Source organism: Lissotriton vulgaris, chromosome 8 (assembly GCF_964263255.1).
Source record: "Lissotriton vulgaris chromosome 8, aLisVul1.2, whole genome shotgun sequence".
Lineage (NCBI taxonomy): Eukaryota > Metazoa > Chordata > Amphibia > Caudata > Salamandridae > Lissotriton > Lissotriton vulgaris.
The window spans coordinates 953,881,499-954,169,856 of record NC_141696.1 but is presented as its reverse complement, the minus strand read 5'-3'; positions in this window follow the sequence as shown (position 1 = coordinate 954,169,856).

Below are 288,358 nucleotides of genomic sequence, written 5' to 3'. Positions count from 1 at the left end.
GAAACTATGCTAGTACAATAATATCAATGCTGTTCTGATGACATGTGCATTACAATCTTAAACTCGAATATGGTACAATGGATTACAAATAACAACTCATTTCAAATTTTATTATTATCTTGACCTTCATATTTGGGGACAACGTCAACAAACTGTGCTCTCAATTGGGAGATGTTGTGTTGTGCTTCCAACCAATGTGTCGCCACACAGGAAGTTTTGTTCCCTGTACGTATAGTACTTTTATGTTCAGTTAGTCAAATTTTAAACTTGTGTTCTGTCTTGCCTATGTATGCTTTTCCACATGGGCATTTTAAGCAGTATATTATGTTGGTTGTATTACAGTCTGAGGTGTGTCTTAACTGTATTTTTCTGAGTGAGACGGGGTGTGTGAGAATATCACCAGTGGTTATGTTGTTACAATGTGTGCAGCTGCAGCACTTCATGGTTCCTCTAAAAATCTGTCTGGTAATGGGATTATCTGGTGTTTTAATAAAATCTTGGAGATTCTTTCCCCGGGTGTAGGCAAATGTGGGTTTTTCAATAAAAATACCATTAAAATCAGTTTCATTGTGAAGGAGCTCCCATCTCTTGTTATTGATCATCCCGATTTGAATGGAACACGTAGAAAATTTGAATACAAAGGTGGGTGTCGTTTCCTTCCTCCTTGGAGTTTTGAGGAATAGTGATGTACAATCCTTTTGAGCTAATCTGAGTATAATTTTCTGTAGGATATCTTGCTGGTAACCTCTCTGTTCGAATCGCTGTTTATGTAGCTCAATCAGACCTCTCTGATCGAATCGCTGTTTATGTAGCTCAATCAGAGGTATGGCCACTGTAGGTTCAGGACAAATCCGTTTTATGCGAAGAAAATGTGAATATGGCAAGTTGGATAAGAAAAATATCATCAATTTACCTATTGTATTGCACCAGTCCTTTAGTCCAATCCGTGTTCCTCAGTATATAGTAATTTTTAAATTTTGACATAAACATTTTCGCATATGCCGGAGCGCCAGAAAAACCCATTGATGTGCCAGTTAGTTGACCAAAAAAGGTATCTTGCCATTGAAAATAACTATTGTGAAGACAAAAGGAAAGAAGTTTAAGTAAAAAGCTGCTAACGTCTTCCGGCAGCTCCATCCTAAGTAATGCCCATTCTGTTGCTTCCATGCCTTCTGAGTGTGCTATCGATGTATAAAGCGTTGTAACATCAATGGTACAGAGTACCCAATTATCTTGAAAGAAAGATTCAATGATTTGCAGTTTCTTGAGAAAATCTGTGGTATCTTTAGTGTGTGTACACCAGCTTTGCACAAAATTTTGCAAAAAATACTCTAAGTATTTACCCACTGAATCAAAGATGGAACTACAACCAGAAACAATCGGTTGAAAAGGTGGATTTGTGGGGTGTTTATGAATTTTTGGTGTCATGTAACCTTAGGGTCAGCGAGGAATACTGGTGGTTAGATAAGATTTCAGTTGTGAGTCGCTGATGTCTATTTGTTCCGCTTGACCAAGGAGTTCTAAAAAGATGTTTTGTAAGGTAGTAGTGGAATCAGTCTCAAGGGCCAAGTATGTAGCGTTATCCATGACATGCTCAATTACTTTCCACACATAAAAGGAGGTATCCAGTACCACCAAAGCTCCCCCTTTGTCAGCTGGTTTCAAAGTGAGCTCTTTGTTATTGGCTATTGATCGAATAGTGCGTTTTTCATGCTCAGTAAAATTGGAAACTCTGGGTTTTTTATAATTCAGTTTTGCTCAATCATGTTTCACCATGTTTTCAAAAGTATCTAGAATCTTATATGAGACAGGAGCCAAGTAGTTACTTTTTAACTTAAACTTAGTCAAGGAGTCTTCTTGTGGGTCTCCTGATACTTGGATAATATTTGAAAAATAGTGTTGTAACCGCAACATTCGCATGAATTTGTAGAGGGCAATATCTGTGTCTAATTTTATGGTAGTTGTCGTAGGCACAAATGACATGACTTTATTTAATGTTCTTGTTTGTTGTTTAGACAAAGTAATAGATGAGATATTGATGACCAGACTACACTCTTGCGACTGCGCAGTTTTGCCCCCCTTGTCCTCTCCTGGTTTTGTGATGGTTTCCCCCGTTCCTGTAAGATTTGCTAACTGTGGTTACCCCTGGTCTGGAGCCTGGGACAAAAAAGACGCTCTAGCGGTGGTAGGTATTTGAGAGTTGATAGATGTTATAGCTGTAGTTGTTGGCCCTGTCGCAGATAAACTTGATTTGGACACAGGTGGTCGATGAATTGATGTGTCTTGATCGGTGGCTACAGATTCTTCCGAAGAAGTAGGGTTTTTTTTGTCGTTAAATCTTCTGACATAGTTTCTGCCCATGTGCATACCTCATTGAGCTTATAGTCAATGGTATCCCTGCGATACTTTATAATTTTCCCTTCTTCTAGTTCTTTATTGTACCACTCCAGTTTCTGATTGAGGTCTTCCAGAGTGACTGTCCATGTTTCCGGTTCCAGCCTTTTTTCTAATTCATTTTTTAGATTGAAAATTTCTTCATCGAGTTCCCTAATGGTTCTTGAAAGTTCCTCAATTATTAAAAGGATCAACTCTAAACATTTGTTCAATATAGAGAACCATGTATCCATAAACTTAGAGTTAAGGTGAAATCTAAACAACATGGGGCGTATTGATAAGCGCAATCCATGTGGTATTCTTTTAGCCCTATGGTATTGGGCTAATGTGGAATCATGTAATCTTTGGTTAAGTTGTCTTTGAGTAAGATACTCGAGTTGTTTGAGTTGTTTAACAGTGCACCCTCCGTGAGTGTCTACTAATTTAACCTCTTGTATTAAGGCATATATATCTGTTGCGTGTTCACTAGTGCAAGCAAGACTTGATGTCCTATTGTCTGCAATACTAGTGATTGAATCAAATGACCACATTTCATTAAATGATATACTGTAATCTATGGTGCTGTCTCCGACTGCCAAATTTGTAAAAACCTAACTATGTGAACAGAGGCGCACTCCAATTATCCTGGTAACTCTACAAACAAGATTGTCAACCAAGGGTGTCCCACTGCTCTTATGTGTTGACGTCACACACTAATGAAACCTTAGACCTTACTGGGTGAACCCTGATTGTAGTGGGCACTGTTACTGCTGAACAAACTTTCTCAGTTAATACACTATCTTTTTACAATATAGAAACACTCTCAATCCGTTCTCAGTTTTAAAAAAAACGTATTATTCAATGATAAATCATGAAGTGTAAGATACTTCTTACATTCAACAGTATACTATTATGATTACATCTAACAGCAACGTAATTTGCTTGTACAAAATAAATCCAACTAAATGAAGAACAGCTGAAGATTTTTCAGCAAATAACAAAATCTGTAGAACATGGACTGATTTATGATATGCCTGAATGTACTTGCAACACATTCAAGCCTACTCTTCTCCTTGTTAGTTGTCAGGCAGGTACAGGGAAAGGTTTTCTCATTAACATGCTCACTGCATTTGTTCAACAAAAAACTAGCTGTGATCTTTTATGTATTGTGGCTGCTCCTATGGACGTGAGCAATAAAACATGGCGTCCCCTCACAATGTTTGTAACATTGAGGAAGGCGGAGCGCCAAAACGTTGCGAACAAAATAAAGCTTAACTTGGAGAATTTTCCCCGGAGTGCGTGGTTTCTATTGGAGTGCAAGTTTGGAAATCTTGAGCGAGATATATTGCGGCTCCGGTAACTGCATCACGCACCCGTCTGTGAGTACTCCCGTTTACCAACAGGGAGTGAGCGTGAATATATATATATATATTCACTGAAAAAAACATAGGTTTCACACCAGTTATAGTTAGGAATTAGCATTTAAAAAACCTATTAAATTCACTGAAAAAAACATAGGTTTCACACCAGTTATAGTTAGGAATAGGTTTTTTAAATGCTAATTCCTAACTATAACTGGTGTGAAACCTATGTTTTTTTCAGTGAATTTAATAGGTTTTTTAAATGCTAATTCCTAACTATAACTGGTGTGAAACCAGTTTTTTTCAGTGAATTTCATAGGTTTTTTAAACGCTAATTCCTTTCTACATCGAGTTTCTAACCTTTTTTTTTTTTACAATTTGCTGTTTTGTGTAAGTATTCATTTTTGATTTTTTTTTATATAATTTTTTTCTTTTGCGCTCTGGGTACGCGCTCCGGTAAGCTCTCCGGTAAGCTCTCCGGTAAGCTCACCGGGAAGCTCTCCGGAAAGCGCACCCAGAGCGCTACTTTCGTTCGTGAAATAAATATGAATGAAAAGTTAATAATAATGCAAAACATTTCGTACCATACAAATAAAATCAGTTTTTTTTATAAGGAAAATGATTATGCATTTCCGTAAAAGTTTGATGACGTCACTTCGGCGTGCAACGTAAGCTCTCTCGGAAGCGCCTACGTTCGCGCCGCGTAAACGCACCCGGAAGCGCCTACGTTCGCGCCAAATATGCGCCCCGGAAGCACCTACGTTCGCGCCGCGGAAGCGCCCGGAAGCGCTCCGGAGCGCGCAGCGTAAGCGCGTCGGGTCATGTGACCTCAAAATAAAACTTTTCATTGGTTGCTAACAGTTTTTTTTACAAAGAATGAAATCCCCACCCATTTCCTTCACTTCTTCTTTCACTTTTGTGACTGCAAGACCTGCCTTTTTTCTCCTTGGTTTTACAATGGCTGCCAGACATTCCAGCAGTGAGGATGACCCAGAATTCATTAATGAAGATCCTCCTTTATGAAAAGTTAAGGAACATTTCATTTGGAAATTTTTTGAAATCCCACCCGGACAAAAAAAGGTAAATGCTCCAAAAGTGCAGTGCAGGATCTGCAAAGAAGAGCTGTCACGGGGTAACCCTTTGAAAAAGTACTCTTTTGGAAACTTCACAATGATCCGGCATGTGCAGAGGAAGCACCCCCAAAATCTTGCCCGGGAAAGTGTCAGGGCTCTGGCACAAGAGGTTCCCAGTGATGGGGCCTCAACATCCACCGGAGGAGCAACTTCTTCTGGGAGGGGGCAATCACAGGAGCAGGTGCCAAACATTCAACCTGCATTTAACCATGGTGTCCTCAGATGCAGATACTGCAATCAACTCCTCACCTATGGGGAGCAAAGTGTCCAGCTCATGGTTCGAGCATTAGAGAACCATCACTGCCCTTCCCACCCCTAATTTTTTTTGTTTTTTTTGCTCCTGTTGAGCAGTTTCCATTCCCTGTTTTTGTTCCTGTTTAGATAAAAGAAGAAAACCAAAAGTTCTTTTCAGAACTACCTCCAACTCTCATCAAAGAGCTATATTCTTAAAAAAATGAAAAAGAGTAAGTGAAATAGAGTGCATTGATAATGGAAAGGAGAATGAGTAAGAAAGAACAGAAAGGTATGAGAGGAAAAAGGAAGTGAAGTAGGAGGACTGAAAGAAGGTGAGTGTTAGGAAGGAAAGTAAGGAGAAGAAGAGTGAATATGGGGAATGTTGATTTTCAATGAAAATGTTGAAAAGGAACAGGAGTGTTGAAGGATAAGAAAAGATGCATTGCTGGAGTTGAAGGTAGAAGGCCTCATTTATGAAGCCATGCGTCACTTTAACGCCACCAAAGCATCACTTTTTGTGACACAACAGTCCAATAAAAAAGGCACCTTATTTATTCATATTTACAAAGTGGCGTTTCTAGGTAAATACATCACTTTGTAAACCCCTGTGCCACATTATTCCTACGTCAGGTGTAATGTATGCAAAAGGGACATATTGACGCAAGAAAGGGTCGTAGAGGTGACACAGTGAATAAACTGGAGGCCTAATTTCTGAAAAGTGACACATCGCTACGTGAAAACAGCGATGCGTCACTTTTCTGTGCGCACTCCTTACGACATTCCAGATGTGTCATATTTAATGTATGACGAATCATGTTGCAAGGAGTTACAGATACGTCAGTATTTCTGACGTATCTGTAAACACAAAAGTGACGCATTGCTGGAGTGCGTCACAAAAGTGACGCAACTCCAGTAATGCGTCCTTTCACATGGGGAAAGCACCATGTGAAAGGTCCTGCGTCAGTCTTACACCTGCTGTGAGGCAGGCGCAAGATTTTGATGCAACAGCATCCTAAAAGTGACGCAGTGAAATCTCATAGATTTCACTGCGTCGCTCTTACCAAGCTTTTTGCGGGGGCACGCCCCCTCTGCATACATTATACCTAACGCAGGTATAATGTGGCGCAGGGTTTTAAAAAGTGACCCATCTACCTAGATGCGTCACTTTTTAAATATAGCGCAACAAGGCGCATTTTTTTACACCGCTGGTGCGATGCGTCACTTTTCTGTGCGCACTCCTTACGACATTCCAGATGTGTCATATTTAATGTATGACGAATCATGTCGCACGGAGTTACAGATACGTCAGTATTTCTGACGTATCTGTAAACACAAAAGTGACGCATTGCTGGAGTGCGTCACAAAACTGACGCAACACCAGTAATACGTCCTTTCACATGGGGAAAGCAGCATGTGAAAGGTCTTGCGTCAGTCTTACACCTGCTGTGAGGCAGGCGCAAGATTTTGACGCAACAGCATCCTAAAAGTGACGCAGTGAAATCTCATAGATTTCACTGCGTCGCTATTACCAAGCTTTTTGCGGGGGAACGCCCCCTCTACATACATTATACCTGACGCAGGTATAATGTGGCGCAGGGTTTTAAAAAGTGACCCATCTACCTAGATGCGTCACTTTTTTAATATAGCGCAACGAGGCGCATTTTTTTACACCGCTGGTGCGATGCGTCACTTTTCTGTGCGCACTCCTTACGACATTTCAGATGTGTCATATTTAATGTATGACGAATCATGTCGCAAGGAGTTACAGATACGTCAGTATTTCTGACGTATCTGTAAACACAAAAGTGACGCATTGCTGGAGTGCGTCACAAAACTGACGCAACTCCAGTAATGCGTCCTTTCACATGGGGAAAGCACCATGTGAAAGGTCTTGCGTCAGTCTTACACCTGCTGTGAGGCAGGCGCAAGATTTTGACGCAACAGCATAATAAAAGTGACGCAGTGAAATCTCATAGATTTCACTGCGTCGCTATTACCAAGCTTTTTGCGGGGGAACGCCCCCTCTGCATACATTATACCTGACGCAGGTATAATGTGGCGCAGGGTTTTAAAAAGTGACCCATCTACTTAGATGCGTCATTTTTTAAATATAGCGCAACGAGGCGCATTTTTTTACACTGCTGGTGCGTCACAAAAAGTGACGCACAGGCGGCGCAAAACTGGCAGCGCAAGGCCTTCATAAATATGGTCCTGGATTTTCCCCTTACTTCGCTCCCCGGTGCGCTTCCCGGTGCGCGTACCGGGCGCTCCCCCCGCGCAAATCGAAAAAATATATATTTTTAAAATGCCCCGCGGGACCCTATTTTAGCCCCCACATTAAACCTAGGGGGTCAGGAGGGGGTCTACCCTGCCCCCTTATGGTCAATTCCCCCCTTTGTTTTTGCCACCTCTTGTGTCTCGATTTTACCGAGACACAAGATGGCGGCCACTCCAGACTGTTTAGAATGTTTACAGACACCCAAGAGCCAATCAGCTTTCTGCGCGCAAGTCACGTGGCGCGCCTGGTGCGCTCCCCGGTGCGCGTACCGGGGCACTCCTATAGATATATATATTTTTTTTAACCTAAATTACTCAAAATCCACTGGAGCACATATCTTGAGACATAGCAAAGGCACATCGGGCTACCAGTCCCTACAATTTTGCCAAGTTTGGTGTAAATCCATTCAGCCGTTCGAGCTAAAAGTGAAATTGACCGCCCTATGGAAATTAACATGGGGAAAACGCGTTTTGGGACCCCCCTTTTATCTCGAACCTCGCTTGACGAATCCCACCCAAACTTTCAGGAAAGGACTGGGGCGCCACGAGGCCATTGTGAGGAACTTTTCAGACAGATTCGTCAACTGGCCCCAAAGTTATTCCAAATAGAATTTTGAGATTTAACATTGAAAAAAATCCTAACTATAACTACCTACTGGCGACGACCAGTAGGTAATATATATATATACATACATACCTACATATATATGTGCAAAAACGAAGCAGAAAACTCTGGGTAGCTCTCAAGTTTAGGTGGAAAGCAGCTCCTGTAAAGAGCAACCTCAACATCAGCGACACTCTGCTCACCTCAAATGTCTGTTTTTCTATCAAAGTCTTTAAGGATAGTATTAGCACAGTGCCATCCACACCTAAAAAGAAAGGGACAAAGTCTTTTGCCACTTCTACAGCAAAGTCTTTAAGCATATGACTACCACAGTGTTGTCCATGCCGAGCTGTATAATGACAAAAACCTTGTACCATTCCAGACACAGTATTACAGCTTTTAATTGGTATAATACCAACCAGTCCAACCTTAAATGAATGAAAGCAACCCCTGACATGTGTTCCGCTCTCATTAGAGTTCTTCAGAGAGATTTAACTTTGTCCAGACACAAGGTAGCACCCAGTATAAGTCAAAACAATACACTTTCAGGCATAGAGTGATGCATAAATTGTGCAAGAAAGAAGCAGAGAACTCTGGGTAATTCCCAAGTTTAGTTGAAAAGCAGCTCCTGTATAGAGCACCCTCAACACCAGTGATACCCTAGATCTGCTCACCTCAAATGTCTCCATTTCCAATAAAGTCTTTAAGCATAGGATTAGCACAGTGCCATCCACGCCGACATAGAAAGGGACAAAGTCTTTTACCATTTCTATAGCAAATTCTTTAAGCATAGGACTACCACAGGGTTGTCCACGCTGAGCTGCAAAATGACAAAAGTCTTCTACCACCTCAGGCACAGTAGTACAGCTTTGAATTGGTAAAATACCAAACAAGCCAACCTGAAATGAATAAAAGCAACCCCTGACACGTGTTCCACTCCCATTAGAGCTCTTCAGAGAGGTTTAGCTTTGTCCAGACACAAGGTAGCACCCAGCGTTGACACGTCTTTCAAGAGATATGGTAGTCCAGTAACTTGACCGCCTGCATATCGCAATTCCTTTTTAATTATAGTGCCTAGCTATCTACAATAAATAATTCCTTTTTTGATTAGACACTATTTTTAGTCTATTCCTTCACTTATATTTTTTGATCTCTGGACACTTCTACACATACCAGAGGGAGCCTCGGGTGAGGCAGGCATCCAGCACGTCAATCGATCACCCAATGAATACGCCATGACTCCTGATGGGGCGGAAAAAAGATATACCGCAACGACAATACCAGGATGTCTATGAGGGTTTTCGAATACAAACCAATGGTTTTGTACAAACTAGTGTCCATTCTATTTTTGATTATTGAACATTTGTCCAGGGGAAATGAATGGACTTCTAATCCTCTTCCCTCCTATTTTGATATAAAAAGCACCCAGCGTAAGTCAAACAATACCCTTTCAGGCATAGAGTGATGCATAAATTATGCAAAAAAAAGCATAGGACTCTGGGTAGTTCTCACGTTTAGATGGAAAGCAGCTCCTATTTAGAGCACCTTCAACACCAGCGACACTTTAGATCTGCTCACCTCAAATGTCCGCTTTTCTATCAAAGTCTTTAAGCATATGAGTAGCACAGTGCAATCCACACTGAGATAGAAAGGGACAAAGTCTTTTGCCATTTCTACAGCAAATTCTTTAAGTATATGGCTACCACAGTGTTGTCCATGCTGAGCTGTAAAATTACAAAAGCCTTTTAACATTCCAAGCACAGTACAAATCAAAACATTCACCCCCAGTCAAGAGATCTGGGTTAAATCCATCATTCTTTTGCTCACCATGCCACCCCAGTTTAGACAATTTCAGATCCTTCCTGGACCGGAAACAAGCATCTTAGGACAGGTTTCAGGGTTTCACCTCTCTTCAGCCAGGATAGCTTGATTCCAGTGGCACAGTGAACCCGGGGCCCAACCCGTGGCATACCTGGTACACTTAGAGCGAGAGAGCAAAAGACACATAATTGATGAACGGAATGCAGAACAAATTAAAACATTTACCCCCAATCAAGAGATCTGGCTTAAATCCATCATAATTTTGCTCACCATGCCACCCAGGTTTAGACTTACTAGAGGTAACAGGAGGTATCCTTGGGGGTCAACTACCCCTCATGTTACCTCCAGTAAGATCCACACAGCAGGATTGCTGAGAGGTTGTCAGACGTCACCCCCCCCCATTCTCCACCACTGTGCAAATGTGGCTCCTGCTGCACTACTAGTAGGGGTGAAGTCACCTTTGCTCCAGTGGATCCTTGGGAGCCAACTACCCCTCCTGTTATTTCCAGTAAGTCTCATACATTGGGCTTGCTGAGAGATGTTCAGTAGCCATGACCCTTTACCCTACCACTCTGCAAATGCTCCTCCTAGCAAACTACTAGTTGGGGGATGAATTCCCCTTGGCTCTTGAGGGTCCTTGGAGGCCAACTTCCCCTCCTGCCACCTCCAGTAACATTCACACAGCTGGATTGCTGAGAGGTTGTGAGAAGCTATGCCCCCTTTCTTCACCCCTCTGCAAACACACCTCCTGATGTACTACTGGTTGGGTGAAGTAGTCCACTTTGGTCCTGAGGACCTCAAGAGTAAAGTGGAATTCATTTCCAAACCAGAAGTGCAGCAGGAGGTGTGTTTACAGAGTGGTGAAGATAGGGGACATAGCCTTCAAGTCCTCTTAGCAATCTCACTCTCTGGAACTTACTGGAGGTACCAAGAGGGTTTGATGGCCCCCAAAGACCCTCAGCATTCAAGGAATTTAATTCCCCAACCACCATTGTGCCAGGAGGTGCGTTTGCAGAGTGGTGATGAAGGGGGTGTAGCCTCAAGGCACTTTCCGTTTTTTAAAACTAAATATTTGTTTTTTAAGGAAGGGGCTTGCATAATCCCCTTTCCCTCAGCTGATTTTGGGCCAACTTCACCCCCGGGAACCCCCACTCCCACTGGGGGCCAGGACCTGGCTTGTCAATTTGGGCTGGACTGTTCCCTTGAGGAACAGGATCAATACTGACTTGCACATGGCTGGGTCTAAACTGAGGTGGCTTAGAGAGCAAAAGAACAATGGATTTACCAAGATATCATGACTAGGGGTGAATATTTGATTTGTTCTGCATTTCGTTCATCATTTGTGCATCTTTTGCTTTCCTGCTCTAAGTGCCAAGACATAGGTCCTGAGGTCACTGTGCCACTAGATTCCAGCTAGCATAGCTGATTAGTGATGATACTCCAAAACCAGTCCCAGGATGCTTGTTTCTGTTCCAGAGAGGACCTGGCTTGGCATTTTGGGCTAGACTGTTTTTATGAGGAGCAGAGTCAAGACTGATTTGCGAATGGCTGGGTCTACACTGGGGTAGCATGGTGAGCAAAAGAATCATGGATTTAACCCAGATTTCCTGACTAGGGGTGCATGTGTGATTCGTACTGTATTGCATCCATCATTTGTGTGTGTTTAGCTTTCCTGCCATATGTTAGCCTGGCATGCCCAGACATAGGTCCTGGGCTCACTGTGCAAATGGATTCGAGCTAACCTAGCTGATGAGTGATGACACTCAAAAACCAGCCCCAGGATGCTTGTTTCTGTTCCAGAGAGGACCTGGCTTGGCAGTTCGGGCTAGACTGTTCCCATGAGGAGCAGGGTCAAGACTGATTTGCATATGGCTGGCTCCAAACTTGGCTCGCATGGTGAGCAAAAGAATGATGGATTTAACACAGATCTCCTGAATAGGGGTGAATGTTTGATTTATTCTACATTCCATCCATTGGTTGCGTGTCTTTTGATTTCTTGCCCTAAGTGCACTGGGCATGCTATGATGTGAGTTCTGGTCTCACTGTGCCACTGGATTCAAGCTAGCCTGGCTGATAAGGGGTGAAGCCCTGAAACCTGTCCCAGCATGCTTGTTTCTGATCCAGGGAGAACCTGTTTTGGCAGGTCTGGCCTGACTAGCCCCATGAGGAGCAAGGTCAGGGTTAATTTGCATATAGCTGGGTTTAAACTGGGGTGCCATGGTGAGCAAAAGAACAATGGATTTAACCCAGATCTCTTGACTGGGGGCGGATGTTTGATTTGTTCTGCATTTCATTCAGCATTTGTGTGTCTTTTGCTTTCCCGCCCTAAGTGCCCAGACATAGGTCCTGGGCTCACTATGCTACTAGATTCCAGCTAGCCTAGCTGATGAGTGATGATACTCCAAAACCAGTCCGAGGATGCCTGTTTGTGTTCCAGAGAGGACCTAGCCTAGCAGTTCAAGCTAGACTGTTCCCATGAGGAGCCGGGTCAAGACTGATTTGCATATGGATGGGTCTAAACTAGGATGACATTGTGAGCAAAAGACAGCAGGATTTAACCCAGATCTCCTGACTGGGGGAGAATGTTTGATCTGCATGCAGTCTGTCATTTTTGTGTCTTTTGCTTTCTTACCCTAAGTACGCCGGGCAAGCCCAGACTTGGTTCTGGGATCACTGTGCCACTGATTCAGGCTAGCCTAGCTGATGATGGGAGACCAGAAACAAGCATCCCAAGATGCTTGTTTTTCGTCCAGGGTGAATCTGGCTTGACATTTCGGGTGGGACTGTTCCACTGAGGAGCAGGGTCAAGACTGATTTGCTTATGGATGGGTCCAAAATGGGGAGGGAAGGTGACAAAAAAACAATGGATTTAACCCAGATTTATTGGCAAGGGATGAATGTTTAATTTTTTCCGCATTCCATCTATCATTTGTGTGTCTTTTGCTTTCTTGCCCTAAGTGCGCCAGGCATGCCCAGACATCGGTCCCGGGCTCACTGTGCCACTGGATTAAAGCTAGCCTGGCTGATGAGGGGTGATACTCCAAAACCAGTCCCAGGATGCTTGTTTCTGGTCCAGGGAGAACCTGCCTAGTTATTTTAGGCTGGACTGTTCCCATGAGGAGCAGGGTCAAGGCTGATTTGCATATAGCTGTGTCTAGACTGGGGTGGCATAGTGAGAAAAAGAACGATGGACTTAATCCAGATCTCTTGACTGGGGTGAATGGGGTATTTGTTCTGCATTCAGTTCATCATTTGTGTGTCTTTTGCTGACTTGACTACGGCAATTCACCCTTTGCCAGCACAACCTCTGAACTCCTGCAAAGACTCCAGACTATACAGAACGCAGTAGCTAGGCTCCTCCTCAACCTGTCCAAGAAAACACACATCAACTCACCCCTCAAAGAGCTCCTCTGGCACCCCATACACAAGAGATGTCAGTTCAAGCTCCTGACCCACTCCTACAAAGCCCTTCCCATCATTTGACTACACTACCTGATCCACTGCCTGAGCTTCCACCAACCCCGAGAAACCTGCACTAAGCAAACCTCAACCTTGCACAGATGCCACACAGAAGGATGCTCTTTTTATCACCTAGCCGCCAAAACCAGGAGCATCCTCCCTCTCCACCTATGCACCTCACCCTCTCTAAACTTCTTCAGGAAGGGAATCCAGAACTGGTTGTTCAACTGAGACTGGTAGCACAGCGCCTGGATACCCACCGGGTTATAAGCAGTGCTTTACAAATACTATTTGATTGATTTTTTTACCTTAACTAATACAAGCATTGCATTTTGCACTGCATTATTCCATGCTGCTCAGCAACAATTACGTAGCGTTGGGAGATGCAGCTTCTTTCTCTGGACTCACATTGAGAAGATTTACTGCTCTGTAATTGTAGCACACTGAAACTAGAGGCATACCAGTTTGGACGGTTCTGCATGAGGTCATGTGAAGATTCTATCAGCTTATTGAATGACTCTCAATTGTTTCAGGGAATTAAAGGAATTCTAAAAATGTGTGCCAACCATGTGTCCATTACATCATATATCATTATTTTTTCTTTTTATGGAGGTCCTGCACATTCTGGTAGATTCAATGGACAAAATAGAGCACAAGAGTGCACTCCGAAGAATTAACCATCTTTGATGGCATGGACAATGTCATGGCCATTGTCAGTGCTAACCAATCAGATCTTGTAAGCCTGAGTGGAAGCCATTTGTAAAGTTTATCACTGAATTCTAAAAGGATGTTAACAGCTTTGAGGTATTTGTATATAGAGCGCCGAAGTCGCGCACAAGTCAAGCCCGTCTGCGCCCGTCCGCGACCGAACACGGCCAAGGGCCACCCCCCCTGTCTCGGCCACCTCTATAAAGTGGAGTCGAAATGAGCTTGTTAATCTTTCCACCATTGCATGCATTCCTGGCCTCCATACTATACAGGCAGGGGTGGAAACTGGCTGTAGACATTGCAATTTTCAATTCACTACGTCAATAGCCGATACTCCTAGCTGTTCTACGCTGTCCTGCGGCTTACTCAATGTAAGATCACTCCGACGCCATAAATTCGACATCCACGACCTATTAGTCGATAGACAACCGGACCTGATATTCCTTACAGAAACGTGGCTGGATGGTCAATCCGACCCCGACATCATCCAGGCATTACCGCAAGAATACCTGATGACAAGGTTGGACAGACCTGATGGCAGAGGCGGCGGCATAGCTATTGCATTTAAACAGCAACTCGCCTGCCAACTGGAACAATTACACATGGCAGATTGCGAGGCCGGCGTCTTCACCATAAAAGTCAATGGGGGGACCACGGTAAAGGGTTATTTAATCTACCGCCCCCCAGGCCCCCCGGCAAGGTTTAAAAATAATCTAATAGAAAGTGTCACTGAGATGGCGTTGAGGAGAAATAAATTCCTATTACTAGGGGACCTAAATATGCACTTAGAGGACCAGACGGACAAAGGAGCTATGGAGTTTTGTCAAGAACTCCAGGCCTTACAATTAGAGCTAAAGGGTCAGCTCCCTACTCATCAGCACAACCATCTGCTCGATCCAGTGTTTGCTAACTGGGTGGATGTCACTACGCTTCCCCCCGTGCCTCTCCCCTGGACCGATCATTTCCTGGTACCATTTGCAATCTCCCTCCCAAAACAGAAGGCGCTAGATCCCTCCCCCCTCAACTACCCCAGGCGTAATTGGGCCAGGTTCTCTCTACCTGACTTCAATGAAGCCCTTATAGCAGAGGGCCCCCCTGGGGGTGACGACGCGGATACGGCAAACACACTGCTCAGCGCTCGTATTACTGCGGCCCTTGACCTCACGGCCCCCTTGGGCCATTCAAAGGGGGGTGGTCGCAAACAAAGAACGGCACCCTGGTTCAACAAGGAACTACGGAGTGCCAAGAAGAACTGTAAACGGGCAGAAAGGCAGTGGCGGTCAGCCTATGACAGCCTAGTAAGAGAAAAATATCTCACTAACAGACGGCTGTACCACAATCTAATCAAAAAAGCTAAAACGGACTACTATGCCACTAGAATTATGGATGCTGAAAACTCAACCAAGGAATTATTTTGTGTCTACAAATCCCTGGCTGTCCCTCAGTCCTCGACAGGACTAGAGGACCGATCAGTCACAGCATGCAATCGCATTGCTGAGTATTTCAGCGACAAAGTTTCCAAAATCTATTCTGCATTCCCTATCCAACCAGTGGCAGGAGGGGAGATTAAAATCCAGGATAGAGAGGATGAGGGACAAAATTTGTTGCTTAAATTCTCCACTCCACCAGGAGAAGACCTGATCAAAATTTGCAAATCAGTAAAGTCAGGTTCCCCACGGGACCCAACATCTCCCAAACGGTTGGGCGACAGCTTGATGACACTCGAACCATACATTAGGCATCTGCTGGATACTTCTTTCAACTCCAGCAGTTTGCCTATGGAATGGAAACAAGCTGTGGTGCTTCCCCTCCGCAAGAAGCCCAATATCAGCTTTGATAAGCTGGAGAATCTGCGTCCCATCTCCCTTCTACCCTATTTCTCCAAAGTGGCAGAGAAGGTGGCCAACTTGCAATTAATGCAATTTGTGGAGAACACGAGTCTCCTACACCCTACCCAGTTTGGATTCCGGCCCCGACACTCAACGGAGTCGGCTCTTCTCATGGCTACCGAAACCATCAGGCAGGGTGTTGACGAGGGCCACACCATGGCCCTGATCCTATTAGACCTGAGCGCCGCGTTCGACACTGTAGCTCATTCCATCCTGCTACAGTGTCTGAACAATGGAGGGGTAGGAGGCGCAGCTCTAAAATGGATCCAGTCGTTTCTATCCGGACGTGGTTTCCAAGTCAGACTGGGTGACTGTTACTCAGAGCGAGTGGCCCTCGATCAGGGGGTCCCGCAGGGCTCGTCTCTGAGCCCGACACTTTTTAATCTTTATGTTGCGCCGGTTGCCACCATAGTGGAAAGTCACGGCCTGCGCATGGTATCGTACGCTGACGATACACAGCTCGTCATCTCCCTATCGCGAGCGCCCGGTCTGTCGGCAGACATCTTCAGAGCATGCATGCAAGATCTTGCTGCCTGGATGTCTGCCAACTGTCTCAAGCTCAATGGAGGCAAGACTGAGGTGCTGGTGGTGGGGGGAGACCAAGCAGCCTGGACATCAGAGTGGTGGCCACCCTGCCTAGGACCCACACCAGTCCCATGCCAGGAGGCAAGGAATCTCGGTGTTTGGTTCGACTCTAAACTCACTTTCGGACCTCAGGTCAACCGTGTGATCGGCTCATGCTTTGGGACCCTCAAGACCCTGAAGAAGGTCTTGGAATTCCTTCCCATCAAAGCCCGCCAAACACTTGTGCACGCCTTAGTCACCTCCAAAATGGACTATGGCAACCTGCTCTACTTGGGGACCCTCGAGAAGAACTTAAACCGTCTGCAGGTTTTACAAAATGCCGCAGCTCGGCTGGTCCTCAGACGGCCCAGAAGATCAGCCTCAAAATCCGCGCTTCAAGCACTCCACTGGCTCCCGGTGAGAAACAGGGTGAAATTTAAAGCACTCTGCACGTGCCACCGGATCATCAACGGCAGGGCACCCCTCCCCTTGCAAGATCTTCTGACACAATATGAGCCCGTGCGTTCCCTCAGATCATCTGGCACGCGTCGCCTGGCCATTCCTAAGGTGTCCAAAGCCAGGATGGGTGGCAGGTCCTTTAGGTACCTAGCAGCGTCCAGTTGGAATGAACTCCCTGTGGCGCTCCGCCTGGAACCCTCAGAGCCCACCTTTAGAGCTAAACTGAAAACACTTCTCTACTCTCAATAGTGTTTCTCCTCCCTCCCCTCCAGCCTGCACTAGGATCTCAGCGCGGGGACACGCCGTCGGCGTCACCATGCGCTCTACAAATCTCCCTATTATTATTATTAGAGAAAACTGCAATTGTTGCATGCCAGTGGATGCCTTGAAAAACATTGGTGCTGTACTATTCTTATTAATCCTATTCAAATGACCCAATGTGCTATGATACACAATTAGTCTGAGGGTTGACTACTGGTGCACATGTTTCTTCTGAGATGGTTGCTGATGACAATATGATTTGTTATTGCTTAATCAGTCAGTTCTAGCATTTGGCTACTTGGCTGAGTAAGCATGACAGTTAAGACATAGGTCCAACATTGAACTTTTCATTACATATAAAAAGCTACCAGAAATCCCATGAACTCCTCACTCCTTTACCAGAGAAACTGATAGATGGTCGATTTTTAACATGTATATGAGCTTCCTATTTATTGATCAGACTGGTCTAAGGTTTTGGTGGTACAATCGTCTCTTGCTACACCGAGCCATTACGATGCTGTGCATTTTTTGTATTTTGAAACCTTAGCTGACCACGTGAAGAGGTGCTGATTGGTTGTTGTGGGATGACCTTGATATCCTTTTCCTTTTGTCAGCAGAAGGTTACTAATGCCGAGCACAGGCAGTGTGCAGCAGTGCTTTATGTCCTGAAAATTGAAAGCTGCATGGCCTCGTTCTGTACCATCTTCATTACTATTAGCATCATCATCATCTTTAGGGCCACTTCAGATTTTGGAGCTGAACAAGAAGTCACATTTATTATGTTCTACCCTTTTCATTTACGTTCATTTCTGAAATGGGTTAAGGGTACCTCAATGCAAAGATATCCACCAACCTTCCTCAACTCACTTTAGTGTGGCAACAGCGTACTCTGCAAAGTAACTTGTTTTCCTTAACTATTAGCTTTACAGAGACCCAAAATCCAAAATGTGTTGCCTTAGAATGCTAAGCCAAGAACCTGTTGTGGAGCCAGACTCAGTGGGCTTAGTGCAGGCTGCAATTAAGGTGGGTTGTTGCTATTTGTTTTGAGTTGAAGAAGACATAGGCAAGTGTTAGTACTGCAGCAGTGGGAATGGAGTTGATGTGATCTTCCACAGTGCCACCCTCAATAAGAGTAATGGCCGGTTATTCTTCCTCACTGTGTCGACTGGTAACTGTGACTTCTGAAATATTTGTTTGGTGTGTGTCCCAAGTGATGTTCAGAGGTCCACAACTGATCAGAGTCACTTCATCATTGGGGAGGGGCTTAGAAAAGCGCAAGGACTTGGGGGCAGATTTATGATAACCGGCGCATCCCCAGGGATGCGCCAGTTATTTTGCGCCACTGCTCCGCCACCCATGGTGCGCCGCATTTACAATACGGCGCACCATGGGGTAAAAACGACACAGATGCATGACGCATCTGTGCCGTAAAGAAGGCGCCTTGCTGGAGTTGCGTCACAAGCGCGACACAGCTCCAGCAAGGCTCGGGGGTGCCCCATCTTTACAATGCTGCGTCAAGACCTACGCCTGCTTCAAGCAGGCGCAGGGTTTTGACGCTGCATTGGCCTGAAAGTGACTGAGTGAAATCTCATAGATTTCACTCAGCCACTTTTGCGAGGCGCACCAGCCCCGGAACGCCCACCCTGCGCCGGAACGCCCACAAGTGGTGCAGGGCTTTACAACGTGACGCATCTGACTAGATGCGTCACGTTGTAAATGGGCTGTAGGGATGCGCCACGTTTACGCCGCAGTTGCGTGACGCGAACATGGCGCATTCCCAACATAAATCTGCCCCTCGCTATTTCTTTTTGAGGAGGAGGAAATAGTTTGGTTATTGCTCCAGGAGCACTTCGAATGTCTGCTGCTGTGAAAAGGGAGCAGCAGCTACATTTACCAAAACATGAAAAGGCTTTTCACAGGTGTCAGGCTTCTCGCTGGTGGCTTTTATGACTGAATCTGGTTTACTTGGGTTCCATTTCTTTTTTCATTACCCGAGAGGACTGACGTCAAGAAATTCATAATGAGTAAAGGACATAACTCTCTTGCAGCACTGTCTTGTCTACCTCCAGGAATGAAGAAATAGGAAGTCAGACTGTCAGGCTTGGTTATGGAAGTGAATGTAACACATGAAATAACATAAAATAATACCACATGTGTGGTTAGACATAAACCCTTCAGGAAAAGATAACATCAAAAAAAAATTCAAAAGGTTTAATTTCAATATTATAAAATGATTAATGTGTACCAGGTTGGGTTATTCGAAAACCAATTCACCCGGAGAAGCACGTGGCAAAGAGATAGTCATAAGACACTATAGCAATACAAAAATTGTTCCAGACTAAAAATGATAAGCACAACCTTGAAGCTCTCTCTGGAGTACAGCAAAATACGCATCTCTCAACATTGAAGTTATCCCTTCAAAAAAGATTCCTGAGTTTTTCTTAAAACTAGCAATAATATCTGAAAGGGAGCCAGAATCTCAGGATCTCCTAGGAGCCCATAAGAAAGTCTGACAGAATTGATTAAAATTGAAAAATATATATTTCTGGTCAGCAGACTTTTATTGGGCCCTGCATACTATAGTAGAACATTTAGATCACAAACAATCAGTAAAATCTGCAATAATATATGGTGACCAGTCACAGGAAAGTAACATCGAGTTTGGAAAAATAACACTTCTGCGACAATAACGGATGTATGTCGTTACAACGCATACTTTTACTCCGCGTACCATTACAACGCGGTATTTACAACGCATACCGCTACAACGCATAGCGCTTTGGGGTGCTGGATAGTGGTAAGTATAATTTACTATTCTAACTCCAGTCCCCGTGGACCCTAGGGAAGGTTTTGGATAGTAAATTAAACTTACCTCTTATCCTAGAGCGCCCCCCAGCGCAATGCGTTGTAACGGTATGCGTTGTAATGCCCGCGTTGTAGTGGTAGTGCGGAGTAAAAGATGCGTTGTAACGGGTGAATACCGACAATAACATCTGCGGCCTGTCCAAAATACATGGCCCCCACACTCCAGGGCAATATTATGTAAATTCAGGGGTAATTGGGAAAATTCAGTATTGCTCTCCGGGGCCGGAGGGGGTATGATAGGCATGTGTGCTTGCTTTGTGCATCCCCGGGGCACCGTAGCATTACAGCAGTAGCCACGGGCACTTCATCAGCCCATTCTGTAATACCAATAGTGCTGGTGAACATGAAGCAACAGCGCCATCTCTGGAGGCCGTTCCTTCATTTGCTGGTAGGTTCAGTCACTCACTGCACCCGACTGCAAATTAATCTCTAATCCCTCTTTAAAGTGCAGGTGGGTTGCTGCCTGCATATTGAACCACGGAGCAGCTTTGAAGCAGCTGCTCCATTTTCACTTCAATGCACTGCCCCCAGACAGCACGACTTTGCGGCTATCCAGGAGTCATCAAATTCACTGTTATTGGGCGTAACTTGCCTGTTTGCGCACAGCGCACTTATTTAAAGGTGAGCCAGGGCACAAACAAGCAAAGTGTGCCCTATGAGTATTAGGGCCCTGGTGGCCAGTAAGGCCTAAAGCAGAACCTAGTACAGCATCATGGAGACTTGAAAAAATATATATCATATAAATAAGAAAAGAGTACCCATTACCTAAACACAGAGGCAGGAGAAGGGCTACACCAAAATGCCCAAATTTAGGGAGAAAATGTAGCACTATGGTGCGCCCCAAGCACGGCCAGGACAACAGCAGTAAGAATGCAAAAGCACAATTAAAACTGAGAAAAACATATGTGGCCCATTGCAGACACCAGGGACCCTATTATGTATGCAGGTGCACTTTCCCTGTTTGCACCCAGCACACCTTAAAACAGGTGTACCCAGCGGAAACAGAGAAAGTGCGCCCTATTACATAGAATACACTGACTCCAGGGCAGCGGCAAACTTGTGCTGCCCTCGGGGAAGCCCATTCAGGTGAAAAATGGAGCGACTTTGAAGCAGCTGCTCCATGTTTCGCTGTGCAGGTGGCACCTGCCTGCACTTTTAAAGGGGATCAGAGATCCCCTTGCAGTTGGCTGCAGTGAGTGACTTCACCTGCCTGCAAGGGGATGTCTGGGGGGTCCATAGGACCTCCTTTCCCCCTCCAGAAGGCAGCAATCAGGGGACGCCTCCTGACAGCTTCTTTGCCGCTGTGCCCACGTCTATAATACGGGGCAGAGGCAAAGGTATTCCCTCATTTCCATGGGGCAAGGCCCTCTTGAGAATGCGCTGGGATTGTAGTAGCGTCAGCGCTTTCTGTATTACAGAAAGGGCCACACAAATATTGGTGGTCCCTCTTCTGTAATACCAATTTGCTCTGGGGTATGCAAAGCAGGTGCAAATGCCCATTGCACCCCCTGGTCACTTTGTGTACTATGGCCCCAGGTGAGCATAATGTGGCCCACTTATTTATAAAAGTAGGTTAAGTCACTTAACATATCTGTCCAATCATATTAGTGTACACCTCGTGTAAAGAGCACTGGACAGATGTATTAAAAGCTGTTAACCACTCTGTTTCTATGGGAAAATGTGATATAGCCCCACGTTCTCATGTTGCCCAGATATTTATCATACGATATTATTGTCCAAATCTTTCGTTCCAAATAATACATGCTGCAAATAGTTTCTTTATCATGTGCAAAAATTACTTAATGAGTCTCCCGATTAAAGTCGAACTGTTTTACTATCTGAGGATCAGGATCACTTTCAGTCCACTGATGTATCTGAAAAGCTGAGCAAAGGGAAGCGACTTAAGAGGAATACATGTCTAATCGGGCAGAATAGGGATGTGGTTATATTTATTTGACGCATCTGTTTTCTATCTGTCATTCAAGAGCCTATGGTTTGGAATCTTTAATTGTAATGCCAAATGGATCTATATCTTAGCCTGCTTGCGTTCTGGGCCCATAAAATTAACTTCAGATTAAAGACGACCACCAGGACCAAATAATTGTGTTGTATTGTGAGTGAAAAAACAATGACTTCTGATAGAGTTTTCACTTCCTTTTCTTGTATTACTCAAACTGATGGAATTGATATGGTCAACAGCATATTTGATGTTTGGCCTTTGCGCATGTACATGCCACTAGGTTACTTTTAGAATCTGATTGATATGGCAAGACAGCAATAATGTGGTAATAAGGCTACGATTACAAGATTGCCAGATTTTGACATGATGATACCACAGGGTGGGAATCTCTTATCCTGGCCAGTATCTCCCCACCAGATGTTGGCAATTATTCGTTTTTGTTTCCCAGAATAACGAAAACCCAAGTGGGCTCTGAATACTGGGTCATTTTCTCTGCAGTTTCCCTGACGGCGAAAAAGGGAAATCCTTGACATTTTCCATCCACTCAGAGCAGGAAAAACATGTCTGAGGGCGGACCATGGCAAGATGGGTGGGACCAACGGTGAGGTGGGCCGTGGGAATAGAACAGGGGGGGAGACAAACTGGGGTTGCGGGGGTGGGTGGCATTCACTGCTCCCCCTATGACGCTAAATGGGTTTGACAGAAACTGACTGTGCTTCTGTTACTGCAGTGGTCTTGTAGGGTGCAAATCCTCATCAGATAAAACCAGGTGCCACCGGTGCCTGAGTAACAGATCCCAGAGAGATCAGGCTATTTTATTGTTTTGAGGCAGAATCCCACCCAGAGTTACTGCTTCCGGTGGGAATGCTGCAACTTGCAATCAGACCCTAAGCTTTGTTTGGATTAAAATGAATGCCCTTTGCTAGGACGAGCAAACCATGCTTTTGTTTAATCACCCTTATTTCACCTTTACTTAGATTTACCCATAAATAAGCATGAACATTTTTGTTCCATTTGAAAATTATTTTTGCTAAATGAAATAGTCGCAAAGCATCTCCATCCAGTTTCTGTACATTTCCTGAAGAATACATTCTGCTGTTATAAAGTTACTTTTATATCCATTTACATGTGATGGGTCTATAAACAGTCAGGGTTGTGCTTTTGGGAAAAATGAAACACTCATGCTGCCGCAGACCTTGCCTAAGGTCTGAAATATGACAAAATTACATACTCTTGATACCATGTGTACAATTCTAGTTGACCAATTTAAGGTTACCGATTTGAGGCCTAGTCAACGTAGCTGATTGCGAATGTCAACCCCTCCTATTGATAAATCTGTTGACTTTTTCTCTGTTCCAATCAACATTCTCGCATTCCACTCGGTTAATAATAATTGAGAGTACGGTTGTTATATAAGATCTCTTATTAAGTGGGTCTTGTATATTTTCAATAACTGATAACCCCTCTGCTTGGTTTCTTTAGCTGTATGGGATTGCACTTGAAAAAGATGTGTAGGGCTCGCTTTTTGGCTTTTAGACCTTTGCCCTAGCTTTCGATGTTTAGAGATTTTGATAACTAATTAGTTAAAAGCTTCAGTATTCTTATTGCACTTACACAGTGTAAAAAGTAAAATTTGCATGAAAAAATTCCCAGAACTGTTTAAACATCCACTCGAGAGTTATTTCTGCAAAATGAAACATCCAATAGACAAAATATTATGAACATTTATCCCTTTTTAACAAGTCGATGCGAGAACGTTGCCAGAAGTTCTTTTACTGTTCCCGAAAGAGTATTTTTGTTCCTAGCAAATCATGCATTTTGAGATTCAGAAAATCGGGTGAACTAAAAGAACCCACGACCTTATATGTGATACACTTGCCCAGTCATGGAGGATTACTAAAGACTTTGCTCACATAATAAAAATTCCGCAAGGGCCTAATTATAAAAAGCAAATGCCTGGTTGCGTTAGTCTTCTTGATAATAGGCCACATGAGAAAGGAAGATATCAGTAAAGCAGAGCGCCTCCTCAACATCTTCCATTTTATGGGAGTTTAAATGCCCTGTACTAAGATAGAATTTAAATCTCCTCTTTTAATATCAAAGTAAAATCGTTAGACCTTGGGACCTTTGAAAAAATGGTTATCCTCGTTTCTGCCAGGATTGTTAGTTATGTCATGTTTTTTAATCCAACATAATTATTATATTCGATGAATGTACCCTATAATCTTCTTGGACTTTCTGCATTAAAGTCTGAACTATTACAATACTCGCTGTTCCAACAGGCATATCTGCTGCTATGCTATGCTTGTATTCCCATCTGTAGGGGACCCGGCCTGTCAGTTTGGGCTGAATTTTCTACTGCAGGAGCAGGATCAAGGTTGATTGAGTATAAGTGGTCTCTGGCAAGAGTGGCATATTGGCTGAGGAACGATGGACTAATATACTGCCCATGAGACTGACAATGGATGAGATTATTTAAAGTATTTCTTCCATCACTTTGGTGTTTGCAGAAGTAGAGACCCGTAATGTAACTGGTGTAGTGCGGGTCTCAAGCTACACGTCCCTGATGAGTCCTAAGGAGGCTGAAATCAGTTTGATTTTGCCTGTATTTTTGTCTGGAGGTGGCCTGGCCTGGCAGGTAGGTCTGGCTGGTCCCATTGGAGCAGGCTTGAGGCTGATTTCTATACAGCTGGTCTCTGAGTAGAGGAACAATGGGTGAAAACAAACACTGGGCTACAATGTGGTCCTGAGTTGTTGTGTGGCATTTTAGGCTCCGAGTGAATTCTCCCGATTCATGCCCTTATATAGATACAATTCACATTGCCCTTATATAGGCATAGAAATCAATCCCTTATTTAGACATAGCCCATGCAGACCAAATACAGGCATGGCTACTTCCACCCGTACCACACGTCACAACGATTTCTTGGAAAAATCGGCTTAAGCAGTTAGGGAACTTCCCCTTGCTTGAATACTGATTTTACCAAGATCTTATGTACTTTGCAAAGAACAACTATTCCCTAGGGGTTCTTTCCTGATGTTATTTTGCCAACTTCAAACTATGGCATTCCTAAACACCTTCAAGGTGTAAATATACCTTCACTTGCTATGGCAAACTACAGTGGTTCGGAGCAGTTCGACTATTTACTTGCCCGGCGCAGCTCGCTATGGCAAGTGCCGAAGGAAACTGATCCTCCTGCTGACACACTGATCAAGAGACTGCCTTTCTCTCGCCGAGAATCCAGATCCAGTGTTTCGAAGCTCTCCTTGCGGGGTGTTGGAAAATCGAATCCTGAGACAGAGATACCAGACCTCCTTCATTCCAAACCATGGTATGGAGCTGATTAGAACCTAGAGAAACCTTTGGTAGATTCTTGGCAAAAACAACTAAAACTATGCTGCACAATCCTTACTTCTTCCCGCGTACTAGACTTAGGTTAGGTACATTGGGGTAGGCGTATTTAGAAGCACCAGTTGAGTATTTTTAGTCAATGATATTTATATATGTATTTTTATATGGCTTGGAAACCATACAATGCTTTTACAGTATTATCTTATAATACTCTTCTCGCTGTACGCATCATACTTTGCAGTATGCTTAACGATTGCAGCAGTTCAGTTCTCTTGTATGAGAAAGAAGACTGTTCAATAAACCTTTTTATTGAAAACTCCAGTCTCTCTATTTCTCTGCAACTTTGTTGAAACGAAGCATGCACGATTGACTGAGTGAAATACTTATCCATTGTTTCCGCGACTCTAGAAATATATTTCTTATTCTTGGGAAACAAAGTTGTCATGTTTATGCGGTTGTCAGAAACTAATCCCTTCTTGTGAATTCGAGATAGTTTCTAGTGACCTCTGAGCTAGCTGGCACTCACTATTAAGTTTAGTATATTCGATAGAGATCTAGTCGACCTCAGTCGTACGTTAAATCTATAGGATATATTATTCCAATGCGCAGAGCCTAATGGGAATATAGGAACTACACTACAGAGTGATCAACTGTGGCTGAGGTTAATTCAAGCATTTCTTTAATCACTTTGCTTTTTATTACCTTTAAAAAAGCACAACATTGATATTGATGAAATCAATTTACCAAAAGTAAATAGGCATGAGGAAGGTCATAGACTTTTGCCCTTGAGATACTCTCCATGTAGGACCATGTTAGGCTTTTCTATGATTTCAAACCGAAATGTGCTGCCTGAGGCATTATGGTGAGCAAATAGAAATTCATATCTAAAAATAGCTTAATCTTGGTATAAATCAGTAAGTATGTCGCCATGCTAGTTAACCGCTGATGCAATTTATTTATGTATTTACTTTATGTTCTAAATTAGTTTTCTGACACCCATTAGTTGTTTAGGTGCTTTACATCCAACAGTTACCCAGTATTTCGTAGTACCATACCAATAAACAACAACAGAGTGGTACCAACAATAATGGAAATCATTCACTTTGATTATTTTGAAACAAGGGACGGGGAAGAGGAAACAAGGAAGGGTGGAAGGTAGGGAAGTTACATAACCAAGTCTATCAATGGAAATATTAGATAAATGCATTTTTAGCTGTTTCCGGAATGACTGGATGTTGGGTTGAGTCTGAAGTTCGATGTTTGAGACTTATAGGTTGAGATTATGGCATCCCAAAGGGAATTGTTTCAGGCAAAAGATTTTTAAAATTTGGGAGCTTACATTTTCTGAATATTTAGAAAAAATCATGATAGGAATGCCTGCTAATAGTCTCAATCCCTCCAATTGCTCTGGGTAGCATTTTAACCCATCAGCTTTTGCCCTGTGCACCACTCTACACTGAAGGCTGCCTTATGCAAATCAGTACTAAACTTGCTTGTCATAACAGTTTTTCCTGATCTACCAGGGAAGGTTGCCTCCAAAATGGAAAACAAGCTATTTCAGACAAGTTTCAACCTTGCTAGTGAGGGATAGCTTGGATCCTGTGGCACAGCAAGCAAGGAACTCACCGTTAGGTATGCCCCCAGCCATTTTTGGTCTTACATCGTGCACAGAAAAGGTGATGGGTGAAAAGCATGCACATTTTTTAAACCACTGGCAATTGCTCAGTGTAGAATTCCAAACCACTGTGTTTTTTGCACACTGTTCTACCCTGGACAGAATCTAATCATATTGTATTGTATTGTAATTGTATTGTAATTGCATTTATATAGCACTTACTACCCCTGACGAGGCATCAAAGCGTTTTTTCGGCAAGTAGCACGCCACTCATATGGGTAGGACCCATAGAGGATTAGTGTTGAATTAGTATACTGAAACATGCAAGTACATTTTAAGTGGTGGATAGGTTAATCAGTTATTTTGATTTGGAATGATAGCAGAAGGATAGAGGAGGACAAAGGTTTGTATTAATATTGCGCTTTTTGACGCACGCTATTCGGGAAGCCTATAAAGGATTAGTGGTGAATTAATATGGTGAAATATGAAGTAATTTCAGTGAGGAATATTAGTCAGTTACTTGGAGTCAGAAGAATAGCAGAGAGATAAAAGGGGAAGAAAGATTTGCATTCATATAGCACTTGTTCCCCTGATCGGTGTTGAAGTGCTTTTCTGGCGAGTAGCACGCCACTCCGGAACACTCCGTGTGGAAAAAGGTAGGGCCGATGACCTTTTTCAGAGTTGCCCGGCGCTAACCGCCTCTAATACCACTCAAGTTACCAAACAAAGAGGCAGGCGCTGGAGACTGGAAGGCAGGAAACAGAAGTTTTATTCCGACAGAGCAGAACACATCAACTCAGACAACAGGGTATCTTTTCGAGGTGCTCTAACCGCATTTCTGAGGCCTGGCCTCTTATACACAGGTTTATGATCTTTATTACAGTTTATTGCATGTGGCACATTCTTGCAAATACTTTGAAGTACGGAAAGGCATCTTCGGAATCCCCGCTTCAAGCCCGTTCCCACACACATTTACAGTAAAAGTCCCCACCCCGGTCACAACAGGTGACGATTGTCGCGCAGCTGGGCATTCCGCCGATTCCCGGAATGCATGTGGTCGATCGGATCTCATGGGGTGGGGGCTTTGATCAACTCGTGGATCCTTTGATGGGAGAAGCTTCCTACTGTATGGGGGCAATAAACAGCATCCGCAGGGCCAGGTGGCGGCCTGGGAACGAGCAGGACAATCTGGCACAGAGGAAAGGGGGTTTTATTAAAGGACCCGGGATCATGAAAGGAATGGAGGGAGGTGTTGAGCTGGGAACAGGATGGGGTTCTGAGGCAGGATTGCGCTGAAGAGGGGTTTATGGCCCAAGCATGTGAAAGCGGGGGCTGTCAGCGCGCGGGGGGGATGCCTGCGAGGTCAGGAGAGAGAGAGAGAGACACGCTGGCTATCGGCGATGGGCAGAGAGGCCATGGCATTTAAAATGTCTGCCGCTTACGCGCACGAATGGGCCCAAAAAGGGGGCAAGATGGCGCCGATAATGTTGACACTGCAAACTGGATTTTAACAGTCCTCCCTTTTCAACATATCTAGCCAGCTTGCCTAATCGATGTCTATCTGCATCAGATTCCTAACCTCAACATCATACAGTGCTCTCATGCGTTCTTTTTCAAAGTCCACAGTCTTAGGGCAGATACAATTCGCACATAGTGAACACAGGCGGCAGGCATTGAATTCCTAAGCAGAACCCACATATTACAACCACAGGAATCAGGATAATAGTAAACAGCCTCCAGCCCCAGTTCTTTACAGTACTCCAGAACCATCCACCAAGCGACCATTCTTCTTGCTCCTGGTGAACTTCTGTGGAGAGTCTGTGGAGATGTTCGATGGCTTTGTACACCGAGGGTGAATTGTCCGGTATATATGTACAGCAGCTGGACCCAATAATGCGGCATGCTCCAGCACGATCCGCTAGAACCACATCTAGAACAAGGCGGTTCTGGAGAGCCACCTAGTGGACCGCTTGAAGCTCGGCTGTATTGTTTGCAAGGATGCCAGCTGTGATGTTCATTGTTGTCTCGACTGCCTGAGTCAAATGTCGGATGGCACGGCTGTTCGCCATCGGGCCCCAGAGTGGAACAAGTCCCTTCATTGCATCGAGGAACTGTTCTCCTGTGGAGTCGGCTTGTTCAATGTTCTTGGCTCGTTTTTGTCTATGGTGATTCGCTGGAGCCACATAGGTCGGAGGAAGGATGAAGGAGATAAAACAGGTGCCCCCCCAGCCTTTGGGGAGCCAGGTGTAGGCTTTTGTGCCGCAAACAAAGTACATGTTTGGAGAGGATACAAAGGAAGGTGGATCGGTGGAGTCCAAAGTTCTGGTGATGCGGCAGGCACTGCGGCCCACCAGTTGTGTCCCAAGCCCTTCTATGCACATAAGGCCTGTGACGTTGATGACGGATAGGGCCACAGTCAGGGTGGCAGCTGTTCGTTTCCGGAGGTAGGAGAAGGTGGGTTTGGTCGGATTGTTAAACACCTGAATTTCGATTCGTTCTTTGACAGGGATGTCCATGTGGATAGAGTCGTTGGAGGTCTGCGGGCAGAAGTGTGTCTTCTTTTGGTTTCGCCAGACCACATGAAAGAAATGCGTCATAGTTTTGCTGGAGGTGGCATTATCCCTATAGCTCTCTTGCAAGAGGATCAGCCAAGCAAGGCAGGAGCCGTGAACTGAGAAGGGAGAAGGGATGAAGGGTATTGAATGTCCAGTGGCGTGGGGTAGCAACCCACAGATCCAGCAGTTGGTGGCATTGGTGGCAAGATTGTGTTGGTGCAGCAGTTGCACGAAGGAGTTGTTCCAAAACTCCTTTCGCCTTTCTCTGAGTTGGGGTGAAAGAGAAATCAGATAATGTTCCTTCATGGTGGTAGGCTGTGCAGTGGTCAGGAATGTCTCATGAGCGGGTGCGCTTTCTTCCACAATCCAGAGGGTGGTCATGAGGAGGAGGCAAAAGAGGATCGCAATAAAGAGTGCAATTGTCTTTGAACTGTGGTTGTCAGTCTTTGGGTTTTTGTAGTGAATCTTCGGATGTCCGTTTGCTTCCATCATCTTCTTATCGGGCGCTTCCATCACCTTCTTATCGGGCGCTTCCATCATCTTCAAGGGAGCTCGGTAGCGGGCAGAACCAAAAACTTCATCTGGCTTTCTCTCCTGACAGCCTTTGTAGTATTAGGCCACCAATCTGAGAATTATGACTTAGTCAATGGCCTGCTTAGCCAAAACTCCCTCCTTTCGTCGCAGGCTATACCCTTCTCTCGATGGCACAGTGGGGTCAGGAATCTTTGCCAGTTCGAGTGTCTCAGTGTCCGAATAGCAGTTCAGTGATGGTCGGTCTTTGTTCAGGAGCTCTTCCTGGGTGGTCACGTCTTCGGTCGTCGTCAGAGTCGAGGAGATCCGTTTGCAGTTATGCGCATGTACCCAGTTGCGCTTTCCCTCCACTCGAAGAGCTGTTCGGGTGGTGAGGAGGACTTGCCAGGGGCCCGTCCACCGGGGTTCCAGACTCTTGGCACGCTGGAAGTTTCTTATAAGCACATAGTCCCCGGGTTGCAGGTTGTGTCCGGGACCCCTGGAAGCGTCAGGGATGGCATGCAGCACCTGTTGGTCCGGGACGTCATGAATGGAAGTTGGTTTTGGTGCAGACCAGACGCTCATGGGTCGGCCGAAAACGACCTCGTAAGGTGTCAAGTGGTGTTTGGTGGGGGTGGAACGCATCAATAGCAATGGCAGTGGGAGAGCGTCTGGCCATTTCAGTCCTGTGGTAGCCACTATCTTAGCTAGTTTTAGTTTTAGCATGGCATTGTGTCGCTCAACAAGTCCAGCAGATTGGGGGTGGAAGACTGCGTGGAACTTCTGTTTTACACCCAGCCCCTTCAAGATGAGCTGGATAACTTCGGCTACGAAGTGGGGGCCATTGTCGCTCCATAAAATTCGGCAAAGGCCGTAGCGAGGGAAGAATTCCTTTAATAGTACCTTTGCAGTGGCCATAGCAGTGTTGTCGCGGGTTGGATAGGCTTCCACCCATTTGCTAAATGCACACACCACAACAAGTACGTATTTCAGGTCTTGGCATCTTTCTAGCTGGATGTAGTCCATCTGCAGGACTTCAAATGGGTGATTGGGAACCCCAAACCCTCCCCGGGGTACTACAGTTCCTTTCCCAGGGTTATGTTGCAAACATATCAAGCATTGTTGGACCAGACGTTTGGCGGAGTCTGTGATTTTGTCGTTGTGCCAAACTCTGGAGACAAGTTCGATCATGGGGGCTGATCCTATGTGTGCAGGGGAGTGTGCCATAGTCAATATGGGAATCAGGTATGAGTCAGGTAGCAACCATTTGTTTGTGTCTTTTGTTCACCAGCAGCCTTCATCGTCTTTCAGTCCCACCTGTGCCCATTCAGTCAATTCGTGTTGTGAGCTAGCCATTTGAATGACCCTAATAGTGTCCCTAGCGTCCGTCTATTTCTCTGCTTGTGACCTGGTCACGTACATGCGTGTCGTCGTCCTATTCTCAGCTGTGGTCCGAGCAGTGATGTCGGCTAGTGCATTTCCCTGTCCAATAATGTCTGTCACTTTCTTGTGTGCCTGGCATTTAATGACTGCAAGTCGTTTGGGGAGGAGGACTGCTTCGATCAGGGCGGAGACTAGATCTCCGTGTAAGATGGGGGTGCCGTGTGAGGTCAAGAATCCCCTCTCCTTCCAAAGGAGCCCAAAATGGTGAACCACCCCGAAGGCATACTGGCTGTCGGTGTAAATGTTTGCTGTGGTTCCTGCTGCTAGGATGCATGCTCGTGTCAGGGCAATTAGTTCTGCTGCCTGTGCAGATCGTTGTGTGATGCGGGCTGTCTCTACTACAGTTCGGGCTGTGGTGACCGTATAAGCAGCTGAGGTGGTGCCATCAGGGAGTTTGATGCAAGAGCCGTCCACCCACAGCTCTCCATCAGGGTCAGGAAAAGCTGTGTCTCTGAGGTCAACCCTACTCCTAGTCTGTTCGTCCGTGAGGGTCACACAGTCATGTACAGGGGACACATTGGGATCGTTCTCCGGTAGGGGCAGCAAAGTAGCCGGGTTCAGTGTGGTGCATCTTTTCAGGGTGATGTGGGGTGCAAGCAGAGTCAGTTCGTATCCAGTCAGTCATGCACTCGTCAGGTGTTGCGTCTTAGTTTGGTTCAGGAGGGTGTCAACTGCATGGGGTACTAGCACCGTGAGGGAATTCGAGAGCATGATCCCCTCACTTTGTCGGATAGAGATAGCAGCGGCAGCTACAGCTCGAAGGCAGGCAGGCAAGGCTCTGGCTACGGGGTCAAGAGTGGCAGAGAAGTAAGCGCATGGTCGTTGCTTTGGGCCAATGGACTGGGTCAAGACAGATAAAGCACATCCCTCCCTTTCGTGAGTGTAGAGGGAGAAGGGCTTCATGTAATCGGGGGTTCCTAGGACAGGGGCCGAACAAAGGGCATCTCGTAGTTCTATGAAGGAGGATTGGCATTCAGGGGTCCAAGGGAGTGGGGAGGGGGCATCTTTAGCTAGCAGAGAAAGCAGCGGTTTCACAATGAGGCTGAAGTTTGGCAATCACTGCCGACAGAAGGAGGTGAGGCCTAGTAGGGAGCGGACTTGTTTCTGAGTCTTAGGGACAGGGGTCTCTAGAATGGTTTGGATCCGGTCGGGAGTAAGTTTCCTTCCGTCTTTGGACAAAAGGTGGCCTAAGTAAGTGACCTGGGGTTGGCAGAATTGCAGCTTCTTTTTGGAGACCTTGTGGCCATTTTCCGCAAGGAAGTGCAGGAGTTGAATGGTGGCTGTGACTGCAAGTGGAGTGGTATCGGCTGCCAAAAGGATGTCATTGACGTATTGTATCAACACCACTCCATCGGGTAACTGGACTTCGTCCAGTTGTCTCTTGAGGGCCTGACTGTAGATGCTGGGGCTTTCTGTGTAGCCTTGGGGTGCTCGACAGAATCTATATGAGCGGGCTTTTAGGGTGAAGCCAAAGAGGTATCGGCTGTCTGGATGGATGGGGATAGAGAAGAAAGCATTTTTGAGGTCAATGACAGTGAAGGTGGTGGCAGTAGAAGGAATCAAAGTCAGGATAGTGGTGATGTCTGAGACCACGGGGTATTGGGGTACAACTATTTTGTTGATCTCTCGAAGGTCGATGATGAAGCGGTACGCTTTCTCATTTCCCTCTCCTTGTTTCTTTATGATGGGTAAGATAGGGCTGTTGCAAACATTGCTAACTACTTCCTCTACCACTCCTGCGTCTATCAGTGACTGAATAATCTTTACCAATGCCTTCTCGCCCTCGGGCGATATCCGATATTGTGGGAGTTTCGGGAGTATTGCGTCCGGTCGAACAGTGATGTGCACTGGGTCAATCATCATGCGTCCTACGTCCGAATCTGTCTTGGCCCACAGATAATGAGGCAGAGTGTCAAGTAGGGACGAGTCAGTGTCAGTGATGGAAAACATGCGTCGGGAAGGGCAATGTCTGAGCAGAGTTGGGTTGTCGTACAGAAAAACTCGAACTCCGTCTTGTGAACATCTAATAGTAGCTCGGAAATGTTTCAGCAAGTCAAGTCCCATAATGGCGTCAGGAGTATTGGAGGAAAGCAAAAACGTCGTATCTGTGGTGTTGTTCTCTAAGTCGAAGGAGATCTGTGTGGACAAAGGGTTAGCGGAGGGCGTTCCATCGAAACCTATCGATGTTACAAGCGAGCCAAACAAGGGTGCCCTTGGAATCAGTCGTTTAGATAACGCACTACGTGTCGCGCCAGTGTCTACCAGAAATGGAGACTTCATACCCAGGACCTTAGCGGTGACATAAGGACCTTGCTGGTCAACATAGAGCTCGACTGGATCCCTCCCTTGCCCTAGGCAGTCCTATGCGAAGTCGCGGGCATCGTCGCAGTCAGACTGCTGGTACTGGTTCTGTCGGGGACGGTCAAATGTATTCGGTCAGTTTGATCTATTGTTATTCGTGTCATTCGTGGACCCCCGTTGCTGTCCTCTATTTCTCGGTCCACCCTCTACGTCTTTGGGGTCCCTATCTCTGTTCATCTCCAACAGAACCGGACACTGGGATTTCCAATGGCCGAATCCCTTGCAGAATGCACCCTGGTCCTCGCTAATGTCTCTAGGTCCAACATGGGGTGTCGGGGCACGGTCTTTAGGGGGCGCGTTCCTAGGGACATTTGTCTGGTAGTGCCCTTTGTATTGCTCTCGTCCTATAGTCGCCTCTTGCAACTGCGCAATCATCACCCTTTCCTTTAAGTCTTTCTTCTTTTTCTCTGTCACTCTATCGTTTTCATTTTTCTGGTGCTCGTAATATTGGGCCATCTGGAGGATAGCCGCGGGTTTGGAGGCTGCCCAACTACTCTCGCTGGCCTGCAGTTTCTGAGAGACCTCCTGCGACAGGCCTTTTACATAATTCTGGACAAACAGATGGTGTCCGGTTGCAGTGGTCATGTCCTGGCCGCTGTAATCGGAGAACACCGTTTCAAACCGGGAGAAGTATTTCGATACGTCTTCCTGGGGTTTCTGACGACAGGCCGTTACTATCGACCAGTCCACTTTCTTTTCTGGGATCAGGGTTTTCAGTTTCTGTACAATTTTGTCTGGGAGTTCTAAAATTGATTTCAAAGGCTTCTGTCCAGGTTCTCGTTGCCTATCTATGCCATCGAGTTGTGACCAGGTATGTCCTAACAGCTCCGGATTTGCTTCCACACATCAGCTGGCAGACATAACCCAAAAAACAAATCAATGTCAGCCAGGGTCATAATCGTTGAACCTAGGGCTGTACCTAATTCAGTGTAGAAGGCAGTGGGGTTTTTACGTAAATCGGGCAGAGACTTCCGGAACGTCAGAATATCTTGCCGATCCCATGGTTGGTAGACCCAGTTGTACACTACCCTCCCTCTTGCATCTTGGTGGTTGACGTCATCGTGTGTTCCCAAACCTTGTGGGGGAACCCAGTAGGGGGCAGCCTCTCTTATTGGCATCATGGTGCTAGCTTGCTCAGTTTGTGATTCGGTTGCTACGGGTGTCGTAGGTTTAGCTTCCGATTCTTGTTCAGTGAGGTGGCGGAAAACCTCAAGCGTACGCATAAGGAGGTCCGTCACGTCACACTCGCCCTCATCCCCGATATCGACCTTTCTATACATAGTTGTTAGGCTCTCGGGACCTTTGTCTCGATATCGGTCTTCATACGCATTCAGGGCATGATAACACAATCGTACGGCAAAGTGCCGTCTGTGGCTCCCTGCATATGAGTTGAACATATCCGTGATGTGCTCCTCACTCTCCTTTCTTTCTACCAGTGTCCTCACTATCTTGTCGATCCCTGCTCGCTCATCTTTGCTTAACGTGTTCGTTCTTGTGGAAGCTTTCTTTCGGGCCTCTGGGTCATCTAACACTGTTGCTTGTGCTGTATCTAGTACAAGGGGTTCGGCCGGCGCGGAGGCCATGGGGACCGAAGCTCTGGTACTACTCTTGCCTGTGCTTGGGGGTAGTGGGTGCTGTGCTAAAGGTTGGGAAGGGGCATATGGAGGGGCATGTAGATGATCGGAGGACCTAACAAAAGATCATCGTTGGCTCGCTGTTTCGAGGGTAATTCAGGGTAGAGCGTAGAGGGTGTTCTAACCGGACACTGACTTGATGTCGCTAACTCTTGTTTCTGTTTGGCTTCTTCTCTCTCCTTAATCTCTTCTTCTAATTTCCTAGCAGCTAGGTGGGCTGCCTTTCGCAGCTCTTTCTCCAACCTGATTTCATTTCTCTTTTTACGTTGTTCTGTTTCTTTGCGCCACATGCTGAGACTATCAAGCATAGTGGGCGTTGTCTTGTGGTTCCCAAGGGCTGTTTCTAGCGCGTTTATTTTATCCTCATCGAAGGATCCTATCAGTGGCCACTGACTTTTCTGATCCTTCTTCGTATATTTATGCCACATCTTGCTATAGGCTATGGCGATCAATCCATGCTTCATAAACATGTCCTTATTAGGGGTGCCTTCCAGTGGAGCCGGATGGTTCATCTCTAATAAGCGGTCCGGGCTAAACAGGCTACCAATCAGTGGGTAGAAGATAGGCATGACGGATTACAATGGCGACAAAAGTCTGCACTACCTATCTTATCAATGCGTGCAAAGACTAGACAGAATATTTCTATTCTTCGTTATTTGCAGGCAGAGAATACCTCAAAAGAACCAATATCGAACAGTCAATGTTCGGTCAATCAAACAATCAATGGGGAGAATAAGTAGGCACGACGGGTTACAACGGGGACAAAAGTCTGCGTTACCTACCCTTTCACTACCTGCAAAGAGAGAACCTGTTCTTCCCTGTTTGCAGACAGAGAATCTCCAGAAAACAATCCGCGAACAACAATGTTCGGGCCAAACAATCAATCAGTGGGGGAGAAAGATAGGCACGACGGATTACAACGGGGACAAAAGTCTGCGTTACCTATCCTTCACTCCCTGCAAAGAGAGAACCTGTTCTTCTCCGTTTGCAGACAGCGAATCTCCAAAAAGAACCAACAATTCAAAGAGTAATACTAGTATTTTCCAAACAATCAAACAATCATTTCGCAATTTGTCGTGTTACACGACCTTACCCGGACCGCATGGACAGTTTCTTGTCTTCCGAATCCAGCGCCCGATCGTCCTCTATTCTTCGTGACCGTCGCGGCACTCCTGATGGTTCCCAGTCAAGACCGTTGATCACTCGAGAGAGGTCTGTTCGGAACCAGTGAAGTTCGGATGATCGGCTGTCAGACGAGGGTCTATCGGACAGGAGCTCTCCCGATCGTTGCAGTCGTTCACTCTGTCGTCAGGACCTCTCCCACTGGATCCACGAGTCACTGATGGGCCCCACATTTGGGACGCCAATTGTGAAAAAAGGTAGGGCCGATGACCTTTTTCAGAGTTGCCCAGCGCTAACCGCCTCTAATACCACTCAAGTTACCAAACAAAGAGGCAGGCGCTGGAGACTGGAAGGCAGGAAACAGAAGTTTTATTCCGACGGAGAAGAACACATCAACTCAGACAACGGGGTATCTTCTCGAGGTGCTCTAACCGCATTTCTGAGGTGTGGCCTCTTATACACAGGTTTATGATCTTTATTACAGTTTATTGCATGTGGCACATTCTTGCAAATACTTTGAAGTACGGAAAGGCATCCTCGGAATCCCCGCTTCAAGCCCGTTCCCACACACATTTACAGTAGAAGTCCCCACCCCGGTCACAACAGGTGACGATTGTCGCGCAGCTGGGCATTCCGCCGATTCCCGGAATGCATGTGGTCGATCGGATCTCATGGGGTGCGGGCTTTGATCAACTCGTGGATCCTTTGATGGGAGAAGCTTCCTACTGTATGGGGGCAATAAACAGCATCCGCAGGGCCAGGTGGCGGCCTGGGAACGAGCAGGACAATCGGGCACAGAGGAAAGAGGGTTTTATCAAAGGACCCGGGATCATGAAAGGAATGGAGGGAGGTGTTGAGCTGGGAACAGGATGGGGTTCCGAGGCAGGATTGCGCTGAAGAGGGGTTTATGGCCCAAGCATGTGAGAGCGGGGGCTGTCAGCATGCGGGGGGATGCCTACGAGGTCAGGAGAGAGAGAGAGAGACACGCTGGCTATCGGCGATGGGCAGAGAGGCCATGGCATTTAAAATGGCTGCCGCTTACGTGCACGAATGGGCCCAAAAAGGGGGCAAGATGGCGCCAATAATGTTGACACTGCAAACTGGATTTTAACATCCGGAACCCATAAAGGATTAGTGTTGAAAATTAGTATAGTATAAATATGAAGTAATTTGAGTAGTGGATATGTTATTCAGTTATTTGGCTAGTATATTAGTATAGTTGAATATGGAATTTGGGAAGTGAACATGTTAGTCTGTTAATTTTGATTGAAAAGGATAGTGGAGGGATAGAAGAGTGAAGGTTTTTTTTTTAGGTCTTAGCAGTAGGAGATTTTTGGATGAGTAAAAAGGAGTTTTAGAGGAGAGGGGTCTGAGGGAAGAGTTTAGAAAGGTTTGTTTTAGGGGATAGGTATAGTTAAAAGAGGTGTCAGATGATGCAAGGAGGGGTAGAGTAGGAGAGAGTTTAGAAAGGTTTATTTTGGCGATCATAGTAGTGGTATGGGGTTTGGGATACATGAGAGTGAATGTAGAGGATGTATTGATAGATGTATAGGATGAGAGATAGGGTAGTGCATTGGAAGGAGTAGTAGAAACAAGCTTGAGATGAGTCGAAGGTTGGGCTAGAAGATATATTGAGTGAAGTATAGGCTGAGAAATAGGGTAGTGCTTTGGAAATGCTAAATTAGAAGAAAGTGATAAATATATAGATCCATAAGTACATTGAAAGTATATACATACATAAAGCATATGAGGATTAAAGATATTGATAGAGGCACCGGATCAGAAATAGGGCAGTGCATTGGATATGCTTTTTCAAGAGAAAAGTAACAGACACACACATCCAAGTACATGGAAGGTACACAGATGCACAATGGAAGTGTGTACATGTAGACCAAAGATGATTTATTTATTTATTTATTATAATTTTTCTCTTAACTTAATATTATTTTACATGTTTATACAAAGTAATACAGAAAGATAGGTACATATCTATAGTGAAAATCAAATGTTATGTTATGTTATGTTATGTTATACTTTTATTTGTATAGCGCATGGCTACTCAGAAAGAGTGTCCCAGCGCTTTATGTAGGCAGCTCAACACAAACAAACATAACAGCATAAAACAGAAAGAATAAGAAAAACAACCTAGAGGTTAAAAAGCCAGGTCTTAAGGCTCTTCCTAAACAGGAGCAAGTTGGGTGTACGACGTAAGGACAGAGGTAATGAGTTCCACAACTGGGGGGCCCTGAGACTGAAGGACCGACCCCCAGTGCGGGCCTTCCTCACTCGTGGGACGAGTGCTTGTATACAGAGGGATGTGCTGTAAAGTTCTGGTTGTGTATGGTGCTTATGTGGTGGAAGAGCCAAATCTTGAGTAGTTTTCTGAAGATAAGGTGGTTGTCGGTGGACTATATGTTGGGGGGTAAAGAGTTTGATAGTTTGGCTGCTTGAACAGAGAAGGATGGGCCACTCATGTTTTTTTTCCTTGTATGGTGGGATTTTGAGGCGAGATGCTCCTTTAATGCAGAGGCTCCTTTGTTTTTTTGTTTCTTTTAAATTTTTGGAAGACCTTTATTGACAAAACCCACATACAATACAGCAACGAGCCCGAGGGCTAGCAAGTACAGTACATTGCAACAAAAAGGGTGCTAAGGATAAGTAACCGGAATAATGAGGTCTAATTTTAAGATTTTTCCTGTAGGATAGACAGAAGCAGGATATCTGAGAACAACGAGTTAGATCTGGCGTCGTAGGAGCAGGATTGACAAATAGGAACTGTAATAAAATGCCAGATTCGCTGCCTATCACACATGCAAAACGTCTAAACCCAGAAAGAGAAAGAATAGAGGGCCCATAGAACCTAAAAGAAAAAACCAAAAACCCCCCCTATCCACCCCCAACCCTGCACAAATGCAGCTGGCTACGGCCCAACCCCCCCCTAGCAATGTACCTGTCGCCCAGTAAAAGGAGACCGAAATATAGAGAGTAAGAAAAGAATCCTAATCTATAACTCTCAAAAATAAAGAAAGGTGGGGAGGAGCCCACCACCCGTCCCTCGGCCCCACCGTCCCGCAAAGCCAGCAACAACACAGAGGAAAAAGCCTGGTGATATGAAGCGGTAAAATCAGGATAAATTAGAGATGCAGAATCGACACATAGCACAGTCAAAAGCAGCGACACACCACCCACATGCCCAGGTCAGCAACAGGAGATCCCCAGACCATGATAATAAATGTTCACCCCTGTCCCGTTCTTTCTCCGCCACCACTGCTAACCACGGAAACCCAGAGAATCCAGGGAGATGTATACGATAGTCCAAACGGGGAACATCGACTGGAGCACTCAACCATGTCCCGTACATACAAGGCCAATGAGAACCAGCTGGGCCAGGAGTACGCCACACCCGCGGCACAAAGCGAAGTAGATCCAAGGATGAAAGTCTCAGTGTCAGGCCCCTTCTGGAGCGATCTCCGGGTAGATGGGGATACAGTGCTGGGATAGGACACTCGTCGTGATTGCAGACTGTACTTTCCATTTCGGCCAGGGCAATAATGAGCAGTAGCAAGAGGCACCCCGGGGTCTGGGGTCGCTGGGCAAGCACCACTACGCAACGCCGCCATCTTGTCGCGGTCAGACGTAGAACAAAGAACCTCGCTACTGTCTAACGAGGCGGCCATTTTAGAGCATCCACGATCACTTATTAGAACGTCCACCTTGTTGATCAGGATTTTAGCAGAGTGTAGCACTTCGGAGTGAAGGGAGACAATAGCCGCCAATAGATCTCCATAACCCAGAGCAGTTCCATGTGCCTCCCCGGTCAAGTCGCCTCGCACCACACATCACTCCATAACACAGTCTCTCCGAAGCTGCCCTCCATTGTGCACTTCGTGAACACCACTGGAAAAAACCTCAAGTAATGCAGGGCCGCTAATATTAGCTAAAGGCGTGCAGCTCTAGGAAAGGCAGTAAGCAGGTCCAAAAAGAGGCCGTAAACAGTGCCCCAGAAGCGAGCCGCTCCGCTCGACATCGAGGGGGTAGAAAAATCGGGGGCCTCCCGCCGCCAGCAGGGTAGTGTTCAAGCACTCGTCCGCAGTCGCGATGTGGGCATCTGCACTCATGCAATCTCTGCGGATAGTTCGCCAGGCACAACCAACGCAGTACCTGCAGTCCAAAGGAGCACACGTTCCAAATTCAGCCGCGTTTATCGTAAATGATCCGACCGGGTCAAAGCCGCTTCTGACGCCCGGTGTTGATCACCCGGCAGCTGGCCCCAGCGTCCACTCGAGGCCCCGGTCCGCTGCGGGCCGCAAACTTCAGTCGGACATTGCTCCCACTTGCAAAAAGTCGCATGCCTCAGGATTACACCGCAGGATGCCAGGGCACATCGGCTTCCACGTCGTGCCTTCTAAAAACAGGATCACCGGCAGGATAGTCACGAAGAAGGAGACGGTCTCCGGAGCCGAGGGACTACACGTCCGATCAGGTCGCCATCTTGGCTCCTCCCCCAGAGGCGCCTTTGTTGAATGTGTTTGGTGATTTTATTCTTGATGAAGAGTGGTCCTATTTCATGTATTGCTTTGTGGCTGATACAAAGCAGCTTGAACGTGGATCTTCTGGCAACCGGTAACCAATGCAGGGCTTTCAAGGAAGGGGAGATGTGGTCTTGCGGTTTGGAATGCAATAGTAGTCTGACAGCCGAGTTCTGAATCCGTTGTAGTCTTTTCATGGTTGTTAAAGGTGATCCGTGGTAGAGGCTATTGGCGTAATTGAGTTTGGACAGAACAAGGGAGATGGTAGCTTGGACCTTGTGTGGAAATCCCAAATGAGGGAAAATTCTTCGCAGCGTTTTTATAGTAGCAAAGCTTGAGCTTGCTGGTTTATCCACTTGGTCATTCATCGACAGCTTAGAGTCCATGGTCATTCTGAGGTTTCTTACTTCCTTTGATACTTTAGGCAGTGATCCCAGTTCATTAGGTCATGCGGCAAGCGGGTTGTAATGTTTCTAATCGCCACACGTGAGTATTTAAGTTTTTGAAGCATTCCATTTGAGATGGATCCAAGTCATCCAGTGATCCACGGCTCTGGGACAGCTGAAAATTGGTGATTTTCCAATGTCTTTGGGGCATTCCAGTTGAAGGAATATTTGTGTGTCATCTGCATAGCTATAGCACGTGAGGTGAAATTTATTGATCAGTACTGGTAATGACTTCGTGTAGATGTTGAAAAGCATGGGCGAGATGATAGAACCTTGAGGGACCCCTGCTTTTGTGGAGTACGGTTTTGACGAGAAAGGTGGGGTATGGATGCGATTAGTTCTGTTTCGAAGGTAGGACACAATTCAGTCTAGAGCAGTTCCGTCTATGCCGGCTTCATAAAGTCTTTGTTTCAGAGTGTCATGGTCAACCGTGTCAAAGGCAGCTGAGAGGTCCAAGAGAAGTAGTGCAGCAACCCCGTTGCGGTCAACTGTATTCTTTAGGTCATCACAGATGGCAAGGAGGTCAGCTTCAGTGCCTCTTCCCAGACGGAATCCTGTTTGGAAGTCTGAAAGTATGTCATTCTCTTCAATGAATTGTGACATCTGGGTGAACACTGCTCTTTCTATCAGTTTGCCCAGGAAAGGTCCATTTGTAATGGTTCTGTAGCTATCAGGGTTCAGCGGGTCCAAGTTTGTTTTCTTTAGTAAAGGGCGTATGTATGACTTTTTGAGTTCTTCTGTAAATATTCCGGTAGTTAAGGAGTCATTGATGATGCTTCTTACTGGAGTGGCAGCAGAGGTTGTTAAAAGAATTGTCTTGATAGTTTGTGGCGGACAGGGGTCAGAAGGGCTGCAGGCAGGCATGCTTGCTTTGACCAGGTCCATAAATTCATTGTATGAGATGTGTTGGAAGGAACGGAGAAGCTTGATTAGAACATTCTATGATTTTTGTTTTGTACAAGGGTTAGTGCTGGTACTTTGTTTCGGTTTTAAATTCGAGTCCAATCTGTCTGCTTTATCTGTGTAATGATTTGCCAGTTTGTCTGTGAAATCTTGAGTAAGAGGAGGAGTTCATTCTAGGCAATTTGGTTTTCCAAATTCATTGAGTATTTATAGAATTCTTTATTTGCACATTTACCGTTTTGAATTGTCTGAATTGTACCTTTTCATAGCTTTTTTGATAGCCGACTTGTATACTCTGATAATTTTCTGTAGGTAAAGTTTGTCTTGTTTGGCGTTTGTTTTGAGCCAGGTACGTTGCAGCTTTATAATTTGTTGTTTTATGTCTTTTATTTCTATGTTTCTCCAAGGCGCTTCTTTTCTTTTGTTCTGTTGTGTGGTTTTGAGAGATATTAGGCTGTCAAAAGTTTCCAGTAGCCACTCATATAGATTTTGAACAGAATTTATTGTTTCCAGAATTGTACAGTTACTCATAAGACCAGTTCAACCCGATCTGTCCGACAAGGTCTCCTGCAGAAGGAAACACAAGCAACCTCAGATCGGGTTTGACTTTCTGAACTGGGACAAGTCAATCTGATGAAGGTGCGTTGCTGCTGGACCAAAGAATTAAGTTAGTCCTGCTTGGAGCTTTTTTGACAGCAGGAAATCCATTTCAATGGAACATCACAGGAAAGGTATTTGGTCTCGTATAACCCTGTTTGCTTACACTTTCAGCTTTTCAACGCTGGAGCAATCGGCCTCCAAAAAAGTGAGAACATAGAAATCTTCCCTAAGCAAAAGCACCATAAGTATCCAACTGGTAAGGAGCCTTCATTAGACGAGCATGATGAATTTCTCCAAATCTAAGCTTTTCAGCTAAAAGTCAGTGGCTTCTCAGGGGACCTCGTCCGATAAATATCTTGCCTTGTGGAGCACTTCTTGGCCACAACCTGCTGACTTGTCCTGCTGTAAATTTTTTACTTCCGTTTCAGAGACTAAGACACAAGGCAAAACTTCTGACTGGGTCAAGCCTGGTTTCGGTTTCATACACATGCTGCAATGTGATCAGTCTTAAGTCACTCCTAGGTTCCAGTCAATCACAACTAAATGACCTCGGTTTGGGCTCAAGACTTTTTGGTGCTATTTTTATTTAATCTTTACAAATTCCTACCTCTGGTCCACCTTATTAGATTTTTGACGCTTTTATTTCATTTTGCATATTAAATCTTTTTCTGTTTTTGTAAGTTGGATTTGGATTTGCATTGAGTTGAGGTTTTGATTTTGTAACTGTTTTGACTCTTCTAAACATTTGAGATATTTTGGGCTAGATGTAGGTGGCTAAATACCGGTCGGTAAAGCCGAAATTCGGTAAATTTCAGCGTTACCGACCGGTATTTAGCCATGTGCGATGTAGGTATTACCGAATGCCATTGGCAATACCGAATCGGTAAATTAAAAGGAAAGAGTTACTGATTCCTTATTTACCAATCGGTCAACACCAAAACCTCAAAATACCAAATCGGTAAATAACGAATCGGTAAAAATTCGGTAATTCGATGTAGCAAAATTTGGTAATACCGAATTTGTTCAAATTAGGTATTAAACAATCAGTAATTACCACTGACCCAGAGCAGGTGGTTATCAGGTGCAGTGCATAAAAACAGCCCCAAAATGCAACAGTCTGAACACAATGGCGGACCTCTACATCATAGCAAGGCGGCTACATTTGCGAGCAGCAGGACTGAGAGTTGGGTGATGGGAAGAGTGTGTGTACAGACTGCGTGTCACACTGTTCCAAATGACTGAGACAGAAATCCATGACAGGTACAGGCTACACCCACACACCATCCTTGACCTGATACAGGACCGGCAACATTACCTGGAGCATCAGACACCAAGGGCGCACGCAATACCCACCCATGTACAGGTACTCTGTTGCCTGCATCTCCTGGCATCAGGAAGTTACCAGAGTGTGATAGCCGCAGCAGGTGGTGTGTCACAGAGCTGCCTGTCCCGTTTCTTCAACTCCTTTCTGGATGCCATGATGCAGAGAATGCATCACTACATACGCTTCCCCAGCACACAGACAGAGCTGCAGCAGACCAAGCTGGATTTCTACCAAAAGGCACAGTTCCCACATGCAATAGGCTGCATCGATGAGACCCACATACCATTCTGCCCACCTGCAGCTACAGAATACATATACCGCAACGGCAAATCAACTCACTCCATCAACGTGCAGGTGATATGTGATGCAAACTTCATCATTACTGACATTGTGGCCAAATTCCCAGTGAGTACCCACGACTCCTATATATTCAGGAACAGTGAGATCTATACACGTCTGGCTGCTGGTGAATTCGGAGAAGGATACGTACTAGGTAAATCAATGTGACACACCCTGATGTATAGCTTCGATTAACGTATTGGTGACCCAAATTAATGGCACTTTCTTTCCCATTTAGGTGACAGCGCATATGCCCTCCGGTCATTCATACTAACTTCATACCTCAACCCATCCACCCCAAGGGAGAGGAAATACAATATGGCACATAAAAGCACGCGTAACAATGTGGGGCGCACCTTTGGACTGCTAAAAGTCAGGTTCCGTTGCGTCCACAAAAATGGAGGTGCACGTCAGTACCACCCCATCATCTGCAGCAAAATAATAGTAACATGTGCAATGCTGCATAACTTTGCCACAAAGAAAGGAACAGCAGTGGAACTAACTGACTCTGAGGACGAGGGTGAGGACAATCCACTGCGAGAGCCCTGTGGGAGACACAGACGGGCTGAGATAACACGCAACTATTTCTGAGTGAGTAAGGAGACATAGCCAGTTACTGTATTTGCATGATGGTGTTTAATGACCAGTGCACATCACCAAGATCTGAATCAGTCTCCATACACCCATGGGTTACATCACCCATTAATGTACAACCATGGCTGGCTCTATTTTTTGCACCCACGCGCTGCACTGCCACGTTCCTTGGCCCCACTGTCTGCACTGCCAGTATGTTCCTGGGCAGCGCTGTGGCGTTCGCTACGCCTCCTGGTCTCGGTGGGAGAGGGCGTAATGCTACTATGGCTAGTAGCCTCCTCACTGTACCCCCTCTGCTGTAGTGGCCACCTTCTCAGTTTGCAACAGTTCAAGTGCTGAGGTCATTGTGACCATCCCCCTAGCCACATCCCTTTTACAGTGTGCCATCTCCTCCTGCATGGCAATAGAGCGTCTGCACATGAGGGAGGTAGCAGTGGACAGGCGTATGCATCAAGTCTCTTTCTCTCCCTGCGCCTAGACAGGCAGTCCACCTCAAACTTGGTGCACAGCTGCCTCACAGACGACGCCACATCACTTATGCCCTCAGACATGGTGTTGTTAATTGCAATGATGCCCTTTTTGATGCGATGCATGTGCGCATTCATGGGTGGCATCTCCCGCTGCACTGACCGCATCGCTCTCCATTGCAGGCACTGGACCTTCAGCATGTTGCCTTCCAGCCCAGCGAACACACTGTCACCTTGGCCTGGGATCGGAGGACTGGCTGTCCTTGCCCTGCATCGCCTTGAGGATGTGTGGGCGCGCTCTGATGGAGACTCTGATCTTTCCGTGTTGCCGTCCTCAGCCACTGTTGACTGTTTGCCCCCTGTGCTCTCTTTCTCCGACATCTCCATCTGCTGGAGGGTGGCCACTGCATGCCTCCTGCCTGACTGTGGTGGTGGTGTTGATTGTGGTAGTGGTGATGGTGTTGTTGGTGTTGGCGGCGTTGTCTGGAGCTGTGGTGATGGTGGGGATGGAGGCGTTGGTGGTGCTGGTGGTGGTGGGGTTGTGGGCCCTGCAGGAGACTGCTCCTCCACCTGTTGTCTTCCCTCTGGCCTGGGTGCCTTCCCTCTGCTTCACTGTGAGATGTGTCACCTGTAAAGACAGAATGTAGATATACCTACTTATCTGGCAGCATTTGCATTGCATTGAACATTATGCCTGCCAATCACACTGACTGTCCTCTGTCTGCTAATTGCTGTCACAACCCCTTTGGGTTTGCTAGACTGACTGTTCTGAATATGTGTTACTTATGACTACATCTCTTCTGTTTTGGAGCAATAAACATCTCACCACAGGGGAGCCATCAACAGTCAAATGATATTTGTATACTGTAACTGCAACAAATGATGGACAGAATGCTGAATGATTCAAACATTCTCTCCCAGTCAAGAGATCTGGGTTAAATTCATTGTTCTTTTGCCCACAGTGCCACCCCAGTTTGGACCCAGCCATTTGTAAATCAGTATTGACTCTGTGCCCCATGGGAACAGTCCAGAACGAACTGCCAAGCGAGGTCCTCCCTGGGCTTTAAAAAAGCATCATGGGACCGGTTTCAGGGTATGTCACCCTTCATCAGACAGGCTAGCTTGAATCCAGTGGCACAGTGAGCAAAGGAGCCACGTCTGGGCATACCCATCCCACTTAGGGTGAAAGGTGCAACTGAAACAAATGATGGACAGAATGCTGAATGATTCAAACTTTCTCCCCCAGTCAAGAGATCTAGGTCAAATTGATTGTTCTTTTGCCCACTGCGCCACCCAAGTTTGGACCCAGCCATATGCAAATCAGTCTTGACCCTTTGCCCCATGGGAACAGTCCAGACCGAACTGCCAAGCCAGATCCTCCCTGGACCATAAACAAGCATCTTTGGACCGGTTTCAGGGTATGTCACCCTTCATCAGCCAGGCTAGCTTGAAACCAGTGGCACAGTGAGCAAGGGACCCACATGTGGGCATACCAAACCCACTTAGGGCGAAAATCGTAACTGCAACAAATGATGGACAGAATGCTGAATGATACAAACATTCTCCCCCAGTCAAGAGATCTGGGTTAAATCCATTGTTCTTTTGCCCACTGCACCACTCCCATTTGGACCCAGCCATATGCAAATCAGTCTTGACCCTGTGCCCCATGGGAATAATCTAGACTGAACTGCTAAGCCAGGTCCTCCCTGGACCGGAAACAAGCATCCTGGGACCGGTTTCGGGGTATGTCACCCTTCATCAGCCAGGCTAGCTTGAACCAAGTGGCACAGTGAGCAAGGGACCCACGTCTGGGCATACCCATCCAGATGAGTGGGACAAGTATGCCTCAGACTTGGACCCCATGCTCTCCATGCCACTGACGTCAAGCTATCCTGGCTGATGAGGCTGAAAGCCTGAAACTGGTCCTAGAATGCTTGAATCCAATACAGGGAGGACCTGGCAGTTCAGGCTGGACTGTTCCCATTGGGGACAGGGTCAAGACTGATCTGTATATGGCTGGGTCCAAACTAGAATTGCAAGGTGAGCAAAAGAACAATGGATTCAGGCCCAGATCTCTGTACTGGGGTGAATGAATGTTATTGTTCTGTATTCTGTCCATCAATCGTTATTTTTGCATTTGCCACCCAAGTGGGACGGGTATGCCCAGACGTGGGTCCCGTGCTCTCTATGCCTATGGAGTCAAGCTATCCTGGCTGATGAGGGCTGAAAGCCCGAAACCAGTCCTAGGATGCTTGTTTCAGTCCAGGGAGGTCCTGGCCTGCAGTTGGGCTGGATTGTTCCCATTGTGCGAAGGGTCAAGACTGATTTGCATATGGCTGGGTCCAAACTCAAATGGCATGGTGAGCAAAAAAACGATGGATTTAGTCCCAGTCCTCTGTACTGGGGTGAATGTATGACATTGTTCTGCATTCTGTCCATCAATTGTTCTTTTTGTATTTGCCACCCCAAGTGGGATGGGTATGCCCAGACGTGGGTCCCGTGCTCTCCATGCCATTGGAGTCAAGCTATCCTGGTGATGGGGGCTGAAAGCCCGAAACCGGTCCTAGGACGCTTGTTTCTAATCCATGAAGGACCTGGCATGGCAGTTCAGGCTGGACTGTTCCCACTGGGCTCAGTGTCAAGACTGATCTGTATATGGCTGGGTCCAAACTGGAATGGCAAGGTGAGGAGAAAAACTACGGATTTAGGGCCCTATCTCTTTACTGGGGTGAATGTATGACATTGTTGTGCATTCTGTCCATCAATTGTTCTTTTTTCATTTGCTACCCCGAGTGGGACGGGTATGCCCAGACGTGGGTTCTGTGCTCTCCATGCCACTGGAGTCAAGCTATCCTGGCTGATGAGGGCTGGAAGCCCAAAATTGGTCCTAGGATGCATGTTTCCAGTCTAGGGAGGACCTGGCCTGGCAGTTTCGGCTGGACTGTTCGCATTGGGCCCAAGGTCAATCATTGTATTGAATTTAATTGATTTTGTAAAGTGCACACTACCTGCGGGTTTCTTACTGCTGGATGGAGAAAGACGGAAAATGGGGGTACGGACCAGGGAAATGGGTCGCCAGACGCGAGAGCTAAGTCTGTGAAAACAGCCAGGTCCTCAGCTGCTTTCTGAACAGCTGCAGGCTGTGTTGGGAGTGGAGGGCCAGAGGGAAGGAATTCCATAACTTTCTCCCCTGCAATGTCAGAGTCCTCCCTCCCCATTTTTATCGCTTGATTCTCAGAATCTGGACCTTATATTCCGTGCTAGATCTCAACGTTCTACTAGGAGTATACCATGTAAATTTCTACTGAAAATAGTAGGGTCCGGTTCCATGAAGTGCCTTATGCATTAGGCACAGAGATGTGAAAGAAATTCTCCTCTCCACAGGGAACCAGTGCAGGGGATGTAGTAGATAAGGCACTGGTTTGAACTTAGGGATGTTCAGAAGTGTTCTGGGCACCGCATTTTGGAGAGACTGCAGTTTTTTTATCTGAATATTTCGGAATACCTTGATAGAGTGTATTACAGTAATCTAGCTTCGACCCAACAAGGGCCAACATTACGGTTTTCCTAAGTTCAGCCGGAATAAACGGGAGTATTTTTTTTTAAAAATCTGCAGCAAACAGTAGCCCCGGAGGTCACTGCATTGATCTGAGCACTGAAGCATAGCTTGGTGTCAAAGATGTCTCAAAGATTTTTAGCTTTCAGAACTGGCTTCGGTAAATCCCCCAACTCCTGGGGCCACCACAACGCATACCAGACCTGTGTTGTTACAGACACCACAATCTGTGTGTCATCAGCATAAGAGAGTACGGACAGGCCAAAGCTCATGACAAGCTGTACCAAAGGGGTGACATAAACATTAAAAAGCATTGGACTAAGTGCCGATCCCTGTGGCACCCCACATGGGAGAAAAGGGGCAGCCCACTGTTGCCTGTTTTCTAGAAAGGAGTTCAGCAACGATAGTGTTGTACTCCTGAAACCCAGCGCATGCAGGGGTTTTCTTAGAAGCATATGATTTGCATATGACTGGGTCCAAACTAAATGGCATGGTGAGCCAAAAAAATGATGGATTTAGGCCCAGCTCTCTGTACTGGGTTGAACGTATGACTTTGTTCTGCATTCTGTCCATCAGTTGTTATTTTTTGCATTTGACATTTGAATACTGGCAGAAATGCCTCCAGAGGGTTAGACACAGAGAGATAACTTTTTTAAAAGCAGTTTTTTTCAACATAGTTATTAAATAGGGTTTTGTATAAATATTAAAATTGATGCTTGATAGACCTGACAGTCTTAGAGTGGTATTTCCCACAACCTTTTGCCTACCTCCCCCACTTTTCAGAAGAAACTTTTGTGGCTTTACGACTCTGTGCACTTTACCACCGCTAACCGAGGCTATAAGTGATTGTGCTCACGCCACTAAACATGATAGCATTGGTTTATCTAGACTTGTAAACAATGGGATTCTATCAATGTGAGTGGTGACTAATTTGATATGATTTTGTAAATTCTCTAAACTCGTGGATACACTGCAATTTGAAAATCAGGCCTCTCTGTGAGTGGCAGAATGAGGGCACTGTGTGTTTTTAAAATACCCCTCACACACTATGAATCCCATAGTGTCATTCTCCCATCATTGGGGTCTTCCCGTCCCTCTACGGGGCGGGGCGTGCTTCGACCTACGAGTGACGCGGGAGCACTTATATTCATCACATCACATAGCCTATTGCCAAAAATATAAGTGCTCCCGCATCACTCGTAGGTCGAAGCACGCCCCGCCCCGTAGAGGGACGGGAAGACCCCAATGATGGGAGAATGACACTATGGGATTCATAGTGTGTGAGGGATATTTAAAAAACACACAGTGCCCTCATTTTGTCACTCACAGAGAGGCCTGATTTTCAAATTGCAGTGTATCAAGAAGTTTAGAGAATATACAAAATCATATAAAATTAGTCACCACTCACATTGATAGAATCCCATTGTTTACAAGTCTAGTACAGGAGGGTGATTCTACCATCTCCTCTACACTTCCCCAATTGATTGTTTTGAAGCATTGGTTTATCCCCAACTGTCAAATTAAATTTACTTATAAATCCCTAGTAAAGTGTACCCAGGGCCTGCAAATTAAATACTACTAGTGGACCTGCAGGACTGATTGTGCCACTTGCTGAAGTAGACCTATAACCATGTTTCAGACCTGCCATTGCAGCACCTCTATGTGCAGTTTTAAACTACCATGTCGACTTGGCAATTGAAACATTTTGACAGGCCCAAACCATTCTTCTTTATATATGTAAGTCACCCCTAAGGTAAGTCCTGAACAAACCAGAGGGCAAGGTGCAATGTATTTAACAAGCAGGACATGTATGTTTAAGTTTTCAATATTGTGGTGATGAAAAACTACCAGAGTCGTTTTTCACTACTGCAAGGCCTATCTCTCTCATAGAATAACATTGGGATTACCATAGTACACTTCATAGGTGCAATTACCAATTGGGAAGAGATAGGATCCCCAAGTCTGGGGTCTCTGGAATCCTAATTTAAAATCCTAACTGATGGTGAATTTGGATTTAAACTTGCAATTCAGGGAATGCCACTTTTAGAAAGTTATCATACATATACAACTTGCTCCCCTCACACTTCTTTTTTGCTTGATAATGCAAGCACATAAATCAGGACTACTTCTGATTATGTGGGTTTATTTAGTTTCACCCTTTACTTTTCAATTTCAAATACAAAAATTCTTTTTATAGCATGTTTGAGAAAGACACGCAACATGTAAAACTAAATGACAAATATGCAAAACATGAATTGACAACACATTAATTTCAACACATCAAATAAAACAAAAATGAAACACATTTGCACATTATTTTCATATGGCGGCAATTTGTTCGAATAATCAAGTTGGATACAAAATGCCGATATCAAAAGATACTCCTTTCTATTTTCTATAAAGTCATTGAAGGACAAAGAGTCTAAAAGAGGGCCAAGTGGATACAAATAAATGAGTCCAAATCGCAACTCAACTCAACGCAACTAACTCAATTCCCCTTCTTTTCAATAGATTGAAGATACACGGTATCGCCCCGCCAGGAGAGCAAACTCACGCTTGCAGAGGGACGCTCCCTCTAAGGTAGATGTTTTTTGAGTATCCACATATTCTAAAAACAAGCAGGACTATTTATTTGATAAATAACCCCGACTTTTTATAAATAGGGAGCATAAGCCAGAGAGAACAAACAAAAAGCTGAAGACAGAAAATCAGGTGGAGAGAGGACATTTCTTAAGGAGCAGCGGTGCTCTAAAAAAGGTACGAATTGGAAGCACCGTTCACTAACTAGGGAGATCACCACCCAATCTCTAACTTTCTAATAGTCACAAATATTCTTACAGGGTTCCCAGAGACAGTAACAAAGTAAGAAGGCTGTTGAACCTGTTTGAACCCGGCTACATACAAAACTACAGGTACAGATTTTTCAAAGGCAGAGGTGTAGTGAATTGGAATGGGTCAGAACAACAGAACTAAGGTGTTGTTCTCTCTTTTTGCACAGAATATAAAGATACAGAAGTGACAAGGCCCTGATGAGATCCCGTTTATTTAATTAACGGGTTCGAAACGCGTCGGCATTAAGAAGGCCACGAAAGAAACAGGACTTATTGCGATTTGGACTCATTTATTTGTATCCACTTGGCCCTCTTTTAGACTCTTTGTCCTTCAATGACTTTATAGAAAATAGAAAGGAGTATCTTTTGATATCGGCATTTTGTATCCAACTTGATTATTCGAACAAATTGCCGCCATACGAAAATAATGTGCAAATGTGTTTCATTTTTGTTCTATTTGATGTGTTGAAATTAATGTGTTGTCAATTCATGTTTTGCATATTTGTCATTTAGTTTTACATGTTGCGTGTCTTTCTCAAACATGCTATAAAAAGAATTTTTGTATTTGAAATTGAAAAGTAAAGGGTGAAACTAAATAAACCCACATAATCAGAAGTAGTCCTGATTTATGTGCTTGCATTATCAAGCACAAAAGAAGTGTGAGGGGAGCAAGTTGTATATGTATGGTTTTGAAAAAGGGTCCAGCCCCCCCCACGTCCCGGGACCTAACTCCTTAAGCTCTGACGTTTAGAAAGTTGGCATTTATTTACTTTGCAATCTGGTACATGCTACCTTACTCCTGTCTGGGGAGGTTGACAGCTGGGTCTTGTTTATTTCCCATAGCCAGCTACACACAATGAGAGTTTAGAAGTGACTTGATGAGCCATCCTGGCAGGATGGGAGGCAGTAGCTGGGCCCGCCTCACTCACACCTGAATAGGCTGTTTCCTATCCCAACAAAGGACTGCATCACCCCCTGTACTGAGTCTGGATACACAGCAGCGATGGAGGACCTTTAAGCACTTCAAAGACCTGCCTTTGAAGTCTACCCCACTTCAAAGCCACAACTGGGTATAAGTACGGGACCTCTGACACCACCAGCTCATTACACTTCTGAACCTATGAATACTCTATCAGAAAGGAGGACTGCTGTGATACTGAAGGACTGCCAATCTGCAGGACTGCTGCTATGCTGCACTCATGCCTTACTGTGCTGTCCACCTGCCTGCTGTTCCCCGGTCTGGGTGAGAAGGACTGGACCTGCATCACTTGAACCCAGAGTGACTCCAAAGGTTAGCTGGCTGGCCTCTGGGCATAAAAGACTTCCAATGTACCTGCTTCTGCACCTGGACTCTGCCATCTGTGAGCCTGCCCTGCAAGTGGTGCCACCAAAATCCTCGAAGTGAGACTCTAAGGTTATTGCTTCAGCAAAACCGATTCATCCTCCGTCGCAGCGGTGTATCAGCACCATTGTGTGGACCAGAACCACTGCATCCCCTCTGTTGTGTGGATCTAAACTGCCGCATTACTAGTGTTGCTTGGATCAGAACCAATGCATTGCTCCTGCTGCATGGCCAGAACCGGTGCGCCGCCTCTGTTGCTGAAGTAGGCCCGACTCATTGTCTTTGGAACGACCACTGCACAATGTCTCCACATCTCTGTCAAAGGCATTCTCGATGGCAATGACAAATCTCTGCATCACAGCCAAAAGGGTTGAAGTAGCAGTTTAGAAACTACACATCCAGGATGCAGTAGTAGGCCTTTAGGTATATGTTACAGTGCTACTAAAATGGGTGGCACAGTCTACAATTAGCATTTAAATTACATGCTCTATGTATAGGTAGCACAATATACCAGGGACTTATACATACATTAAATTTGCCAATCAGGTGTAGGCCAATTTCAGCACATGAGAGCTCAGTGCTAACTTGCTGGTTGACAGAAGGAAAGTGTGCATTGACTAAAAGTCGATCCGGCACAATCTGGGTGAATATATATCACACAAAGACGGTCAGGTCCAATATCCAGCTGGCATGTATTGCAATTCACTGCAATAGTCAGACAGCACACTTTACTATTTTCCAAAATTTTCCAGCTATGACTTTGGAATTTTTCGTAATTCCCGAATTAGTTACTTTTACAATTTTTCGTAATTCCCGAATTAGTTACTTTTACAAGCAGCCATGACAACAGTTTCACACTTTTCAAGTTTTGCGGACTCATGGTGGAAATAATTCCCAAAAAACTGATGAAAGGGGAGTGCCCGCTCCAAGGAAAACCAGGAAAGATTCTGTATTGTCTCACTCAAATGAAAAGAAATTATTACCCAGTGTAGTACGTCATAAGAAGCAGGGTTATGTTATGCCAATAATGCATGTTACATACAAATCAGGCCTGACTGCATGAAAACATGTCTGTTTTAACATTAGAGAATGTGTGGATAGGCATGGGATTGAGGAGAATGGGCTAATTCTTTGGATGGCAATGCTTACAAATGTGTCCTTAGTCACCATGTTTTCAGCTTTGAAACTCCATGTTTGTCTGACACCATTCAAACTAACACAGCAGAGAGAAGGAATCGTTCCCCTTCTATTTTATTCATATTGTCACTAGCTGGAAAAATGGCCTTGCCTTGAAAGGAAAAAGGCTAAATAGCGCTAACTTCTATCGTTTTCGTAGCATCTGCAAAAGGGCATTCATTTCTTATTTTTGTAGCAAAGCAGGAAGTAAGCAGGAGTCACCCCCTCTTCAATCGTTAAATACCATTAACTATAAACGTATCGGTGTTGGTGCGAAGGTTATATACATTGACTGATTTCTGAGGGGCTGAATCTGACTCAATGACAGCTTAAGGTATGAGAACATTTTAATGGCTTGCCATAATAAAGCTTAGTGAACTGTTATACATAGTTGAGATAGATGGCTGAAACTATAATAAGTTAATTGGGGAGGGAATAGTCTAAAAGAATGTGGACGTGACATGAAATATGATTTGGGCTGTCTAAACTCTTACCTCAATTTGCATATTATATGCTGCGTTATTTATAATAGTATCACCATACTGAAACACTTATTAAGTAGAGAAATACTGCACAATAACTAACCAAATGATTGCGAAATAGCAATCACTGTCTGTGTATTGATTCTGAAAAACAGAGTGGGGCCCATTTCATCATCTCCTGCTCAAAAGTGATTCTCTGACAGGTTTGTCTTATTTGTAACATAATTATCGAACAAAGCATAATTCATCAGCAGAGGGATTAAGAGGCACTTTCTAGTTTTCTTTTTCTCTAAAAAGGGTGCATATTTTTTTAGACAAGTAATATTAAAAAATAGAGGTGTGGACCATGTGTTCAACATTATGTCTGCATACAATAAACTATGAAAATGAACTATGGGGAGCATCAAAACGTTTCCAACTTTGTATGTGTACTGCAATGTACAACAGAGATGCAAAGTGGGGAAAGTGTTAAACTATGTCAAAGCATACTATTTTGCAGTGAAAGGGTACCCATCCAGTACATAACCTATGCTTGATATGCTCCAACACTTAATGATAACATTTCAATAAGGGTAAATGGTAATGTGTGTAGAAATTGGTGTATTTACCTCTTATGTCACCCTCGATACGAGTGCCGTAATTTGCATCTGTATCGAGGAAGAGGAATTCAATTTACTGGCATTACATTGACAAGGACAGGCATTCATACTGGAAAATTAGAGGTAAATGTGTAAAGGGTAGAATCACTCTATGAAACCCCGTCACAGTCTGTTAACTAGAAAGAGAAGCAGGTGGAAATTCGCAGAGTAGTTCAGGATAAGATTATAAAAGTTCATGCGGTGTAGGAAAAACAAATTATGTGTCCTTATGCTTACTTAGTATTTACATAATGTGTATTATGTTCTATTTGATTAACATGACAGATGAAATCACCACAAACAAGTGTATTTACTGTGAGTTAAGTAATTACAGTGATGTAGATAATTCGCAACAATTAAATGTCATGTCCAAATGGAACATGATCAATAGTCCTTCATGATTTAAGTGTGATTTTGGCCACATCCTTATTCTTAATCAATGCTATATGACTGAGATTTTCTTTTGTACCTTAGCCCAAATTGAAAAGATTTACGATGTCAAAGGAACACTAACAGGGCAAATCTGAACAGCTCGCCCTCTAGCCAGAAAGCCAAATACATGTTTTAGGTAATATAATGGAGTCCAATGGTAATTAAAAGAGTGGGGAAATTATCCAGTATTCATTTAGGCATATCAAAGTTTGCAAAGCAGTTTTTTACATCAAAGGAAAAACTGTAGAGCTAAGAAGTGAGGAGGATATCACATTCTTGGATCGTGTACACTTATCTGCAACCACCGATACTAATGAGACATACAAAAGACTTAGGGTCTGATTTAAAGTTTAGGGGAAGGGTATGCCTTCGCAAAGGTGACGGATATCCTGCCTGCCACATTACAAGAGTGATAGAATATAATGCTCTTTTAATAAGGCTCACAGGGAATCAGTCACCTTTGTTACAGAGTACCCTTCCATTAAAGTTGAAAGGACATCCTGTGCACCTTATTACAAGAGCCATAGACTATAATGCACTTGTAAGTGTGGACTGATTATCTGCCATTTTTGTGCGAAAGTAACCTGCCCACCAAACTATACATCAGTCCATAAACCTGTGTAATTCAAATGTTAAAGTTGAAAAAAGTCAAATTACATGCAGTCTAAGACTTCTTTTGGTATCATAAGACAGAGCTCCTTCCAATTTTACCTGATGCCAGGAAGATTGCCATACACAGATATCCTTTTCTCTGGCAGCCCTCACATCTCAAATACCTATGGACACTGGTTATAGGGGCATGAAGGGGATGGTCACATCTGGGGTTGTCCATGTGGGGTAGGGTGCGAGCAGTAAGGATGGTTGTGCTGACGCACCTTACATACACACTCAGGATGCTCTCCATACAGGTACCTTTGTCCACACCACACCTCATTGACTCCCAAATATGGTCCTTTGTGTGGGAGACCTCGATGCCCCGACTGGCCTCATTCAAACTCATGACACGCAATTCCTGTGGAGGCTTGGCCCTCCTATCTGTAGAGCATACCTGCTCCTTGCTGTTAGAGATCCACCGCAATGGGTTCATATTGAACAATCGCTACTCTCGGGAGGCAAAGGACTTTCCATTCTTTACGGGACAGGGCCAGAAAATCATGCTTCTCGCATCCTGTGTTGCATGTCATGCAGAAGGCCTGGATGCGCGCCCACTACCTGCTTGGGGTAGACCCACGACTACATGACAAGGCACCTCTGTGGGGCAATGATAGTATACGCATTGACGGCCAGACCCTATGCTGAAACCACTGGAGAGAAGCAGGCATACACACATTGGACAAAGTCCTACTTACCGGTGACCCAAAACCATTCGCCCAGTTGGGATAGGAATTCGGCATCCACCTGCTACAAACCTGGTGCTACATGCAACTGCACCACTGACTGAAGCACTGCTCGGGCACTCGCTACTGGTCTTTGCAGTCCTCATCTGTGGCGACCTATCTGAACGTATGGAGAGGCTACAAGGAAGTGATGTAGGGTCTTTACGGCACGCTCTCAAGTCACCTTTTCTCACAGCCTCTATCACGTACTCTTTGCTTCAAATGGCACACTCAGTTACAGGCCTCATATGAGGATGAAGAATGGGTGGACATCCTGGAAGCTCTGGATACGGGCACAAAAGAGGCCTTCCTGAAGTTTTGCCTTTTTGAAATACTTACAACTGAAATTGGTAACCAACCAAACTGAACAGAGCAGGACTCCTTCCCCACGTGAACTGATGGTGATGCATAAACACCCATTGCAAAATAGAACACATAATCTGCGAATGCCCTTCGATCCAATCCTTCTGGTTGCATATTGGAACAGTCTTGGGTGCTTCCATGCGACTACACCTCCCTCTCGCCCCTCAGTCATTCTCCTCCATGACGTGGGGGACTTACCAGATCTGTCCCACCTTCAGCGCTGCCTCCTTAACACTGCCCTGGCTACAGCCAAAATATGTATTTTTCGATAATGGAGGACACCTGTACACCCATCTCAGGAAGATTGGGTAGTAGCAATAATTCAAACTGCCTCACACGAATGTGTAATTTACAACTTACAGGACCAGACTGAGCTATTTATGCAGATGTGGGCACCTTTCCTCCATGATGAGACTACCAACAGGCACCCTGCCCCCTTGAGTTACACAACTGACCCTTGCTGCATTACCAGACAACCGCCACCTCCCCCTCCCTTCCCCTTAGTTAACCATGCAACAATGATGTTCCCCACCACTGCCCTGCCCTTATCCACTCCTCCCTATGCCCCTCTTCTCCCTCCCCCTCTTTACCTTCCCCTCCCCTTTCCCTCCTCGAGATCTACCTGTCTCCCTCCCCAGACTCTCCTACGCCCTTTCCTCCGACTTCCCTATCCCTTTTCCTCTTTGTCCTTCTCGTCTCCCCCAACCCCTTTCTTTACCCATTCATTTCCCTCTCTTCCACCGGACATGCAGGCTCACAGGGCAGTGGGACTTCCTCGCGGGTAATCGACATTGCACCCAGTTCTGCCCGTTCCATCTTTCATCAAGCACCCAGCCATCCCCCTAGCAATGGATGTGGGAACCACTCCAAACAACAGCGGAGGGCTGCCCCCCCTCCTCAACATGATACTAGTTCCCCTGCAGCCCTGCTGTTTGCCTCGCCCAGACAGACAGGGAGGACCTGACTTGGCAGTTTGGTCTGGACTGTTCCCATGAGGCACAGGACCAAGATTGATTTGCATATGGCTGGGTCCAAACTGGGGTGACGTAGTGGGCAAATGAACAATGGATTGAACCCGGATCTCTTGACTGGGGGGAGAATGTTTAAATCATTCAGCATTCCATCTTTCATTTGTTGCAGTAGCACTAAACAGGTTTGCAGAAAATCTCTGTCTCGCCCTGTGCTACTTTTGTTTAAAGCATTCTTGGGGCCATATGTTGGTAGCTCAAAACCGGTCGGTAATGGCTGATTTTACCGAATTTTGTCCGTTACCGACCGGTACTGGGCAATTGAGATGTGGGAGCTTCAAAAAGCCTGATTCCGTAAATACCGACTCGGAATTTACCGATTTGGAAAATTCCGATTCGGAATTTACCGAATCGGAATTTTACCGCATCGGAAAATACCAAATTCATATTTACCGATTCGGTAAATAAGAAATGGCAAAAAAATGACATTTGAGATGTAGGTAACTTAAAAAATACTGAATTTCATGAAATTCGGTATTTAAGAGTCGGTATTTACCATGGATTGAAAGCAGGTGGTAACCAGGTGCAGGCTATATAAAAGGACCCAAAGTGCAACTCTGTGACCACAATGGCGGCATTCTACATCATAGCAAGGCGTCTACAGCTACAGGCAGCTGGAGAGAGGGTATGGAGACAGGAGGAGCAAGTCTACAGACAGCGGATCACACTCTTCCAACTTACTGAGGCAGAGATCCATGAAATGTACAGACCCCCAAACCATACTGAACTTGATCAGGGACCTGCACCCACTCCTGGAGCACCCAACACCAAGGGCGCACGCCATCCCACCCCAAGTGCAGGTGCTCTGTAGCCTACACCTGCTTGCATCTGGGTGTTACCAGGGGGTTATAGCTGCAGTAGGTGGGGTGTCCCAGGGCTGCCTGTCCCGTTTCTTCAGGAAGTTCCTAGAGGCCATGATGCAGAGAATGCATCATTATATCAGCTTCCCTGACACACATGCGGAACTGCTCGAGACCAAGACTGACTTTTATCAAATGGCACACTTCCCACACGCCATCGGCTGCATTGATAGCACCCACATCCCAATCTGCCCACCTGCTGCCACTGAGTACATCTACAGAACAGAAAGTCCACCCACTCAATAAATGTGCAGGTGATCTGCAACGCTGACAGCATAATTAATGACATTGTGGCCAAATTTCCAGGGACCACCCACGACTCCTAGATATTCCAGAACAGTGGGATCTACACACGCCTGGCTGCTGGTGAATTTGGGGAAGGATACCTGCTAGGTAAATCACAGTGACACACCCTGATAATCATTACAGCTGAATGTATCAAATGCTATGTAACTAATGGCACTCTCTTTCCCACCTAGGCGATAGTGCTTGTGCCCTGTGGTCTTTTGTACTCACCCCCTACATAAACCCATCAACCCGGAGTGAGAGACGTTACAATGTGGCACACAGAGCAAAACGCAACGTTGTTGAGCGCACATTTGGACTGTTGAAAAGCAGGTTCCGCTGCCTCCACAAGAGCAGAGGAGCACGTCAGTACACACCCATCATCTGCTGCAAAATCATTGCAACATGTGCCATGCTGCACAACCTTGCCACCAAGAAAGGCACAGAAGTTGATTTGACTCATCATGAGGACATTGATGATGGACCTGAACAGCCAGAGCCCTATGCAGCAGGAGTAGTGCAAGCAACAGATGGTAGACTGAGACAGGCAGAGATCACACGCAGCTATTTCTAATTAAGTAAGGAGACACAGCCAGGCTTTGAATATGAATGACATAGTTTAATGGGCACTATGGCAAAATACTAATGGCACACCATGGTACTCCAATGTCTGACAACCTAACTGGTCGGTCACGGGTTACTTCACCCTAACATGTCCTGTGGAGTGTGGGCAGCATTATTGTCTGATCCAACGCACAACAGTGCGGGATGCCCCAGACTGGGTTTCAACAGTGGCTGTTGAGCCAGGGCCAGCAGATTGGCGCCTGCTGCTTCTTTGTATGTCCTGTATGGGTGTGCTACTGCTGCTCCTGCTGGTGGTGTCTTCAGTGTCCCCCACACCTAGGTCTGCAGCGTTGGCTGACTGGTTGGTCAGTAGCAGTTCCTTGGCAGATGTCACTCTCCCCATCCCCCTAGACACATCTGTGCAGCAGTGCACAAGACCCTTTTGCATGGCCACAGAGCGCCGACATAGCAGGGAGGTGGCTGTTGCAAGACGGTTCATCGCCTTGGTGTTTTGCTGCATACACGGCCTCTCCTGGCTCCTCTGTGTGCGGTCTGAATCTAGTTTTTCACAGAGAGCAATCATGGACTGCGACATGTTCCTCATTCACTCTGCCATATCTTTCATGCTCTCTGCCATGGAGCTAATGCCCCGGTATATGTTGCTCATCTTGGTGTTTAGGTGGCGCATCTGTCTCTGTGCTGATAATATCGCTTTTGCCTGCAGGCGTTGCACTTTCACCATTGTGGCGTCCAGCCCACAGAAGACCCCCTCTCCATCCTCAGTTGTGCTTCTCTCCCGGACCCTATGGCATCTGGCACAGGTATTCACACCTTCAGAGGCGGACTGCTGCCCAGCGTTGTTTGTCTCCAGTGGAGCCGTTTGGGTGTCACCCTCTCTATCATCATCATAGGACGTCTCCATGATTTTGAGAGGGGGCACATCATGCCTCCTTGGCCTTACCAGTTCTGAGGAATCTGTAGCTGTTGAGGGAGAGAATGCTAGTGGGTCCTGCTGTGGGGAGTCGTAGAGCAGAGGTGAACAAGGCTGTGCTGTGGTGGCTCGGTCTGGTGTTGATGCTGCCTGTGCTGTGGGTGCGGGTGGCGGCTCAGTACTTTGCCCTACTCTTGTGCCTGCGTCCTCACTCCTTTCCGTTTGGGGAGCCCTTTTCTCCATTTCCTGTGCTTTCCTGGGCGATGACTCTCCGGTGGACAGATATGGACATTGGCTCAGTGGTGCTGTAAACCTGTGTGTCATTATTAAATCACATTCCTGTCACACAATTACAATGTCCTCAACTGCTTATGGATGTAGTGTGTAGAATGCCTTGCGGTTTTCTGTGATGAATGCAGTGATGTATGTTTCTATGACTACGTCTCCCATGATGCATTGCAGGTAAATCCTAAAACCTGTACTGGAGTGTGAAACACACAACCACATTGGGAAAGGGGGACAGGGAAGGGTGGGAGGATTGATGTCCATGCAGCTTACCTTGTTTTGTTGCAGCTCTGGCTGAGCTGTCGGCATCCCCTATCCCATGGACACTCTCGGGCTCCAGGGTGGACTCCACCATCTGCTCCAGGTCTGTTAGGGCAGGTGCCCTTCTCCTTCCTCCCCCGTGGCACTGGCTTCTTTTTTCTGTGCTGCCAGCTTTTTTTTGGTTATGATCCTGAGATCATACCACCGTTTTTTAAGGTCATCAATTTTGCCGTGTTGTGACCCTGATGGCGTTCACCTTTGACTGGATTCCCAGCCAGGTGTTCCTTTTCACAGCCTCTGCAACCTGCAGAGATTGTTTTCCAAATAGCTGGGTGTGGTGTCTCACAACCTCCTGCACCAGCACCTGCAGTTCAGCTGTGCTGAATTTTAGTTTTCTTTTGCGCTCTGCTCCTTCCCTCTGTGGGTCCTGGGATTCCATCATGCATTTCAGCTCAGCTCAGGGCAGCCAGCTGCTCAGTGTCTCACAGCTCTCCAGAATGTTCAGTTACTCTGCACCTGCATGGGTGTGGGCACTTCCTGGTTGTGGGGTGGGGTAGATGCATTTGATTGGTTGGTTCCTCTGTTGCTTTGTTGTGGGGTGTGGTGGATGAACCTGATTGGTTGAAAAGCTCAATTGGTTGTATTTTGTATCTCCGATTCGGTATTTACTGAATTGGCAAATACCGAATCGGTAATTCCCATTCATCCCTAAGGGCCTGGAGGCCCATAGGGATGAATGGGTATTACCGAATCGGATTTTACCGATTCAATTTTTACAAAATTAATTAAACAATTACAATTATCCTTTATTTAAATATGACTGTCCTCAACTTAGCCAAAGTGGTTAGCAAAGCTTTTTACCAGTGTTGGCTGCCATACTTTGTTCACACATCATTGTTACTTTTCACACCTGAGCTCCATTGTTTCTCAGCGGTAATTTGACTGGCTTTAAGGGTAAATCCCACAATGAACACAGGAGGAGGTTACATTTGCTTCAACACACATATATATTTCTGTGAATGAAACCTATAGTTTCTTTGTGGAGAAAACCTATTTTCTTTTACTAGTAGTAAAATAAGACTGAACCTATCATTTGAGCTTCTCATTAAAGATAAAGTTGGGCAGGGGAGAGCCATCTCATTTACACTGCATATTTTGTATGCCAAGACAATATCTTATAATCTGAGTTTCTTGAATGCCAATATAGCAAATACTTTATTCAGCTAATTTGAGCCATAAAAGCAACATAGAAACAGATGATATAAAATCATCAAACATTGAAAAATATCTAAAATTCATCATAAAATATCATAAAAGATCCTTCATAAAACAGCCATCAAAGTGAATATTATGCATACAATATATGTAATATTAACAATTGACGCAGGCCTTTTATCCATACATAAATAAAATCTAGTACCAGCCAGCTAATTTTTCCTAATTCTCAATGCAGTTGACAGAATATGTGCCACTCCATAGCATAACACTAGACTTGAAAGCGTTTGCAGATACAATAGAGATGGCTTCACTTGGACAAACATTTTCCCTTTTACCAGGGGTACAATATATTGCCTTAAAAACGAATAATGTCCACAAAAGAAGACAAAATGTAAACTATCCTGTGGAGAAAAATTGTCGCATGAACATGGACCCATCTCCTCAACTCAAAAGTGACCATGTGAAACAGCAAGAAGCCGATGTATAAGCTTAAACCTAAATTTTTAACAATAGAAATCGATGGGTTAGAGACCGACACTAGGCATATTCTCAAGAACATGGGATAACCATCGCAAAAGTAACTAAACGCAACTTCCAGTATCGCAGTTTATCGCGGGAAAATTACGCTGTGTTATCGAAGCATTCTCAACACGGTAGTACCATGCGATAGTCTCCAGAAAATGCATCAAATGTCCGCTTTAACATCAACGCGACGCCGCAAAAATGCAAAATGCAAACGCAAAAAATCTTGCGATGAGGCCAATCGTTGTACAAAAAGCACTGAAAACCAGCGACCGGCCTGCAAATCCCACGCGTCTGGTGGGAAAATGCACCATAAAAGCAGAGTAAATAAACAGTGAGATGACAATGTGCGAGCACAGCCCCACAGATGTGACGCAGAACAAAGGACCATTGTCCAAATCAGATAGGCATTCCCCCACAAACAGCCACAATGTACATTGACATGCATTCAATGTGTAACCTGCACCAATACAGAAACAAACATGGTACACACTGTGAAACCGCATCTCCTGCTCACATTGCAGAGGGACAAACTACACCCCCTTGCACACCGACGTGCCATGTCCATGATCAAACAAGAATGAAAGCACAGAGTAATGTAGGGGCAGTGACTCCCCCTTATGTACATGTTGCCCATGTTGTGGGACTTGAGTCACAGGGTGCATCCCTGCATCATGGCGGCACATATCAGAGCACAAAAGAATCCCTGTAGGCCACAAATGACAGCCAAAATGAAATGAATTGGGACACATGTGAAACGCCAAAGAGTGGGATACCATAACAACTGTGACACACAGAACTGGCAGTTTGAATACGCGACACCATAAACAGCCTCACTGCACAGAGGTGACACACCCAATATCAATTAACAAATCCCTCAATTGACAGCACAACATGTCACACCCATACTTGTCTGAGTGAAGTGCTTGTCCGGATGAGTGAAATGCACGCAGGGAATTGTATCAGAGTGCTTTTATTAGCACATGCAGTGCCTGTAGTCAGTCAACCTACTGAGCTATTTCTGCTAAGGTCCCACACAAAGTGACATCAACCAGAGAAGAAATTGTCAATGATGTAGTCCTTATGGGCTATTACTGCTGCGGCTGCAGTGGGGTTGTGGTCCACCTCCCTCATCTTCATTATCATTGTCTGGTTCATCTGGCACTCGTATCCCTGGGGCTTTGCTGCATACACATATGTTGTGCAATACAACATGCAACGATCGTCTTGCACACAAGGTCTGGGCTGTACAGTAGCTAACCACCTGTGACGTCCAGGCACCTGAAACAAGACTTCAACACACCAAATGTGTGCTCCACGATGCCCCTGGTGCGTTTGTGGGCCACATTGTACTGCCTTTGGGCCTGTGTTCTGGGCTCGGAGGGGTGTCATCATACAAGTGCAGAGTGCATATCCTTAGTCACCTGTGACAGCGCAGAGAGACATGAGCCACGACTACGTACTGCATGATGTGTTGGTAGGCTCACTGGTTCATTGGTGTGTGATATGTGTGACTTAGTGAATCTTGTATGACATGTACTGCATGTTGCACATGGGATGCATCACTGTGTACTACGTAGCCTCACTGCTGCACCTCCCCCAAGCACATTCACTAGTGTGCGCAGCGCTATTACATCACATGCACCCCTACGGCACACCATTGTCTACAAGCCTGAGTATGACACAGTGATAATGCTGCGCAGAATGTGGCTGGCGCATTGCAAGGACAGGGATGACACAGATGTAGAGCGCCTTCCTGGCTGAACTCGACATGCAGTTGAGGGTACATCTTTGGCTCATGGTGCGCTAATAGCGACACACACCACAGTTGGCATGTGTGATCCCTGACCTCGAGCTGGCATGCCCTCCTCCATGTACCCCTTTGGTCAACCACGCACACCGGGGACATGCTACATAGCAACATTGTCGATTGCATGACGGGTGGCGCAAACACTACAACAGAGACACACGCATCAGCCCCATCCTTGGCAAGGCCCACACTGAACCACACCCAGATCCACGTGTGGAGGAGCCACACCCTGACGCAGTACTTTTGTCCACTCCGCTTACGCTCATATGAAGATACAACACGGGTACATGTCCCAGGTCTACACCACTGCCTGTGGTGACATGGTTGCACACACTGTACACAGCATAATGTAATGTGGAATGGCCCTGGTTCCACATGCATACATAATGACCACACAGACACACTGTGTGAGTTTGTGTGACTGGCTACGGGTATGTGCACCGGACCCTTTTATTGCCAGGGTCACATCTCCAGTGACACCTGTGCTGGATGGGTGTTGGGTAGTGTAAGCCACCACTCAGGTGTTGGTTGGTGCTGGCAAAAAACACAACAGTGAGCAGAAAATCAGCAGTATAAGGCACGGACATCATTAAGGGGCCCTGACTTGAGCTGCACATAGTTTGTGGCCCCGTATGCACAGCGGCCGGCACAGGCACACCGCCACGTGACGTTGACTTGTGGTGCACAGATGTAGGGCCACGCAAGCTGAGCGTGTACTCGTCAATGTCCAAGGGGAAGATCGCGGAGGGTTGCTGGGGACAGTGGAAGGTGTCATTCCAGGGCATGATGCAAAGGGCAGAAGGAAGCAGGAACAGGCAAATTGCGGAGTTGAATGCTACCGACTCCACTTTTCCACCTTGTCAGTATCAGGCACATGTAGAAGAAGACAACCTCCAGCCCATGGGCCCAGACGCCACCAACTTCCAGAGATTGACCATGAATTTCAGGGCACACACTCAGGGCTGCCATCTAGAGGGTAAGACGCAGTTCAAAATGTGTGACCTACTCCACTGCAGTGTGTGCCGGAGCCAGTGGTCATCAGAGGCCCACAGCCACGTGTGGTAGGCATGCCCTGCACAGAGTCAGTGGCACAAGTGCAGTTATTGGTAGTGTCCCATCACCGCCGTAAAGGTGAGCCTTTTCTCCTCCGGACTGAAGCATGTCTTCCCCTTCCTCCTCTCCTTAAGTACTGTGAAATGTACAATGCCATGAGGAAATCAAGACTCAGTTCCAAAAATGCAACCTAGTTGGCCGCAGTGTCAGACGGAGGCTACGGTCAGCGCAGGTTAACCACTGTCCAGCCATCTCATCCTGGATCTCTAACACACGACGTTGGAATGGCATTTGTATTAGAGATGGCTGAGATAGGTAGTGGCACCAGAGCTGAGCGGGTGTTTAGCCAGCGAAGATGCCGTGTCTTGCCTGTGATGGACTGCATTGGATTGGTGTGAGGCCTGCAGGACTGCAGTGTAGGCCGGAGGCAACAGTCAGCTAGGGCCCGCAGACAAGTTTGGTGCAAGTCCTATGCACAGACTTGGTAGCACCACATAGAAGGGAGTATAGTGAACTAACCTAATGTACTCAGCCATGGTGTAATCAAGACTCAGTTCCAAATGTGTGTTTTACTTGTCCGCTTTGTATGCCAGTGGAGTATGTCAACGAGAATGGAGTTCAGTGGGCCTGTGTCGCGGAGGCTGTGATGGTCCGAGGAGGCTGCCAAGCTCATAAGCCTCGGGCCTGGAGCTTGCACCGGCACGTGATGGGCCCTCTTCGACACACGCTGGTGTCGGCAGTTGGGCATTGAGGCCTGGGTGCACAGGGGCTGGCAAGATTGGTTCGGGGACCAGCGTCCCGGGGTGCATCAGGCCCGCAGGATCGCAGGCAACACCGCTCACGGCAACAGCATCGACCCATGGCGGGGTGAGAGGCACCACTCTGGAAGAGACGTTGGGCATTCCAGAAGAGGACCATGCCCAGAGTTACATCCCTTTTATTCACACCCCTACTCTGGCCTGGCTTACGCCGCACCAGCCCACTCCACTCACGCTTCAGGGAGAGGTGACAAGCTACATTTCCTGGGTCTCCCCCACTGGCTGGGGTGATAGGGTTGCCTCCACTGTCCATTACACTCATGGATGTCTGTGGTCTGCATACTAGAGTCTGGCCAGTACATCCAAGCCACACTTGGTATTGTGTACATGATTATTCATGGGTCACTTGTCTCCTTCGCACGTGCCTGGTTCCCACCTCTCCCCACAATCTACTATTGTGTGGCTGAGGTGCCATGTCGCTGATGGCTTGTGTACATGGCTAGCCCAGGTCACCACAGTAAGTTGTGCTGTCTTGTCTGGTACGTGGTCATGTTGTTTGGCATGTTCTATGTGAGTTTGTAACATGTGCATTCCCAGAGTTGTGGGTTGCATGATTGTGAAGTTGAGGTGTGTGGTGTGTTCATTTGGTATTTACCAACGAGCAGGACATTTCTGTAGGTGCCATCCTAGAAGCATCGGTTGATGATGGACTGTCGGAAGATGAAGGAAACATACACACTGCCTTGTTTGTTGGCAACAACGTTGGTGAAGGGTCCCCGGTGGTCCACTATTGTCTGCACATTGATGGAATGTGTGTGCTTTCTGTTGCGGTAATTGTGTGCAGTGTAGGCAGGGGGCACAAGTAGGACATGTGTGCAGTCTATTGCCACCAACACGTATGGGAATCCAGCTATGGCGTAGAAGCCTTGCTTGGTCTTCAGCTGTTTCTGCACAGTGTGGGGGAAGTATAGGTACTGTGGTACCAAGCTGATGAAGGCATCCAGGACTGGTTTGAGGAACATTGATAGGGCTGGCTGTGAGACTCCTCCGAATCTGGAGGTTGTTGGTTGAAAGGTACCAGAGGGCAACAGGTGCAGCACAGCCAGCAGCTTTGTCTGAGGTGGGATGTTCGTGGTCCGCTGTGTTGATGCCGGAAGCCTGTGGGCAATGATTTTCAGGATGCGGAGGATGGTTGTCCTTTTGAGCCTGTAGTGGGCAATGACATTCTCTGGTGTTTGGCCTGTGAGGCTGGTGCATTTTATGAAGGTCCGCGGTCTGTGTCTGCGGCTGCGCAGCCTCTGTGGTGGTCCGGGGGGGTGGTGCAGGTGGGGTCCGGGGGGTGGTGGCGGGCCTGGGGGTGGTGGCAGTGGGTGTTGTGGCCCTCTTGGATGTCCAAGATGCATGATCAGTAGCTCCATGGCATCTGTTGGTCTTCAGGTGTGGCTCGGGGCTGGGCTCCCTTTTCTGGTGCTGTCTGCCATCTGACTTTACAGCAGGTCAGAGCAGGTGTTAATTTCCTGCTGCTAACGCCCCTTACCGCATGTTTTCTGGTCATATCGCCGATCAGGCTGGTTGTTGAGAACGTTGCGGAGTGGTGTTGTTGCGGCTTTTTGGACGGAAACGCCTACTCTGCATCTCATTAGCTACAGTTGCGGGGGGTCATCTGTGGTGATGTTTTTTGCAACTGCTATCACAGGTAAACTGGTGCTATGGGCTGGTAGCACCAGCTTGTGAATGGGGTGATAACTTTATCGTGCCTATGGCTGTGATAAAGTTCCGTTAACTCAGCGGTAACTCCTTGAGAATATGCAATTCAATACGTTTCAGAACTATATACAATAATATTGGCGTATCATGTCAGAGTTCAAAAACAGTAGCGCATAAAGAAGCGTCCAGATCCAGGGTGTGTGTTTCTTGATGCAGTGTTCTTTTTATTTTTCACAAACAGATTTTCTCTTTAAAATTCCATTTATCATAGCCAACGCGTTTCGTCTCCGAAGAGACTTTTTCAGGTCTATTAAGAAAATACACATAAATATAGGTTTAAAAAGCTGAGCCTAGACTCATTGACAACAATTATCCAAACTAAGACAAACATTACTACAAACTTACATTTTTACAAACATGTATGTGATTACTTTCTCCTAGGCTACACCTATAAGCAGACTCCATTAGGCTGGCAAAAATCAAGTTTTAATACAGTCAAAAGTCAATATTTATCTACAGACATATTCCTATGATCAGAATCATTAAATTATACATCTAACAACATTTGTTGTAAAAAAAACTGTAGTGATAAAAAAAATAGGCTACTTACAATCATTCTTATTGCGATGATAAAAACCCATAACTTCAACGTATGGCATACAATGTATTCCATAAATGATCGTAATGTCTGTGATCCAGTAATAATGGGATATTCATAGACGTCAAATGCTCTGAAATAGTAGACATATTAAATATGAAAGAAATATCGCAAGTCTTTATGTAATTAATAAATATTTGTATATGTAACATATCATTTCTTTTTTTTTCTATCTTACATTTTTTATATAGAAAAGAGCATACATAAAACTATTTAATCCACATGTATCATACATCGCTCGATTTAGAGTTAAGGTCCTATATCTCTAGATCAAAGAGATCATGTATGTATGATATTCAATTGCACATCATGATCTTGACAAATGACTTCCATAGTGAAAAGCAGAAACCCAAGGAAGTAAAAAAAGGATGAGGTGCACTGTGTTTCCCAATAATTAAAACATCAAAAGTAAAATAATTTTTGAATTCAGCAAAACGTTTAATTATAAACTCAGCTATTATCTGTTAGATTTTAAAGGACAGGTAAGGGTCCTATTTCTCTCCTCTAACAATGATCCTCTCAATTGAGGACTTTATCACCTAATGCTGCTCAGATGTGATCAAAGTGTTGAGTTTTAACAAGGTTAACCCATGAAAACCTACCCGACCTTGGTCAGTAATGCAGTATACTCTAGAAATGGCCGTGGTAGTACTTAAAAAAAAAATTGTATACAACAGAAAAAAAAACAGAAAAAACATTCACCGCTCAGAACTTAAATATAATTCAAGGAACCAGAATTTAATGCCATGAGTTTAAACAGGCATTAAATGCAATATCAAGTCAAAGCATTAATGGTTATGAACACAGCTGTTCTAATCAGGTAGCAATGCATTCAATATTTACAGTGCTCTCGTTGTGAAGAAAAGGAAGGGTAGGGTCAATGGTAGTGAGTCAGTGTGTGAGGGATAGGGTAAAGGTATGGTGACATATATACATTTGTTACATAGAGATGGACCTTTCCAGCCTAACATTGGTCAGTTGTTCCCACATATACGCATAGTTCAAAAGTACATAATGTTTCAATTATTCAGTTCTTTGAGCTTGTGAACAGGTGGTAGATTGTCTACGTTTAGACCCTTTTGATATAGATGGTGGTTGGTTCCCCACATTGGGGTCTTCGTCGGGGCAGGGCTGGGTAGAGCACCTAGGAGTAATTGAAATAGGTGGGGTCAGTCTAGTGACAGTGTATGCATGAGCGGTGAATGCTAATGGAGGCGGAGTGACTGTCACCTACTTGTAGAGGGAAGGCCGGAAACCATGCGTTCCCTTGTGGGCTATCAGGTTGCTCCTGAAAACTAAAAAAATATATAAAGTGTCATTGTGGAAGAGTGGTGTGATTACGTTCTGATGATGAGTCCTTGAAGGGGGGGATAGTTTTTGGGGCCTGTCTGACCTGGTTGGGGGTGGTCAGCTGTGGATGGGTGGGGGAGCGGGTGGCGGGGTCTGGGGTCTGGGCTGTTGGGGGCGTTTGCCTTGGGGTGCTTGAGGGGTTCGTGCTTACTGTGAGTGTACTAATTCGTGGACCTGTAACTGTGTGGAAATGCCGGCTGGCTACAATTGGGAAACGTGTGCTGCTGTGTTGTGTTCTTTCCATCCCTGATGCCAACAGGGTTCATAGGCCCTTGCAATGTCTCATGCTGCGATGAATGTTCCCACATATGCCCCACACACGCTGAAATTGATAACCTGGAATGTTCGGGGCCTGAACGACTTTCGAAAGTTGAGGAAGGTCCTCGGCTATCTACACAGACACCGTGTCGATTTGGCCCTGCTGCAAGAAACACACTTGCCTGTCAACAGTAGGATGTTGCAATCCAGAGGGTTGGTGGGGAATATAGTGGCGGCAGGCTTTACAACGCATGCCCGAGGGGTGTTAACCTGGGCTAATCCCTCTTCACAATTGAAATTGATCCCGGTACATGCGAACACGGAGGGTAGATATGTCCTGGCTAGATGTGTGGGTAAGGGACTTGACATGCTGGTAGTTAATGTTAATGGCCCCAATTATGATCACCCTGAATTCTATGTGACTCTGTCTGCCCACTGTAGGTCTCATGCTCAGCCTGGGATGTTGTGGGGGGGAGATTTTAATTTGGTGTTTGACCCCGCCAGGGACCGCTCCGCGGGCCCCACTCGGCGACCGGTAGCTTCTGCCACCTATATGAAGGCCGAGTTGACTAAATTAGACCTAGTGGATGTCTGGAGGGACAAACACCCCACGAAGGGCGGCTTTACACACTACTCAGCCTACCACAATGTGCATACCAGGATAGATTACAGGTTGGCGTCTCCTACGGTCCTTAGAGGTATCAGCGCGATTGAGGTTCTCCCGCGCACGCTCTCGGACCACTCCCCCATTCTGATACACCTCTCCACTGCCAGGAAGGGGATACCGGCCTACACCTGGAGGTTCCCTCCTTTCGCTCTGCTGGATGACGCCTTTCGAGGTGAACTGGCGGAAGACATAGAGCAATATTTTGCAACTAATCTAGACTTGGTTGAAGACTTCTTCACGGTCTGGGAGGCATTCAAGTTGTTCATTAGAGGAATGGCTATGTCCAAGCATTCCAGTGTGCTACGCTCCATTAGGCGGGATCTTACCGCTTTAGAAACTAAGCTAGCGGAACTAGAGAATCGACAATTAACGGCTCCTGGCACTGACGATGGCCCGGCGCTCGCCCAGCTGATCTCGGAGTATCAGACTCTGGCGGATAGAGAAATTCTCTACATGGGCAAATACGCCACGGCCAGGGTGTATGGTGAGGGGGATAGGCCGGGCGTCCTGTTGGCTCAGAGCTCTTGGAGGCCTCTGGTTATTGATGAGCTGAGGACCCCGGAGGGTGATAAGGTCGTGGAGGAGGAACAGATACTTGGGGCCTTTCGACGCTACTATACTGAACTCTACCAGTCCAAGACGCAGGGTGTGGAGAGCGAAATGGACGATTACTTGGACCACATTGCCATGCCATTCCTCAAGACTTCGGATAGGGAGTTTCTTATGGCCCCCTTCCATGAGGACGAAATCCTGGAGGCCCTTGCTGGTATGAAGTCGGGGAGTGCGCCGGGTTCCGATGGACTTACGGTTGGCTTTTATAAGGCCTTCAAAGATATTTTGCTCCCGCATTTGGTTGCCCTCTTTGACTCTATTTGCGAGGATGGTGAGATGCCACTCACCATGCGTGAGGCGTTGCTGGTCACTATACCGAAGCCAGGGAAGCCTCCGGATCTTTGCAGTTCGTACAGGCCACTTAGTCTGCTGAACGTGGACGCAAAGATTTATGCCAAAGTCCTCGCTAACCGTCTGGCTCTGCTGGTGCCTGAGATGGTCGCTCCGGAACAGTCTGGTTTTGTCCCATGTAGAAATTTTACCTACAATATACGCACGGTGCTGGGCACGATGCAACATGTCAAGCAAGAGAACCGTGCGCTGGCAGTATTCCTAGACATGGAAAAGGCGTTCGACTCTGTTGAGTGGCCTTTCATGATCAGAGTACTACGGAAGCTGGGCCTGGGCGAACCGTTTCTGCAGAGAATCGGGGCGCTGTACTATCGACCATCGGCCAGACTGCGGTTGGGAGACAGAGTGTCGGAGCCGATCTGCATTGGTAGGGGGACTCGACAGGGTTGCCCGCTGTCGCCGTTGCTCTATGCCCTGGTGGCGGAACCCCTTGCTTGTGCCATTCGGGAGTACCACAGTCTGGAGGGTATAAGTTTTCCCACCTACAAAATAGGGATCTCTACGTACGCTGATGACACCTTGCTGTACGTCCGGGACCCGGAGTCTAATCTGTCCGCGGTAATCAGGGAGGTGGTCCGCTTTGGGTCACTCTCGGGTCTGAGGGTGAATTGGGACAAGTCCATTGCTTTCCCTCTCACCCCGGTTACACAACCCTTTGACGTGGAGTATCCACTGCAGTGGACCACCGACTCGGTCCGGTTCTTGGGCATTCGCTTGCACACTGATCCCGAGGTCCTGGTTCGGGATAACTACGGCGTAGCATTCAATAAATTGGTAGACAATGTCAACACCTGGATTAGACTCTCGCTATCCCTCTTGGGCAGGATCGCTATCATGAAAATGATAGTGCTACCCCGATTCCTGTTCCTTTTCCTTAACATACCAGTGGTTCTGTCGAAGTCGTTTTTTAGACAACTCACGCAAGTCATGATCCGTCTGGCCTGGGGCGACAAGCGGCCGCGAATACGGTGGGCGACTTTGACTCTCCCCTGCGAGATGGGGGGTTTGGGGGCTCCGGATCTGGAGCGCTACTATCGAGTTGCGCAGGCATCCCATCTCCACTCCTGGATACACGGTGACGCACGCACGCCGCATCTTATTCTGGAAAGGCTGTTTGCAGACCCGCTCCCCCTGCCCGCCACGATCTGCCTCCCGGCGGATCGTTCCATTGGAAGGATGGACTCTCTTAAGGCGACTAACCACGCATGGTGTGCCCTGGTGCGAGCTCGCGGCTGTGATCTCCTGTACTCCCCATTGATGCCCGTTGAATGGGCTCTCTGGCTGGACCCCTTAGGCGAGAAGGGAGTGATCGAAGCCTTACGTGCACTCGGCATTGTGAAATTGGAGGATTTATTCTCTGACGGTACTCTGAAGACCTGGGACCAGCTCACTCCCACAGAGTCGGACCCCTCCTTACTGCAGAAATTCCAATTTCACAGGCTCCGCTCTGCGTTCCGGGGGGTACTGGGCTCTTCCATGGAGGAACCCGAGGAGATCCCCGAACTGACTCAAATCATTAAATCCAAATCTCCTGCAAAATTAATTTCACAAGTCAACAAGTTGGGGGTGACGCATCAGCGCTTACAACCCTCTAAAGCTAGAGCAGCCTGGCAGGACGATCTGCAAACCCCCATTGACGACGTCATGTGGCGATATTGCTGCTCCAGCACGCGCAAAATTTCCCTGAACGGTAGGCACAGACTGGTGCATTTCAAATTCCTCCAGCGGGTGTACTACACCCCCGAACGGTTACATCGATATGGCCTTCGCCCCTCTGCGCAGTGTGAACGCTGCCAGACATTGGTGGCTGATTTCCTTCATATGGCGTGGCTCTGCCCCGGTGTGCAAGCATTCTGGGGGGAGGTGTTTGCGGAGCTTGACCAGATCTTGGGGGAGTCGCTGCCGCGTACTCCGGCACTTGCGCTTCTTGGTTTTTCTAAGCCGCTAGCCCCTTCTCTGCGCCGGCTGGTTGATATGGCTCTGCTATTGGCCAGGAGAGTGGTCGCTGCCTGTTGGATGCGTGGGCCGCTCCCCACCAAAACAAGATGGCTAAGGGATCTACAATACTGCTGCACTCAAACAGAACTATACAGCGAATTGCTACCGCCCAGGAGTAGGCCAAAGAATTTCTGGGACCTTTACAGGGAACACCAGCAACGGGGGGAGGACGGCGGCTCTGACACCTCCGAAGTGGTTGATCTCCAGGACCAGGTGTTGGAATAGTGGTTTGGTAGCATGAGACTCTCCCCCAGAGAAGCGAGATGTGTATCGGGTGGAGTGGCAGGGGAGGGCTACACTGTAATACAGGACATATGGAGGCGTGTGGGAGTCGACACTGGGGGGAACAAATACACTTACGGGGGGATGGCTCAGGACACGCGGCATGCACACCATGGTTTACTCACGATTGAATGAAGGTAGTAGTTCCACAAACACACTCTGGGAGGGGGAGCTGGGATGGTAGTTGGGGTAGTTTCCTTTGACTTTATTTCGACATAAGACCTTACTGCCGCGATTGTGTTCTGGGATGGCCAGATGACACACTGTTTTACTTGCTGCACGAGGAGGGGCATCTCTCTTGACTACTCTGAGATAGCGTCGCTACATCACGCCGCCGGGCCTCCGGGATGCCGGCACTCTGGCTGTGTACAGTACTTCTTGATTATTGATCATAAGCTCCTTGTGTTGTTTGCACCAGTGCGATGTGATACTGTACAAGAATTGGTGATGTCAATGGCTTTGCTTTCAATAAAGGTCTTACAAAAAAAAAAAAGAGTGGTGTGATTACATCGCACTCTGTGTACAGTATTCAACAAAAGAGAGTGGAAAACTCACTCAGCAGCTGTGGTTGCTGGAAGAGTATTAAATCTCCCTCAGCAATGACTCAATCAATATCAGGATCAGGTAAGGAGGGAGAGACAGAGGGCTTCATTAAAAGAAAAGCATGTTTGCAAAGAGTCAACAAAGTTAGGTGGAGCAGCATGTCTACATCTGAGCTTTATGTGCTCTATTACGAACCTACAAGGTAATGACCTCTGTTTAATAGTCACAATATGAGAGAAAAACGGAAAAATGACTCAGGAGGCTGTTCTAGTGAGACGATTCATGGTGGTGCGAAAATAAAAACAGTTGGATCAAGCCCTTATTGTAGGTAAAGACTGCGTTTCATTAATGGAAAATGTGATACCTCGAAAGAAGAATCACAGCAGTCTGTGAATGAAAACAGTTGGATCAAGCCCTTGATGTAGGGAGAAGCTGCGTTGGTGCGGGCGAGGAACAAGTGAAAAGCTTGTACTTCACTCGAGCTTGAGTGAAACATTGTTAACATTTAAATAAAAGTGGGATCAAACCCTTGTCATATATCAAAGCTGCATTGATGCAGATGCCCAGGGACTAAAGGCGAGTGACACGCTTGCGCAGTATAAGGTATAGTTAAGAGTTCTTCGTGAAGCAAAAATATATAAAACCAGCAATTTGTAAATGCGGGCGACTGGAGCTTGAGTGAAACATTGCTAACATGTCAAAGAAAGTGGGATCAAACTCTTGTCATATATCAAAGCCACATAGATGTGGGTGCCCAGGGACTAAGGATGAGGGACACGCTTGTGCAGTATAACGTATAGTTAAGAGTTCTTCGTTAAGCAAAAATATGTAAAACCAGCAATTCGTAAATGAGGGCGGGCTGGGGCCAAGAATGGAGAATTCTATAGAAAACAGGCAGAACGTAATACACTACTGAGATACACGAGCCACCAAACCCGGGCCCTCCAAGATAATCTGCCATTTGGTCAGTTCCTCCGGATCAGGAGAAATTGCTCGCTCAAAGAAGACTTCTTCAGAGAGTCGGATAATCTGATCATCCGCCTTCTGGAAAGAGGATATCCCAGGAGACTGGTCAACAGAGCCAGAAAGCGAGCATGGTACAACAATAAAGAGACTTTACTGACACCGAAACAACGTGCCACGGATCAGAACAGAATGATATGCGTAACCACCTTCTGCACCAAGAGCAACAACATCAAAAGGATAATCAACGGTTACTAGGGCCTGATTTCAGATGACATAGAAATCCAAGATCCTCCAATGCATGCATTTAAGAAAGCAAAGAACACCAGAGACCAAGTTGACCACTCACTTCTAGACACACCACCCAGTCCAACCATCCAGACAATGTGGAATCTAGCTGAGAATATATCTCCACCTTATAATCTTGGACATTCTGCACAGCAATAGCTCCCCCTTTGTCTGCAGGTTTGAAAACAATGGTTTTCTTATTCTTTAGAGTATAGAGGGCTTCAATTTCTCCTCTCGTGATGTTATGTTTCACATATGTTTTGTTTGCGCAGGCTTTCATGACGTCGCGTAGTACCACACTTTCATAGGTCAGGATTTAGTGAGATACTGTGTGTGCTAGAGGCATGAATGTCGATGGTGGGCGCATCCCAGGGTATGATGAGGATGATATCGGTAGTGAATGTTTGAACAAATGTCTTAGGCGAATCTGCCAAAAGAAACTTTACAGCTCTGCCTTTATGTTGAAACGGTTCGCATGGGAAGTAGGCACAAAAGATAGACCCTTTTTGAGGATGCTAGTCTCTTCAGTAGAAAGCCTGTAGGTGGATGAATTCGTGATTAGGTTCTTTTGATGATTTACCATCTGTAGGTCCTCCTCCAGGTGCTGATCTCCCTGTGATTCTCGGGTTGGAATCGCACTTGTTTGGGGTTCTGCCCCTGCTGTCGCCCTGTGTCCCAATTCTGTTGGTTCTGCCTTCGGCTCGATGGCCTGTTACAGCTTATTAGAGGTGTGAGTTTTCCACTCCCTTTTGTCAAATACAGTACACAGAGTGCGATGTAATCACACCACTCTTCCACAATGGCACGGTATATATTTTTTTAGTTTTCAGGAGCAACTTGATAGCCCACAAGGGAAGGCATGCTGTCCGGCCTTCCCTCTACAAGTAGTTGACAGTCACTTCACCTCCATTAGCATTCACCACTCATGCATACACCATTACTAGACTGACCCCACCTATTTCAATTACTCCTAGGAGTTCTACCCAGCCCTGCCCTGACGAAGACCCCAACATGAGGAACTAACCACCCTCTATATCAAAGGTGTCAAAACATGGACAATCTACCACCTGTTTACAACCTAAAAGAACTGAATAATTGAAACATTATGTACTTTTGAACTATGCGTACATATGGGAACAACTGACCAATGTTAGGCTGGAAAGGTCCATCTCTATGTAACAAATGTATATATGTTACCATACCTTTACCCTGTCCCTCACCCACTGACTCACTACCATTGACCCTACCCTTCATTTCCTTCACAATGAGAGCACTGTAAATAATGAATGCACTGCTGCCTGATTGGAGCAACTGTGTTGATAACCATTAATGCTTTGACTTGATATTGCATTAAATGCCTGTTTAAACTCATGGAATTAAATTCTGGTTCCTTGAATCATATTGAAGTTCTGAGCGGTGAATGTTTTTTCTGTTTTTTTCTGTTGTATACATTTTTTTTAAAAGTACTACCATGCTCATTTCTAGAGTAAACTGCATATGTGAATATAAGCTCCTGATGAAAACATTACCATACTTGGAGGGAGACATTTAAATTTTTAGCAGAACGCACAGCACCGTAGCAACCAAAGTTGCTTCCCTGCTTTGTGCATGGGGAAGAAAATAACATAAAGCAATATTTATTAAAAATGTCCTTCTGTTGCTGACATTCCCTCCTCTAAGGAATACAAAAAGTCATGGGGGGAATGCTTGGATTAATCTCAAACACTGGTAAGTATTTGGCAGATGCATCCGAGTCCATCATTTGCTTGCAATCCATGTAACCTCAGATTATACCCAGCTATATGCAAATCAGCCTTTGTTGTTGTCCAATCAGAACAGTTCAGCCCAAACTGTTAAGCCAGGTCTTTTATGACTGAAAGAAGGTCTTTGTCTTAGTTTTGAAACTTCAATCAGATGCAACTTGGTTGAAGGGGCAATGTGAGCAGCGGACATATGTCTGAGCCATCTTTTACACCTAGAACATTGCACTGGGGATACCAAAAAATGAGGTATACTTCTAACAGTTCATGTTTTCTAAAGCCCTAAACCCCTGGGCAAATTTGCTAAGATTTGACGTAAAGCATCCTAGTATTCATAGTTACTGTGGTGCGGTGTGAGAGCCGACCAATGCTATATCAACTATATATGGTGTTGTATATCTGTCACCCTGCACAGGCACAGTGTAGACTGCCTTGCGCCTTGAACATACCTTTGCACCACCACTAAAATCTGTGGGTATTATGTTTAGCATAGGTTTTGTACTTGAAGGTTGCACTGCCAGACCAAAATACTATGCTTGGACATAGTTAAATATGTTGTCCATATTTTATGTGTGCCATAAACTGCATCACAAATGCAAAGTTGGAAAAGTTTGGAGAAAAGAAACGTTTTTTGAATCTTATGTTTACTTCAAAAAGGTGTCATTTTATTGATGCAAATCCATCTATCAATGTTAGTACTTAGGAATTTGTGTCAAAATCACGATGAGAAGTGATTGCCTTTTCTTGGTGTCCGTGCTGTGATTTCGGCATGCACTGGCTCATAGAAATTCAAAGATAAATTTATGCACTTTAGAAAATGTAAGCACATTAAAACAGGCTCACATCTGTGCCCTACACGAATGCACACCTTTGTGATAGTGCCCCTGGTTATCTGTCACTACACACTTCCCATATCCTGAAGACTTTCTCCATTTCCTCTTTAATATAGTGCTATGGCATATTGTGAAAGCTTAATGTATGTACACCACACTTCTGTCCCATTTCTAAAAACATTCCCTTAAGCCGTTAAGTTACCTATCTCTGACTCAGCTAAAGGTACTTTTGGACCCTTCGGCCCAAATAAGTGGAGCTTACCTGTGGCTTCCGCTTGCCACTCACACTCTAACCACATACCAAGAAGAAACATTAACCTTTCATTAAAAAAACAAAGCAAGAGAAAGAGATACCTATCTAGTGGCTGAAATGCCAATAGAAAACAAGGAAAACTGGGCTCAATCCAGCTTTTCTACATAACAAAATTGCGTTATCCTAGGCAAATATTTGCTTCTACCAAGGCTCCTTTTTCTTTATTATCACACATGAGTGCACCTTCAAATACAAGAATGCAGGAGGTGTGCTCTACAAAAACCTCTCATTTGATTTAACAGACTATAAAGTTGCTTTAACTACAATAAAAATCTAGAACATCCACAGCCTATACATGACAATTGAGTTGCCTCTCAGTTCACTAGTAGCATTGTCCTCAAAACGAAGGCAGGAAGGTTTCTAAGTTTATGTTTGATAACTATCACATTTAATAAATGTCTCGCAATGCAGTGATATCATCTGATGTATTTAGGGGCCGATTACGATGTAGTCGTAAAACGGCTCCGGCCCACGGTTGGAGCCCTTACGACCCCATCGTAATATGCCAGACAAATTCCTTTCTAACATCCTCATTATGATGGAGGCGGTCAAAAAGGAATCTGACTGGTCATTCCATTTGGCTTCTGACAGAATGCGGCCAGTAATCCCAAGGGTGGCTCTTTTTGCCCTTGGGATTACGATGTCGGGTTTCAGCAGCCTTTCTGTGCCAGACTTTCTGACTCAGAAAGACTGTTGGAACTCGCAGGTGGATCTCCCCAGAAGAGCCCCCTTTGGTGCATGGCCTCTGTTTGGAGGCCGAGGGGGCTCCTATGCTGTCCCCTTTTGATCCCTGCACCCCATGCCAGGCACCTTGAGGTGCCTGCCACGGGGTGCATGGATGGACTGCACCTCCCATTTTTACAAAGGGAGCATGCATTCCGGGCAGTTTACAGCAGGTATGTATGCTCCCATTGTAAAATAAAGGAATGCGACCAAACAGTTTTGATCGCATCTTAATGGTGTTGGTCTGTCCCATTACCAAGACAATGTCATACGGAGGCAAACCTCCCGACATTGTGATCAGCCACTAAATTAAAAAGCTTTGCATATTAAAGAAAGGTAAGATTTTAGATTTTTAAGCAACTTTATCATATGATTACATGTTGTTTGTTACATTTATCACATGCCAAATATTTTAATGGCTTGGATTGTGTTCTTAAAGCCAAGATAGTCCCTTGATCTGGCTCTCCCTATTAATTTGTTGACCACCCTACTCTATCCTATCTATGAGTAAATCTTCAGCAGTATCTGAAGGACCAAAGTACTGTTAACACTGGTAGCACTACATGTATTATATATTATTAAGGATAGGGCCAAATATTTTTCAGAACCATGCCTAAACAGACTAGTAGTAGATATCCACATAACTTTGTCCTTGCTTGTTCCTGGCATAATCAATAAAGCTTGATTGCAGTTCTTGGAAATCTAATACCCCAGTCTCACATTCAGCCCCAGAAAGGTCACAGCAAGTGAGAAACTCTTTGAACACGTTATCTTTGCATGCAATTCATGGCACTGAATTAAGGTCCAGACACATAGTCCAGCCTCCAGTGTAAATCTGGGGGCTTCCCTGGTTAAGCTAATCATGTCTGTAAAACTGCCCTTTCATATCACATGCCCTGTGTCAACCTAACCAAGCCACAGACAGGGGCTTATCTATCAATGGTGCAGCCAGCGCAATGCACTGGGGTCACAGGTTGGAGGGGGTCCAACTACGAAAGCTCTTTGAGCCCTCAGAGGGCACCAAAATAACCATGCTGGAGTTCCGAGGTGACGTTATATTTGCGGTCCGTTTATAGACAGAGGTCAACTGTCAGTCTAGACTTTGAACAAATTTCAGCTTATTTTTCTTTTATCATTGAGAGTGGTGTTCACTTCTTTTTCCTTGCTGCAAAGTGTGAGGATTTTGTAAACTGAACTATGTGAAAATGTTGCTGGTGTGCAAGGGAAGGCTGTAGCATGTCTGTTCTTCTAACACACAGCAACATGTAAATGCCTATATATGAACTGTATACATATTTCAAAATAAACTGTTAGAAAAGAACAAATGAAGTGGTTTTTTTTTTCAAATTCTATAGGGTGATGAAAACAAATATTGTAATAGGATCACATCAAATAATTACACTTTACTTGGTTCTGCACAAATGACAAATATCACATTTTCACACATTATCATTTGTGCGCTATATAGTTTTATCAGTAAAGTTGTACGTCTGTACAAATGTATTGATACTTTCAAAAGAAAAAGTACTCTCTGTGAATGACAGTGGCTACCACACTATGTTGTAGGGATATATTTGTGACAGTGTGCTCCTAAATGCAACACCTGCTACATATGTTATTTATTTTATTTTATTTTATTTTATTTTATTGTATGCTATTTTATATAGTGTGAACACTACCTGAAGGTGTCAGAAAGCTTTACTTGTGTGTTACATTAGGAGTTTGGATTATATGAGTTACATAAGAGATAGAAACAGAAAAAAATTGCAAATGTACACGTTGTAAAGTCACTCAAGGAAGAGATACAAGTGGAAGAACTCTAAAATAACATAGGAATGGTAGTAAGTGCAACGGTCTGCTACATATACTAGTGGTTAGAGTTATATATATATAGAAATTGTAAAGTCAGTCAGGATTATATTTTAACAGCGATTAGGCTTGGACAATTATATATTACATATTTACAGAGCAGGAAATTCTTTCTATTATTCAGCCAGGTGTTCGGGTGGTGTTGTTCTCAAGGGTGGTGGTATTGGGTCTGGAGGGATCCCTGAGTTGGATATGTCAATAGGGGTCGAAGACCGGGTGGTGGTGGGGGAGCATCATGTTGGATCCCCAGGCTGATCTTGAGGTCATGCTGGGCTCCATCTTGTGGAAAGAGGAGGGCGTTCAAGGGCAGGAGCAACTGTGCCCGCCTGGCTCAAGCACCCGCAGTGAGGCCCCAGCAAGCCCAGCGTGCCAAAACTGCGTATAGGCATTGTAAGCGTCGGGAGCCATATTTAAGTCAGGCAGATCGTGTCTGGGCGCCCCCCCTGCACTTCTCAGCTCCCCAGGCTCCAAAACCTCAATCATGGGCGTTTTGCCTCCAGGCTGTACTCTTCATTAAAGAAAAAAAGAATAAGCACCTCTAAAAAACGGTGGGCGCCAAGTCAGGTTTAGGTATGTCTTGTCTTGGGCGCCATGTTGAAGTCAGTAAGGGATTTACTAGATGTCCGCGCTGTCATCTAAGCCCCCCAAGCCCCTACAATTCGAGTTAAACATGAATTTGCCCCACAGGCTAACCTCTACCTTGCAGGGGGACCGCTCACACTGACAGTCTGAAATCATCGCTGGCTGTGGTCATGAGGGCAGATAGTTTCAAGCCAATCCGACCGGCTTCTTGAGGTCAGGCAGTGCTTGGGCGCCCACGGGCGTCTATATCCCTGGAGTCCTATTCCCAGGCCCCTTCTCTTGGCTGTGCTGCAGGCAATTTTCAAAGTGGCGCCGGGCTTAGCAGGGTTCACAGGGTTGCTTTATAGAGTTCTGGCTTTTACTTGCAGAAATGAAGCGCAGGGACAGGAAATACAATAGTGTTAGTATGAGAGTGGTAGTTGAGTTTTGATACACCACTGGCCACAGGAAGTGAAAGCACGTGTACGAATGCTTGCAGGTGACTTCATAAGAAGCAATGAATGCCACACGATATTTTGATCTATAGCATCAAAATAAGTGATGTCACTAAAAGTAAAGAAGAGGATAAGTGAAAGTTTAAACAATTAACAAAAACATACTGCAGTCAATAAACGTTTATTTTATATACTACTAACATACTTAGCGGCCGATTATGATGCAACTGTAAAAGGCTTTGACCAAAGGTAGGAGCCTTTATGGCAGCATCGTAATGGGCCAATTGGATTCCTTTCCAACGACCTCATTTTGATGGAGGTGATCATAAAGGAATAAAAAAGGTCATTCCGGCTGGTTTCCAATGGGCTCAGAATGCGGCCTGGAATTTCAAGAGCTGTTCTTTCCGTCCTTGGGATTACAATGTCAGGTTTCGGCTTTCTTTCTGTGCTATCATTTCTGATTTGGAACTCGACTTTTGGGGCCAGTAGCAGGGCCCCCTTTGGTTTAAGCCCTCTGGTTGGAGGCTGTGCCCCCCTGTTGATCCCCGCACCTGTGACAGGCACATTGAGAAGCTTGCAACGGGGTGCAGGGATTACCGTACCTCTCACTTTACTATGGGAGCATGCATTCCGGCCGGGTTACGGCCAGAATGCATGCTTTCATAGTAAAATCTAGGAATGCGACCAAACAATGTTTGGTTGCATCCTAATGGGGCAGTTGGGACCTCTGACCGGGTGTCTGTCGGTCTCATGACCGATGCAGTGTCTTCCACCCGACATCATATTGACCCCCTAAGAAAGGGCAAATTGTAAGTTCAGGGTGCACTACGCTATGCCAGGGGGAAAGCTATCACACCCCCAAGTCAAATCATCATGTATCCAAGCAAAACATCACACTGCCTCTTACAATTCCAAATGCCAAATTGGTAGCCTTGAATAACCAGAAACAATCACTTTATGCCAGGCACAACAATCACAGGACTAAGGGTCATCTCAAATGCAAAATAGCAGCCACATTTTCCACAAGCTCTATCTTAAATGTACATGCATTATCCAAATTCCTAGTAAGTGCTTCAAGTGCCTAGAATAACTTCATATGTGAAAATAAAGCCTCAAGTGTCAAATCATATCCTCAGATATCTAGACACAGCATTAAATGCTAGGCAAATTATCATCTTGCAGGAGCTGCGTCAGGTGTTTTGTTTCTATATACCAATCCATGAGGGAGTGTTGAAAAGCACATCCAAGTTCTTTGTTGTTGTTTTATCTGCAAAACAATAGGCTTCCATGAATACACTTCATTATACACGTTTAAGAATCCTAAACTAGTAAGTCAGAATGTTGTTTTGTGCGGAGTTGTTTATTAACGGATGTAATATAGTCTGCATTCTCACAATCTTCCCCAAAACCTGTCGATATTTACCAGGAGAAAATGACTGGAACATATCGGAACGTGGAGATTTTGGTTTGGAGAGCACCAAAATCCACATTTTTTTCCTTCTGAAAAGTGTTTTGATGTAGTCGATATCACATGCCACAAATACCAAACACCGGGATATTGGATCTTATTCAATATGACAAATACCGCATCCTCCACAGGGGAAATCACGACAGTGCCTTTGTGACAGTACCTTGATGAAATTGACCACTACACACGCCCGGGGCTGTGAAAAGTAAGAAGAAGAAAGTACAATTTTCCTTAAAAAACAGAAAGGATATATGCAGGTTCTGGTTGCCGAAAATATGTTATTCGAAAACAGTGCATACATAATAACGAAGAACGAGTATGGCTATATTTAGAACCCCTTTGTAAGAGTAAAACATATACTTAATGTTACAATGTTTTGCATGGGCATTTTCCAGAGATCGTGATATTTTATAATGGTACAGTTTATAAAAAAAGGGAATTTCATTATTAAATGTCTAAATATGGAACTAGGTAAACGCTTCTTAGAACCGTGAAACGTTTTTGCTGCACGACACACATTCAAGGCGAAAAAACATGACTTTAAAGACGCCACAGGGCGCATTGTACGAATCTATCACAGGTGCAGAAAAAGAGGGCAATAATCTTTGCATTATTTTGCTGTTGATAAAGGGGCCGATCAGGATCGCGGACGGACTTGCGTCCGTCCGCGACCCCAGAGCAGGAGGGAACCTCCGCATGGCATGCGGAGTTCCCTCCTGTGCAATTAGGATGTGACCGCCACCCTGGCGGTCACATCCTCTATTTTTAACATTGCGGCGGGTGCAGCTTCAAGCTGCACCCGCAGCAATGTTAAAAATGCACGCATTGCTTTTGCATGCAGAAAGAGACAGGCACCGTGCGGTGCCTGCCGCTTTCTGCATGCAAATGCAGGGGGGTACCATAGGTACCCCCCATGTGCACCCCCCACCCCCCCTTCACCTAGGGGGCCCGCAACGGGCCCCCGCAGTGAAGTTCCGTATGCTTTTCCACGGCGGGAAACGCGCCGCGGAAAAGCATAATTCACTGCCCATCCTAATATGGTGGACGGTGTCTGAGAGACACCGTCACCATATTAGAGCTTTTCCGCCGCGGTTGTAAGCCAACCGCGGCGGAAAAGCTGCGGACGGAAACCAGGACCCACCAGCCATCCTAATGTGGCGGTGGGTCCTTGGTCAGTCCGCTGCGGTTTTTCCGCATCCTCGGGGCCGGCGGTGGCTTCCGCCGGCCCCGAGGATGCGGAAAAACCGCTATCCTGATCGGCCCCTTAGTTTGGAAAGCATCATAATGTGCGCTTGTGCTATATTTCACGTGCTTACCTTCGTCTGCACACGTGCAGCTGCGTGTCTTGCAGTCCCTAGCATAATCAGCTGTTTGTGCATTTGCCTTCTGCTGTAATCAGTTTTCAGATGAGCATACTCTATTTTTTGGAGCATATTTATGAAATGATCACGCACCGCAGCAAGTCACCTCGCAGCAATGCCTGTTAGAGAAAGAGCAGTAATGTGTCGTACTTCACTATGCTTATGACGAGGCACAGTGGAGCTGTGCTCATGACGAGCTGAGCTCGTCATAACTGCCGCGGCCCTCCCACATGCGGCTAATTCCCCACCTGTGCGGGGGTTCTATTTTTGTGGGCGGAGTCGTTACGAGCCCAGCTCGTCATGAGCACAGCTCCACTGTGCAGCATGACGAGCTGGGCTCGTCACGAGCAGCGCGGTGCCGCGCAGGGCCCTTCCACCCCGCACCGCGGAGGAATTAGCCCGCGTGGAAGGGGTTAATATAAGGTTCCTTTCTGTTATTTCCCAGCGCTGATGCACAATGTGATGCCTAGCACCAACGCAGGCACCCTTGGACCTTGGTACAAGAGGGCCTGCACTGTCACCAAGATTGTTTGTGCAGGAAGGAGCACCTTCCTTCACAAAAGCAAACCCCTGAGGCATTTTCCTGTTTCTATGTGTGCTACAAATCGCATCACACATAGAAAGTGGAAATCACAAGGCGAAATAAAGATATTTCTCCTCATTATGCATCACCTGGGAAGTAATAGCATTTTGATGAAGTCCCAGGCTTACCACTGATGGTAAATCTGGGAATGCTCCAGCATTCATGGCTCGGTGTGTGGAAATACCAATGCTCCACCCATGGACTGCCTCCCTGGGGCAGAGTAGCGCAATGCAGTGATTTGCGCTCATGTTGCTTTACTCTGGATTTATCAAGTCACGCGATGCAATGCTAGGTGGACTTGCATGGCTTAATAAATCATACTTAAAAGTTACATCACTATTGCGTTCTGTTGCGTGTCATAAGGGTGATGCAACACCCACATAAATAAGCCACTTTGCTAATTAGAAGCAGTTTAACAGAGACTGAGGAAAATAAATGAATTTCACCTTAAACCATTTGGTGTATGTATCAGCCACCAAATTACCTTCTCAGGGCCTGGAATGGCCATTGGCCGACAGATGGGAGTGCTAATTAGGGTCCTCCTGGTGCTTGCATCAGAGGATTCCTTTTTTTAAATTAAAGGACAGATGAGGCGCAGAATTGCTTCTGCGTCATCCCCCTACTCTCTCTCATCTGAGACGGCACACTGACATCACAAACCCACACGAGACATCACAAACCCCCACCAGAGTGGAGAGACAGGTAGCAGGTTGTGGGCTGCTCCTGCATCCCAAGTGTTTTTTTAACATTTAGGATGCCTCCCCATGTTTGTGGAAGGCATTATTGGTAAGGGGAGAGTCTTTCCTTTCCATTGATGCCTCTCACAGATAGATTCCTGCTCATAGACCACGGCGTGCCAAAATCCACGAGTTGGAGTCACTCTAGGCCCTACTAGGCCAACAGACGCACCACTAGGTGGACCATCTCACTTTGTAATTGGCTAGCCCCCCCCCACAAGGGAGCAACATATTTTTAATATATATGTACGTTTTTCACTATGGGTGGCATCTCCTAAGTACACATCTTTATATCTAATAACTTGAGTAATTTGCATTCAGTATTAAATCTTTTTATTGAAAATGTTTACAGCATATACAACAAATATACATGCAGATGTAGCCATTTTATCCCTTAACTGAGCTAAGGCCAGGACTCAAAAGGACAAACTAAGTCCACCAGTGCAATAAGAGGTTTGGGCCACTGCAAATAAGTTTGTATATGCTATACATGACTAAAGAAAACAAAACAACATGAAAACCCCAAAACCCTTCCCTACCCTTCCCCAACCCCCACCCACCCCCCACCCGTGTTTCAAGTCCACCACCTATATTTCATAAGCCCCTCGCCTCCCTCGCCTTGTGTTGTCTGGTCTGTATCAGAGAAACGTAGCAAGCGGAGGTATCGTGGGCAAGTGACCTCCCGAAATTCAGAGGCCAACAAGGATAAAAAGGGCTGCCACAATTCCATGTATTTTGGATCCCTCCCCTGCCATAGTCAGCGTAAGCTTCTCCATACCAAGTACCTGCCACAAGCGGAGGAGCCAGTCATCAAATATTGGGACATGTGCGGTCCACCAGTGTGTCAGTATATTTTGTATTGCTGAGCTCAACGCAATCGCTTTCAGACGGTCTCTGCGAGAGCGCAAGGGATAGGTCAAAGGATTTGGGAGGCCCAGAAAGACATATGTGGGGAATCTTGGAATCTCTGTATCAAAATGCACATCTACTTCATCTAGTACCTGTTTCCAATATGCTTGGAGGTGAACACAATCCCACAGTAGGTGTACCAATGTGCCCACCTGACCACAGCCCGCCAACATGTTGCTTCTCTAGTGTGGTCCAAAGCATGAATGCGTTCCAGCGTATAATACCAGTAGGTGGCTATCTTTGTAAGAGTGTCAGTGAGTCCCATGTGATATGCAGAATGATGTGCTTTATAGTATATGCCCTCCCACTCCTTATGACTAAGTGACCTACCCAGTTATCTCTCCCAACGTGCCCTTCAGGAGCTGTAAGTGTGAGCAAATCTGGCATGCAGCATCTTGTATAAATCGGAGATCAGCTTTTAATCCATCTTGCGTGTAATAAGCGAGTGTTCATAGGGAAGGAGGTGTCTATCCGCCACAGGACGGACCTGATCACTAAGCGCCCAATGCCGCACTTGCAGATAATGTAGTCTCTCCGATTCTGGCATCCCATATTCTTGCTTGAATTGGGAGAAAGGGATACCTCCCTCTGTGGTATGCATGTGTTGGAGGTACCGGCACCCAGAGGGTCGCCATCTCGCAAACGCCGTTGTGTCCATGCCCGGAGTGAAATCTGGGTTATCCATCAGTGGAGTGAGAGGGTACAGGAAGGTAGTAAGTTCATGTTTAATATTGGTTTGATCCCATATCTCCATGGGGACCCTTGTGATATGTGAGGCGTATACGTTAGGGGGTTTGTGTTGTTTGCGGAGAAATGGAATTTCCTGCAACAGTCTGCCAGCTACCGCCTGGTTTTGGAATAACCAATGTTTCTCTGACTCCCATCGGCTCCACTCCACCAGGAGACTCAATTGAGCAGCTTGGAAGTAAAACAATAAGTCGGGGAGTCCGAATCCCCCCCTTCTGGGGGCAGCGTAGCCAACCTGTTTCAGCCGTGGTTTCCAACCGTTCCATATGAACTGAGCCAGTTCTGATTGTGTTTGCCGTATCCAACCAAGAGGTGGCATAAGAGGGATGGTATGAAATAGATATAGGATCTGTGGGAGAATAGTCATCTTGACTGCGGCTACTTTGCCTAACTACTACAAAGGGTAGTGTTTCCAACACCCCAGTTCCCACCATATTTTCTGCCTTATTAGGGTATAGTTAATGATAGCGGTTTCTATGAGGGAAGGGGCTAGCTGGATCCCCAAATATGGGATTGCGTTTGCTGCCCATTGGATAGGGAGCGAGCTTTGCAAGTGTTCCCAAATGGATTTCTCCAGAGACAAGTCCAGGACCACCGACTTGTCCATATTCACTTTGAACCCGGCAGTTCGTGCAAAGAAATCTAGGTCCTCTAGGCATGCTGGCAGCGCGTCTCTCGGGTTAGATAACAAAATGAAAAAGTCATATGGACATAACCACCAAATTTGATCCCTGTAACCAAAGCTTCAACCTCTGTGCCAGTAGCTCCATATAAAGAGCGAAAAGGAGGGGCGACAAAGGGCACCCCTGCCTTGAACCCCTCTCAATGATGAACCAGTGAGATGTGAATCCATTAACTCGAACCATGGCCATCGGAAAACTTGTAGCAGTTCATGACATAGGTGCGAAATTTCACACCAAACCCCATCCTTTCCAGGACAAGTTCCAGGGAGGGCCACTGGACCCTATTGAATGCCTTTTTGGCGTCAATAGCCAGCATCATGTATTCCCCCTGTGTGCGTGTCTCTTTTCCAATAAGAGTGCAAGGCTCGCTTAGTGTTATCAGAGGTTTGGCGCTCTGGGATAAAGCCTTCTTGATCCGGTTTCACCAAACCAGCCATAAGAGGTGCGAGGCGGGAAGCTAACATTTCCAGTATATAGATTAAGATCTACAATAAGAAGAGAGATAGGGCGATACGCCCCACATTGAGACCTATTGTTCCCTGGTTTGGGGATTACTGCTCCTGGATGTCCTCTGGAATCGTACCAGGTTCCGAGAAGGAATTAAAAAGGCGGGTGAGAAAAGGGTTTGACTTGTGCACAGAAAGTCTTATAAAAGACAGCTGAAAAGCTATCCGGCCCAGGCGCCTTCGCCATTTTGAGACACGAAAAGGCCTCTCTGGTTGAGCTCTCAAGTGAGGAGCTAGCATATAGTTCGGCGTAAAAATTACGAAATGCACCAGCTTTGTCGCTGTCCTCCATGACTCGCCTACCGTCCTTCTGAAGAATCTCCTGCACTTTTTGCTGCTGTCTAGTCTCTCACAATTTATGAGCTAGGAGACGCCCACACCTGTCCCCCCCTGTATAATAAGCATGTCTTAGCCGCAGGGCTGCAAATTCTGCCCTGTCCCGGTCAATAGCTGCAAGCTGTTGGCGCACCGCCTCCAGTTGCCTCCACACCGAGGGGCTCCTGTTCTCTGGTGCATCTGTTCCAGTTCCCTAGTCTGTTGGGTGAGTTCTTGCCGTTTGCACCTGCGCTCAACATTGTCTGCGGCTGAAATCGCTATTAACTCTCCCCTAACAACTGCCTTCAGTGCTGCCCACTGTGTAGCAAGTGTAGTGTCAGTGTTACTGTTTTTATTTTAGGAGTTTTATATAGCGCTAGCTGGACCGTAGGGTATCAGAGCACTTTACAACAGGTAAATTAGGAGCAAGTATGCATTACAAATTAAAGTCAACCATACCGATCAGGCCGAGAATAGGCGAACACAGGCGCAGTTGGGCAGGCGGGCAAGGAGGATGAAGATCACAGAGGGCACCCCCTAAAGGTTGCATTGATCACATCGATGAGAGTCCTGAGAGATTTTCTTGATCCGAGTCGGTGTCACTGGACCCGGTATAAGGTTAGGGAGAGTGCAGGCTGGAGTGCACCCATGACTTCTATCGGATCATTCGAGAGTGGTTGAGGAAGTGGAATTTGAGCAGATTTTGGAATTTAAGAAATGAGGGTATCGTTCTGATGTGAGGGGGGATGGAGTTCCAGATTTTCGGGGTATTTCCAGCAAACGATTTTGTCGCGGTTTTCTTCTTACGAGATTTCAGTGGGATGAGTAGCACAGTGTTGGAGCTCCTGAGGTTTCTGGACTGGCCGGCTATTTTGAGTTTGGCAGCCAGGTATTCTGGTTTGCCTGTGTGTAGGGCTTTATGGGTGAGGCAGGCCGTTCTGAAGCTAGCTCTCAGCTAAATTGGGAGCCATTTGAGATATTTGAGAGCAGGGGAGATGTGATAAAATTTCTTGGTACCAGTAACGATTCTGGCTGATGCATTTAATGTTGTTTTCATGGGTGGCGAGGTGAGATTTTGATGTCCCAGTCAGGGCTGCGATCCCGTAATCCATTTTGGGGAGCACTAGTGCTTGGGTGGCTTGTTGAAGGTCTTTGGGAGGGAGGAAGGGTTTGATTTTGTACAGTAATTTCAGATTGAGGAAGGCGCTTTTTGCGGCTTTTGAGATGGGTTTTTTCATGTTTAATTTGGGGTCTAAGGTGATAACTAGGGATTTTACCGGATCCCCCAGGATGAGGTTGCCATTGAGGGCATCGATAGCTTTGAGCCTTTCCGCGATATGTGGGTTCTCATCTTTATTGGAGATGAGGAGTATTTCCATTTTCTCTTGGTTACGTTTTAGGTGATTGTTTGAGAGCCAGACTTGTACCTCCCTGAGCATGGCGTTGAGTCTCTGGATGTCAGCAATGGAGGAGGTTTCCAGGTAGAGTTGTGTGTCATCCGTGTGTAGGTGAAAAGGAATGGTAGATTTCCTGAGTAGTGAGGTAAGGGGTTCGATGTAGATGTTGAAAAGCTGAGGGGAGAGCACTGATCCTTGTGGAACACCCCTGTTAACCGGGTAGAAGTTTTGAATTTTTATTCTTTGTGAGCGGTTGTGGAGGAAGGATAAGAACCTGTGGAGTACTGTCTTTTCTAGGCCTGCCCTTTCTTGTAGAGTCTTGGTGAGCAATTTGTGATCGACTGTATCGAACAGCCGATAGGTCAAGGAGGATGAGAAGGCAGCATTGGTTTGAGTCCAGTGATTTGTGTAGATCGTCAATGACATTCAGGATTGCAGTTTCGGTGCTGCAGCCCTTTCTGAAGCCAGATTGATGTGGGTGTAGGAGATTGATGTTGTCCACATGTTTGTTGGCTGAGGGAGTACACATCTTTCCAGGATCTTGGACAGAAGGGGAAAGTTAGATACCGGTCTGAAGTTATTAAGATCGTCAGTGTCTAGCCCAGTCTTTTTCAGTGGTGGCGTGACTTGGCCAGCCTTCAGGCAGTCAGGAATGACTTCTGAGCTCAGTGAGCTGTTGATGATCTTGCACCTTAGCGGAGCTAGGGCGAGCTTCATGTCCTTGATCAATTGAAGGGGAAGTTGATCCAGGGCGTGAGAAGAGGGTTTAGCCTTGGAGATAAGGTTGATTATCTCCGTTTTCTGGATGGGGGTGAAGGAGGACCATTGTTTAGGGGGGTTTAAGGAGTCACAGTTGATTGATTCAGACACCTGAGTCACGGCAGAGGGGATGGGATTTGAGCCAAAGGCGAGGTCTATCTTAGCAATTTTGTAGTTGAAAAAGATGGTGAAGTTTTTGCAACGTTCAATGGATGCCTTAATTGAGGATGCTGCTGGCTTAGAGGTTTGCTTCCTGATGATATTGAAGAGTTCTTTGGGTCGGTTTTTAGTGGTATCTAGAGCAGAGATATATTCAGTGATGACTTGTATCCGTGTGACTACGTCTTTAAGGTGCAATAGTGTCTCTCTGAGGTGCCATGTCATAGGGGGATGGTGGGTTGGCGGAAGGGAAAGAACCACCTTCACTGGGGTCACTGGGGCAAGATCTGAGAGGGAGGCGACCCCTATGGCCACCTCTGTCACCAGAGCGTGTACGGGTGCCGATGCCAGCAGGTAATCTAACCGCGCATATGTTTTGTGCGCATTGGAATAGTAAGAGTATTCATGTTCCTGGGGGTGGAAGCTACATTATAAATCACTGAATCCTAAGTCGTTTAAACAGGTCAGCCCCTCTGTGGAAAGGGGGCCTGCTTGGTGTGTGCGCTGACATGATCTGTCTAATGTGTTATCAAGGACTAGGTTTAGGTCCCCCCTAGAAGGATGTGGCTGTCTGGTGTGGCAGAGGCCTCTGTAAGAGCAGAATGAAAGAACCGCTCTTGGCCATCATTGGGGGCATACACTGAATCAATAGTGAACCTGGAGTCGCCTATAGCAAATCTGTAAGACAGCAGCCTACCCTTTATCTTGGCTTCTTTGTGTAGGACCCTACCCTTAAACCGCTGGGCCACCAGGATAGCAACCTCGGGCATTTTAGCATTGCCTGAAGAAAAGAACAGGAGTGGGAACTTCTGGAACCTGAGACTGTGACAATCTTTCAGCAAAAGGTGCGTCTCCTGCAGCAAACAGATATCTGCTTGGGTTTGCGCTAAACACAAAAGGATCGCTCTGCGCTTCACTGGATTGGTAATACCTCTCACATTTAAGGTGAGTATTTTAAGCATGGTAGCCGGCGTTCACAGAGGTAAATGTGTTAAAAGCAATACTGGCGCGCCGCATCTGATACTATCAAGGCACAGGGTTGTGTCAGCTCCAGAGAGACCAAAAGCCACTTGCGGGCCTATGCAAACCCTAAAAGGAAGGTGGACTAGGAACACTGAAACCCTCCCCCCAACAACCCCAGCCAAGAAAACTCACAATGCAAGAAAAAAAAAACGAATACATATTGTCCAGTATCCGCAGGTGATTGGTAATGTAGTGAATTGGGGTAGTCCATCAAAATCAGGGAAGCTCCTGATCCAGCGCTCCTACTAAAATTCTGCATAAATGACGTCACTATCTACCACCAGACTTACCAATCAATACCAGGCCCATAAGAAATAACAGAGCGGCTAAATCATGAGGCGAATGAATCTAATATGTTGTTTTTAAACTTTCTACAATAAACAAGACCAGCTTGTCATTTTAAAAGTTTATTTTAAATTTATAAGTTGCATAAACTTTATTAGCTCTTTATTAATGTCAAACATTTAATTTTTATTAATTCAGATTAAAACATTAATCATTGGCTCAAAGTCATCTGACAGTTCAGCATTGCAAAAATAATGAATTAAAGAAAACATAAACCCTATTCCCTAAGTTAGCTTTCTGACCTGAAAGGAAAGAAATATTAATAAACAGTTGAATGCTTACGGTCCAAAGGAAATCGGACAGCACTTCGCCCTCAGGAAACAGTCAGCCCCGTTCCCTTCAAAAGGCCCAATTTTTATGCTATTTTTGCTCACTAATTTAACTAAATGTAATTATTTGAGAAAGTTCAGCACTCTGATTGGTTGATGACTGTCAGACCACCAAAACCACCTCTTCCAGGGTATGAGCGTCACCACACTATTGTTCATTGACATAGAGTGACATCGACTTCCGAGCGTCTTTGCAACATTTTTAAAAGTTGCTTCTCTGACTTCCACCAAAGCTCAGCAAAATCATCCCTGTCACTTCCTCTGCCTTGTAAAAAGAATATCCAGAGAAGTTCATGAATAAGTCTTCATTGTCAGAGCCACAGTCTTTTCAAAGGTGAAGCACAAAACATAATTTTCCATGGAAAGTTTCCAAGATGACTGCACTTGGCTCCAACTCTGCTCACATACAGGCCGACCAACTTTTCTTCAGAATCAGAACTAGGCCTCAAACCACTCTCGGGCTAGTATTTAAACAAACACAAAAGGAGTGATTAATTCAGGTAAAGCAAACCCTTCTGTACCACCGACCATTGCTAATTATTAATTAACCCACTAATAAAAGACATCTAGCAAAAGCAAACAAATAAAGCAGCACATAAAATATCTATCATTCTTCATGTAGTCCAGCTTTAAGTTTCTGAAAGAGTAAAAAGATGATTAAATGATACACAGACAGACAAACACAACATAGGACAAACATGTAAGCACATATAAAAAGCACATGCCATGAATAATCAGCCGCATATTAATAGCGACAAAGACAAAAAGACAAACATGACAAACAAAACAATATTAATCATGTGTTACAAAACAAACTCGCAAATGCAACAAGAGCACATGTTATTAGTTCCCGCGTGTTTGTGTGTGATGCAAACTTAATCTAAGTTGATTAATACAACAAATCATGCAACAGCTCATTAATAAATTAGTTCATGTTATAGGAAATTAAATCCACGAGTCAGAATAAAATATTTTCCGAAGCTCGCTTCATCAACTCCCTCATCTGGTGATTTTAAAATCACCAAACAACACCCAAAAAATTTCAGAATTTTTCACCCATTTTGGAGACAACACACACTGGATTCTCTTGATATTAGTCTCCCTAAACCCCTGTTTCAGCTGTCTGATCATATCTTTCAAACTGAACCCTTCGTATTTCCTCTAACTCATATTCCTTCTCTTGTTCCTTTCTGAGTTTATAAATCCTTCTCTTTTCTTTTTGATGCTTCCTCCTCTTGTGAATCAAACAACTAATTTTTAGCAGCATTATCACTATAATAATGACAATTACTGAATAGAGCACTTTGCCAATGATTGAGCTACCAAGTTCAGAAAACCATTCTTTGATAGCCTCCATTCTTTTTCCAATTTTCTCAGTAAAACTTTCTTCCTCCATGGGTTCTATTTCTTCATGAAACTGTGTAATGTTTTTAACAAGTAACTCTATATCCCGATTTTTATCAGGAATGTAAGTACAGCAATGTTGGACATGTAAGACCCCACAGACCCCTCCCTATTTTGCAAGCAGAATGTCTAGAGCAAGACGATTCTGCATAACCATGCTTCTGGTAGCAACAAGTTCAGTATTAACTAATTGGAATCCACTTGCAGTATCAGTTGACAACCTATCTACAATTGTAGAAACCTTTCTGATTTTGATTGAATTCATGGTAATTCCTACCATAGGAATGACAGCACCAAAGATGTCTCCCAGGATTTCTGAGAAGCTTTCTCTTTTGTATCTATTCAGATTTAGATGTTCACCAAATTCAAAAGTACCCTTTTCATTTCTGTCAACATGAACATTTTTTGGAGAAACCAAGCCAAGGTAACATGTCCCATACCAGTGGTCTGGGAGGCTAAAATATGCTTTATTGCCACAGATAAAGTAAATCCCAGGAAAAATTGGATCCTTGCCACCTTTAAATCCCCATCCCCCTATGATACGATATGTATCCTCACATTGACTAGCACCCACAAAATAATTAACATATAATGTATTATCTCTTCTGATACAAAATTTAGCACTAACTGGTTCATCTATATGAATTGCAGCATTAGTATTAACACCATTTAGTTTTGCGTCCTCCATCTGCCAGTACTTGGATTTAGCATGTTTAAGCATTTCATTTATTTTATAAACAGCCCTTCTTTCCTCAACCATATTCAGGAAAGTCTTCTCTTCAGCTCTCATTTTGCATGTTAAATTATTTCTATAGGCATACTCATAGTTGAGTTCGTTAGTAACTAAAAAGAATTCCCTCATCTGTTTCCCAGGTCTCACTTTGTTCAAGCTATTTACAACTTTGAGATTTGCAAAAACGTCATCAAAGTCTGAATAATAATATTCCAGACGACCAGTTTGATAAAACAGACTAGCAATTACACTGCAAGTAATGCCATAAGTGAGAGGTAACATATTATATGTAACTCTCTCTGAAACAGAAGCAGGCAATTTCACACAGACATAACAATCTTTGACATTCATTACTTTGACATATTCAGACAGAAGCCTTGAAAATGAATTGCTTGAAAAATCTCCAATAGATCTATCCTGATGAGACTCTGGATCATGATTAATAACTCTACTAGACTTGCCAGCATGTTTCTCATGTTTAGGCTCTACTTTACTTGTTATATTAGTCTTGGATTTTTGCTTATTAACATCAAAAGGATAAACCACAGCTAAAATTAACCAAAGTAAGATTAATAATATCACACAATTAGAAGTCATTTTACAGCATCTTTTAAAAATCGAGCACCTAGAAGTATCTGATCTAGGCATTTCTAAAATTCAAAAACAAAATTTTAAAATGTGAGGAACTACAAAAACTATATCCCCCCTTTTAAATTTTTTTTTTTAATAAAACCCTAAACAGCTTTTCTTCGACCTTGTGTCACATGTGCTTTCCAACTAAACACAATTTCTTCGAACTAAAGTCATCTAACAAATTTTCTTCAGCCTTATGCCAGGATATTCAACCTAAAGTCACCTAACAAATTTTCTTCAGCCTTATGCCAGGAAACAAAACCCTTATCTAAATTTCTAACAATTTCAACCCTTATCACTAAGTTCTAAGTCCTCCTGACTGCTACTTTCCACCTCAACAATTGGTGGAATGATTATATAGGTCCACTCTGGGGACTTATATTTCTGATTTGGCTTTATTACTCTTTTTGTTTTTCGAGAGATTACCTCTATTTTCTTGTTTTCGTTTTTCTTTTCAAGTTCACCTCCCTGACTAGATACCTCGTTGATTTGATCTTTTGATTTCTTCACCAGTTTGAATTTCAAATTGTCTTCAGGCCAAATGTCTCCTTTTCTCAAGACCTTTCTCTTTGGCACACATTCATTACATTCAGCTTTCCAAGCTCTTTTTCTGAATTTTCTTATTTCAGATTCTTCATCACTTTCATCAGTATCTGTATCTGAGACTTCAAATCTGTACCTAGGAACTTCTTTACTTGGCAGCTTCACTCCATTTGAAACAATACCCTTACTGGTACTTGGTAATTCTTCTTCTTCTTCAGGAATCACCTTCAGCTTCCCAGTCTCAGGCTTTTTGCTCTTGATCACAGAGTTACTTTTTCGCCTTTCAATTCTTTGGCCCAGATTTTCGTCTCGCTCAGAATCTTCTGCTCCTTCTGAATCTCCCTTTTCTTTTAGAGACTCCTTTTCAAGCAGATCATCATCAACACCTCGATCTCCAGTTTCGATATTCAGATCTTCTTCAATCAAGTTCTGATTCTCATCTAGATTCTCTTGATGTTGGTTTTCTTGTTGATCATCAGATTCAGGATCTTCTGGGTCTCCTTCTGAATCTGAATCAGCTGTTGTGTCGCTGTCTTCATCAGGATTTTCAGGAGGTGGCACACGAATTGTATGATTTGCATGAATCCACCTTTTTAGCCCTTTGCACTTGACTGCATTTGTTGTAACTAAAATAACTTGTCTTGCCTTCTGCCACTTTGGGACTAAACAGTTTCTTTTTCGATGAACTTTGGTCCTTACCCAGTCTCCGGGTAACAAATCATGGGCTTGCACTTTCTCCTTTGAAATTACATCTGTCCCACCTGATGAAATATAGAATTCACTACATCAGACAGGTTCTGGCAATATTTAAAGATTGCACTATCATTAATACTCATTAATTTGCTAACCGGAACAAATGCTTGCCTCATCACTCTTCCCATCACAATATCATGTGGGCTAAGACCTGTCTTTTTCTCTGGAGTGCTTCTCATTGACATTAGAACAAGTGGAAGTGCATCTGTCCACTTCACTCCTGTGGCTAGACACATTTTTGAAATCCTATTCTTGATAGTTCCATTTCCTTGTTCAACAACACCTGATGCTTCTGGTCTGTAAGCACAATGCAGCTTCTGTTGAATATTCAAAGCTTCACAAATCAGTTTCATCAATTTGTTTTCAAAATGAGTTCCGCAATCACTTTCAATGGTGACTGGAAATCTGTACCTATGTATAATCTCCCTAAGAAGCAATTTTGCCACAGTAACTGAGTCGTTGTGACGAGTTTGGAAAGCTTCCACCCATCTTGAAAACAGACAAACAAATACCAATACATATCTTAGTCTGTTGTGCATCGGCATCTCAATGAAATCCATTTGTAATCTGGTAAAAGGACCACCCTCCCGTCCTATGGTTCCCAAACTTACAACAGTTTTTCTGTTGGGTTTCATCTGTTGGCAGGTCAAACATCTTTGGCAAAGTGACTCCGCAATTATTCTAAATTTCGTGTTAAACCATGTTTCTCTGAATAATCTAATCATGGAATCTCTTCCTAAATGTCCTGGACCATGGTACATCTGTGCCATATCAGCAGTCATGCAGTCTGGCATTACAGGCCTTCCATCTTTGTGAACCCAAATTTCATCTTCCTCTCTTTGTCTGCAATCATTTTTTAACCATGTGTTTTTCTCTTCCTCACTTGCCTCATCTTGTAAGTCTTTTACTTCCTGCCATGTTTCAACTACAGAAATTAGCATGAGAGAATTCATTGTGTGACTTTCGTCTTTTTCCCGATTGATTGAGTAATTGTTTTTTGCGCAGTATTTCGCAATCTCATCTGCATATGCGTTTCCTTTGGTGATGTAATCATCACCTTTTTTATGAGCTGCACATTTGACTACAGCAATTTGCTCTGGTAACTAAATGCCATCAATCAATCTCTTGATCAATTTCGCATTTCTGATTGGTGTTCCTGCAGAGGTTAAATAACCTCTTTGGGACCACAGTTGTCCATATTCATGAACAACCCCATAACCATATTGACTATCAGTCACTATGGTTACTCTTTTGCCAGCTGCTCTTTCACATGCTTGGATTAAGCCAATCAGTTCTGCAATTTGAGCAGAACGAATTCCATCCAGAGGTGAACCTTCAACCACATCTGAAACTGTGCATACTGAGTATGCTGCCCTCAGAATCCCTTCATCATTCCTCAAACAGGATCCATCCACTAAATAAATTATGTATGATTCAGGTAAAGGAACATCTTTTATGTCCTGTCTTGGTTTTGTGCAGTAATCTACAACATCCAGGCATTCATGATCAATGTCATTTTCATTACTTACCTCAGTAATAACTCCATCTGGCAAAAGTGTGGGAGGGTTTAAATTCACACACCTCACAATTGACACATTGTCTGATCCCAAAATAGTTTTTTCGTATTTTGTCAGTCTGCTACTTGTCAAGTTTTGAGTCCTGCTTCTGGTAAGAAGAATCTCAACTGAATGAGGCACATATACTTTTACAGGAAATCCCATAATGATACCCTCACTCTGCTCAAGACTTACACTTGTTGCAGCCACTGCTTTTAAGCAACCTGGCAAAGCTTTTGCAACAGGATCCAAAACAGCTGAGAAATATGCAATTGGCTTTCTCAACTTACCATGCCTTTGAATCAACACTGACAATGCTCAACCTTCTCTTTCACTACAGAAGAGTTCAAATTCTTTTTCATAATCTGGCATACCCAGAGCAGGATCTTCACATAAGCTCTTTTTTAACTGCTCAAAAGCTTCCAGTTCAATTTTTGACAGACTAATTGGATCTTTTATGTCTGCTTTTGTTAATCTCAGAAGTGGTTTTGCAATTACTGAAAATCCACTTATCCATTGTCGACAGTAACCAACCATTCCTAGAAACATTCTCACCTGTCTTTGTGTTATCGGTGGTTGTATTGCTCGAATCATTTTGATCCTTTCAACTGTCACTTTTCTCGTTCCCTTTGCAATTCTGTGACCAAGATATTTCACTTTTTGTTTACAACACTGCAATTTTGCTGGTGACACTTTATGTCCCTCATCTGCCAAACGATTTAACAGGGTAATGGTATCAGTAACACAATTCTCTCGTGTTTTGGCTGCCACAAGCAAATCGTCGATGTACTGTACCAGAGTGGAATTACCAGGCAATACCAGATCTTCGAGGGATTTCTTTAACAATTGATTAAAGATGGATGGACTCTCAGTATACCCTTGAGGGATACGACACCATGCTAGGATGCTATTTTGGAACCTGAAAGCGAAAATTTGTTGGCTTTCTGGATGTAATGGGACTGTAAAGAAGGCATTACACAGGTCTATGACCGTGTACCATTCTGCATCATGTGGACTCTGGTAAAGAATTACTGCAGGATTTGGAACAATGGGACAACATGGAACAACAATCTGGTTAATTTTTCTCAGGTCCTGAACAATTCTGTATGGTCCGCTTGGCTTTTTAATACCCATAATCGGTGAATTACATGGGCTGCTCTCAATTTCCTTTAGCACGCCTTGACTAATGAATTTTTCAATTACTGGAATGACACCCTCAATTGTCTCAGCTTTCATTTTGTATTGAGGAACATTTGGAAAATCTATTCCCTGCTTAACAGTGATTTTTACTGGATCTATGTTTTTCATGAGACCCATATCATTACCTGTTAGGTCCCAAATTGCTGGATTAACTGGCTTTTTGAGTTCTTCTGGCAAGTCATTTTTATCAAACACAGGAAACAATAATGTTTTCTCCTCATCAACCATTAGCATAGTCTATTTATAAAGCCCATCTTCTTCTGCAGTTTGCATTTCAATGCCATCTGGTGAGCAATATATCTTGCAATTCATTTTGCACAATATATCACGACCCAACAGATTCACAGGACTGCTGTCACACACTAGAAATCTGTGTTTATCTTTGTAGTTGCCAATTTCAACTTTTACTGGCTGTGTTACACTTGTTTTAATTTGCTGGTTAGCTACACTTACAACTTGGATGGACTCCCCAGAGAGAGGAAGATTTTCTATTTCTGCTGATCTAACAGTAGAACGGGTAGAACCTGTATCCACAAGGAAGGTAACATCTACATCGTTTACTTTACCATTCACAAATGGACCAGACTGATCTACCTCAAGAGTGGGTCCAAGCACACACTCTTCTTCCTCTCTCAGGCACCGTCATGAGTAATCCTCTGATGAATCACTCTCTCCTTTGTCTTTTAACTAAAATTGAGAAGCATTTGACATGTTAACTTTTGACACATTATTTACCAAATTACCTCCACAGAAACCTGTTTCGGGAGAAAATCTCTGTGTGTTAGCACTGCCAGGGAATGGTGCTTGAGGTACCTGACTCTGCTGAATTTGACTCTGCTGTACCTAGTTCTGCTGAAACTGGCTTTGCTGAATCTGGCTCTGCTGATTCGCTATCTGTCGTCGCTGCTGACTTAATTCATTTAATTGTTGCTGTAACTGTTGCTGTTGCTGGGGATTTATCTCACACTGCACCTGTGGATTCAACGAATTATTTTTAAAATTTCTGGACGGGTTTTTACACTCTTGTTTCCAGTGTCCAATTTCGCCGCAATTAAAACATGGGAGCTTTTGTTTCAGCTCTTCAACATTTACATTAAATTTTGGCTTATTATTATTGAAATTATTCTTGTACTTTCCCTGATTCGGCTGCTGCTGCATGCAAGCTAACTGTTGTTGTTGCTGCTCTGCTACCTTCACTTGTGCCCACATCCCCTTCTCTTTAAGATTTTTCTGTTTCGCGTCTATCTCATCACTGCAATATTTTGCCTTTCTCAGGATGTCATCAACTGAAAGTGCTTGCCAACAGACAATTCCATTTCTAATCATGTCACCAATTTCAGGTCTCAGGCCGTATACAAATTTGTATATAAAGTGACTCATGTCTTTTTCACTTAATTTTTCATAGCCACTGTACTGTTTAAAGACTAACAGTAACCTTTCATAAAATGAATGAACTGATTCTTTTGGTTCCTGGTTTGTTCTGTCTATTTTAACCCAGTCCACTTCTTTCGGGGGAATTTTTCCTTTCAGCCAATAAATTCCTTTATTATAGATGTCCATGACATCTTTTGCTGGGGCACCTGTAACCGGGTCTCGGGGAGGTTCATCTTTTGGCCAATCCACAGAAATTTTGCATTCTGTCCAAAGATCTGACGGGACGACAATGTCAAAGAATCCATCAAGATCAATCCACAGAACTTTTGACACTTTATGAATCTGTCTACCTGTCGATACCATTCAACTGGCTTTTCTCGCAAACGTGGAAAGTCATTAGTAAACAAGAGAATATCCTGCCTGGACCAAGGGACTTGTACATACCCTCCTCCAGCTATTTCTCTCATTGGAAATTCTGAAACTACTTTGTTTCTTAATCTTTTATCCTGTTCTTTCTTTGATCATTTTATTCTCCATTTACCTAATTCGCCTAATTTTCTGAGAAAATTATTAATTCTCTTATGTGTGTCATTCTTCCAGCAGCATTTAGATTGTCAATGTCCCTTTCAGAAAAATCCACCCTGTAATATTTCTGCAAATGTTTCTGTTTGCTCAAATCAATTTCTAACTCAGCAGCCATTTCTTCCAGTTGTTCATACCTGTTTTTAGTTTTCCATTGAATGCTTTTGCAGATAAACAATAATTCATCATCCTGATACAATTTCAAACTGTCAGTACCAATTGTGCCAATGATTAATTCTTCCAGGTCAGCCTTTAATTTAGCAACATCAAGCTTTTTATAATCAGGAGCTTCAGGGGACAATCCATTTTGAGATAATTCTATTCTGTTTAAACTTTTCTCTGACAGCCCTGAAACTAAATCTGCCACTGATGGTGTTTGCGAACCTGACAAACTTCCATTTAATGTTAAATTTGGCTTCTCTCTATGAATCTCTGAAAGTTCTGAAAGTTCTGAATAAAATCTTACAGCAACTTTTTGAATTTCTGCATTTAATGGAACTGTCAAAGCTGTTTGTCTATCGTCTCCTTGATCAAAAACCAGTACGACAGGACCAATAGTTACTGGTACTGTCACTGCTTCCATGCCTTTTGTCAATTGTTGAATTAAATCTTCCTTTGCTTTATTATAACTAGAAATTTGAGGAATGTCAGCAAGTATCCTCTCTTGATTTCTCACAAAATTATTCTCTTGTTGTTGAGATCTGTTTTCTCTAGGTGTGCTAGAATTATTTACTGACCCTACCCTTTCAGGTAATCTTAAAAATCTGGGAGAACCTTCCTCAGCTTCTCTAAGAGGTGCACTTGGAGAAGTTTCTGTGGAAACTCTCGGGGAACATTGAAAACCTGCTTGATAAGGTGGCGGTTTGCGTTTAGTAGCATAAATGTCTTCTAAAACCGCATCATATAATTCCTCATCAATTCTCCTTCCAGCTTTCTTTTGTTCCAAATCTTCTGTAATCATTATTCTCACTGGATACAGATCATCATACATGTCTGCCTTTTCCAGCGTCTCACTTTATCCTCATGTGTTTCTCTGTTTAAAATGTACTTAGAATGTCTAGGTGTCGGGCATTTGCTTTCACGCTCAAGTTCCATCATCTCAACCTCCCATTCAACTAATGCCTCGAATTGTGTAGGTCTTGGCTTCGGCACAAGATCCATCATTTTTCCTCTCAAATTTTGTAAAACTTTCAAATTAAATGACCCATCTTCTGGCCAGGCTAATATGCCATAATTTCTGGTATAATGCATCCAATTATCAAACCAAATTACAGTGTGATAGCCATATTCGCCTTCCATATAAGCTGCGGGTGTTTTGTACTTATGAAGTAATTTACCACCACGCGTTTCAATTTTCTTGTCAGGTTTAAAATTATTTTTTACTTTCTGAAACCATGAAGGCTTTTTATTCACATTATCGCTCCAATAACTCATGATTTGAAGTCAAAATTCCTGTTCCGTAAGCTTCGAAAATGTTTTCTGGTGTTCCGCTATTCCAACCAATCCGTGCGCGAAAGACACCAACAGCCCAATCAGGTTAAGCTACGTCACCACCTTGCTCTTCCAATGGAAATACAGTATTCAGAACTGACCAATCTGGTACCAGCTCGTCACAGTCACATGAGCCAATCAGTGCGCTTTCTGTGACGTATGTTAGCCAATCACAGCGCGAACCGAAATGACGTATGCTACCGCTGCAGCTCCCCTGTGTGTTACTCCGTAAACTCACCTCTCCTTCACAAAACTTTTTCACTGCGCCATTTTAAGCAAAACTTTCCAATGAATTTTAATTAGTAACTACAAATAAACAAACCACCTAACAAAGTGATAGTTTTACAATCATTCAGAATTCACTCTTCGCATAAAATAGACGACGCTATTTCTATACGATCATTTGTTCACCCACACATACGAAAACCCTAATCATTCACACACGAAGTCTCGGCAGGACTTGAACCAACCACAGAAATCGTCAAACGTTGATAAGAATAGACGACGCTATGTCACCCTTCTCTCAAGCTTGGATAAATCCTACTACTCTTTTCACAGAAAGTTTTAAAACGGGCAACAAGTCCCTATGCTTAATGCTACGATTTCATAGGCAATCCTCACCATAACATTTAACCAGACAATTTAAGGTCCCTAAACTTGTGTTGTACGTCCACAACACGTGATATATTCTATACCACAATTTTGAAACAGACAAATGCACTGTGTAACTCTTCTAGTCACAACACCTTGCAGGCAAATAACCAGGAATTTTTCACACTGCTGGAAAAAATCCTTACGACTACATATAACAATCTGACAAAAATCAGAAACTTTACATTTGTTAAACATCAATCCTATGACTATACCAACATATATGTAACATGCATGTCAAAAACAACATATAACCGTACGAATGCTACCAAAAACTGATCCAGCGCTCCTACTACAATTCTGCATAAATGACGTCACTATCTACCACCAGACTTACCAATCAATACCAGGCCCATAAGAAATAACAGAGCGGCTGAATCATGAGGCGAATGAATCTAATATGTTGTTTTTAAACTTTCTACAATAAACAAGACCAGCTTGTCATTTTAAAACTTTATTTTAAATTCATAAGTTGCATAAACTTTATTAGCTCTTTATTAATGTCAAACATTTAATTTTTATTAATTCAGATTAAAACATTAATCATTGGCTCAAAGTCATCTGACAGTTCAGCATTGCAAAAATAATGAATTAAAGAAAACATAAACCCTATTCCCTAAGTTAGCTTTCTGACCTGAAAGGAAAGAAAAAATAATAAACAGTTGAATGCTTACGGTCCAAAGGAAATCGGACAGCACTTCGCCCTCAGGAAACAGTCAGCCCCGTTCCCTTCAAAAGGCCCAATTTTTATACTATTTTTGCTCACTAATTTAACTAAATGTAATTATTTGAGAAAGTTCAGCACTCTGATTGGTTGATGACTGTCAGACCACCAAAACCACCTCTTCCAGGGTATGAGCGTCACCACACTATTGTTCATTGACATAGAGTGACATCGACTTCCGAGCGTCTTTGCAACATTTTAAAAGTTGCTTCTCTGACTTCCACCAAAGCTCGGCAAAATCATCCCTGTCACTACCTCGGCCTTGTAAAAAGAACATCCAGAGCAGTTCATGAATAAGTCTTCATTGTCAGAGCCACAGTCTTTTCAAAGGTGAAGCACAAAACATAATTTTCCATGGAAAGTTTCCAAGATGACTGCACTTGGCTCCAACTCAGCTCACAAACAGGCCGACCAACTTTTCTTCAGAATCAGAACTAGGCCTCAAACCCCTCTCGGGCTAGTATTTAAACAAACACAAAAGGAGTGATTAATTCAGGTAAAGCAAACCCTTCTGTACCACCCGACCATTGCTAATTATTAATTAACCCACTAATAAAAGACATCTAGCAAAAGCAAACAAATAAAGCAGCACATAAAATATCTACCATTCTTCATGTAGTCCAGCTTTAAGTTTCTTAAAGAGTAAAAAGATGATTAAATGATACACAGACAGACAAACACAACATAGGACAAACATGTAAGCACATATAAAAAGCACATGCCATGAATAATCAGCCGTATATTAATAGTGACAAAGACAAAAGGACAAACATGACAAACAAAACAATATTAATCACGTGTTACAAAACAAACTCGCAAATGCAACAAGAGCACATGTTATTAGTTCCCGCGTGTTTGTGTGTGATGCAAACTTAATCTAAGTTGATTAATACAACAAATCATGCAACAGCTCATTAATAAATTAGTTTATGTTATAGGAAATTAAATCCACGAGTCAGAATAAAATATTTTCTGAAGCTCGCTTCATCACTCCCCTCCCGCCAAAGGCCTAAGAAAAAAAGACAAAGAAGCAGTTGGCCTTATGATATCGGGAGTTCAGCCAGGTTGGGACGGGGACAATTCCGTCGACACTGCCTCCACTGCGGCTTGTTGACCCTTCATGATTTCTGCTACAGGAGGCTTCCTAGCGCGCCTCCTTCATCATTGCTGATGCCACTGGGGCTTGGATTCATCCATGTCGCTGTGTTGCTCCCCGTATCGTTCTCCTTGGCAGGAAGATCTATGCCTAACAAGCGACATGCCTCCGTCAAAGATCGAAGCTGATAGAGTTTGTTGTCCAACTGGAACACCAGGCGAAATGGATGGCCCCAACTGTAGGTGATATTAAGTTTTTGGAGGTGAGCAGTTATGGGTTTCAAAATTCTGCTCTTCTGTAGAGTTAGAGCTGACAAATCCTCGTAAAGGACAGGTGCCTGGTCCCGAAATGCCAAAGGGTGCAGCTGGCAAGCTTTTTGGAGGATCTCTACCTTGGTGCGATAGTCCTGTACACAGACCAGGATGTCCGGAGGTGGAGCTGGGAAGGCACGTGGGGGGCCCACCCTGTGCGCTCTGTCTAGACCAAGTTCAGTTTCCAAAGGTCTCCCCAAGATGTGATTGAATAGCTCCCTTGGGTACTTGAAGAGGTCCTTCGTATCATCTGCAATTTTCACTGCACGAATCCTTATATCATGAAGCGGGGAACGATTTTCCAGGTCCTCAAGATGGGTCTGGAGATCAACTTGCTGGTCGTGGATCCAGAGAACTTCCTGTTGCAATGCTGCCAGTTCAGTGTCCCTTCCGTCGCTTTTGTCCCCTAGCTCCACCACTCGCTGCCCTATATTACTCATGTCCCTGCGTACCTTCTTTATTTCCTCTGTGAATTCCTTCTTTAATGTGTGAATGTCCTCCCTCAGTGCGACAAACATTGACTCCAAGAACGCCTTGTTAATCGGGTCTGTTCCATAATCCAGCTCAGAGACATGCGGGGCAGCACCCAAAGCCATGCTGGTAGATTAATGATTCACTTGGGCATTGGCAAACAATTCTTTCAAAGTCTTGTCTCTACACCTTCTGGACGTGGATATGTCGCATACCAGGCACTAAAGTGGTCGTGAGGCGGACGCGTCCTCTCGAGCAGCGAGACCACTGCCTCAATTAACACCAGTGTCAGGGCGTCTGTTTATTGTGTTGTATTCCACGTTGATGGATGAGTAGGAGCAACGGTCTGTGGGACCAGGAGGTCCAGAAGCTGCGCCCATAGCGTGGCCCCGTTCACCGCCTCTGAGATTCCTGGTTATCCACACATGATCTCTATAGGCACTGTCCAATCACCCAAGACAATCTCTTCGACGCACCCCCTCACGCTGTGGTTGACCATATGTCCACGCAGGTCCACGCCTCCAGCTCAGGTCTTGCTTCCCCACACCCAGGCGGCCCCCACTTGCAAGTCAAAGATCACTCAGCTCTCCGCCTCCTGATGTCCCTCCAAATCCCCTGTCTGCCACAGCGATCAGATCCCCTCTTCGAGGGCAGTACACAGCCTCCAACAGGTTCTTACAGCCGAGTCAAGTAGGGAAAAAGTCCCCGCAATGTCCATGCATCTCCGGGACTAGGCCGTCGCCTGCCTCACTCTTTCCCACTCACTGCCACAGTTAGAGTAACGGCAGGCTCTCCCTCCTTTGCCTCACAGTCTACTGGGCCACCCTCCAGCTCACACACCTCCACCTGCCTCCGGATCCGTACAAAGATCAGGCCACAACTCGGGCACAGAACACACCTCCCTCTGCACCTCAGATTAAGCAGGCCCCCTCACAGCGTCTCCCCCATCCCACGACATCTGGCAGCTCCTCCGGATTTTAAAAAAATTAGTAGCTTGGGGCAGGTGCTCGGCTACAAGGGGGGACCATTTCACTGCGGGGACCCTCTGCTTTCACCGCCTGAGGTCAGGGTCAGCTTAGGCACTATCTCAAAATGGCGGATCGTCTCGCCTCTCCAACTCTTTTCTGCGCCACCGGTGACACCACCCGTCCTCTCCACAAGCTGTAAGCGCTGCTGTTAACCTCTTCTCTCTCTGTCCACCAACAGTCCGTGCTACACAGCCCCATTAGGGCCCACAAGGCTGAACTGCTGATCCGGTCCCTTACGCTCAGCAGCCTGACCACTGCACATCCAGTTGGTCACAACTGCCCACACCATGTTGCAAAGCAGACCGCATCAGCACTCACCGTGCCACACTCTGTTGTCGGAGAAGCAGTCGTCTCTCCTGCTCAACGCTCCCTGCAACCAGTCCAGGTTGAAGGCTTAATTTCGGGCCCGGGCAGCTCCGCACCTCGTGCCCCGATCTGTGCAAGCCAGCAGGGAGCGATCACTCCGTCTTGCGACCCTCAACAGTTTTTCCATAACCTTAGACCCACTCACCGTCTCGCCTCCGGAGGGTGCTGCAGACTCCGGGGAGCCCGCGCTCGCCCCTGAACCAGTCCGAAGGCGGCTACCTTCTCAACAAAACTCCGCTGTGTCCCGCCGAGTCACAGACTCGATATTCCAGCATTCCAGCATATTACACTAAATGCCGCCCTGCCAGGCTATTCAGGAGCCGACGCTCCGCTCCTCGAGCTGTTCACGGCCCGCCCAGGCCTCTCCTTCTGGTCCCGCTATGGCATTGTTGAAGATCCCTCGCATCCAACGCACTCATTTGGGGGGCAAAGCTTTTTCATATATTGCCCCTAAATATTGGAATTCTCTACCTGAGGCTTTACGTAAAATCTCCTCCTATCTGGTCTTCGAAAAACAACTCAAGACCTTCTTATTCTAATCTTCTTCGGCTTTGATACTCCATTTTTCCTCCGGTTTCTTTCTGCCTAAGTAAGAGCTGAGATGCCTCTGGGTGAGTCAAGCGCTATATAAGAGACCAATAACATAACATAACATAACACGAAATTACTTGAAGCAGGCAGACCCTGGCCTCGAACCCCACGATCAATAAAGAAATACCACCTACTCCTATCCGGTGAGCTACGCGGGGTACAACCTTCAAAACCCGCGCGCACTTCACGCTTTTTTAAAAACCACTGTCCTGCTGCGTCTAAAGGCCCCCGCCCGGCCCCCCACTCAATTCATCATTTTCAAAATAAATTACTAAAGCGACAACGGCCCTAAATTCCAACCTTGCTCGTTTTGCTATGCTTTGAGGCCCCCTCACCCCGGTGTCCGTCACAACTTTCAACTTGCTTCTAGCTGCGACTCGCGGTGCCCGAGGCAAGAGGACAAAAAGGGGTTCTCCCTCATGTTCAGTGCTCTTATCCCTTTCCCTGAGGTGGTCTCCTGCGCACCTAGGTGAAGCACTAAGAGCTTGCCCTACCTCCTCATATTTCCTGTTGACCCCTCTCACTCCCCTTGACTGCATGTGCACTGGCCCAGCCTCTCTCTCCCCGCCTCTCACCCGAAATTCCCATAGACACGGGGTGGCCTCTCAATAGGATTATCTTATTCATATTTCTTAGATTAATGAGGCAATTATTCACTTCGCAAACAGCCTGCAAAGAATGTAATGATGTCTCCATTATCAGTGCATAAGATAATTATAAAAGTAAGTTGAGTATCTCCACAAACACACTATTTTCCCCTTTAGGCGCTTGAGTATTTAAGGTGTGTATTTAATGTTACACTTTTCCATTGTCAAACCTATTAATCTTCTATTTTTCGTGTATAATTGAAACACAGTTTTTCAGTAAAATATTGTGTTCAAGATTTTTTTTTTATTTTTTTAGAAAGCAATGAACATTGTTGTTATTATCTACACATGCTAAATGGTGTGCATCCTTAATATCATCCATAGAATATTGAAGGGACACAATATCAAGGACAAAATGTTGGAATAAAAATTGAAAGGTAACTATGGCCCAGATTTATATCTGGGCAGATGGCCTGCTACTTTGCCATGGGGACAAAGTAAATTACTCCTTCCACATGGTGGAGGGACCGCCCGTCTACCTAATAAATGACTGCCAAGCAGTCCTTCATTTATAAAAGCATATCCAAGAACTTCCGGTAGGGCAGGTTCTGTCAGTGCAATTCACTCTGTGTTACAGGGCTGCATCAGCAGGATGCAACCCTGTAGCACAGAGTATTTTTTTTATTTTATTTTTGTCAAGGAGAAAAAAATGCTTCAGTTGCTATGGTAGTCTTCTCCCAGGGTGCGGGGAGCATTATTACTATTGTACGAATTCCACATAAAAATACATCTTTAAAAACACATTACATTCCAAAAACAAAAGAATTGCCAATCTAATTTTGTCTTATCCTTTTGTCTAAAAACACAGATAAGCAAATCAGTAACAGCCGTTCTAGAGGTTTTTCAGTGCCAGAAAGGTGGAGCCTTGAGTAGTCAGATTGCCATACATGAATTTCTTACACCCTTACAAAAACTTATAATCTACTTCTATCATAAAACATTCAAAATTAAAACTTATTGTAAAGTACAGAAGTTTACAATAGATTAGCAGCAAGACAAGGGTTTAAGGTGCTTGAGATCCTAATGGATGAGTAACTAGCAGCAGAGAAAGTTTACAATAATGCACATGCTTAATTTCAAACACGGGAAATCGGCCTAAGACCGAAGAGTCAAAAAAGTGCAACTGCTTAGTGCATACGTATTAAAAAGCTCATGAAGTACATGATTATTTAGCAGCAAATCAAATTTAGTAAAGTGATTGAGATCCTAGAGAGTAAGTAAGTAGCAGCAGCAAAAAAAAATTTTCAAGGGCAAATGCTTAATTGTAAACAAAATAAATTGGCCTTAACCCCTTTGCCGCGGGGCTAATTCCCCCGCGGCGCGGGGGGGGGGGGCGCACACGGCGCCGCGGTGCTGATGACGAGCCCAGGCTCGTCATGCAGCACGGTACTCGTCATGAGCCCGCCCGCGCAATGGAACGCTCAGCACAGCGGGGGAATTACGAGCCCAGGCTCGTCACCAGCACACGAGCACCGTGCTGCATGACGAGCCTGGGCTCGTCATCAGCACAGAAGAGGTTAAAGACCGAAGGGTCAAGGAAGGGCTAGTGCTCAATACATACATATTCAAACGAATCTTACAACATTAGTATATATATTTAAAAATTGTTTAAAAAAGCTAAGCATTTTAAAACACATGAATTCAGATGGGGGGACAGCAGACAATTTTGGGCCTCTTCTGTTGTGGTAATATTATACTTTAAAAAACAATTCCTTAGATATCTACGACGTGTTGATTGTAATGCGGGACAAACAAATAAAACATGATTTAGGTCTTGTATACAAAAATTACATAAATGACAATACCTTTCATGTCCAGGCTCCTGTTACAATTCTTAGAGGTAATAAATTCAGTCTCAGTAACTGAATCACTCTACGCACTCCATGTTTAAGATTCCATAAAACATAGGGTTGAGGTTTTTTGAATGTACTGCTCACACAATACAATCCATATTTCTATTCTCTAAGCACATTTTAATATCTCTTTCACGAGAAACCCCGTAGATTGTCTTCTTAATTATAGCTTTCAGAGTCCCTTTGCAAAGAACCGCAACCCCATCTTTATCCAAACCAAACATTGCTGAAGCTTTTAAATTATTCCTAAAAATATCACTTTTTTCTTTCATAGCCTTTTCTCCGATGGCCCTCCCTCCCCAGGGCCGTCGGAGAAGTTTGGCCACAGTGGAGATGGAGTAGCCTCCGCTCTGGCCAAACTGATGATGCAGCCGAAATTAAATTTCGCGGGCGAACCACTATGTTACCCAGGAGGGGACGCTGTCACCTTTGCAACGGGGTTCCTTTCCTGCCTACACAAAAATCAGGGCCTCAGTCTAGATTTTCTATTTGTAACTCCAAATATATGCAACTACTTTGTACATACATCTTCAAGATACATACATGTGAAGTTGTAGTACATCCCTCCTTCCTTATGTGCACTTACATTTCGATATTCTGTCATTGGTGTCTTTCTATCATGCTATTCGGAGGGGTTGCTATTCAATAATGCAATCGTTATACAATACGAGCGCTGTAAATTGAAAACAAATCCATCAAAGCAAATGTTCTATTTGCACCTGTTCTATTAAAAATAGAGCACGGTGTGTTCCTTCCAGAACATCAGCCCGCTGCGGAAAGCATCCCTGACAATGTGACTGTAACTCTTTATCAACACCTCCAAAACACAAGTGTTCCACGAGGGTGCAGTTCTGAAATGCTAATTGCGATCCTCACGGCGAAGCGCGTGCAGATCGGATCCTGTTTTCAACAGATAACATGGTGTGGGCGGGAGCTTGTCCTTCTCTCTTCCTTTGTTGTGCTAGTCTATGCCATCTCCATGGGAACGGGAAATGGATGCATTTTTCTTTTATACATTTCTTCACAGTGCGTGCTTTCAGAACATTTGTATAATGGAATAGAAATGGTGCACATTATCCTTGTCAGAGACCCTGACGGGAGGACTCAGCCAGATGGATCTTATCGGAGGACCTTAGTGCACCAGAGTCCATCACAAGAATGCAGTTCATGTAGAAAAGCCATTATGATTTCACATTAATATATTCGTGTATTTTTTTTAAAGTAGTATGCATATAGTAAATTGAAGCCAACAGAAGTGGGCATGAAAAAAACCAATAGGCTGGGCGTTTCTATAGTATTTGCACACAGGTATACATTAACACATGCATGTGCACCTGATGATAGAACAACATCCCTGTAGGCATCTAATCACGTGCAGATGAAATGACCCATAGACACACATCCTCAAAAAAAAAAAAATGTTTAAAGCAAAGGTCAGCATACATGACTGTGTGCACAAAAAACAACAGTCATGCAGGCAGAAGGTCACTACTCATGCACGTACCAATGTACACACAACAAACAAAATTGCACATCCACATATGGGCTACTAACAGACACAAAGACACAAAGGTACACAAAACAGAATATACAATTATACTGCAGCACAAACATACAACCGCACGTGGGATGGTGGACATTTGGGCGAAGATTTACAAGCCCCTTGCGCCTCATTTACGCCGCCGTTGTGTCACTTTGGTGATGCAGCGGCGGCGCAAATCCTGCTCCATGGTTCGGGGGTACTTACAACGTGACGCATCTGGGAGATGAGTCACGTTGTAATGCCCTGCGACACATGTAGGCGTTCCTGTGCAGGGAGGGGCGTTCCGGCGCAGGAAAGCCTCCTAAAAGTGGCTGAGTGAAATCTACAAGATTTCACTCAGTCACTTGTAGGCCCATGCTGCGTCAAAACCCTGCGCCTGCCTGAAGCAGGCGTAAGGATTGACGCATCATTAACTAGATAGGGCCCCCAGAGCATTGCTGGAGCTGCGTCGCGCTTGCGACGCAACTCCAGCAATGCGTCACTTTTACGGTACAGATGCATCACACATCTGTGCTGTTTTTGCACCATGGTGCGCTGCATTGTAAATGCGGCGCATCCATGATGGCGGAGTTGTGGAGCACAATAACTGGTGCATCCCTGCTGATTTGCAGGTATGTGCCAGTTATTGCAAATATGCCCCTTGGTTTTTAGTGTGATGAACAGGCACATGTACGATGTAGAGGCAGATGATACACATAGAGGCATGTATGGACAAGGAGAACACAGCTATCCATATGCATGATCAAAAGACAACTGGCACTCACTCAACTAAGCACACATATCAATGCACACGCATGCATCGATGTACATAGGCTAAAAGATAAGCATGGATGAACACAAGCAGACAGACAGACAGACACCCATAATCACAGGCCGAAATATGAAGATATGTTCAACAACCAAACAGCCACATGTGTACACCAGTGGTGGCTTGTCATCAGGGGTATTTGGCAGTGTTAAATCACATCTCAGCCACTACATAAGGCCCAATAACTCTGCCCACACCACCTTTTATTTAATTTATCAGTGAAAAAACAAAGTTCTGTTTGTCACTTTCAATGCCAGTGTATGGGTCAACCCTCTCTGCCTCGTCAGACAACAGGCTGAGGGGGAGGGGTCTTAAGGGGCTGGGCCACAGTCTATTTGCAAAGTGCTGATTAAGAACACCTCACTCTGCAAATGGATGCCAGTGTTGAGCACATGTATGGGTGTTATTTAGCTACATCCCACCACATAGGCAGTGCAGCACATCTGCTAAGATCGGGACACTCATTAGTGCATGCTTGTCCCCAACACAAATCACTCAGAGCCGCAGGGGCAGGATGTCAGGCCCATGCCCAGCTCTCTTGGAGATGGAAGGTTACCCCTATCCGAAGCTGAGAGGAGGTTTAGCACTGCTCTTCATGTTCATACTGCCTCTGCCGCCATAGTTCACTCCTTGATTGCAGCACTGAAATTACTCATGTGTGCATTGTTGTTGCCATGGACGAGTCACCAGCAGAGAAATCAAGGTAAGTAAAAGAGATTCCAGCGTTGTTGCTCTGTGAATGTGTGGACGAGATTGAGGGAGTGAGTGTGTCATGAATGCACAATTGTGGTTGAGTGGGAAGGCATGGTGTTGTGAGTTCATCTGCGAGAGTGAGGGTATATGTGTATGAGTTAGACTGAGAAGCAGTGACAGTGAGTGAGTCTGTGTTTGTCAGTGCATTAGTGAGGCTGTGAGAGTGAATATGTGTAACTGAAGGAATGAGTGACAGAGGGAATGAAAGCAAGTGTGAGTGAGCGAGCTTCAGAGAATGGGAGCTGGAGCTAGGACCGTGATGGCCACTCCCTGCTAGAGCTCCATGTTGGCACCAACAATCTCCTGGTGTCCTGGTGCTCGCACGGCCTGTAAGTGACTCTGTGCAGATGCTCTGAGGGTACTCCTCTTGTCCTTGTGGGATGCACAGGTCCCCTCGGACCCACTGCCTGATAACCTGAGTTGACGGACTGGCTGTCTGCAATACTGCACCTGTCTGCGGCTATGAGAGGCACGAGAGAGGCAGCGGTCGCCCTGCCTGAACCAGGGGACTTGGCCCTAGACTGCAGTGCACTGCCTGAGCTGAGCCACCCACCGAGCCACAACCATAGCACTGTCTCCCCCCACTTGCCTGGATGCCCTGAGGGACTGGCTGGCCAGGAGTGGGAGGTGGATTGTGAGGAATGACAGCTCCCCTGCACAACCACGCCAGCCCGACAACAGGCGACTGTAATTCTTCCCCGCAGCGCTCACACTTATTTCTCCTGTGTCTGCCAGGGTGATCCTGTGAAGTGCCTTGGATGAGCTGTGGGGGCTACAGGTGTGCAAAGCTCATGGACCAGGGCACTTCCAGAGGGGGAAGGAGAGGGCAACCACCTAAAGACATCCAGGCAAGCCGCACCAAGAGACTATTGCTGTTAGAAGCCCCCCTACTCAGCCCATAGGAACATCTCAGTTTTAACAAAACATCCCTTGGGCACATATGGATGGCCTGTGCTTGTAGCAGGACTCTGACCCAGGAATAGTACAATGGCAAGTAGCGTTTTATTTATGCATTTTTTATATAGCGCGGACTTTACCCGAAGGCGTCAGAGCTCTTCACAATAGGATCACAAATGAAACATGATGAGAACATTACACAGGAACCGATTACAAAAGTAGACGTTACATTACATAAGGTAAAAGTGACAATTGTGAGCAAAAAAAAATACATGAGGTAGTAAAAATTGTGACCAACCAAAAATACATGAGGTAGTAAAAAGTAGACGTTCCATTACATAAGGTAAAAGTGGCAATTGTGAGCAAATAAAACACATGAGGTAGTAAAAAATGTGAGCAACCAAAAATACATGAGGTAGTACAGAGTGCACAAGAGGAAAAAGTGACAAGAGTGCAGGATATAGGAGAAAACAAGGTATAGTTAGAGGTATAATACTGCAATATGAGCTAGACACTCAGGCACAAGGACAGGCGTTAAATAGGCAAAGGAGGCCCTTGTGCAGGTATCTAAGGCAGAAACATGTGAGAGGTAGCAAACCGTGTGTTACAAGGGCCAAGTGGTGTGTGCATGTTACAAAAGGGTACCAAACACAAGTATATGGAAAATACTGCATAAAAAGGCAGGCATTCCAACCACAAGAACACACTGGGGAAGCACTACCATGGTCATGGAGAGTAGAGTTTTCAGTAGTGGGAGGTCTTCCTTCAAATAACAAAGAGGACGTGAATTACTTTTGGAGGTGTCTCTGGAGGAGGAGAACTTTGAGGTCCCTTTTGAAGGCCTGGGGGGAGGCGGTGGTCCGGAGCTGAGGCGGTAAGGAGTTCCATGATACACTCGTATATGATCAAAGGAAGACCACATCATTTCAACAGACATCTGCTTGCCCCTTGGACTTGAGAAGTAATCACATAATACCTTTGTTGAGCCCTATAGGAGTTGGCTCACTGACTGCTGACGGTAGGCTCGCTAGTGGGACTGTGTTGCTAGTTCTCTGTTTCTTTGCTATTACATCACTTTTTATAGGCTTACACTCGAGTGCAGACCTGAGTGTCGGAGGGCGCTGCTCCCACCTTTCACAAGGCTAGCCACCCTCCCTCGTCTATGACATAGGTGCCCATCTCAGATTCATCCTAGGGTGCTTTCTGGGAGAGTTGTATCACACAAATGAGCCTGTGCAATTATCCCAGCAATGCATGTATTGCAAGTCCTCGCCCCATCAATTTCGGTTCACTGAGGCGGTTCACTGCTCTAGAACTCCCACAACAACTTCCTGCCAGACAACAAAGCAACTGGATTAGGCCATGGAAACACCAGGTCAATCTTGTCTGATCTTGCCATTTTTGACCTGTAACAGAGCATCTTGTTGTAGTACCAGGTTTTTTTTTGGAGACCGCTTAACTAATCGGTATGGCTACCCTCTCATCATCAGTTTAGACAGTAAGATCTTGACTTCAATGAAATAATATTCCCTTCTAGTACAGTTACGTTTAATTCTTAAAAACTGTCCAAATGGGAGATTATCCCTTACACTTCTTGGGTGATGGCTTTAATATTTCAAAAGCATATTCCTAGCCGTAGAGTCTGTATAGAGGCATATGAATAAGGAGCCTTATTTGTTGGAAATTTTCAAGTCAAGAAAATGTGTAGAGTGCTTATTATATTCAATAGTAAACTGAAGATTATTGTTCTATGTGCCATGCATCCCATGCACTACATAAGATATAGGAAAGTCAACCTCCACTGCAGGACTTTAGCTCCAAGGCAACGTGCACTAAATCCATTGTGCGGGCATATCAGCATGAGCAGATATTCCTCTACAATGTCCAATCCATTCTGTGATGTTCTAAGTGAACAGGGAAGCCATAAAGTGTACACAGGCTAGATATTTGTCAACACTAGTTGCCTAGCTCCATGATGGCTTCACTGATTTCTAAGATGTTTAGTAGCAAACATCTTGTCTTAATAAGCCCTCACTGATGCCAGTGTTGGATTTTTTAATACATTCACACCAGAGACCCTTTTAGAAGGTCTCATAAAACCTAGGCAAACACTAATGGGTTCTCATGCTGGTTTTCACCAGCCTGCCACCACCAGACATGTTTCTGAATTTCATGGGGTGAGAGCCAGTGCTTGCTCTGGACCTCGACACAGTACCAAAGTAAGAAGAGGCACAAAAGCTGTAGTTTGTAGGCAGCATGACCTACCAGAGCAGCGGCGTACTAATACCCTGGGTATCAGACTCCAACAGTAAAAACCAAAAAGAGGAATCCACTCTAGACTCTCAAAGTACCAGAAGCAAGCACCCATCAAGGGACATAGAGACACCCAAGACCCACTTCCATAGTGGCCCAGCTGTCCCGAAATTGCCTCTTCTAGTTGCCTGATCCTGACCGCTAGGACCCCAAAAACGCACAATACCCGGCTGAAATAATCACTCTGCACCCAGCCTCGCCAGCTCCAATACTAACCAACCAACTCTGGTCCTATGGTCCCCAGGCACTTGCAATCTTCTCTCTCCAGGGAGACCCACAAGACTTACCTGTAAGTCCACCTGTGCAGTGAATTTTCAAGTGGCCTTTTTCATCTTTGAGCACCGGTTTCCAAGTTCCTCAGCACTCTGCTCCCAACCAAACCGGATGCTCCTGAACTTCACCTGATGTAAAAGTGGACCTGGTCCTGACATCAACCTAAAATTTAAAGGTGAACTTCGTGAAAGCATTGCCTGATTTTATATTATTTATTTCTCATTTTCCCTATTGCTTCCTGTGGTGCGCAATTGTGCCCAAAAGTGATATATTTTACAACATTTGAAAAATCTCAACTCTGAAAGTACTTACCTTAGAACTGCATTCTTGGTCTTAAAAAATACATAATGATTGACTTAATTTTTTTCAGATAGGTCTTGAATTTATTCTTGAGTCTGTGTCCCATTAATTCCCTCAGTGAGTTCAACAAATGCTTAACACTACCCACTGATAAACCTAACTGCTCACCCACACTACCACAAAGAGAGCATTAGAATTACCTGCCTTTACCTCTGTGTACCATTTGGATATTCTCTGGACTCTCTGCATATTATATCTCTTTTTAGTACACTATATAGAGAGCCAGCTTCCTACAGCTGCACTGAAATAATTAGAGATATGTTCCTTATCTGAGTTCCAAGTTAGTCCGTCGTTCAGACTGGCGGACTTTGAGGCAGATTTACGTTGCCTGACGCATCTCTGCAAATCGGCAGAGATGCGCCAGGAAAGATACGGCAGGCAAGTTTATCCTTGCGCCACCCTTGATGCGCCGCATTTACAATGCGGCGCACCATGGCGCAGGAAAGAACAGATGCGTGTCGCATCTTGGGCGTAAAGTTGGCACAGTGCTGAAGTTGTGTTGCGTGCGGCACGCAACTCCAGCACTTTTCCAACTTGCCCTATCTTTAACGTGGTGCGTCAAGCCTTACGCCTACTTCAAGCAGGCGCAGGGTTTTGACGCATCAGCGTTGGGAAACTGACTCAGTGAATCTTGTAGATTTCACTGAGTCACTTTTCAGGGGCGTTCTTGCGACGGAACGCCCCCCCTGCACCGGAACGCCTACATGAAACCAGACGCAGGTTTCATGTGGCGCAGGGCCTTACACCGTGACTCATCTCCGTAGATGCGTCACGTTGTAAATACCTCGTAGGGATGCGCCACGTTTACGTCACCTTGCGTGACGCAACAGCGGCGTAAACGTGGCGCAAGGGGCTTGTAAATCTGCCCCTTTGAGTGTAGCATTTCTGTGAGCACCTCATCTGTGTATCCTAATTGTTATGGCATTTTCCTTCTAGACTGAATGACTTGTTAATAAGTTTCTTTCAGATAACAGATAAAATGTCTGCCTATGACTGGGTGTTCTTGTAGTCTTTTTACGGTAATTTGAGAATCTAAGTTGCATGTGTGCCTTTTTCTGTTTAAGCAGATACACTTTGTGCATACGCTATCTGCTGAGCCTTTATGAAGGAATGATAAGGCACAGTCAATCCTGATAGATTGGATTATGGTAGTCCATTGATCCTTGCTCAGACGTTGCATGGGTTTGGCAGCCCACATCACTGTGTATTTATTATGTCTTTTACATTTTATTGGCTATAGGGTGTGCACTTGCTTTTGGTCTCATGTGTTAACGGGCAGATGACACTGTGGTGTGTAGATTTGTGGAATTTTAGTTTGCGATCTGAACATCATCTGCGCCAGCTTGTCACCTATGCACTACGCGCGCGGCAGCCATTCTGGGTCACCTATGTATTACGTGCACGGCAGCCATCTTAGATATCATGGTCTCCCTGTCCACGACCGATCGCCAGCGCGCCCCTCTGACCCAGCAAGCATCCTCCGCGCGCCCTGGCTCCCCCCTCCCTCCTCCTTATGAGCATGACCCATCTGCATGACCCTGTCCTTAGGAGTCACGCCAGCGCCTGACCAACACCTCCTCTCTTCCCATGAATGCCCCTCTGTTGATAAACCTCCCCTCTGCGCTGGATTGTCCACGCAGCATGAATACCACTCCATTGATGGCCCCTCACCCGGTGTCCGACTGTCCACACAGGTCCGAGGCCATTGCCTAAGCCGAGAGATACCATTTACTGCCCTTATTGTATGAGGTCGCTCTCCTTCAAAGGACCCTCTATTGATCCAGGCCTCCCCACCCCCTGTGACATGATCAGGCGCACACATCCTAAGACTCGACGAAACACTCAGCTGCGTGATGACCCTCCCTCTTATCAGCAGGTTGAGGACCTCCATTGTGAATGTATATGGGGGTGGGATTAACACGAGGATTACGGGGATGTCTTTTCCCATGCCTTACAAAGTTGTGATTGTATTAAAAGAAGGTCACATGCCATAAACCAGTGTATAAGAGGCCAGGCCTCTGAGTGGCTGTTAGAGCACCTCGAGACGATACCTTGTTGTCTGATCTGATGTGTTCTGCTCCGTCGGAATAAACTTCTGTTTCCTGCCTTGTGGTCTCCGGCGCCTGCCTCATTGCTTGGTAAACTTGAATGGTACAAGGGCGGTTAGCGCCGGGCAAATCTTGAGAAAGGTCCTAGCCCTACCTTTTTCTACAAATTGGCGTCCCAAAGCGTGGGGCCCATCAGCGACACGTGGATCCAGTGGGAGAGGTCCCGATGACAGAGTGAACGACTGCAACGATCGGGAAGAGCTCATGTCCGATAGACCCTCGTCTGACAGCCGATCATCCGACCTTCACTAGTTCTGAACAGACCTCTCTCGAGTGATCTACGGTCCTGACTGGGAACCATCAGGAGTGCCGCGAACATCACGAAGGAGAGAGGACGATCGGGCGCTGGATCCAGAGGACAGGAAACCGTCCATGCGGTCCGGGTAAGGTCGTGTAAACACGACGAATTGAGGAAAATTGTTTTTGTTTGGATAATACTAGTATTACGCTTTGTTGAAACCTCTGGAGATTCGCTGTCTGCAAACGGGGAAAAACAAACAGGCTCTCTCTTTGCAAACAGTGAAGGATAGGTAACGCAGACTCTTGTCCCCATTGTAATCCGTCGTGCCTATCTTCCTCCCCCACTGTTTCCCGAACTGTCGTTCGTGGATTATTGTCTGGAGATTCTTTGTCTGCAAACAGGGAAGAACAGGGTCTCTCTTTGCAGGTAGAGAAAGAGTGGGTAGCGATAACTTTTCGTGCCCACTTATTCTCCCCACTGAATTGTTTGATTGGCCGATTATTCGGTATTGGTTCGTTTGAGGTATTCACCGCCGTCAAACAACGGAGAATAGAAATATTCTGCCTAGTCTTTGCCCGCTGTGATAAGATAGGTAGTGCAGACTTTTGTCCCCGGTGTAAACCGTCATGCCTATCTTCTCCCCACTGGTTGGTAGCCTGTTTAGCCCGGACCGCTTATTAGAGATGAACCATCCAGCTCCACTGGAGGGCACCCCTAATAAGGACATGTTCACTAAGTATGGACTAGTCGCTATAGCTTACACTAGACTATGGCATAAATATACGAAAAAGAACCCTGAAAGTCAGTGGCCACTGATAGGTTCCTTTAGTAAAAATAAAATAAAAACATTAGAAATAGCGCTCCAGAAAAATAAGACCACGCCCACCATGCTCGACAGTATCGGCATGTGGCGCAAAGAAGCGGAACAACGAAAGAAAAGAGAAGAAGCAAAAGTAGGGAAAGAATTACGAAAGGCAGCCCACCTAGCCGCTAAGCAACTAGAAGAAGAAATAAAAGAAAGAAAAGAAGCTACACAAAACAAAGAATCAGGGTCAACAGGCCAATGTCCTGTTAGGACCCCCTCTGCGCTCTACCCTGAACTACCCTCCAAACAACGGACAAACGATGAGCTATTGCTAGGTCCACCGATCATCTACATGCCCCCTCCATATGCTCCCAGCCAACAAAACCTGCAAGCCCCGAGTGTGAGTGAAAGTGACCCTAGTGCTAGTGCACCAGCCCTCACGGCCTCCGCACCAGCCACATTAACAACTTCGTTAAGCGACCCCGAGGCTAGCAAACAATCATCAGCCAGGTTAAATAGGTTAAGCAAAGATGAGCGGGATGGGATCGACAAAATAGCAAAGACATTGGTAGAACGAAGGGAGAGCGAAGAATACACAATGAGCGTGTATAATTCACATGCCGACAGCCACAGACGGCATTTCATTTTGCGATTCAGCTTCCACACCCTGAACGCGTATGAAGATAGATATCAGAGTAAGGGTCCCGCTAAACTAACAACACTGTATAGGAAGATTGATGTCGGAGATGGGACTGAACGTGAGGCGACGGAACTCTTCATGCAAATGCTCGAGGTCTTCCGCCACCTCGCCGAACAGAAACCAGAAACCAAGGTTACGGCCCCTGAAACAACCTCGGCAGAGGCAGCCAATACTATGATGCCTATCAGAGAAGCAGCTCCTTACTGGATCCCGCCACGGGGCCAGGGAACGAGCGATGATATTAATAATGAACATGCAAAGGGAAGGGTTGTGTACAATTGGGTTTACCAACCATGGGACCGACAAGACATCCTAACCTTCAAGCAAACCTTGCCCGACTTAAGAAAGAACCCGACGGCATTTTATACTGAATTAGGCACAGCCTTGGGTTCGACAATAATGACTTTAGCAGATATTGACTTGTTCTTTGGGTTATGCCTGCCAGCTGATGTGTGGAAGCAAATCCGGAAAGTCGACCACACGGATCTGTTTGGACATACCTGGGACCAACTCAGTAAACTAGATAGACAGCGAGAGCCGGGGAGTAAACCAGTGAAGGACATACTGGAACTCCCAGACAAACTGGTCCAGAAGTTAAAAACCCTGGTCCCGGAAAGAAAAGTAGACTGGTCGATAGTCACGGCCTGTCGACAGAAACCCCAGGAGGATGTGTCAGAATACTTCTCCCGATTCGAGACAGTGTTCTCCGACTACAGTGGCCAAGACATGACCACCGCAACCGGACAACACCTGTTTGTGCAAAATTATGTAAAGGGACTAACGCAAGAAGTCTCCCAAAAACTGCAGACGAGTGAGAGTAGTTGGGGAGCCTCCAAACCCGCAGCTATCCTTCAGATGGCTCAGTATTACGAGCACCAAAAGAATGAGAATGATAGGGCGTCCGAGAAAAAGAAGAAAGATTTGAAGGAAAGGGTAATGATAGCCCAGATACAGGGTATAGCACTAGGACGGGAACACCAAAGGGGGAACTACCAATCAACCACCCCCAGAGATCTACCTCCTAAAGATCACACCCCAGCACCCCACACTGGACGTAGAGACGTTAGCAATGACCAATGCGCCTTCTGCAAAGGGCTCGGTCATTGGAAATTTCAGTGTCCAGTTCTGATAGAAATGAACAGAAATAGGGAGTCCAGGGATGTGGCGGGTGGTCCGAGGAATAGAATACAGGGACGAGGGAGCCCCAACGACGCCAATAATGACAGATCAGGAAGACTGAACACATTTGACCGTCCCCGACAGAACCAATATCAGCTATCCGAAGGTGAACATGCCCCCGACTTTGCATAGGACTGCCAGGGGCAAGGGAGGGATCCAGTCGAGCTCTGTGTTGACCAGCAAGGTCCTTATGTCACCGCTAAGGTCTTGGGTACAGAGTCTCCATTCTTGGTAGACACTGGGGCGACACGTAGTGTGTTATCAAAACGACTGATTCCAAGGGCACCCTTGTCTGGCTCACACATAACGTTGATAGGTTTCGATGGGACGCCCTCCACTAACCCCCTGTCCGTACCTATTACCTTTGACCTAGAAAACAACACTACTGACGCGACATTTCTCCTTTCCTCCAACTCCCCTGACGCCATTATGGGCATTGACTTACTGAAGCATTTTCGAGCTACCATTAGGTGTTCCCCAGATGCAATACGAGTCATCCTGTACGACAACCCAGACATGCCCAGATCCCGTCCCCCACGACACATGTGCTCTATAACTGACGCTGACCTATCCCTGCTTGACACCCTGCCTTCGTACCTGTGGGCCAAAAATGACTCTGATGTGGGGCGAATGATGATTGACCCTATTCACATAACTGTACGACAGGACGCTATGCTCCCGAAACTCCCGCAGTATCGGATATCGCCAGAGGGTGAGAAGGCACTGGTAGCGATCATTCAGTCTCTGGTAGACGCAGGAGTGGTTGAAGAGGTGGTTAGCAACGTCTGCAACAGCCCAATCCTACCTATTGTTAAGAAGCAGGGTGAAGGAGATGAGAAAGCGTACCGCTTCATCATCGACTTGCGAGAGATTAACAAAGTAGTTGTACCCCAATACCCTGTGGTATCTGATATCACCACCATTCTAACCCTCATCCCGTCCACTGCCACCACCTTCACTGTTATCAACCTTAAGAACGCGTTTTTCTCTATCCCCATCCATCCAGACAGCCGTTATCTCTTCGGCTTCACTTTAAAATCCCGTTCGTACCGATTCTGTAGAGCTCCCCAGGGGTACACTGAAAGTCCCAGCATTTACAGCCAGGCCCTCAAAAGACAGCTGGATGCCTTCCAGCTTCCAGAGGGAGTGGTGTTGATCCAATATGTCGATGATATCCTTTTGGCGGCTGACACCACCCCGCTTGCAACGACAGCCACCGTTCAACTCCTACACTTTCTTGCAGAAAATGGCCATAAAGTCTCCAAAAAGAAGTTGCAGTTCTGCCAACCACAGGTGACTTACCTAGGCCATCTCCTGTCCAAAGAAGGGAGAAAACTTACACCCGACCGAATCCAAACCATCCTAGATACCCCCATCCCGAAAACACAAAAGCAGGTCCGCTCTTTGGTTGGCCTGACATCTTTTTGCAGACAGTGGTTGCCTAATTACAGCCTCATTGTGAAACCATTACTTGCCCTACTGACCAAGGATGCCCCCTCCCCGTTTCCTTGGACCGCTGAGTGTCAAGCCTCCTTTAAGGAATTACGGGATGCACTCTGCTCAGCGCCCGTCCTCGGAACGCCGGATTACTCCAAACCCTTCTCCCTCTTCACCCACGAAAGGGAGGGATGCGCATTGTCTGTCCTAACTCAATCAATTGGTCCTAAGCAGCGCCCTTGTGCCTACTTCTCCGCCACTCTTGATCCTGTAGCCAGAGCTTTACCTGCCTGCCTTCGAGCAGTAGCCGCCGCTGCTGTCTCTATCCGTCAGAGCGAGGGAATTGTACTTTCCAACACTCTCACAGTGCTAGTACCCCATGCAGTTGACACCCTCTTGAACCAGACCAAAACCCAGCACCTGACTAGCGCCCGGCTGACAGGGTATGAACTGACGCTACTTGCACCCCACATCACGCTAAAGAGATGCACGACTTTGAATCCTGCCACATTGTTACCCCTGCCTGAAAATGACCCTGACCTTACCCCCATCCATGACTGTGTGACCCTCACGGACGAACAAACTAGGAGTAGGGTTGACCTCCGAGACACTGCTTTTACTGACCCCGATGGAGAGCTATGGGTAGACGGCTCTTGCATCAAACTCCCAGATGGCACCACTTCAGCTGCCTATGCAGTAACGACAGCCCGAACAGTAGTTGAGACAGCCTGCATCACACAACGATCTGCCCAAGCAGCAGAGCTGATAGCCCTCACTCGAGCATGCATCATAGCCGCAGGGACCACCACGAATATATATACGGACAGCCAGTATGCCTTCGGAGTGGTCCACCATTTTGGGCTCCTGTGGAGGGAGAGGGGATTCCTGACGTCCCACGGCACCCCGATCCTCCACGGAGATTTAGTCTCCGCCCTGATTGAAGCAGTTCTCCTCCCCAAACGATTAGCGGTGATAAAATGTCAGGCACACAAAAGGGTGACAGACTTAGTTGGACAAGGGAATGCATTGGCTGACATTACTGCACGAACCACAGCCGAGAATAGGACGGTGACACGCATGTACGTGACCAGGTCACAAGCAGAAACATGGAGTAACACAAGGACAATGATCAGAGACATACAATCGGCCAGCACCCCTCATGAGCTGACTAAATGGGCAGGGGTGGGTTTGAAGGATGAGGAAGGCTGTTGGCGAACGAAGGATGCAAGCAAATGGATGCTGCCCGACTCATATCTGATTCCCATACTGACCATGGCTCACTCCCCCGCACACATAGGATCTGCACCCATGATTGAACTCATTTCCAAAGTCTGGCATAACGACAAAATCCCTGACTCAGCCAGACGCCTAGTTCAGCAGTGCCTTATCTGCCTGCAACACAACCCCGGGAAAGGGACTGTAGTGCCCCGGGGAGGGTTCGGGACCCCCAATCACCCCTTTGAGGTCCTTCAGATGGATTACATCCAACTAGAGAGATGCCAAAACCTGAAGTATGTACTAGTCATCGTATGTGCCTTCAGCAAATGGGTAGAAGCCTATCCAACCCGTGACAACACTGCCATGACTACTGCCAAAGTACTACTGAAGGAATTCTTCCCTCGCTATGGCCTTTGCCGAATTTTATGGAGCGACAATGGCCCCCACTTCATAGCTGAGGTTATCCAGCTAATCCTGAAAGGGTTGGGGGTGAAGCAACGATTCCATGCGGTCTTCCACCCCCAATCCGCTGGTCTAGTGGAACGCCACAATGCCACACTCAAGCTGAAACTGGCAAAAATAGTGGCCACCACTGGACTTAACTGGCCGGATGCCCTCCCACTGGCTTTGTTATCAATGCGCTCCACTCCCACCAAGCACCATTTGACCCCCTACGAGGTCGTGTTTGGGCGGCCTATGAATCTCTGGACTGCTCCCAAACCGACCTCCATTCATGACGTCCCAGACGTCCTACTATCTGATTATTTGTGCAAGTTGACTAAAACGTTGTCTGTCATTCATCAACAGGTGCAGCAGGCCATCCCCGATGCTTCCAGGGGCCCCGGTCACGACATCCAACCGGGAAATTTCGTACTGATACGAAATTTCCAGCGAACCAAGAGTCTGGAACCTCGGTGGACGGGCCCCTGGCAAGTGCTGATCACCACCCGAACGGCACTCCGAGTGGAGGGGATGAAGCACTGGCTGCACGCGCATCATTGTCGGAAGGTCCCTGCAAACCTGGCCACGACAGAAAACGTCAGCACCCAAGAAGAGCTCCTGAACAAAGACCGACCGATATTGGACTGTTATCCAGATACTGGGGCACTCGAACTTGCAAAATTCTCTGATCCTACTGTGCCATCCAGAGAAGGGTATTTCCTGCGTCGAAAGGAGGGAGTCTCGGCTAAGTAGGCCACGGACTAAGTTAAAATCTCAGAACGGTGACCTACACACAATCAAGGGTTGCCGGGAGAGAAGCTAAACGAGGTCTGTGGTTCTGCCCACTACCGAGCCCCTTGAAGGTGATGGAAGCGCCAAATAAGAAGATGATGGAAGCGCCAGATAAGAAGATGATGGAAGCAACGGGAAATACCCAGTATAGAAATCCAAAGACTGACAACCTGCACAAATCGAAGACAATTGCACTCTTCATTGTCTTCCTCTTCTGCCTCCTTCTCATGACCTCCTTCTGGATTCTGGAAGAGAGCACACCGGCTCATGAGACATTGCTACCTACTGCACAGCCAACACCTCTGAAAGAGCATCACCTAATCTCTCTGTCGCCTCAGCTCCGGGAAAGGCGCAGGGAATTCTGGAACAATTCCTTCGTGCAACTGTTGCACCAACATAACCTTGCTGCAAATGCTACGAACTGTTGGATCTGTGGGTTGCTCCCACATGCCACTGGACACTCCATCCCCTTCATCCCTTCACCCTTCTCAGTTCACGGCTCTTGCCTCGCCTGGTTGATCCTCATGCAAGAGAGCCACAGGGACAACGCCACCTCCAGCCGGACAGTGTCACTCTTCTACTCTGGGTTCTGGCTGAACAAAACAGGAAAGACTCCAGCTGCCCTGTGTCCAGCGCTCGCAGGCACCACCTTCATCAAAGACATTCCAGCCAAAGAACGAGTCGAAGTACAGGTGCTCCACAATCCAGCCAGAACCACCTTCTCTCATCTGCAGAAACAAACTACCGCCACCCTGACTGTGGCTCTGTCCGTGATCAATGTCACTGGCCTTGTGTGCCTAGAAGGCCAGGGAACGCAGCTGGTGGGTTACAGCGCCTGCCGAGTCACCAGAACATTGGACTCAGCTGAACCCCCTTCTTTTGTTGCTTCTCCAAACATGTACTTTGTGTGTGGCACCAAGGCTTACACCTGGCTCCCGAAAGGCTGGAAGGGCACCTGTTATATTGCCTTCGTTCTTCCACCCACATATGTAGCCCCTGCCAACCACCACCGGCAGAGGCGTGCAGACGACCTTGGACAAGCCGACTCCACCGGAGCACAGTTCCTGGATGCAGCAAAGGGACTTGTTCCTCTGTGGGGCCCAATGGCAAACAGCCGTGCTATCCGACACCTGACCCAGGCAGTAGAAACAACGATCAACATCACGGCTGGCATCCTCGCCAACAATACTGCGGAACTTCAGGCGGTCCGCCTTGTGACCCTTCAAAATCGACTCGTCCTAGACGTAGTCCTAGCCGACCGAGGAGGAGCATGCCGCATCATCGGATCCAGCTGCTGCACCTACGTACCTGACAACTCGCCCTCAGTCTACAAAGCCATTGAACACCTCCACAGACTGTCCTCAGAGGTCCACCAAGAGCAGGAAGGATGGTCGCTTGGGAGCTGGTTTTGGGACACCTTGAAAAATTGGGGTTGGAAGTTGTTTTCCTTCGTGCTGATACCTATTGTAATATTATGTGGGTGTTGCTTAGGTATCCAATGTCTGCCACCATTGTTCGGCCTTCTTTCTAGCTACATGTGCCCAAAGACTTTGGACTTCCGAAAAGAGCACATGAGCCCCCTCTATGAAATAGAACTACGTGGCCTTATGGGGATAAATCCGAACTGACAAGTTGGCGAGACATGTTAAAAGGGAGGACTGTGGAATTTTAGTTTGCGATCTGAACATCATCTGCGCCAGCTTGTCACCTATGCACTACGCGCGCGGCAGCCATTCTGGGTCACCTATGTATTACGTGCACGGCAGCCATCTTAGATATCATGGTCTCCCTGTCCACGACCGATCGCCAGCGCGCCCCTCTGACCCAGCAAGCATCCTCCGCGCGCCCTGGCTCCCCCCTCCCTCCTCCTTATGAGCATGACCCATCTGCATGACCCTGTCCTTAGGAGTCACGCCAGCGCCTGACCAACACCGCCTCTCTTCCCATGAATGCCCCTCTGTTGATAAACCTCCCCTCTGCGCTGGATTGTCCACGCAGCATGAATACCACTCCATTGATGGCCCCTCACCCGGTGTCCGACTGTCCACACAGGTCCGAGGCCATTGCCTAAGCCGAGAGATACCATTTACTGCCCTTATTGTATGAGGTCGCTCTCCTTCAAAGGACCCTCTATTGATCCAGGCCTCCCCACCCCCTGTGACATGATCAGGCGCACACATCCTAAGACTCGACGAAACACTCAGCTGCGTGATGACCCTCCCTCTTATCAGCAGGTTGAGGACCTCCATTGTGAATGTATATGGGGGTGGGATTAACACGAGGATTACGGGGATGTCTTTTCCCATGCCTTACAAAGTTGTGATTGTATTAAAAGAAGGTCACATGCCATAAACCAGTGTATAAGAGGCCAGGCCTCTGAGTGGCTGTTAGAGCACCTCGAGACGATACCTTGTTGTCTGATCTGATGTGTTCTGCTCCGTCGGAATAAACTTCTGTTTCCTGCCTTCTGGTCTCCGGCGCCTGCCTCATTGCTTGGTAAACTTGAATGGTACAAGGGCGGTTAGCGCCGGGCAAATCTTGAGAAAGGTCCTAGCCCTACCTTTTTCTACAGATTGTGGGCAAGCAATAGACAGATTTCTTTGCCGTATTATTTTATTAGGGTTTTTATTGGTGTGTTTTTGTGGTTTATGTCAGTATCTGCAGGAATATTCTTTTTTTGTCCTGAAATTGCCAAATCTCTTGCTGGTCATGCTCTTTTCCCAATTGCCAGAGCATTGGGAAGAGCCTTCCACCCAAGAAGAATGCTGTTTCCTCTTCCAACCCTTCACCAGTGTGCCCGTAGCAGAAAGGGGACCAGGACCGACAGCAATTTTGCCTTAATCATTGGACCTACTGGAGCGTTGGCGCCATTCAACCAACTTTGCTCAAATTTTCTCCTGACTCCTGGGGTCACAGGCCATGTCAAACCGACTTGTAGAGAATATATTTTTGACATAGTCAGAAAAACAGGGGGAACTTTCAGACTTCCAAGACCTGCAGATCTCCCGTCTGCCTAGAAGGATTGCATACAAAATAAATCTAGAGATAGCAATATTAGTTCGGGTGGAACAGTCCTGATGAAGCCTAAAAAATATAAGATAAGGGCTTACCTTAACTTGCTGACCCGTTACTTCAGCCATAAACTTGCACAGTTCAGTCCAGTAACCTGTGCTCTTGGAGCATGTCATAAACATATGCATATCATCCGCCAGAGGATGCATACATCTTGGGCAGTACCTGCAGGATTGATTCCTTTTCAACAATGAGTCCTCATGATGTTTTGCCGGACCTTTTGGGCCATCTGAGACTGAAACGTCGACAGTTTATCCTCCTTAACTCCATTGACTACATCTTGTGGTGCTGCAGTCCCTTCTAAACCATTGGAAAGCTAAGGATTTAAACTACTGGCACGATGGATTCATGAACTTAAATTGTTATGAGGATTTTGCGCCTCCCAAATGTTGCACGCAGCAATAAAGAGATGCGACAGACTCCTTGGACAATAATGATTTTTTTATTGATAGCCCTATTTAAAGTGCACATTGCAGAATGTTTCTTACTTGCAAAATTGTTTAGCTCTGGAATCAAAATCAACATATACTGTAAAATTGAGCATTTTTCGGTGTTCACCAACAACAATTATTGTATGTGTACCAGCACTGTACTGTCAAACTATGTGCAATGATAAAGCAGGTAACACAATGTACATGTTTGTGATTTGTGATGTTATCAAAACTTACTAAGCCATTGCTAAAGTGATATGTATCATATATGTGCTTAATAATATCGGAAAAACAATAACATAGATTTAAACAAAAAAAAAGATTTTCCACCTCCCTATATCCTTATTATTAATGTATTTGATTTGCTTTGAGGGGTTGTGGGGTGGCACGTGTTTTGATATACTGATATATTAAAGCTGTTTTGTTTTTGTGCTACAATTCTTCACAATGTAAATGATGAAATATTGATTCATTAATATAAGAAATATATTTTTGTTAACAACAATATTCCTATGTCAGAATTTATGAGTGGTTGATTTAAGGCATGTAAAGGATCATATTTTTGACCAATTAACTACTGATGTATAAATAATTCTCCTGGGAATAGATTTGTATGCTGTGCCACTAGACAGAACATCACAGAAGTTTCTATAAAAACACAAAAAAAAGGAAAAATAGCGTTTCAAAACATGAAATAAGTTTTAAAAAAAGTGAAACAGTAGTTTAAACTCTAACAAAAAATGTAACACAAAGAAAATTGAACCAAAAAAGTGAGAAAAGCAGCACACAATCCACCCCACAAAAAGGTAAGCATCCAATCTCTTCTATACATTTCCATAGGTTGTGTGTGGATGAGGTCAGGTTGGATGCTCTTATGGAGTTATGCAAAATGTCTGGCCAGGGATCAGGCATGCCGAGTCCTTACTACATTTGGCCGTGCACCATTTGCAGAGATTCTGGCAACCTGAAATGAGAACCACCTGGAACCAAGCTACACCTGACTGAAGAGGGTCAGGAGGTCATGAGCAGTGCATCACAGTGGTGCAAGTCATACATATGTCAGCTACTTATAGTTAGCAAAATTCCCTTTTTTTAAACAGTTGTGCTTTTTCAGAGAATTTCTGGGTTTATTTAATGTCAATTAAAATCTTACAACCTACCTAATGTATGACTCAACTACATTGTTTTTTCAGTGATGTGTTTTAATGTAGTGTCTTATTATTATGCATGTGCCGCAAGTGGGGAGTTCACAGGCCCTATGCCCAACTCATCATCATGCATGGCCTTCAGCCATGCAATGCTGTGCAGAGTTGGGTTGTTTGTTGGGCAACATTTGCTTATTTTTTTTAACGCTTTTTTAGTTCTGTGGGATTTCAGTGGGCAGCATTCTGGATTACAGGGGGCACGCTGGGTTTCCCGTGGGAACACAATAGCGCAAAAATATTTTCTTTTCTTTTAGGACCGGGGACATAGGGTCTAGGGGCTCAGGGGATACCTGCCCTGCCACTTTCTATATACATATGTAACATATTTTCAGGAATTGATGTCCCCTAGTCCTGTAATGACATTTTTCAAGTTGTGGCTGACAATCAGATTTTTCTGTCCTGCGAGAATCCCGCTTGGCCAACCAACTAGAATGTGCACTTTGAAGTTTTTTTCCATATCAATCCAAAGGAACTCCCTCAGCAACAGCAATCTTTAGGATTTGAACTTACATTTCTCTAAAGTGGCTGAACAGATTTTCACCAAATCACAAAAAACATGCTTTCTAAGTAAATCTCCTGAATTCTGCATTCTGCCAAATTTGGTGCAATTCTGTTCATACATTTTTCTTGTTTTGTTGTCTAATTTTCCGAATAGAAAATGCATGAGGAAAAAGTGTTTTGAAACCCCCAGTATTTTTCCGCCCCTGCTTGTAGGAGCATTCCAAAATATTCCAGGAAGGTGGATGAACTTTAAAAAAGTTTTTTTGTAAAGCAATCAAGGTTATTAAAGCTGCTGTCGCAGGCAGCTCACCCAAAGCAAAGCAAATACTGTGGGAAAAGTCCACTCAATAAATTAGGCAGAGCGCGTAGACCGGCACATTCAATATTCACCACTTCAACAGGGAGCACCCCATATACCCGGTGTGGGGTTTAATTTGCATATTTTACTTCTTGCGGTGCCCCAAGGAGAAGCAGTGGGGGGCAGCAGGGAGTTCTGAAGGCACCTAGAGGCTGTCCCTGTGAGATCTTTGGACTCATTCACCCTTTTGGAAAGACCAGACACACTTAAACTGCTAGATCTTATTAAATCGGGTGCACCTAGTGATCCTTGTCCAGTGTGGATCATTAAGCAGATCCCTGACTTGATTGGATCTGCACTTACCCCTTTGTTTAATGTAGTTCTATCTTCTGGAATCTTTCCTAAATCATGGAAAAAAGCTTCAGTGCTGCCGCTTTTGAAGAAACAGTCACTAGACCCTAAGGACCCTAACAACTATAGACCGATCTCTAGGCTCCCGATGCCAGCGGAAGTGCTAGAAAAGGAAATAAATAGACAACTTAGTGATTTTTTTGTCATTCAATAACATCTTAGAACCGCCGCAATATGGGTTTAGAGCCTTTCTTAGCACTGAGCCATACTAATTCTACTGGACCTATCCGTGGCCTTTGACAACTTCCACCACAAGGTACTGCTGAACCGGCTTTCGGACATTGGGGTCAATGGCTCAGCTTGGGAATTGTTGCGATTATTCCTATCGGACAGGTCTCAAACAGTTGACCTGGACGGGAACATGTCAGAGCCATTTACTATTCCATGTGGGGTGCCACAGGGCTCAGCACTTAGCCCTACACTTTTTAATATCTACGTGGCACCTCTGGCCGGCATCATCAGGTCCTTTGGTTTCCAGCTCACCTCCTATGCTGACGACACACAAATTGTGTTTTCGCTGACAGAGGGTACGGAAAAGAAGACGGGTGATCTCTTCCACGAGTGCATGGGCTTTATCTCAACCTGGATGTCCTCCAATTGCTTAAAATTGAATTTGAGTAAGACAGAGGTCCTGAAATTTGGTAACACTCCTTTGGTATGGACACCAGAGCGATGGCTGGTGGATCTGGGTGTATGTCCTGAACCATCAAGGAAAGCCAAGAACCTGGGGATCTTGGTGGATAATAAACTCACCATGGGGGACCAGGTGAAAATGGTGACATCAGCATGTTTTATGGTCCTCTGAATCATCAAGAAAATAAAGGTCTCCCTGACTAAAGACAATCATAGGACTGTGGTAACAGCACTCATAATGTCGCAGCTGAACTATTGCAACAGTCTCTATCTTAATGTTCAAAAACAACATATGAACAGATTGCAATTGGTCCAGAACACGGCAGCTAGAATGCTGACCGGAACATCAAGGCTTACCTCTGTCAAAGGAGACCTGAGAAAATGACACTGGCTCCCAATAGCGTTAAGATCACGCTTCAAGGCACTATCTATTGTCTTTAAGGCAGTCAATGGCATTGGCCTGGAATTCATTAGGAAGAAATTCTCCTGGTACATCCCAGAGAGAATACTAATATCCACTGGAGCAAAACTCGTTCAAATCCCCCTTTCCCGAAAGACCAACTGGGGCGGTAGAAGTTTTGTTCACTGTGCAGCTAAAGCCTGGAACGAACTCCCCTTCCAACTTAGAAACGCTCCAGACTTCATCTCCTTTCGCAAGGGCCTCAAGACATGGCTTTTCTCTTACTGCTAGGCCTATGTTTGCCAGGTAATCAGTACTTAGCGCCAGGACACCCGTATAATTGCACGCTCTATAAGTATTATTAATAATATTAATACATTTGAGAGCCAAGACCCCTGAGTCATTGAAAACATGACCCCAGGAGAATTTTCCATCATTTTAAGGCACTCTGAGCTGGAACTGTACACTCTTCAGTTGGAGTGTAGTGCCATCTTGTGGTTAGACCCATGGCTGCTTTATGTGGCCTGAAGAGTGTTAAAGTGACTCAAACACATTTATGATTGTATAGATTAGCAGTGTCTTCTTTAAAATAGTTTTATGGCATTTCATCTAAATTAACATTGCAATGTGTGTACTAATGAGGAATGCATTGGGTTATCTTTATTAATTATGTTCTTCATACTGCTAAATTATCACATATCGCAGATTGATTGATATGGAGACTCTTTAAAAAGCCAATAGGTCTGACTTATATATTTTGATGTGCTGGGCCCTGTGAAAGCCAATAGGACTGCCTTTTATATATAGATCTGAAGAGTCCCCGAAGAGTCCCTGACAAAGCCAGTGGGCTTGCCTTAATTAAGATGACACTTCCTCATACTGTGATGTTACAACTACACATGTGGAGATTACTACTCCACACTGCCATCCCTGAGTAGGTGTTGAACTGCTCTGCTTCACTACCCTGAGAAAGAAAAGTGCTACGATGGGCCGTTTGGTTCCTAGTAAGAAAAGAATTGTAGACTTATTATTTGTAATTGGATCCTGCTTTATGGGACCCCACCCCCCCTAAAAAGTCACTGAAAAAGCAAAATGATTAACACAATGTAATAGATAGGTCTGGTAATAATTTCTTACTAAACATTTTAAAAATCTTGAAATTCACTGAAAAAAATAAAGGTTAAAATGATGTTATAGTTAGGTCTGTCAATCACATCTTACTTTATGTTAGAAAAAACCCTAGAAATTCACTAAAAAACAAAGACTAAAGTGACGTTCTAAATGTCAGTTAAAAAAATACCATTGTAAATGAACACTGAAGTTCCCCAGTTATAGATTATAGAGCTAACTGTGACTCCTGCCCCTGCCATGCACTGCTTATGCCCTGACATATGGCATAGCTCATGACATGTTCAGTGACATCATTGATGACATCTCAAATGAATCACGGATAATATCATCTACTGAGTGTGACTGTTTGCTACACACTTCTGATACCAAAACATGTTTAGTGAGCTACATCTAGAGCATACAGGCATAGGGTCAATTATCTTGGTACAAGTTATCTTTCATGAAGGAAGTCACAAAGGCAGCATCTGATAGATTCCTTGATATGGGTCCTGAGCTAGGAGGCATATATGCTAGGTTTGTCTGTATTCATCCTTGTAATTTAGCAGTAACCTCTAAAGACAAGGTTACATATGAGGATCCAGACAAATTGAGCAAATTTCATCCGATTGCAAAGGAGAAGCAATGGAAATGTCTAAACTTCTGACACCTTGAGCATTTTATTTAACCTTCTATTTTAGTAATATCATGTTTTCACTCGTTATTCATTCATTTACAATGATCACAGAGTAGAGCCATTATTTATGAGATACTACTATTTCCCTTTCATCTTGCAGGTTGTTTATTACTTTGTCTGCAGCAATTATGTTTAAATCTATTTTTCCATTATATCTGGGCCATGGGGATCTTTGGGATGCAGGCATGCCTTCATCCTTTGTGTTTTCTTCACCCTCCATGTATGCATGCTTCTTATAGGTATGTTTCTCTAGCAATATACATGTTTTATGTTGTTTCTTCATATGTTTGATTCCTTTTCATTTCACTATCTCAATAATTTTTAAGGTTGATGATATCTTTCTTTCTCCTTCTATATCTAAGTCTTTTGTTTTTGTCATACCTTCTTCTCTCCTCTTTATTTTCTTTCTATACATCTTGTTCTCTTTTTCAGTGTAGATGTTTGCTGACATTTTTGTTATTATTTTCATGTAATTTAGGGCTCTTACCTAGCATGTTAAAGGATTGGAGTTGGAAGTGACCACCTGTTAGGTATATTACTCCAGATGTTGTATCTTTTGTAGCTGTACTCATTTTTGTTTGACATAGAATTATGTGCACTTTACTCCTGCCAAAGAGTGGTAAAGCATTGTGCTCTACCTTTTAAATATGATAACATTGCCATATCCCTAATTTGAACATTTAGTTTATGTGTAAGTCTCTAGTATGCAATGCAACATTTAACCAGGGCATGTAAATTAAAATGATTCTATTGAATTGCATCACTGCTTGTGCTACCCACTAAAGAAACTTTGTTGGTAAAACATGCCTATAGGTCTGCAAATGAAAGGCTGGGTGGGCAGTTTTAAACTGCCATTTTGTACTACCAAAATAATCAATTTGCCAGGCCTAAATCTTCCTATTTTAATCTTACAAGTCACCTCTAAGGCAGGCCCTAAATGCCTATAGGTCAGGGTTTATGGCATTTTAAAAGTAGGGCATGTGTACTTAAGTAATACATGTCCTGTCAGTGAAAAATCTTCGAAGTAATCTTTCACTTTCAAAAGGCTGGCTTTCCCAAAGAAAAGCACTGGGTTACATTATAACACCATATAATGCATATTTTCAGTTTGGTAATAGCTAGAAAAAAGATCAAGGACTCAAACTAATAGTAATTTAAAATCCAATCTAATTGTCTAGTGAGATTTAACTTTACTATTTTAAAAATATCACTTTTAGAGTGTTGGCCGTTTGTCTGACTAAGCCAAATGGGTCTTTCTGCTAGTGTTCAGAGCCACCTGACTGCTATTTGCTCTCCTTGGTGAGATATGTAATACGTCTGTGTCAAAAACAAAAAGAGAGAGTAAGAGTTTCTCCACGATGTGGAGGGAGGTACTCCTGGTCCCCTAGACCAAATATGTATAAACAAAAAGGAGGAGTGTCACCAAAGGACCAGGTAGTGGTCCTAATGGAGAAAGGGGAGGGATAAAGTCACAAGGAAGATGTTCCTTTTTTAAGAAGACCCCTCACTCACCAACCTGGTTGGTTACATGCTTCATTCTCGGGGTCCCACCCGGATAGCCGAGTGCCATCCGGGTGTGCTGCGACTCCTGAATTACAGAAGAGCGGGTAATTTTTGTGAGTGTAGTGCAAAAAGTGATTTAAAAATTGGCTCAGTATACCTTTAATAAAACTTTAATCTGAAGGTACTGGACAATAATAAAAACAAATGAAGATATCAGAGTGGGTTAGATTGACCGACTATATCTATCTGAGAAGTGCTTGGTTCTACATGTTTCAACCTGTGTTGGAGATTTCCAGGTTTTCGTCAGGACCAAAAAAGTGATAAGAGAACCTGGGCGGTATGCACACGCTAAGGTGCATCCAACCCTCGGCCCTCAGTACCCAACTGTTAGTCACAGTCAGGCAGATAAACTTCCAGATTCTGAAGTCAGGAAAAAAATATATAACTCGAAACACGAGTAGATTGTGCCTCATAGGAAACGAGGACAGGCTGAGGATTCCATGTCTGTTGCGACCGGAATGCGGAAAAGACCATTGTGCTTAACCGCTGTCCTCAGGATCCTCGAGGGTCGAGAGATATGTATTACTCCACATCAGTGGACAAAGGGCTTGGGTATTAGATAGATGCTTTTATGCCTTACAGGATGGCCATCTGGGCTGTGCTCAGGAACCTAATTTCAATTGAAAAGGTGCTTATCATGTCACATGCAGATGTAACAAACCTAGGCATGCCCCCCTAATTGGGCATAAAGAGTACCTCTTAAAAGACCTATATTGCTTTAGTCAAAAGAATAAATCCAAAAAGTATTTACATGTAATAGGATGCTATAGACATGAGCCAAGACTTATATATATTACAAAAACATTGTTTTATTTACTTTGTCTTTTTTATAAAAAAATCCTCTTTTTATAGATTTGTACAACTATACATTTTATATTTTATCATATGACAATACAAGTAGAAATTTGTAAATGTTCGTTATACATTTTATAGATTTCAAAACAGTGCGGTTAAATAAAGTGCAATTGAAGAAAAGTTTGTGCCCCTAACAATATTGTGTCATACTAACATACATACTCTCTCACATACCAGTCATACATCTACATTCATTTAAAAATACATGAAAACATGAAAACAGGACTTAACAAAATGAAACGGTAACCCGAAGGTGCATGTGGTGGTTCACTGTTGGTACATGCATTTGAAAATTACACCAATTAAACATTGATCTGTGTGTTGTTGACCAATCTTTGATTCATTGTCCAGATCTTATAGGAATGTACGGCCTACGTACGTTTCGGTGAAAAGATCACCTTCCTCAGGGCCAAGATGATTGAACACAAAAGAAAACTAACATTTACACTCAATTGGTATTCCAGGGTTTAAAAAGAAGGGGCAATGTGATTTGTTTCTTTTCTATTTTTAGTCACATATGTACTGATGAAATGTACAAGGGGAAAGGTTCGTATTCACTCTTTCTGCTACAGGTGGAATAATATCTGCTAAGCAAGATAGGTCGATATTATAGAATGATCCAGGAGTTGATTGTAGACTGGGTGACACAGTATATTTGTAAAATTAGACGATGTACATTTTTTATATATTGTTTCTTCATATGATTCTGGATATTAAGCACTGTCAGAGTTTGATTAAGGAATTTTATCCTCTCCACCTTTGGAGTATTGGAAAACGCTATAACCGGGGGTTCCAAGCGTATCCGCCCCCCTAATTGGCCTGCTATCCAGCCAGGCACCAATCCCAATGGGAGATCAACGGCATCCAAAACCAGTTTTGAGTGACCACAATAGAGAGTCTGCTTATTATTACAGGCATACTTCCGAGTTAGCACAGGAAGCTCAGACCAGGGTAAGAAACATTCTGCCATGTTGTATTTAGGTAAATAAGGGTACTGTGGAATAGCGTAGCATAAAACACAGACCTGTTAAGATCAGAAGAAGGACTGCCCTGTTGCGTGAAAAACCTGGGGGAAGAGTGGACATGCTTTCCTTGACGACAGGACCCCAGTAGTGAATACAAGGATCAATTGGTTGACCTTCAGTTTGAGTTTAAGGGACATAACAAGCTTCCAGAGGCCTTCGCTGCAACTTCCCAGATGACCAGTTTCAATTGGACTTGCCATTGTCCCTGCTTCTGGCCTTTACTGGAGTGCGTCGTGATTTCCCAAATGCTTTTCCCCAGTTCCAGACCCATGCTTGGTATTAAAGTCTACTCCTCATAACTTTCCCTAAAACTTCTGAGTTAGACTCTTTTTGCCAACTTTTGCGCTGAGAACAGGCGGTGGACTGGGACCAATTTTGCAAACCAATATGTCAAAGGTTCATCACTGCTGAGGCAAATAGCACTACATTCTTCACAGCAGAAATTTGATTCAGAGAAAGTCCCTGGCCTCATAGAGCACTCTTTCGCTTCAGCCGTACCCCCTAGAAGATATCAAGCACCAAAAAAGTAACTAAGTTCGAAGGTAGAAATCTTCACCTCATAAAGGAGGTGAAAAAGCAAATTACAAAACCTTCCCTGGGTGTCAATTTCATATTTCTGTTGCTCTGAGCTTTTTCACTCAAAGTCAACTGCTTCATTGAGACCTCGTCCAAAGGGAATCTTATGGCACGGAGCCATCTTTGGCCACAGCTTGCTGCCTTGCTGAGGATCTTGACTTTCATCCAAGAGACGTATGCCCTAATTTCGTCTTTGGTAGTGTGGGAGTTGGCCACCATGCCAGCGCCCTGCTTCCACACCGCCAAAGCTGTACTGACACTGTCCACCATATTACAAGTTTCCTCGTGTCTGGTGGGCGGAGCTTTGGCAGTCCTACAGCAGTGCCAATAACAAGGGACTGTAATGGGAGCGGCAAAGGCCGTTCCAGCATTGCATCGGCTATGCAATATGTGCAGTGCAGGAAAGGAGTGAACACACAGAGTGGTGATCAACATGTTCCCCTCCTGCAGGCTCCCCATGGCCCTTAGGAAACAGGGGGCCCTATAGGGAGGCCCCCCTTTGTTTCCTCAGTGCCACATTTTTCTTGGGGGCCTAACTGCCATGAAAATTGTCGCTGTGAGGAAACTTCTAATATGCTCAGCCGTGCCACAGCAGCATCACCAGCATGTTAGGGCCTCTCAACGCACTGCCACAGCTGTGGGATCCATCATCCGTTGCAGCGGGCCTGTCATGGTCCTACCGGCAACTTGTAATACAGCAGGTGGATCTCCATCAGAAGATAAAACCTTTGACCAGGGGAAAACCTGGTCCCTGTCCACTGTATCCACAGTTGCTGCTTAAAGCTTTTTAGCACTATTTTTAACCTTAAACTTAAAAAATTCATAACTCTGGTTCTACTAATTGTATTTTTGTTGATTTGGTGTCATTTTATTGATTTTCCAAAGTACCGGATGGGCCGAGCCTAGCAAGCAAAGTACATTTAAAATGTATACTGTAAAATCCCTCCATACTGTAGATTACTCACCCCTGAGGACTGCAAGGAAAACAACCCGCCCCCCATCCCCAAACATGCACCATACATACTTGAAATACACGATATGGACACGGCGATGGAGTTCCCGTCTGTGTCCATCTGTTCACCACCAGCCGTTCAATAGGGTCTCGGATGGCCGGCTGCACCATTAAGGACAAGTCAATTCCCCTGCACTTGGCCCACCATGCCCATATCTTCCCATGCTTCTGTGGACAGCCCCTCGCCCGAAACACTGCAGGTAGCTATACAGGGAGGGGACATATCCTTGCAGCACTGTGCTATGTCTCACTTGGCCAAGATTAGAGCGGCAGACCCTGATGCAGAGGTCGAGCCCGGGACCAGGGTTCAATTCCCCGCCTTGGCGGGTCTTTGGCTCAAAATTCCACAGACCTGATCATTCTCACCTTGGTGCCTATTCCAATCATGGAGTCCAACTCTGCAACTCTGGGCAATAACTTGCTTAATCTCCACAATGGCCCCCACAACGCTAAGGATGCCTGGCCTCCACCATGGGGGTGCCCAGGAGTGGACGCCTCACAGGGAAAGCCAGGATGAGTTCCACAGCGGTATTCGTACAAGCGCCTTGAGACCCTTGCGGGTGAGTAGTGCGCTGTACAAGTATCAATTTACATTTTACATTTGCCAATGTGAGACCCAAGAACAAAAGATGTCTTTTATACCTGTTCCCCCAAATGTGCTGTGTAAAAGCGTTAGTCTATGGTCCGCCGGGATGTCCCATGCCAAAACCGGCCCCATGCAAGTCAGCACGCCTGACCAAAAGAGCTGCAATGTCCCGCAGTTCCATACTGTCTGAAGGAAGGACCCCTTGTCTGTTCCACAATAGAGACAAATGGGGAACTGAATAGTCCCCATCTTCCAGAGGCAAAGACGCCCATAATATATCCTATGAAGATATTTAAATTGGATTAGCCTGTATCTGGTAGAGATGGCGGCGTACCGAGGGCAAGCCAGCGCCTCAGCCCAATCAGCGTCAGTCAGGGCAGGCAGGTCTGCCTCCCACGCCTGACGGGTTATGTGGATAGTGGTCTTGGAGCGTGTAGTGAGAGTTTGATTAATTTGCCAGATTTTGTGACCCCCAAATCTCCCATCAACAGCTGACCTTCCAGTGGGTAGAACTTGGGTAATTACTCGAGATGCCGTATCAGGGGAGTCAATGAGTGACGGAGCTGCAGATAGCAGTGAAACTGTGATTTGTGAAGGTCAAATTTCGCCTGTAACTTCTGAAAAGATTTAAGAGTGGTCCCCTGCATAATATCTCCGAGAGTGGATATCCCAATATCATCCCATCTGCGAATCCTCACCAGTGCCGAGACAGGCCGGAGGTGTATTCCCTGCCAGAGGGGAGTGGGGCCCGTCAGTGTACCCCACCAAACCATGGACAGAACCATCAATTCCATGGCTGAATACCTGCCCGGCAGGCCGGGGGAAGCGCCTCCAGGGGCAGCAGAGTACCCGCCATGGCGATCCTTTCTGTCTGGGAGCCGTACCACCATTCATTGAGCACTAGGAGGTGCGAAGCCCAATAGTATGCACGGACATCGGCCGCAGTGATACCACCACAATACGTGGACTGGATACACATGGCGAGCACCAACCGGACCGCACCTATTTGCCAGAGAAACGTTTCAGGAGTGCATTTATTTGGAGAAACCACAACAGGGGATAGGATATGGATAGTTCTGAAGCCTGTAAAGTAAGCGAGGCAGGTACACCATTTTGAAGATTGCACACCTACCATACAGCAAGAAAGGCAATTGAGACCAAATTGTCGTATCGTCTCGGACGGCGGGAATCAGTGGGGCTATGTTATGCATGCAAGCTGCATTGGGATAGAAATTTTTTGTTGAATCAATACAGACAAACAAAAAGTCACAGAACCATTTTTTTCTTTAATTCCTTGCATCCATTCAGGTCAACGTCCATCAGAATCAGACACATAGTAGGCCCTCGTATGGACTTTGCAGACCCTGTGGGGCTACAAATGGCACAGAGCCCATTGCTGCAAGAGGACCGTCAACGCTTGACCGGAAAGTCAGCTGAATTCCTCCCAATCTGGGAGGCAAGTGTGCCGCACCCTGACCACCAAATTGCCCGCATGCTTGTTTTGGCCTATTCGGAGCTTGGTGACTAGCTGAGGGCCCAACAGCAGCAACAAGGGGGCATGTTCTTATCAGAGTTTTACATGTTACATGACTCATTTTTTGTTACAGCCAGGATGTTTAACGTCAAGATTAAGGGTGACCCATGTCCAAAGCACAAGAAGAGTTCTTGAAGAAGTAAGCTATGCATAATGTGAGGGATTAGGTGCTTTACCTAATAAATCATTGGAAATGATTCCACCTGATTCCTGTTCACAACCATTGGTCTGTTCTTAGCAGACACATGACTGCTAAACTCCTCATGTTGTTTGATATCATGAGGGACAGTTGTACCAAGTGTAAAGTGACTAGGATGATGCTCCTTCACTATGGTGGAAGAGGAACTAGTAGCCCTGTTACATGTGACATAGCATACTAGGCACTTAGGATTCAGTGGGTGTACCAAACATCACGTTTGTTGGGATTCTACACAAACAATACTGATCATGTGAGCCAAAAAGACTAGTGTATATTAACTATTTCATTGTTTTTCGTGCACTCTCAATTTCCTTGTTTATCCAAAGTTTACCAAGTTAGTTGTGTGCTACTCCATCCATTACACTGTGTCTAGCAGTGCCTCTAAATTATAGCAACCTGTGTGGGTCGGGCATAGCCAGTCCCATGGATGTGTGCAGCTTTATTTGAAATACAGTGTTTCTTATCTCAGCTCTCAAATTTCAAATCAAAAACTCCAAATCCTATGCGTTAGATTGTCATCCCATGAAATGTATTCATTCAATTGATGTCACTAGTCCTTTTGGCAAACTGTGTGGGTCGGAGTTTTTGATTTGAAATTTGAGAATTAAGATAAGAAACACTGTGTTTCAAATAAAGTTGCACACCTCTATGGGACTGGCTGCGCCCGACCCACACAGTTTGCCAAAATGACTAGTGGCATCATTAGTAATAGACACATTTTGCAACCAAAACATATCCAAATTGTGTTTAGCATCAGAAATACTGTTTTATACATGTTAGAAATGACAGATTAGCATGGTGTCTTACTCCTTCACAAATATTTGTGTATAAGCCAGTCTGTTTTTTGACAAATACATGTGATAGGCATACAAAATTTGTTGAATCACAGACAGGAAAGGGTACACATTGGTGTTAGAGTAACACATACCCTGAACCATTTCTCAAAGTCCTTTGCCATGTCCAGATGATAAAGCTATGATTTTTGGCCTTACCAACTCGCCTCCCCTACCTCTTACCTGGTCGGACCATTATCTGATTCCATTTAGGTTGGCCACTTCCCTGCCACCTGTCACTTCAACTAAAGTCAGGGAGCTTGGCAGAAAATGGTAGAAGGTTACTTGCGATGCTCTTGCACCCATTCTTGTAAGCTCGACCTGGCAGACTTCTGGTGATCTGAACACCGATGTCTCTAACTTTAATACTTGTCCCTCCTCTGCCATTGACGTCATCTCCCCGGTGCAACCCTTATCCTCTTCCAGATCAAAACACTCAGTGCCATGGTTCTCCCCGGCCCTACGTACTGAAAGGAACAATTGTAAAAAGCTTGAGCGCAGCTGGCGACTAACTTATGTTCCTGTCGCTAAAGCCATCTATAGAGCCACAATAAAAAAATTCCACAAACTTAAGTGAGCTACCATGAGGTAATATTCTATTGCCAAAATTAGTGCTGCGGAAAACTCTTCAAAAATGTTGTTGACAATTGTGAAAGAATTTGCTAAACCCTCTGCCCTTGCCTGTTCGATTTGTCCCAGTCAAAACCTCTGTGACAGTCTCTCTAATTTCTTTCATGATAAAATCGTTGATATTTCTGCCTCATCCAATCAGGGCCTTGCAATCCCTCCCCGGGATCTTAGGGGTTCCTCAGGAGGATGCGTTTGGGTCATCTAAAGCTATCTCTATAGAAACATCCCTGATGAATATGCGGCTGTGTAAATCAGGGGTCCCCGCTCGACCCGGTTCCTGCCCAGGTGCTTAGCACTCTCGCCCCCCTCATCTCTGCTCCACTAATTTCAATCTGGAACTTTACTCACTGGTCAATTCCCCACATCGTGGAAACAGGCCATGTTGATTCCCATTTTGAAAAAAGCTGACGCTGATTCTTCGGTGTTCATCAATTACCGTCCTATTTTGCTCCTTCCCAAACCAGAAAAAGTTACTGGAGAAAGTTGTGCAAGAACAACTGGCCGGCTATCTGGATTCCAGACAATTATTCCACGACTCACAATCCGGATGTAGATCCGGTTACAGTACGGAGACCGCTCTGCTGGGAGTAACTGAGACTATTCGTGAATGCATGGATGCAGGCGAGGAGGCCATGTTGGTGCTCCTCGACCTGTCCGTGGCTTTCGATACCGACTCGCATGCTATTCTTTTAGATAGACTATATAGTCTCGGGATACAGGATATCCCCTTGGCCTGGATAAGATCTTTTCTGAGTGGTCGGACTCAGCAGGTCTTCCTCCTACCTTTTGTCTCGGAGGAAAAACCACTCAGTTGTGGCGTCCCTCAGGGCTCTGCACTGAGCCCTCTCTTCTTTAATGTGATCTCCTATGCTGATGATACTTGTGTTTTCAATTAGAGATCACTCTGACGGCAGCTTTGCCAACTTTAGATGCTGCCTGACTAACATCTCATCTTGGATGACCCTTAATATCCTCAAGCTTAATACGGATGAAACCAAGGTGCCTGTTTTTCATTCAAAGTGCCTCACTTCCTTCTCTACTGTGGTGGCCATCTGAGCTTAACTCTCCCCTGGTACCGGTAAATTCAGTTCGAAATTTGGGTTATCAATTTGACAATGAACTGTCATGTAAAACTCAATTTAATAAGGTCACCTCTGCATGCTTTGGCAAACTTCGTATGATCAGCAAAATCCTCCCTTTCCTGCCTCCGGATTCACGTAGGACTGTCATCCATGCTCTTATTACATCTCACCTGGATTACGCCAATAGTCTTTATGTGGGAGCTCCAGCCTATCTCATTAAATGGCTGCAGATTGTGCAGAATGCTGCAGCCAGGCTGATATGCAATATCCCCAATCGTCACTCAATAGCCCCTCATCTGATGAAACTACATTGGTTGCCTGTGATCTATCGCATCCAGTTTATATCCTTGGTCCTGGCTATTAGGGCTATAAAAGGCCTAGTGCCTGCTTATCTCAGATGTAGGCTTAAGCCTGTCCAGTCTGCTCAAGCTCTCAGATTGAATCACCTCTGTCTTCTCCACCCTCCCCGTTTTTGCCGCTCCAGAATGGGGGGCAGGGCTTTTGCCGCTGTGACTGCCAAACTGTGGAACAGCCTAAAATTGTGCCTGCGGTTGACTGAATCTGAATCTCTGTTTCGGCACAACTTAAAAACCTGACTGTTCTCGAACCTTTAGCCGTGTTAGACATCTCTGCTGCTCTAAGTCCGTAGCACCGGGACACCCCTATTGGGGGTAGCCGCACGCTTTATAAGCTTCAAAATAAATGAATAAATAAACATTAAATGTGATGGTCATTTGCATTTAGGGGTAGGCATTCATCATAGTAATGGCCACTTGCACCAACTAAATGATTTTACAAATTTTACTTTGATGTGTTACTACAGGTGTGTTTGTTTCACCTTGATTACTGATCAGTGTGAAATATTGTGTGACTACTGAAAGTAGATTCAATAGAGAAGGGGAAATTGTTACAAGGATCTATATGTTGAATTCTTCTAATTTGTGACGGACATTGCTTTCATAGTTAATTTCTAAGGTAAGGATGGCACCTTGTCTAGTGCAATTTCTACATCATGTTACATTACACTTATCCCTATGATGTGTATTGTATATGTTTTTAATGTGATAATTTTAGCAATTTATTTAAACACATCTGTATGTTTTCATTTTTGATTGGATATCCTTTTTTGTACAAGTGTCCATTTTTTGGAAGGCAGTTTACACCAAATGCATGTAAACAATATAATCATACAGAAATGTATCTTTAAATTTCTTCAACATGAACAATACAGACATATGCATTGCACACTGATATGCTATTTCTTGTAAGAGAGATATATAAATGCACGAGTCCTGTGCACATGCTAACAGGGAAGTCAAAAGGTAACAGGTAAGCGTGTTGCTTAAAGTCAATTCTGTCCACAATGGTGTTAGTTTTGTTTATCAACAATCAGCAGCAGAACCAGGACTTGAAAGATCAGATCCATGCTAGAACAGGAAGTGTGCACGTGGGAAAAGGTGAGCTTTTACCTGATGTCCCTTCCATTCCGCCAACCCAGGTGTGGAGGATTTACCAACACAATCACATCGATGCGAAGGCACATCATGATTTTCCCAGCAGGGAAACTGACAGTCCTCCCTCTGAAAGGCGCTTTTGGCTCTCCCGCTGTTGTCATGTTCAGGATTTCCTTGCAGTGACAGCTGGACCATAGCGCTCTTTCATCTATGGACCCTCCAACATCTATATAGGGCATGCAGACCGTCAAGCCGATCGGGTGGGAAGACTACTGAAAATGCCAAGGTGGGACCCTATCTGCCATGATCTAAATCAGGCCCTAAGACAGATGGTAAAACCTACGACTTTGATGGACCTGCTTTCTGTTTCTGACCCAAGCTTCATCACATTCGGCCTTACATCACGCTTAGTTACATGTCAAGCCCAAGTATTTGAAAGCAGTTGGCTGTTAACACTTTTTTGCAATATTTTTATTTGAATCCCCTTAAAGGATATTTGTAGTTTTGGTGTCCTTTTGTTCATTAAATGATCCTCTATATTTATAAATTTGAAGTGGGATTTTTATTCTGTTGTGTTTTTGACTGTTTTAGGCCATAGCTATCAGGGGTTGAGCTAAGGTTAAAATTACTGAAACCTTTACTGGACCTAACAAGAATAGTGACATTATTACTTGTGGTTGACTGTCATTACCCCAACCAATAAGCCTTTTTCTCAAAGCAATCTAAAATTTAGTTTTGGTCTTCCATATCTAAGAAGCTATTGGAATTTGAAGGAGATTGTTTATTTTTTGGTGGAGACTTCAATCAAATTGTTCACTCATTTTTGGTCGGGCATTCAAAGGCTAGATACATTTCTAACAATACTCAAAAACAATTTACTTCTGGTGTTTCACAGAAGTTGTTCGGTGAATGTATGAAGTATTCCTTACTCTGCTAGGATAGAATATTATTTTTATTTATCCAATTATCATTTGCAATCAAGAATAGATAACATATTCTGAGTGGTCGCTCCCAGTGCAGTCATCTGGTATCGTAGCGCTGCATAGTTCAGCAAATTGCCATTCATTTTCGTGTGCTGTGTGCTGGTGTAGCGCTTTGCTGAAGTAGCGCTTTGTGTACTTAATTAGTGCTGTTTGAAACTGTATCAGCGCGTTTGCCGCTAGCGCTCCGCTGTGCTCCCCCCTCCGCCTCCATTTTGTTTGTTGTGGTCATCCTCGTGTGCCCGCCCCGCCTCCCAGCAGAGCCGCCCTCCCACTGTCCTGAAATAGCGCTCCATTCCCTGCAGGCGCCGTGACTCGCTCCTGTCTCACGGGCTGAGTGGTCGCTCCCAGTGTAGTCATCTGGTATCGTAGCGCTGCATAGTTCAGCAAATTGCCATTCATTTTCGTGTGCTGTGTTCTGGTGTAGCGCTTTGCTGAAGTAGCGCTTTGTGTACTTAATTAGTGCTGTTTGAAACTGTATCAGCGCGTTTGCCGCTAGCGCTCCGCTGTGCTCCCCCCTCCGCCTCCATTTTGTTTGTTGTGGTCATCCTCGTGTGCCCGCCCCGCCTCCCAGCAGAGCCGCCCTCCCACTGTCCTGAAATAGCGCTCCTTTCCCTGCAGGCGCCGTGACTCGCTCCTGTCTCACGGGCTGAGTGGTCGCTCCCAGTGCAGTCATCTGGTATCGTAGCGCTGCATAGTTCAGCAAATTGCCATTCATTTTCGTGTGCTGTGTGCTGGTGTAGCGCTTTGCTGAAGTAGCGCTTTGTGTACTTAGTTAGTGCTGTTTGAAACTGTATCAGCGCGTTTGCCGCTAGCGCTCCGCTGTGCTCCCCCCTCCGCCTCCATTTTGTTTGTTGTGGTCATCCTCGTGTGCCCGCCCCGCCTCCCAGCAGAGCCGCCCTCGCCCCTCCCCCTCCACTATCCATTTATGACAGATGTTCCCGCGCGCAGCGTTCACGCGCAGCGTCCACGCCCAACCCGCGCCGAAGGTGCGCCAAAGGTAAGCCCGTCTACGCCCGTCCGCGCCTGGACCGCGCCCAGCGCCAGACCCCCTGCCCCTCGCGCTGCCCAGCCCTCCCGCATCACCTACGTTGCCGCCACCCTCCTAGCCCTCAACCCCGGTCGCGCCCCCAACTGCGTCCAAGCTGCTCCTGGACACACCCATGGACCTTTCTCCTGCTACTCCTGCAAATTCAGCGGCACCGACAACATCTCCGCTACGACCACACCATAGACTCCCGACCCCAGCCACCTACAATGCATCCTACTCAACACCCGCTCGGTCCACAGACACGCTATTGACCTATGGAATCTACTAGACATCATCTCTCCAGACATCGCCTTCCTAACGGAAACATGGATGAACGCTTCCTCCGCCCCAGACATCACCATTGCCATCCCTGAAGACTATAAGATCACTCGCAAAGACCGTACCGGCCACACAGGAGGAGGAATCGCTATCGTCCATAAGAAATCAATCCGCATCTCAACCAGCTCTGACGCCAACCTCGCCAACTCCGAACACCTTCACTTCCAGATCCACATCGACCCCAAGACCACACTCAGAGGCACCCTCCTCTACAGACCACCAGGACCCCGCGCAAAATTCAGTGAAGACATCACGGACTTCATCACTCCACACGCGCTCCCCTCCAAAGAATACATCCTTCTGGGAGACCTCAACTTTCACCTTGAAAAGATCAACGACCGCAACGCCACCACCCTCTTGGACAACCTCGCCAACCTCGGACTTAAACAACTGGTCACTTCCCCCACCCACATCGCAGGTCACACACTCGACCCCATCTTCACCTTCAGCAATCATGTCTCCTTCAGCCACACTACGGATCTCCTCTGGACTGACCACAGCTGTGTTCACTTCACCTACAACAAGGCAAAACCCACCAACCACCTCCAACCAACTCTGCAAAGAAACTGGAACAAAATCACCACCGACCAGATCTCCTCATCGCTCCTTCTAAACACCCCAGCCCACTCTTCTAACCCAAACCAAGCCGCCGCCAACTTCACCCTATGGTTATCCAACACCGCCGACACCTTAGCACCACTGAAAAAACGTCAAAGCAAACCTGGCAACAAGAAGGCCTCATGGTTCAACGATGATCTTAAGAAGTCCAAGAAACTCTGCCGCTCCCTTGAAAAGGCCTGGAAAAAAGACCCAACCACCAGCACCAAGGACGCCTTCAAAAACGCCACCCGCACTCACCACCAACTAATCCGAAAGGCCAAGAAAACAGCATTCAAGGATCGACTTGACAACAACGCCCACAACAGCAAGGAACTTTTCAACATCGTCAAGGAATTTTCCAATCCCTCGGCCAACTCCAACGACATCACCCCCTCTCAAGCCCTCTGCGACTCCCTAGCCTCATTCTTCCACAACAAGATTGCAGACATCCACAACAGCTTCGACAACCAACCCGGAGACCAACCCACCCAACCATATGCTGAACATTCTCCCCCCGCGAACACCCTTAACGACTGGAACCCAATCTCCACTGAGGACTCCATCCGCCTGATGAACTCCATCCACTCAGGATCCCCCACAGACCCATGTCCTCACCACATCTTCAACAAATCAGACTCCGTCATAGCACCGCACCTCCGAGACGTCATCAACTGCTCCTTCAACTCCGCCACCTTCCCGGAAAACTGGAAACACGCTGAACTCACCGCCCTTCTGAAAAAACCCACAGCGGACCCCACCGAACTCAAAAATTACCGCCCCATCTCGCTCCTTCCATTCCCGGCCAAAGTAATCGAGAAAGCTGTCAACAACCAGCTCGCCGCTTTCCTCAAAGCCAACAAATCCCTCGACTCCTCACAATCTGGCTTCCGAGCAAAACACAGCACTGAGACCGCCCTCATCGCAGCAACAGACGACATTCGAACTCTACTGGACAATGGAGACACAGTCGCCCTCATCCTCCTCGACCTCTCTGCAGCATTCGACACAGTCTGCCACAGCACCCTTTTACAACGCCTCAGTAACATCGGAATACAAGGAAAAGCACTTGAATGGATCACCTCGTTCCTCACCGGAAGAACCCAGAGAGTCCGCCTTCCACCATTCAAGTCCGAGGCCACTGAAGTCATCTGTGGCGTACCACAAGGATCCTCACTCAGCCCCACCCTCTTCAACGTATACATGAGCCCCCTCGCGGCCATCGCCGGCCAACACAACCTCAACATCATCTCTTACGCGGATGACACTCAACTAATCCTTTCTCTCACCAAGGACCCCAGCACCGCCAAAACTAACCTACACGAAGGAATGAAAGAAGTTGCTGAATGGATAAAACACAGCCGTCTGAAACTGAACTCAGATAAAACAGAAGTCCTCATCCTAGGTACATCCCCCTCTGCATGGGACGACTCTTGGTGGCCGGAAGCCCTTGGAAAAGCACCCATCCCGACAGACCACGCACGGAACCTAGGCGTTATCCTGGATTCTTCACTTTCAATGAACAGACAAGTCAGCGCCGTATCCTCATCCTGCTTCAACATTCTTCGCATGCTCAAAAAAACATTTCACTGGATCCCCACCGAAACCAGGAAAACAGTCACCCATGCTCTGGTCACGAGCCGACTGGACTACGGAAACACCCTCTACGCAGGTACTACCGCTAAACTCCAGAAGAAACTCCAGCGAATCCAAAACGCCTCAGCCAGAATCATATTAAACATCCCGCGCAACAAACACATCTCTGATCACCTGAAAGACCTCCACTGGCTACCCGTCAATAAGAGAATCACTTTCCGACTGCTGTTATGTTATGTTATGTTAAAAAAATTTGTACCGCGCACGTACACCGAGACGGTTTCTGCTAACCCACGCACACAAATCACTCTACGACATCGGACCAGAATGCCTCAACTCACGACTGTCCTTCTACACCCCCTCCCGCCAACTACGTTCTTCCAGCCAAGCCCTCCCCACTGTACCTCGCATCAACAAGACCACCATGGGAGGCAGATCCTTCTCATACCTGGCTGCTAAAACATGGAACTCACTCCCCACTTACCTCCGCCTTACCCAGAACCACCTAGCATTCAGAAAGCAACTTAAAACGTGGATATTTGACAAGTAATCCTCCTCCCCTTCCTAAGCGCCTTGAGACCCTCTGGGTATGTAGTGCGCTATATAAATTCTCTGACTTGACTTGACTTATTATAACTATTACTCAATTCTGAAACTGAAGTCATATTTCATTCTGACAATGGCCCAGTTTTGGTTGATTTCGATTTTATTCCTTTTTAGAATTGTAGGTGTAGAAGGAGGCATAATTAGACTTTGTATCAGATGTTGTATTTTATGTTATTTTCCTGTCGAATTTTTCAATGCCAATATCTATGATGGAATAGCCATCCAATTAGTCTGGGATTTACTCAAAGCAGACTCTTAAGGTTTTGATATTCATTTCATAGCCACAAAATGAAAACAACAGAAAAACAAAAGCTTCTAATTCAGAGGATTCTCTCTCATTGAATTGCTTAAGACTAAGGGGTGATTTCGATGTTGGTTGCCTCCGACCTACACAGTTTCTGTGTGAGAACCGACTGACCAATAGGTCGGCAGTTACACACACCTCATTACGATGTCATTTCTCTAGGGGAGCTTGTGCAGTGGGCGGACCCCACACACAGTACAAGCTCAAATTTAGAAAGGGGAGTTTGTGTAAATCCTCACCATGTGCCTGACACATGGTGCAGGGATTTTCAGCCCTCAGGGTCACAGCCGGAGGCAGTGGAGTTATGGGGGCCCTGCTAGGGTCCCCAAAGACATTTTACAAAAGCAGTTCCATGTCAGAAAGGCCGACATGGATCGCTGGGAAAGTGGCATCATAATCCAGACAGCGTAAATGTTGTCTGTTAGGAAGTATGATGCCTTTGTGACTGGCCATTGAAACTGAGTCAGATTCCCTGGCCGGTTTGGACTCCGACTAATGTCATTGAAATATGATGGTCAGAGTTTAAACTTATGATTTAGATCGGAAAGCATCTGACCAGCGGTCAGAGGCTTTCCTGATGTGTTTTATCTAGGAACCCGATCAATATTGTGACCTTATGCCCCTATACGGCTATAATCAATGAATATCCCATATTTCAGTAACTCGCCTCTGCAGTTCATGACACAGCAGAAGCTACTTCCTTAGATTCCTAGAGAGCACACCAAGTTCTTTCGACACACAAAACCCCCAGCTACCTGGAAAATCCACGCTTGCTTTGTTTTGATTTGTCATAGAACTCCTGCGAGCACTGTAAGAACGACCAGTTCTTAGTGACATCTTTATTGACGTCTTATGTCCAAAATGTACGTCAAACTCCGCACCTTTCAGGTATAAATATATCCACGTTGCCTTAAGCAAACACATGGTGGTGGTGAACTCTGGAGCAGAACAGCTGTCCCCTTGCAGAAAGCCCAGCAGATGCGAGAAGCCCACGGACGCTGCCCCTCCTCTTTTGACGCGCTGAGAAAGACGCTGTCTTTTCTCCTGCGAGAAAATCCAGCTCCGGCGCTTCCAGCCCACCCTTGCGGGTGACTGGGATATCGGGTCCTGAGAGGGAGATACCAGACCTCCTACATTCTATTCCAGAGGTACGGTGCTGACTAAACCCTTAGAGAGAATTCTTGAATCAGACTCTTGGCAAAACCTACTTAACTTAAACTGCTACTTACTTACTCCCTCCCACGTATTAGGCTTAGGTCAGGTACACCGGGGTAGGCGTAGTTAGAAGCACCAGTTGAGCAAGTTAGCCTATGTATGTATATGTATATATCTTTTATCCATTTTAAAGTGTCTTATGGCTAAGAAACCATATCAATGCTTTTACAGTATTATTTCATAATACTCCTTTTACTGTACGTACTTTACTTTATATTAAGTATTGCAATTGTGGCAATCCATTTCTCTTGCATGAGAAGGAAGACAGTTCAATAAATCATACCTTTTATTGAAAATGCCTGTCTCTCTCTTCTCTGCACTCTGGTGAAACTAAGAACGCACGTCTGACTGAGTGAAATAACTGTCTATTGTTTCACACGACTCTAGAGATTGACTCTTATTTTGAGGAAGCAAAGTTGTCATGTTTATGCGGTTGTCGGAAGCTGAATCCCTTCTTGTCTGAGTCAGGGAAGCTGATCACTTCCTATTCAGTCAAGAAAGTTTCCAGTGACCTCTGAGCTAGCTGGCGCAAACCTAAATTAAGTCTAACATAGTGTAATGGCCGGATTTTCTGATTAGATGGGATCAGCCCCTAGGGGCCCCTCCAACCCAGCCAGAACGTAATCACATCCCTCCTCAGGACCATCTTTCCAGGCACCTGGGTACCTACCTGAGGATGTGGAACTCGCAATATACAAGCTCATATTATTAAAAACACCACTAAATCTATAGGGATACTAAGAATACTCACTGATTACTAGGGATATCCATACCCTACACCACACTCACACATCAGTTAGTCTCGCGGCCACTCAGACCCAGACTGATCTACCCTAGGGCAGATATGACACACAATCCGGTGCGTCTACACATGGGCCTGCAGAACCCAATGCTCTCCTTTCCAAACGGTTCGCAATCCGGCAAACCTCCACGCCAGTATCCTCCCTGACGCTCTCACTTATGCAAGCCACAATCCTGTGGGTATACACGCTGGTAATCCTACCCAACGTTCTCACTAACGCCGCATATCAACGACGACCACATTCCTATGAACACCTTCAGATATATATTGGGAAGTCTCTTCACTAAGGGTCTGCTACTACAATATTAGGAGTTAGCCAATTAATATAATGTACCTCTTATTCTTGGCATCATAGGTCCACTCACTCCCTATTTATGTGATCACCACTTACCTGATTGGGATTACTCATCCATTCATGTACCTAATAAACACCTAGGAGATACATTTACCTAGATTGAACAAGGATACAAGGCGCATTTTAGTTTAATACAAACTGGGGGTTTTATTAGAACAATATTAAAGTACACAGATCTGTAACTGACAAAGTCTATAGATAGAACACACCGCTGAAAGATAAAAGATTAGCAATACAATAGCTTAGAGAATAAGAACAAGATTAAGGGTCGAGTTCACCTGATTAGTGTGAAGTCTTGTTCTAGCTGTCATCTGGGTTCCTCTCTCGTCTGTGCCTTGGCTCATCTCAGACTCTCTCTCTCTCCTGCACTCTTGGGTACACCTCTGCGCTGATCACTTTGCACTGGACTCCTCTCCCCCACGAACTGTCTCCACCTTCCAGCTTCAATCTAATGGTTCCTGCCGCTCTGATCACCGTTCATTCCACTAGCTTATTCACTCTGTCTCTGCACCAATGTCCAAATAACTCCAGCTGCTCCCACAGGTTAGTCCACGATCTCTCCTCCGTCTCTTCTAAAAGGCATTACTTCAGACTCCAGCTATTCACACCTCCTCCTGATAAGTAACTGCTTCTGACTGCTTCCTTCAGTTCCAGCTCACTATTCAACTCAGCTCTCTCTCCAGCTTGAACTCTCTCTCTCTGCCAACTCCACTCCACTGCTTACCACTCCTCCACCTCAACACGACTGACTGGCCCCGCCACCTCCACTCGACTGCAACTCTACTCGACTGACTAACTCCGCCTCTGCACTTCACTGATATAGAATGCTGTTTCCTCATGGAAAGTTCCAGCCATCAGCCTGCCGCCCACCAGGTCTCTGCATCACCTTGCATCAAGGACACACACCCAGCCGGCCGGCCTTTTGTTGTGTCTTCCACACAGAGAATAATACAGCCTACCGATAAGGGCTGGCCCAGACCGGTTCTCTCCAAGTGAAAAACAGCTTTAACTATAAACTTTACCTTTACCCTGAAAAGCCTCTCAGCTTCATCAAGACGGAGTCCCTCTAGCTCTAGGCCTGTAGGCCTGAAAGGGATGAAATGCCCCTTAGCTCTGCCAGAATACCTGCATAAACCATACCAATGTGTCAAGTATGTCAAAGCCAATAGGCAATAGACAGGTTAAAGTCAAGAATAAAGGATCTATTATCATATTAAGCAGCTATCCTCTTCTAGGTCTGGAAGAAAGGGCTTAAAAGGGCCAACACAAGCTAAGAATAGATGTGAGCAAGACTAAGATCTATATCACTGCTAAATAGAGCCAAAAACTCTGCCATAACATTCCACCCTTAGATCCTTATCTTGCGAACATCTTATAAACAATGCTATCCTCTTCTAGGTCTGGAAGAAAGGGCTTAAAAGGGCCAACACAGGCTAAGAATACCTATCCTAGATGTGAGCAAGACTAAGATCTATATGACTGCTAAATAGAGCCAAAAACTCTGCCATAACATTCCACCCTTAGATCCTTATCTTGCGAACATCTTATAAACAATAACATCCATATAAACAAACATCAACACAATCTATCAACAAATCAAAAACTAAAAAACACTCTAAAATGAATGACAACTTAAGGAAATTCCACCTGAAACTCAATTGTAGGGAATACAAATCTAACAACCAACTGAAAACAAATCAAAGCACCCTTGACTTGAATGCTGAAACATAACTAAGATTGGATCTGTGAACAACAGAAACTAACCAAAGCATCCTCAAACTAAATGTGCCTCAACTTCTAGTGACAACTGGTGAAGTCTAGTGATGTAGGGACTTATGTGTTGAATGAAAACAGCAAGGGGTCTAAATGGGGCCTACCTACTCCGGACAACTTAAGAACTAAATGTGTTTCAACTTCTAATGAAAAAACAACAAAGGGCCTAAATGAGGCCTACCCACTATGGTCAACTTAAGCTAATGATGACACATGAAATCTATTGGTGTAGGGACTTAAATGTGTAATAAAAACAACAATGGGCCTAAATGAGGCCTACCTACAATGGTCAACTTAAGCTAATGATGACACATGAAATCTATTGGTGTAGGGACTTAAATGTGTAATAAAAACAACAATGGGCCTAAATGAGGCCTACCTACAATGGTCAACTTAAGCTAATGATGACACATGAAATCTATTGGTGTAGGGACTTAAATGTGTAATAAAAACAACAATGGGCCTAAATGAGGCCTACCTACTATGGTCAAGTTTAAGGAAACATTTTGGTGAAATCTGAGAAGTAAACATGACAAACTATTTTCAAGGTCTGGGCAAACATTAATACATAATCATACGAAAAGACACACCTCCCAGGACAATCTAAAGTCTAGGGTAACCACCCTTTGATCAATTAAGGTGAAAATGTAATAACAGTAAAAGACAACCCCAGTTCTACAAGATAGCTGGTGTATATATATAACACCTAGTTTCTTCACACTGTGGAACACATGTGTGCACCACCATTCAAAAAAAAAGTCCTTCATTGGCAAAAACTGTTTTGAAGAAAACAGGAAAACTATAATAGGTGACATGCTTGTTGTTTTTTTTAAAAGTGGGGCCTGCTCATAGTAATTGCAAAGAAAAACATGGGAACAATGCAGGCCAAGGAATTATAGAAGAAAATCCTTTTGCTTGGTATATTTTTTATCAAAAAAAAAAAAGAGTCCAATGTCAATTTTGGGGCATCAGTGTAGGTCACCACCCTGCATCTTCGGTATCCGGACACTCCTCCGATGCGGCCATCCACCACCCTTCCGGTCTGGTCTGGATCCATCTTCCAAAAATAATAAACTAACATAAAAACATGAAAGTAAAAAACTAAAACAAGAAAGGAAGTGGGGGGGGGGCGACCCACGCACCAACACCACAACCCAGCAATCCTAGGACAAGAAAACAAGTATCATTATTCTTGCAAAATAAAATTTTCCATTTAAAAAGCACCCCGGGTGCCTTTCATTATTGAAAAGAAAATATCCTAATTAATTAAAAACATTCAAAATCTAATTTTTAAGGACATTCAGTGGTCTAATCATACCCTAATCCTCTGTGAGACAGCCCCTCCCTTCAGAATAAGCGGGAGCCAGGCTACAGTGTGAAGCAATTTGAATCACTGCCAAATGATGATCTCACAGCAGGAGCAGGGGCTGCAAGCCTCCAATTCCCTGATCAGGGAAGCCCGCCCAGGCCCACTGTATCTAAGTAACTCCAAGGGCCAAGAGTCTGCAAGAATCCCTTATCAGCAGGCAATGAAGCTGCCTGCGTCAACAGCCAGGAAGAGCGAGTTCACCCCACCCTTACATAAACATGCCGTCCGCGGAACAAAATTGGATTATAGCCAATCATAACGAGACAGGGCCGTGTTCGGAGCCTGCAGAGGAAAAAAAAAACAGTCTTCACAAACCAGCTGGTCTGCCAAGTCGACAAACACATTCCTTTGGAAAGTGTTCCCAGGCTTGATTTCTGTAACTAACGAAAGCTAGCATTTTAAAAAAAAACAATTCTGTTACAATGTACTGCTACTTAAAAGCTCCACTTTCTAAAAAGACTTTTGTCTAACTAATGCAGCTAAAAGGCAAGATAATTAAAATATGGGCACTTATTTAGAAAGGGGCAACTAAGTTTTGCATACAAGATTATACAGTCTGCATTTAAAAAAAACGAATCATCATGGACTATTGTCAGCTGTTGAAAGAGAAATAATTTTAAAACAACATAAAATGCAGACACATTTCACCATTGTGTTTTGTTCAACCAGGGACAACATGTAATTATGCATTACAATGTAATTTATAGCGCAAACTTTTCATATCAACCAAATAAAAAGGGCCACATTCATATATTATCAAAGCTCATATATTTTCTAACTGAGTTGGTTAACATAACAATGCCGATTTTGTTGCATACAGTCACATTAGAAAAAAAAGTTCAGTTTGCATTTGGGAAAATAATAATAATAATACTTTTAATTTAAAAGCACACGGTTGCCTTTCACTAATTAAAAGCACATGTTACCATGCACTGTCGGGCAAGATTTATTATTCTCAACCTGTGATCACTGCAACCAGCACATTCCTTTCTAGATGGAAAACCCTCAAAGAAATAATTAATGAAAACAGCCCGTAGCATGCATTCTAACGGGCCACCTCCTTAACATTTCACTCATTTCAAATCATGCATTCAAAAATAATTCTCCACACGTCTGTGGGTGCATATTAAGAAAGCACATTTAAAAGAACACAGCTCTCTCCGTGCAAACCCTTATCTCAATCCGACTGGTTGATTTATAACCTACAGTTCCAAGGCAAACCCACACAAATTCGTAGATGCATTTCAAAAAGAATGTGAAATGAACAGAACCCTTCGCAAAGCACAAGATGTTACCTTTCTGTCAAGAAGCTGACAAAGCACATAGGCAGACCCAGGAATCAAATAAAAGTCAAAATCAAACCATCAAAATATTAAAATAATCCACTGACTTTTATAGTCAGTTCAGATAACCATGCAAGGTAAAACAGCATGTTTAAAAATAAAGACTGCCATCTCAATTCAAGATATTAACCCTTTGGCAGCTCAAGCACAATCATTCCCCAATGTCTGCAGATACATGGGAAAATCATGAGCACATCTCTCCACGTTCACAGAGAACACAAAACAATTTCTCCAAGCATTTGAAAGAGAACCAGCTCTCTCCTACCTAACGCAACAATAACATGCCCTGTCCAAGTCATGACCACATGGCGCTATTCACAAGCCATATTTACAAGACAAACTCTTCACAAACAACATATCCAAGGCGCAATTCACAAGGAACACAGCAGGTCAACATAAGAACATGCACCTCACAAGCCACATTAACATGGCGCTATTCACAAGCCATATTTACAAGACAAGCTTTTCACAAACAATATATCCAAGGCGCAATGCACAAGGAACACAGCAGATCAACATGAGAACATGCACCTCACAAGCCACATTAATATGGCGCTATTCACAAGCCATATTTACAAGGAGCTATATGCAAAGAACTCCACAGATCAAATAACAATGAACACATTTCAAATTGCACAGCATAAGCAGATGCAGCAAGCAATTTAATGGACAATTTAAAAGCATTTTTTACACACATTTATACAATTGGACCACCACAAAGATGTAACTGGCTCCCTCATGTAATACCATCCTTCAACCCTGACAGTTTAAACACCAAGATGAAAACCATTCCTTCCACCCTGAATAAGCCAAATGCCATGATGTAATGCAATCTCCTCACGCTGCAACTGTTCAAGCCCATAGGTCTCACAGGCTACATAAACTGCCAAACTACGCCAGATGGAACTGGCGCTCAGGGCACTCCCCACAACACATGGGAAACAATCTAAGCACATGGCCAGGACACACAGGATTCGTAAGATGCCGACTACGCCAAATGTAATGGCCGGATTTTCTGATTAGATGGGATCAGCCCCTAGGGGCCCCTCCAACCCAGCCAGAACGTAATCACATCCCTCCTCAGGACCATATTTCCAGGCACCTGGGTACCTACCTGAGGATGGGGAACTCGCAATATACAAGCTCATATTATTAAAAACACCACTAAATCTATAGGGATACTAAGAATACTCACTGATTACTAGGGATATCCATACCCTACACCACACTCACACATCAGTTAGTCTCGCGGCCACTCAGACCCAGACTGATCTACCCTAGGGCAGATATGACACACAATCCGGTGCGTCTACACATGGGCCTGCAGAACCCAATGCTCTCCTTTCCAAACGGTTCGCAATCCGGCAAACCTCCACGCCAGTATCCTCCCTGACGCTCTCACTTATGCAAGCCACAATCCTGTGGGTATACACGCTGGTAATCCTACCCAACGTTCTCACTAACGCCGCATATCAACGACGACCACATTCCTATGAACACCTTCAGATATATATTGGGAAGTCTCTTCACTAAGGGTCTGCTACTACAATATTAGGAGTTAGCCAATTAATATAATGTACCTCTTATTATTGGCATCATAGGTCCACTCACTCCCTATTTATGTGATCACCACTTACCTGATTGGGATTACTCATCCATTCATGTACCTAATAAACACCTAGGAGATACATTTACCTAGATTGAACAAGGATACAAGGCGCATTTTAGTTTAATACAAACTGGGGGTTTTATTAGAACAATATTAAAGTACACAGATCTGTAACTGACAAAGTCTATAGATAGAACACACAGCTGAAAGATAAAAGATTAGCAATACAATAGCTTAGAGAATAAGAACAAGATTAAGGGTCGAGTTCACCTGATTAGTGTGAAGTCTTGTTCTAGCTGTCATCTGGGTTCCTCTCTCGTCTGTGCCTTGGCTCATCTCAGACTCTCTCTCTCTCCTGCACTCTTGGGTACACCTCTGCGCTGATCACTTTGCACTGGACTCCTCTCCCCCACGAACTGTCTCCACCTTCCAGCTTCAATCTAATGGTTCCTGCCGCTCTGATCACCGTTCATTCCACTAGCTTATTCACTCTGTCTCTGCACCAATGTCCAAATAACTCCAGCTGCTCCCACAGGTTAGTCCACGATCTCTCCTCCGTCTCTTCTAAAAGGCATTACTTCAGACTCCAGCTATTCACACCTCCTCCTGATAAGTAACTGCTTCTGACTGCTTCCTTCAGTTCCAGCTCACTATTCAACTCAGCTCTCTCTCCAGCTTGAACTCTCTCTCTCTGCCAACTCCACTCCACTGCTTACCACTCCTCCACCTCAACACGACTGACTGGCTCCGCCACCTCCACTCGACTGCAACTCTACTCGACTGACTAACTCCGCCTCTGCACTTCACTGATATAGAATGCTGTTTCCTCATGGAAAGTTCCAGCCATCAGCCTGCCGCCCACCAGGTCTCTGCATCACCTCGCATCAAGGACACACACCCAGCCGGCCGGCCTTTTGTTGTGTCTTCCACACAGAGAATAATACAGCCTACCGATAAGGGCTGGCCCAGACCGGTTCTCTCCAAGTAAAAAACAGCTTTAACTATAAACTTTACCTTTACCCTGAAATGCCTCTCAGCTTCATCAAGATGGAGTCCCTCTAGCTCTAGGCCTGTAGGCCTGAAAGGGATGAAATGCCCCTTAGCTCTGCCAGAATACCTACATAAACCATACCAATGTGTCAAGTATGTCAAAGCCAATAGGCAATAGACAGGTTAAAGTCAAGAATAAAGGATCTATCATCATATTAAGCAGCTATCCTCTTATAGGGCTGGAAGAAAGGGTTTAAAAGGGCCAACACAAGCTAAGAATAGATGTGAGCAAGACTAAGATCTATATCACTGCTAAATAGAGCCAAAAACTCTGCCATAACACATAGTCAGTAGAGACCTAGAAGACCTCAGTCCTACGTCTATACTGCTGTTTATAATATTCCAATGTGCAGGGCCTATAGGGAAAATAGGAACTACACTACATGGCGCCCAACGTTTGGTAAGGCGATAAAACTAACGCAAGACGTTAGAGTAACTCAGTCGTGCTTTTTCACACAGACCCTTTCTCCCGTAAATACTCCAATAGACGTCTGGAGTGGGTGAAAGGTTAAAATCCTCCGGAACTTAGTAGGAAGAGATTCCTATGTAGAGTTTCTGGTTTAGTCAACGTTTAAGGATACAGTGTTCCAAAATATTGTGCACCTAATCTTTGGCTTTCTTGAAACCTGATCTGCAACAAAAACCTTTCTGACAGTAAAATGCCAGACAGTGATGATGAAAGGGATGCTGCTATATTAGCAAATCAACTCCTAGAGGATGACAGAAGTGTCCTACAGAATGACCGGGATGCTATCCTTATTCTGGTCAATATAAGAAAAGCTATAACTTTAAAACTTATAGAAAACGGACTGACAGCACGAGGCGGTACATTCATTTTCGTGATAGAGGCACACGAATATCGGCAGACAGAGGTATTCTATTCATGGATAAACTTTCCAGCGGCAAACACTACAACACATGAGTTCCACTATTACAAGGTAGAGGAACCCCCGGGAGAATATACTCCTTTCGAGGAGATTGAAATCCCATTAAAATACCAAGAGCACCTGCTCTGGTTTAAAGGCGCCCTAAAACATAATGATCACATCACCAGGCTCGGTCCACTAGGTAGACCAGGAGCAACGTGGCCGGTCCTAGCCAGCTACACACCACATCCTGACATTGAAAAAATGTCAGACAAGGAACTTTTAGCACAGCTAAAATTACTAATTAAAATTCACAGACAGCTAGTCCAATATGTAATGAGGACTGCAACAGTCAAACCAGCAGTTAACATCCAACAGCTGACCCCTCATCAGGGGAACGCGTATAAAATTACACCACAGAACATACAATCATGTCTTGGTAAAACACCCGCAAAACGGGAACAAATTCCTTTCTGGTTGACACAGAAAATAACTCAAACAGAGGCAGTATTCCCGAATACTACCTCTATTGAGAAACACAGAATTCTGACTATCTGCCTTCCAATGGGGGTCGCACCACATGTGGAGGACTGTGACACTTGGGGTACAGTCTTTGCTTCCATTTACACAAAAACACACAGTGTTCCATCTATGGCGGTAATACCAGATTTGCTAAAACAAATTCAGAATGAATACGGTCCAGAACCTGCTTTAACTCTTGGTATGAAATTACTGAAAGACTTCAAGCAGGTCTGGGCTATATTATTAGCCAACATAAAAGGAGAAGCAGCATCTGTGGCGATCCGCCAGAAATTGAAAGAAACAGATATAACAGATCAACCAATTGAACTTGCCAGAATCACGGAAAAATGCTATGAAGAATTGGGTAGAGATAGTTTGGGTGGTAAACCAGTAAAACCCCAACTACTTGAAAATCCTGAAAAAATATTTATTAAAAATAATATAAACACTCCTAAAAAGAGCTGGGATGGAAATAATCAATCCAATCCCAAAGAAAAACTTTTCCAGTCCAGAGGAAGGTCTCCTCGGCGGAGGGAACGAACTCCGAATCGAGAACACCAGTCTCCCCAGAGGGAGCCCTCGGAGAAAAGATATAACCTTAGAAATAGGGATAACTTGAAAAAACCTGATAGATATCAAAGTGTTGATACACGTCCCTCTCGATCTTTTTCGCAGAAATCGGAAAGAAGAGGACGATCAGAACCAAGGGAAGAGCACGCCAAGTCCAAAGACAAGGAACCTGCTCAAAGTAAAAAATTATAATTTCCAAGAAAGAAGGTAGCCAGTATTAGAGTAATCGAACATGCCAAAATACTGAGGACACAACTGAAAAACGGAGAGTGGGCACAGACAATGCTAGACAGCGCAGCGGAAATCAGCATCGCTCGGAAGATCCTGATGAGTCATCTGGAGACAGTGGACACGAATGAATACATTCAAGTGGAAACTGCAGATACCAGAATTAGCGAACCTCATAAGATATACGAAATAACACTGCGTATAGAGGGAGATAAGACTAGGAAAATAAGGGGTCTGTTTTGGGATAACCTCTCAAAAGGCTATGACATCCTGTTAGCTGAGAAAGATTGGCCCCCAGAGTTTGTCAGGGAGTGCCCTCATGGCGAAGAAATGATTATGCCTGCCTTCTCAAATCATATTCCAATTCATACTAAATACATATATGCAAGGAAATGGGCAGTAGCTCAAGCACCTGCACTATATAAGAATCATGTAGGATTGGATGAGGACTCTCCTCCTCACAAAATCCAGTTAAAATGTCAACCTACTGCACAAAGGCAGTATCCGATTAAGCAAGAAGCTAAAAAACAGGTCAGGGAGATTTTAGATCAACTTGAATACCAAGGGGTGATTGAAACATGCACCTCTCAAATGAACAATCCTTTGTTTCCTGTCTCCAAACCAGATGATTCATATTGTCTAGTCTTGGACTACAGACACCTTAACTCATGTTGCAAAACATTTGTGGTACAAAATTCGCACAGTGCGGCACTAATGAATAACATAGTTCGCAAAAAATACAAAACAACATTAGACATATCTAATGGGTTCTTTTGTCAAAATATTGCACCAGAAAGCAGGTACTTGACTGCTTTCTCAATAATGGGGTCTCAGAAAAATTTTTGTAGGCTCCGAAAGGGATTCAAGAACAGCCCAGGATTATTCTCAGCCAGAGTAACAGAAGATCCCTAGGGGTGGGCGTCACCCATTACGGATGGGAGCGCTCGAGGGAGGTGGCCATTGGCCCCTCAACGGGGAGGCGGTCCCTTCTAAGGATGGGCCGCCGAAAGGAAAGGAAAGGCGGTCAAGGCCCCTTCCTGGGTAGGAGGGGCTACAGCCCCCTCCTGGGGAATTTCCCGGGGCCAGGACATCTGCGACGGCAGATGTGGTAAGTTGTGTGGGGTTTGGGAGGGGGTCTACGCTACCTTCTAGATACCTCACACGAGTCCTCGGACGACCTTTAAATGGCGTCGAGTTTATTGGGGCCCCCGTCAAGTCAAGGGAAATTGGTAAATGCACTTGAGGTACGCCTCTGTGCGGTCGCCCCTCACAAGTGAGGGGGATATGTCTGGTTTAGGGATCATTAAAGTACAAAATTCATTCAAAGCCTGTCCACATTCCGGACCCCCGGCCGCCCCCAGAAACAAAAAATCATCGAGATAATGCATGACATGTTGTAAACCAGTCTTCTTTGTGAAGACCCATTGCAGAAAGCAACTGAACTGTTCAAAATATGCACAAGAAATAGAGCAACCCATTGGCATACATCTATCCATGTAAAACTGACCCTGAAACATGAAACCAAGGAGACGCTGATCGTCTGGGTATACCGGGAGCAACCGGAACGCTGACTCAATATCTGACTTTGCCATCAGCGCCCCAGGCCCTAGGCGATTCAACATGGCTACGGCCTCATCGAAAGATGCGTACCGCACCGAACACACTTCCGGGTCTATTGCATCATTCACGGACAGACCATGTGGGGCTGATAAATTATGTATCAGTCGGAACTCACCCGGGTCCTTCTTAGGGACCACCCCCAAAGGAGAACAAACAAAGTTAGCACACGGTGGCTCGTCAAATGGACCGGCGACTCGACCTCGAGTAACCTCCTTCCTAATTTTTTCTTGTACTACGGTCGTATGTTGCAAGACCGATATTTGATTTTTACACTTTCTCACACCCCGAAAGCCCCCCACTGGGATGCGGAAACCATATGAAAACCCGTTCCTCAACACCCCAGCGGAAGCGTGATCCGGGTATTCGCTGAGCCAAGGAATCATTGCCATGGTATCAACCGGAGTAGGTAAAGGCGCCCCTCGGACTATTTTAGACCTGTTTGGCGCCTCCTCTCCCCCCGTTATCACCCGTTTTGGCTCTGCACATGGACTCCGGATGGGATGGCTGCCCACACCCTCCACATTCGTGACGAAATTTACATGACCCCTGGGGCCTCGTACATTTTCCTCTGTTGAAGTTCCAACAAATCTACCTTTTACCTGTGTTGCCGTTCGGCCTCGAGTTGTATTCGTTACCTGTACCTGATCGAAAGGGAGGATTCACCCCCGCTACTCCCCACTAATGGTACTTTTAACATACCAGTACTCTCCATTTTTGACCATGAAACAGAATCGTAACAATCCCAAGTTAAGTTTTTATCGTGCTCCTTTGCTTTTCTAAAAATTTTATCGTAACAGAACCACTGATTGCCCCCATATGATACGGAATATTCCATGATCCGTGTCTGATAGATCGGCAATTCGGACAGCAACTCGGGTCTACGTTCGCCCATGATGGAGGTAAAAATTCCCCACGCCTTCCCCCAAGTGCTAATGTTTTCATCAACTTTAAAGGCGGCCATCTTTGCGCGCCAAACACTCGGATGCATGAGCTCCTTTTGGCTCTTAACATGCTCCATCTCATAATGATCAGTAAGCAACGAGAGGATGTTTATATACTCATTTGCCCATATCTTCTCCTTAATAGCCAGAGGGACATGTTGACCCAACTTTTCCCTTCGTGAAGGTGCAGACTCATCCCTTGCAATCGGCAATGGCCGCTTACCTGAACCGGAAGCTGCATCTGCGGCTGGAGCTGTTCCTGTTGGCTTTTCTACTGCCGCAGCCGGCGTGATAACTGGCGATGATGCCTTCACCGCCTCCCTTGTTTCACGCAGTTGCTTCATCAACTCTCGCGCGTCGTCAGCCGTGGCGCCCTCGCTATCTTTACCCAACCACGCTGCTAATTGTGCTGCCAGCTCGGGCGGCATATCCTCACCGGACACGGGGGTGACCACTACGGGAATCGGATTCCCCTCTGCCGGTACCGGAGTTGGCTCTTCGAGTGGTGCACAGGGAACCGGGATGTCCCCCCCAGCTGCTCCCCTTCTGGGCCTTTTGCCTTTTCCTCCCGGCGCTGCTCCCGCCAAAGGACGTTTCGGTCCCCCTTCTCCGTCTCTATCCGCCACCAGCTTCTTCAAATCGGTTACTTCTTTCATGAGTATCCGCAGCATCTGGTCGGTAGTCATTCGCTTTCCGACCTTCTTAGGCATTCTCCGACAGAGTATCTGTAATACAAAAAAGAAAGATTACCACGCTCAAAATTGGCTCTTCGTTCCGTCTCGAGCTCACGTGCAGCGAGGAGGTGCAGCTTCAGAGCACAGGAACAAGAGGATGCTTTCTTGGCTTGTGGCTCCTTTTATCCGTCTTCAGGGCGGGCGTAAACCCGCCCCTGCCTGCCCCGAAGGGCGTGGCCGGCCGCGTCAGTGTCTAGGCCAGCCCACTCCAGGGCGGGAAAGGGCGCGCCCCGGCTACGCCGCTTCGGGCATACCAGCCGAGGCTCGCCTCCCGCCCAAGATGGCTTCCCGGGGGGATCGTGGTACTCCGTTCGGGGGGACCGAATGGTCGCCCCTTTCCATTCTCAGCCAGAGTAACAGAGTTACTACAAATGTATGATGATGAGGCATTATCTTATGTCGATGACATCTATCTCACAGACGACGACTTGGATACTCACTTGAAAAGAGTGAACACCATAATACTTGGGTTCGCAGCAGAGGGTTACAAATTCAACTTTAAAAAGTCACAAATTGCCCATCTAACTGTCCTATTTTTAGGATACGAATTATCAAGTGAAGGCAAAAGCCTAGCGGACAACTTCTTAGAGAAGTGCGCTGTACTCCAAGCACCAAAAACGCTGAAGAACGTACAATCGATTCTAGGCATTCTGAATTTCGGAAGAACTTACATTCTAAACTATGCAGAGAGGATTAAACCTCTCTACGAACTGATAAAACCTGATTTTAAACCAATCAACTGGACTCAAAAACACACAGAAATTTTGAGATCACTGCAAACAGACATGTTAGCTAAAACAAAATTAGAAACACGTGACAATACACGCAACCTTGTAATCCGAGTCATCCCAGGAAGATGCGGATTCACATACCTGACCTCTAACGAGGGAGAAACGGTACCAATATCTTACAAATCACATTTGTACACACAAGCAGAAAAAACATTCAGTCTTACAGAAAATACTGTAAAGGCAGTTCAGACAGCTGTAGCAAGAGAAAGATCACAAGCACAAGGCAAAGGAATAACGGTTTTTACAGCATAATCGGCCTTTGAGGCATTATTTAGCCCAGTTAATCTAAAAACAGTGGCACTGGATCCAAAATGGATACAGTGGGAAAATTCTCTTGATACAGAAAAAGTGAAATACTATTATGTCCCGAACATGAAAAAACGGAATGATTTAAAATATGAAAAAGAATATCCTCTGCCAATCGAAATTCTGCCTCTCCAACAGTACTCTTGTATCATCTATACCAACAGATTTGTACAACATTACAATGTAGATGATAAATCATACAATGCAGCCTGCGCGATTGTTAAAGGTCGCTGGCTGTGTGGTGAATTCAGACCGAAAATAACAAAAACTGAATCATTGAGAAAATGTTCGGCTCAGCGAGCTGAAATCAGATCTTTAAAGATGGCGCTTGAAAATGCCGAATGTGAATTCCCGACACTAATCGTGTGCGATTCGCATTTTTGCGTCAATTCTTACAATAATGATTTGCAGAACTGGGTTCAAAATGATTACATACAATGCAGCCTGCACGATTGTTAAAGGTCGCTGGCTCTGCGGTGAATTCAGACCGAAAATAACAAAAACTGAATCATTGAGAAAATGTTCGGCTCAGCGAGCTGAAATCAGATCTTTAAAGATGACGCTTGAAAATGCCGAACGTGAATTCCCGACACTAATTGTGTGCGATTCGCATTTTTGCGTCAATTCTTACAATAATGATTTGCAGAACTGGGTTCAAAATGATAACAAAGATGACACAGGTGCCACAATCAAGCATAAAATGCTTTGGAAACAAGTAGTTCTTTTAAAGAAGGAACTACAAAAGACTCACGTGATACACACTCTGAGTCATCAACGTGATGGCATTCACCTTGCAGGGAATTCAATGGCTAATACAGCCACAGCTTAAGCAACTAAACCGGCTTCCGTAGCCACAAAAAAGTGTTCAGAAATATACATAGACGGGGAAACCATGCTGGCGGTAAAAACGTCTTGAAAGGCCAACTGTGCAGCACTACCCGTGAACTATCCACTCAATTATACATACGTAATTGATGCAAACTCCGTTCCTTTTGCTCGAATCCCTGGAGTGGGGGATAGGGTAATTCCAAACACGAATCGGAGACTCTTTTTAATAGCAGATGCACACATGGGATTGGGTGCAAGGCACAACCAGATGAAAAATATTCTGAAAGAATTACAATCAGAGTCCTGGTGGCCGGGAATGAGCATACAACATTACAAATTTGTAAAGAGCTGTAAAGACTGCAGCAGAGATCGCAGCAGTGAATCTAGCGGAGTAATGCCATGGCCAGTCTTATAGTTAGCATGAAGCTATCTATAAGTGAAATCCAGCGTCTTATTAAAAACATTTTTAAGACTGAATACACTAGAAAAATTTAGACACCAGCGCTCGGCTGACGCCAGAACTGTTATAAAAGATTTGCGAGTCTTTATCGGCATATACGCAATAGCCATGCTTCATTCTGACCAGGGTCCAGCTTTTAGCTCTCGAGCTTATAAGGAGGCCATGACCAGCATGGGCATTGGGTTGCGGTTCTCTTGTCTCTTCCATCCTGAGGGAAACGGGGTAGTGGAAAGAAAAAACCGAGACTTGAAGCAATCTATAACGGCAAAGGTATTAGGTTCAGGTGATGGGTGGGTACAGCATTTAACAAGGGTCCAACGTAGTCTTAATAACTTGCCAAGAAATTCTCTCAAAGGTTTCAGCCCGTACGAACTATTGTTCGGAACTAGAATGTATGTTCAGGACTTAGATAGTCATTCTTCAGTGGGAGAAAATAAGGAAAAATGCTTTGACATCAAAGATCGTTTGGCTGTTTCACAGGACTTAAATGAAACAAGAAAAGCCCTGAGCAACATAAAGTTAAAACAACAGCCAACAACCACTGAAGACACACCACCTGTCCCAGCAAGACCTGTCTGGATTCCGAAGATTGGGGATCTGGTCAGAGAGAAAATAGCGGTGAAGAAGGAATTTGGGCCTTCCTAGAGAAAAGCAGTACCTGTCTTAGCAATCAACGGAACAAGATCAGTTGTACTACCGCCCCTTGCTGGTAAAAAGGAGAACCGAGTTGTATCAATCGACCTGGTAAAACCACAATCATATGTGGCCGATCATAAGCAGTAGGCCCAGTGGACTCCCAAGAAATAGCAGAATACCCAAATTTGCTATTATCCAAGAGGTTCAGACTGAAAGACTAATCACATTTGATAAACCTGCAGTGAATAAAAAAGGACTATGCAACAATGCCATGAAACTTGTGCCTCATCAGGGGAACGCGTATAAAATTACACCACAGAACATACAATCATGTCTTGGTAAAACACCCGCAAAACGGGAACAAATTCCTTTCTGGTTGACACAGAAAATAACTCAAACAGAGGCAGTATTCCCGAATACTACCTCTATTGAGAAACACAGAATTCTGACTATCTGCCTTCCAATGGGGGTCGCACCACATGTGGAGGACTGTGACACTTGGGGTACAGTCTTTGATTCCATTTACACAAAAACACACAGTGTTCCATCTATGGCGGTAATACCAGATGTGTTAAAACAAATTCAGAATGAATACGGTCCAGAACCTGCTTTAACTCTTGGTATGAAATTACTGAAAGACTTCAAGCAGGTCTCGGCTATATTATTAGCCAACATAAAAGGAGAAGCAGCATCTGTGGCGATCCGCCAGAAATTGAAAGAAACAGATATAACAGATCAACCAATTGAACTTGCCAGAATCACAGAAAAATGCTATGAAGAATTGGGTAGAGATAGTTTGGGTGGTAAACCAGTAAAACCCCAACTACTTGAAAATCCTGAAAAAATATTTATTAAAAATAATATAAACACTCCTAAAAAGAGCTGGGATGGAAATAATCAATCCAATCCCAAAGAAAAACTTTTCCAGTCCAGAGGAAGGTCTCCTCGGCGGAGGGAACGAACTCCGAATCGAGAACACCAGTCTCCCCAGAGGGAGCCCTCGGAGAAAAGATATAACCTTAGAAATAGGGATAACTTGAAAAAACCTGATAGATATCAAAGTGTTGATACACGTCCCTCTCGATCTTTTTCGCAGAAATCGGAAAGAATAGGACGATCAGAACCAAGGGAAGAGCACGCCAAGTCCAAAGACAAGGAACCTGCTCAAAGTAAAAAATTATAATTTCCAAGAAAGAAGGTAGCCAGTATTAGAGTAATCGAACATGCCAAAATACTGAGGACACAACTGAAAAACGGAGAGTGGGCACAGACAATGCTAGACAGCGCAGCGGAAATCAGCATCGCTCGGAAGATCCTGATGAGTCATCTGGAGACAGTGGACACGAATGAATACATTCAAGTGGAAACTGCAGATACCAGAATTAGCGAACCTCATAAGATATACGAAATAACACTGCGTATAGAGGGAGATAAGACTAGGAAAATAAGGGGTCTGTTTTGGGATAACCTCTCAAAAGTCTATGACATCCTGTTAGCTGAGAAAGATTGGCCCCCAGAGTTTGTCAGGGAGTGCCCTCATGGCGAAGAAATGATTATGCCTGCCTTCTCAAATCATATTCCAATTCATACTAAATACATATATGCAAGGAAATGGGCAGTAGCTCAAGCACCTGCACTATATAAGAATCATGTAGGATTGGATGAGGACTCTCCTCCTCACAAAATCCAGTTAAAATGTCAACCTACTGCACAAAGGCAATATCCGATTAAGCAAGAAGCTAAAAAACAGGTCAGGGAGATTTTAGATCAACTTGAATACCAAGGGGTGATTGAAACATGCACCTCTCAAATGAACAATCCTTTGTTTCCTGTCTCCAAACCAGATGATTCATATTGTCTAGTCTTGGACTACAGACACCTTAACTCATGTTGCAAAACATTTGTGGTACAAAATTCGCACAGTGCGGCACTAATGAATAACATAGTTCGCAAAAAATACAAAACAACATTAGACATATCTAATGGGTTCTTTTGTCAAAATATTGCACCAGAAAGCAGGTACTTGACTGCTTTCTCAATAATGGGGTCTCAGAAAAATTTTTGTAGGCTCCGAAAGGGATTCAAGAACAGCCCAGGATTATTCTCAGCCAGAGTAACAGAGTTACTACAAATGTATGATGATGAGGCATTATCTTATGTCGAGGACATCTATCTCACAGACGACGACTTGGATACTCACTTGAAAAGAGTGAACACCATAATACTTGGGTTCGCAGCAGAGGGTTACAAATTCAACTTTAAATAGTCACGAATTGCCCATCTAACTGTCCTATTTTTAGGATACGAATTATCAAGTGAAGGCAAAAGCCTAGCGGACAACTTCTTAGAGAAGTGCACTGTACTCCAAGCACCAAAAACGCTGAAGAACGTACAATCGATTCTAGGCATTCTGAATTTCGGAAGAACTTACATTCTAAACTATGCAGAGAGGATTAAACCTCTCTACGAACTGATAAAACCTGATTTTAAACCAATCAACTGGACTCAAAAACACACAGAAATTTTGAGATCACTGCAAACAGACATGTTAGCTAAAACAAAATTAGAAACACGTGACAATACACGCAACCTTGTAATCCGAGTCATCCCAGGAAGATGCGGATTCACATACCTGACCTCTAACGAGGGAGAAACGGTACCAATATCTTACAAATCACATTTGTACACACTGTCTTAGCAATCAACGGAACAAGATCAGTTGTACTACCACCCCTTGCTGGTAAAAAGGAGAACCGAGTTGTATCAATCGACCTGGTAAAACCACAATCATATGTGGCCGATCATAAGCAGTAGGCCCAGTGGACTCCCAAGAAATAGCAGAATACCCAAATTTGCTAGTATCCAAGAGGTTCAGACTGAAAGACTAATCACATTTGATAAACCTGCAGTGAATAAAAAAGGACTATGCAACAATGCCATGGAACTTGTGCCTCTTGAAACCCAAATTGAAACAGGTCGTCATGAAACACCAGTCTACAATGATGTAGCATCAGAATGTGCTAATGAAAGGCAATTTGAGAATACAATTCCACCAATTGACAGAACTGCATCTGGCTACTCTATCAATTTCGATAACTTTTCTGAAGATCAAAACGACACTGAAGTGACGCCAGCAACAAAGACTTTTAAAGAAAAAGCAACAGAACTCTTTCATCAACTCAAAGAAACCTATCTTATTTCTCCATGGTTAGAATTTTGGATTGTGCTAGGTGTATTTTTTCTCCTGCTTTGGCTCATCATGGTACTTTGTTTGGGAAAATTCATTGAGGGAAAATACAGTACAATGGACACAGCAAGTCAGAACATCAACTTAGTTCTGAAGCCACAAAAATCATCTCATATCAAGAAAAGAGGACTATCGTCAGTGAATGTCACAGCCATTCCAATACCCGGCGGGGTAGTTTGGGATAAAACAGATTACGAAATCTATGGCCCGGTAGAAATCCTGAAATATCCTCACCAATTTAAGGTTTCTTTAAGTGACTTTGTGAAACCAAGTACTTTCTCTGATGATTGGGACTTTGAAAGTATAAATAATATGATGTCAGATTTAGTTTTGTCAGCAAAATTTACAGAACATGATTATTTGCAAGGTTCATCGAATTATGAACAGATGTACTGTTTTACTCATTATGCAGACCACTATTTGCAGAAATCTGCTCAACCTAGAAATGTTTTTAAATATAACCAATGGGAACATTGTGCTACTCCACCTAAAAGCAGTTCAAAAACAGTCTATGAGAAATTCCAATACTTCTCAGGGTTTAACACAAGTGATGCAGAAACATTTTATTATAAATTGTTAGATAAAACAGGGACAAAAACAATGCTGACAAATACTAAATTGATATATTCAGAAACATTTTATGAAAAAATGATTACATTTGGTTTTGATTTCTGGAAGAACAACATTGAAACAAAAACCATCTGGGGCACAAAAGATTGGCAGATACAAGGCCTAGAAGCATTATTTTGAGCCTGCATGATCCCAGAACAAATAATTTTCTTGAATGACACAATTCAACAGACCACTTGTCTTCGCCTAGCTAAGATAAAAGAACTGAACAAACCGTCTATTCCAAAGCCAATACCTGATAGTAACACCACTGCAGATGTTGAAATAGACGTATCCCACATTTTTTATGAAAACAGAACACATCCTGATTGGAAAAAGTGGTTAATCTGGTCTACAGACACAAATAACTGTCAAGACAGATTCCTGAACAAAATACAGGGGTTAAAAATGACCAGACCAGACCCTATATACACCCAGAGACAACATCCAGGGATAGTAACAACATACAGTGTAGGGAAACTATGCCTTGAATTGTTACAAACATCCACACTGGCACAAATTAAGCAACACTTGTCTTTACTTAAAGATGGTGCTGACTTGCGCGATTTCATAATGGGACCACGCAAGCAGCGTCAAAAATGTTTCATAGCGGCCAGTTAATATGCTGCTTACAACGAGGCATGGAAAGTGACTCAAATTGAGACAGCAGAGAAAATATGAGAAATTGATCGTATTAATTTGGAAAAATCACTTTCTGTTGTGGACAATGGGTTAATGACTCTGACCTCCAGAATATAGTCACTGGACAGTATTGTATCATCTGCTATCGATATAACAGACCAGGACTTGCTAATGTTACTACATGGCCAGTCCCAATTACGTTCTATTGTACAGCTAGACTGGACGTTGCAAAACCTGCGTTCAGGCTATGGGCCATGGCTTTTAATCAACACAACGTCATTGTTTTCTATCTTTAACCTTACTGATAAACAAATCAGTTTGGCACAGAAAGGAGCAGACTATACAATCCTGAGCATTGAAAAACTTGAGAGATTACCATTGACAATGTCAGAAAGACCTGTCATTGAATGGAAAATACACGGAATATTCACAATCCCGATAACAACTTTCCTATTTATAAATTGCCTAAAATATATACCAGCAGGCCATTATGAAAGGTTGGGTAAAGGATACATTAAGTCATCATGGAAATTACCTTATACACACACATGTTATAGTGACAACAACAAAAATGTATTTCTTAGTGGTAATGAGTGTAAACAATCACTAAGCGGTATACTTTTGTGCCAAGGTATTAACTTGCATGGGGCCTGTGAGGGGACTTCAAATAACCTTTCATGCCACCCGCATGGCACACCTGCAACACAGATAGAGCCATTCTTTAGACAACTTTCTAACAGGAGTTACGTTCTAATAACGGTTCACAGCTGTTGTGGTTCGGTGCCAGGGAAAGCATATCTCTTAAGCGTCAGTTCCATGGTCACTTGCTGTATGCAAGCATTGTATCCAAACGGTCCTGGAGACTCAGTGGCTCCGATTTGACCTCCGTTGAATATCTCTTCTATACGAATTGATACTTTAAGCAGAATGAAGTCTGTGCTTTTACAGACAACAGTGCCCATCACGTCATCAAAAGAGACAAATGATCTCCAAGTTGCAAGGACAACGGCAGAGATACATACACTTTTATCAACAAATTGCCCCATACATTTCGTAGAAATGTTAAGCCAAATCCTAAATATGTCGAATGCCAGTGGTATCTCGAATGTATTTAAGACAATTTTTTCGGGACTGTTAACACCCTTCGAAGCAGTCCTGGGCATCTTTCCCAATTTTGTCCATTCAGTCTTTGGCGGCCTACCACTACTTTTGGGACTCGTAGCAGGCATTTTATTTTTGACCCTCCTGCTCCGATATGGCAAGCCAAAACGCAGACATGGCTCCAGCGACAATGGAAGAAACGATCCTAGCAATACGCTACCGGACCGCATAACTAAAGTCCTCGAACTGGATCTGAATATGACCTGGTTTCTTTCATTCAGACCTATATGGCAGAACTGCATCTTACCTGTGCTTCGATGTATGCTATGCGGAGAGGAATGCGTGTTAGACACCTGTCTTGCACTACAATGAGCAGTACCAATGGATATCGATACTTTGCTAGGTCCAGTAACGGCTCATGCATCGTGTTGTCCCCAGCAGTTACCAATCTTGATGACGGCATTCGTTGAGACTCCTGCGCTACGATTAGGTGGTGGCAGTGAAGCAAGAAATGAAAGCAACATCACCCAGGTACGACCTTCTGTGAGCATTGCTGATCCCGACATCAATGATAGCAATCATTCTCACGACTGCCAGGTTACAGCATTATCAAACTTGGTTGAACTGTCACCTGAATATGTAGACCAATTTCTTGCGAGTCTGTCTGAAATGATGTTCTCCCCTGTACAGAAATAATATGGAAAACAATCCGGCACACAGCGTTCCCATGAACTCTGAATTCGGCCTTCGGCTTTTATAAACAAAAGCTACTAAAAAACATTTGGAACTATTTTTTCCCCTGAAGATGAAATTATTTTTTCCGAATTCCAAAATATTTACCTTTTTTCTGGCACTTGTACTCTGCTTACAGTAGAACTATTCATAAAGAACAGAGCTTCTATTTTTAGTAGATCTAGAGACAATATATTACCTCAGCCTCTAGCACATTTTACAGCAACTGTATTTATATGAGATGAAATAGTCTTGCCCTTCTTTTCTGTATTGAGAGACATTTCATGTGTAATTTTTCGCAAATCGTTCAACTGAATATATATGCAAAACCTTTTTTGAATGATTACACTGCTTAAAACGTACAGTACCTATTATCATTTTCATGTATTTCGTATACACCATTTCAAATGCAAAATGTATTTTGGGGTGGGTTGGAATACACAGGCATCCTTATTGCTTAAGTTTTTAGTAATTGATGGACATAAAACCGTGGAGTGGGTGATGTATTTTATCTAGGAACCCGATCAATATTGTGACCTTATGCCCCTATACGGCTATAATCAATGAATATCCCTATAATGCATATTAATCAGAGCCATATTTCAGTAACTCGCCTCTGCAGTTCATGACACAGCAGAAGCTACTTCCTTAGATTCCTAGAGAGCACACCGAGTTCTTTCGAAACACCAAACCACCAGCAACCTGAGAAAGCCCTGCTTGCTTTGTTTTGATTTGTCATAGAACTCCTGCCAGCACTGTAAGAATGACCAGTTCTTAGTGACATCTTTATTGACTTCTTATGTCCAAAACTTATGTCAAACTCGGCACCTTTCAGGTATAAATATATCCACATTTCCTTAAGCAAACACAGAGTGGTGGTGAACTCTGGAGCAGAACAGCTGTCCCCTTGCAGAAAGCCCAGCAGATGCGAGAAGCCCACGGATGCTGCCCCTCCTCTTTTGACGTGCTGAGAAAGACGCAGTCTTTTCTCCTGCCGAGAAAATCCAGCTCCGGCGTTTCCAGCCTACCCTTGCGGGTGACTGGGATATCGGGTCCTGAGAGGGAGATACCATACCTCCTACATTCTATTCCAGAGGTACGGTGCTGACTAAACCCTTAGAGAGAATTCTTGAATCAGACTCTTGGCAAAACCTACTTATCTTAAACTGCTACTTACTTACTCCCTCCCACGTATTAGGCTTAGGTCAGGTACACCGGGGTAGGCGTAGTTAGAAGCACCAGTTGAGCAAGTTAGCCTATGTATATATATGTATATATCTTTCATCCATTTTAAAGTGTCTTATGGCTAAGAAACCATATCAATGCTTTTACAGTATTATTTCATAATACTCCTTTTACTGTACGTACTTTACTTTATATTAAGTATTGCAATTGTGGCAATCCATTTCTCTTGCATGAGAAGGAAGCCTGTTCAATAAATCATACCTTTTATTGAAAACGCCCGTCTCTCTCTTCTCTGCACTCTGGTGAAACTAAGAACGCACGTCTGACTGAGTGAAATAACTGTCTATTGTTTCACACGACTCTAGAGATTGACTCTTATTCTGAGGGAGCAAAGTTGTCATGTTTATGCGGTTGTCGGAAGCGGAATCCCTTCTTGTCTGAGCCAGGGAAGCTGATCACTTCCTATTCAGTCAAGAAAGTTTCCAGTGACCTCTGAGCTAGCTGGCCCAAACCTAAATTAAGTCTAACATAGTCAGTAGAGACCTAGAGGACCTCAGTCCTACGTCTATACTGCTGTTTATGTTATTCCAATAGGGAAAATAGGAACTACACTACATTCCGACCGAATATAGTGGAAATGCCACAAACAATGGTTCATCTTAGTCACTTCCAAGCAGTTCAAGCTAATATGGATGACTATAGGTACGCAAAGTTTTACCATACTTAACTCTACATAGATGAACTATTACAAGTACTATAAATGATTTTGCTGTTTTCTTGACCAAAAATGAATGATAATTTCTAGATGGAACCCATTATTTCGATTTCTACCCTCTGGGGAATAAGTCAAAATTAAGGTAGTCTTCAAAATCATATGTAGTTTATCTATAATCCTTACACCTATGCCTATGAATTGTTTTAAGAAAATAGACTCTATTTTATATTTTTTTCATGGAATGTTAAAGGATGACAAACATCAATTTCCAAATTAAGAAGGCCCAAAAAAATGTAAGTGCTAATTTCCCAAATTCATGAAACAATGATGTTTAGGGAAATATAACGATGACAGTTGTACTTCCCAATGGATGAATATTAATAGGTCATTTATTCAACCTTTATATTTTAAAATATTTAATTCAGCCTATTACAATAAAAACATATGATTTATGTAATCTAATTTTCAAGGAATGAAAAGTGTTTTTCGGCCAAGTGGAAAGTGATTTTCCACTACCGTTCACACAGGTCTGGCTGTTCCAAATAAAAACATGTAAACATGCTCCTGCACTCTGGGGTAGAGGACTCCCAGGATGTCAGGATCATTATTATTTGGTTTACAACAAAAAAATCCTGCTTTGGGAGTTTGCTTTTCAAAAAATAAAATGTTTGCTGAGCATCCACAATAAACAAAGCTGCTGTTAATAAAACTTCAAAAGTCTTCAGAGGAGCTGTGGTGGCAAAGGTTACCTAGTTCCAGCTGCCAAACCCTAAATAGGGGCCTAAGTCTGTTATAAATAAAAATTAAAGTTTGAGTGTTTACATGGAACTTCATTAGGAGATATAGAGTTAGGTGATATATATTGTGATAGCATTCTGGATATTTGAGCTACATACAGTATAGAATCCCTTGAAACCATTTTATAAAGATCAGATGTAGTGGAGAAATATTTTAAGTTGTTTCCAAAATCATGGCGATTGACTTAGAAAGGGCATCCTGAATCAATGCAATTTCTGGATGTATTCAAGAAATGCCTTTATACTTTCAATGCTCCCAAAATAAAGATGTATTTCCATTTTTTTAGTATTTGTTGCACCAGAAATAAAGGATGTATTAAAATATTGATGTAGATTGATGGGAAAATAGCACCTGGTAAAGTAGGAAGTGTGAATGTTTTGGTACTGTAAATGTATCAATTGAAGGCAAAATAGACATAAGGAGAATTTGATTGAGACAGATATCAAAAATATATATATATATATATATTTTCATGCACACCAAAAGAGGAATAGGTTCTCCAAGTGTAATCTCCAGCAGAGGAAAAAATCTGGGGCTTTAATCTTAGAGCATAGTGCGTCACAAGCAAGATCGATTGCTGCCCCACTCCAGATATATGATCAGAAGGTGGTTTGGTACAGCCATGTATGGGGCAGAACTCTGGGGTTTTGACAACTTAGAGGATTTGCATCATATTGAAAACAAATGTTTAACATCACTCTGTTCTCTCCCCCAGAGCACCCCTCTAATTCCATTAATGTTGGATATGGGCAGAACAACAATAGTGGATAAGGTGAGGCGTCGCCCACTTCTTTTTTGGCTCCACCTAAAACAGAATGCTGAGCTTTTTCACTATTCAGCTGCCATAGACGAAGTGCTCAAGCTTGACCATTTTTTTTCTGGTTTAACAACATACAGAAATGGCTTGAAGCACTGGGCTTGGGCAATTTATGGAAGGTAACAGATATTAGTTCTCTTCCCATCAGAGAGTGGGTTAAGTCGCTCTACTGGATTTGGGTGGCAGAGAGAGTTGTTACACACACACAAGCAGGCCGACTTACATTAGCATTCTTGGAATTTAAGTTGTTTGGTGTATATGAGCAATATATGGAGCTTATTATCATTCCTCAGGAAAGAAAGTTATACATTCAATTTAGGTTTGACTGTCTTCCTTTGAGATCGCTAACAGGATCATGGAACAGTGGCACTTTGGCTACCTTACGTCACTGTCCATGTTGCCCTGAGATTGATCAGACGATAATCACATTCTTTTTGTATGTTTGTCTTACAAATCTGTAAGACACAAATGGCTAGTCCCTGTTTGTAAACAACTGGGAACCCATTGCCATCAGGAGGCATTGTGCATCCTCCGAACAGATATGGGGACGGTGGTGGTATGCACAGTGGCCAAATTCTTGGGGAAAATGTGGCTCATCAGGAGGCAGGTAATACAGAATGTCCAAAGCAGACCCTTATCAAGTGATGTAACTCTAGCTCCTTCAGCTACTAGTCTCACCTGATTTCTCTAGTCCTATTTTTGTCTAAATTGAACACAGGAATAAGGCACAATCTACTTAGATTTTGTTCATGATTTCCAGTCAATGTTTTCATTAGGGCTAGGCATAGAGATTGATTGAGGTCCATATAGATATGTATGTTCCTCTGCTTGTTTCAAAGTATTTTTATACATGACTCTAGCACTTTAGTCACTTTAAAAGACCCCTTTTCTCCTGAGGCTTGTATGGAAAGTTGTTTGGCTCTAGCAAATGGGTTATTATATATGAAATATTGTTTTAGATTGAGATTTTATCTGACGGATTCCTCTTTATGATATTGATGTTTAATACTTTTTTTTAAATTTCTTAAATAATTCTTATTTCTATTTCTATATTGTATAGTGCACAGGCAAGGGCCATTGTGGGTATTTGTACTTGGATTTTTTTGTTGTTGTGGGAGATTCTGTCAACAGTACATTCTATGTTTGATGTAAATAGGGACTTTAATAATTAAGATGCCATTTAATAATGTTATCATCTTTGGCTTTATATTGTAATACGTCAAGTTCTGCCTTTTAATATCATTGACTGTGTATTGTCCTGAATGCCTATATACTTTGATGGTCGTAAAGACTGAATAAAGTCTGATGAAGTGAACTGGGATAGGTTTGAAGCCATAATTACATCAAAATACTCAAGCTCATCTAATAACTTAAAGGAAATGTTGTAATTTAAAATCGGGGATGTTAATGCCTCTCTTTAATTTAGGTGTTTTGAGTCTGAATAAGCAATTTTTAAAATATTATATTTCACTCAAGTTTAGCACCAAGATTATCCAATTGGGTAAAAATATAATGAGGAATTTTAATTTTGAAGGAGAGCGTAGAAAGAAAATTAAGAATATTAGGTATGGCCATGATTCTAATCGAAAATAGTGTCCTACTCCTGATAAGAAATAAGGGGAACAAGATAGCTAACATATTATTTAAATACTTTTTCCAGTAAAGTTATTATTTATTTATTTTTAAATTGGATGCAAAAGAAATGCCTGACTGTTTAATATGCAAAACAACATAGTGGTTGCAATTAACAGGAGATTTTCAGGGTATGAATATTTGATGTATTGCCTGTAACTAAGGAAAACAACTACATTTCATCCACAGAACACCATCTGTATGGGCAGAGATCTTAATCTAAAGATATTTACATTTTGAACATGTTATGGAAACATTTAACCCGACTCTTTTTATGAATGATGGTTCCAGACATAGAACAAATAATAATGGGGCATGTAAACAACACTGTTCAGGTCCATGATCAAAACAAAAATAAAGGGAGAAAATATTCTGTAACACACTAATTCTAGGGTAGAGGTATAACAGTTTATCTAACATGATATGCTGAGATACAAGACCAATCATGATTTTTAAATGTAATCCCAAATATATGGTCAAAGATTATTTCAGCATTTAATGACAATGCACCAAGTGCTACTTCTACGATTGATGATTTTAGAAAATTGTAGATTTTCAGAAGATACGCTAACCTTTTTTAAGCTTGATTTATTGGTTTTCATGAGATTATGAACATTTGATTTTGGATGAGTAGCTAACATGTTTGCATGAATCTAACAATCACAGTTCATCAAATAAATGGGTTTTTAATATCGGCACAATCTTTGGTCTTGTTTAGGCATACCAACAATAAGTGTATAAAAAAAGAACCTCCTATACTGTAGTTCACAAGGTATGAATTATATATTTCTATTAATTTAGGAGAAGCAAAAGATGAGAAAGGCAATATAAGCTAAATCGCGATGATTAAGGGATGGGAGAGGTGCCTTGTTCAGAAATGTAATAGCGCCCAGGGCTTCCTGTAATGTGAAAGCTTTCTTAAGAATATCAAAATCAACTCCGAGTTAAATTTGTTTTTGGATACCAGAGAAAAACCTCTCAAGATCAGCTATTAAGGGATTAGTGTCATCAGTGTAAGGAAATTTGTGAAAACATTCAAAAGATTTGGGGAATATTTAACTTTGAAAATAGATTGCTCAGTCACAATATTAATCCTAGCTTTATGTTAACCTTATGACATTTAGACTTGATTATTTAAAGAACATTACAGTCATTGATAGTGGCACATATGTTCATCTTGATTTTAGTTTTGATAGGAACTGTAAGCATATCTGAAGACTTGGAGGTGAAATAAGTAATATGTTTAAGGCAAGAGGCTATATTGGGTACCAGACTAATTCATTTTCTTCATAACAAAGGTGATGCTAACTCCCTTAAGGACTACTTTAATTCCATCTAGTTATTAACAATAGAGGTGTTAGTGGGAATATTACTGTGAAAATTTGTATTCATAAATATATCTAAATCTTAAATGTCTGTCCATGTGTGTTTGTACGAAGCCCACACATTTTCAACGAGGTAATAGCAGGAGCATGATTTGAAAGGAAGAATGGCAAAAATGTGAGCTGCCTGTAAAGAAATTAATAAAAATCTAGTTACAAAGATGATTTAAACTCTAGAGAGTGGTCCAGGAACTCTTGAATAAAAAGAAAATTAAAAAATAACTTTAATACACATTCTCCAAACACCAAAGAAGGATTTAGCCTTCATAAAATCCTTAAAGGCTTATGTGATTTATCTGTAATACATTCATTTTTATTTCCTATCAAGAAAAGGGTCCATGATCTGATTGAATTAATTCTCCACTGTCTTATGTATTGGTTTCACCTTTGCACTGTGTTAAGTTAGCATGTGCTACTTAGAGTTTTAAACGCCGATTTTTCCTTTCCTGCTGCCTCTGCACACAACACATTTTGTTAATAATGCTTTTCGCCTAGTTAGGTATTTTGCTTTACACAAGAATAACATGTTCGCTTATAATATCAGTCTTGCTTGGTAAGCTATGACTGTACAGTGAGTGCCGAGGCCTTCAATGTTATCGCAACACAGCGCTTATTGTTTGGATTGATCAGCGCACAGAGTAGACATAATATGGATGCAGCTGTGACCAACTTTGGTTTTAGGAGCGAATGATATTGCACTGTGCAAGGCAGGAGACACACACTTGATGAATATCCATATGCAGAGTGTTGGTGTAGGAGATGATGTGTTCCATTTCCACTGAACCTAAAGGTATAGGCCCGCTCTTCTAAACCCAAAGAGACCTTCTGTAGATATAATATAATATACTAGCTAGGGAGCGTAAACTGAGGTTCTATTTAGACCTGTTTCCTTTAGCATTTTAACATGCTTTCCCCCTTTGTATTTTATGGAATAGTAACTATGCTTATAACCTTGATATTTATAATATGTTTGCTTGTATTAGCTAAGATACTGCGTTTGAGAACACTGCATTAGAAATAAACATTTCAAACTCGCACGTGTCCTCATTGACTCCTCGTTCTGGATTGATATGTTAGTATAACGAAAGAGTGTTCATGTGTTCCACGTTTCCTGAGGTGTTCTAAGTCCATGTTCTGGGTTGTCTAAATCATGGGGTTTTGTAAGCACCAATGAGACACTGATTGGTAGATTTTGGATACTAAGGTGAGTTTTGGCACACTCTAATTCACTGAGGTTCTAAGTCTCTATGCACAGTTCTGTATAGGAGCAGAAATCCCTGCTACACCACCAAAAATAAAAACATTCATTATATTAGCCAACTGAGGGGGTCATTACGATGGTGGATGGACTGTATCTGTCCGCCATCTTCCTGGGGATAGGGACCACCGCCTGTATGGTGGCGGTCACGACCTACTGATTGCAATTCAGCCACCACCATGGCAGCCCGGCAGCCTGCAGGTGGCAGTTTCTCCGCCATCGTAATGACCCGCTGAGTCCTTATGAAATACCAAAATGAGGGGTCAGACTTAACAGGCCCATGAACATTATTAACACAAGGTAAGATTCTTTCAAAATAATTTTTACAAGGGTCTGGCAACCTGCAACATTGCAATCCCCTGATAAAATCTCAATTTTGAAACATTTGTGGCAAATAATAATTAAATCAAATCATATTCAATAGCAGGACAAATGAATATATACCCTGCAGATTGGTTCTTCAATTTGAGTGATTCCAACTCATTACATTAAGTGTTAAACAAAAATATAATTTTAGCTTTTACTTTTACTAAATGTAACATTACCTTTTGTCTTTTGACAGTATTCCAAAGATCTTGGACATTCCGGGAGGCTAAACTAGCCGTGTGGAAGGAAGAAATGTAGGGTAACAGCAACAAAGAGGATGAGCAGCAATAACAACAAAAAGGACATAAGAGTGACAGTAACCACAAGATTAAATAGAGTTAATGAGACAAAAGACCAAAAAGTAGAAAGAGTTTCAACAAGTAAACAGCAGATCAAGCGGTGGCACTATAAATTGAGAAGAATTAACACAAACAAGGAAAATATGAACATAAATAACCATTAGAGCAATACAAAATAAATTAGACTACAAAGCTTAAAACATTTGATATCACTTATTTTAACCTTCACCCATACAGACATCACCCCACCTCAGTCCACTCACACAGCCAACCTGGGATTGCAAACTACACTTTCTCCCAACGATGATTCCAGACCAAGGAGAACAAAGCAAGACCTATCAAACAATGAGATCCATGAACACCTCCTATATTATAAGTCTGGAATAAGTAGGAGCAAGGCTGATCAAAATCAAATCCAATCCATCCAAGCGAACCCTTTCAGAGAACCGATTCACAATCACAGAGGAATAAACAAGAACAACCTTAAACGAATAACTTTATCACAAATGGCCTCTCATCACAATAATAAACAGATAAAGTGCATGCTCCTCAACTGCAGATCAGCAAATAAACACGCAGCAGATATGTACGACCTCATTCTCACACATAAGGTAGATATAGTTATCCTCACGGAAACATAGTTAAACAACTCATCCCATCCCATCATAGATCTACTGGTCCCACCTGGTCACAATATTATACGACTAGACAGACCAGTGAAAACGGGTGGTGGAACAGCATTCATCTATCACAATACTTTATCATTACTCCTTAGATTCTATTACCCCATGTGATTGGTCAGACCATTATTGCATCACCTTCCTCATCAACTTAAAGGAGATCCCAAGGAATGGCCAACCAAAAAAAATCAAGCAGCGGAAAAGGAATCTTAGTAATATAAACCACAATCATCTAACCACTCTATGCAACAACACCTTGATCCCACAGACCAACATGGAGGATGTCAATGACCTCACAGACTACTAAAATACTTCAATACGGGAAGTCATCGACTCTACCGCACCCCTACAACAGAAAAACATCTCCATTAAAAATTCAAAACCATGGTTCAATGACAACTTGAACCCAGAAAGGCGCAAAGTAAGAATGGCAGAAAGAGCTTGGAAAGACTTCTCATCTTTGGGATCACTAAAACGCTTAAGATTAATGAGGAACACATAAAATCAAAGAATAAGACAGGCGAAAACCAATTTTATCAGAACCCAACTTGACCAGGCCAGAAATAGGCCCAAAAAACTATACGAAATAGTCAAACATCAATCACATAACACATCAAACCCGGTAGTCTCCGGACCTAGAACCCTACCAAAGTGCGAAGAACTAGCCACCTTCTTCAAGGATAAAACAACAAAGATAGAGAACCAACTTCAACTACTTCACAGACCCTCTACAACCCAGCATATTCAAGAAGATCAAAACCTATATCCTCCCACTATGGTCAAAGATTGTAAATGCCTCTCTACGCCAAGGCACTATTCCAGACTGCATAAAAATTGGTCAAGTAACACCCATTCTAAAAAAACTATGGTAGACTGCTCTGACCCTAACAACTTCCGGCCCATCTCCAACATTCCCATGGTGGCAAATCTCTTTGAAAAATATGTACAGAAACAACTCTGCAATCACATACAAAAGTTTTAACTACTCTATCAATTCCAATCAGGCTTCCATCAAGATCACACCACAGAATCAGCCCTTACTCATATTGTAGATGACGTACTAAAAATGCTGGACAAGAACAAATCATGCCTTCTAATATTGCTTGATTTATCTGCTGCTTTTGACACCATCAAGCACAACACCCTACTAAAACTACCGGAACAAAGAATGGCCTTAGCAGGAGCCGTATTACAATGGTTCACTTCTTTCCTCCAAAACAGATCCTTAAGAGTCAAAATGAATCAATCTCTTTCTAAGTCTCAAGCGATAACTCTTGGTGTTGCTCAAGGATCCGCTCTCTCCCCCATTCTCTTTAACTTATTCCTGAAACCACTAGCTAACCTCCTAAAATCAGCTAACATCCACTACCATATCTATGTAGATAACACCCAGCTATATCTCAAGATTGCTTCTCCAGATTACAATATATCCCTTAATTCCACCCTTCAAAATACACACCTCTGGCTCACGGTTAACCACTTTAAACTCAACGCTGAAAAAATTGAATTTCATCTCATCTCTCCACCAAATAAAAATCCCAAGATTTATCTGTGGCTGAATCACTTTACAGCCCTCAAATGCTCGCCCCACATCATAGACTCTGCCAGATCTGTAGGTATTACATTAGACAACACCTAAATCTGCAGGGTCACGTTAGTGCTGCCACCAAAGGAGCAAACTACTAACTGAGCAGTCTGCAGAAACTGCAACCATACCTGCCTTATAAAGATCTAAAACAAGCGGTCAAGCCCTAGTATTGCCCAGATTGGATTATGGTAGTGCCATACTAGGTGGCATACCTAAATACAAACTAGCAACACTAAGAGCCTCTCTCAATGCAGCAGCAAGACTTGTCCTCGGAACTAAAAGAAATGTTTGACCAGACTATGTTAATTTCTATTTTCTTTTTGAGAAGTTAAACAAAATAAAGAAGGTAGATGTATTCCAGAAACAATGTAATTATGGCATGGGGTTTAGAGAAGTAGCCTTCCCTTTTGACTAGATGATGAGCTCTGTGTAGGTTGAGATAAGAAGGCATGAAGAACATACAAAATAACCTACGTTTAAATCCATAAAACATTTGCACACTAAATGGAAGTAAAGTTTCCATGATCAGTCCCGGATAGTGAATAATATAAAAATGTAATACCAAAGATTATGACCGTTGAGCTCCAATATGTGTCCCCTCAGGAGTATGAATAATTACCAAAATGAATATAAATTGTACTTATAAACAGCATCACCCAGTTCCAAAACTTCTGCAGATCACAGCAAAGCCATTAAAATTAGATTTCACCTCTACAATGTTGAGAAAAAGATTTCGAAGCCTCACACTTGCTCGAATGTCATCTAACAATGGTCATCTTGGCTGGTGTCTGACCATACTTTCAAACAATAAAGTGACTTAATGTCTTTGTTATCTTATGAAAATGTTTTAAGAGTATTTCCATCTATATAGGCAAGACATTTGGAACATTTTAAAATTAAATGTTGTGTGTACCTTTAAGTTCTTTATTTTATTACATGTATTTCTGTTTGATCTCTTGCACATAACAACCAACTCATGTTTTCTTTGGAATGCATTTGTTTTCTTTGGATTGCATTTTATTCTTGTCCAACAATCAAAAGTGAGAGTAGGACTCCCTAATGAATGCTTTCTAGATCAAGAGTGCATTTACTCCGAGAAATAAACCTAGAAACAAATAGTATTTTCTTGCGGTCGTGCATGCATTTGCACACATACATAAAGAGATAAAAGCAATCACAAAACAGGACCAAGAAATTAATTGAGTAAATATCTGTGTAAGAGAATTAGAAAGGCCAACGCATGACTTTCTTTAAACCCATTATTTGTTTACTTTTTGCATTGTTTGCCGTACTAAGATATGCCGTACCATTATCTTACCACTCTTAGGGGCATGCTCATAAAATTTGAGCACATCATTTTTAAAACATAACATAAAATAACACGTGTATTTGTAAAGTGCACTTATCACCCAAGGGTCTCAAGATGCTGAATAATAGATGTTTATTGTTACCCAACTCAAAGGTACTCATTTTAGGTTTAAAGCATTTTATTGAAACATTTACAAAAGGAAATAGAGACAGTCGTCGCTAAGAATCAGCATGTAAAGATTCTGCAATTGTAATGTCCATCGAAGCGTGGTTCTGGTGCGCATGCAGCAACAACAACCTCAAGAACAAACAACCCCTTCCAGAACTCCCCCCTCCCTTCCCGTCCCCTCAAACCCCTCCCGCCCCCGTACAGTACTAAATTCGCCTTCCTGCGTCTCCTCCCTCAGGCCACCCTTCCTCCCCAGCTGACCGTAACTCTAGACTCACTAGTTAGCTGGATCCTTTGATTACGTTAATCTCAGTAAGCGGAGATATCGAGGGCATGTGAGTTCTCTAAATTCCGTTACAAGTAGTGAGTGAAACGGCCGCCACAGGTCATTAAACTGCTCCACCTCACCCGCCACCATGAGTGATAACTTCTCCATCCCAAGGACATGCCACAATCTATGCAACCAACCCGTATTGGAGGGGAGTGTGGTGGTACACCAGTGAATGAGTATGTTTTGAACAGCAGAACCCAGTGCAATCGCTATCTGCCTACCCCTACGAGAATTCAGAGGGTACATCAACCCGTTGGGCAAGCCCAACAGGACATACGCGGGGAAGCGAGGCAGTTCTATTTCAAAACGTGAATCAATCTCATCTAAGACTTCTTTCCAATAGGGGCCAAGCAGGGGGCAGTCCCACAAAATATGTGTAAGTGTGCCTATCTGCCCACAAGCCCGCCAACAAGTGTTCTCAATGTTACGGTTCATCTCATGCAGTCCCTCCGGTGTATAATACCAATATGTGGATACCTTAGTGAACGTTTCTGTGAGTCCCGTGTGGTACGCGGAATGTCGTGCTCAGTAAGAAATGTGGTCCCGCTCTGTGTGACTTAGGGCCCTACCCAATTCCCTTTCCCAGTGTTCCCTACCCGGGTTATAAATATGAGAGGTGGAAGGCTGCAAGAACTTATAGAGATCTGAAATAAGTTTTGTGTCCGAATTGCGCGTCACCAGCCACTTCTCATAAGGCCGGAGCCTCCTGTCCGCCGATTCGCGAATATGCAGCTGGAGCGCCCAGTGGCGCACCTGCATATACCGCATCCTTTCCGTCTCGGGTAAGTGGTATTCTCGCCTGAAACTCCTGAAACAGGATGACACCATCCGGGGTATACATATGAAACAGCGTTCTGCATCCTGCACTCCGCCAGTGCGCGAAAGCCCCGAGTTCCATCCCGGGATGAAAATCTGAGTTCCCAACCAAAGGCGTGAACGGCAAGGGGAAAGTAGTGAGATTATGTGCGACATTAGTAGCGTTCCACACTCTCATCGGGACTCATGTGACGGAGGATGCATACAGGTTGGGGGGACGGTGAGCCCTACGTAAAAAGGGCACCTCCTGCAAAGTCTGGCCTGCGACCGCTTGATCCTGAAAAACCCAGTGCTTGTCTGACTCCCACTTACTCTACTCCACCCGATATCACAGTTGTACCGCCTGGAAATATTTGCGTAGGTCCGGTATGCCCAATCCCCCGGCCTCAGGGGCCAGTGTGGATAAGGCTCTCTTGAGTCTGGGTTTGCGGCCTTGCCAGATGAAGCGTGCAATGTCCGCCTGAGTCTGCTGGATCCATCCTTTCGGAGGCTGGAGCGGTAGAGCCCGGAACAGGTATAGCACCTGTGGCAGGAGAGTCATCTTCACTGCGGCTATTCTGCCTAGCCAAGACAGTGTTCCCCTGCTCCAGCGGCTCAGTTCCTCTTTAATTTTCCTACTCAAGGCTGCGTAGTTGGCAGTCACCATAGCGGGTAGGGTGGGCGCCAATAGTATGCCCAGGTATGGCACCAAGTCTTTAGACCAGTGCATGGGGAAGAGGTCCTGTAGTTCAGTTCTAGTGGCAGCAGTCAGTGAAAAATTGAGGGCCGCCCACTTTCCCATATTCATCTTGAAGCCTGAGACAGCAGCGAAGTCCTCTAACTCAGCGATAAACGCAGGGAGTGCCCTCCTTGGATCTGCTAGCGTTAGTATAATATTGTCTGCGTAGAGGCTAATGGTGTGTGTATATCTCGCACCGCTCTATCGCAAATCTCTGAGAGCTACAGCCATTCACCCGTACCACCGCAGATGGAAATCGGTAGCAGTTGAACACTAGAGTGCGAAATTTCTCTCCTATGCCCACCTTCGAGAGAACCTTCTCCAAGTAAGGCCAATGTACCCGGTCGAAGGCCTTCTCCGAGTCGACTGCCAGCAGCATTCTCTCCCCGCGGATCCGGGAGGCCTTCTCTAGGATATCAACCACTCTCTTGGTGTTGTCCACCGTTTGACTCCCGGGGACAAACCCCGCCTGATCCGGGTCCACCAGGCCCGGCAGATGAAGTGCCAGGCGGGCCGCTAGGATCCCGGTGTACAATTTGAGGTCGATGTTCAAAAGAGAGATCGGTCTGTATGAGCTGCATTGAGTCCGGTCCTTCCCCGGTTTGGGGATGACCGACACCGTTGCTTGGAGTAAATCTGGAGGGATAGCGCCAGGGTTGGAGAATGAATTAAAGAGGCGTGTAAGGATAGGTGCTATGCGGGGCAGAATCTTTTATAAAAAAGGGACGTGTAACCATCCGGGTCCGGAGCCTTCCCGTGTTTGAGCTTGGAAATGGCTGTAATCACCTCCTCAATCCGAATGTCTCGTTCCAGATGTTCCGCTTGTTCCGTGGTGAGGGAGGGAAGATCAACTGAGTCCAGATATTTAGCCTCTGCCTGCGCCGCTGGAGCCTCGCCTGCATACAGGTCGGCGTAGAACCAGCGGAAACCCTCCGCAATCTGGCTATCCTCCGTGGCGGTCTCTCCAGCGGAGATCGATAGCTCTTTCACTAAGTGCCTTTGATGCGCCACTCGGAGCTTGTTCGCTAGGAGCCGGCCGCACTTATCTTCGCCCGTGTAGTACGCGTGTTTCAAGCGTAACACAGCGTATTCCGCCCTGTCCATATCTAACGCTGACAGGAGTTTCCTCGCTGCCTTAAGTTGCTTCCAGACTGTGGGAGCTCCCGTTCTCTGATGTACCTGTTCCAGCTCATGCACCCCACGAGTGAGTTTGTCCCGCTTTTGCTGCCGCATCCTATTCTCCGCTGAGGAGATAGCAATGAATTCTCCTCGGAGCACCGCCTACAGTGCTGCCCACTGTGTCGCCTGGGTGGTATCAGCATTCTCATTGTGCGTCTGGTAGTCAAGAATCGAGTCCTGTATGTGCTTCACCACCGCCTTCTTATGCAGAAGAGTGTCTCTGAGGCGCCATACCCCTCGTGAGGGAGACATCGGTGGTAGACGGAATGTGTCCATGACGGGGGCGTGGTCCGACAGTGAGAGAACCCCTATTTCAGAGTCTATGCCAGTTCCCAGACCGGTCCCGTGACCAGAAGGTGGTCCAGTCTCGCATAGGTTTTGTGTGCGTGCGAGTAATAGGAGTAGTCACGGGCGGTAGGATGGAGCTGTTTTATTGCAATGGTAAAAGTCGTTCATTTAGAAATGTTAAAGAAACTAATATTCTTTTGTGAAAAATGACATGCACAATAACAAAAATGAGTGCTTTTGATCCTCACCAAAATATGCTTTTCTTTAAAAGATTAACATTTCTAACATGATTCGCATACTTTGTGGAAAAGTTGCTGTTTTGTTAAAAGCCTATTGGTAAAATGTATTAGCATATAGCTTTAACTTGGAAATGTGCAACCTTATATAAGGAATCAGCAGAAAATCCTGAATACTGACCACTTAATTTAAACTCATTTTTCATTTTCAGGTTATGTCATGTTTATAGTTTTCCTAGAAATCTTTCAATTCCTACATATTTAGATGGATGGATAGTTTAATATACATTTTGGTGGGAAAACTCAGAAATAAGCAGAGCGGAATCTTGTAAAAGTGTTTGTACATTGTTTCTTGAAGATACAGAGAGGAGTATCTGGTTCTCAGAAAAGCCTAGGATAGTGAAAAGGCAGAAAATGCAACAGATGCTGATACAAAAAAAATGTGTTGTTATATAGTAATAGTAATAGTGTGTGTTCTTAGGTTAGAGCACACTTACCTCCCTGGTCTGCCTCTCATGCTGGCTCAGCTCATATTTGCAAACATTGGTTCACAGAGCTTTGATTGAGACAATTTTCCATTGCCTCTGACCCTGTGCGGATTGGCTCAGAGACTCTACTGAATTTTTTAGCCTCTCTTCATTAGGTCTTCCATTTTAATTAATTCTCATATCATTAAATTGAATCTATTTAAAGTCACATTTCATAATTGTTTCTCTATATAACGATTCTTACTCCTTTGCTCTAATTTACTACTATTTGACCATTACGTAAGTGTAGTCACAGTTTTTTGTTTGAAAATGTGACTGTGAAGTGCTCTTTAAATCTACCCATTGGCAAGAAATAATTGAGTTTTTTTATTTACAAGCACAGCATTGAATAAATGATCATGTGACTGAATAGCTTACGAGAAATGTATCATTTTAAACAATCAGCAACAGGGAAGATGTTTATGCATGGGAGCAGGTGGTTGGTTGTCCTGAAATTGACCCGTCCACTCCTTCAAAATGTGTGAATGCTTTAAAACCTTCCAACTCAATCAGTGAATATATACTTTCCATGCTTGCATGCTTGCATATGCTACAGACCCTTTGAGATTTATGCTAGGATGAACCATGTCATAACATGTTACTGTGTGCTATGTGTTTTGATTACTTAAAGATTCTTTTACTTTTAAATTCTGTTTACCTTCAACGTGAAGCACCTTATTTAGATTTTTTGCATTATTTTCATTTATTAACAACTGATTGAGTTATAGCCCCTATTTAGCTGTCTATTCACTTCATGAAGATCATAGGCTGCTAACATGCTATTAAAGAATGAAAACATTTTAGAGGAAAGATGACTGCATCATATTACATACAAGAGACAGCAGCAAAGACCCATATTCCAAAGGAATATGGAATCATGGACCAAAGTCCAAGATTCCATATATATCCTTGAGTACTAAAGGATGTGATAGAGCCATCTTGCCTATACAATGTTTTCATTCTTTAATAACTTATTAGCAGTCAATGGTCCTCGTAAATGTAACTGTATGGGAGAACTTTTGCAACTTTTGAACAGAATCTTTCTTTATCCATTCTTCTGGTTGGATATTTTCCAGAAGCACAATGGTTCTATTTTTCTGTAGAAAAAGAGAACCAATGAACCATTGCACAATGGAATTAGTATACAAAAGACAAGATTTCTGCTGTGAATTTTCAGATATTTTGGAAATTCAAATGACAGGAAGACCCCAACGGGTCAGTCTGCCACCCTTCACATCAGAGACTAAGAAACTGAACTAACTTCACCAGCTGCATGACCATATTAGCAGAATAGATGCAAACCAAGTGACTGAAGCTAAGCTCTATCAAGGCCAAAAGTACTGGCAACAAGCTCTCCCAATGGAACTCCACCTATGTGTCTGTTGAAGCTATGACCAACATCCCCACCCACAGACCACACAAGAAATCTAGGGATCATTGTAGATGACAAGCTTAACATGAAGGCTCCTGTAAATGCAGTGTGCGTGTCATGCTTCCACATCCTACGGATTCTTAAGTGTTGTCCGGAACACCAAATAGACCATCAAACAAGAACTCATCACCAGCAGGGTGGACTACGGCAACACTATCTATGCTGGAATCTCTAAACAACCCCTACAAAGACTACAGCTTCACTGGCTCCCCATTCATAAGTGCAGCAAATTATAATGTCTTATGTACACATACACAGCCTTATACAGCACAGGATCAAAATCCCTGAACAGCCGTACACACAGCCGCACACACTTTCACCAACCCACCAGAAACTTAGGCTTTGTCTCACTTTCACTTTTACACATTCCCTGCATCCTCAAAAGCAAAACTGGAGGTTGCCTAATCACCTACAGATCACCCAAGGCATGCAACAACCTTATTCAACACATCAGAATCTCCTCCTAACGTCTTGAGTGTCACAAGCAGTTGTAGACCTGGCTCTTTGTATAAGTACTTTTGGGACCACTCACCTATACACCTGTCCAAGTGCCTGGATACCCTCTTGGATGAATAGTGTACTGTAAAAATCAGCAATACATAACATAACATGAACAAACAGGTGCCATTTGCTCCTTAAGAAGGTGGGAGCCATATGTTTCTAGTAAGATTGGGAGTTTTGAGAAGAGTTGTCAAAGGTTAGACCTGATGTGCTAAAACATTGATAACACTCTGATAACATTGATTCTTAAATGTATAACTAAAAAGTAGCTATACTATCTATTCTCTTATCATTAAACATTGCTTGGAATTTGTCAGTAAAAGCAATGACTTTTGTAGTCCATGTTTGTGTGTTACTCCTGTTTGCTCACTGTCATCAGGTGCAGAGTTAGGGTAAATGTGTCTGTCCACAATATTTTCCCTTTTCTAGTTCCCTCTGAAAGCATTTTTCCATGAGTAGAAATAATTTTGTGCTGAAGGTCGCCAAACATTGAGGTCATACAGGCACTGTTCTAACCTCACTGTACTATTCAAACTTGCTTCATTTAGGTATAATTTTAGTATTACAGAAGTATAAAAGAGTAGGAAATGAGAATGTAAATATTGGCAAATATCCAAAAGATAAGATGCTGTGCGTCATCAACACACCTGCATTGCTGTAGTGGGTTCCTATATTCCCAATAGGCTCCGCGCATTGGAATAATATATCCTATAGATGTGACATAGGATTTATGTCTAATAGGTCTCAATCAAATATATTAGACTTAATTGTGAGTGCCAGCTAGCTCAGAGGTCACTAGAAACTTTCTCGAATTCATAAGAAGGGATTAGTTTCTGACAACCGCATAAACATGACAACTTTGTCTCCCCAAGATAAAACTGATCTTCAGAGTCGTGGAAACAATAGGTAGATATTTTACTCAGTCATTCGTGCATGCTTCGTTTCACCAGAGGTGCAGAGAAATAGAGAGACAGGCGTTTTTCATTAAAAGTATTTATTGAACAGTCTTCTTTCTCATGCAGAAGAAATGAATTGCTACAATCGTAAGACTGTATAATGCGTACAGCAAGAATAGTATTATAAAATACTACTGTAAAAGCATGGTATGGTTTATAAGCCATAAAATATATACATAAATAAATAAAGACTAAAAGTACTCAACTAGTACTTCTAAAATGCGCCTACCCTGATGTACCTAACCTAAGTCTAGTACAAGGGAAGAAGTAAGGCCCTCATTAAGATTGCGGTTTTTCGGCATCCTCCGGGCCGGCGGAATTGTCCGCCGGCCCGGAGGATGCAGAAAAACCGCTGCGGACACTTCAAAGACCCCCCGCCAGATTAGGATGGCTGGGGGGTCAGGAAGACCGTCCGCCGCTTTTCCGCCGCGGTCACCTTACGACCGCGGCAGAAAAGCTCTAATATGGAGGCGGTGTCTAACAGACACCGCCAGCCATAATAGAATGTGGGAAAACTTATGCCTTTCCGCGGCGGCTTCTCCGCCATGGAAAGGCATACGGAGATTTCTTTGGGGCCCAATGCAGGCCCCCAAGGTGACGGGGTGGGGGGTGCACATGGGGGTTACCTATGGTACCCCCCTGCATTTACGTGCACGAAGCAGCAGGCACGGCGCGGTGCCTGCCGCTTTGTGCATGCAAATGCGAAGCATGCATATTTAACCTTGCGACCGATGCTGCTTCAAGCAGCACCCTCCGCAATGTTAAATATTGGGGATGTGACCGCCAGGGTGGCGGTCACATCCTAATCTGCACGGAGGGACCGCCGCTGCCCCTGCGGACAGTCCCTCCTACTCTGGGGTGGCGGACGGACCTGCGTCTAATGAGCACCTAAGTGTGGTGTAGCATAAGTTTAGTATTCTTTTCCCAAGAATCTATCCAAGATTTCTCTTAGGGTCTAATCAGCTCCGTACCTTGGTTTAGAATGAAGGAGGTCTTGCATCTCTCTTGTCTCAGGACTCGAGTTCCCAACACGTCGCAAGGGGAGCTTGGAAACACTGGAGCTGGATTTCTCTGCAAGATAGAAGACAGGGTCTATCTCAGTGCGTCTGCTGGAGGGTCGGCTTTCTTCGGCACTTGCTGTAGCGAGATGCGTCTGGCAAGTAGATAGTCAAACTGCTCCAAACCACTGTGTGTTTGCTTGGGCAAGTGTGGGCATATTTATACCGTGAAGGTGCCGAGTTTGACGTAAAGGTGGACATAATAACGTCATCAAAGAGTCTCAGTTCTTTGAAAACTCCATGAGTTCTTGGACAAATCAATGTTCAAGCAAGGGGAAGTCCCTAACTGCTGAAGCCAAGTTTTCCAAGAAATCGTTGTGGATTTTCGGAACTAGTGGAAGTAGCCATGCCGTAATTGGGCTGCATGAGCTATGTCTAAATATGGTTATGATTTCTATGCCTATATAAGGACATGGTGATTTATACCTATAAAAGGGCATGAATCGGGAAAATTACACTAGGGTTCTAAAATGCTATACAACACCCACTCTACTTTATTATGTTCGACATTACTAAAATGATGCACTAAAACATATCTAAAGCATGTGTTTACAATCCCAGCCAAAAATACATAAAATGCATTTGAAAATGGTTGTACACATAAAATGAGCATTTGTACTGTTCGCATTTAAAAGCAATGATTTCAATTCAAGCATAAAGTATGATATTGGCAATGCTAACTGAATGAATCATAACATTTACAGTTATGAAATGGCTCTAAATACAGAAAAAAAAGGTCGAGACCATCCCATAGAAGAATATATATACTGTTTTGGTTTGTTGATAAGTTCACTACTGTTTCTAGGAAGTATTCAAAGAATTCTTGTTATTTAAGAATAGTTCTACTTTAAGCAGATTACCTTGTGCCAAAGTTCAATTTTGGAAAAAAGTCAAATCAAATCATAGAAAAATAGACTTCCAAACATAGAAGTTTTGGGTTTTTTTTGTTTGAAAAATGAAGGTCGAATTCAAAGTTGATAGTACGCTGTGTGCTAATTTCAAAAGTTGTTCTCGGTGTCAGGAGACAACAATAAATCTTCTAAGCTGACAAAGAAATTGTTACCAGAGTAGGTGAGAGTTGAACCACTTCATTAAGTAGATCAATCGTACACAGATGAGAAGCATCGCCGTCAGCGTCAGCCGCATTAGCAATGTTTGCAGTAGATGGTATCTCAGTTGGAATTGCCGGTGAGACCTCAATGAATGCCGTCATCAGGATTGGTAGCCGATGGGGACAACACAATGCATGAGCGGTTACCAAACAAAGCAAAGCATCAACATCCGTTGGAAGTGCTGATGGAAGTGTCAGACAAATATCCAACACACATTCCCCTCCACAAAGCAGGCATCGTAGAACAGGTAAGATGTAATCTTGCCATATTGGTCTGAACGACAGGAACCACATGGTATTCAGATCTCTCAAACGAGCCAAGCCAGGAATCTGTGTTATGTGTTCACAATACTGCATTGCCAGAAGAGTGTTCTCCATGGTAAGCTGGGTATCGCTGGTGACTGGACTTGCCATATCAGAGCCGAAGGAACAAAAAATAGTATCCCTGCTACGAGTCCCAAGATGAGAGGCAGGCCACCAAACACAGAGTGCACGAAGTTTGGAAAAATGCTTAGGACTGCTTCAAAGGGTGTTAACAGTCCCGAAAACATTGTCTTAAATACATGTACAATACCACTTGTATCAGACATGTTTAAGACACAACCTAACATTTCAGCGAAATGTATGGGGCAGTTTGTTGATAATGAGGCATGTATCTGTGCAGAAGACCTTGCAACTTGCAGATCATACGTCTCTCTCGACGAGATCAGTGGCATAGTTTTTTGTAAAAGAATGGCTTTCATTCTGCTCAAAGTATCAATTCATATAGAAGAGATGTTCAGTAAAGGCCATAGCGGTGACTCCCCGTCTGTCTCAGTTTTTGGAAACAATACTTGCATGCTTCAAGTGACCCTGGCTGACACACTAACTAGATAGGCTATTCCTGGCATCATTCCACAACAGCTGTGATCATTCAACATTATGTAGCTCACATTGAAATGCTGCCTAAAAATTGGATCTATCACTGCTGCCAGAGAACACTGCAGGTGGCATGATAAGTTGGTTAAAGAACCATCACAGGCTCCATGTAAATTAATACCCTGACATAGAAGTGTACCTTTCAGTGTGGTTTTACAATTTTTACTACTAAGAAATGCTTCCTTATTCCCACTCCAACATTTGTGTGTGTATGGTAAATCCCAGGTCGACTTTATGTATTCTTTACCCAACCTTTCATACAGGCCTGCTGGTATGTGTGTTAAGCAATACTGAAACTGGAAAATCGTCACTGGTATCGTGATGGTGCCATCTATTATCCATTCCACGGCTGGTTTCTCAGAAACGGTTAATGGTAATATTTCCTGTTTTTCTATGCTCAGCAACGTATAGTCTGCTTTCCTCTGTGCCAAAGAGATTTGTTTATCTATAAGGTAAATCCATTAAACAATGACGTGGTGTTGATTAAACCCCAAGGCACATATCCTGAACGAAGGTTTTGTAACGTCCAGCCTAGCAGCATTATAGAACGCAATTGAGACTGTCCATGTTGTAACATGAGCAAGTCTTGTTCCATTATGTCTATGGCAGAGGATACTTTGCTGTCCAAAGAATAAATTCTGGATGACAGAGTTGTTAACCCATTGTCAACTACAGAGAGTGCTTTTTCTAAATAAATACGATCAATTTCTCGTATTCGTTCTGCAGTTTCCATTTGCGTGACGTTCCATGATTCATTATAAGCAGCGTTAATACCGGCGTATATGAAACGTTTATAACGTTGTTTGCGAGGTCCTAGTATGAATTCTCTCAAATCAATGCCAACTTTAAGTAAAGTTAAGTGTTGTTTTATATCTGGGAGTGTGGATTTTTGTAGCCACTCAAGGCACAGTTTGCCTACACTGTAAGTTGGTATTATCCCTGGATGTTGTCTCTGGATATATCTTGGATCTGGCCTAGTTACTGTAAACCCTTGTGTCTTGTTCAGGAATAAATATTGACAGTTATTCGTGTCTGTGGACCAGATTAACCATTTTTTCCAATCAGGATTTGTTCAGTTTTGTTGTAAAATATAATTTACGTCTACCTCCTCATCTGTAGTTCCATTACTATCAGGTGTGGGTGTAGGTATGGACGGTTTGTTTAAATCTTTTATCTTAGCCAGGCCAAGACAAAATGTATGTGGAACAGTTTCATTTAAAAACATTATTTGTTCTGGGATGATTCAGGCTATAAATAAGGCTTCTAAACCTTGCACCTGCCAGTCTTTTGTGCCCCAGACAGTTTTTGTCTCAATGTTGTCTTTCCAAAAGTCAAAACGCAATGTGGACAATTGAGCGTAAAAGGCCGCAGAATAAATTTGCTTAGTATTAGTCAACATACTTTACATTCCTGTCTTATTAACATTTTTAAAGTAAAATGTTTCCGGATTTGTGACATTAAAACCTGACAAGTATGGAAATTTTCCATAGAATGTTTTAGAGCTACCCTTTGGTGGCGTTGGACAATGTTCCCATTGATTATAAGTTAAAACATTTCTAGGGTTTGCAGATTTGTGCAAATAATGGTGACCATAATGATTAAAACAATACATTTGTTGATAAACTGATGAACCTTCTAAGTATTCATGATTTGTAAATTTCGCTGACATTTCTAAGTCTGCCATCAAGTTATTAACAGTCTCAAAGTTCCAATCATCAAAAATGTACTGGGTAAAACAAAATCACTCAAGGAAACTTAAATTGGTGTGGAATTTTCAACAGCTCTAACAGACCATAAATGTCATAATCAGTTCTGTCCCATGCTATACCACCTGATAGGGGTACGGCTGTGATGTTTACTGATGACAGGTCTCTTTGCTCACAATGAGATGATTTGTGTGGTTTCAGGAGCAAGTTGATGTTCTTACTTGCTGTGTCCATTTTACTATATTTTCCATCTATCAGCTTTCCCAAACTTAAAACAAGAATGAGCCAAAGTAGGAGAAACAGTACACCTAACACAATCCAAAATTCAACCCATGGTGAAACTAGATATGTATTTGCAAGCTGGTGAAAAAGTTCAGTTACTTGTTACTTGAAAGTTTTATTTGCTGGCGTTGTCAAAATTGATGAAATAGCCAGAGGCAGTTCTGTCAATTGTTGGTATTCCATCCGGATTATTTGAAATCGCTGGAGCTGCTTGGTCCCTTGCCATATTATTATAGTCAGATTCTACATCATTGTAGACAGGAGTTTCTTGACGAACTGTTATTTGGGTGTCAAGAGGTACAAGTTCCATGGCTTTATTGCATAGTCCTTCTTTTCTCACTGCAGATTCTTCAAAGGTGATGAGTCTTTCAGTTTGAAACTAATGGATAGTAGCAAGATTTGGTTGTCTGCTACATCTTTGGAGTCCACTGGGTCTACTACTTATTATCGGCCACATAGTGTGGTTTTACCAGGTCAATTGATATGAACCGGTTCTCCTTACTTCCAGCAAGGGGCGGCAGTAACACTGTTCTTGATCCGTGGATTGCTAAGACAGGTACTGGTTTTCTGTAAGTAGGCCTCAATACCTTCTTATCCGCTATTTTCTCTCTGACCAGATCCCCAATCTTTGTAATCCAGACAGGTCTTCCTGGGACAGGTATTTTTTCTTCAGTGGTCGTTGGCTTCTGTATGGTGTTGCGTAGACTTCTTCTGATTTCATTTAAGTCAAACAGCCAAACGGTCTTTGATATATAAGGGTTTTTGTTCTACCACTGAAGCATGACGATCGAGGTCTTCGACCATCATTCTAGTACCAAAAAGGATTTCATATGGAGGGATTTCACCCAGAGAATTTCTTGGCAGATTGTTAAGACTACGTTGGACACTTATTAGATGTTTGACCCACCCGTCCCCCGAACCTAATAACCTAGCTGTTATAGATTGCTTTATGTCACGTTTTTCTCTTTGAACAACCGAATTTCCCTCAGGATGTAATGGACTAGAGTACCGCAATGCAACGCCCAAGCTGGCCATGGACTCCTTGTAAGCTCTAGAGCTAAACAAAGGACCCTGGTTTGAATGTAGCGGCCGATTGCGTATGTGCCGATAAAGACTCGTAAATATTTTATGACAGTTCGGGCGTCAGCCGAGCGCTGAGGCAACATACAAATGAATCTTGAGAATGAATCCACAGCGACCATGATATATTTATAGTTGCCATCCCTTTGTAAGGGACCACAGTGGTCCAGGTAAACACATGCAAGTGGTTTATCTGAAATTAAAAGGGGCGTCTGCGCAAGGGCGTTTCACTGTTGAAACTTTCATTTTCTGGCAGATTTCACCTTCCAAAACATAGTTCCGGGTCTGTTTCCTCATGCGTGGCCACCAGTATCCTTGCTTTAATAATGACACTGTGACAGAAACACCTGCGTCTGCAGAAGCAAGTCCTTCATGTGCTGCTAAAATTAGTCCTAATCTGTGTTCCATGTTTGGAATTACTCTATCACCCACTCCAGGGATTCGAGAAAAAGGAACATTATTTGCATCAGTTATATATGAGTACTTGAGTGAAAAGCCTTTTGGAAGTGTTTTACCACTGTCTTTTATTGAAGCAGTGACAGCTTGCATTGTTTCTCTGTCTATTTTTGTTTTTGAATGAGTGATTGCAGCTACGCAAGTCGTTTGCACACCTGCCTTCGGGGCTTCATCAGCCAATGAATTCCCTGCAACGTGAACGCCATCACACTGATGACTCAGTGTATGGATCCCGCGAGTCTTTTGTAGTTCTTTCGGTAATAGAACTATTTGTTTCCAAAGCAATTTATGCTTGATAGTGCCACCTTTTGCTTCTTTGAAACCGTTTTGAACCCACTTCTGCAAGTATTCATTGTAAGATTGGATGCAGTAATACGAATCGCACACTATGAGTGTGGGGAATTCGCAATCTGTATTTTCAAGAGCCATCTTGAAAGCCTGTAGTTCAGCTCACTGAGCTGTACAGTCTCCAAGAGATTGAGTTTTTGTGACCATATGTCTGAATTTACCATCGCGCCAGCGACCTTTAACAAGCGCGCACACAGCACTTTAAGCTTGGTTTCCCCCCTATTGCATCCGTAATGTTCTAGAGGCAGTCTCAGTGGACAGAGGACATTCTTGTTCGTATTGTAGAAATTCTTGATTTTTCAAGTAGGGGTCAAAAACGTATTCAACGTCTGTTGCAGCAAGAGAATGAACCCATTGTTTCCATCTTGGATGTAAAGCTTTTGCATTTGAAATGCTCGCTTCTGTCACTGCCTTTAAGGCAAGTACAGGAGTAACAACCTTTATGAGTTTTCCCTGCGCGAGGGCTCTCTCTTTTGCCACTGCAATTTGAACCGCTGTCAGATTTTTTTCTGTTGAAGTGAATTTCAGCTTGTGTGTACAAGTGTGGTTTGTAAGCTATTGGCCCCTTTTCGCCTTCATTATAGGTTAGGTATGTGAATCCGCATCTCCCTGGGATGATTCGGATGACAAGGTTGCGTTTGTTTATGTGTGTCTGTAAATGGGTTGTTGCTAACATGTCTGTTTCCACTGAACGCAAAATTTCTGTGTGTTTTTCAGTCCAATTAGTAGGATTGAAATCAGGTTTGAATAATTCGTAGTGAAGTTTAACCCTTTCTGGGTAGTTTAAAATGTAAGTTCTTCCAAAATTCAGGAATCCTAGAACTGATAAGGATTTTCAGCGTTTTTGGAGGTTGAAGCAGCGCACATTTTTCTAAAAAGTTTGCTGCCAGGCTTTTGCCTTCATTTGAAAGTTCATATCCTAGGAATAGGTCGTTGAGGTGGGCAATTCTACATTTCTTAAAATTGAATTTTTACCCTTCAGATGCAAAGCCAAGTATTATGGTGTGCACCCTGTTCAAGTGCTTGTCCAAATCATCGTCTATAATATAGATGTCATCGACATAAGATATGTCTCATCATCATATGTTTGTGGGAACTCTGTTACTCTTGCTGAAAATAACCCTGGACTATTCTTGAATCCCTGGGGGAGACAACAGAACTGACACTGTGTCCCCATAATTGAGAAAGCTGTCAAATACCTGCTTTCAGGTGCGATATTTCGACAGAAGAAACCGTTTGAAATATCTAATGTGGTTTTATATTTTTTGTGCACAATGTTATTCATCAGTGCTGCACTGTGTGAATTTTGTACTGCAAAGGTTTTGCAACAGGAGCTTAAATGTCTGTAGTCCAAAACTAGACGATATGTATTGTCTGGTTTGGAGACAGGAAACAAAGGATTGTTCATGGACGAGCTGCACATTTCAATCACCCCTTGGTATTCAAGTTGATCTAAGATCTCCCTGACCTGTTTCTTAGATTCTTGCCTAACTGGATACTGCCTCTGAACAGTTGGTTGATTTTTTAACTGGATCTTATGGTGAGGAGAGTCCTCATCCCATCCCACATGATTTTTATATAATGCTGGAGCCTGGGCCACAGCCCTTTTTCTGGCATTGGTGTATTTTTTATGAATAGGAATATGATTGGAGAAGGCTGGCATATTGAGCTCTTCGCCATGTGGGCACTCCCCAACAAATTCAGGTGGCCAGTCTTCTCCAGCCAGAAGGATGTCATAACCCTTAGATAGTTTTTCCCAAAAGAGTGCTTTTAGTTTTCTAGTTATGTCCCCCTCTATGCGGAGTGTTACTTCATTTAACTTTTGGGGTACACTAACACTGGTATCTGCAGTTTCAACTTGAATGTATTCATTCAGGTCCACTGTCTCCAGATGATCCTTCAGGATCTTGCGAGCTATGGTAACTTCTGCTGCGCTGTCCAGCATTGTCTGGGCCCACTCCCATTTCTTGAGTTGTGATCCTCAAGATCCTTGGCATGTTTGTTTTTTAGACTTGCTACCTTCTTCTTGGTGAATTGAGTTTTCGTATTTTTTGGAACGTGTTGATCGTCTTTGGACTTCACGCATTCTTTTGTTCTGATCATCCTCTTCTTTCCGATTTCTGTGAGGAAGTCTGAAAGGCACGAGAGGATGTGTATCAGTATCTTGATATCTATCAGGTTTTCTCAAATTATCCCTATTTCTGAGTTTATACCTTCTTTCAGAGGGCTCCTTTTGAAGAGACCTACCTCTGGATTGAGAACGCTTCTCTTTAGGAAGTGTCTGTCTAGTATTTTCCCACTTCTTTTTACGAATAGTGAGAGTGTTTTTAATAAAAACAGTTTCCGGATTTTCTGTTAGTTCCGATTTTACTGGTTTCCCACCCACACTATCTCTTCCTAGTTCTTCATAGGATTTTTCTATTATTCTGGCCAGTTCATATGGTTGCTCAGTTACATCAAGTTCTTTTAGTCACAGTTCTCATGGTGTGGTGCGATCCCCATTGGTAAACAAATTTTTAGAATCCTGTGTTTCTCATGAGGTGTACTATCGTGAAATACTGCCTCTATTTGAGTAATTTGCCAATGACCGATAGTATTCCACTGGGGGTTCCTCTATCTTGTAGAAGTGGAACACATGTGTTGTTGGATTTGCTTCAGGGAAGATAATCCGTGTATAGAAGACCTCTGTCTGCCAATATTCTTGTGCCTTGTATTTTACGGGGAAAAAAGGTGTCTCTGTGAAAAGCACGACTGAGTTACTCTAGTATCTAGCGTTAACTTAGTGCCTTACCAAACGTTGGGCGCCATGTAGTGGAGTTCTTATATTCCCAATAGGCTCTGCGCATTGGAATGATATATCCTATATATTTGACGTAGGACTTTTGTCTACTGAAATAAAACTGATCTTCAGAGTCATGAAAACAATAGATAGATATTTTACTCACTCATTTGTGCATGCTTCGTTTCACCAGAGGTGCAGAGAAATAGAGAGATGGGCGTTTTTTAATAAAAGTATTTATTGAACAGTCTTCTTTCTCATGCAGAAGAAATGAATTGCTAAAATCGTAAGACTGGCTGTAAAGTATAATGCGTACAGCAAGAATAGCATTATAAAATAATACTGTAAAAGCATGGTATGGTTTCTAAGCCATAAAATACATACATAAGTAAATAATAAACTAAAAGTACTCAACTGGTGCTTCTAAAATACGCCTACCCCGATGTACCTAACCTAAGTCTAGTACGAGGGAAGAAGTAAGTGTGGTGTAGCATAAGTTTAGTATTCTATTGCCAAGAATATATCCAAGATTTCTCTTAGGGTCTAATCAGCTCCGTACCTTTGTTTAAAATGAAGGAGGTCTGGTATCTCTCTTGTCTCAGGACTCAATTTCCCAACACCCCGCAAGAGGAGCTTGGAAACAATGAAGCTGGATTTCTCGGCAAGAGAAAAGACAGCATCTCTCTCAGTGTGTCTGCTTGTGGGTTGGCTTTCTTCGTCACTTGCTGTAATGAGATGCGTCGGGCAAGTAGATAGTCAAACTGCTCCAAACCACCGTGCGTTTGCTTGGGCAAGTGTGGGCATGTTTATACCTTGAAGGTGCCGAGTTTGACGTAAAGGTAGACATAATAATGTCATCAAAGAGTCTCAGTTCTTTGAAAACTCCATGAGTTCATGGACAAATCAATATTCAAGCAAGGGGAAGTCCCTAACTGCTAAGGCTGAGTTTTCCAAGAAATTGTTGTGGATTTTCGGAACTAGTGGAAGTAGCCATGCCGTATTTGGACTGCATGGGCTATATCTAAATATGGTTATGATTTCTATGCCTATATAAGGGCATGGTGATTTATAACTATATATGGGCATGAATCGGGAAAATTACACTAGGGTCCTAAAATGCTATACAACATTGGGTGCTTCCACATAAGCCTCTTGCCACCCCCTATTGCAATTAGACTCAGATAAATATGTCTTGTTGGTTTTTCAGTCAGATATGGAATCTCAATAAGGCAAAAAGTCAACGTTTTTCATAATTAAGTTACAGTTGATGAGACAAAATTTTGCGTGAATTGGAAAACTTGTTTAAAGATATCACACAGTTCTCTGTGGAATGTTTGGTGCTTCTTTTTATATAATTTAGATGTGTAAAATGTGCAAATCTAAATATCTGACTCTTCTCAAGTTATCTTACCCACAATGTCCTGCAAACCTCGAAATGTGACACATTTTCCTTGCATTATTGTGCCAAAATGTTCACGCTTCATAAAGAAACAACACATTTTCTACCACTCAGCATTTCTCCTTGTATCCCAATAGAAATTGTACCTCACTTGTCCAGGTGGGCCAAGTACCCGTGGCAGGGAAGAGCCTAAAATGTATTGTGGAGACATCAAAATTACCTATGTTGAAAGGACCTGGTTTTGCAACGGGGTCACCTGAGTTTTTGACACTGGGCATCTTGGTAAACCTTCAAAACCCACATAGTTCTGAAAACTAGACATCCTGGGGAGTCCAATGAGTTATGGCATGTGTGGGTCCATCAAGATTTCGCTATCCAGAATCCACTGCAAACCTTAAATTCTGCAGAAAAAATATATTTTTTTAGATTTCTGTGTGGTAAAGCTGTAGGACCACCAAGCTGACACAAATTTCTTCCCACTTAGCATTCCTCTAGGTCTCCCGATAATAGTGGTACCTCACTCACATGAGTGGGTCAAGTACCTGCGACAGGCAAGGATCCAAAACCTATTGAGGCGACATCTAAATTACCCATCACAAAAAAACAACCTGGTTTTGCAATGGCGGCCCCATGAGTTTTTGGTCCCAGGCTCGGTGGTCATCTAGGGAGACCTACAAAACCCACACATTTCTGAAAACTAGATACAAGGGGAGTCCAGCCAGGTATGGCTTGTGTGGTTCCCCCAACACTTTCTACCCAGAATCCCCTGCAGACTTCAAATTTAGCCAAAAAGATCACTTTTTTCTCACATTTCTCTGTGGGAAAGCTCTGGAATGTGCGTAGATCCACAAATCTGGGTAGGAAAATTTGGAGGACCCACGCAAGCCATACCTCGCTGGACTCCCCTGGTTGTCTAGTTTTCAGAAAAGAGTGGGTTTGGTAGGTTTCCCTAGATGGCCGCCGAGCCCTGGGACAAAAACTCATGTGACCCCCCTTGCAAAACCAGGTTGTTTGTTATAGGTAATTTTGATATCACATGAATACGTTTCGGGCCCTTGTCTGTTGCAGATACTTGACTCACCCACACAAGTGAGGTACCATTTATCTCAGAAGACTTTGGGAAACCCAGGGTGGGTTGAATTTGTGGATCCACGCAGATTCCAGAACTTTCCCCCACAGAAATGTGAGGGAAATTTATATTTGTGGACACATTTTGAGGTTTGTAAGGGATTCTGGGTAACAGAACCAGGTGAGAACCAGTCAAGTCACCCCACCCTGGATTCCCCTGGGTGTCTAGTTTAAATAAATGTATAGGTGTGCTAGGTTTCCCCAGCTGAAGGCAGAGCTACGGTTCAAAATCAACAGCTAGGCACTTTGCAAAAAAAAGGGTCAGTTTTCACTGTGAAAATGTGGTGTGTCCACGTTGCATTTTGGGCCATTTCCTGTGGCGGGCACTAGGCCTACCCACACAAGTGAGGTACCATTTTTCTAAGAAGACAGTGGGGAACGTGGGGTGTGTGGAATTTTGTCGATCCATGCAGAGTTCAGAACATTCCACCACAGAAATGGGAGGAACATGTGTTTAGGTTTGCAAGGGATTCTGGGTAATTAGAGCCTGGTGGGAGCCAGTCAAGTCACACCAAAATAGCTTCCCCTGGGTGTCTAGCTTTCAAAAATGTATAGGTTTGCTAGGTTTCCCTAGGTGCCGGCAGAGCTAGTGTTCAAAATCTACAACTTGGCACTTTGCAAAAAAAGGGTCAGTTTTACTTTGAAAATGTGGAAGGTCCACATTAGATTTTGGGCCGCTTCCTGTCATGGGCACTAGGCCGACCCACACAAGTGAGGTACCATTTTTCTCAGAAGACTATGGGAAATGTGGGTAGGGTGGAATTTTATGGATCCACACAGATTCCAGAACTTTCCACCACAGAAATGTGAGGAAAATGTGTTTTTTTGGACACATTTTAGGTTTGCAAGGGATTCTGGGTAATAGAACCTAGTGAGAGCCAGTCAAGTCACCACATCCTGGATTTCCCTGGGGGTCTAGTTTTAAAAAATATATAGGTTTGCTAGGTTTCCCTAGGTGCCAGCAGAACTAGGGTTCAAAATCTACAGCTAGGCACTTTCCAAAAAAAAGGTCAGTTTTCACTGTAAAACAAAAGTGTGTCCACGTTGCGTTTTGAGCTGTTTCCTGTCGCGGGCTCTAGGCCTACCCACACAAGTGAGGTACCATTTTTATCAGAAGACTTAGGGTAACACAGAATTGTAGAGCAACTGTTATTACCTATTGACCTTCGATGCATTTCAGCCTTCCAAATAAAAGACAATGAAAAAGAAGTTATTTTGAAAAATAACCTATAATTCTCATCCTAGTATGGGTACTCCCAATTTCGGAAATGGGCAAATATGTACAACTTCTAAACTTTAATTTTTGTTCCAATTTCAGAAATACATAGGTGTCTTTCATACCGATTTGAACTATGTATATATTTTCCCAAGTTATTTGCTATATACCCGGTGCATAATAAAAAAACATTTCAAGACGCTGCTCAATTATTGGCTCTGGGTTCGTCGGGTTCTTGGTGAAGCTACAAGTCCTATATATCCCCACAACCAGAAAAGTCCAATGGATGTAATGGTATATTGGTTTCAAACAGCTGTCACAATTAGAAGAAGTTACAAGTGAAAACGTTGGCAGAAAGGGCTTTTTTAACTCATTTAAAATGTTTCCTATATTTAACTGTTAGTTTCTATAAAGAAACCTTTAACCTTTAAGGATCTACACAAATGACTGCTTGCTCAATTAAGAATTTTCTCTTCTTTCCTAAAATATATAGCTTTCCGGTATAAAAATAACAGCACAGATGCACCTCAGAAATCTAATGTAAAACAAGTTGAGATTTTAGGCTATATTTATAAATGAATCAGAAGAAGATCAGAGTTCTTCAGTTTGGTTTCTTTTATTTCATAGTGGAACATTGAGACACCATACAGCCGACGCGTTTCGTCCCTAAGAGGGACTTTTTCAGGGCTTATCACAGATCAAAACGTCTTCAGAGGAGCAGCGTGATAAAGGAAGCAATCTGAAGAGGTGGCGTAGTTCTTGATGGACGGGATCGTCTTGTCGGGTTAGGAACAGGAGATCCAAATGTAACATAGAGAAAGGGAATCCGTGAACAATGAAAATATTCCCAATACTTGAATGTACAGACTGGTTGATCTATACAGAGAAGCATAATTAAAGAGCATCCATATTTACTGTATTGTCCCACAGCATGTGAACACAAATATCAAATGGTGGGAAGTGTGGGTAGGGCCCAGATAGTGGTTTAATATGCCAGATCCAAGATTACAGAGAATTCCATCCTGCACCGACCACGATGAGTCTTAACGCAAGCTTTCCGGTATCTATTATTGCTTTCATACCGGTTTCTACCATTAACTGGAAAAAGGTTGAAAACAAAAAAAATAGGAAAAATAGGCTATATCCTAGTAAAATGCCAAAACTGTGTAAAAAAGTTTGGTTTTCTCACAAAAGTCTTTCACTCCCTAAAACCTGAAGAAATGGTTATTTTCAGCCCCACAAACCCTTTGTTGCTACCGTTTGCAGGGAAAAAACCAGCCACTTTCATTTGCAGTTTTGTCAAATTTTTCCCCAAAAAAACAAAATGTATCTGTATTTTGGCTAATTTCTGGGTCCACTCTAGGGGAATCCACAAACCCTGAGTCCCCATGATTTTGGAAAAAAAGGTCACTAATTTGACATGGTCCAAAAGTTACAGGGGCCTAAGCACAAACTACCCCAAATATCCAAAAAAGGCTTAGCAGATGGGGGGAAAAGGCCTAGCAGCGAAGGGTTTCAAAATACGAAGTAAATCCAAAACAATTTCATTTTATTTAATTTCTAAAATATAAGCATTTGTAAATGTTATGTTAAAATAGTAAAATTGAAAACATTTACTTACATATTCACCTTGAACTAATTTAAGTTTCAAAATAAACATTTTAAAGTATTTATAAAATTAATGTTTACAGAATTTAAATTTGAACTCACAAGGATAGATTTTTACATTAATTTAGCAAATATGAAAAATGACTAATTATTTTCAAAAATATGTACTTTTATTAATAAATTAAAACATCATTTACAAATTTTAAAATACAACATATTTATAAAATGGTACAAAAATATAACATTTATATTTATCCCCTAACAACACATCCCACACCAATAACATAGTAGCATACACACTAATTATATGCATTACTCAAATGAAAAAAAATAGAAATGTTACATAAATAAATACAATAATTTGCAAAACTAACAAAAAATGACCAAACAGCTAAAATAAAACATAGTGCAATAAAATACATATAAAATACCTCATAACGACAATAATATATATATAACAATATTAAAAAAAACACTCAAAACAATATTATTACCTTCAATATTCCTGTCAACGATATTTTTAACATCCTGGTCTTCTTGACACAATATTTTTGTATCATAATATCATTTATTCAATATTTTGTGCAAGCACCTTTTTAAGCATAGCAGTTAGTGTAAGCAGTAATGACAATATGAATTTGGCAGACTATTGACCCACAGTCCATTTGTTGTTCAGTGCCAGGACACAAAAGAGGATTACAATATGTCTCCTGGGATGATATTGCCCTCTTTATTCCTGATCCAACCACTGCCATCATGAATCTTAGGACCAGAGGTAACATGGTTAGTTAGATTGGTAGCAAAGTGTAAATCCAGGGATAAGAGCTGATAATTCATACTACCTCTATTGACGTCAATGTTTTGTTATAGTGTGTCTACATCCTTTTTTGCAATTAAAACTGTGGTTTTGACTTTTGTTATTCAGAGAATTAAACTATTTCTCAACTTCAGACACTATAATGAGTAAAAACCATGATTTAATTGGTGTTACGTTTTTTTGTATGGTTTGTGACGTTTTTCACTAGAATGCATTATCTTCTAAAAGTGAAACCTGCACAAAGACATGAAAGGGGGTACAAAAAAGCATGCTTGCTACCCGTAGAATAGATCAACAAATGGAGGCAGTTCGAATATGCACTTTGTCAAACCTTGTCATCTTGAAGTCTTTTGTGGAATGTACACTCAAAGTTGCCCTTTTAGTAGGTTATTTTAGTTAGGCTTCTAATTTTATAATAAATTACTGTCAGACATAATAATCTAGCTGGGTTAATCTCATAGATACGTGCTGTTCCATTTATTTGGACTGTAACTGTAACTCTGACACATCTCTGTGACAAACCAGTTGCCCCTTTTCAATTTAATTAACTCTGCAGCCAAAGGACAATTTATTCTGTTGCAGTTGGAACATTCCAGGGACTGACACAGTTTAAATGCAATGAGAATAATTATCATGATCTGGTGGGATTAGATAGCTGCTTAAAGAATGGAAGTGCAGTCATTATGATATGTCTAATTAAAATGCAATCACCAATAGATGTTCTGGGAATAAATGTAGCCTGTTTGTTGCTCATACCCTAAGAAAAATGTTGTTTCAAATGATTTGTTTTGACTGTGGACGGGAATACAATCTTTCTTCAAGAGATCCACTTTCATTAGTTGATTGTCATCAATGTTTTCTGTAGTAAAATAAATATATGGAATATGGAAATGTTGTTCAGCCTACATTGTCCAGTGCTTTAAAAAGGCTGGATACAAATCTGCTAAACAAAAATAAAGTTTTTCCAAGGAAGTTCAAGCTAAAGGAAATGCATGCTCGAATTAAAGCGATTTTCCAATTTGACCTCTGCCTACGCTCTACTGAAACTTGTTATGCATTGCGCTTCCTATTTTTGTGTATTCTAGAGTTGTTTAATGCATGTTTGCATCCAGTTCTAACTCAGGCATGATCGTCCAAACAGAATGATACTACACAATGCATGAAGTGTATTTTCAAAAATTAAAGGACCTGAGTCACCTCCCATGAAGCAGAACACAAAAATATGTCTGACAGAAGCCTTGAGCTGTAGCATGTAACCACTGATGGCACTTCCCGTTAAAGGATGCATGTCTGCCTGAGAGTTCCACCGACTGCTGCACAATGTTGATGACATCCACCCATCATTATTGGTCCCTAAATGTATGAATAATGCTGGAGTAAGTGGCGATTTCGAGAATGCACAAGAATCCACTTAAGGAAGTTGGCCACAACATGGCCGAAAAGACGCTAATAGCTACGCAGCAGACACAGTCCCACTGAGATAACCATGCAAAGTAAAGACAGTGAGATGCAGCAAAAATGTTTTGCTTGATGTTGCTAATCTTTCTCTACAGCTATTGCATTGAATTCCTGTTACAAAAGCCCAATAGTTTTGACCGTAGATGCATTGTTTAGTATTATTGTAAAAACACACAAGACCCAATTCAATCTGAAATATCTTGAGTTGGTCAATCAATCAATCAAAGACATTTATAGAGCGCACTACATACCCGTAGGGTCTCAAGGCGCTGGGGGTAAGGGGGTGCCGCTACTGCTCGAACAGCCAGGTCTTCAGCTTCTTCCTGAAGGAGAGGTGGTCTTGGGTCAGGCGCAGGTCGTCGGGAGGGAGTTCCAGGTCTTGGCGGCTAGGTAGGAGAAGGACCTTCCTCCTGTCGTCGCTCTTCGGATGCGGGGGACGGCGGCGAGGGCGTGGTTGGCTGATCGGAGGTGGCGTTTGGGAGCGTAGAAGTTGATTCGGTTGTTGAGGTAGCTCGGGCCTTGGTCGTGTAGGGCTTTGTGTGCGTGGGTGAGGAGGCGGAAGGTGATTTTTTTGTTGACGGGGAGCCAGTGTAGGTCTCTCAGATGTCCGGAGATGTGGCTGGTTCGTGGGATGTCGAGGATGAGTCTGGCAGAGGCGTTCTGGATCCGCTGGAGTCTCTTCTGGAGCTTGGCGGTGGTACCGGCGTAGAGGGCGTTGCCGTAGTCCAGTCGGCTGGTGACGAGGGCCTGGGTGACGGTCTTCCTGGTCTCGGTGGGGATCCACCAGAAGATCTTCCATAGCATGCGTAGGATGTTGAAGCACGCCGAGGAGACGTTGTTGGCTTGCCTGGTCATGGAGAGGGAGGAGTCCAGGATGAAGCCCAGGTTGCGTGCATGGTCTGTCGGTTTGGGTGCGGTGCCCAGGGCGGGAGGCCACCAGGAGTCGCCCCAGGCGGAGGGAGAGGAGCCCAGGATGAGGACCTCCGTCTTGTCTGAGTTCAGTTTCAGGCGGCTGGTCGTCATCCACTCGGCTACCTCTTTCATTCCTTCGTGCAGGTTGGCTCTGGCGGCGGCGGGGTCGTTGGTCAGAGAGAGGATCAGCTGGGTGTCGTCGGCGTAGGAGATGTATGTCTTATTCCACGCTTGGGTGTAAGGTACCCATGAATTGTCAGGAGAAAAACATGCTGAGTCATTGTGCATTAGGGTAAGTTTGGATTGCTGTTGAAACTACTCAAAGAAAATGCTATGTTAATCAGGCCTGGCTATTTAGGTGTATTAGTGAACTGTGACAAGTGCCTATGCAGTTCAACTCTGCATATGCAGAGGTTTGCGAGTTGGGATGAGTGTGCACATTTCTTCCACTCAAAGCAATGTCATGGTCACATCGGAGGGAGTGAGAAGTAAGTAGTGCACCCCAAAAGAAATGTAACTGTTGTACAGGAAGCATCAGAGAGAAAAAAATTCTATGTTTGGTCGTCACCGCTGTCATGTTCTAAAAAGAGGTGCCATTGGCTCTTGGGCAAAATCACATAAATATATAAATTCATATACCGTGAATGTGGACACTACAATTGGATACATCAGCATTGCTTAAATACATAAAACATCCAAAAATGGTATTGAAGAAACCATCACTTGGAATTAAATGTACCAATTAGCTTGTCAGGGTCAGAAGTAGATAAACCCTAACATAAACAAATTAGCATAAAATGTCTGATTGCAAACTATTTATAGACATGAACATGTAAAGTATGTGCCAAATGACTTTGCCAGAAATGCACAGTATGAAAGACAACCCAAAGACACATTCAGAGACCATCTTTAACATGACATAGGTCCTTAACGTTAAAGCTTTAATTTAATTAATCATATGGTGTTTAATTTAAAGGGCACTCAAAGTATCACTAGAGTCAAACAAAGCATGAAAGAATTAAAACAAATAATAGCAGCTATTGAAGAGCTGAAGAATTAGGCATGGCACCACAACTTTAGTTTTGATGACATACTGAAACATGGAGGAGAAGAAAAACAAAATGTTTTACAAATATTCTACAAACTGAGGATCTTATAGTCATCCAGACATATAGTAAATAATGTTCTCTTGAACTAAAATTGTCTATTTAATAGTATATTTTATGATGAAGCAAAGACAGAAAGGTTAAAATATCAAATATGTCACATTTTCACATGCAACATTTTCAGTGAATGTGAAGCAGAAAGAAATAGATAGTTCTGACATTTAAACTGGAGGGTATACTAGCAATGTTATTGGAAAAGTAGGAATTGAAACTTTTATTTTTTGGGGCAATAAGTGTATCAATTTTGAAGTAGGCAATTCTAGAATACTTCTTTAAAGCTTCTGTTTAAAATCAAAAGAAGAACTAGTATTTTCCCAGTAAGAATTGAAATGTTGTTGGAAATATGGTTTTTGATTGAGAGGAGCAAAGATCTCTGTAAAGCAACTGCCTCAATCCTTGTCAGGGTGAACCACAAAAGTTAGTAAATGAACCAAAGCCTAATCCTCTGGTAGCATGGCAGAAAATCAGTCACGCTTAACTTTGCTGCAATGTGTAAAGTATTTATGTGGTTCCCAAACAGTAATAAAGGAGAAACACAAAATAAGAAAAGCCCCCAACTAAAATACAGTATATTTTAATTTAAAAAAATTATACCAGAACAACAAAAATGCAATAGGTAGAACCAGAGATATGCAATGTCAATGTTTTAGCACATATAGCGCCTAAAAACACAAAGTACCACTTGTGGATATCTGGGCCTGGTAGACCGGGTAGGTCACAATTTCAGGCCGCCTGCAATAGAGCGTGGGCTGGGTACACAGACCAGGTTTATCCGCTGAAAATGTTACCTTCTCAAAGTCCCATACGAAGAGCCCAGCATCGCTGTAGCGCAAAGAGCAGGTTTGGCACAGCAGATGGTCATTGCTGTAGTGTGAAGACAGACAATATTAAAGTTTTGCATTGGCCATTTCCACAGGCTGTTGCTGCTGTACTAAGAATTACAGATCTTGCTTTTCCGGTCCTCTTTGGTGGTCACTCTGACGCAAAGATTTGGATTCACTGGAGCTTTTCATTGGCTGTTTTCATGGGCAGCAGAGTCCTGGTGTAAAAGTGCCCGTCTGAGGGCGTGTGGAGCCCAAAACTTCGGGAATTCTCTCTTTCTATAGGAGCAGTGCACTCTGGTGCCAGCCAAGGGTCTAGGACCTATGGGGCACCTCTTGGGGATCAGAGGTTCACTTTATCAGAGGCCAGCTGGCCTCCGGCTCTTCCAGTTGCAGCTCCAGGAAGATCAAGTTGCAACAGATAAGCTGGGCAGTTGAGGGAGACCTCTGGAGCTTGTTGTGTCCCTGTGTGTCAGAAAAGGGGCCAGTCAGGTAGCACTTGGAGTCAATCTGGTCGTCCTGGGTTCAAGGAGCAGGTTTTGGCTTCCTTCCTCACAAAGTAGGGCAGGGGCATTGTCGTGCCAGCAGCAGGGCAGCAGTGCAGTCCTTCTTCTAAGTCGTCAAAAGGTCTAGAAGTGATATGATGAGTGGTTCAAGAGGTCCAATATTTATACTCAGTGCCAGACTTTGAATTTGAGGGACTCCAGATACAACCCCCACCACTGGCTAAGTGTGTGTGCTGGAGGCAGTCCATTAAAATGTAGGTGTGTCAGGGAACGGCTCTGCCCAAACCATCCTGGCAGAAGGACCCATTCAATCAACACTAAGGGCCTGATTATGATGCAGCTCGGACTTTTGTCCGACTGGCACCTTAGTAGAAGCAGGACCGCCCAACTAGATGTCGGTGGTTCCGCTGCCCGCATTAGGATGTGACCGTCTTCACTGCCGTCGCACTGTGTATTTTCATTGCATTTTCAGAAATGTGCCATACATTTTTTTTTTACTTTAAAGAGGATTTGAAATGACAATGCATTTGAGTGTAAACGTCATTTAATATCTGCTCCCAAACATATCACTTATTAAGTGTGATAAGGCAACCCACTGCTATCCCACGGGAGAGATATGCCTTGCAATAGTAAAAATCGACTTTAGGAGCATTTCACTATGAGACATGTAATTCTTTTTAAAGGTAATGCACCCTGGCCTATAAGCCTTTCGTGCCTACCTAAGGGGTGACGCACATGTATTAAAAGGAAGTTTTGTGGGGCAAAACATGTATTTTACCAGGTAAAAATGTCAGTTTCAATCTGCACTACAGGCTGCAGAGACATGCCTGATCCATGTTTTAAAAGGCTACTTTGTTGGGTGGCACAATTAGTGCTGCTGACCTACTAGTAGCATTCAGTTTACAGGCCCCTGGTATGGGGAGTACCGTTTACTGGGGACTTACAAGTAAATTGAAGGTGCCAATTAGGTGGCAGCCAATTGTACTAAGTTTTAGGACGAGAGGGCAAGCACTTTGGCACTGGTTAGCACTGGTAAAGTACACAGTATCCTAAAGCAATCAAAAATGAGTTCAGCAAAACATGAAGGGTGAAGGCAAAACGTTTCGGGGACTACCACTCTAGGGTGTCAAGTCAAGCAAACATGTATCAGGAAACAATGGGGGAGAGGGCATATAAGAGAAAATAGGTAGGCACATTACCCATTTCATATTCTTTTTACCGGACCTCAGTGACAGAATAGACCGCTACTAATTAAACATATTGACCACTATTGTATTGTGAATGTTACTTCACTATTAAACAAGCACAAATATCTACTGCCTGAACTTATGATTATGACCACAAGGACAGAAAAGTACAGTTTACCTACAACCCATGTGAGACCAACCATAATACGAATTTTTGAGTAGAAAACCATCTTAGCCTTGAAAAAGTCCCAGGCCTGCGTGCCATTGAGGGATGAAACATGTGTTGACTGGCCTAAGTACTCTTTTGCGCCACTGGTTAAATAGAGGCTTTCATTTGTTTTCAATTGCATTAAAAAACACATGTGACAATTAGTATGTAATTGTTCTACTCAGGAATATCAAACTACATGTTCTTTATTATTATTGAGATTTGCTTACTCAACTGTACTTAAATGTATTACTCAATTGACCGTGTTGGTTTCCTCCTTTCAGTGCAAAGTCATAGCACTATTGAGCATGAAAGCAGGGGGCAACATGATGTTGTGATGCTTACAACAGTTGTCAGTATGATGGGGAGGAGGAGGAGGGGTGGAATAGATTTTGAGGAAATAGGGTTCGGCCATTGGTTAAATGGTGAGAATAAAAATCAGAAAATATTTACTACTGACGAAATAGATGGAGAGGCAGTCAGAATTTACCAATTTGGTGTTTCGTTTACTGTTTGTAGAGAACCAGATTGTTAGCATAAGGCAGGCAGGTTTCAACATAATGGTTTCAATAACAGGCGTAAGTTGATTTTTCATTCAGGGCCAGATTTATAAACCATTTGCACTGGGTATGCGCCACAAAAAAGATGCAAATCTGCACAACACGGTTTTTGCTGGTTTTGCTTTCCAGCGCAAAACTTGTTTGTGTTGATAAGTTGCGAAAACATTACTCTGTCTCAGAAGAGTGTTACATGGGTGGTACATGGATGTTCCCATGCAGCCACCCAGGATCTTTGATGCAAACCCTATCCACTAACAACAGTAGATGGTGCTTTGTGCCAAAAAATAATGCCACTTTGAAGCAGGCATTAAAAGTAGATTTACTTTTATTTATTTATCTTTTCTTTTTCTACTTTACAAGTGTGTTGCACTGTACAGCATGTATAAAAAGTAGGAAATGTTTCATAGTTAGTCATAGCATAGTAGTTTGTACTCGAAGGGTAACCTTCCAGTACAAAACCTATGCAACACTCTCGCAGACACCTCTGCACTATGGTGCAAGGGTGTGAGCGTGGTGCTCTGAAACATGATTGTGCACTGGCGGTAAGGAGAGGGGAGGCGAATGTCATATATCTGTAGATAGGGTGATTCTCTCAACGCAGCACAGCAACTTTGGGTGCTACACTGCATTGCGTGATAGGGCGTAAATCTGGTTCCGAATTTCTTTCAAATCAACTTTGTTGTTGATTATATTATTGCAGGAAGCACATTTAACTAAACAAAGCTCCCAATGTGGTCTTACTTGGCAGTTTCACTTGCATGATCAGTTCCATTGAAAAAGCTTTCTCTTCCCCATCTCTTTCAAATTTCCTAGAAGCCACTGTTACCAACTTCACCATTTTGACGTTTCTTCAGGCTGAACTCAAGTCATTTTCTCACCTGCTAATAAGTGTATTTCATATTCTGCCTTTTATTTTACAACTAGTGTTCAAGCAAGCCTTGTGGTCAATTTATGTGAATTTCATAACCACTTTCTAATCCTATCCCAATATTTGAATAACATATGTTTTAATTTTATTACTCATATTTATTCCAAACTACTCCAAAGTTGTTAATAAATTTCCATGCAGCCGCCCGATATTAATGTTCCTGTGAGGTATGTCAGCTTTGCATAAATAGTAATATTTTCTAATGATGTACATTTTGTCACAGAGACCGAAAGTATGATGCTCTCTTCTGTCAAATAATATACTGATCTACAACAGCCATTACCCAGATCTGAACCAGAGGTTTACTTTCTTTCAGTGACATGCACCTTCCCCGTTATTATTCGGCGTAAATGGTCATTCTAATGCTGATTGACAATGCCTGCATGTAGCCTTTTCTCATTACGTCAAGAACTCATGTCATCCACTAAAATGCATAGTACATAGTCTAATTCACAACAACTATTATGGCACTTTCAATTTCACTTTTAATCATTCATTATCTTGGTTTGACTGGACCGGAACCATGGGTAGGTACCAGAAAATACAATTGGTTATTGAAAAAAATTTGTGGTATGCCAGCCAAGAATTTAGGTCCTTATTCTCCCTAAGACAGCTTTGAAAACAGGGCAAAAATAGCAATGAATATTTCAACAGAATGTTCTCTAAAATTTGACTAAATATCTATTAGAGGCAGTTTAGATACTCTGGCTATGCAATATTGTTACTTTTTCTCATTTGTCTTCTAACCCCTTCCACATAGATAATCGGTTAGATCGCATTACTAACTCCACGTGTAAAGAGCAGCGGAAACAAAACAAAGGTTAAGAATATCACACAATCACAGACTGCTGACTCCATCACTAGTTAAACAATACAGGCTCATTCAGAAATGATAGTCAGGATTCGCATAAAGATAATGTTTTCAATTATTACAATTTTTTTGATAATGTTGTTATTTTATGTGCTTCTTGAGACACTAATGAACTAGTAATACGTCTATGTTATAAATAAAATAAAAAATGAACACCACAAGCTCGGAAAGCAGGTTATCAATATAAGAAATGAAGCCATGCATGTAGGATATACGGTCATTTTTCCAAAGACATCAATCAATCAATCAATCAATCAATAAGGGGTTTATACAGCGTACTACTCCTCCGTGAGGGTCTCAAGGCACTGGGGGGGCAGCTCTTGATCAGTCGAAGAGCCAGGTCTTGAGGTCCTTCCTGAAGGTGTGCAAGGTTGGAGAGTGTCTGATGTTCACAGGAAGTTCGTTCCAGGACTTAGCTGTGATGTAGGAGAAACCTCTCCCGCCTGTTCTGCTTCTGCGGATGGGGGGACCTCTGCCAGGACGAGGTCAGCAGAGCGGACGTTCCTCTTGGGTACGTAGAAGGATACTCTCTAGTTGAGGTATTTGGATCAAATGTTGTAGGGGGATTTGTAGGCGTGGGTTAGGAGCTTGAAAGTGACCCTTTTCTTGACGGGGAGCCAGTGGAGGTCTCATTGGTGTTGGGTCATGTGTTCTTGACGTGGGATTCCGAGGACGAGTCTGGCAGTGGCGTTCTGGATGGTCTTGAGTCTCTGCAGTAGAGTTCTTTAGATTCTGGCAAATAGGGCATTGCCGTAGTCCAGTCTGCTGGTTATGAGTGTGTGGGTGACTGTCATCTGCAGTTGGGCGAATCCACTTGAAAGTCTTCCAGAGGATGCGCAGGTAGTTGAAGCTAGTGGAGGCGACAGCATTGATCTGGCGGTTCATGGAGAGGGAAGAGTCGAGGATGATGCCGAGGTTGCGTACGTGGTCAGTAGGGGTGGGGGAATTCCAGAGGGCGGAGGGCCACCAGGTGTTGACCCAGGCTGAACTGCAGGATCTGAGGATGAGGACCTATGTCTTCCCTTAGTTTAGCTTCAAGGAGCTGTTTTTCATCCAAGCTGCCACGTTCTTCATTCTTTCCTGGAAGCAGAGTCTGGTGTCTTTGGGATTCTTCGTTAGTGAGAGGATGAGCTGGGTGTCTTCAGCGTAAGATACAATGCTGAGGCCATGATGTCTGACAATGGCAGCGAGGGCGGCCATGTAGATGTTGAAAAACGTGGGGCTGAGTGATAAGCCTTGGGGTACTCAGCAGCTGATATCAGTTGATTCGAGGAGGAAGGGAGGGAGTCTGATCCTCTGGGTTCTGCCGGAGAGAAAGGATCGGATCCAGTTGAGGGCGGCTCCTTGTATCCCTGCATCTTGAAGTCTGGTTGCAAGGGTTCGATGAGAGCTGATCTTGAAGGCTGCAGAGAGGTTTAGAAGGATGAGGGCCGGGGCGTGTCCCTGGTTGAGTAGCAAGCGGATGTCATCAGTGGCAGCAAGTAGAGTGGTCTCGGGGCTGTTGTTTTTGCAGAATTCAGACTGGGAGGGGTCTAGGATGGACTTCTCTTAGATGAAGGTGGTCAGTGTGGCATTTACAAGTCTCTCGGTGACTTTGGCCGTGAAAGGGAGGAGAGAGATGGGCAGGTAGTTTTTCAGGTCCATTGGGTCGGCCGAGGGTTTCTTTTGGAGGGGTTTTACCTCTGCCTGCTTCCAGTCATCTGGGAAGGTGCTGGGCATGAAGGAGGAGATGCTGGTTCATCCCAGTTTGGGTGCCATGGCAGCAGCGGCCCTGTGGAATATGTGTAGAGGGAATGGGTCCATAGGGGCTCCTGAGTGGGTTGTCTGCATGGTGGTGGTGATGTGTTCGATGGTAGCTGGATTCCAGTTCTGTAAAATAGAAACCCATCATCAGAAAAATATTTTGATATTTTGATGGATGAAAAAACTGTATTTTTATCCCAAAATGAATTGTATTAATTAACTTACATGTGTAAAGATGGCAAATCCCAGGGAGCTATGTGCATTGTTGCTGATGACTGGTCAAAGCTGGGGAAACAACAGCTAATTGAAAACATATGTTTTCAGATGCCTGCATAATTAGGAGATTTTTAAAACAGGGAAATCAGATAATGGAAGTGAGATCCAGTTGCAGGAAGTGATTAAGGAACATTAGCGCCTTCCTGTACTCACCCTGTGGATTCTGGCAACCCAAATGATACCGAATTGAAAAGATATTGATGGAATAAAATAGAAAACAAGTTGTGGAATATAATGGTGACCCAATTGATTAAAAACACAATGACATATATGTTTAAGGGTTTGATTTTGACTTTGGTGGATGGTGTTAGTGCCACCACCATGCCGTTGTACTTTATTTCTGCCTTGGTGAGCAAACCACAAGATTTAGAGGGGTCCACCAACTCAGCGGACATCTAACGCACTGAAATTGTTCAGTGCAGCTCCATAAACATGACTGCGTATTTTCATTTTCCTATTTTAGTTTAAAAATAAAAATCCCAAATCAGCATTTTGTTTTTGAAAATAAAAAAAAACAATGACCGCCTTCACCATGGATGTTTTCTCCCATGGTGTGGGGGGTCATTGAAAAGTTTTGTACTTTTACATACTGCCATATTTTGTATGGACGTTTGTAAAAGTAAAAACTGGCCATGTGTCTGCCCACTCTAAATCGGGCCAGTGGATACATAACCAAAGCTATAATTGCTCTTATTCTCTTGGGTTGTTGGAGGGGTATTTAGTTAATAGAGATGGAGTAATATCCACAGAATACATACCAAAGGTTTCCCATCTGCAAACCAGGTTTGTCAAAGATAATACTCGGTTGCTTTTGCGATGGATTGCTCTAAATGGCGAAGTCTAAATGGGGCCCAATGTCTCATGAGTAGCCAGTGAAGATACTTCTGATGGTGAAAAGTGTGAAAACAAGACAAGACAAGACGCCATTCTGGATCATTTGAATTTTTAAGTCATGATAGAAGAAAGTCTGTAGACTAAAATATTTAGAACGACAATCATGCTGTCAGGCCAGCATTAAGTTCTGAGCCACTCTTTATGGTAACTATGAGGTAAAAAGAATGATTTGCTCTTCTGAGTAGCAAAAATAGGCAGACTTCAGCTTAGTGATATAACACTTTAAAGTAAGCTGTGTCAAAATTACACCTAAACTGTGTGCTTGTAAAGTAGGGATTTGGAACTAATCTAATGCCTCAAGCTACCATGCCCCATTCCACGCAGAGGGGTACTTGAAGATAACAATCTCAGCTGATGTGTAAAGAATTCGCATCCATCCTTGAAGAGTTTGCACATGTGCAGTTCTTGAATTGGCTCCAAAATGACTAAGGGCTATCCAAAACAATAACCGAATTGAGATGCCTGTACAAGAAAAAACTAACACTGATGGTATAAATAAAGGTGGCCAGATGCGCCACATAAATATTGTAACATGGCATTCATGCCGATTCTAAGCTCCTTGGCATTCTACAATTGATGGTTTTGAAGTCTGAACACCAAGGGGAAGAGTATAAGTCTGAGAATTGTTTTGTGCAAAGAAGGTTAGCCTATTAATTATTTACCCCATCATGACAATTCTAGAAAGATTGTCCATCAGGATGAGTGGACAATCTGAATTCAAATCCATAGAGGCATCTACTGGAACTGAGGACTTGGCCTCTTTATCAACACATATGAAGATGTACTTGGACACAGCATTAAGGACTGACGTGTTACAAAAATAATGGCAAGACTCCAAATGATAGGTGCCCAGAACATTATTGGTCTTAATGAATTGAAGGAACTGTACAATCACAATGCTTGCGATTATTTTAGCTGGGAATGTAAGAAGTGCTCTATGTCTATAGGTGGCAAATATTTTAGGATCACTGAGATTTATTCTATAATGTTAACACATTGGCATAAAATAAAGTAGAGTTATATAGCTTTGTAATAGTAGGAAACAATATGGAAGAGAAATATTTGACTAATGTCAAATGACAAGGGTTCATCAGAAGATAAGAGAGGCTCCAGCAGAGACCCCTTGCTAGGATGTAGGGGAAGTCAAGATAATATCAACTGGACTCGCTGTCTGCAATGGAGTGGTAATTTTCTTATGCCTGATGATAGTGACATTAAGGTTGCCTTATTAATGAGGGTTTTCTGTTAAATGTAATTCAAAAGGCTGATACAGAGACTGATTGAAGGAGTATTAGCAGTACTGTAAATCACAGGCTTGTCGAATGTGTTAAAGATTGTCAATTTCATTTAAAGGTTGTGAATACTCACTGATTTTGGTTGGAGAACATTTCAATGCCATTTGAAAGTAAGAAGAGAAAGATAATTTAACAGCGTTCATATAATTGTGAAGTTTACTGGTGTAACACAAGTCACCTGTAGGTGACTTCGTTAAGCACCAATCGAGTTCTAGCTTTTAAATCTTGGCTTAAGTTTCATTAACCTAATAATGTACCAACGAGAAGAGGGTGTTTTGTTGCATACTAACATCAGCTTCAGAGGAATGGTGCACTGAAGAGGAGGGAAATGTAGACAATTAGATGATCATGGCAAGTACATTGGATATTAAGGTATTGCATTAGTACATCTGGGTATGAATATTATGCTACATAAAAGCAGCTCTAACAGGCTGAATAAGTAGCATAGTGGTAATATTGGCTCTGATTGTAAATGTGATGCAACCTTCTAGTCTGTCAGCACGGTCTTTGCTCAGGAATGTTTAGCCAGCTGGAGTAGCTTTGTCGATAAAAGGACTGGAAGTCTCATTAAACCCCATTACTGTGGGAAATATCATGACTGGCTTCATGTAGCTTTGTTGCATGTTTGACCAAATAATGAGTATTAATCAAGGCATAGAACAGTGTGAGAGTGCTGCCATAGCCATGGTGTGCCATGTTGAGAGTGCCAGTAGTATAAAAACCCTAGGTCATGGTTAAAAAGCTTGCTGGGCAAGGCAGCCTGCCGAAAAGGACCAGAATATTGTCTTTGTTGTAATATAAGTGATCAGGGTGCTCGTTCTAGAAATGGAAAGCATCATGTGCCTTCTGCCTAGCCTATGTGTGGACAGTTACATACAGGGTGTCACAACCTGAGTGCATATAAGCTAAGGGTATCAAGGCTAATTATTTCTCTCCCCATCTCCTCCTGTAATAAGGCTCACAATTGTAAAGGGGATCAATGGGTTGGTGAAAAGGGGTTGACGGATTGAGAAAGAAATAGAGAGCGAGGGAAAGAGAGACAGAGACTAATTGCTGCCGGTGGTTGGTTGGAAAATCCAGGGGAGAATAACAGGAGCTATGGTTGTGCCGCAGGATCTTGGTAAGTAATCATGATCAACGAAAAACCTGGAAAGAGAGACAAGGTTCAATAAGCAGGATATGTATGAAAACCATACACTTCTGAATAATCACAGTAATGGGGCAGAGTGTGGGTGAGCTGTGACTAGCCTCCTTTTGATACTGACAATCCTGCTCAATAGCTGAGTAGGATATGAGGGCGCTGAAGTATCAGGAGGAAGAAGACTAGAAGAAGGGAGGTGACCCAAGCACCTCAAGATAAGTGACAACATGTTTGAGGGTTAGATAGTGGGTGAAGGGAGGGAGAAAAAATAACAGGGATTATGGGGCAAAAAGCTGAAGGCCCATTGCAGCATAATCAAATAATTAGTAGCAATCACATTTTCCTGATGTCTGCTTATTTGTGTGATACACCTTTATAACACCTCTGCCTCTATAGATCAATTAGTACTTTGCTATGGGTGAATGCAATGTGGCTGTGTGGTGGGTCAGACGAAGTACACTGTAAGGAAACAATTCTATGGTCAATTTCTACCACATTTATTACTTATGCATGGTTGCAGAATTTATTAACATATCTACTTATCCATAGGACAGGTTGCTTCATAAATCTACTTGTCCAGTAACAAAATCCATTTGTCCCTTTGGTGCCATGTTTTGCAGCAACAAATTATGGCAGTATTCTCATTATTTATTTGAAGTCAACAGGGAAGGAGAAGGAAGATTAGTAGTCCATTCAGCTTCCTTGCTTAATATTTAGACAGTCAAAGTGGGGGAGAATGGACAGCTTGTAACTGTGTTTCCAGGGTTTCTTTCTTTCTACATTTAAAAACCCTCATGCACGCATGTGATACGATGGCGGTATATCTTGATTCTCCGCCTACAACAATGCGCTAATGCATCATCATCTGGTCTATGTTTGTCGTATGCTTACCTCTAGCCAGAGGCAACCACTGGATGCGTAGTGGTGTCCAGAGATAGTGTCTACAAGTGCTCATTAGTGATGTGAGTTAAAAGAATGTTTTGTTCACCCCAAAAAATATGTTTAATCCAGAAAAGATGAGGCAAAAATTGTTAAAATCACTGGTGTATACATGTGTATCATGTGACTATATCCGCTATAGCTTCAATTGAATATCAGGTCGACATGTTTCTGTCCCATTGTGCCCAGCCTGGTCTTTGGGACATTCATCAGGACTAAGGGTAAGTACTTACACAACTTGTGAAGCTACTTTCAGTGGGTCTTGTGTTCCACTGCTAATCAAAGGGAGGTCAACTCTCCCTGTTGAGAAAAACAGAAGACACATTCACATACGACACAACATGAAATTTGTAATTATTCGCTATTGCTATATTTTAGCTGAAAATGTGAGGTGTTTCAACCTCACCTCTATATTAACTGAGATATTATAGGTTGAGTTTTTGACCGTACACTGAGGGATGGTATAATGTAAGGAATATCGATTTCTATCTCTGCGTTATATACTGGGTCTTCATGTCTTATAGATATTATATCCCCGTCTATATTCCTCTCTGTAGTGATGACATATGCATTCTGTTACGATGTTATAGGGCTATACTTTTTAAGAAAAACAATTGTGAATGAGAAATCCATGGTTAACTGGTTCCTCAAATGTAATCGCTTAGCGTTCTCACAGCGGAGTTTATAATATGTCAATGCAGTTTGTATGCTAGCGGTAGGAATATTTCAATTGCGCATTACCTCATAGTATCAAAATGCATGCTTCTTTGGTTGTAAAAATATTTTCTCCAGAGCTGTACGGAGAAAAGAGGCGGATCTTTAAAACATTGAATTCTTGCTCTTACTTCGAAGAGCTGCATCAACGCCCTCATGTCCGTCTTACCAGCTTGTCGTATTTCGCTATCCTGTGCTGTCTCTGCCCCGGAAAATCTGGGTCGGGTGTTTCCTCCTTCTTTTTAATGACGTTACTCTACATATGGCCATAACCATAGAAAAGGGACTCGCATGTTTCTGATAGAGATGGTGGAAATACCTTATACCATTATTTAGCAAATTTTAGCTGTTCTCTTTTTTAAAATACGATTTATAAACGCATTGATTTTGTTAATGTGGTTGTGTGACGTATTCTCAGAAATATGTAAAAAGTTACGAAATTGTTATTTGCAAGGGGAATTCATACAGGAAAGCAATGTTTGTATTTATATTACGGGAAGCTCTCAGAGTCATATCATTTCAACATATTAATGTACCTAGTAATTGGATATTTGGGTTCTCAGCAAGGATATGTTTTAAAAAAAAATGTTTTGTAATGCAGGCCCTATCCAAAACGAAATGTTAATTCCTATTGCCCCACACAGGAGGGATGTATGGGGGAAGCGACACATACTTAAATGTGAATGGTATTATAAACAGCCATCTTTCTCAATGTAGTTGGTGGCATGGTACATCATCATTGAGCCCCAAAACATTTGTTTGTAGACGGTCCCCTTGGTTGGAATGCTCTGTTTTAATCTGCGCAAACCTACTAACTTGCATGTTTGATGGGTTTTCATCAGCTGGTGTCTAATATTTTCACACATGGAGAAAGGCTTGAAATCTACTCCAGACAAGGGCAGAAGCAAAGCTTCTTCCAGGGATGGGGAAAAAGTGTTACAAATATTATAGAACTGGTAGCAGTGGTTTTATCGACTGCACATCTAATCTAATGTGCAATAATGTGTAAGAGGATGTTAGTAAGTAATTATATGGTGCTATACAGGCATGGACGTATCCAACTACACACAGATATGTAAATCACAGTGGTAAAAATATCTCTGTGTGTACGTATATGATAATAATATCAAAGCACTCTCGACAATAGTTGGGATCATTCAGTGACCATTGAAAGCGTGTGGAAATAAAATATCCAATCAACAAAAGAGTGACAACATAACTTAAAAGAGAAAAAAGGTCATGGAGTAGTTTAGTTTCTACCACCAAAACAAGTACATAGACAGTAGGGAGGTTGTTTCGGGCTGTGGGAGTGGACGATTCAGGTTTTCACGGCGGGCAGTCGCCCAGAAGCAAATACTCTGGGCGTGAAGGATTCCCCCTGCCTCAAGCCTAAGGGGTGCCTCCACTAATAATTGATTATTTCCCTGTCTCTCACATCTCGGAGAGGTCATAGGAGACAACACCTGTGCAACTCTTACAGGTAAGGATGTAAAGTTTCTTTGTCCCACACCATTTGGTTCAAGCGCCTAAGCGTGCGCCAACCGCGGAGTGAGGACGTTTTTTCGGTCCTGATGAATGCTGAGCTGACTATTGGCTCATTAGCAGAAACATGTCGACCCTTTTTCTCTATTGATTTATAGGACTTTATGGTTCAAATTAACATAACCATTCACATGTCCGCTATTTTCACTGGTTTTAATGGAGTTAGAACTACCCTCTTATTAAAAGAATGTTTCAGTTTGGGGAGTAGTCCACACTCCTTTTAATTCACTCATTTTTTACACCACACTTTTGATACTACTCTTCCTACAAGGACCCAATGAAGACAACTGGCTACTGACTTTCAGTTGGTGCCTTAGGGTTCTTTTCTTTCCACTAAGCATGCTTACCTTACCTCCCTACTGTCTCTGTACTTGTTTTGGTGGTAGAAACTAAAGTACTCCATTACCTTTTTTCTCTTTTAAGTTATGTTGTCACTCTTTTGTTGATTGAAATCTATTACTGCTAAGGGGTACAAAAGTGGCCTTTTCTCTCTTGTTGATTGCATTATGAAATAAAATATCCACCACATTTTCTCTTATCATCTATAAACCATTTGATGCACAACTTTACCTGACTTCCACATGATCACATGACCACAGATTTTGCCTTGAAGAAGTCACTGTGTGACGAAACACATGCCGGCTGTTTATCCGTGGTCTCAATACACATTACGATCTACAACTATTGAAGTTTACTGTCTATTTTTTATGAAGAAGCATGTGAATTTCAAGATTTGTAACTACTGTTAATAACTACTGACAAGAGTGCTTTGGTATTATGATTATATATGGGGAAGGAAGTGGTTGGTGGGAAATGTAACTTTTCACCGCTCAACATATTTTCGTAAAAGCAATTATAAACATAAATATTTGCTCATGCTAAAATGCAGTTCACAATTTTTTTCTAGAAGTACTATTTCCTGACCTTCTTCTGTAAATTCTTGTGAATTCATGAAATGTGTAAATCTGCACTAATTCAAGGACATAAACACTTGGTCCTCTCTGTGACTTTCAATTTAGGTCTGGCTTTAACCAAGACCTTTTGTGTTATTACATTTTTTCTTTCTCTCTCTCTCTCTCTCTCTCTCTCTCTCTCTCTCTCTCTCCCCCCCCCCTCTCTCTCTCTCTCTCTCTCTCTCTCTCTCTCTCTCCCTCTCTCTCTCTCTCTCTCTCTCTCTCTCTCTCTCTCTCTCTCTCTCTTTCTCTGTCTGTCTACTGACACTGTGAGTGAAAGCGAGCCTATTGGCACACAAAGTATTTTTGCTCAGTGCCATGAACTAATGTGAAAATATGTGCTTTTGAGACTAAAACTATGTTAGCTTTTGCTAATATTTGTTATAATTATGAGGGCCTGGCAGCTCTCACAACTATGAAGTTGTACAAAAACCATACTAAAACCAGATGCTCGATGACAAAACCAAAAAGGCTGACCACCAATGTCATACCTTGGTTTTTGCCAATGCTTGTTTATTTTCTTGTTTCCTATATTTGTGTTGAAACTGGTTACACTGATTTTTCCATTATGAATATTTTTGGGAAAAACTAGCATGCATCAGCACATTTTACTAAATGATGCTTTAACAAAATGGTACCTAACGTTTCACAGTAGTTTAGAAAAACATGATTTTCCTATTTGCATTTTTTAATGAACATTTTACATTTAAAGCAAAGAAACATCAATCTTGCTTTCAAGCTTTTGCATATATTTCCATCTAATCAGAGAGCATCCTGGAAGCATTACACATATCCTCATATTGTTAAATTTTTCAAATGTGTGTACACATTTTTATACTGGAACTACTCACGGTAGTGCAATTTGAACTTAAAATATTTCCTTAGAGCGCTCACCCAAATAATAAAGGCTTTGTATTAATGAACTATAAATATAAGTTCGAATAGCAATAGCTCATGGACTCAAATATTACCTCAACTGCAGACAATGCCATTCCCTGGTTCATAATGTGGAACTGTAATCAGGGAGTCAAAGGTTTTGTGCTGTAGGGGGTTGGCCTACTCATCCCATGGATTAAATTAACAATACATCCTGGTCATCGGGCTATAGTAATTCAACATCCATGTTATGATACCACCATTTCTCCTGTTAAGGTAGGTGAAATGCCCAACATCTTCCCTAAATCTGCTTCTTGGAACAGTCTTTACAAGCACACAGACTTCCTCGCAACCCTCTTAATTTCACAACAAACGGAATCTTCTCTCTTTCTATGGGAATCTTCCCTCAAAAAGTAGAAAATAAAGTGATGGGTAAGAGGGTGCCATTCTCCTTACTCTTTTTCACCTCTTCTTCCACTGTCACAGTAGCCTACACTGCAAGTCCACATCTCTTTCTCAAATTCTCTGCTAATAGCTGCTTAATCCTTTTTTTCAATTTTGCACATTTTGTTCTCCCTCTCCTAGCCAGTTTTTATGCTTGTGCCAATTCACCTTACGTGTAATTATGGTGCTTGTGTCCTTTCCCTCTTATTTGTGCAGGACTCATGCTGGTTTTCTCTCCCCTCCTCATTTTGAGGTTGCCATTTGACCTTACAAGTAACAGTGCTTTGTCTGGCTCCTTTTGTCAGCTTTTCATACCACAGTCTTGGTGTCACCATGCCACTGTGCAGGACCAACTCCTTAATCAGTTCCTACGTGTGCAAACTATATTTCTTCAGCAATCTGGTGGGAGCTGAATGAAGTTCATGTCTCATCAAAGACTGGGAGACATTCAGACGAAAAGTCTTGTCTACCACTGAATCTGCCACCTGCTGCCGACTCACTGAGTCATATCTCTCATGGAACCACATCCTAGGTTTACACCAGGTCTCTGAGAAGTCTCCTTGCAGTGTGCTCCACTGTTGCCTTCTTTCTGTCCTCCTGTTTTCTTCTGGTTCCCCCTCCCATTTTATACTCACTTCCCGGGACCCTTTCTCCTGGCATCCCTCAGCATGCTTAAAGAAACCAGAAGAGATTCTTTAATCTGTATCTTTCCTTGTTGTCACATCTTCTGCTTCCTGTCCTGTTATGTCCCATTTCAGACAAAAAATTCCGCAGGTCCTGTGCTGTTCTTAAAGACCTGATACAAACAAGGTGGTCCCAGATACTAAAACGAATAAACCATAACTGAGCAGCTTGAATGAATTCAAAGAAATTATAACAACATTGTTTTTATTCACAATATGTACCATAAAAAATATTCATAAAATACATCCATAATTAATCACATTTGATGCCCCTAAAGAGATGGAAAGGGAAGGGTAGTGTTTGGATAGTGAAGATACTAAATGAGTAATAGAACAGTGGTCACTATGACCTCAATAAACCAGAAATAATGATTGATTGACAAACTGAAAATCACAATTCATAAATTGATTAAAACAAACTCATGCCTCAGAAAAACAAAATCACAAATGATAAATCAGGAAAGAGGCTGAAGATAGGAAGGAGTATCGACATTTCTACCCAAACTGATTCAGGCATAGAGTGAAACCTTGCTAGAGGGTCTTCATCAGGACAAGGGCACGGAAGGGGGCAGTGAATCTGCATAGAAAGTTAATAGATCAATATTAGTGATGGTCATAATGATCACTATTAATCATAAAAAAAATTACAAATGGCAGAGAAGGGAACAGTTATTGTAAACACACAATCGTTGAAAGAAGGTCAAAAGGAGGAATACATTAAAAGAACAACCGGTTTTAGCCAAGGATTGGTTGTACACCACATGGGGGTGATATCATGACCCCATCCTAATTAAGTGGACAATGCCCAATATCATCTGAGGTTAGCTGTTGCTAATGCATGTGACATCAAGCATAATGAAACCTTACCAAAATCAAGGTCTCTTTGAGATTTGGTGAAGGGCTTTCGGAAATGGTTTGTGACAGATAGAATAACATGAACAACCAATTAGTGTCGTGCAATATGTCAAGGACATAACCAGATTAGGTTATGTCAATATGTCAAGGACATAACCAGATTAGGATAACAACCATTATGGGCACATTCGACTGATTACCTTGTCTAAGGGACGGAATCAGAGATGGAAAGGGAATCCGTCACGTGGATCAGGCTCCTACAAAAAATAGATTATCAGAGATGGAATCATTGGCAATTGGGTTAAAGGAATTTGTCAAGATAATCAACAATTACCAATTAGCGTACCTGAAATTCTTAATAAGGCTGTAGGACCCAAGGGGTTCCTATGTGATTAATCTCTCCAATAATGCAGTCGGATTTGTTCTATAAAATACAAAATGTTGGGTGCTTAATATTTGTTGCATGAGTGTGGCCACAGTGGTGTTTTTACTAAAGTAAAATAATAGTAGAGTCTCGCATACCTGACACGTCGCCACACCTAATTTCGGCCACAACACAAACATAAAAGGCCTGGTAAGCTGCATATGCTGCACAAAGGAATAGTGCACCTGTCTATATTCACTACACGCGTACAAAGGGCCTGGGAGGCAGCATATGCTGCTGAATGAGATAGTGAACCTGCCCACATTAGAAGTCATTAAGCTGGTAGCAGGGGCATCCGCCAGTTCCACGCTGTAGAGTGAGGTGAGGCCATCGTACAGCACAGCGTGCCTGTCATAGACTCCTTTGTGATGGCCCAGAATGTTTACAATTCCCCCTATTGAACCATTTGTGGTGGAGGGATCTCCATCTGCCCAGGCCTCAAGATGTAAGGAGTTGGTGGATTGCCTCAACATCTTCTTTGCGGCCACGAAGGTCCACAAAGACCAGAAGAGGGCCATGCTTCTTCCCCTAGGAGGGAAGGATAGTCACCGCATCACCAAGACACTTGTGAAGGGAACACACAAGACTCACCATACCCTAATTAACATGCTCAGAGGCCATTTCGAACCGATGGCCAACCAGGACTATGATCGTTTCATCTTGTATCTAGCCTGACACCTGCCTGAAGAATCATTTGACACATTCCATGCCAGAGATGAAACAGAAGACATCAGAGGGCAAATTATCCAAGGCTGTGCATCGGCGAAGCTTCGTGAGCAGATTTTGAAAGAGTCAGGCAAACCCCTAGCGGATATTCTAACACTTGGGTGCACAAAGGAACTGTCCAAAGCCAGGGCAGCTCACATGGAAGTGGTACTGCAGTTACCTGTCAAAGAGGAACCGGTAAATGCAGTCATAACATAACCTGCAGACCGTCGCAAGAAGAAAATGTTCGCCAGCAGCCCGCAAGGAGCTCAGCGTTATTGCGGGTACTGTGGTGGCCAACCCACAAAGCAGCTGACTGTCCTGCCAAGGGCAAGAAGTCCACCGGCTGTGGCTGGTTCAACCATTTTGAAAAAGTGTGCTGCTCCAAACAATACAGAAAACTCAAGCAATTAGTCAATGCAGTACCGGAGGAAGGTGGTGGGTCAAGTGATATGGATGATGAGGAAGAAGAAAATGTAGTACACAAAGTGCGCATGATAGCAACCGCATCGAACAGCAGCAGGTTCCTGCCCCGATGCCGCATTCAGGTGGGAGTCCAAGATGTTACGGCTGTGGTAGACACCGGAGCCACCATAAACATAATGGCAGCTGACCTCCACAAATCCATGAAACCGGCACCAAGTCTGCAACCCACCAAAATCACGGTCTTCGCGTATGGACAGGACACGCTGCTCGAAATGAAAGAAATGGTGACACAGGAGAACAGGTCAGTCACCACCATGGTGTATGTCACCAAAGATGGACAAGGCATGTTGTTGGGATGTCGAGCAGCTGAAGACCATGGCATTGTGTAATTTGCATTCGGAATTCACAAGGAGACGATCCAGCGCATACTCACCGAGTTTGCAACAGTCTTTGAAGGCATTGGAGAGAACAGAGGAAAGAAAATCCACCTTTATATTGACAGCACAGTACATCCTGTGGCCCTGCAACACCGGTGTGTGGCTTTTCATCTACGCTTGCTGGCGGAGCAGGAGTTGCTCAAGCTAGAGCTGGCGGGCATAATTGAGAAGGTGTCTTGTCCCACACCCTAGGTTTCCATGATTGTCGTCGCCCGGAAACAAAAGCAACCCGGAGCCGTAAGGATATGTGTCGACATAAGATTAGCGAATTTCACCATCAAAAGATCGACATTTCACCCCGATGATTGATGACTTGATCGGAGAGACGGCAGGGGCATTCTGGTTCTCGAAACTCAAACTAAGGTCAGGATACTACCAACTAGTCCTTGATCAGGCGTCCAGGAATGTTACGACATATGGCTGAGATACCCGCCACCCCCTCTCAACACAATCCCCAAGGATGGGAAACCGGAAACAGTTCTGAAGTTTTTGGAAGACGGGAGGGAGTAACCCTCCCGGCCATATTTATTAAAATATGAAACAAAATTAAAACATTAAATAAACAGTTTCATATTATGTACAATTTCATTACCACATTGCGATGTTTGGCTAACCTTAACAGATTCTCTAATACAAAGGTTCTCCTAGCCGAACTAACATCCTACAAAACATTTACTTGAAATTTTGAAATTGTACATCCTAACGTTTAAGGGCCAACGGCAAGGTCGTAACCGGTGTCAAGATCCCTAACCCAGAAATATCGCCCTCACTTGTGAGGGGCGGCCCAGAGGCGTACCTCAAGTGCAATTACCAATTTCCCTTGACTTGACGGGGGCCCCAATAAAACTCGACGCCACTTAGAGGTCGTACGAGGACTCGTGTGAGGTATCTAGAAGGTAGCGTAGACCCCCCCCCAAACCCCACACAACTTACCACATCTGCCGTCGCAGACGTCCTGGCCCCGGGAAATTCCCCAGGAGGGGGCTGTAACCCCTCCTACCCAGGAAGGGGCCTTGACCGCCTTTCCTTTTCTTTCGGCGACCCATCCTTAGAAGGGACCGCCTCCCCGTTGAGGGGCCAATGGCCACCTCCCCCGAGCGCTCCCATCCGTGCTGGGTGACGCCCACTCATAGGGATCTTCCAATTAGTGCTCACCGATCATGACCTTACCGCCCGACCAAAATAAATACGACAATGCTAACTAAATGACTAAACTAAAAAGACAGTAGCAACTACAATTTTATTAAAAGCATGCTTACCAATGAACACTAAAGCAGAATTTCTTTATTTGCTAAACGTAACACAAATCGACCATTCTTTATTACATACTCAAAATCATCACGATAATACCACAACCTGTAAACGAAAATCAGAGTTATCCATCAACTTTATTCAAAAAACCACTTGCTGTCCTCAGGGGCTGGTGGGTGGGTCAAAATTGGCTCTTCGTTCCGTCTCGAGCTCACGTGCAGCGAGGAGGTGCAGCTTCAGAGCACAGGAACAAGAGGATGCCTTCTGATCTTGCTTCTCCTTTTATCCGTCTTCAGGGCGGGTGTAAACCCGCCCCTGCCTGCCCCAAGGGCGTGGCCAGCCGCGTCAGTGTCTAGGCCAACCCACTCTAGGGCGGGAAAAGGCGCGCCCCGGCTACGCCGCTTCGGGCATACCAGCCGAGACTCGCCTCCCGCCCAAGATGGCTTCCCGGGGGGATCGTGGTACTCAGCCATACGTTCGGGGGGACCGAGTGGTCGCCCCTTTCCATATGGCTGAGATACCCGCCACCCCCTCTCAACACAATCCCCAAGGATGGGAAACCGGAAACAGTTCTGAAGTTTTTGGAAGACGGGAGGGAGTAACCCTCCCGGCCGTATTTATTAAAATATGAAACAAAATTAAAACATTAAATAAACAGTTTCATATTATGTACAATTTCATTACCACATTGCGATGTTTGGCTAACCTTAACAGATTCTCTAATACAAAGATTCTCCTAGCCGAACTAACATCCTACAAAACATTTACTTGAAATTTTGAAATTGTACATCCTAACGTTTAAGGGCCAACGGCAAGGTCGTAACCGGTGTCAAGATCCCTAACCCAGAAATATCGCCCTCACTTGTGAGGGGCGGCCCAGAGGCGTACCTCAAGTGCAATTACCAATTTCCCTTGACTTGACGGGGGCCCCAATAAAACTCGATGCCACTTAGAGGTCGTACGAGGACTCGTGTGAGGTATCTAGAAGGTAGCGTAGACCCCCCCCAAACCCCACACAACTTACCACATCTGCCGTCGCAGACGTCCTGGCCCCGGGAAATTCCCCAGGAGGGGGCTGTAACCCCTCCTACCCAGGAAGGGGCCTTGACCGCCTTTCCTTTTCTTTCGGCGACCCATCCTTAGAAGGGACCGCCTCCCCGTTGAGGGGCCAATGGCCACCTCCCCCGAGCGCTGCCATCCGTGCTGGGTGACGCCCACTCATAGGGATCTTCCAATTAGTGCTCACCGATCATGACCTTACCGCCACAGGCCGGATAGTTGACCGGCTATCCGGACCCCCCACAACACTCCTACCTAAAGGTCATGGTGTAACGTTTTTAGCCATGCTAAGAAGTCTCCTATGAGTAACTCATTCCCCACCCGAGACAAATGCACTCCATCCCCCAAATACATACTGTCATCATTAATACACCCATGCGAAATAGAATGCAGTGTCTTGGAACGGAACAGCCTACTCACTTTGTTATTAAGCTTTCTAACAGAATGATTTAAAGCAGGAACCGAAATAGCCCCCCGCCACACTTTTCGTGGGATCATATGGGACCATGCAATTGTGCACCCTGGAACTCTCCTCGCTAACCAACTTACAGTGGAAAGCATCGCCTCAAGAAGAAGTCGTCTACCAGTGGTGACCAAATCATTACCCCCAAGATGTACTATGACTACAGACGGCGGTGACCTCGTCCGCCCTAGCAAACCCTCAAAAAATGATTGAAACTGGTCAATACAGAGACCGCCTCTTCCGTAGAAGGACACACTGTACCCGTATTCCCCAGCTACGTGAATCATATCACCTGCCTTGAATACGTCTGCGGCACGTCTCACGTATGAGTGGCCCACGACCCACACCTCCTTTTTCACAGCCGGTGATGTCTGACCGCTGGTCCGGTGTTGGGTCGACTGCAAAGTTCGCCCCGCCACGTAGGCTTGCGCAACTGAAAACCAAACAAAAACAAGAAGCGTGAGTACATTGTTACAGCTTCACAACATGTGCAACCGCACATACCTTTTATAACAATTGGAGGACCAACGCCCCACCCGTTTAACTTGTTCAACATTCAGACCCCTGGCTGTAGCTTCTGTAGCAGCCCCTATCCGAAAGGAATGGGTCCCAAACTCGCCCGGGTTCAAGCCCGCAGCGGCAATCGACATCGCAAGCACCCGCTGAAACTGAAACTTTGTCAGTGGGGTGGCGTCAGCGTGTCTCAACAAGGTCCCCCCCCATGATGCCACCCTTCGTGCTAAATAATCTTCTAGACACCTTACCGGGCACATGGAGGACCCGGGAATCCTGCGTATGATTACGCAGTCACCCATCCCACTTTGATCGGTCTTGGACCTGACAAATGAGACCGTCATTGTCTCCCCTCTGATCTGGACGTGCTCCTGGCACAGTCCTCCTGTCACATCCTGCTTGTTCCTCGCCACTAGTTCGCTTACCCGCATAGCCCCATGGAATGCCAGCGTAAAAGCGGCTCGGAATAACACTGTCTCAAACTGAGATGAACACGTAGCAGGGAGTCTGGATAGTAACTGGGCCAGCCTATCCAAACCTATCGGGCGCCTCTCGTCTACTCTGCGACCCTCAAGGCGTTGCCACCCCCGTAGCGCTTTCTGTACAACGAAAGACGCTGTCGGGTCATGGATCCCATGGGCCCTAGCAACAAAGGAAATGGCAGCCCGATGCCTCTGAGCCGTGGCCACCGATTTCCCGACCCGATGTAAGGACATCAGAAAATTTACCACCCACTCCTCCTGGCCCCAAAGCTCCTCTCTATCAGTCCCCAAAAAGGCTAAATAGGACCGGAACGCCCCTTCATATGCCTTCCTCGTCCTGGGTGCTAAACTCTCTCCCACGAGGTTACGAAGTTCGGGGCACCGAGAGACCAGAGAGCTTCGGGAAAGGGTGCCGGCTCCGGGTCCGCTGTAGGAAGAAAACCCCAGAAAGCCTGCATACGAAAACGAGACAGTGCATCAGCCGCCTGGTTCATTACCCCTGGGACATGTCTTGCTCTGAATAGCACATTCAATTGCATACACAGTAAAACAATTTCCTTGAGCAGTCTCAAAATCCATTTGCATCGTGCTGCCTGACTATTGATACACTCGACCACGGTCATATTGTCAGACCAAAATACCACAGAGTGATCTTTGAACCCTTCGGGCCAAGTTCTCAGGGCCACTAAGATGGGGAAAAGTTCCAGGAAAGCAATGTTACTTGTCAGTCCACTGTCATGCCACCATGTCGGCCACTTTTGTGCAGACCATCTTGTGCCAAAGATGGCACCGAAACCTATGCTCCCTGCCGAATCTGTCCACAGCCCCAGCTCCTCAGAGGACACGGCTGGTTTGTTCCAGACGACTCGACCATTGAAATCCGCCAGAAATGCCAACCAAATGCGCATGTCCTGGCGGACCTCTGCCGAGAGCCTCGTGCGATGATGGCCCTCCTTCAGGCCGACCATGGCTTGAGCAATCGAACGGGAAAAGGGGCGGGCCATTGGTATAACCCTCAGGGCAAAATTCAACTGGCCAACTAACTGCTGTAATTGATGCAGCTTAACCTTAGGTCCACTTATACACATTTGCAGGGATGTCCTGAACTTTGACACTTTGTCAGCTGGTAAACGAAAACAACCTTCTCCGGAGTCTAACTCGATCCCCAGAAACTCGAGGCAAGTGGAAGGCCCCACAGTCTTACCTGGTGCCAATGGCACGCCAAACTGATTCATCAAGACACAAAATTGCTCCAAAGCCTGCCCACATTCCGGATCCCCGGCTGCCCCCAGGAACAAAAAATCATCAAGGTAATGCATCACATTTTGGAAACCCGTCTTCCTTGTGAAGACCCATTGTAGAAAACTACTGAATTTTTCGAAATAGGCACAAGATATAGAGCACCCCATCGGCATACACCTATCCATGTAATAATGACCCTGAAACATGAAACCTAGGAGACGCTGATCGTCTGGATGTACCGGGAGCAACCGGAACGCTGACTCGATATCAGATTTTGCCATCAGCGCCCCGGGCCCCAGGCGATTCAAAATGGCTACGGCCTCATCGAAGGATGCGTACCGCACCGAACACACTTCCGGGTCTATCGCTTCGTTTACGGAAAGACCACGTGGGGCTGATAAATTATGTATCAGCCTAAACTCACCCGGGTCCTTCTTTGGGACCACACCTAAAGGGGAACAAACAAAGTTAGGAACCGGTGGTACACTAAACGGACCGGCGACTCGACCTCGAGTAACCTCCTTCCTGATCTTATCCTGTACCACGGTCGTATGCTGGGAGACCGATAGCTGATTTTTACATTTCGCTGCACCTTGAAAGTCCCCCACTGGGATGCGGAAACCATAAGAAAACCTGTTCCGCAACACCCCAGCAGAAGTACGATCCGGGTATTCACTGAGCCAAGGAATCATTGCCAAGGTATCAATCGGGGTAGGTAAAGGCGCCCCTCGGACTATGTTAGACCTGTTTGGCGCCTCCTCTACCCCCGTTATCACCCGTTCTGGCTCTGCACGTGGACTCAGGATGGGATGATTGCCCACACCCACTACATTCGTGTCTAAATTTGCACGATCCCTGGGGCCTAGTACATTTACCCCTGTTGAAGTTCCAACAAACCCCCCTTTTTCCTGTATTGCCGGCAGGCCTCGAGTAATTGTCGGTACCCGCACCTGACCGAAAGGGCGTCCCCGCATACTGGCGGGAGGATTCGCAAACGATACTCCCTACTAATGGTAATTTTAACATACCAGTATCCTTCATTTTGGACCATGACACAGAATCATAACAATCCCACGTTAAGTTTTTATCATGTTCTTTAGCCTTTCTAAACAGGTTATCATAGCAGAACCAATGATTACCCTCGTGTGATACCGAGTACCCCATGATTCGTGACTGATAAATCGGCAATTCGGGTAACAGATCGGGCCTTCGTTCCCCCAAGATCGATGTAAAAACCCCCCACGCTTGGCCCCAATTGCCAATGTTTTCATTTACCTTAAAGGCGGCCATTTTTGCGCGCCAAACACTCGGATGCATGAGATCCTTCTGGCCCTTAACATGCTCCATCTCATAGTGATCAGTAAGCAACGAGAAGATGTTTACGTACTCCCCTGCCCATATCTTCTCTTTAATAGCCAAAGGAACATGCTGACCCAACTTTTCCCTACGAGAGGGTGCTGACTCATCCCTCGCAATCGGCAATGGCCGCTTACCTGCACCGGACGTTGCCTCTGCTACTGAACCCGTCCCCTGTGGCTTCTCTACAGCGGCAGCCGGCGTGGACACCTTCGCTGCTTCCTGTGACTCACGCAGTTGCTTCATCAGCTCCTGTGCGTCGACAGCCGTGGCGCCCTCGCTACCTTTTCCCAACCACGCTGCTAATTGTGCTGCCAGCTCGGGCGGCATATCTTCCCCGGACACGGGGGTGACCACAACGGGAATCGGATTCCCTTCCTCCGGCACGGGAGTTGGTGCCTCGAGCGGGGTACTGGGACCCGGGTTGTCTCCCCCAGCTGCTCCCCTCCTGGGCCTCTTGTTTTTCCCTCCCGGGGCTGCTCCCGCCAAAGGACGTTTCGGCCCCCCTTCCTCGTCTTTATCCATTCGCCTCTTTAGGTCGGTCACCTCCTTCATGAGAACGCGCAGCATCTGGTCAGTAGTCATGCGCTTTCCCGCCTTCTTCGGCATTCTCCAACAGAGTATCTGAAAAACAAACAAGAACGATTACGACGCTCAAAATTGGCTCTTCGTTCCGTCTCGAGCTCACGTGCAGCGAAGAGGTGCAGCTTCAGAGCACAGGAACAAGAGGATGCCTTCTGATCTTGCTTCTCCTTTTATCCGTCTTCAGGGCGGGCGTAAACCCCGCCCCTGCCTGCCCCAAGGGCGTGGCCAGCCGCGTCAGTGTCTAGGCCAACCCACTCTAGGGCGGGAAAAGGCGCGCCCCGGCTACGCCGCTTCGGGCATACCTGCCGAGACTCGCCTCCCGCCCAAGATGGCTTCCCGGGGGGATCGTGGTACTCCGCCATACGTTCGGGGGGACCGAGTGGTCGCCCCTTTCCATTCTCCACTCATGTAGAACTTTGCAGGTAAACTTGGTTGAGCTTTGGGATATCCAGCACCGCGAAAGTGTTCCAGAATGTCATCCACAAGCTGATCATGGACATCCCTGGAGTTATCAACGTGAGTTACAACATTATGGTACATGCCAAGTCCCTCCCGGAGCATCACTCCCGCCTGGTACAGGTCCTCCAGAGGTTAAAAGATGCTGGTCTAACAATGCACCGAGAAAAGTGTGAGTTTCTCAAGACTAAGTTGCAGTTCTTTGGGTACACCTTCTCAGCTGAGGAGTTGAATCCGGACCTCGACAAGGTCAAAGACATTAAAAATGAACCTGCCCCCGTCAACATCACAGAAGTCTGCAGCTTTCTTGGCATGGTGAATTACCGTAGGCGCTTCATCAGAGACCTCACGACCCTCACCCAGCCCCTGAGAGTGCTCACCAAAGACTCTGTCCCGTGGGTGTGGGAAGAACCACAAGCCAATGCCTTCCAGGACGTTAAAGATGTTCTGTCGGCTGCTACTACTCTAGCGTTCTTTGACCCACAAAAGTTCACGATGGTTGCAGTGGACACTGGCTCAAAGGCACTGGGCGCAGTGCTAATGCAACACTGCACGGCAGAGGAAGACTGGGCCCTGGTGGCATTTGCCAGCCGCACGATCACGGACACCGAGCAGCGGTACTTCCTGATAGAAAAAGAGGCTATCGCGATCCACTGGGGGTGTCACTACTTCCATCTTTACGTCTACGGGGAAACCATTTGTGGTGGGCACGGAACACAAGCCTCTTCTCCCCCTGTTCTCCAGCACTTCTTCAAAACCACCACCGAGGATCGAAAAATGGATGCTGCAATTGCAGAACTACAATTGTCGCATTGAATATCAGCCAGGGAGCCATAATCCTGCGGATTATCTGTCCAGACACCGCAGAAGTGCTACGGCCCAAGAGGAGGAAGATGCCCCAGACACAGAGGAGTACGTAAGATGCATCACGGAACGGTCACGTCCCCTTCCACTCTTGATGGGTGACCTGAAGAGTGAAACTGATAGAGATGAGTGCCCGCAAAGAATCAAGAAAGCGATGAAGCACAGCTACTGGCACAAAGCTAGAGAAGAATGGAAGATACTTACAGAGGAGGCCCACAGACTATTGGAAAGACTGTATCATGTTCGGGAGGAATTGACAGAAGATACCATGGGATGTCTAATGCGTGGACATAGGCTGATAGTCTCCTCCTCACTGATGGCCAGGGTAATCCAATTGACTCATAGTGGACATCAAGGCACGGTCAAAGCCAAGTCACGGCTGCAAACCAAAGTATGGTTTCCCTTGATAGACGACCTGGTGGAGGCCGCTGTTTGTGAGTGCCAGTGGTGTCAGGTGACCGGAGGAAGCCTCAAACCAGTCACCGTGATCACCTAGCCAAGACCCCTTCGTCCCTGGATGAATGTTAGCCTCAATTTTGAAAGCCTGCCAGATGGGAGGCATGCCTTTGTGGCCATTGACGATTATTACAAGTATCCAGAGGTTGAGATTGAGAAAACACTCAGTGATGCCGAAATAATCCCAAACATAGAGAAAGTGATAGCTACGCATGGCCTTTTTCAAGAACTCAAAACTGATAATGGGCAGCCTTTTCAGAGTCAGAAGTTAGTTACCTACCTCACTAGGCATCAAACATCAATGGATCACCCCTCACTGGCCGCAAGCGGACAGGGAGGTGGAACGTTTTATGCAGACTTTAAACAAGGTCATTCGCATATAGCACGAGTGCCACCAGCCCATGGAGTTAGCATTGTTCACATTCCTCAGAAACTATTGACAAACATCTCATACCACTACTGGCCTAGCCCCTGGACATCTGTCAATGGGGCGGGTGGTCATGGACTCAACCCCCCATCATACACGCTGGTACCTGGAAAGCCTTGATGATTGCAAAACAGATGAGCAGAGACGTAGGGTGCATGAGAAAGTCAGTCAGCACCAAGGAGCTCGACAGGCACATCTGCAACCAGGAGATAAGGTGTTGCTCATGAACCACATGACCAAAAGCAAGTTCCATCTTCCTTACGAAAGGTGCCCCTGGACCGTCATCAGAGTAGAAGGCACAAGGGTGATGGCCCGGAGGGGCAGAGAAGTTGTAACACGGACTGACTCCCATTTTAAGAGGTGTCATCTCCCGGAGACTGCCACATCGGAATTAGAGGTGGCGAGTCAGAGTCTGCACCCTGCTAATGCTCAGGTCGCCCCAGTGGCTGAGGAGGAAGTTGGCAGTGCCCGATCACCAACACGGATGGCGGATGCTGAGTTGTCCACGGACACTGACGCTTGGGTGGCTGTGCATGATAAAATGCCGACCAACTCCGGAGCATCCTTACAAGAAGAATCAAATGATGAGTGTGGAGTTGAACCCAGTGGGCGGGGAAGTTCCTGGTATCAACTCCGTCGCAACCCTGAGCCGAACAAGAAGCTAGGAGATTACTTCATGTAAGACTGTTCCTTTTGGGGTCTCTTTATGCTGAGTAACTGGTGGGGAGAGTGTTTGGAAAGGTTATAGATTTTTGTTTGACAATGTTACCTGTTTTTGGGAGGAATGTTATGTCACGACTATGATGCAACAGCCGCGACTGTTGGGGCTCCCACACAAGTGAATCCTGAGAGAGGTATTGTTGATGTTCCCCTGCCATGACCGGGCCACATGATATGGTCCTGGTCACTTGATGTGCGATTAATAAATACGGCAACCACGCACATGACTTCAGGAGACGCGTGTACGCGGTAGCCAGCAATAGTTATTAATTTGGCTCCGTGTATTCATTTCAATAGGCCTCACCTCCTGTCCCCACGGCCCGATCCTAGTAGTGCATGCTGCCCACGCACGACACCACAGTCATCTACAAGCGCAAGTTAGTCCTCCATTCCACAAGCTAATGTAGCATAACTGATTTGCCTTGTCCTGCATGTATTTGCCCTGCATGTTTGCATTTTTTTATTGGTTTTGTCTCTTTTTTCCATGTTCGATGTCATCAACGTCTTTTTTTGGGCTGCTGAATCTGATTACCTTACATGGATTGCCATTGGAAACCCTTTTGCATACAGCTGGGTGTGATTGGCTCCTCCAGATCCCTGCAAAAGAGAGGGAGAGCAGCATGAAAAAATTGTATAAGGGGGCTGGACCAGTAAACAGTAATGGAAGTCATATTCACAGCGCTATCACTTACAGGATTCCTTCTTAGGTGGACCTACAGAAAACTAAAGAAAAGGTATGACAAAGCTCAAAGAATGTGTCAATAATGAAAACAACAGAGTGCCCAAACAATGAAAGTTTGAATTACGATAAATACCTAAAATAATTAAGGGTGCCCATGGGTCAAGAATCCCTATACAATTCAAGGAAAAAACATACAACAGCCAAATAGAAGTTACAACTGGCACACTTGTGTAGGTGGACCTCCTGATATCTTCTTGGGAATAAACTAAATAGCTTCAGGCTAAGATATGATAAAGTTACCCACGCCTTGCAACGGGGAGGAAGAGCAGAATGAAAATAAAAATAAAAGAAGGACTGGAATAATTAGATAAAAACAGAGGTCAGCTACACCATGCAGTCCCCCCGGAACTTCTTCTACGGGTCAGCTACTGAGAACTAAAACAAACTAAATACGTGTGAATTTTTTTTAAAGGAAGTGACATTACATTAATGTAACAATGCATTCCACCAATGAACGCTTAATCTATAATATAAAGGTAATATTTTGAAGAATGAACACGGAGTTTAACTCCCAAAATTCAATGAAAATGAAAAAACAAAGGGCTCTTTTCTAGCTATTTTCACTTTTTGTAAAATAAAATTTTGCCCCTGAAGTCAGCTTGCCATTTGCACCAAGCACACACCTGCACTAATTAAAAAAAATGGACAGCATCTACCTTCATGTCCATTTGTCATTATTAAATACCAGGGATGTCCACAATACGGCAAGGATCCTTCACCGTTATGCCAAGGTAGCTAGAATTATGTCTAAAGCAGCTACAAAGTTGAGTATACGAACTGTCTTGTCCTTGCAGCATCCCTGCTGTTATGAAAGGTATAGGCAGAAGTTAACACAAAATGCTCCACAAAACATCATGGATTGGACAGTTCAGCCTTTAAGCCTATTGGCCCCATTTAAACAAATACTCTATATTTCTTGTACCCTCATCATGTGGCTATGGTTCTACTTCCTGCTGAGGTCATAAGAATGTGATTTTGGCAAAGTGAACTAGAGGTGCCCACGACTAATGACATTCTTTAAAGCCCACCAGCACAATTATACAGTAACCCTTCGCAATTCTGGACATCTCAAAATAATACAGATCTCCTTTGAATTCCTAAAGTCATGCCACGCTATCCTCATGGCAAGCAGGCCCTCACAACCGGTAGCACTCGGAGGGTCACTGCTGAGTATCCTAGAAGGACAGAGATTCTGATCCCATTGCATACTTTGTTTTCCTCTCACTTGGTCTTCACCCACCAAGGTGGGACTCATATGCCAGATGAAATTTGCTTGTCAGATAAAAAAACAAGACTACAAAAATGCTAATCTATCTGTGCTACTCTTGGTCCAGCTAATTTATCTGAGTTCATCACCTTTAACAAACTGCAAGTGCTCCCTATGCACCTAGACAAAGTCTATTTATATATGCAAGAGAATAATCTATGTTCTTTTCTGAATTGCGAGTCATGTACTAAAATCATTAACACTTCCATCTCATGAACTGTTGTTTGCCAACCCTCTCCTAACACCTCATTGTTCCACTATTGTGATGAACTAATGATCTGCATCAAGACACTAAGAACTTTCTGTGTGCAAACAACAATTTACTTTGAATGTGAATATACAAAGAACTGCTAGAGCATTGTTATGTTTTAAGAGGAATGAGTAGCTGATCACATCCCTGGTAGTTACATTCCCTCAGCCATATGGTAGATGGGAATGTCTTTTTGGCAGTGTCTTGTTCTTTTTCTTGTCTCTCTCTCCACAGTTATTTGTCTTGGTGAGTTTTGATGTTTACTTAAACCTCTTAATACCACTAAGCTAACTGTCTTCATTGTTTATAGTAATAGTCACTAGCAGGTTAACAAGTGGAATGTAATAACCTCTGCTTTGTATGCAGAATGTATACAATGAGTCAGTGCAAGCCATTCAAAGAAATAGGTTCAAAGACAGTGACAATCACCCATAGCTATTATGGATTGCTCTCTGTCCCAAATACCGTGTCCCGTCTTTGCATATTTCATTTCAGAGACTCCTATTAGTATGAGAGGGCTTTTTGTGATTCTTCCAGCTTTTACTAGGATCTAGTACACAAGGGTAAATGGGCGTAAAAATCCTGACAATGACACCTTATTGGAGTCTCTCACTCTTGTGAGCTCAGTTAACCTGTGAAGTATGGACTTCCCTTCGCAGAGTCACTGCACCAAGTTTAAAGAATCGTATATTGTTGCAAATTATTGGCTCTGGGTCTAATCTAAAACAGTTATCGCTTAATACTACTCTCCTCAAAGGTCATCAACATAAGCCTGTAACTTATCTAGCCGTGGCCCATCTGCAGGACTAAACAAACTCAGGCAATGCGAAAATATATGCAGGGTAAAACCATATACCAGTTATACTTTTAGTATTCTCAGCAGAGGCCTAGTCATGTTTCATACTATGCCCGATTTAATAAATGCCCTTCTGAGCTGACACTGCTGTTAAGAGATCTACATCTAATAACACCTTTTCCAAATCTTCATGGATGTGGGTGGATAGTCACTCTCACACTCGTAAAAAACAACACAATATAGTATAGACGAATCCCAGTGTGGCAAGAAGGGTCTATGGATGTGTATTTTTTTAATGGAGTAAAGATCAGTGAATAGTTCTAAGGATTTGAGAAGTCTGGCTAAGCCTCAAGCACAGAGAAGAATGGATAAACCTGTGGGGGCATATAGAAATGATTATTGAAGCTCTGTGACCCCTGATCATGAAGAGGTTACCTCTTTGTGGGGAAAACAAAACCTAAACATTCCACTTTTAATCAGCGCCCATTGTGAGCTCAACTACGAAGAAAATCCCATATCGGCAGACATATTAGTAGAATGAAATACTGTGTACAGGAATAATCCCAACACTTCCTGTGCCAGCTAGCCTGTATAAAAGGGAATACTCCCGGTCCCCTATATCATATATGTAACAAACAATCGAAGGAGTACCCCCTGATGACAGAAAATGTCCACGTGGTATATGGGAAGATACACAAAATGAGAAACATTTTCTCCTTTTTAAGAAGACCCCTCACTCACCAACCTAGTTGGTGACATGCTTCATCATTGGGGTCCCACCCGAATAGCGGAATGCTATCCAGGTGTGCTTCAACACTTGATTACAGTGGAGCAGGTTTTGATCGCAACAGTGGTGCAGGTGAGTGAAAACAAGTGAATTAAAAATTGTCCTAATTTAACTCCCTAGAATACTTCTAAAGTTCCACAATATCCATCACTTTTTTCACCATCGTACCATGACCTCTCTCTTTTCTGCTTCCTCCCCCCTCTCTTTCTATTTTACCTTTCTCTGATGCTCTTTTCTTTCCTCATTTTTAATCTCCTCTCATCTCTCCATCACATTAATAACTAAACACTGCCTTTTTCTCTATTGCTTCTATTGCACTCTATCTACTCATTTCTGTGACTATTTATGCCAACACTCTGTACCACTTCTTTCTCTTCTTAATCCATCTTTCTTCTGTTGTCCTGCTACATACTCTTCGGTCCCTTCTTTATCTCACCCCTATTGCTTTGCCTCTTTCTTTCTCCATCTCAGTGTAATTACCCCAACTCAAATCTCTTAACTTCAGACTTGTTGTATGAATGGAGGGTTCATTGTCAACATTGCTAAGTTAGCATGAGCTTTGCTGCCATGAGGCTGCTTTTGCGAACGATACTAAATGCCTTTATTTTGAAAGACTTTGTTTGTGCCTTTCACATGAGAACTTTCTGCTTCTCGCGTGCTCTGCTGTTCTCTGGGATTTAGTCTGCACACGATGTACAAGGTTGATAACCAATACCCCTTGTTATTCTGTTCTGGTCAGTCCCTCATACCTAGACATGCAGGAAGCATGTTGTTCACACACTTGGAGAGAGACCTTTCCAGAGAGAAGAGCTGTGCAGGTCCTGAGATGTAAACATTTCATCTAGGCCTTTCGGTATGGGGTCTGCTGACAAAGCCCTGAGGTCTTCTTTTTCATAATAAACTATTTCTTACCACAGAGAGGGTGGTTATGTCCCATAGCCCTTTTCACTGTCTTTATAAAATGACATCCCATTTTGTATTCATTGGAATTGTAACAATGCTGACGGTATTGGGTTTATGCATTTTGCTGCTTGTAATGGCACATGTACTGCACCATAGAGCACGTTTGTTTAAATAAACATTTTAAGGTATACCGTGACTCAGATTATTCTTACTGTGGACAAGTATGAGTGAGTGAGCTAAAGAGTGGTCTTGCTACTGCGATTCCTGAGAGAGTCTGGAGTGTTGTGTTCTGGTTGTCTAATCATTGGTAGCTTTGCTATTGGTCGGAGAACGAGTGAGACACTATAGTTTGTCGGTTTGGGGGATTTAGGGCACTAAGGTGATAGATTGGTAGACCAATATACACAGAGGTCATAGTTTCCTGAGCATAGTTCTTTATATGTGCAGAATCCCTGCAACAGACTATTAATTTTCTATAACAGATCTTTTTTTGTACCTTTTACTCCATCTTTCTACCATCGTATCTGCTTTACATCTCGCTTTACCTAACATGTATTTCTTTACCTGGTTGTACATTTCTCCTTTTTCTCTACATCACCAATCGCTATGTTTCATATCTCGGTATTTCACTCATTACCTCATTTCATTATGTCTTGCCTCTCGCTATATCTCCTCTGGCGACAACCCCCACCTCTCTACATTTCTTGATCCCGGTCGCTAGCTCTCTCTACCTCACTCTTTACTGTTACCTATCTCTTTACTTCTCTTTCACTCCCTTAACCTGTATTATTCTTTTTAACAATTTCACTGATCTCCTATTACTTTATATCTCTCCCTATCTCACCTTTTATCTTATATCCCTCCCTACCTCACCTATCTCTTTATCTCATCTCTGACTTTACACCCCGTCTCTCTCTACGTTACCTCTCTTATTGTGCCATTCTCTTTACTACCCTGTCCTTCTCCTATTTTCCACCACCCCCTCCTATTTGTTTTTCTGAGTAGAGTAGTCATTGTCAAACCAAAGAAGTATTCATACAGAAAAAGGATAGTAGGGACAATGCAAGTGAAGAGAATACCAATTTTAATGATCAGGTTTCACCTGCAATGGTTGATAGAAATGGTTTGTAGGTGAATTTCCCACGGTTATGGTTCCAAATTGAGTCCATGATAAAAATGGAGAGTGTGGCCGGTATGCACAGCACTAGCAATGACCATCTGGCAAACCACCTATTTTTCATATCATGCCCACACTGGATCCTTTCATTTTCCTGGTATTCGCTCACGAGTGACTAGTTCTGTATATGTGCAGAATACTTGCGTCATGGCACTGCCAGCGTTTGGTCTGGTTCTTATCTGTGAGGCGCTTGAGTAGGGCTTGTGCTTGTCCACAATCCCCATACTTCTGTTTCTGGAGACAGTTGTGATGGTGTATCCTCCTATATTACACTTTCATAGGTAAGCTTGAACTTTAAAAGGTCTTTTCATTTACTTGTTATACTCAATATTGTGCTGACACGCGTAACTTGTCTTTCTCTATTTTTGGGCATGGCAGCTGTTAATATTCCACTGCAAAATATTGCTGCTGTCAGAGCCTTTATGGCTCTAAATGGAGTCCCTGATGCTGGTGTCACACTCATTTTTATTGTTGAGGCGAATGCAGATTATCCTTTCGAGGTGTTTAATTCTTGGGTCACGTTTCTGACAGTTGACGGAACAGATAATTTGTTTCCCGAATATACTGCCTTAGCCCTTCCTGTAGGTTATCACCTTTACATGTCCCTTCAAGTTCTGCTCACTGCCTAGCAACACCAGATTTAGTTTGATGGCTCCCTTCTTCACCCCATAAAGCAGGTCCACTGGGCCCCTTATCACTTGATGGGGCCACGTGGCCCGTTTTGGCTGGCTGTACTCCACACCGCGTTATGCTACGACTGCTACACTTCTAGAGCTTTGCATGCTGCATACCTCATTGATATGTGTACATAGGGCTGTTGTTCACTTTGTTTCACACAATTTCCAGGCGGGTCGTCTTTGAGCTGCTGCACAGCAGGCAGAGCCTGTGGTGGTGAGCATCAGTCCCATAATGATACATTCAGTGATGGGCAAGGGTCTCCAAAATAAGGACGAGTTTCCTTAGTGGCTTGCTGAACATTTTTGGCCAACTCGAGGCAGTCTTTCCCAACTCTACACCTGTAGAAAAACACAGGATTTTGACAGTAAGCTTACGTAAAGATGTGGTTCCTGATTTAGCTGACCAGAATACTTGGGGTAAAGTGTTTGCAGCTGTATATTCGATGTGCTTCGGCACCCCTTTCATGACCGAACTCCCATCCGTGATTAAGCATGTTCGAGATGAGCACAGGCCTGAAGCAGCTGTGGGTATGCAATTCATGGGAGTGTTCGACATAGTGGCTGATATGATCCTTGCTAATGTAAAGCAGGACGCTGTGAGCTTTCAGGTGGCTAACCACCTTGAGGCCGTGGCAGAGGTAGACAAGCAACCAGACTTACCAAAGATTATTTTGAAGGCTTACATAACTATAGGGCGCAATAGTCTGATAGTTAAACCCTTTTCTCAAGCACAGGCGCAGCCCTGAGTGCCAAAAATTAATTCTGATAAGGATGGGAAACCATTCTTTTCTAAGAAGAATTGGAAGAATAAAAATAAGGGGCAGCAGAAACGGAAGCAGGGGTCGCTTGCTAGTTAACCGTCCCCTGAGACTTCTGAACGTACTTATGATTTGCGCGAGACGCTTAAATCACCGGATAGATTTCAAGTCCCTGAACAGCACTCTTCTCATTCTTTACAGGACACATTGGGGGCACAACTTGGTGCCGGAGACCGACAAGGTTGTGGTAAAGGACCATCAACGCAACAGGGACGGGATCAGCCTCTGCAGTTTGATGGTAAAGCCAAATCAGAGGAGCTGTGTGAGTTTCATATACCATTTCAAAAGAAGAAAGTGTCCGCTTTGACAGCGAGATATTTGTTAGACAGCATTGACCTAGATGCATACTCGTATATTGATGAAATGTATCTGATGGACGATGATCTATGGCCGCATCTATGCCGTGTTGACCACATCATAATTGTGTTTGCAGAGTATGGTTACAAATTCAACTTCGCTGAATCCCACATTGCTTATTCTGCGTTGCTCTTTTTGGTCTATGAGCTCAATACCAAAGGTAGGGGCTTAGCACCCCACTTTCTGGAGAAATGCGCATGGTTGCAGTCCCCATCTACACTGAAGAAACCTCAGTCTTTGCTGGGGTTTTTGGATTTTGGGAGAATTTACATTCCCGGTTATGCCCAGCGTATCAAGCCTCTTTAGCTTTGATACAACCTACATTTTCATCTGCCAGCTGGCTTCAGAAACATTCAGCTATACTGCATTCCTTGCAGTCCAATCTCCTTGAAGCTAAGTACTTGTTGACACGTGATAACCACACAAACTTGGTGATAAAAATCTTTCCAGGCGTGGTGGGTTTCACTTACTAAACGCACAATGAAGGGCGTTTGTGGACGGAATCGGCTGAAATTTTCAGGAAAATGGCACATTTTGTTTCTGAGCAGCCCTTGAAAATTTGGGGGGGTTTCGTCAAGGGGGGGCCGAGAAAAAAGGGGGGTCCCAAACGCGTTTTTCCCATGTTAATTTCCATAGGGCGTTTGGCCTCACTTTTAGCTCGAACGGCTGAATGGACTTGCACGAAACTTGGCAAAATTGTAGGGACTGTTAGCCCGATGTGCCTTTGCTGGGTCTCAATATATGTGCTCCAGTGGATTTTGAGAAATTAAGGTTTTAAAAAATGTATATATCTGTGACAGCGTCCTGGATAGCGCACCAGTTCGCGTACTTTTCGCGTAACGGAGCTTTGCGAAGCGAAGCTGATTGGCTCTCCGGTGTCTGTCAACATTCTAAACAGTCCGTAGCGGCCGCCATTTTGTCTCTCTGTAGGATCGAGAGACAAGAGGAGGCCAAAACGAAGGGGGAAATAAAGGAAAGGGGGCAAGGTAGACCCCTTCTGACCCCCTAGGATTGATGAGGGGGATATTAAAGTGTCCCGCGGGGTCAAAAAAAAAAAAAAAAATTGTGATTTTTCCCCATAGAGGCGCGTCCCGGTATGCGAACCGGGCAGCTAACTGGGCAGCTAACCGGCAGCGTAACGGGAGTCTGAGGAGAAGCTGATTGGCTGTCAACTTTGTAAACAGTCCGGAGCAGCCGCCATCTTGTCTCTCGGTAGGATCGAGAGACAAGAGGTGGTGAAAAACGAAGGGGGAAATGAAGGAAAGGGGGCAAGGTAGACCCCTCCTGACCCCCTAGGATTGATGAGGGGGATATTAAAGTGCCCCGCAGGGCAAAAGGAAAAAAGAAAAAAAAATTGAAATTTTTCGAGGTAGAGGCGCTTCCCGGTACGCCAACCGGGCAGCTAAACGGTAGCGTAACGGGAGTCCGACATCTTGGAAAGGGGCGACCATTCGGTCCCCCCGAACGTATGGTGGAGTACCACGATCCCCCCGGGAAGCCATCTTGGGCGGGAGGCGAGCCTCGGCTGGTATGCCCGAAGCGGCGTAGCCGGGGCGCGCCTTTTTCCCGCCCTGGAGTGGGCTGGCCTAGACACTGACGCGGCCGGCCACGCCCTTTGGGGCAGGCAGGGGCGGGTGTACGCCCGCCCTGAAGACGGATAAAAGGAGCAACAAGCCAAGAAAGCATTCTCTTGTTCCTGTGCTCTGAAGCTGCACCTCCTCGCTGCACGTGAGCTCGAGACGGAACGAAGAGCCAATTTTGAGCGTTGTAATCTTTCTTGTTTATTTTACAGATACTCTGTCGGAAAATGCCTAAGAAGGCGGGAAAGAGAATGACTACCGACCAGATGCTGCGGGTTCTCATGAAGGAGGTGACCGACCTAAAGAAACGAATGGCGGATAAAGAGGAGGAAGGGGGGCCGAAACGTCCTCTGGCAGGAACAGCTCCGGGTGGAAAAGGCAAGAGGCCCAGAAAGGGGGCAGCAGGGGGAGACGCCCCAGTTCCCTGTAACCCAAGTGAGGCACCCATTCCTGTGCCGGAGGAAGGGAATCCGATTCCCGTGGTGGTCACCCCCGTGTCCGGAGAGGATATGCCGCCCGAGCTGGCAGCACAATTAGCAGCGTGGTTGGGTAAAGGTAGCAAGGGCGCCACGGCTGACGACGCGCAGGTGTTGATGAAGCAGCTGCGGGAAACAAGGGAAGCGACGAAGGCGCCATTGCCGGCTGCGGCAGTCGCAGATACAGCTTCCAGTTCAGGTAAGCGGCCTTTGCCGATTGCTAGGGATGAGTCGGCACCCTCTCGAAGGGAAAAGTTGGGTCAACATGTCCCTCTAGCTATCAAGGAGAAGATATGGGCAGGGGAGTATATAAACATCTTCTCGTTGCTTACCGATCATTATGAGATGGAGCACGTTAAGAGCCAGAAGGAGCTCATGCATCTGAGTGTTTGGCGCGCAAAGATGGCCGCCTTCAAGGTAAATGAAAACATTGGCAATTGGGGCAAAGCATGGGGGGTTTTTACATCCATTTTGGGTGAACGGAGGCCCGAATTACTGCCCGAATTGCCGATTTATCAGTCACGAATCATGGGGTATTCTGTATCACACGAGGGCAATCATTGGTTCTGTTACGATAATATTTTCAGAAAAGCGAAAGAGCATGATAGAAACTTAACTTGGGATTGTTATGATTCTGTGTCCTGGTCCAAAATGGAGGACTCTGGTATGTTGAAAGTCCCTTTAGTAGGGAGTAATGTTGGTGAATCCTCCCGCCAATATGCGGGGACGCCCTTTCGATCAGGTACGAGTAACGACAATCACTCAAGGCCAATCGGCAACACAGGTAAAAGGGGGGTATGTTGGAACTTTAACAGGGGAAAATGTACTAGGCCCCAGGGGTCATGCAAATTTAGGCACGAGTGTAGTGGGTGTGGGCAATCATCCCATCCTGAGTCCATGTGCAGAGCCAAGACTGGTGATAACGGGGGTAGAGGAGGCGCCAAACAGGTCTGACATAGTCCGAGGGGCGCCTTTACCTACTCCAATTGATACCATGGCAATGATTCCTTGGCTCAGCGAATACCCGGATCACGCTTCCGCTCGGGTGTTGCGGAACGGGTTTTCATATGGTTTCCGCATCCCAGTGGGGGAATTTCAGGGTATAGCAAAATGTAAAAACCAGATATCGGTCTTGCAGCATACGACCGTGGTACAAGAAAAGATCGGGAAAGAGGTGGCTCGAGGTCGAGTCGCCGGTCCATTTAATGTACCACCAGTGGTTAACTTTGTTTGTTCCCCTTTAGGGGTGGTCCCCAAGAAGGACCCGGGTGAGTTTCGGCTGATACATAATTTATCAGCCCCACGTGGTCTTTCCGTAAACGATGCGATAGACCCGGAAGTGTGTTCGGTGCGGTACGCATCCTTCGATGAGGCCGTAGCCATATTGAATCGCCTGGGGCCCGGGGCGCTGATGGCAAAATCTGATATCGAGTCAGCGTTCCGGTTGCTCCCGGTACATCCAGACGATCAGCGTCTTCTTGGTTTCATGTTTCAGGGTCACTATTACATGGATAAATGTATGCCGATGGGGTGCTCTATATCTTGTGCCTATTTCGAAAAGTTCAGTTGCTTCCTGCAATGGGTTTTCACAAAGAAGACGGGGTTTCACCATGTTATGCATTATCTCGATGACTTTTTGTTTCTGGGGGCAGCCGGGGATCCGGAATGTGGGCAGGCTTTGACTGCATTTTGTGTCTTGATGAATCAGTTTGGCGTGCCACTGGCACCAGGTAAGACTGTAGGTCCCTCGACTTGCCTCGAGTTTCTGGGGATCGAGCTCGATTCCGAAGAAGGTTGTTTTCGTTTACCAGGTGACAAAGTGTTAAGATTCAGGGCATCCCTGCAAATGTGTATAAGTGAGTCTAAAGTTAAGCTACATCAATTACAGCAATTGGTGGGACAATTGAATTTTGCCCTAAGAGTGATACCGATGGCCCGCCCCTTTTCTCGCTTGATCGCTCAAGCCATGGTCGGCCTGAAGGAGGGTCATCATCACACAAGGCTCTCGGCAGAGGTTCGCCAGGACATGCGCATTTGGTTGGCATTTCTGGCGGATTTCAATGGTCGAATTGTCTGGAACAAACCGGCCGTGTCCTCGGAGGAGCTGGGGCTGTGGACAGATTCGGCAGGGAGCATTGGTTTTGGTGCCATATTCGGCACTCAGTGGTCGGCACAAAAATGGCCGTCATGGTGGCATGAGAGTGGACTGACAAGTAACATTGCTTTCCTAGAACTTTTTCCCATTCTGGTGGCCCTGAGAACTTGGCCTGAGGGATTCAGAGATCACTCTGTGGTATTCTGGTCTGATAACATGACCGTTGTTGAGTGTATCAATAGCCAGGCAGCCCGATGCAAATGGATTCTGAGATTGCTCAAGGAAATCGTATTACTATGTATGCAATTGAATGTACTATTTAGGGCAAGACATGTCCCGGGGGTGATGAACAAGGCAGCTGATGCGCTTTCTCGTTTTCGTATGCAGGCCTTCTGGGGTTTTCTGCCCACAGCGGACCCGGTGGCGGCACCCTTTCCCGAAGCTCTCTGGTCTCTCGGTGCCCCGAACTTCGTAACCTCGTGGGAGAGAGTTTAGCACCCAGGACGAAAAAGGCATATGAAGGGGCGTTCCGATCCTATTGGGCCTTTTTGGGGGCTGCTAGGGGGGAGCTTTGGGGCCAGGAAGAGTCTGTAGTAAACTTTCTGCTGTCTCTACATCGGGCAGGCAAATCAGTGGCTACGGCCCAGAGGCATCGGGCCGCCATTTCTTTTGTGGCTAGGGCTCATGGGATTCAGGACCCGACAGCGTCTTTCGTTGTGCAAAAAGCGCTACGTGGGTGGCAACGCCTTGAGGGTCGCAAAGTAGATGAAAGGCGCCCGATAGGTTTGGATAGGTTGGCCCTGTTATTATCCAGACTCCCTGCAACATGTTCGTCCCAATTTGAAACAGTGTTATTCCGAGCCGCTTTTACGCTGGCATTCCACGGGGCTATGCGGGTGAGCGAACTAGTGGCGAGGAACAAGCAGGATGTGATGGGGGGACTGTGCCGAGAGCACGTTCAGATCAGAGGGGAGACAATGACTGTCTCGTTTGTGAGGTCCAAGACCGATCAGGGTGCGATGGGTGATTGCATAATCATACAAAGGATTCCCGGGTCCTCCATGTGCCCGGTGAGTTGTGTAGAGAAATATTTAGCACAAAGGGTGGCATCATGGGGGGGGACCTTGTTGAGACACGCTGACGCCACCCCACTGACGAGGTTTCAGTTTCAGCGGGTGCTTGCGATGTCAATTACTGCTGCGGGCTTGAACCCGGGCGAGTTTGGGACCCATTCCTTTCGGATAGGGGCTGCTACAGAGGCTACAGCCAGGGGTCTGAATGTTGAACAAGTTAAACGTGTGGGGCGTTGGTCCTCCAACTGTTATAAAAGTTATGTGCGGTTGCACATGTTGTGAAGCTGTATTGATGTACTCACGCTTCTTGTTTTTGTTTGGTTTCAGTTGCGCGAGCCTACGAGGCAGGGCGAACTATGCAGTCGACCCAACACCGGGCCAGCGGTCAGACTTCACCGGCTGTGAAAAAGGAGGTGTGGGTCGTGGGCCACTCATACGTGAGGCGTGCCGCGGACGTATTCAAAGCAGGTGACATGATTCACGTGGCTGGGGAATACGGGTACAGGGTGTCCTTCTACGGAAGGGGCGGACTCTGTATTGACCAGTTTCAATCATTTTTTGAGGGTTTGCTAGGGCGGACGAGGTCACCGCCGTCTATAGTCATAGTACATCTTGGGGGCAATGATTTGGTCACCACTGGTAGACGACTTCTTCTTGAGGCAATGCTTTCCACTGTAAGTTGGTTGGCAAGGAGAGTTCCAGGGTGCACGATTGCATGGTCCCATTTGATCCCACGAAAAGTATGGCGGGGGGCTATTTCTGTTTCTGCTCTGAATCATTCGGTAAGAAAAATTAATAACAAAGTGAGTAGATTGTTCCGTTCCAGGACACTGCATTCTATTTCGCATGGTTGTATTACTGGTGACAGTATGTATCTGGGGGATGGTGTTCATTTGTCCCGGGTGGGGAACGAATTACTCATAGGGGACTGTATAGCTTGGCTACAGACTTTAAGACATGACCTTTAGGTAGGAGTTTTGTGGGGGGTCCGGATAGCCGGTCAACTATTCGGCCTGTGGCGGTAAGGTCATGATCGGTGAGCACTAATTGGTAGATCCCTATGAGTGGGCGTCACCCATTACGGATGGGAGCGCTCGAGGGAGGTGGCCATTGGCCCCTCAACGGGGAGGCGGTTCCTTCTAAGGATGGGCCGCCGAAAGGAAAGGAAAGGCGGTCAAGGCCCCTTCCTGGGTAGGAGGGGTTACAGCCCCCTCCTGGAGAATTTCCCGGGGCCATGTCATCTGCGACGGCAGATGTGGTAAGTTGTGTGGGGTTTGGGAGGGGGGTCTACGCTACCTTCTAGATACCTCACACGAGTCCTCGAACGACCTTTAAGTGGCGTCGAGTTTAATGGGGCCCCCGTCAAGTCAAGGGAAATTGGTAGTTGCACTTGAGGTACGCCTCTGTGCGGTCGCCCCTCACAAGTGAGGGGGTCATTTCTGGTTTAGGGATCTTGACACCGGTTACGACCTTGCCGTTGGCCCTTAAACGTTAGGATGTACAATTTCAAATTGCAAGTTAATATTTTGTAGGATGTTAGTTCGGCTAGGAGAACCTTTGTATTAGAGCATATGTTAAGGTTAGCCAAACATCGCAAATGTGGTAATGAAATTGTACATAATATGAAACTGTTATTTTAATGTTTTAATTTTGTTTCATATTTTTAATAAATACGGCCGGGAGGGTCACTCCCTCCCGTCTTCCAAAAGTTCAGAACTGTTTCCGGTTTCCCATCCTTGGGGATTGTGTTGCGAGGGGGTGGCGGGTATCTCAGCCATATGGAAAGGGGCGACCATTCGGTCCCCCCGAACGTATGGTGGAGTACCACGATCCCCCCGGGAAGCCATCTTGGGCGGGAGGCGAGCCTCGGCTGGTATGCCCGAAGCGGCGCAGCCGGGGCGCGCCTTTTTCCCGCCCTGGAGTGGGCTGGCCTAGACACTGACGCGGCCGGCCACGCCCTTTGGGGCAGGCAGGGACGGGTGTACGCCCGCCCTGAAGACGGATAAAAGGAGCAACAAGCCAAGAAAGCATTCTCTTGTTCCTGTGCTCTGAAGCTGCACCTCCTCGCTGCACGTGAGCTCGAGACGGAACGAAGAGCCAATTTTGACCCACCCACCAGCCCCTGAGGACAGCTACTTGTTGTGAATAAAGTTTCTTATGTGGTAACTCTATTTTCTTTCAGGTTGTGACGACTGTCGTGATATTTTGAATCTGCAATAAAGATGGTCATGTGTTGGATGTTTTCAAATAAAGTATTTGCACTAGTGTTGATCAATAATCATGCTTATAATATATAATTCTTTAGTAATTTAGTAATTTAGATAGTTTGTCGTATTTATTGTCGGGCGGTAAGGTCATGATCGGTGAGCACTAATTGGTAGATCCCTATGAGTGGGCGTCACCCATTACGGATGGGAGCGCTCGAGGGAGGTGGCCATTGGCCCCTCAACGGGGAGGCGGTTCCTTCTAAGGATGGGCCGCCGAAAGGAAAGGAAAGGCGGTCAAGGCCCCTTCCTGGGTAGGAGGGGTTACAGCCCCCTCCTGGAGAATTTCCCGGGGCCATGTCATCTGCGACGGCAGATGTGGTAAGTTGTGTGGGGTTTGGGAGGGGGGTCTACGCTACCTTCTAGATACCTCACACGAGTCCTCGAACGACCTTTAAGTGGCGTCGAGTTTAATGGGGCCCCCGTCAAGTCAAGGGAAATTGGTAGTTGCACTTGAGGTACGCCTCTGTGCGGTCGCCCCTCACAAGTGAGGGGATCATTTCTGGTTTAGGGATCTTGACACCGGTTACGACCTTGCCGTTGGCCCTTAAACGTTAGGATGTACAATTTCAAATTGCAAGTTAATATTTTGTAGGATGTTAGTTCGGCTAGGAGAACCTTTGTATTAGAGCATATTTTAAGGTTAGCCAAACATCGCAAATGTGGTAATGAAATTGTACATAATGTGAAACTGTTATTTTAATGTTTTAATTTTGTTTCATATTTTTAATAAATACGGCCGGGAGGGTCACTCCCTCCCGTCTTCCAAAAGTTCAGAACTGTTTCCGGTTTCCCATCCTTGGGGATTGTGTTGCGAGGGGGTGGCGGGTATCTCAGCCATATGTGTTTTGGAGCGTCCGGTTTGCGTACCGGGTAGCGTTCCGGTAAGCAGAACAAGGGGAAAACCAAAAGAAACAGTAAAAAATTTAAATAAAATTTAAAGGAATAGATTTCCACCAAACTTGGCAAAATTGTAGGGACTGTTTGTTTGATGTGCCTTTGCAAGGCCTCAAGATATGTGCACGTGTGGATTTTGTCTAATTAAGGTTAAAAACAATATATATATATCTGTAAGCGTGCTCTGGCGCGCTTACGTTACGGGTTTTGTTTGTGCTGCAGAGACGATACGTCACGTTTATGTGACGCGTCATGAGGCGTCTCACGTGGCTACGTGATACGTCACGTAATAAAGAATATATTTTACAGCTATAGATATTAGCTTTTAAAAAACCAATGAAATTCACTGAAAAAAACATTGGTTATAGACCATATATAGTTAGGGACTAGCATTTACAAAACCTTATTTTACTCGCATAAAACCATTGAAATTCGCATATATAGTTAGTTGCGCTAACTATATATCGCGCTCCCGCAATCCACTGCTGATGATGTCACATATTACATCATTCATGACATGGTCAGTGACATCACTGATGACATCACTGATGACATCTCAAATGACATCACTGATGACATCACCCAGTGACTTTATGTTTCTGTAAAGTTAAAATATGTCTTACATATTGAAGAATGAGTGGATGTATAAGTGTCTGGATGAAGGATTTAGTAGGTGCATGACTGACTGTATGAGTGAGTGATTTAATGTGTCTCACTGAGTGCATGGGTTAGTGACTAAACTGTCTTAATTTGTGTATCATTATGTCTGTTGTTCTGTAAACTGCTGCATGTGTTGATCAGTAGCTATATGAGTAACTATATGCGTTATTGATTGGTTGCCCAAGTATTTGTATGGGAGACTGAGTGTGTGTGTGGGTGGCTGGGAGGTGTGTGACTCTGTGCATAGATGTGTGAGTAGTTGATTCACTATATGTATGGGTTCAAAAGTGCATGTGGAAACAGCTGTATGGGCGGTTGACTGTGCATGAGTGTATTGGTGAGTGAATGGATATCTCAGTGCTACATGTCAAAGTAAGTACATATGTAAAACACAGTACATGTGAGAGTTGACATATATAAATAACTGTGCATTAGAGCCAGTGAATGTGTGAGTGGCTGTATGGATCATTGTGAACATGTATCAGGGATTGTATAAGAGAGTAAATATGTGTTAGTATATGTTTGAATAAGTAAGGTGTGTATAACTGTATAGTTGAGAAAATGGAGGTGTGATTGATTCTTTGCATGACTGACTAGGTGTCTGAGTAACTCCATGGATAAGTGACAGTCTGTGAGTGTCTGTTTACACTGATTGTATCTAAGGTTATATTAAAGTCTGAAGATGTTCATTGTATTATCACATAAATGATATCATCAGTGATGTGATCAGTAATGTCAAATGAGATGTCATCAGTGATGTCATCAGTGATATCATTTGAGATGTCATCAGTGATGTCATCAGTGATGTCATTTGTACGTGAACAAGCACTCATGGGGTGCGAAACGCGTCACGTAGGGCTTATGGCGTGAATAAACCCTACTTACTTGACAGACCTGCTGACTGGTGTGGATTTTTGCAGTACCTGAGTGCGCGCTTGGCACGCCGTTTTGGAGTTATATGGTTTACCGGTTACCTCACCGGCAGCGCGCCACCCCCATCAGACGAGGGATACCCCACAGAGGTGATCTTTGGATTTTATATATATATATATATATATATATATATATATATATATATATATATATATATATATATATATATATATATATATATATATATATATATATATATATATATATATATATATATGTATATATATATATATACATATATATATATTACCTACTGGCGGTCGCCAGTAGGTAGTTATAGTTAGGATTTTTTTCAATGTTAAATCTCAAAATTCTATTTGGAATAACTCTGGCACCGGTTGACGAATCTGCCTGAAAATTTCCTGAAAATGGCCTCGTCGAGCTCCGGTCCTTCTTTGAAAGTTTTGGGGGGATACGTCAAGCGGGGGCCGAGATAAAAGGGGGGTCCCAAAACACGTTTTCCCCATGTTAATTTCCATAGGGCGGTCGATTTCACTTTTAGCCCGAACGGCTGAATGGATTTCCACCAAACTTGGCAAAATTGTAGGGACTGGTAGCCCGATGTGCCTTTGCTATGTCTCAAGATATGTGCTCCAGTGGATTTTGAGTAATTAAGGTTAAAAAAAATATATATATCTATAGCGTTCCGGTACGTGCACCGGTACGCGCACCGGGCGCGCCACGCGTCTTGCGTACAGAAAGCTGATTGGCTCTCAGTTGTCTGTAAACATTCTAAACAGTCCGGAGCAGCCGCCATCTTGTGTCTCGGTAGGATCGAGACACGAGAGGTGGCCAAAAAAAAGGGGGAAATGACCATAAGGGGGCAGAGTAGACACCCCCTGTACCCCTAGGTTTGATGTGGGGGCCATTAAAGGGCCCCGCGGGGTCTCACCCCTTTTTTTTTTTTCGATTTTCGCGGGGGAAGCGCCCGGTACGCGCACCGGGGAGCGTATCAAGGAGGGTACTATGGGAAAATAATAACTTCAAAAATTGTATGTTTATTAATTGTTTTTTTTTTATTTTTTTATTTTATGTAAGTACCTACATGTAGGTACCAATGAAGAGACTTAAATTTAATGTACACCATCTCCTTTGTAGACATCTTGCATGTTGTTATTGTATTTTTTGTGGTATATGGAATTCATAACATAGTCTGTCTGGAAAGCAGAAACAGATCTTTTGGCACTCCCTGAGAATTTCTAGGGGATCATGAGTAGTCTATCCTGCTCCCTTATGAAAATGAGGTGTAAAATATACATAGGAGATAATATAGTGGGAGAAAGGTAGTAACTATGAGTAAACTTACTATGTAACAGAAAAATAGTTGAACAGTATACTATAAGTCTCACTTTATATTTTAAATATTTTTGGTAATACTTTATGAATTACATATAAAAATGAATATTGTCTCAAACAATTTTAAATTATTAAATATAAATTTATTCCTCTGATTCTTTTTCATAATTTAATAAAATTTCTAACATAATATTGTCCGGAATTTCTTCATAATTATAAGTACATGATTCCATTTGTTCCAAACATTCTATAAACTGTTGATCCAAAGAGTCATCCATGAAATCTACTTCATCTTTTTGCTCTTCTGGTTTTTCCACCTTTATTTCGATAGAAGTAACATTTGCTTGATTTTCTCCTTCCATTTTCTTTCTGAAAATTGCATACAAATTAACTATATTAGTAGAGTTAGGGTACTGTATACCAGAGAAGCCTAACTCAATCCATAACTATTACAGAGAAGTCTATCTCTATCTATAACTAATACAGAGGGATAGTATATAACTAACAGAATATTTTTTCAGAAATTAACTTAAAGTGTACAATATACTTCCATAATAACAATTTACCTTGGAGAAATCAGTTGAAGTTGTCAGTGTAATTTGTTCTCAAATGTACTTCTGGAAGCAGTAGTCAAAATGGCTGTGTTTCCCTCTCTTCTTTTATATATATTCTTGTACTTAACCAATGAAACGTCAGGAAATAATCGTAGAAAATGAAAGAAACTTTTTAATTGGTTGTAAATTCTAACATTTCATATGTGTTTTTGTTATGTAATTTACCTCAGGATATTTAGACAGGCCTGTAGCCTAAATGTCTCAATGGAATTCCACCAAATTTGGGCAAATGGTAGGGACTGCTATGTAGTAGGGCTTATTCTATATTTGATGAAAGTGTCTCCAGTGGTTTTTCTGTAAATTACTTTCCCACCTTTTTTTATGGAGCGCTTACCGGTGCGCGCTCCGGTACGCGCACCGGCAGCGTAACGGGAGTCCTCCATTTTGTGTTTCGGTACAATCGAGACACAAGATGGAGGGTAAACAATGTTCGGTATGGGTAGAAGGGGGCACGGTAGAGACTTCTTGACCCTCTAGGTTTTTTGAGGGGGGCTTAGGAGGCTCATAAACGTAAAAAAAAAAAAAAATTCTTTATTTTACCACGGGGGAAGCGCCCGGTACGCGCACCGGGAAGCGTACCGGGGAGCGTACTATGGTGAAAAATAGTGAAAAAAGTTAGAAAAAGATAAACGTTTTGAATGATCAGAGGTAGGGTAGCTCTGAAAAGAGCTTTTGGGTTTTGTGGTTGATTTAGGTACCTACAAGTAGGTTCCAATGCACATTCTTAAATTCAGGAGGAATATTCTATTCCCTTCATCTGAGAAGTGCACACCATCTCCTCTGTAGATGTCTTGCATGTTGTAACACAAGGTATTATTGTATATTGAACCCATTCCATAGTCTCTCATTTAAGCAGAAACAGATTTATTCACATGTTTCCGTGCTTTCTCAAATTGTGGACAAAATTGGTTGGACCAGTTCCATTTCTGTCTTTGGCATATATTGGAATATACCAAGGCAGTTTGTGGAGAAAGTGTCATTAATTGATCAAAGGTGTCCTTTAAGAGCATTTCCAGACCAACCCCAGTCATAGTGCCTAAATCATTTCCACCACAGTGCACTATTAAGAGGTTAGGGTTTGGCAGATGCAAAAAGGTTTTCACCAATGGTATCAATTGGTGACATTTTAATCCTCTCTGGCCAATCCACTTGATTTCCACATTTGATAAATCAAGGTTGTGAAAATGTCTGCTATCTGCATACCTTTGAGCCCAGTGGATGTAGCTGTGTCGAAGGATCCAGACAGAAAACATGATGAGAGAAGGTTCTGATGCAGTCAGATGATGTGTGGGAATGAAATGGCAGTTGGAACAGTAGGAGTTTACAAAAAAATAATTGTGGAGTTTCACTGCTTTTGAATCAGAAGCAATTATTGGTGGATTCAGATAGTTGAAAACTTAATGTTACGGTGCATGGTTGTGTTGTGTGAAAGAAGCAATTTGAATGGTTAAAAAAAAGTCACTAAAAGCTAAAATACTCTGGATAGGCTGGTGTATTGAGAGGTCAAACATCCTTGCTGAGTTAATTTGCAACATTGTACAATAAACTTTTGAACCTGAGAGTTCAGTTAGGAGGGAGTTGCTATGGAAACAGATAGAAAGATCTGAGAGGGGGAAGGGTGTTGGTTTGAAAATAGTGAGGGAAAACTTTTGATTGGTTGAATTAAGGCATATGTGTACAAAGTTAGAGATTTTCTATGCCAGTCTTGGTTTCAGTGTATTGAGTGCACACTTTTTGCTCTGCTAAAGAGAAATTGGTGTGTGTGTCTGACACTGTTTTCAATCTCCCAAAGCTTTTGTAAAGGTAAGTAATGATTTATTTAATTTAGATAGAGACTTGTTTGCTCTATGGAGAATATTTAGAAGCAGATAGTTATGTTTTAGAAGTCAAATGGTATGCTAGTATATAAGTCCTGTGTTGTGTTTCTTATATGTTATTGAAAAATCGATTTTTGGGTGCAATTGATTGGTATTTGCATTTGGCCCTTTTTTATGATTGCCTTGTGCAGCTGATGCATCACTTTAAACATGGGTAATAAGTGACGCACTGGTGGCGCAAGGCCTTCATAAATAAGGCTCTGACTTTGTTTGCTGTTGATTTGATTTTGGATTTTTGATAATGCTCGATATCAACATTTGAAAGATAAAGGATTTGTATTTGGGGAAACAGTCATGTTTCAAAAGTGATATTCTGTGCTTGTACATAGGTTGTGCGCAGTATTTTTTAAATGTTATTCAAAAATCGATTTTTGGGTGCAATTGATTGGTATTTGCATTTGGCCCTTTTTTATGATTGCCTTATGCAACTGGTGCATCACTTTATACATGGGAAATATGTGACACTCTTGTGGCGCAAGACCTTCATAAATAAGGCCCTGACTTTGTTTGCTGATATTGAGTGGTTGTACATAGGTTCTGCGCAGTGTTTTTTACATGTTATTCAAAAATCGATTTTTGGGTGCAATTGATTGGTATTTGCATTTGGCCCTTTTTTATGATTGCCTTGTGCAGCTGATGCATCACTTTAAACATGGGTAATAAGTGACGCACTGGTGGCGCAAGGCTTTCATAAATAAGGCTCTGACTTTGTTTGCTGTTGATTTGATTTTGGATTTTTGATAATGCTTGATATCAACATTTGAAAGATAAAGGATTTGTATTTGGGGAAACAGTGACATTTCAAAAGTGATATTCTGTGCTTGTACATAGGTTGTGCGCAGTATTTTTTAAATGTTATTCAAAAATCGATTTTTGGGTGCAATTGATTGGTATTTGCATTTGGCCCTTATTTATGATTGCCTTGTGCAACTGGTGCATCACTTTATACATGGGAAATAAGTGACACTCTTGTGGGGCAAGATCTTCATAAATAAGGCCCTGACTTTGTTTGCTGATATTGAGTGGTTGTATATAGGTTCTGCGCAGTGTTTCTTACATGTTATTCAAAAAACGATTTTTGGGTGCAATTGATTGGTATTTGCATTTGGCCCTTTTTTATGATTGCCTTGTGCAGCTGATGCATCACTTTAAACATGGGTAATAAGTGACACTCTTGTGGGGCAAGATCTTCATAAATAAGGCCCTGACTTTGTTTGCTGATATTGAGTGGTTGTATATAGGTTCTGCGCAGTGTTTCTTACATGTTATTCAAAAAACGATTTTTGGGTGCAATTGATTGGTATTTGCATTTGGCCCTTTTTTATGATTGCCTTGTGCAGCTGATGCATCACTTTAAACATGGGTAATAAGTGACGCACTGGTGGCGCAAGGCCTTTATAAATAAGGCCCTGACTTTGTTTGCTGATATTGAGTGGTTGTACATAGGTTATGCGCAGTGTTTCTTACATGTTATTCAAAAATCGATTTTTGGGTGCAATTGATTGGTATTTGCATTTGGCCCTTTTTTATGATTGCCTTATGCAACTGGTGCATCACTTTATACATGGGAAATAAGTGACACTCTTGTGGCGCAAGACCCTCATAAATAAGGCCCTGACTTTGTTTGATGATATTGAGTGGTTGTACATAGGTTCTGCGCAGTGTTTCTTACATGTTATTCAAAAATCGATTTTTGGGTGCAATTGATTGGTATTTGCATTTGGCCCTTTTTTATGATTGCCTTGTGCAGCTGATGCATCACTTTAAACATGGGTAATAAGTGACGCACTGGTGGCCCAAGGCCTTTATAAATAAGGCCCTGACTTTGACTTTGTTTGCTGATATTGAGTGGTTGTACATAGGTTCTGCGCAGTGTTTCTTACATGTTATTCAAAAATCGATTTTGGGGTGCAATTGATTGGTATTTGCATTTGGCCCTTTTTTATGATTGCCTTATGCAACTGGTGCATCACTTTATACATGGGTAATAAGTGACGCACTGGTGGCGCAAGGCCTTTATAAATAAGGCCCTGACTTTGTTTGCTGATATTGAGTGGTTGTACATAGGTTCTGCGCAGTGTTTCTTACATGTTATTCAAAAATTGATTTTTGGGTGCAATTGATTGATATTTGCATTTGGCCCTTTTTTATGATTGCCTTGTGCAGCTGATGCATCACTTTAAACATGGGTAATAAGTGACGCACTGGTGGCGCAAGGCCTTTATAAATAAGGCCCTGACTTTGTTTGATGATATTGAGTGATTGTACATAGGTTCTGCGCAGTGTTTCTTACATGTTATTCAAAAATCGATTTTTGGGTGCAATTGATTGGTATTTGCATTTGGCCCTTTTTTATGATTGCCTTGTGCAGCTGATGCATCACTTTAAACATGGGTAATAAGTGATGCACTGGTGGCGCAAGGCCTTTATAAATAAGGCCCTGACTTTGTTTGATGATATTGAGTGGTTGTACATAGGTTCTGCGCAGTGTTTCTTACATGTTATTCAAAAATCGATTTTTGGGTGCAATTGATTGGTATTTGCATTTGGCCCTTTTTTATGATTGCCTTGTGCAGCTGGTGCATCACTTTAAACATGGGTAATAAGTGACGCACTGGTGGCGCAAGGCCTTTATAAATAAGGCCCTGACTTTGTTTGCTGATATTGAGTGGTTGTACATAGGTTCTGCGCAGTGTTTCTTACATGTTATTCAAAAATCGATTTTTGGGTGCAATTGATTGGTATTTGCATTTGGCCCTTTTTTATGATTGCCTTATGCAACTGGTGCATCACTTTATACATGGGTAATAAGTGACGCACTGGTGGCGCAAGGCCTTTATAAATAAGGCCCTGACTTTGTTTGCTGATATTGAGTGGTTGTACATAGGTTCTGCGCAGTGTTTCTTATATGTTATTCAAAAATCGATTTTTGGGTGCAATTGATTGGTATTTGCATTTGGTCCTTTTTTATGATTGCCTTGTGCAGCTGATGCATCACTTTAAACATGGGTAATAAGTGACGCACTGGTGGCGCAAGGCCTTTATAATTAAGGCCCTGACTTTGTTTGATGATATTGAGTGGTTGTACATAGGTTCTGCGCAGTGTTTCTTACATGTTATTCAAAAATCGATTTTTGGGTGCAATTGATTGGTATTTGCATTTGGCCCTTTTTCATGATTGCCTTGTGCAGCTGATGCATCACTTTAAACATGGGTAATAAGTGACGCACTGGTGGTGCAAGGCCGTTATAAATAAGGCCCTGACTTTGTTTGATGATATTGAGTGGTTGTACATAGGTTCTGCGCAGTGTTTCTTACATGTTATTCAAAAATCGATTTTTGGGTGCAATTGATTGGTATTTGCATTTGGCCCTTTTTTATGATTGCCTTGTGCAGCTGATGCATCACTTTAAACATGGGTAATAAGTGACGCACTGGTGGCGCAAGGCCTTTATAAATAAGGCCCTGACTTTGTTTGATGATATTGAGTGGTTGTACATAGGTTCTGTGCAGTGTTTCTTACATGTTATTCAAAAATCGATTTTTGGGTGCAATTGATTGGTATTTGCATTTGGCCCTTTTTTATGATTGCCTTGTGCAGCTGATGCATCACTTTAAACATGGGTAATAAGTGACGCACTGGTGGCGCAAGGCTTTCATAAATAAGGCTCTGACTTTGTTTGCTGTTGATTTGATTTTGGATTTTTGATAATGCTTGATATCAACATTTGAAAGATAAAGGATTAGTATTTGGGGAAACAGTGACGTTTCAAAAGTGATATTCTGTGCTTGTACATAGGTTGTGCGCAGTATTTTTTAAATGTTATTCAAAAATCGATTTTTGGGTGCAATTGATTGGTATTTGCATTTGGCCCTTATTTATGATTGCCTTGTGCAACTGGTGCATCATTTTATACATGGGAAATAAGTGACACTCTTGTGGAGCAAGACCTTCATAAATAAGGCCCTGACTTTGTTTGCTGATATTGAGTGGTTGTACATAGGTTCTGCGCAGTGTTTCTTAAATGTTATTCAAAAATCGATTTTTGGGTGCAATTGATTGGTATTTTCATTTGGCCCTTTTTTATGATTGCCTTGTGCAGCTGATGCATCACTTTAAACATGGGTAATAAGTGACGCACTGGTGGCGCAAGGCCTTTATAAATAAAGCCCTGAGTTGCTATTGTATAAACTTAAATATGTTGCAATTTATTGTTTATATGTTTGCTTTTTAACATTACTTTGTTGTTTGCTAATAGTGGTCTTTCATGTGTTTTTTAACAGAACAACAGATTCAAATCAACTTCTGAAAAGCAAGCAAAAATGCCTTCAAGGCAAAGAATTATCAAAAATACCATACGGAAAAGGAGAACATCAACAACAGAGTTTATGGAATCCTCTTCAACAACTACTTCAAAAAACACCAGAAAAGCTTCTGGTAAGCCAATTAAGTCTTTTCTTCGCAACATATGTCGTAGAAAAAAAAATGATATTGCTAATGTGAATATACAGAAAAAGTCAACAAATTTAAAAAGGAAGGAGAGGCCCACAAAAAATGTCTTCATTGGAGCAGGAGAGGAGAGAATGGATAGCAATAGAAGGGTAAATCTTTTTAGGGACATTCGTAGGCGAATGTTTCGCAATAGGGTAGTTTTAAATTTGCTAAAAAATGATAAGAAAAGTAAACTGAGAGCTGCTTTTTACAAGAAAAAGAAAAGTGTAGAAAAGATTGTTGATCAGGCTTTTGAAGTTAAGAAAAAATTATTTATTTTAATAATCAATAGAATTAGGATACTTAATAAGGCCATTGATGTTTTAAAATCGAACAGTAGATGGAAAAGAATTATTAATCGGAGTAATTTTTGTGAAGTATTTTCTGGTGAATGGATGCATAGTTCAAGTTCTGAGCCTTTTTTCAATGAGGAGAGTTACTTTCAGGAAAATGATTTGGTGCATGCAGTTGACACCAGTGGTCGAGCATATGAGGTGAAAGATGGTTGTGTGATGGAAAAAGAGAAACTTGTATCTAGAGATGCAGAAGAGGTGTTAGCTGATGAAGTTTTAGGGAGACGTACTAAGGGTCCAGTGTACACATGGAAATGCATTAGTATTTGTAGTGTGCGACAGGAATCAATCGATTTGCTTCGAAATTTCTTACGTACATATGGTAAGAAAAGTCTCAAACAAAAAATGAAGATCCTGCAAGAGTTAGATCCTTGCAGAGTGAGAGAAAGCACAGGTTTGCATGGGCATTCACTAGCTTGTCTTTCTAGAAAAGTTTGTCGGAGTGTTTTTCATCATTTTAGGATGTTAGCAGTGCATCATAATAACGTGAGGAAATTAGTGGGAAAGTTGTATTATGCAAAAAGTCCCGCACTTAAGCTTAAACAGTTAAACAGTGCTCTTTTGCATGGATCTGAAGTGGATGTGAAGACTATTTGTGAAGAAATTGAGTTTTGTTATTTTGGGAACAAAGAGGACAGTGTAGAAATAGATATAGTAATGGATGGTAATGCAGAAGATAATGGACAGATTTCAAGTTTTGAAAAGTTTGATGAGGAAATTATCAAGTTTAAGGTGAAATCAAGTGAAAGGCCTAATTTAACTTGTGTGTGTTGTCGATGGACTCATTATAAGATTCAGACTAGGTTAGTTGATTTATATGCAAAAAGTGAATTGGAAAATAATAGTGAATGGAAGGATTTTGTAAGTTATTTGTTGGTGGAGAATTCTTTTGATTTGAGTTTGGATCAGCGTATTTGTAATTATTGTTCAAATAAATTAAATGAAAATAAAATGCCTGCTAGAGCAGTTTATAATAATCTTCAGTTGATAGGTATTCCTTCTGAATTGATGGATCTAAATACTTATGAATCTATTTTGATTCAATATGTCCATCCTTTTCAGGCTATTGTACGCATGGAGCCTAAGACAGGGAAATTGCCTGCATCAGATTTACTGAGAGGATTAAAGGGAAGAGTTGTTTATTTGCCTCTAGATGTAAAGAAAAATATTGATACAATTGGTGTAGAAAGAGTAGAAGAAGATCCTTTAGTTATTCTAGTTAATGGGGTTCCAACAAAGAGTAAGAAAATCTGGCAAGATTTAGTGGATGTTAAAAAAGTCAAAAAGGCAACGTTGTATTTGGTCAAAAACAATGAGTACTACAAAGATGTAAGTGTTGGAGCAGAGGAAACAGCTATAGAAGAAGATAGTGATTCTTCAGTTGGTCAAATTGAAAAAGTTGATGTGTCTAGAACTGAAGAAATATATGAACATTATACTGTTCATCCTTTGCATTCCAAAGAAGTAATGGGAAATGCAATTGACTTGTTTCAAATGAAAGCAGCAAAAGGAAGTCCCATTAGTGTATGGGAAGAAAGTTTGGAGGCTCGTTGTTTTCCACAATTATTTCCAACAGGTTGTGGTGGACGATATGATGATCGACCAGTTCAAATTCCTGCAGCTGAATACCGGACTCTAAGATTATATGCTGAAGATCCAAGGTTTCGTCAATGCATTCCATATTTATTTCATCTACTGTTTGAAAGTGATTTGTCTGGGCTTTCTTATGCAGTTAATCATATATTAAAAAGTGGAGCTCATTTGCAAAATGTTTGTGCAAGGGACTTTATGGAGAAAGTTAATCTGCAAGACAGTATTTTGGAATCTCAGCTAATCAATCTCATGGCATGTCAACGTGGAACCAACGAGTATTGGTTTCGTCGTCATGGAGAATTGAAATGTATGCTAAGAAACTTAGGAACTCCTACATGGTTCCTCACTCTTAGCTGTGCTGAGTATGCATGGGACGATTTACTTCAATTTCTACGGGAGGCAAATGAAAACATACCAAATATAGAATTGAAAACACCAGGAGAACTGTGTTCTTTAGATCCAGTGAATGTTTGCAGATATTTTAATCATAGATTTGAAGCTATGATGTCTTTTATTACCAACAAAAAAAATCCTCCCCTTGGAGAGGTTTTGGATTTCTTTTGGAGGAAGGAATATCAAGCGAGAGGTGCTCCTCATATACATATGTTGTTGTGGATTAAAGATGCACCCAAATTTGGATCAGATTCAGATGAAACAGTGATGAGTTTCATTGAAGAGTATTCAACATGTGCTGTTCCAAAATCTACTGAAGAAAACAATTTAAGGCAACAAGTTTTACGTTTTCAATCTCATCGTTGTGGAAAGTACTGTCGTCGAAAATTTAAAAACAAGGAAAAGTACTACACGAAATGTCGTTTTGCATTTCCTCGACCAGTGATTTCTAAGGGAAGAGTAAATAATTTGATGTCATCTCTACGACATACTGTGATGAGGAAATCTCCCAAAAATACATACAATTTGAAAAGAAATGAAGAATCTAAGTACATCAACGATTACAACCCAGTGATTTTGTCCATGTGGAATGCTAACATGGATATTCAGTTCGTTGCTGACAACTCTATTGCTGTGGCTCGATATGTGACATCTTACATCACAAAAAAGAAAAGACAGAACTGAAGGAAATGTGGGAGGACATTTCACATGAAAAGAGTCTAAGCAAGAAATTATACAGTTTCAGTCTGAAGATGTTGTCGCATCGAGAAATTGGAGCATATGAATGTTCTGATCGGTTATCATCAGCAAGTCTCTATGCCAAATCAAGAACAATCATTTGGGTGAGTCTTGGTCTTGCTGCAACACGAAACCGAGTTTTGAAACCTGTACAAGAAATTGAATATTTGGCGGAGAAAGAACCAAACAGTACAGATATTTTGAAGACAAATATGTTGGATACATACTATCCAAATAGAAGTACTCACCTTGAGAACACTTGTTTGTATGAAGTTCTTCAAAACTACAGTTATAAGAGGAACATCACAGAAGATATCAATAATGGAAAATATGCACTCATTGGCTATGAAGGATGTCTAGTGAAGCAGAAAAAAGGCCATTTGATTAATCATCGAAAATTGAGTTGTGAAGTTCCAGACAAAAGAGAATTTTACTATTTAGCTCTTTTGCAACTCTTTAAGCCATGGCGTACAGAAGAGGAACTACTTGGAGATTTTCTCTGTTATGAAGACTCTTTTAATGCAACTAAGGATACCATAGAATGTCCTATTTTTCTAAATTATCTGCAAATGTTGAATGAAGAAATGAAGCAAGAAACCACAATTGCTGAAGAGATAGCTAGAAACAGTTCTCAAGATAGTCAGAGTTCTACTTCATTGAGCCAGGATCCACTAGGAGGACCAATTATCCAAAATGAAGCTGCCACTGCCATGGATGAGGTGGAAAGAGCTATGGAACAAGCTCAAGAGGATGGAGTTAACTTAGAAGATTTGGTAAAGCAACTAAACATTGAGCAGAAAAAGATATATGATGAAGTCACAGAGCAGATTGAACATGGATTCAGACATGAGAAAAAAGAGTGCTCATGTATATCATTTGACCCTGTCCGACTGTACGTAAGTGGAGAAGCGGGGACAGGAAAAAGTTTTCTAATTAAAGCCATTGCAAGTTATCTGCAGAAAAGGACTGATTCACCACTGTCTTGTGTTGTAACTGCTCCAACTGGTCTGGCAGCACATAACATTAAAGGGATTACTCTACATCGTTTATTGATGCTGCCAGTTGAACATGATAATAAATTGCATTACAACAAGTTATCTGGAGATGCGTGTTCTGAAGTTTCAAGAGTCTTGAAGAAAATGAAACTTCTATCATTGATGAAGTAAGCATGGTCTCAAATCTAATGCTTGCTTTTGTGCATTTGAGAATGCAAGAAATTCTTAAAACAGAGTATGATGTGTTATTTGGAGGAAAACACATTATTGTTTTTGGAGATCTATTGCAGTTGACTCCAGTAAAAGGACAACCAGTGTTTAAAATGCTCACACATGAAGATACTAGGAAGTCCCTTGGAAGCATTGGAAATGTTAATATATGGCTAAATTTTAAATATGCTGAACTGCTTCAAAATATGCGACAGGCCAAAGATGAAGATTATAAAAATATTCTACAAGATGTAAGAATTGGAAAAGTGACTGAGCTTGGGAAAAAAGCTTTGCATAGTCGATTACTTTCAAATTTGTATCCAAATGAAAACATTCTTCCAGAGAATATTTTTAAAAAAATGACTGAGAAGAAATCTGGGATATGTTTGATGCCAACTCTGCAAGAATGTTCCATCTTCAACAACAAAATGTTAGAGTTAGAAAATGAAGAGATTGAGAAACTGGAAGCAATAGATAAAATAGAGCATATGGGTGCAACAATTGTTTTGTCTGAAAATTTGAAAACTAAATTGGATTCATTGGAAAAAAGTATTTCAAAAACAGCTGGTTTTGAAAAGACTCTGAATGTGTGTTTAAATTGTCGTATCATTTTGAGAAGGAATTTAAATGTTGAAAGAGGTCTGGTAAATGGAGCAATGGGTTATGTTGTTGATTTTGTGAATTACAGAAATAGAGATGGAATTGAATTTTTAAAAATAAAATTTGATGGCATTGAACAAGTACAACAAATAAGTCGTGGTTCTGCTAGATTTTTACTTGTAAAAGACTTATATGTTCGCCGAAAACAGTTTCCTGTTTGTTTGGCGTATGCGGTGACAATTCATAAATCTCAAGGTTTAAGTGTAGATGGTGCTTTGGTGAACATTGGAAGATATGTGTTTAAAGAGGGTATGGCATATGTGGCATTATCACGAGTCAGAACTTTTTCAGGATTGTACTTGATTGCGTGTGATGAGACAAAGATTTCTGCAGATCTAGATTGTGTTAAAGAATACAATAGGTTAAGAAGAGAGTATGCTCCACATTTGCCTCAATATCCTCTGTTTGAAAAACGTGTGGTAGGCCAAAAAAGAAGAAATGAGGATAACTGTAGTGAGGTAGTTGCAAAAAGACAAAAAGTAGAGAAAACTGTAATTGAAAACAGGAAGAAAAAGAATTGTGGAGAAAATGTTGTTGGATTTCAGTTTGAAAATAGTTCTGGTGTCAACTGCTATGCTAATGTAGTGATTAATGTTGTTTTTTTTCTTAAAAGTTTACAAGAACAGATTGTTGAAAATCGGGATCAAAGATTGTGTGGTTTATTGAATTCTGTGTTTGAGAAATGTAGCAGTGTTACAGCACAAATAGAAAGTGTAACAGAAATTCGAAATATTTTAGATATGTGTTCTGGTCAAGATAAATTTTCACAGAACATTCAGCAGGATTGTCAGGAATTTTTATTGTATATGTTTGGTGTTTTGGAAGATGAAGGTGTAGATGTAGATAATCTTTTCAGCCTTTCTTATCAATGGCAGCATGACTGCCACAATTGTAGTTTATCAAGTACTACTAGAATAGACACTGAAAGATTTATATATTTGACTTTACCTGACTGTAAATCAGTGTCTTTTAAAAATCTAGTTAAAGCAGCAGATCATAATATGGTGTGTACCCAATGTAACTGTACAATGCTGTCCACATTATTTATACAAAGTTATGGTCAGTATATCATTTTAGTTTTCCAACGATGTAGACCTGATGGAACTAAATTGACAACTTCTATCAAAAATGTTGTAGCTTCTCAGTTATCAATTTCAGGTAGAACCTTTACAACTGAAGAAATTATTTATCATGATGGATCTTCGACAACCTCAGGACATTATACATGCTACTTAAAATCTGAAAATGGATGGAGTTACTGCAATGATTCTCATTTAACTTATAAACAACGTTTGCCTTATGACTCTACAAATTCTTATCTAGTGTTTTTAAAACCAAAGTTTTAGTAAAGGGAATTGGCCTTTGAAGACGGGAATAGATAATAAAAGTTAGTTAGTTAGTTAGTTAATCTAATATTTTAAATTATTTATCTCATGTAGATACTTTAAGTGGATCTCAAAGTAAAAAATACTGATATATCTGACACAAATTGGCCGTGAGGAAAGTGTAAGGTATGATGTTCTTAGATCTTTTTTCATAGGAAGTCGATGAAATGGAAGTTATAGAGCACAGCAGACTTTTTTTCCACCAAAAGGACCTGCACTATCTTCTATTTGGCCTCACGGAAAAGTAAGTGAATCAAAGATTAGTGTACATATATGAGATGTATGTTTGAATGGGTTTTTTTAAACACAATCTTTTAGATTGTGTTTTTTTCCCCCGCTGTTATATGATGAAGACTTTGAACTCACTAATTTAAGTGAAATTCAATATATTCTGAGAACAGCAAAAATAAATAATGTAACATATTGTAGAAGTTATTGTGTAGTTTGCATTGTGTAATTTATATTGTGTTCACATTGTCTTCCACTCATTTTCTTTTTCATCCTTATTTACCTCTCTTTACTAATTTACACTCTTTTTTCATCGCTGTTTCTTTACTGCACTTCATTCACAACTTCTCAATCTAATAGGAACTGTCTGCATTGCCTCTGTTCCTTCCACCACTTTTTATCTTTTTCATATTCTCTCAGTACCACTGCTTTAGTTTCCTAACCCTCTCTTTCTTTTTCTCCATTTTTTTTTCTTTCGCACTCATTGTACTGTAGTTCACTTAGTTCTTCCTTTTGTCTTTCTGTGTACTTACTCTCTCACTCCTGTTTTATCCATCGTTCTATACTAACTTCATTCCTTTCATCCCTTCACTCTGTGACTTCACTTCACTCACTCTCAATCATCTTCTATTCCTCTTTTTTATTTATAGTTTCTCAATCAGACTTCTCTCCTTTTCACTCATTTTTCTTTTACTTTCTTATCTTTACTGATTTTGTTTTGATATCTTACATTCTTTTAGTATCTTATTTATCTTTAGGAATTTGTTCTCTTTCTATTTCTTTTTCCTTTTTTTTCTCTTTCTACATTACTTTCTTTCGGTTTTTGTATCCTTCACTATTGCTTCATTTCTTAGTAAACTTTTGTAGATTTTTAAACCTCATGAAATGTTTCTTCTATTTTATTATATATTTTTAAGTAATTATAACGTGTTTTTTCTTTTATCTTTCACAGATACAAGTTTGCATTGATTATATGGTAAGTGTGTTTACAAAATCTTTTTTGTTATCACCTTTGGTTTTATTTTCACTATTTTTCTCTCACCCTACCTCACCCTGTTTCCTTACTTTGCTTCCCTCACTTATTCTTTTCTTCCATGTTTACTTCCTACCACATTCAACTTCTTTCAGTACCTCTGTCTATGCACACTCCTTCACTTACCTTTTTTACTGGTTCACTTAGTCTCTTTGTGACACTCCTTCTTTTACTCTCTCTCTTCTTTCGCTCTATTATTCCCCATGTCTTACCCTTATTCAGTTACATGTACCCTGTTTCACCCCTCTTTACTTATATTCACTGCTATTTACTTTCCCTCCGTCACTACTATTCATTTCCTCTGATTCCGTCACTACCTGTCATTCCCATACTTAACTGTCCTTCCTTTTACTTTCATCATCCATTTACATTCTCCCAGAACCTCTGCTTTAGTCTTCTTCCTATTTCTTCTTTTCTTTTGCTCCCTTATTCATTTTTCTTTTCTCAGTTACTTCCTCTTACACTTTTTATCTGTCTTACTATCTATTACACCGTCCCTCTGTGTTCCTCCCTTTAGCTCTCTTTCTCTTAACACCACTCTCTCTGTCCCCATTCCTTATGGTCACTCCTTCATTAATTTTTTTTTCTTTTTTTTTGTTAGTGCGCTGACGGTACGCGCACCGGGGCGTTCATCGGTACGGGCACCGGGAGCGCACCAAAGCCAAATATAAAAAAAAAAGTAAAATACTCTTTTAAAATAAAAATAGTATCTTAATATACATTATAGTGTTCATTTTTAGAAAAACATACCTTTCTCAGCTAAAGACATTTGTGAAAAAATAAGCTTAGAAATTCACTAAAAAGTACATAGGTATGAAGCCCTACAAAAAGTTAAAAATTAGCATTAAAAAAACCTATGAAATTCACTGAAAAAACCATAGGTTTCACACCAGTTATAGTTAGGTATTAGCATTTAAAAAACCTATGAAATTCACTGAAAAAACCATAGGTTTCACACCAGTTATAGTTAGGAATTAGCATTTAAAAAACCTATGAAATTCACTGAAAAAACCATAGGTTTCACACCGGTTATAGTTAGGAATTAGCATTTAAAAAACCTATTAAATTCACTGAAAAAACCATAGGTTTCACACCAGTTATAGTTAGCTGGAAATTTTACTGATATAAAACCATTGAAATTTCCACGTTATAGTTAGTCGGACTCACTATAACTTGCGCGTGCAATGCACTGCTGATGACATCACATATTACATCACTCATGACATGGTCAGTGACATCACTCATGACATCACTGATGACACCATCCTTGTAACACAGTGACAGACCTCCTTTCACTGTAAAGTAACCTTTGAAACACATATTCAAAAATAGAAACTAACATTAACAAAAAAGTGGATATACCCATACCAGTTACAACAACCAATTCACTAATTTCACCATCTATATACAAATTCACACATTCACCAACAGTTTTATGTATTCACTCATACATATACTCACTCATCATATGTAGTGATACCCCTATTCATTCTGTTACACACCAACAGTCATCAAAAACTTACTCATACATATACTCACACATGCAAATAAACTAATAAACATCCATTTATTTGCATATACAACTATACACACATTAGCACATTACTTCTAAGGAAACTTACACATACTTACTCTCTTAAACAATCACTTATAGAAACACATACTTATTTAAACAGGAACTCTTTCAATCTCTCACTCTCACATATACTTACTTATATACATCAATTCTCATATATACAAGATTAAAACATATATAGTTACTCATAAAGACACTAGTGAGAGAGGCAGTCACTCTCTAACACACACATATACACACTCATCCACCCATACAATCCTACACAAATGCTGTCTTCAAAACACATACAAACAGTGAGTCAGTCATTGATGCATCTATGTGCTAAGTAACAGCCCCACCAAACCATACAGACACTCATACTGATACTAAAAAAACATCTAATAACCCATATACACACACATGTAGCTACTCACCAACCCATGCAGCCACTTATACACAAAGTAAAACACTGATACATATATTTAAATATTTAAACATTACTCGCTAATATATGTATTCACTAAGATACACTTAATAAGCCAGTTAACCAATCAATTTTTTTTAAAAAAACATCCATTTAGACACTTATTTAAACATTTATTCTTCCATCGACCTTAACATATACATATATAAAATATATTTATTTTTCAGAAAGACACACATTCACTGGACGATGTCATCAGTGATGTCATTTGAGATGTCATCAGTGATGTCATGAGTGATGTCACTGACCATGTCATGAGTGATGTAATATGTGATGTCATCAGCAGTGCATTGCACGCGCAAGTTATAGTGAGTCCGACTAACTATAACGTGGGAATTTCAATGGTTTTATATCAGTAAAATTTCCAGCTAACTATAACTGGTGTGAAACCTATAGTTTTTTCAGTGAATTTAATAGGTTTTTTAAATGCTAATTCCTAACTATAACCGGTGTGAAACCTATGGTTTTTTCAGTGAATATATATATATATATATATATATATATATTCACTGAAAAAACCATAGGTTTCACACCAGTTATAGTTTACTGTCATAAAACCAATGAAATTCCACATTATAGTTAGTTGGACTCACTATAACTTGCGCGTGCAATGCACTGCTGATGACGTCACATATTACATCACTCATGACATGGTCAGTGATATCAATCATGACATCATTGATGACACCATCCTTGTGACAGAGTGACAGACCTCCTTTCAGTGTAATGTAACCCTTAAAACACATATTCAAAAATAGAAACTAACATTTTCAAAAAAATGGAGATACCCATACCAGTTACAACAACCAATTCAGAAATTACACCATCTATATACACATCCACTCATTCACCAACAGTTCTATATAGTCACTCATACATATACTCACTCATCATATGTAGTGATACACCTATACATCCTGTTACACACCGACAGTCATCCAAAGGTTACTCACACATGCAAATAAACTATTGAACATCCATTTATTTGCATATACAACTATACACAAACTACCACCTTACTTCTAAAGAAACTTACACATACTTACTCATTTAAACAATCACTTATAGAAACACATACTTATTTAAACAGGAACTCTTAGCAATCTCTCACTCTCTCATATACTCACATATATACATCAATACTCACATATACTAGATTAAAACATATCTTGTTACTGATAAAGACACTAGTGAGACAGCCATTCACTCACTAACACACACATATACACACTCATCCACCCATACAGTCCTGCACATATGCCGTCTTCAAAAACACATACAAACAGTGAGTCAGTCATTGATGCATCTACGTGCTAAGTAATACCCCCCCCAAACCATACAGACACTCATACTGATACTAAAAAAACATCTAATAACCCATATACACACACATGTAGCTACTCACCAACCGATGCAGCCACTTATACACAAAGTGAAACACTGTTACAAACATTTAAATATTTAAACATTACTTGTACCGGGCGCTCCATCCGCGCAAATAAAAAAAAATAAAAAAAATGTTTTGCCCCGCTGGGCCCTTTTATGGCCCCCACATCAAACCTAGGGGGCCAGGGGGGGTCTACCAGTCCCTACAATGTTGCAATATTTTTTTTTGCATTGGAGCGCTCCCGTTGCGCGCCCCGGGGAGCACCCCGAAAAGCGTACTTTTATAAAGCGCCCCGGGGAGCGCACCGGGGAGCGTCCCGTAAGCACCAATATCGCGAACGGAAACATGATCGTGACGTATCGCGTAGCCGCGTCCGCGTGATAAGCACGGCGTAAGCGCACCCGGAAGCACTCAAGCGAATACGATCGCGCAATGTAGGCGTCCGACGCGCTTACGCGACGCGCCCCCGGGCGCGCCCCGGGGTACGCCCCGGGGCGCGTAGCTTAAGCGCGTCAGGTCATGTGACCTGAAAATAACACTTTCATTGGTTCATAACAGTTTGGTTTCATAATGATGAAGCCCCTGGTCATGTGACCTAAAAATAACACTTTTCATTGGTTCAACACATTTTTTTTTCAAAAGGATGAAAGACCCCACCTTTTTTCCTTATTCTGACTTTGTCCTTTGACTTAGGAAGACCTGTTTGTAGCTCTCTCTACCTTTTTGCTCAATATAATGGCTTCAGTAGTAGCAGCAGCTGGTGCATCTGCACCACCACCACAACCACCAAGAGGACCACCTCAAGATATCATTGGTGGTCAACAAGAAGAGGAGGAGGAGATGGGGAGTTCAAGATGGCTGGAAGAACACAATATCCCATACCAGCCAAGATCACACATTATTTGGGAGTTTTTTTCTATCCCAGAGGGGCAGAAAAAGTAAATGCAGCCAAGGTGAGTTGCAAAATCTGTGGCATGGAACTTTCCAGGGGAAACCCAAATAAAAAATATTCATTTGGGAACAACACGATGATACGCCACATGCAGCGCAAGCATCCAATAAATTATTCTGCTGCAGAGATGAGGGAACTGGCCAGTAACCCTCCCCAATCCACAGGGACCACCTCAAAAAGGAAGCAACCCACTCTGTCGGCACCAGAGGAAAGTGAGACAATGCCTTGCATTCAGCCACGATTTGCTGATTTCAGAATTATCTGTAAATATTGTGGGAAGACCATCTCCTATGGAGAACAGAGCGTAAAGCTTATCGTCCTTGCTGGGGACAACCATAAATGCCCCAATCAACCCTAATTTTTTCTTTTCTTTTTTTTTGCTCCAGTTGAGCCATTTTCAATTCCCTGTTTTTTCGTTTCTCTCCATGAAAAATACAAAAAAATATAAAACTGTTCAGAAAACCCCAAAAAAGTACAAAAGAAGAAAAAAAACAGTTCGTTTTAGAACTACCTCCAATTTCTAAAAAAAGGCTACATTTTTTAAAAACTCTATTATTCATTTTTCCCCATGGGACGCTCCCCGGTCTGCTCCCCCGGTGCGCGTATCAGGCGCTCCCCCCGCGCAAATAAAAAAAATGTTTTGCCCCGCTGGGCCCTTTTATGGCCCCCACATCAAACCTAGGGGGTCATTTCCCCCTTTGATTTTTCCACCTCTTATGTCTCGATTTTACCGAGACACAAGATGGCCGCCACGCCGGACTGTTTCGAATGTTTACAGACACCCGAGAGCCAATCAGCTTTCCGTGCGCAAGTCGCGTGGCGCGCCCGGAGCGCTCCCCGGAGCGCGTACTGGGGCGCTGCCATAGATATATATATTTTTTTAACCTAAATTACTCAAAATCCACTGGAGCACATATCTTGAGACATAGCAAAGGCACATCGGGCTACCAGTCCCTACAATTTTGCCAAGTTTGGTGGAAATCCATTCAGCCGTTCGGGCTAAAAGTGAGGTCGACCGCCCGATGGAAATTAACATGGGGAAAACGCGTTTTGAGACCCCCCTTTTATCTCGGCCCCGCTTGACAAATCCCCCCCAAACTTTTAGAGTAGGACCGGGAGGCCATTTTGAGGAAATCTTCAGGCAGATTCGTCAACCGGCGCCAAAGTTATTCCAAATTGAATTTTGAGATTTAACATTGAAAAAAATCCTAAATATAACTACCTACTGGCGACCGCCAGTAGGTAATATATATATATATATGTAAATATATATATATATATATATAAACATTATAACAAAACATACACAATATTTTTTCCGTAGGATAGCGAGAGGGTTACATTTACTATTCACACTCCAGAGAGTGCAACAGTAGGAAAAGCGTTGGATAGCGTAGGGGTAAAAATTAATATTCCCACTCCAGAGAGCGCAACAGTAGGGAAAGTTTTGGATAGCGTAGGGGTAAAAATTACTATTCCCACTCCAGTGAGTGCAACAGTAGGGAAAGTGTTGGATAGCATAGGGGTAAAAATTACTATTCCAACTCCAGAGAGTGCAACAGTAGGGCAAGCGTTGGATAGTGAGAGGGTAAAAATTACTATTACCACTCCAGAGAGAGCAACAGTAGGGAAAGTGCTGGATAGCGTAGGGGTAAAAATTACTATTCCTACTCAAAAGAGCGCAACAGTAGGGAAAACGTTGGATAGCGTAGGAGTAAAAATTACTATTCCCATTCCAGTGTGTGCAACAGTGGGGAAAGCGTTGGATAGCGTAGGGGTAAAAAATACTATTCCCACTCCAGTGAGTGCAACAGTAGGGAAAGCGTTGGATAGCGTAGGGGTAAAAATTACTATTCCTACTCCAGAGAGTGCAACAGTGGGGAAAGCGTTGGATAGCATAGGGGTAAAAATTACTATTCCAACTCCAGGGAGTGCATCAGTAGGGAAAGCGTTGGATAGCGTAGGGGTAAAAATTACTATTCCAACTCCAGGTAGTGCATAAGTAGGGAAAGCATTGGATAGCGTAGGAGTAAAAATTACTATTCCCACTCCAGTGAGCGCAACAGTACGGAAAGCGTTGGATAGCGTAGGAGTAAAAATTACTATTCCAACTCCAGGGAGTGCATCAGTAGGGAAAGCGTTGGATAGAATAGGGGTAAAAATTACTATTCCAACTCCAGGGAGTGCATCAGTAGGGAAAGCATTGGATAGCGTAGGAGTAAAAATTACTATTCCCACTCCAGTGAGTGCAACAGTAGGGAAAACGTTGGATAGCGTAGGAGTAAAAATGACTATTCCCACTCCAGTGAGTGCAACAGTAGGTAAAGCGTTGGATAGCACAGGGGTAAAAATTACTATTCCTACTCCAGAGAATGCAACAGCAGGGAAAGCATTGGATAGTGTAGGGGTAAAAATTACTATTCCAAATCCAGAAAGTGCAACAGTAGGGAAAGCGTTGGATAGCGTAGGGGTAAAAATTACTATTCCCACTCCAGTGAGTGCAACAGTAGGGTAAGCGTTGGATAGCGTAGGGATAAAAATTACTATTCCCACTTCAGTGAGTGCAATAGTAGGGAAAGTAAATACTTCATATATAAATATAAATAACATGAATATTAATACCAATTACAAAATAATTAAAATATTTTACAATTTTATAAAACAAAATAATTAATCAATTAAAATTACAAATAACAATTAAATATTAATAGAAATTACCTACTAATACTAATTATATACCAATTACCAATAAATTAATTTACAATATAAAAATAAATAAAAATTAGACACAAAAAAATATTTTAAAAAGTAATTACATACAATTAAATTACTTCCCAAGCTATTCCCCTATAAACACACAACCTACTACAGAAAATAATGTAATACAATTAACATATTTATCAATTAATCAATTACAATAAATTACCAATAATATTTTAATTAATTACCAATTCATAATTAATTAACAATTCATTCGAAATAAATACCAATAAATAAATTAACATATTTAATTAATTATAATGAAATTACTTTCCACCCTATTCCCGATTAACCTTACAATCCGCTACAGGAAATAAATTACTAAAATTAACATATTTATCAATTAATCAATTAAAAATAATTACCAATTATATTTTAATTAATTGCCGAATAATAATTAATTAACTATTCATTCCAAATAAATACCAATAAATGAATAACATTTTTAATTAATTACAATTAAATTACTTCCCACCCTAGTCCCCTATAAACCCACAACCTGCTACAGAATTATGTTACACAAAAATTAAACATTTATATTAACTTACCTTAAATTCAATATTTTTGTTGTCTATAATATATCTACTCAATATTATGTCCATTCTATATTTTTGATTCGATATTATGTCCATTCTGTTCAATATTATAAATTTCTAGTCAATATTTTGGTAGTCTATATTATATCTAGTCGATATTTTGTCTATTTTATATTTTTTACTCGATATTATGTCTAGTCGATAATTAAAACTCGATATTTTGTCTCTATACCATTTGTACACTTCAGCCGGAATGCTCTTTTTCACTGTTGAAAGTTTTAACAGCTGCGCAGATGGCGGTCCTGAAGAAACAAG